At 38.1% G+C, this 235,000-nt stretch overlaps 88 non-coding genes across 88 annotated transcripts; all 88 read left to right on the forward strand.

Moving 5' to 3' along the window:
• The first annotated feature begins 1,246 nt into the window (after positions 1–1,246).
• On the forward strand, positions 1,247–1,318 carry TRNAD-GUC (transfer RNA aspartic acid (anticodon GUC)). Its single transcript has one exon. It is a non-coding gene; the product is annotated as a tRNA-Asp (tRNA).
• Positions 1,319–3,355: 2,037 nt separating this feature from the next.
• On the forward strand, positions 3,356–3,427 carry TRNAD-GUC (transfer RNA aspartic acid (anticodon GUC)). The gene has a single exon. It is a non-coding gene; the product is annotated as a tRNA-Asp (tRNA).
• A 16,662-nt stretch (positions 3,428–20,089) lies between these two features.
• Positions 20,090–20,161, forward strand: TRNAD-GUC (transfer RNA aspartic acid (anticodon GUC)). The gene has a single exon. It is a non-coding gene; the product is annotated as a tRNA-Asp (tRNA).
• A 628-nt stretch (positions 20,162–20,789) lies between these two features.
• Positions 20,790–20,861, forward strand: TRNAD-GUC (transfer RNA aspartic acid (anticodon GUC)). The gene has a single exon. It is a non-coding gene; the product is annotated as a tRNA-Asp (tRNA).
• A 628-nt stretch (positions 20,862–21,489) lies between these two features.
• TRNAD-GUC (transfer RNA aspartic acid (anticodon GUC)) lies at positions 21,490–21,561 on the forward strand. The gene has a single exon. It is a non-coding gene; the product is annotated as a tRNA-Asp (tRNA).
• Positions 21,562–22,897: 1,336 nt separating this feature from the next.
• On the forward strand, positions 22,898–22,969 carry TRNAD-GUC (transfer RNA aspartic acid (anticodon GUC)). Its single transcript has one exon. It is a non-coding gene; the product is annotated as a tRNA-Asp (tRNA).
• A 1,330-nt stretch (positions 22,970–24,299) lies between these two features.
• TRNAD-GUC (transfer RNA aspartic acid (anticodon GUC)) lies at positions 24,300–24,371 on the forward strand. The gene has a single exon. It is a non-coding gene; the product is annotated as a tRNA-Asp (tRNA).
• Positions 24,372–25,001: 630 nt separating this feature from the next.
• On the forward strand, positions 25,002–25,073 carry TRNAD-GUC (transfer RNA aspartic acid (anticodon GUC)). The gene has a single exon. It is a non-coding gene; the product is annotated as a tRNA-Asp (tRNA).
• Positions 25,074–26,403: 1,330 nt separating this feature from the next.
• TRNAD-GUC (transfer RNA aspartic acid (anticodon GUC)) lies at positions 26,404–26,475 on the forward strand. Its single transcript has one exon. It is a non-coding gene; the product is annotated as a tRNA-Asp (tRNA).
• Positions 26,476–27,105: 630 nt separating this feature from the next.
• On the forward strand, positions 27,106–27,177 carry TRNAD-GUC (transfer RNA aspartic acid (anticodon GUC)). Its single transcript has one exon. It is a non-coding gene; the product is annotated as a tRNA-Asp (tRNA).
• Positions 27,178–29,214: 2,037 nt separating this feature from the next.
• TRNAD-GUC (transfer RNA aspartic acid (anticodon GUC)) lies at positions 29,215–29,286 on the forward strand. The gene has a single exon. It is a non-coding gene; the product is annotated as a tRNA-Asp (tRNA).
• A 634-nt stretch (positions 29,287–29,920) lies between these two features.
• On the forward strand, positions 29,921–29,992 carry TRNAD-GUC (transfer RNA aspartic acid (anticodon GUC)). Its single transcript has one exon. It is a non-coding gene; the product is annotated as a tRNA-Asp (tRNA).
• Positions 29,993–45,948: 15,956 nt separating this feature from the next.
• Positions 45,949–46,020, forward strand: TRNAD-GUC (transfer RNA aspartic acid (anticodon GUC)). The gene has a single exon. It is a non-coding gene; the product is annotated as a tRNA-Asp (tRNA).
• A 628-nt stretch (positions 46,021–46,648) lies between these two features.
• Positions 46,649–46,720, forward strand: TRNAD-GUC (transfer RNA aspartic acid (anticodon GUC)). The gene has a single exon. It is a non-coding gene; the product is annotated as a tRNA-Asp (tRNA).
• Positions 46,721–47,348: 628 nt separating this feature from the next.
• TRNAD-GUC (transfer RNA aspartic acid (anticodon GUC)) lies at positions 47,349–47,420 on the forward strand. Its single transcript has one exon. It is a non-coding gene; the product is annotated as a tRNA-Asp (tRNA).
• A 2,036-nt stretch (positions 47,421–49,456) lies between these two features.
• Positions 49,457–49,528, forward strand: TRNAD-GUC (transfer RNA aspartic acid (anticodon GUC)). The gene has a single exon. It is a non-coding gene; the product is annotated as a tRNA-Asp (tRNA).
• A 1,330-nt stretch (positions 49,529–50,858) lies between these two features.
• TRNAD-GUC (transfer RNA aspartic acid (anticodon GUC)) lies at positions 50,859–50,930 on the forward strand. Its single transcript has one exon. It is a non-coding gene; the product is annotated as a tRNA-Asp (tRNA).
• A 630-nt stretch (positions 50,931–51,560) lies between these two features.
• Positions 51,561–51,632, forward strand: TRNAD-GUC (transfer RNA aspartic acid (anticodon GUC)). Its single transcript has one exon. It is a non-coding gene; the product is annotated as a tRNA-Asp (tRNA).
• A 2,037-nt stretch (positions 51,633–53,669) lies between these two features.
• Positions 53,670–53,741, forward strand: TRNAD-GUC (transfer RNA aspartic acid (anticodon GUC)). Its single transcript has one exon. It is a non-coding gene; the product is annotated as a tRNA-Asp (tRNA).
• Positions 53,742–70,403: 16,662 nt separating this feature from the next.
• TRNAD-GUC (transfer RNA aspartic acid (anticodon GUC)) lies at positions 70,404–70,475 on the forward strand. Its single transcript has one exon. It is a non-coding gene; the product is annotated as a tRNA-Asp (tRNA).
• Positions 70,476–71,103: 628 nt separating this feature from the next.
• On the forward strand, positions 71,104–71,175 carry TRNAD-GUC (transfer RNA aspartic acid (anticodon GUC)). Its single transcript has one exon. It is a non-coding gene; the product is annotated as a tRNA-Asp (tRNA).
• A 628-nt stretch (positions 71,176–71,803) lies between these two features.
• On the forward strand, positions 71,804–71,875 carry TRNAD-GUC (transfer RNA aspartic acid (anticodon GUC)). Its single transcript has one exon. It is a non-coding gene; the product is annotated as a tRNA-Asp (tRNA).
• Positions 71,876–73,911: 2,036 nt separating this feature from the next.
• TRNAD-GUC (transfer RNA aspartic acid (anticodon GUC)) lies at positions 73,912–73,983 on the forward strand. The gene has a single exon. It is a non-coding gene; the product is annotated as a tRNA-Asp (tRNA).
• A 1,330-nt stretch (positions 73,984–75,313) lies between these two features.
• On the forward strand, positions 75,314–75,385 carry TRNAD-GUC (transfer RNA aspartic acid (anticodon GUC)). The gene has a single exon. It is a non-coding gene; the product is annotated as a tRNA-Asp (tRNA).
• Positions 75,386–76,015: 630 nt separating this feature from the next.
• Positions 76,016–76,087, forward strand: TRNAD-GUC (transfer RNA aspartic acid (anticodon GUC)). The gene has a single exon. It is a non-coding gene; the product is annotated as a tRNA-Asp (tRNA).
• Positions 76,088–76,843: 756 nt separating this feature from the next.
• On the forward strand, positions 76,844–76,915 carry TRNAD-GUC (transfer RNA aspartic acid (anticodon GUC)). Its single transcript has one exon. It is a non-coding gene; the product is annotated as a tRNA-Asp (tRNA).
• A 628-nt stretch (positions 76,916–77,543) lies between these two features.
• TRNAD-GUC (transfer RNA aspartic acid (anticodon GUC)) lies at positions 77,544–77,615 on the forward strand. Its single transcript has one exon. It is a non-coding gene; the product is annotated as a tRNA-Asp (tRNA).
• Positions 77,616–78,243: 628 nt separating this feature from the next.
• On the forward strand, positions 78,244–78,315 carry TRNAD-GUC (transfer RNA aspartic acid (anticodon GUC)). Its single transcript has one exon. It is a non-coding gene; the product is annotated as a tRNA-Asp (tRNA).
• Positions 78,316–78,945: 630 nt separating this feature from the next.
• Positions 78,946–79,017, forward strand: TRNAD-GUC (transfer RNA aspartic acid (anticodon GUC)). The gene has a single exon. It is a non-coding gene; the product is annotated as a tRNA-Asp (tRNA).
• Positions 79,018–79,779: 762 nt separating this feature from the next.
• Positions 79,780–79,851, forward strand: TRNAD-GUC (transfer RNA aspartic acid (anticodon GUC)). Its single transcript has one exon. It is a non-coding gene; the product is annotated as a tRNA-Asp (tRNA).
• A 628-nt stretch (positions 79,852–80,479) lies between these two features.
• Positions 80,480–80,551, forward strand: TRNAD-GUC (transfer RNA aspartic acid (anticodon GUC)). Its single transcript has one exon. It is a non-coding gene; the product is annotated as a tRNA-Asp (tRNA).
• Positions 80,552–81,179: 628 nt separating this feature from the next.
• Positions 81,180–81,251, forward strand: TRNAD-GUC (transfer RNA aspartic acid (anticodon GUC)). Its single transcript has one exon. It is a non-coding gene; the product is annotated as a tRNA-Asp (tRNA).
• A 628-nt stretch (positions 81,252–81,879) lies between these two features.
• Positions 81,880–81,951, forward strand: TRNAD-GUC (transfer RNA aspartic acid (anticodon GUC)). Its single transcript has one exon. It is a non-coding gene; the product is annotated as a tRNA-Asp (tRNA).
• A 1,329-nt stretch (positions 81,952–83,280) lies between these two features.
• TRNAD-GUC (transfer RNA aspartic acid (anticodon GUC)) lies at positions 83,281–83,352 on the forward strand. Its single transcript has one exon. It is a non-coding gene; the product is annotated as a tRNA-Asp (tRNA).
• Positions 83,353–86,086: 2,734 nt separating this feature from the next.
• TRNAD-GUC (transfer RNA aspartic acid (anticodon GUC)) lies at positions 86,087–86,158 on the forward strand. The gene has a single exon. It is a non-coding gene; the product is annotated as a tRNA-Asp (tRNA).
• Positions 86,159–86,786: 628 nt separating this feature from the next.
• On the forward strand, positions 86,787–86,858 carry TRNAD-GUC (transfer RNA aspartic acid (anticodon GUC)). The gene has a single exon. It is a non-coding gene; the product is annotated as a tRNA-Asp (tRNA).
• Positions 86,859–88,194: 1,336 nt separating this feature from the next.
• On the forward strand, positions 88,195–88,266 carry TRNAD-GUC (transfer RNA aspartic acid (anticodon GUC)). Its single transcript has one exon. It is a non-coding gene; the product is annotated as a tRNA-Asp (tRNA).
• A 1,328-nt stretch (positions 88,267–89,594) lies between these two features.
• TRNAD-GUC (transfer RNA aspartic acid (anticodon GUC)) lies at positions 89,595–89,666 on the forward strand. Its single transcript has one exon. It is a non-coding gene; the product is annotated as a tRNA-Asp (tRNA).
• Positions 89,667–100,570: 10,904 nt separating this feature from the next.
• Positions 100,571–100,642, forward strand: TRNAD-GUC (transfer RNA aspartic acid (anticodon GUC)). The gene has a single exon. It is a non-coding gene; the product is annotated as a tRNA-Asp (tRNA).
• A 1,328-nt stretch (positions 100,643–101,970) lies between these two features.
• TRNAD-GUC (transfer RNA aspartic acid (anticodon GUC)) lies at positions 101,971–102,042 on the forward strand. The gene has a single exon. It is a non-coding gene; the product is annotated as a tRNA-Asp (tRNA).
• Positions 102,043–102,670: 628 nt separating this feature from the next.
• On the forward strand, positions 102,671–102,742 carry TRNAD-GUC (transfer RNA aspartic acid (anticodon GUC)). Its single transcript has one exon. It is a non-coding gene; the product is annotated as a tRNA-Asp (tRNA).
• A 630-nt stretch (positions 102,743–103,372) lies between these two features.
• Positions 103,373–103,444, forward strand: TRNAD-GUC (transfer RNA aspartic acid (anticodon GUC)). The gene has a single exon. It is a non-coding gene; the product is annotated as a tRNA-Asp (tRNA).
• Positions 103,445–104,072: 628 nt separating this feature from the next.
• TRNAD-GUC (transfer RNA aspartic acid (anticodon GUC)) lies at positions 104,073–104,144 on the forward strand. The gene has a single exon. It is a non-coding gene; the product is annotated as a tRNA-Asp (tRNA).
• A 7,370-nt stretch (positions 104,145–111,514) lies between these two features.
• TRNAD-GUC (transfer RNA aspartic acid (anticodon GUC)) lies at positions 111,515–111,586 on the forward strand. Its single transcript has one exon. It is a non-coding gene; the product is annotated as a tRNA-Asp (tRNA).
• Positions 111,587–112,914: 1,328 nt separating this feature from the next.
• Positions 112,915–112,986, forward strand: TRNAD-GUC (transfer RNA aspartic acid (anticodon GUC)). The gene has a single exon. It is a non-coding gene; the product is annotated as a tRNA-Asp (tRNA).
• A 1,328-nt stretch (positions 112,987–114,314) lies between these two features.
• TRNAD-GUC (transfer RNA aspartic acid (anticodon GUC)) lies at positions 114,315–114,386 on the forward strand. Its single transcript has one exon. It is a non-coding gene; the product is annotated as a tRNA-Asp (tRNA).
• Positions 114,387–115,714: 1,328 nt separating this feature from the next.
• Positions 115,715–115,786, forward strand: TRNAD-GUC (transfer RNA aspartic acid (anticodon GUC)). Its single transcript has one exon. It is a non-coding gene; the product is annotated as a tRNA-Asp (tRNA).
• A 1,328-nt stretch (positions 115,787–117,114) lies between these two features.
• Positions 117,115–117,186, forward strand: TRNAD-GUC (transfer RNA aspartic acid (anticodon GUC)). The gene has a single exon. It is a non-coding gene; the product is annotated as a tRNA-Asp (tRNA).
• Positions 117,187–118,514: 1,328 nt separating this feature from the next.
• On the forward strand, positions 118,515–118,586 carry TRNAD-GUC (transfer RNA aspartic acid (anticodon GUC)). Its single transcript has one exon. It is a non-coding gene; the product is annotated as a tRNA-Asp (tRNA).
• A 2,028-nt stretch (positions 118,587–120,614) lies between these two features.
• On the forward strand, positions 120,615–120,686 carry TRNAD-GUC (transfer RNA aspartic acid (anticodon GUC)). Its single transcript has one exon. It is a non-coding gene; the product is annotated as a tRNA-Asp (tRNA).
• A 629-nt stretch (positions 120,687–121,315) lies between these two features.
• On the forward strand, positions 121,316–121,387 carry TRNAD-GUC (transfer RNA aspartic acid (anticodon GUC)). Its single transcript has one exon. It is a non-coding gene; the product is annotated as a tRNA-Asp (tRNA).
• A 1,328-nt stretch (positions 121,388–122,715) lies between these two features.
• TRNAD-GUC (transfer RNA aspartic acid (anticodon GUC)) lies at positions 122,716–122,787 on the forward strand. Its single transcript has one exon. It is a non-coding gene; the product is annotated as a tRNA-Asp (tRNA).
• A 1,328-nt stretch (positions 122,788–124,115) lies between these two features.
• Positions 124,116–124,187, forward strand: TRNAD-GUC (transfer RNA aspartic acid (anticodon GUC)). The gene has a single exon. It is a non-coding gene; the product is annotated as a tRNA-Asp (tRNA).
• Positions 124,188–125,515: 1,328 nt separating this feature from the next.
• Positions 125,516–125,587, forward strand: TRNAD-GUC (transfer RNA aspartic acid (anticodon GUC)). Its single transcript has one exon. It is a non-coding gene; the product is annotated as a tRNA-Asp (tRNA).
• A 2,028-nt stretch (positions 125,588–127,615) lies between these two features.
• TRNAD-GUC (transfer RNA aspartic acid (anticodon GUC)) lies at positions 127,616–127,687 on the forward strand. Its single transcript has one exon. It is a non-coding gene; the product is annotated as a tRNA-Asp (tRNA).
• Positions 127,688–129,015: 1,328 nt separating this feature from the next.
• TRNAD-GUC (transfer RNA aspartic acid (anticodon GUC)) lies at positions 129,016–129,087 on the forward strand. The gene has a single exon. It is a non-coding gene; the product is annotated as a tRNA-Asp (tRNA).
• A 1,328-nt stretch (positions 129,088–130,415) lies between these two features.
• On the forward strand, positions 130,416–130,487 carry TRNAD-GUC (transfer RNA aspartic acid (anticodon GUC)). Its single transcript has one exon. It is a non-coding gene; the product is annotated as a tRNA-Asp (tRNA).
• Positions 130,488–131,815: 1,328 nt separating this feature from the next.
• On the forward strand, positions 131,816–131,887 carry TRNAD-GUC (transfer RNA aspartic acid (anticodon GUC)). Its single transcript has one exon. It is a non-coding gene; the product is annotated as a tRNA-Asp (tRNA).
• Positions 131,888–134,616: 2,729 nt separating this feature from the next.
• Positions 134,617–134,688, forward strand: TRNAD-GUC (transfer RNA aspartic acid (anticodon GUC)). Its single transcript has one exon. It is a non-coding gene; the product is annotated as a tRNA-Asp (tRNA).
• A 649-nt stretch (positions 134,689–135,337) lies between these two features.
• On the forward strand, positions 135,338–135,409 carry TRNAD-GUC (transfer RNA aspartic acid (anticodon GUC)). Its single transcript has one exon. It is a non-coding gene; the product is annotated as a tRNA-Asp (tRNA).
• Positions 135,410–138,136: 2,727 nt separating this feature from the next.
• TRNAD-GUC (transfer RNA aspartic acid (anticodon GUC)) lies at positions 138,137–138,208 on the forward strand. Its single transcript has one exon. It is a non-coding gene; the product is annotated as a tRNA-Asp (tRNA).
• A 2,033-nt stretch (positions 138,209–140,241) lies between these two features.
• Positions 140,242–140,313, forward strand: TRNAD-GUC (transfer RNA aspartic acid (anticodon GUC)). Its single transcript has one exon. It is a non-coding gene; the product is annotated as a tRNA-Asp (tRNA).
• Positions 140,314–142,762: 2,449 nt separating this feature from the next.
• On the forward strand, positions 142,763–142,834 carry TRNAD-GUC (transfer RNA aspartic acid (anticodon GUC)). The gene has a single exon. It is a non-coding gene; the product is annotated as a tRNA-Asp (tRNA).
• A 1,329-nt stretch (positions 142,835–144,163) lies between these two features.
• On the forward strand, positions 144,164–144,235 carry TRNAD-GUC (transfer RNA aspartic acid (anticodon GUC)). The gene has a single exon. It is a non-coding gene; the product is annotated as a tRNA-Asp (tRNA).
• A 2,081-nt stretch (positions 144,236–146,316) lies between these two features.
• Positions 146,317–146,388, forward strand: TRNAD-GUC (transfer RNA aspartic acid (anticodon GUC)). The gene has a single exon. It is a non-coding gene; the product is annotated as a tRNA-Asp (tRNA).
• A 2,727-nt stretch (positions 146,389–149,115) lies between these two features.
• Positions 149,116–149,187, forward strand: TRNAD-GUC (transfer RNA aspartic acid (anticodon GUC)). Its single transcript has one exon. It is a non-coding gene; the product is annotated as a tRNA-Asp (tRNA).
• Positions 149,188–150,519: 1,332 nt separating this feature from the next.
• TRNAD-GUC (transfer RNA aspartic acid (anticodon GUC)) lies at positions 150,520–150,591 on the forward strand. The gene has a single exon. It is a non-coding gene; the product is annotated as a tRNA-Asp (tRNA).
• A 2,437-nt stretch (positions 150,592–153,028) lies between these two features.
• Positions 153,029–153,100, forward strand: TRNAD-GUC (transfer RNA aspartic acid (anticodon GUC)). The gene has a single exon. It is a non-coding gene; the product is annotated as a tRNA-Asp (tRNA).
• A 1,329-nt stretch (positions 153,101–154,429) lies between these two features.
• Positions 154,430–154,501, forward strand: TRNAD-GUC (transfer RNA aspartic acid (anticodon GUC)). Its single transcript has one exon. It is a non-coding gene; the product is annotated as a tRNA-Asp (tRNA).
• A 2,067-nt stretch (positions 154,502–156,568) lies between these two features.
• Positions 156,569–156,640, forward strand: TRNAD-GUC (transfer RNA aspartic acid (anticodon GUC)). Its single transcript has one exon. It is a non-coding gene; the product is annotated as a tRNA-Asp (tRNA).
• Positions 156,641–161,472: 4,832 nt separating this feature from the next.
• TRNAD-GUC (transfer RNA aspartic acid (anticodon GUC)) lies at positions 161,473–161,544 on the forward strand. The gene has a single exon. It is a non-coding gene; the product is annotated as a tRNA-Asp (tRNA).
• A 2,437-nt stretch (positions 161,545–163,981) lies between these two features.
• Positions 163,982–164,053, forward strand: TRNAD-GUC (transfer RNA aspartic acid (anticodon GUC)). The gene has a single exon. It is a non-coding gene; the product is annotated as a tRNA-Asp (tRNA).
• Positions 164,054–165,382: 1,329 nt separating this feature from the next.
• TRNAD-GUC (transfer RNA aspartic acid (anticodon GUC)) lies at positions 165,383–165,454 on the forward strand. Its single transcript has one exon. It is a non-coding gene; the product is annotated as a tRNA-Asp (tRNA).
• A 9,688-nt stretch (positions 165,455–175,142) lies between these two features.
• Positions 175,143–175,214, forward strand: TRNAD-GUC (transfer RNA aspartic acid (anticodon GUC)). Its single transcript has one exon. It is a non-coding gene; the product is annotated as a tRNA-Asp (tRNA).
• A 1,332-nt stretch (positions 175,215–176,546) lies between these two features.
• On the forward strand, positions 176,547–176,618 carry TRNAD-GUC (transfer RNA aspartic acid (anticodon GUC)). Its single transcript has one exon. It is a non-coding gene; the product is annotated as a tRNA-Asp (tRNA).
• Positions 176,619–177,989: 1,371 nt separating this feature from the next.
• Positions 177,990–178,061, forward strand: TRNAD-GUC (transfer RNA aspartic acid (anticodon GUC)). The gene has a single exon. It is a non-coding gene; the product is annotated as a tRNA-Asp (tRNA).
• A 1,387-nt stretch (positions 178,062–179,448) lies between these two features.
• TRNAD-GUC (transfer RNA aspartic acid (anticodon GUC)) lies at positions 179,449–179,520 on the forward strand. The gene has a single exon. It is a non-coding gene; the product is annotated as a tRNA-Asp (tRNA).
• Positions 179,521–180,850: 1,330 nt separating this feature from the next.
• Positions 180,851–180,922, forward strand: TRNAD-GUC (transfer RNA aspartic acid (anticodon GUC)). Its single transcript has one exon. It is a non-coding gene; the product is annotated as a tRNA-Asp (tRNA).
• A 2,808-nt stretch (positions 180,923–183,730) lies between these two features.
• Positions 183,731–183,802, forward strand: TRNAD-GUC (transfer RNA aspartic acid (anticodon GUC)). Its single transcript has one exon. It is a non-coding gene; the product is annotated as a tRNA-Asp (tRNA).
• Positions 183,803–184,430: 628 nt separating this feature from the next.
• TRNAD-GUC (transfer RNA aspartic acid (anticodon GUC)) lies at positions 184,431–184,502 on the forward strand. The gene has a single exon. It is a non-coding gene; the product is annotated as a tRNA-Asp (tRNA).
• A 1,457-nt stretch (positions 184,503–185,959) lies between these two features.
• On the forward strand, positions 185,960–186,031 carry TRNAD-GUC (transfer RNA aspartic acid (anticodon GUC)). Its single transcript has one exon. It is a non-coding gene; the product is annotated as a tRNA-Asp (tRNA).
• A 1,374-nt stretch (positions 186,032–187,405) lies between these two features.
• Positions 187,406–187,477, forward strand: TRNAD-GUC (transfer RNA aspartic acid (anticodon GUC)). The gene has a single exon. It is a non-coding gene; the product is annotated as a tRNA-Asp (tRNA).
• Positions 187,478–196,102: 8,625 nt separating this feature from the next.
• TRNAD-GUC (transfer RNA aspartic acid (anticodon GUC)) lies at positions 196,103–196,174 on the forward strand. Its single transcript has one exon. It is a non-coding gene; the product is annotated as a tRNA-Asp (tRNA).
• Positions 196,175–197,528: 1,354 nt separating this feature from the next.
• On the forward strand, positions 197,529–197,600 carry TRNAD-GUC (transfer RNA aspartic acid (anticodon GUC)). Its single transcript has one exon. It is a non-coding gene; the product is annotated as a tRNA-Asp (tRNA).
• A 1,357-nt stretch (positions 197,601–198,957) lies between these two features.
• On the forward strand, positions 198,958–199,029 carry TRNAD-GUC (transfer RNA aspartic acid (anticodon GUC)). The gene has a single exon. It is a non-coding gene; the product is annotated as a tRNA-Asp (tRNA).
• Positions 199,030–200,437: 1,408 nt separating this feature from the next.
• Positions 200,438–200,509, forward strand: TRNAD-GUC (transfer RNA aspartic acid (anticodon GUC)). Its single transcript has one exon. It is a non-coding gene; the product is annotated as a tRNA-Asp (tRNA).
• A 23,971-nt stretch (positions 200,510–224,480) lies between these two features.
• TRNAD-GUC (transfer RNA aspartic acid (anticodon GUC)) lies at positions 224,481–224,552 on the forward strand. The gene has a single exon. It is a non-coding gene; the product is annotated as a tRNA-Asp (tRNA).
• Positions 224,553–233,204: 8,652 nt separating this feature from the next.
• TRNAD-GUC (transfer RNA aspartic acid (anticodon GUC)) lies at positions 233,205–233,276 on the forward strand. The gene has a single exon. It is a non-coding gene; the product is annotated as a tRNA-Asp (tRNA).
• Positions 233,277–235,000: the final 1,724 nt, after the last annotated feature.

Consider the following 235,000-nt stretch of genomic DNA (forward strand, 5'->3'; position numbering starts at 1 on the left):
CGATAGAGAAAAAAGGTTGAATTCACTGATGGCCAAAATGCTTACTGATGTGTTAACTGAAATTCATAATATGCTCTGAATATTTCAATATGCACAGGCGTACCATCAAAAACACTTTACATCTGCATTCTCGTGGAAAATGAGATGAAGTAGTGGTGAATCCTAGGCTGCTGTTCCACTCGATTGGCTCAATTTACAAGTAGAATGACTGCTTTTGGTTAGTAGTGACCCCTGGTGGCTAATAGTTATAAGCTGCAAATGGTAAAGTGAGCTGATTATATAGATATATATATATATAAATATATATATTGATAGTTAGAAAGATAGCCAGATAGACAGATCGATAGATAGATATTTATTTCAATGAAATAATTTCTTGATAAAACTGATTGTTTTTGGCTAGGAATTTCTGTATTGTAATATTTAGGAAAAACGATTACTTCTCCTAACCAAAAGCAGCAAATCTGCCTATTACAATACTGTGAATTGATCGAGGGTATGCCTTAACCCCAAGGAGGTGAGCACTGTTTAACTGATGCCAATAAGTCCTCGTTAGTATAGTGGTCAGTATCCCAGCCTGTCACGCGCGAGACCGGGGTTCAATTCCCCGATGGGGAGGCGATTCCATTTATTCACACAATTAAATAAAATGATGTACTTTCTAACATTGTAAAATATATCTGTCATTATCCTTGCCTATTCTGATTGAGAAAAAAGGTTGAATTCACTGATGGCCAAAATGCTTACTGATGTGTTAACTGAAATTCATAATATGCTCTGAATATTTCAATATGCACAGGCGTACCATCAAAAACACTTTACATCTGCATTCTCTTGGAAAATGAGATGAAGCAGTGGTGAATCCTAGGCTGCTGTTCCACTCGATTGGCACAATTTACAAGTAGAATGACTGCTTTTGGTTAGTAGTGACCCCTGGTGGCTAATAGTTATAAGCTGCAAATGGTAAAGTGAGCTGATTATATAGATATATATATATAAATATATATATTGATAGTTAGAAAGATAGCCAGATAGACAGATCGATAGATAGATATTTATTTCAATGAAATAATTTCTTGATAAAACTGATTGTTTTTGGCTAGGAATTTCTGTATTGTAATATTTAGGAAAAAAGATTACTTGTCCTAACCAAAAGCAGCAAATCTGCCTATTACAATACTGTGAATTGATCGAGGGTATGCCTTAACCCCAAGGAGGTGAGCACTGTTTAACTGATGCCAATAAGTCCTCGTTAGTATAGTGGTCAGTATCCCCGCCTGTCACGCGGGAGACCGGGGTTCAATTCCCCGACGGGGAGGCGATTCCTTTTATTCACACAATTTAATAAAATGATGTACTTTCTAACATTGTAACATTTATCTGTCATTATCCTTGCCTATTCCGATAGAGAAAAAAGGTTGAATTCACTGATGGCCAAAATGCTTACTGATGTGTTAACTGAAATTCATAATATGCTCTGAATATTTCAATATGCACAGGCGTACCATCAAAAACACTTTACATCTGCATTCTCTTGGAAAATGAGATGAAGCAGTGGTGAATCCTAGGCTGCTGTTCCACTCGATTGGCACAATTTACAAGTAGAATGACTGCTTTTGGTTAGTAGTGACCCCTGGTGGCTAATAGTTATAAGCTGCAAATGGTAAAGTGAGCTGATTATATAGATATATATATATAAATATATATATTGATAGTTAGAAAGATAGCCAGATAGACAGATCGATAGATAGATATTTATTTCAATGAAATAATTTCTTGATAAAACTGATTGTTTTTGGCTAGGAATTTCTGTATTGTAATATTTAGGAAAAAAGATTACTTGTCCTAACCAAAAGCAGCAAATCTGCCTATTACAATACTGTGAATTGATCGAGGGTATGCCTTAACCCCAAGGAGGTGAGCACTGTTTAACTGATGCCAATAAGTCCTCGTTAGTATAGTGGTCAGTATCCCCGCCTGTCACGCGCGAGCCCGGGGTTCAATTCCCCGACGGGGAGGCGATTCCATTTATTCACACAATTAAATAAAATGATGTACTTTCTAACATTGTAAAATATATCTGTCATTATCCTTGCCTATTCCGATAGAGAAAAAAGGTTGAATTCACTGATGGCCAAAATGCTTACTGATGTGTTAACTGAAATTCATAATATGCTCTGAATATTTCAATATGCACAGGTGTACCATCAAAAACACTTTACATCTGCATTCTCTTGGAAAATGAGATGAAGCAGTGGTGAATCCTAGGCTGCTGTTCCACTCGATTGGCACAGTTTACAAGTAGAATGACTGCTTTTGGTTAGTAGTGACCCCTGGTGGCTAATAGTTATAAGCTGCAAATGGTAAAGTGAGCTGATTATATAGATATATATATAAATATATATATTGATAGTTAGAAAGATAGCCAGATAGACAGATCGATAGATAGATATTTATTTCAATGAAATAATTTCTTGATAAAACTGATTGTTTTTGGCTAGGAATTTCTGTATTGTAATATTTAGGAAAAAAGATTACTTGTCCTAACCAAAAGCAGCAAATCTTCCTATTACAATACTGTGAATTGATCGAGGGTATGCCTTAACCCCAAGGAGGTGAGCACTGTTTAACTGATGCCAATAAGTCCTCGTTAGTATAGTGGTCAGTATAGTGGTCAGTATCCCCGCCTGTCACGCGGGAGACCGGGGTTCAATTCCCCGACGAGGAGGCGATTCCTTTTATTCACACAATTAAATAAAATGATGTACTTTCTAACATTGTAAAATATATCTGTCATTATCCTTGCCTATTCTCATTGAGAAAAAAGGTTGAATTCACTGATGGCCAAAATGCTTACTGATGTGTTAACTGAAATTCATAATATGCTCTGAATATTTCAATATGCACAGGCGTACCATCAAAAACACTTTACATCTGCATTCTCCTGGAAAATGAGATGAAGAAGTGGTGAATCCTAGGCTGCTGTTCCACTCGATTGGCACAATTTACAATTGAATGACTGCTTTTGGTTAGTAGTGACCCCTGGTGGCTAATAGTTATAAGCTGCAAATGGTAAAGTGAGCTGATTATATAGATATATATATATAAATATATATATTGATAGTTAGAAAGATAGCCAGATAGACAGATCGATAGATAGATATTTATTTCAATGAAATAATTTCTTGATAAAACTGATTGTTTTTGGCTAGGAATTTCTGTATTGTAATATTTAGGAAAAAAGATTACTTGTCCTAACCAAAAGCAGCAAATCTGCCTATTACAATACTGTGAATTGATCGAGGGTATGCCTTAACCCCAAGGAGGTGAGCACTGTTTAACTGATGCTAATAAGTCCTCGTTAGTATAGTGGTCAGTATGCCCGCCTGTCACGCGGGAGACCGGGGTTCAATTCCCCGACGGGAAGGCGATTCTTTTTATTCACACAATTAAATAAAATGATGTACTTTCTAACATTTTAAAATATATCTGTCATTATCCTTGCCTATTCCGATTGAGAAAAAAGGTGGAATTCACCGATGGCCAAAATGCTTACTGATGTGTTAACTGGAATTCATAATATGCTCTGAATATTTCAATATGCACAGGCGTACCATCAAAAACACTTTACATCTGCATTCTCTTGGAAAATGAGATGAAGCAGTGGTGAATCCTAGGCTGCTGTTCCACTCGATTGGCACAATTTACAAGTAGAATGACTGCTTTTGGTTAGTAGTGACCCCTGGTGGCTAATAGTTATAAGCTGCAAATGGTAAAGTGAGCTGATTATATAGATATATATATATATATATAAATATATATATTGATAGTTAGAAAGATAGCCAGATAGACAGATCGATAGATAGATATTTATTTCAATGAAATAATTTCTTGATAAAACTGATTGTTTTTGGCTAGGAATTTCTGTATTGTAATATTTAGGAAAAAAGATTACTTTTCCTAACCAAAAGCAGCAAATCTGCCTATTACAATACTGTGAATTGATCGAGGGTATGCCTTAACCCCAAGGAGGTGAGCACTGTTTAACTGATGCCAATAAGTCCTCGTTAGTATAGTGGTCAGTATCCCCGCCTGTCACGCGGGAGACCGGGGTTCAATTTCCCGATGGGGAGGCGATTCCTTTTATTCACACAATTAAATAAAATGATGTACTTTCTAACATTGTAAAATTTATCTGTCATTATCCTTGCCTATTCCGATAGAGAAAAAAGGTTGAATTCACTGATGGCCAAAATGCTTACTGATGTGTTAACTGAAATTCATAATATGCTCTGAATATTTCAATATGCACAGGCGTACCATCAAAAACACTTTACATCTGCATTCTCTTGGAAAATGAGATGAAGCAGTGGTGAATCCTAGGCTGCTGTTCCACTCGATTGGCACAATTTACAAGTAGAATGACTGCTTTTGGTTAGTAGTGACCCCTGGTGGCTAATAGTTATATGCTGCAAATGGTAAAGTGAGCTGATTATATAGATATATATATATTCACTGAAAAAACCATAGGTTATAGACCATATATAGTTAGGAACTAGCATTTAAAAAACCTTATTTTACTCACACAAAACCATTGAAATTCCATATATAGTTAGTTGCACTAACTATATATCGCGCACCCGCAATCCACTGCTGATGATGTCACATATTACATCATTCATGACATGGTCAGTGACATCACTGATGACATCACTGATGACATCTCAAATGACATCACTGATGACATCACTGATGACATCTCATTTGACATCACTGATGACATCACTGATGACATCTCATTTGACATCATTCTTGTGCTAATACGATAAACCTCTTCAGACTCTAATATAACCTTAGATACACTCAGTGTATACAGACACTCACACACTGTCACTCATCCATGGAGTTACTCACACACCTAGTCAGTCATGCAAAGAAACAATCTCACCTCCATTTCCTCAACTATACAGTTATACACACCTTACTTATTGAAACATATACTAACACATATTTACTCTCTTATACAATCCCTGGTACAAGTTCACAATGATCCATACAGCCACTCACACATTCAGTGGCTCTCATGCACAGTTATTTATATATGCCAACTCTCACATGTACTGTGTTTTACATATGTACTTACTATGACATGTAGCATTGAGATATCCATTCACTCATCAATACACTCATGCACACAGTCAACCGCCCATGTAGCTTTTTCCACATGCACTCTTGAACTCATACACCTAGTGAATCCACTGCTCACACATCTATGCACAGAGTCACACACCTCCCAGCCACCCCCACACAAACTCAATCTCCCATAGAAATACTTGGGCAACCAATTAATAACACATATAGCCTCTCGTATAGCTAATGATCAACACATGCAGCAGTTTACATCACAACAGACATAATGATGCACAAATTAAGACAGTTTAGTCACTAACCCATGCATTCAGTGAGACACATTTAATCACTCACTCATACAGTCAGTCACGCACCTACTAAATCCTTCATCCAGACACTTATACATCCGCTCATTCTTCAATATCTAAGACATATTTTAACTTTACAGAAACATACAGTCACTGGATGTTGTCATCAGTGATGTCATTTGAGATGTCATCAGTGATGTCATCAGTGATGTCACTGACCATGTCATGAATGATGTAATATGTTACATCATCAGCAGTGGATTGCGGGTGCGCGATATATAGTTAGTGCAACTAACTATATATGGAATTTCAATGGTTTTGTGTGAGTAAAATAAGGTTTTTTAAATGCTAGTTCCTAACTATATATGGTCTATAACCTATGGTTTTTTCAGTGAATTTTCAAGGTTTTGTAAATGCTAATTCCTAACTATATATGGTCTATAACCTATGGTTTTTTCTGTGAATTTCATTGGTTTTTTAACAGCTAATATCTGTAGCTGTAAAATGTATTCTTCTTTAAATCCAAAAATATATTTTATATGTTTATGAATAATTTTTTTTTTAAATATTTTTTTTTCTTCGTTCCCGGTACGCGAACCGGAAGCGAACCCAAAAATTTTTTTTTTAAAAAAGAACAGTAAGTATAAGGGAAGGAAACAGACAGTTATATTAAAAGAAAGACAGCTATAGGGGAGTAAACTAGAGATACTATTACCCGTAATCCACTGCTGATGATGTCACATATTACATCATTCATGACATGCTCAGTGACATCATCAGCAGAGGATTGCGGGTAACAGTATCCCTAGTTTATTCCCTATAGCTGTGTTTCTTTTAACATAACTGTCTGTTTCCTTCCCTTATACTTACTGTTCTTTTAAAAAAAAATGTTTTAGATCTGTCAGAAACAGTGAAAGTAATGAAATATAAAAGACTACGTAGAATATGAGCACTGTATGCAACAACTTTGACACTGACAGAAGCCTCACCTTCTCCATGCCTCCTACACAGTTCTACATGTACATCATAAATGCAAACAGAACAGAATTAATTATACATGTTAAATGGTTTATTTTTGCTGTTCTCAGAATGTATCAAATTTCACTAAAACAGTGACTTGAAGGTATTCATCATATAACAGCGGGGAAAAAAAAACACAATCAAAATGATTGTGTTTAAAAAACCCATACATTACAAATCAGAATTCAGAACTCCTTAAAGTTAACTTACTTTCCATGACGGCCAAGGATGTCCTATGAACAGCTTACACTCTGTTGTGCTGTTATTACTTTCAACCCGCCACTTTCTGAAAGAAAACCTCCATCGTTTTCAAAAACATGTTACATACAATAAATGACTTCTCGCTCTCTACCACACGATTCCACAAGGCCAAATCGTGTCAGAGCCATGTATAACTCTTGGATTTCTTGTAAGCCAATCCCGTCTTTTCGCATTTCCGCAACTTTCAGAATTAAAATGTTGAAGATCATTTACACAATCCTGGACTAGTAATATCTTCCCCTTCTTGCTCAATCATATTCTACATTTCCTATCACACTGATACTGCTTACTATGAAGCAGACTTACACTACCTTTATGACTAGTACAATTATTTAATTCTCTACATCACTTTTAATCACAAAGCAATGTAAAACAGTAGACAGCATTGCAGACTTACATTCCCTCTACTCCATGTTTTGATTCGCTGCTTCAATTAGCTTATAAAAAGAAATAGTTTTTCTGAACTCATTCAAACTGCACGTATTTCTCAATAACGTCCATTGTTATGGTAAAAAGTTATGTCTCTGTACTACACTTATCCTCAAGGCCAAATAGTGTAGGAGCCATTAGAACCTCTTGAAATTCCTCAGAGCAAATCCCGAGATTCCTTCTCTAAAATTTTGGTTTTAAAAACACCAGGTAAGAATTTTTAAGGTCAAAAGGTAATTTTTTTTTGAAAATTAAAACAGAATCATTGCAGAATGACCAGCCATTTCTACACTTTAAATAAGCTGTATAATGTCCTGATGTTATTGAAGGACCATCATGATATATAATTGCTACAGTTACAAAAGTCCTTCCTGATATTGACAACTGTGAAGCCACAAACTTTTTAATTAAAGTTGTCAATTTTGTTCCATCAGGCCTACATCGTTGGAACATTAAAATGACATACTGGCCATATGTTCGTATAAATAATGTGGACATCATTTCAGATTTACATTGGCTACACTCCATGTTGTGATCAGCTGCTTTTACTAGCTTATTAAAAGAGACTGATTTACTGTCTGGCAAAGTTAAATATATAAATCTTTCTGAGTCTACACTAGTAGTAGCTGATACCCTACAGTTCTCGCAGTCATGCTGCCATTGATAAGAAAGCCCAAACAGGTGATCTACATCTACACCTTCATCATGCAATACATCAAGCATATACATTAAAAACTCCTGACAATCTTGCTGACTATTTTGAGAGAATTGTGTTTGGCCTGAACATCTGTCTAACAGATTTCGAATTTCAGACACACTTTCTATCTTTGTTCTATCAGTGCTACATTTCTCTAACACAGAATTTAACAAACTGCAAAATCTTTGATCCGAATTGACCACAATCTGTTCTTTTAAAGTTTCTAGAGAAAAGACAACATTAACCACTACATTAGCATAGCAGTTGACACCAGAACTGTTTTCAAATTGAAAACCAACAACATCTTCAACAGAATCCTTTTTGTTTCTGCTTATAATTTCAGGTTCATCAACTTTTCGTCTTTTTGCTACAACCTCCCCAGTATTGGTCACATTTCTTCGTTTCCGGCCTACCACACGTTTCTCAAACAAAGGATACTGAGGCAAATGTGGCGCATACTCTCTTCTCAACCTATTGTATTCCTTAACACAATCTAGATCCGCACAAATGTTTGTGACATCACACTCAATCAAGTACAATCCCGATAAAGTCCTAACTCGTGACAATGCCACATATGCCATACCCTCCTTGAACACAGAACTGCCAATATTCACCAATGCACAGTCTACACTTAAACCTTGCGATTTATGGATTGTCACCGCATATGCCAAGCAAACAGGAAACTGCTTACGACGAACATATAAGTCTTTTACAAGCAAAAATCTAGCAGAACAACGAGCAATTAGCTGTACTTCCTCAATGCCATCAAATTTAATTTTTAAAAATTCAATTCCATCTCTATTTCTGTATTTCACAAAATCAACAACATTACCCATTGATCCATTTACCAGACCTCTTTCAACATGTAAATTCCTTCTTAAAATTATACGGCAGTTCAAGCACACATTCAGAGTCTTTTCAAAACCCGCAGTTTTAGATATACTCTTCTCTAATGAATCCAATTTTGTTTTCAGATTCTCAGACAAAATAATTGTTGATCCCATATGCTCTACTCTGTCAATAGCTTCCAATTTCACAATCTCTTGCTTTTCTAAATGCAACATTTTGTTGTTGAATTTGGCACATTCTGCAAGAGTTGGCATCAAACATATTCCAGATTTTTTCTCAGTAACTTTCTGAAAAATATTCTCAGGCACAACATCTTCGTCTGGATATAAATTTGTCAGTAATCGTGCATGTAAAGCTTCTTTCCCATGCTCGGTCACTTTTCCAATTCTAACATCTTGTAGAATAGTCTTGTAAACTTCATCCTTTGCCTGACGCATATTTTCATGCAGTTCAGCATAATTGAAGTTTAACCATATATTGACATTGCCAATACTCCCTAAGCACTTCCTGGTATCTTCATGCGTGAGCATTTTGAACACAGGTTGCCCTTTCACTGGTGTCAGCTGCAGAAGATCTCCAAAAACAATGATGTGTTTGCCACCAAATAACACATCATACTCTGTTTTGAGAACTTCTTGCATTCTCAAATGCACAAAGGCAAGCATGACATTGGAAACCATGCTTACTTCGTCAATGATAAGAAGTTTCATTTTCCTCAACACTCTTGAAACTTCAAAACAAGCATCTCCAGATAGCTTGTGATATTCTAATTTGTTGTCATGCTCCACTGGCAGCATCAGTAAACAATGTAAAGTAATCCCTTTAATGTTATGTGCTGCCAGTCCAGTTGGAGCGGTGACAACACAAGACAGCGATGACTCTGTCCTTTCCTGCAAATAACATGAAATTGCTTTAATAAGGAAACTTTTTCCAGTTCCCGCTTCTCCACTCACGTACAGTCGGACAGGCTTCAACGACGTACATGAGCACTCTTTCTTATCATGACTTAATCCATGATCAATTTGCATGGTAACTTCGTCATATATTTTCCTCTGCTCAACGTTGAGTTGCCTTTCCAACTCTTCTAAGTTAACCGCATCCTCTTGAGCATGTGCCATGGCTCTTTCCACTTCATTCATAGCAGTGGCAGCTTCATTTTCAATAAGAGGTCCTCCTAGTGGATCCTGACTCAATGAAGCAGAACTCTGACTGTCCTGAGAACTGTCTCTGGCAATCTCGGCTGCAATCGTTGCTTCCTGCTCAATTTCCACATTCAACATTTCTACATATTTGGGAAAAGCAGGACATTCTATGGTCTCCTTGGCAGCATTGAATGAGTCTTCGTAACAGAGGAAATCTCCAAGCAGTTCCTCTTCTGCACGCCAAGGCTTAAAAAGTTGCAAAAGTACTAAATAGAAAAACTCCTTTTTTTCAGGAGATTCGCCACTCAATTTTCGATGGTTTATCAAGTGGCATTTTCTTTGCTTGACCAGACATCCCTCACTTCCTATTACAGCATACACTCCTTTCTCAGTATCTTCTTTGATGTTCCTCTTGAATATGTAATTTTGCAGAACCTCATACAGACAAACATTCTCGAGGTGACTGCTTCGATTTGGATAATATGTATCCAACATGTTGCTCTTCAAAATGTCGGTACTGTTTGGCTCCTTTTCCGCCAAATACTCAATTTCCCGCACAGGTTTCAGAACTCGATTACGCGTTGCAGCAAGACCAACACTCGCCCAAACGATACTCCTGGACTTGGCATAGAGACTTGCTGAAGACAACCGGTCAGAACATTCGTAAGCTCCGATTTCTCGATGCGACAACATCTTCAGACTGAAACTGTACAACTTCTTGCTGAGGCTCTTTTCATGGGAAATGTCCTCCCACATATCCTTCAATTCTGTCTTCTCTTTTTTGGTGATGTAAGATGTCACATACCGAGCCACAGCCATACAGTTATCAGCCACAAACTGTATATCCATGTTAGCATTCCACATGGACAAAATCACCGGGTTGTAGTCGGTGATGTACTTAGACTCTTCGTTCCTCTTCAAATTGTATGTGTTTTTAGGTGATTTCTTCATCACATTATGTCGCAGCGAAGACATCAAACTGTTCACTCTTCCTTTAGAAATCACCGGTCGTGGAAAGCCGAAACGACATTTGGTGTAGAACTTGTCTTTGTTCCGGAATTTACGACGACAGTACTTTCCACATCGATGGCTTTGGAAACGTAGAACTTTTTCTCGTAGGCTTTTTTTCTCCTTTGCGTTTGGAACAGCACACGTAGAATACTGTTCTATGAAACTCATCACTGAGTCTTCTGCATCCGTTCCAAATTTAGGTGCATCCTTGATCCACAGCAACATATGTATATGAGGAGCACCTCTTGCTTGGTACTCCTTCCTCCAGAAGAAATCCAACACCTCTCCAAGAGGTGGATTCTTCTTATTCATGATGAAAGACATCATACCTTCAAATCTATGATTGAAGTACCTACATACATTGACTGGATCCAAAGAGCACAGTTCTCCGGGTGTCTTGAATTCGATGTTTTCTACGTTAGCATTTGCCTCTCGTAGAAATTCAAGTAAGTCTTCCCAGCCATACTCAGCACAGCTCAAAGTGAGGAACCATGTGGGAGTTCCTAAGTTCCTTAGCATACATTTTAAATCACCATGACGACGGTACCAGTACTCATTAGTACCACGCTGACACGCCATGAGATTAATCAGGTGAGAATCCAAAATACTGTCTTGGACATTGACTTTATCCATAAAGTCACTTGCCGAGATGTTTTGCATGTGTATACCACTTTTCAAGATGTGGTTCACTGCATATGACAGTCCAGACAGATCGCTTTCAAACAGGAGATGAAACAAATAAGGAATGCATTGTCGAAACCTAGCATCTCCTGCATACAATCGCAAAGTCCGGTATTCAGAAGCAGGAATTTGATGAGGTCGCTCATCATATCTTCCTCCCTGACCTGTTGGAAAAAGCTGTGGGAAACACCGAGCTTCCAAACTTTCCTCCCAAACACTAATGGGACTCCCTTTCGCTTGTTTCATTTGAAACAACTCAATAGCATTCCCCATAACTTCCTTGGAATGCAAAGGATGAACACTATAATGTTCATATATTTCTTCACTAGTACAGGATTCTACATTCTCAATTTGACCAGCACACAAATCGCTATCCTCTTCCTCACTTACTTCCTCTTCTGCAACATATACATTTTTATAGTACTTATTATATTTTTTCAAATACAATGTTGCCCTTTTGACTTTCCTAACATCTACTAAATCTTGCCATATTTTCTTATTCTTTGTCGGAACCCCATTAACTAAGATAACAAGAGGTTCCTCTTCCACTTTTTCTACTCCAATTGTGTTAATGTTTTTCTTCAAATCTAGAGGCAAATAAACAACTCTTCCCTTTAATCCTCTCTGTAAATCTGATGGAGGCAATTTCCCTGTCTTTGGCTCCATTCTTACAATAGCCTGAAAGGGATGGATACTTTGAATCAAAATAGATTCATAAGTATTTAAATCCTTCAATTCAGAAGGAATCTCAACCAATTCCAGATTATTATGAACTGCTCTAGCAGGCATCTGGTTTTGATTTAATTTGTTACAACAATAAGTACACACACGTTGATCCAATCCCAAATCAAAACAATTTTCTACCATCAAGTATGTTGTAAAATCCTTCCATTCACTATTATTTTCCCTTTCACTTTTTCCATATAAATCCACTAACTTAGTGTGATTCTTATAATAAGTGCGTCGACAACACACACAAGTGAAATTTGGCCTCTCACTTGATTTCACCTCAAACGTCGCAATTTCCCTCTGGAAATTATCTGTACTGGAAACCTGTACACTATCTTCCACATTACTCTCTTCTTCTTGGTCAATTTCAACATTCTCCTCTTTACTTCCAAAGTAACAAAACTCAATTTCTTCACATATATTCTTCACATCTATTTCAGAACCATGCAAAAGAGCAGCGCATAATTGTTTAAGCATAATTGCTGGACTCTTAGCATAATACAACATTCTAACTAATTTCCTCACTTTATTATGATGCACTGCTAGCATCCTGAAATGATGAAAAACACTGTGGCATACTCTCCTGGAAAGACAAGCCAGTGAATGACCATGCAAACCTATCACTTCTCTCACTCTGCAAGGATCTAATTCTTGCAACAACTTCATTTTCTGCTTCAAACTGTTCTTACTAAATGACCGTATAAAATCACAAAGCAAATTGATGGAATCCTGTCGTACACTGCAAATACTACTACACTTCCAGGTGTACACAGGACCCTTAGGACGTCTCCCTAAAACCTCATTACCTAACACCTCTTCTATCTCTGTTGTCACAAGTTTTTCTTTTTCAACTGGACAACCATCTTTCACTTCATAAGCTCGACCACTGGTGTCAACTGCATGCACCAAATCATTATCCTGGATATAACTCTCCTCATTAAAAAATGCCTCAGAGCTGGAACTATGCATCCATTCTCCAGAAAAAACTTCACAAAAATTACTACGATTAACTATTCTCTTCCATCTACTATTTCTTTTGAAATCATAAATTACCTTGTTTAGCTTCCGAATTCTATTGATTGTCAAAATAAATAACTTACGTTTAATTTCAAATGCCTGATCAATAACTTTCTCAACAATTTTTTTTCTCTTATAAAAAACCACTTTCTGCTGACCTTTCTTAATATTTTTTAACAAATTCCCAATTATCCTGTTGCGGAACATTCGTTTACGAATATCCCTAAACTCTTGTTTCCTTCTACTTTCATGCATAGAGTTATCTCTTACTCTAGCAGTAACATTTCTCATTGGCCTTTCCTTACCATTTGAATTTTGTTTCCTTTTCTGGAGTGAAACATTTTCTGTAGTAATATTTTTTTTACCACACATATTTCTTATGACTGTTTTTCGACTCTTACCCGGTGCTTTCTTGGTGACTTGACAAATCTTTTTGTTAGAGGACTGCTGCATTCTTCCATGGTCCTGCTGTCTTTGACGTTTTGCAGCCTTTCTTACTCTTTCTTTGCTAGGCATCCTAAAATCTTGAAATAATCTGCAGTTGAATCTGTGGTAAAATATAATAAAACATGTTATTAACCACTATTACCCAACAGTAAATTAATAACAGTCATCAAAAACTTAACACACTACTTAAGTATATAATATACTGAAGCCTATCTCCAATTTTTCACTGAACAGGACTCATCTCTTCTTAACCTTGGATAAACCTCACCTACTCTGTGTCCCCTGCACATAATTAAATGTAAAGGGGCAGATTTATATTAACTAGCACATCCCCAGGGATGCACCAGTTAACGTGCACCGCTGCTCTGCCACCCACGGTGTGCCGCATTTACAATCAGATAGGACAAAGCTACATCAAAACCCTGCACCTGCTTGAAGCAGGCATAGATCTTGACGCAGGTAGGCTGAAAGCTAAAGCAACAACTAAGTGTCGTGTGCAGAAGTTACAAAAAAGGAAAAATGGCGTTTAAACCAGTAATGAGACCATGCTAACGTAATACAGAGTAAAAATATCAAGGATCTACATCAGTTTGGGGTTCACGAACCTGGCAGGTACAAGGCACTGAGGCTTTCCACCGTGCATGTCTCATCCCAAAACATATGTTGTTTGTGAATGAAACAATTTCCCAGACCAAATGCTTTGGATTGGCTACTTCTAAAAAATTAAACACCCCTACTATCCCGGAGTTAAAGGAATACGATGTTGGAGTAATTTTACTCGTTGTCTATTAAAGATTTACAGGCCCTACTCCGTAATTCTTCCTTTAACATTTCCAGTATAAATCCAAAAGGTTGACTGCTTTGGCAACGTGCCTTATCCACGGTTTAATAACGCTGCCTTTTGCTTTATATAAGTTTTCAAATTGTATGAAATATATACCAATAGGTCGTTATTAACCTTTAGGTAGTGGTTTTCTTCATCAAGTCTGGTCGCTTCCATACACATACAGATTTTCAAAGATGATCAAGAACTTTATCTGAATGGAGAGGAATGCACTGAGACGCCAGATCATTCACTAATGTGTAGGCACATACAGTTACACGATTCATGCAACAAACACCGACCAAATATGGCTTGCGTGTTGCAAGGCACACCAGTTCCTGCTATCATCCCCACGTTCAAGTTCTTGGAAAATGGTAGTTATTTGATGCTCAATAATGAAGATTGTTCTGAGTTAATTAAAAGTATTCATTTTATAGTAACAGTAAATGAACGGGTTATTTGCTGCAGAAATGTTCTATTTCCTCCCACACATGAACATAGGGAGTTTTCAATCTGGCCACAAATACCAACCATGGCAGCACATTTCAACGGCATGGCAAGAATAAGAGCTATTTTGTCTCAGAGAGAGGTGGCCTTGAGTTCGGCCCGTGAAACTTTCGTCCTTCACACAGCGAACACCCGTACAGAGCTGCAGACCCTTTTAAATACAGATTCGCCTTTCCATTTCAGCAAGATAGTTCGGACTATCTCTAACGCATCCTCCACAAAGAGGCTGGCGCACTTTTTTAAAGTTGTTACCAGTGGTCTCGTGACTTCATTTGAGAAAATCTTTGGAGTCATCCCTGCTTTCTTACATTCTATTTTTTCCACTCTGCTTCGTGGATTCCCATTTTTACTTGCATTACCAGCGACACTCTTGTGCTTTTTTACATTTTTAAATATGGATGTCCCTCCTGTGCAAGCTCCCGCCCTGCAGCTGCTGACACTGTTCCGCAATCGCATGCTAGAATATTATGGCACAATGCCGTTGGCGATATTAAGCACGGCATATGGATTATCTTTTCTATGCTGATGTGATTCCTTCAAATCTAAGACACTAAAGTATCGGCACGCCCTAAACCAACACAAAGAGACCTTCTTAGCAAATAATATATTATGTGTATTAGGGAGGGTGAGATATAAGCAGCCGCGGGCCGTGGAGGGAGTTACGGTGGGGCAGGGAGGCGGGGAGGGGGAGGGGCAGGGTGAAGCCCTCTCCACCCTGCCCCTCCCCCTCCCCGCCTCCCTGCCCACCGTAACTCCCTCCACGGCCCGCGGCTGCTTATAAGTGTTGCTAACTCTTATTCATTTACAGCATGTTAACATACTATCACCATTCGCTTTTTATGTACTAGTAACTATGCTGGTAATTTTGCTACTGATAATATGTGTACTTGTATTCTCCACCCTGCTTCTCCCCCTCCCCGCCTCCCTGCCCCACCGTAACTCCCTCCACGGCCCGCGGCTGCTTATAAGTGTTGCTAACTCTTATTCATTTACAGCATGTTAACATACTGTCACCATTCGCTTTTTATGTACTATTAACTATGCTGGTAATTTTGCTACTGATAATATGTGTACTTGTATAATGTAAGATACTACGCCTGAGAAGACGGCATTAGTAAATAAACATTTCAAATACACATGTGTTCTTCTTAACTCCATGTTCTCGTTTCTAAGAAATATATAACGACCGACTGTTCATGAGTTCCACGTATCCTGAGGTACTATAAGTTCATATTCTGGATTGTCTAAACATTGAGAATTTGTTATATCCAATGTGTCACTGTACCTAGCTTGCTAAGGGGTTTTGATTACTAAGGTGACTTTTGGGACACCCTAATTCGCCGAGGTTCCAATCCTCTGTCCACAGTTCTGTGTCAGAACAGAAACCCTGCGACAGGGGCACCCCTCAACCTTACTGGAGCTTCATCACACTTGCGATACAACTCCAGCAATGCGCCAACTTTACGACACAAATAAGTCACGCATCTGTGCTGTTTTTGCCCCATGATGCGCCGCATTGTAAATGCAGCACACCGTAGGTGACGGAACAGCGGCACAGAATGACTAACACATCCCTAATGATGCGCCAGTCATCATAAATCTATCCCTATGCTTCTTATCTTGTTAGAAATAAACCGCCATATGTATCATCAAAGTTTTTTGCATTTCCTAAATAGCGAACTTTAAGAAATAAATAGCGATTCTTTACCATTCCTAGTTTGCGATGACCTATTTGCTAATTACAAATTACCCATTCATTTCCATGCAGCAGGAGGCCCATAGGAATGAAGGTACAATTTGCGATTAGCAATTACCTCATCGCAAATTACGAATTTTTCCGACGGTGCAGGGGTGTCTCAAGAACACCCTACTGCACCCCTGAAAAAGAAATTTGGGGTCATATGGCGCACATAAATTTTGAAAACATTCCTTTACCTCAAAAACGATTTTCAACTCATAATTTGAAAACACTGCACATGGGGAAATGACTTAAAATGTCCTTAAGACACATAAAAGCATTTTTTGATTGCCTTTGCAGCATTTTCCGTCACCTTTAACATGCCTATGTAACGGAAACATTCAAAATCTAAATTTGCCATGCACAGGTGGGAGCATATTTACAAGCAATTTGCTCCACAGACAAACTTCTTACATTGAAATGGGAAAAATAACATCACAGACTCTCAATTACCTTATAAAGAAGCAGACACCATTATGTCCTTCTCATCAATATTAAAACAATTGCTTTTTCTCAAAAACGATTTACAAGTCATAATTTGAAAACACTCCACAGCTCCTATGCACATAAAAGCCCTGTCAGTACTAATACTTCACATTTTCTCCAATTACAATTTCTCAAAGAAACAAAATCTATTTGTGAAACACTTGAGACAAAGCAACATTTGAAAAACACAACTTTCTTCATAATTTTCTCCTTAAAGCACACTATTTTCTATCTAAATTAAAGAAATCTTTTCTCACCTTAGCAAATACTTTGAGTTTCAAAACAGTCTCAGAAACACACCAATTTGTCTTCAGCAGAGCAAAAGGTATGCACTCCAGAGTCTGCAGCTATCAAAAGCACAGAAATGCTGTAATTCTTCACACATATATCTCATGTCAACCTATCAAAACTCTTCCCTCACTTTTTTTCAAAGCAAAACCCTTTACCCCCCTTCCCCTCTCTGCTTTTTCTGCATAGCAACCACCTCTTGCAAGACCTCTCACACAACAATGTTGCAATTCAACTCTGAACTCTCAGTGCACCTGCATATCCAGAGCATTCTTCCATTTAATGATTTTTTCTTCGCCACTCAAAATACATCTTTCAACGAACTCATCCATTCACACTAACTTTCTGTTTTCAGCAATCAAAATCCACCAATCACTCTTACTGCTTCATTAACACAGAAACTCCTCCGTTTTTTTCATTTTACACTCTCATTTTTTCAACTGCCATTTCATTGCCACACTTCATCTGACTGCAGCAGAACCTTCTCTCGCCATGTTTTCTGTCTGGATTGTTGGACATAGTTACATATATTGGGCTCAAAGGTACGCTGAAAACAGGAATTTACCTAACCTCAATTTACAAGATGTGGAAATTAAGTGGTTTGGCCACAGAGGATTAAAATGTCACCAATTGATACCATTGGTGAAAACCTTTATGCATTTGCCCAAACCTGACCTGTTAATTGTGCACTGTGGAGGTAATGATTTGGGCACTTTGACTGGGGTAGGTCTGGAAATGCTTTTAAAGGACACCTTTGAACAATTGATGGCACTTTTTCCTCAGACTGCCTTGGTATATTCAAATATATGCCAAAGACAGAAATGGAGGTGGTCAAACCAATTTTGTCCACAAATTGAGAAGTCGAGGAAGCATGTAAACAAATCTGTTTCAGCTTACATGAGAGACCATGGAATGGGCTCCCTGTACAACAATAACTTGCGTTACTACATGCAAGATATCTACAGAGGAGATGGAGTTCACTTCTCAGATGAGGGCAACAGAGTTTTCACTCTGAATTTAAGAATGTGCATTGGTACCTACTTATAAGTACCTAAATGTACCATAAACCCAAAAGCTCTTCTCAGAGCTACCCTACATCTGATCACTCACAATTATTATTGTACTCTAACTTTTTTCACTAATTTTCAAGAAAGTACGCTTCCCCAGAACGTTTCCCGGTTCGCGAACCGAGCGCACTCCACGCAAAAAAACTAAAAAAACGGTATATATTTTTTTGCCCTGCGAGAACCTTTCAAAGCCTCCACATCAAACCTAGGGGGTCAGGCACGATCTACTATGCCCCCTTATGGTCATTTGCCCCTTCGCTTTGGCCTCCTCTTGTCTCTCGATCCTACCGAGAGACAAGATGGCGGCCGCTACGGACTGTTTGCAATGTTTACAGACGCCGAAAAACCAATCACCTTCGCAAACCTCCGTAACGCGAAAAGTACGCGAAGCGGAGCGCTGTTACAGATATATATCTTTTTTTGAACGTTAATTTCTCAAAATCCACTGGAGCACATATATTGAGACCTAGCAAAGGCACATCGGGCTACCAGTCCCTACAATTTTGCCAAGTTTCGTGCAAATCCATTCAGCCGTTCGATTATTATTATTATTTTTTTTTTTGCCCCGCGGGGCCCTTTTAAAACCTCCACATCAAACCTAGGGGGTCAGCGAGGATCTACTATTCCCCCTTATGGTCATTTGCCCCTTCGCTTTCGCCTCCTCTTGTCTCTCGATCCTACCGAGAGACAAGATGGCGGCCGCTACGGACTGTTTGGAATGTTGACAGACGCCGGAGAACCAATCAGCTTCGCTTCACAAAGCTCCGTTGCGCGAAAAGTCCGCGAACCAGTGCGCTAACTGGTCCGCTGTTACAGATATATATATTTTTTTAAACGTTAATTTCTCAAAATCCACTGGAGCACATATATTGAGACCTACAAAAGGCACATCGGGCTACCAGTCCCTACAATTTTGCCAAGTTTCGTGCAAATCCATTCAGCCGTTCGGGCTAAAAGTGAGGCCAACCGCCCTATGGAAAACTCAATGTTAAAAACACGTTTTGGGACCCCCCTTTTTTCTCGGCCCCCACCGGACGAACCCCCCCCAAATTTTCAAGGGCTGCTCAGAAACAAAATGTGCCATTTTCCTGAAAATTTCAGCCAATTCCGTCCACAAACGCCAAAGTTATTAGACATAGAATTTTCAAAAAACCCATAGAGAAAAAATCCTAACTATATATACCTACTGGCGACCGCCAGTAGGTAATATAAATATATATATTGATAGTTAGAAAGATAGCCAGATAGACAGATCGATAGATAGATATTTATTTCAATGAAATAATTTCTTGATAAAACTGATTGTTTTTGGCTAGGAATTTCTGTATTGTAATATTAAGGAAAAAAGATTACTTGTCCTAACCAAAAGCAGCAAATCTGCCTATTACAATACTGTGAATTGATCGAGGGTATGCCTTAACCCCAAGGAGGTGAGCACTGTTTAACTGATGCTAATAAGTCCTCGTTAGTATAGTGGTCAGTATCCCCGCCTGTCACGCGGGAGACCGGGGTTCAATTCCCCGACGGGAAGGCGCTTCTTTTTATTCACACAATTAAATAAAATGATGTACTTTCTAACATTGTAAAATATATCTGTCATTATCCTTGCCTATTCCGATTGAGAAAAAAGGTGGAATTCACCGATGGCCAAAATGCTTACTGATGTGTTAACTGGAATTCATAATATGCTCTGAATATTTCAATATGCACAGGCGTACCATCAAAAACACTTTACATCTGCATTCTCTTGGAAAATGAGATGAAGCAGTGGTGAATCCTAGGCTGCGGTTCCACTCGATTGGCACCATTTACAAGTAGAATGACTGCTTTTGGTTAGTAGTGACCCCTGGTGGCTAATAGTTATAAGCTGCAAATGGTAAAGTGAGCTGATTATATAGATATATATATATAAATATATATATTGATAGTTAGAAAGATAGCCAGATTGACAGATCGATAGATAGATATTTATTTCAATGAAATAATTTCTTGATAAAACTGATTGTTTTTGGCTAGGAATTTCTGTATTGTAATATTTAGGAAAAAAGATTACTTGTCCTAACCAAAAGCAGCAAATCTGCCTATTACAATACTGTGAATTGATCGAGGGTATGCCTTAACCCCAAGGAGGTGAGCACTGTTTAACTGATGCTAATAAGTCCTCGTTAGTATAGTGGTCAGTATCCCCGCCTGTCACGCGGGAGACCGGGGTTCAATTCCCCGACGGGAATGCGATTCTTTTTATTCACACAATTAAATAAAATTATGTACTTTCTAACATTGTAAAATATATCTGTCATTATCCTTGCCTATTCCGATTGAGAAAAAAGGTGGAATTCACCGATGGCCAAAATGCTTACTGATGTGTTAACTGGAATAGATAATAATCTCTGAATATTTCAATATGCACAGGCGTACCATCAAAAACACTTTACATCTGCATTCTCTTGGAAAATGAGATGAAGCAGTGGTGAATCCTAGGCTGCGGTTCCACTCGATTGGCACCATTTACAAGTAGAATGACTGCTTTTGGTTAGTAGTGACCCCTGGTGGCTAATAGTTATAAGCTGCAAATGGTAAAGTGAGCTGATTATATAGATATATATATATAAATATATATATTGATAGTTAGAAAGATAGCCAGATAGACAGATCGATAGATAGATATTTATTTCAATGAAATAATTTCTTGATAAAACTGATTGTTTTTGGCTAGGAATTTCTGTATTGTAATATTTAGGAAAAAAGATTACTTGTCCTAACCAAAAGCAGCAAATCTGCCTATTACAATACTGTGAATTGATCGAGGGTATGCCTTAACCCCAAGGAGGTGAGCACTGTTTAACTGATGCCAATAAGTCCTCGTTAGTATAGTGGTCAGTATCCCCGCCTGTCGCGCGGGAGACCGGGGTTCAATTCCCCGACGGGGAGGTGATTCCTTTTATTCACACAATTAAATAAAATGATGTACTTTCTAACATTGTAAAATTTATCTGTCATTATCCTTGCCTATTCCGATAGAGAAAAAAGGTTGAATTCACTGATGGCCAAAATGCTTACTGATGTGTTAACTGAAATTCATAATATGCTCTGAATATTTCAATATGCACAGGCGTACCATCAAAAACACTTTACATCTGCATTCTCTTGGAAAATGAGATGAAGCTGTGGTGAATCCTAGGCTGCTGTTCCACTCGATTGGCACAATTTACAAGTAGAATGACTGCTTTTGGTTAGTAGTGACCCCTGGTGGCTAATAGTTATAAGCTGCAAATGGTAAAGTGAGCTGATTATATAGATATATATATATATAAATATATATATATTGATAGTTAGAAAGATAGCCAGATAGACAGATCGATAGATAGATATTTATTTCAATGAAATAATTTCTTGATAAAACTGATTGTTTTTGGCTAGGAATTTCTGTATTGTAATATTTAGGAAAAAAGATTACTTGTCCTAACCAAAAGCAGCAAATCTGCCTATTACAATACTGTGAATTGATCGAGGGTATGCCTTAACCCCAAGGAGGTGAGCACTGTTTAACTGATGCCAATAAGTCCTCGTTAGTATAGTGGGCAGTATCCCCGCCTGTCACGCGGGAGACCGGGGTTCAATTTCCCGACGGGGAGGCGATTCCTTTTATTCACACAATTAAATAAAATGATGTACTTTCTAACATTGTAAAATTTATCTGTCATTATCCTTGCCTATTCCGATAGAGAAAAAAGGTTGAATTCACTGATGGCCAAAATGCTTACTGATGTGTTAACTGAAATTCATAATATGCTCTGAATATTTCAATATGCACAGGCGTACCATCAAAAACACTTTACATCTGCATTCTCTTGGAAAATGAGATGAAGCAGTGGTGAATCCTAGGCTGCTGTTCCACTCGATTGGCACAATTTACAAGTAGAATGACTGCTTTTGGTTAGTAGTGACCCCTGGTGGCTAATAGTTATAAGCTGCAAATGGTAAAGTGAGCTGATTATATAGATATATATATATATATAAATATATATATTGATAGTTAGAAAGATAGCCAGATAGACAGATCGATAGATAGATATTTATTTCAATGAAATAATTTCTTGATAAAACTGATTGTTTTTGGCTAGGAATTTCTGTATTGTAATATTTAGGAAAAAAGATTACTTGTCCTAACCAAAAGCAGCAAATCTGCCTATTACAATACTGTGAATTGATCGAGGGTATGCCTTAACCCCAAGGAGGTGAGCACTGTTTAACTGATGCCAATAAGTCCTCGTTAGTATAGTGGTCAGTATCCCCGCCTGTCACGCGGGAGACCGGGGTTCAATTCCCCGACGGGGAGGCGATTCCTTTTATTCACACAATTAAATAAAATGATGTACTTTCTAACATTGTAAAATATATCTGTCATTATCCTTGCCTATTCTGATTGAGAAAAAAGGTTGAATTCACTGATGGCCAAAATGCTTACTGATGTGTTAACTGAAATTCATAATATGCTCTGAATATTTCAATATGCACAGGCGTACCATCAAAAACACTTTACATCTGCATTCTCCTGGAAAATGAGATGAAGAAGTGGTGAATCCTAGGCTGCTGTTCCACTCGATTGGCACAATTTACAAGTAGAATGACTGCTTTTGGTTAGTAGTGACCCCTGGTGGCTAATAGTTATAAGCTGCAAATGGTAAAGTGAGCTGATTATATAGATATATATATATAAATATATATATTGATAGTTAGAAAGATAGCCAGATAGACAGATCGATAGATAGATATTTATTTCAATGAAATAATTTCTTGATAAAACTGATTGTTTTTGGCTAGGAATTTCTGTATTGTAATATTTAGGAAAAAAGATTACTTGTCCTAACCAAAAGCAGCAAATCTGCCTATTACAATACTGTGAATTGATCGAGGGTATGCCTTAACCCCAAGGAGGTGAGCACTGTTTAACTGATGCCAATAAGTCCTCGTTAGTATAGTGGTCAGTATCCCCGCCTGTCACGCGCGAGACCGGGGTTCAATTCCCTGACGGGGAGGCGATTCCATTTATTCACACAATTAAATAAAATGATGTACTTTCTAACATTGTAAAATATATCTGTCATTATCCTTGCCTATTCCGATAGAGAAAAAAGGTTGAATTCACTGATGGCCAAAATGCTTACTGATGTGTTAACTGAAATTCATAATATGCTCTGAATATTTCAATATGCACAGGCGTACCATCAAAAACACTTTACATCTGCATTCTCTTGGAAAATGAGATGAAGCAGTGGTGAATCCTAGGCTGCTGTTCCACTCGATTGGCACAATTTACAAGTAGAATGACTGCTTTTGGTTAGTAGTGACCCCTGGTGGCTAATAGTTATAAGCTGCAAATGGTAAAGTGAGCTGATTATATAGATATATATATATATAAATATATATATTGATAGTTAGAAAGATAGCCAGATAGACAGATCGATAGATAGATATTTATTTCAATGAAATAATTTCTTGATAAAACTGATTGTTTTTGGCTAGGAATTTCTGTATTGTAATATTTAGGAAAAAAGATTACTTGTCCTAACCAAAAGCAGCAAATCTGCCTATTACAATACTGTGAATTGATCGAGGGTATGCCTTAACCCCAAGGAGGTGAGCACTGTTTAACTGATGCCAATAAGTCCTCGTTAGTATAGTGGTCAGTATCCCCGCCTGTCACGCGGGAGACCGGGGTTCAATTCCCCGACGGGGAGGCGATTCCTTTTATTCACACAATTAAATAAAATGATGTACTTTCTAACATTGTAAAATATATCTGTCATTATCCTTGCCTATTCTGATTGAGAAAAAAGGTTGAATTCACTGATGGCCAAAATGCTTACTGATGTGTTAACTGAAATTCATAATATGCTCTGAATATTTCAATATGCACAGGCGTACCATCAAAAACACTTTACATCTGCATTCTCCTGGAAAATGAGATGAAGAAGTGGTGAATCCTAGGCTGCTGTTCCACTCGATTGGCACAATTTACAAGTAGAATGACTGCTTTTGGTTAGTAGTGACCCCTGGTGGCTAATAGTTATAAGCTGCAAATGGTAAAGTGAGCTGATTATATATATATATATATATATAAATATATATATTGATAGTTAGAAAGATAGCCAGATAGACAGATCGATAGATAGATATTTATTTCAATGAAATAATTTCTTGATAAAACTGATTGTTTTTGGCTAGGAATTTCTGTATTGTAATATTTAGGAAAAAAGATTACTTGTCCTAACCAAAAGCAGCAAATCTGCCTATTACAATACTGTGAATTGATCGAGGGTATGCCTTAACCCCAAGTAGGTGAGCACTGTTTAACTGATGCCAATAAGTCCTCGTTAGTATAGTGGTCAGTATCCCCGCCTGTCACGCGGGAGACCGGGGTTCAATTCCCCGACGGGGAGGCGATTCCTTTTATTCACACAATTAAATAAAATGATGTACTTTCTAACATTGTAAAATATATCTGTCATTATCCTTGCCTATTCTGATTGAGAAAAAAGGTTGAATTCACTGATGGCCAAAATGCTTACTGATGTGTTAACTGAAATTCATAATATGCTCTGAATATTTCAATATGCACAGGCGTACCATCAAAAACACTTTACATCTGCATTCTCCTGGAAAATGAGATGAAGAAGTGGTGAATCCTAGGCTGCTGTTCCACTCGATTGGCACAATTTACAAGTAGAATGACTGCTTTTGGTTAGTAGTGACCCCTGGTGGCTAATAGTTATAAGCTGCAAATGGTAAAGTGAGCTGATTATATAGATATATATATATAAATATATATATTGATAGTTAGAAAGATAGCCAGATAGACAGATCGATAGATAGATATTTATTTCAATGAAATAATTTCTTGATAAAACTGATTGTTTTTGGCTAGGAATTTCTGTATTGTAATATTTAGGAAAAAAGATTACTTGTCCTAACCAAAAGCAGCAAATCTGCCTATTACAATACTGTGAATTGATCGAGGGTATGCCTTAACCCCAAGGAGGTGAGCACTGTTTAACTGATGCCAATAAGTCCTCGTTAGTATAGTGGTCAGTATCCCCGCCTGTCACGCGCGAGACCGGGGTTCAATTCCCTGACGGGGAGGCGATTCCATTTATTCACACAATTAAATAAAATGATGTACTTTCTAACATTGTAAAATATATCTGTCATTATCCTTGCCTATTCCGATAGAGAAAAAAGGTTGAATTCACTGATGGCCAAAATGCTTACTGATGTGTTAACTGAAATTCATAATATGCTCTGAATATTTCAATATGCACAGGCGTACCATCAAAAACACTTTACATCTGCATTCTCTTGGAAAATGAGATGAAGCAGTGGTGAATCCTAGGCTGCTGTTCCACTCGATTGGCACAATTTACAAGTAGAATGACTGCTTTTGGTTAGTAGTGACCCCTGGTGGCTAATAGTTATAAGCTGCAAATGGTAAAGTGAGCTGATTATATAGATATATATATATATAAATATATATATTGATAGTTAGAAAGATAGCCAGATAGACAGATCGATAGATAGATATTTATTTCAATGAAATAATTTCTTGATAAAACTGATTGTTTTTGGCTAGGAATTTCTGTATTGTAATATTTAGGAAAAAAGATTACTTGTCCTAACCAAAAGCAGCAAATCAGCCTATTACAATACTGTGAATTGATCGAGGGTATGCCTTAACCCCAAGGAGGTGAGCACTGTTTAACTGATGCCAATAAGTCCTCGTTAGTATAGTGGTCAGTATCCCCGCCTGTCACGCGGGAGACCGGGGTTCAATTCCCCGACGGGGAGGCGATTCCTTTTATTCACACAATTAAATAAAATGATGCACTTTCTAACATTGTAAAATATATCTGTCATTATCCTTGCCTATTCTGATTGAGAAAAAAGGTTGAATTCACTGATGGCCAAAATGCTTACTGATGTGTTAACTGAAATTCATAATATGCTCTGAATATTTCAATATGCACAGGCGTACCATCAAAAACACTTTACATCTGCATTCTCCTGGAAAATGAGATGAAGAAGTGGTGAATCCTAGGCTGCTGTTCCACTCGATTGGCACAATTTACAAGTAGAATGACTGCTTTTGGTTAGTAGTGACCCCTGGTGGCTAATAGTTATAAGCTGCAAATGGTAAAGTGAGCTGATTATATATATATATATATATATAAATATATATATTGATAGTTAGAAAGATAGCCAGATAGACAGATCGATAGATAGATATTTATTTCAATGAAATAATTTCTTGATAAAACTGATTGTTTTTGGCTAGGAATTTCTGTATTGTAATATTTAGGAAAAAAGATTACTTGTCCTAACCAAAAGCAGCAAATCTGCCTATTACAATACTGTGAATTGATCGAGGGTATGCCTTAACCCCAAGTAGGTGAGCACTGTTTAACTGATGCTAATAAGTCCTCGTTAGTAGAGTGGTCAGTATGCCCGCCTGTCACGCGGGAGACCGGGGTTCAATTCCCCGACGGGAAGGCGATTCTTTTTATTCACACAATTAAATAAAATGATGTACTTTCTAACATTGTAAAATATATCTGTCATTATCCTTGCCTATTCTGATTGAGAAAAAAGGTGGAATTCACCGATGGCCAAAATGCTTACTGATGTGTTAACTGAAATTCATAATATGCTCTGAATATTTCAATATGCACAGGCGTACCATCAAAAACACTTTACATCTGCATTCTCTTGGAAAATGAGATGAAGCAGTGGTGAATCCTAGGCTGCTGTTCCACTCGATTGGCACAATTTACAAGTAGAATGACTGCTTTTGGTTAGTAGTGACCCCTGGTGGCTAATAGTTATAAGCTGCAAATGGTAAAGTGAGCTGATTATATAGATATATATATATAAATATATATATTGATAGTTAGAAAGATAGCCAGATAGACAGATCGATAGATAGATATTTATTTCAATGAAATAATTTCTTGATAAAACTGATTGTTTTTGGCTAGGAATTTCTGTATTGTAATATTTAGGAAAAAAGATTACTTGTCCTAACCAAAAGCAGCAAATCTGCCTATTACAATACTGTGAATTGATCGAGGGTATGCCTTAACCCCAAGGAGGTGAGCACTGTTTAACTGATGCCAATAAGTCCTCGTTAGTATAGTGGTCAGTATCCCCGCCTGTCACGCGCGAGCCCGGGGTTCAATTCCCCGACGGGGAGGCGATTCCATTTATTCACACAATTAAATAAAATGATGTACTTTCTAACATTGTAAAATATATCTGTCATTATCCTTGCCTATTCCGATAGAGAAAAAAGGTTGAATTCACTGATGGCCAAAATGCTTACTGGTGTGTTAACTGAAATTCATAATATGCTCTGAATATTTCAATATGCACAGGCGTACCATCAAAAACACTTTACATCTGCATTCTCTTGGAAAATGAGATGAAGCAGTGGTGAATCCTAGGCTGCTGTTCCACTCGATTGGCACAGTTTACAAGTAGAATGACTGCTTTTGGTTAGTAGTGACCCCTGGTGGCTAATAGTTATAAGCTGCAAATGGTAAAGTGAGCTGATTATATAGATATATATATAAATATATATATTGATAGTTAGAAAGATAGCCAGATAGACAGATCGATAGATAGATATTTATTTCAATGAAATAATTTCTTGATAAAACTGATTGTTTTTGGCTAGGAATTTCTGTATTGTAATATTTAGGAAAAAAGATTACTTGTCCTAACCAAAAGCAGCAAATCTTCCTATTACAATACTGTGAATTGATCGAGGGTATGCCTTAACCCCAAGGAGGTGAGCACTGTTTAACTGATGCCAATAAGTCCTCGTTAGTATAGTGGTCAGTATAGTGGTCAGTATCCCCGCCTGTCACGCGGGAGACCGGGGTTCAATTCCCCGACGAGGAGGCGATTCCTTTTATTCACACAATTAAATAAAATGATGTACTTTCTAACATTGTAAAATATATCTGTCATTATCCTTGCCTATTCTGATTGAGAAAAAAGGTTGAATTCACTGATGGCCAAAATGCTTACTGATGTGTTAACTGAAATTCATAATATGCTCTGAATATTTCAATATGCACAGGCGTACCATCAAAAACACTTTACATCTGCATTCTCCTGGAAAATGAGATGAAGAAGTGGTGAATCCTAGGCTGCTGTTCCACTCGATTGGCACAATTTACAATTGAATGACTGCTTTTGGTTAGTAGTGACCCCTGGTGGCTAATAGTTATAAGCTGCAAATGGTAAAGTGAGCTGATTATATAGATATATATATATAAATATATATATTGATAGTTAGAAAGATAGCCAGATAGACAGATCGATAGATAGATATTTATTTCAATGAAATAATTTCTTGATAAAACTGATTGTTTTTGGCTAGGAATTTCTGTATTGTAATATTTAGGAAAAAAGATTACTTGTCCTAACCAAAAGCAGCAAATCTGCCTATTACAATACTGTGAATTGATCGAGGGTATGCCTTAACCCCAAGGAGGTGAGCACTGTTTAACTGATGCTAATAAGTCCTCGTTAGTATAGTGGTCAGTATGCCCGCCTGTCACGCGGGAGACCGGGGTTCAATTCCCCGACGGGAAGGCGATTCTTTTTATTCACACAATTAAATAAAATGATGTACTTTCTAACATTTTAAAATATATCTGTCATTATCCTTGCCTATTCCGATTGAGAAAAAAGGTGGAATTCACCGATGGCCAAAATGCTTACTGATGTGTTAACTGGAATTCATAATATGCTCTGAATATTTCAATATGCACAGGCGTACCATCAAAAACACTTTACATCTGCATTCTCTTGGAAAATGAGATGAAGCAGTGGTGAATCCTAGGCTGCTGTTCCACTCGATTGGCACAATTTACAAGTAGAATGACTGCTTTTGGTTAGTAGTGACCCCTGGTGGCTAATAGTTATAAGCTGCAAATGGTAAAGTGAGCTGATTATATAGATATATATATATATATATAAATATATATATTGATAGTTAGAAAGATAGCCAGATAGACAGATCGATAGATAGATATTTATTTCAATGAAATAATTTCTTGATAAAACTGATTGTTTTTGGCTAGGAATTTCTGTATTGTAATATTTAGGAAAAAAGATTTCTTTTCCTAACCAAAAGCAGCAAATCTGCCTATTACAATACTGTGAATTGATCGAGGGTATGCCTTAACCCCAAGGAGGTGAGCACTGTTTAACTGATGCCAATAAGTCCTCGTTAGTATAGTGGTCAGTATCCCCGCCTGTCACGCGGGAGACCGGGGTTCAATTCCCCGACGGGAAGGCGATTCTTTTTATTCACACAATTAAATAAAATGATGTACTTTCTAACATTGTAAAATATATCTGTCATTATCCTTGCCTATTCCGATAGAGAAAAAAGGTTGAATTCACCGATGGCCAAAATGCTTACTGATGTGTTAACTGAAATTCATAATATGCTCTGAATATTTCAATATGCACAGGCGTACCATCAAAAACACTTTACATCTGCATTCTCTTGGAAAATGAGATGAAGCAGTGGTGAATCCTAGGCTGCTGTTCCACTCGATTGGCACAATTTACAAGTAGAATGACTGCTTTTGGTTAGTAGTGACCCCTGGTGGCTAATAGTTATATGCTGCAAATGGTAAAGTGAGCTGATTATATAGATATATATATATTCACTGAAAAAACCATAGGTTATAGACCATATATAGTTAGGAACTAGCATTTAAAAAACCTTATTTTACTCACACAAAACCATTGAAATTCCATATATAGTTAGTTGCACTAACTATATATCGCGCACCCGCAATCCACTGCTGATGATGTCACATATTACATCATTCATGACATGGTCAGTGACATCACTGATGACATCACTGATGACATCTCAAATGACATCACTGATGACATCACTGATGACATCTCATTTGACATCACTGATGACATCACTGATGACATCTCATTTGACATCATTCTTGTGCTAATACGATAAACCTCTTCAGACTCTAATATAACCTTAGATACACTCAGTGTATACAGACACTCACACACTGTCACTCATCCATGGAGTTACTCACACACCTAGTCAGTCATGCAAAGAAACAATCTCACCTCCATTTCCTCAACTATACAGTTATACACACCTTACTTATTGAAACATATACTAACACATATTTACTCTCTTATACAATCCCTGGTACAAGTTCACAATGATCCATACAGCCACTCACACATTCAGTGGCTCTCATGCACAGTTATTTATATATGCCAACTCTCACATGTACTGTGTTTTACATATGTACTTACTATGACATGTAGCATTGAGATATCCATTCACTCATCAATACACTCATGCACACAGTCAACCGCCCATGTAGCTTTTTCCACATGCACTCTTGAACTCATACACCTAGTGAATCCACTGCTCACACATCTATGCACAGAGTCACACACCTCCCAGCCACCCCCACACAAACTCAATCTCCCATAGAAATACTTGGGCAACCAATTAATAACACATATAGCCTCTCGTATAGCTAATGATCAACACATGCAGCAGTTTACATCACAACAGACATAATGATGCACAAATTAAGACAGTTTAGTCACTAACCCATGCATTCAGTGAGACACATTTAATCACTCACTCATACAGTCAGTCACGCACCTACTAAATCCTTCATCCAGACACTTATACATCCGCTCATTCTTCAATATCTAAGACATATTTTAACTTTACAGAAACATACAGTCACTGGATGTTGTCATCAGTGATGTCATTTGAGATGTCATCAGTGATGTCATCAGTGATGTCACTGACCATGTCATGAATGATGTAATATGTTACATCATCAGCAGTGGATTGCGGGTGCGCGATATATAGTTAGTGCAACTAACTATATATGGAATTTCAATGGTTTTGTGTGAGTAAAATAAGGTTTTTTAAATGCTAGTTCCTAACTATATATGGTCTATAACCTATGGTTTTTTCAGTGAATTTTCAAGGTTTTGTAAATGCTAATTCCTAACTATATATGGTCTATAACCTATGGTTTTTTCTGTGAATTTCATTGGTTTTTTAACAGCTAATATCTGTAGCTGTAAAATGTATTCTTCTTTAAATCCAAAAATATATTTTATATGTTTATGAATAATTTTTTTTTTAAATATTTTTTTTTCTTCGTTCCCGGTACGCGAACCGGAAGCGAACCCAAAAATTTTTTTTTAAAAAAAGAACAGTAAGTATAAGGGAAGGAAACAGACAGTTATATTAAAAGAAAGACAGCTATAGGGGAGTAAACTAGAGATACTATTACCCGTAATCCACTGCTGATGATGTCACATATTACATCATTCATGACATGCTCAGTGACATCATCAGCAGAGGATTGCGGGTAACAGTATCCCTAGTTTATTCCCTATAGCTGTGTTTCTTTTAACATAACTGTCTGTTTCCTTCCCTTATACTTACTGTTCTTTTAAAAAAAAATGTTTTAGATCTGTCAGAAACAGTGAAAGTAATGAAATATAAAAGACTACGTAGAATATGAGCACTGTATGCAACAACTTTGACACTGACAGAAGCCTCACCTTCTCCATGCCTCCTACACAGTTCTACATGTACATCATAAATGCAAACAGAACAGAATTAATTATACATGTTAAATGGTTTATTTTTGCTGTTCTCAGAATGTATCAAATTTCACTAAAACAGTGACTTGAAGGTATTCATCATATAACAGCGGGGAAAAAAAAACACAATCAAAATGATTGTGTTTAAAAAACCCATACATTACAAATCAGAATTCAGAACTCCTTAAAGTTAACTTACTTTCCATGACGGCCAAGGATGTCCTATGAACAGCTTACACTCTGTTGTGCTGTTATTACTTTCAACCCGCCACTTTCTGAAAGAAAACCTCCATCGTTTTCAAAAACATGTTACATACAATAAATGACTTCTCGCTCTCTACCACACGATTCCACAAGGCCAAATCGTGTCAGAGCCATGTATAACTCTTGGATTTCTTGTAAGCCAATCCCGTCTTTTCGCATTTCCGCAACTTTCAGAATTAAAATGTTGAAGATCATTTACACAATCCTGGACTAGTAATATCTTCCCCTTCTTGCTCAATCATATTCTACATTTCCTATCACACTGATACTGCTTACTATGAAGCAGACTTACACTACCTTTATGACTAGTACAATTATTTAATTCTCTACATCACTTTTAATCACAAAGCAATGTAAAACAGTAGACAGCATTGCAGACTTACATTCCCTCTACTCCATGTTTTGATTCGCTGCTTCAATTAGCTTATAAAAAGAAATAGTTTTTCTGAACTCATTCAAACTGCACGTATTTCTCAATAACGTCCATTGTTATGGTAAAAAGTTATGTCTCTGTACTACACTTATCCTCAAGGCCAAATAGTGTAGGAGCCATTAGAACCTCTTGAAATTCCTCAGAGCAAATCCCGAGATTCCTTCTCTAAAATTTTGGTTTTAAAAACACCAGGTAAGAATTTTTAAGGTCAAAAGGTAATTTTTTTTTGAAAATTAAAACAGAATCATTGCAGAATGACCAGCCATTTCTACACTTTAAATAAGCTGTATAATGTCCTGATGTTATTGAAGGACCATCATGATATATAATTGCTACAGTTACAAAAGTCCTTCCTGATATTGACAACTGTGAAGCCACAAACTTTTTAATTAAAGTTGTCAATTTTGTTCCATCAGGCCTACATCGTTGGAACATTAAAATGACATACTGGCCATATGTTCGTATAAATAATGTGGACATCATTTCAGATTTACATTGGCTACACTCCATGTTGTGATCAGCTGCTTTTACTAGCTTATTAAAAGAGACTGATTTACTGTCTGGCAAAGTTAAATATATAAATCTTTCTGAGTCTACACTAGTAGTAGCTGATACCCTACAGTTCTCGCAGTCATGCTGCCATTGATAAGAAAGCCCAAACAGGTGATCTACATCTACACCTTCATCATGCAATACATCAAGCATATACATTAAAAACTCCTGACAATCTTGCTGACTATTTTGAGAGAATTGTGTTTGGCCTGAACATCTGTCTAACAGATTTCGAATTTCAGACACACTTTCTATCTTTGTTCTATCAGTGCTACATTTCTCTAACACAGAATTTAACAAACTGCAAAATCTTTGATCCGAATTGACCACAATCTGTTCTTTTAAAGTTTCTAGAGAAAAGACAACATTAACCACTACATTAGCATAGCAGTTGACACCAGAACTGTTTTCAAATTGAAAACCAACAACATCTTCAACAGAATCCTTTTTGTTTCTGCTTATAATTTCAGGTTCATCAACTTTTCGTCTTTTTGCTACAACCTCCCCAGTATTGGTCACATTTCTTCGTTTCCGGCCTACCACACGTTTCTCAAACAAAGGATACTGAGGCAAATGTGGCGCATACTCTCTTCTCAACCTATTGTATTCCTTAACACAATCTAGATCCGCACAAATGTTTGTGACATCACACTCAATCAAGTACAATCCCGATAAAGTCCTAACTCGTGACAATGCCACATATGCCATACCCTCCTTGAACACAGAACTGCCAATATTCACCAATGCACAGTCTACACTTAAACCTTGCGATTTATGGATTGTCACCGCATATGCCAAGCAAACAGGAAACTGCTTACGACGAACATATAAGTCTTTTACAAGCAAAAATCTAGCAGAACAACGAGCAATTAGCTGTACTTCCTCAATGCCATCAAATTTAATTTTTAAAAATTCAATTCCATCTCTATTTCTGTATTTCACAAAATCAACAACATTACCCATTGATCCATTTACCAGACCTCTTTCAACATGTAAATTCCTTCTTAAAATTATACGGCAGTTCAAGCACACATTCAGAGTCTTTTCAAAACCCGCAGTTTTAGATATACTCTTCTCTAATGAATCCAATTTTGTTTTCAGATTCTCAGACAAAATAATTGTTGATCCCATATGCTCTACTCTGTCAATAGCTTCCAATTTCACAATCTCTTGCTTTTCTAAATGCAACATTTTGTTGTTGAATTTGGCACATTCTGCAAGAGTTGGCATCAAACATATTCCAGATTTTTTCTCAGTAACTTTCTGAAAAATATTCTCAGGCACAACATCTTCGTCTGGATATAAATTTGTCAGTAATCGTGCATGTAAAGCTTCTTTCCCATGCTCGGTCACTTTTCCAATTCTAACATCTTGTAGAATAGTCTTGTAAACTTCATCCTTTGCCTGACGCATATTTTCATGCAGTTCAGCATAATTGAAGTTTAACCATATATTGACATTGCCAATACTCCCTAAGCACTTCCTGGTATCTTCATGCGTGAGCATTTTGAACACAGGTTGCCCTTTCACTGGTGTCAGCTGCAGAAGATCTCCAAAAACAATGATGTGTTTGCCACCAAATAACACATCATACTCTGTTTTGAGAACTTCTTGCATTCTCAAATGCACAAAGGCAAGCATGACATTGGAAACCATGCTTACTTCGTCAATGATAAGAAGTTTCATTTTCCTCAACACTCTTGAAACTTCAAAACAAGCATCTCCAGATAGCTTGTGATATTCTAATTTGTTGTCATGCTCCACTGGCAGCATCAGTAAACAATGTAAAGTAATCCCTTTAATGTTATGTGCTGCCAGTCCAGTTGGAGCGGTGACAACACAAGACAGCGATGACTCTGTCCTTTCCTGCAAATAACATGAAATTGCTTTAATAAGGAAACTTTTTCCAGTTCCCGCTTCTCCACTCACGTACAGTCGGACAGGCTTCAACGACGTACATGAGCACTCTTTCTTATCATGACTTAATCCATGATCAATTTGCATGGTAACTTCGTCATATATTTTCCTCTGCTCAACGTTGAGTTGCCTTTCCAACTCTTCTAAGTTAACCGCATCCTCTTGAGCATGTGCCATGGCTCTTTCCACTTCATTCATAGCAGTGGCAGCTTCATTTTCAATAAGAGGTCCTCCTAGTGGATCCTGACTCAATGAAGCAGAACTCTGACTGTCCTGAGAACTGTCTCTGGCAATCTCGGCTGCAATCGTTGCTTCCTGCTCAATTTCCACATTCAACATTTCTACATATTTGGGAAAAGCAGGACATTCTATGGTCTCCTTGGCAGCATTGAATGAGTCTTCGTAACAGAGGAAATCTCCAAGCAGTTCCTCTTCTGCACGCCAAGGCTTAAAAAGTTGCAAAAGTACTAAATAGAAAAACTCCTTTTTTTCAGGAGATTCGCCACTCAATTTTCGATGGTTTATCAAGTGGCATTTTCTTTGCTTGACCAGACATCCCTCACTTCCTATTACAGCATACACTCCTTTCTCAGTATCTTCTTTGATGTTCCTCTTGAATATGTAATTTTGCAGAACCTCATACAGACAAACATTCTCGAGGTGACTGCTTCGATTTGGATAATATGTATCCAACATGTTGCTCTTCAAAATGTCGGTACTGTTTGGCTCCTTTTCCGCCAAATACTCAATTTCCCGCACAGGTTTCAGAACTCGATTACGCGTTGCAGCAAGACCAACACTCGCCCAAACGATACTCCTGGACTTGGCATAGAGACTTGCTGAAGACAACCGGTCAGAACATTCGTAAGCTCCGATTTCTCGATGCGACAACATCTTCAGACTGAAACTGTACAACTTCTTGCTGAGGCTCTTTTCATGGGAAATGTCCTCCCACATATCCTTCAATTCTGTCTTCTCTTTTTTGGTGATGTAAGATGTCACATACCGAGCCACAGCCATACAGTTATCAGCCACAAACTGTATATCCATGTTAGCATTCCACATGGACAAAATCACCGGGTTGTAGTCGGTGATGTACTTAGACTCTTCGTTCCTCTTCAAATTGTATGTGTTTTTAGGTGATTTCTTCATCACATTATGTCGCAGCGAAGACATCAAACTGTTCACTCTTCCTTTAGAAATCACCGGTCGTGGAAAGCCGAAACGACATTTGGTGTAGAACTTGTCTTTGTTCCGGAATTTACGACGACAGTACTTTCCACATCGATGGCTTTGGAAACGTAGAACTTTTTCTCGTAGGCTTTTTTTCTCCTTTGCGTTTGGAACAGCACACGTAGAATACTGTTCTATGAAACTCATCACTGAGTCTTCTGCATCCGTTCCAAATTTAGGTGCATCCTTGATCCACAGCAACATATGTATATGAGGAGCACCTCTTGCTTGGTACTCCTTCCTCCAGAAGAAATCCAACACCTCTCCAAGAGGTGGATTCTTCTTATTCATGATGAAAGACATCATACCTTCAAATCTATGATTGAAGTACCTACATACATTGACTGGATCCAAAGAGCACAGTTCTCCGGGTGTCTTGAATTCGATGTTTTCTACGTTAGCATTTGCCTCTCGTAGAAATTCAAGTAAGTCTTCCCAGCCATACTCAGCACAGCTCAAAGTGAGGAACCATGTGGGAGTTCCTAAGTTCCTTAGCATACATTTTAAATCACCATGACGACGGTACCAGTACTCATTAGTACCACGCTGACACGCCATGAGATTAATCAGGTGAGAATCCAAAATACTGTCTTGGACATTGACTTTATCCATAAAGTCACTTGCCGAGATGTTTTGCATGTGTATACCACTTTTCAAGATGTGGTTCACTGCATATGACAGTCCAGACAGATCGCTTTCAAACAGGAGATGAAACAAATAAGGAATGCATTGTCGAAACCTAGCATCTCCTGCATACAATCGCAAAGTCCGGTATTCAGAAGCAGGAATTTGATGAGGTCGCTCATCATATCTTCCTCCCTGACCTGTTGGAAAAAGCTGTGGGAAACACCGAGCTTCCAAACTTTCCTCCCAAACACTAATGGGACTCCCTTTCGCTTGTTTCATTTGAAACAACTCAATAGCATTCCCCATAACTTCCTTGGAATGCAAAGGATGAACACTATAATGTTCATATATTTCTTCACTAGTACAGGATTCTACATTCTCAATTTGACCAGCACACAAATCGCTATCCTCTTCCTCACTTACTTCCTCTTCTGCAACATTTACATTTTTATAGTACTTATTATATTTTTTCAAATACAATGTTGCCCTTTTGACTTTCCTAACATCTACTAAATCTTGCCATATTTTCTTATTCTTTGTCGGAACCCCATTAACTAAGATAACAAGAGGTTCCTCTTCCACTTTTTCTACTCCAATTGTGTTAATGTTTTTCTTCAAATCTAGAGGCAAATAAACAACTCTTCCCTTTAATCCTCTCTGTAAATCTGATGGAGGCAATTTCCCTGTCTTTGGCTCCATTCTTACAATAGCCTGAAAGGGATGGATACTTTGAATCAAAATAGATTCATAAGTATTTAAATCCTTCAATTCAGAAGGAATCTCAACCAATTCCAGATTATTATGAACTGCTCTAGCAGGCATCTGGTTTTGATTTAATTTGTTACAACAATAAGTACACACACGTTGATCCAATCCCAAATCAAAACAATTTTCTACCATCAAGTATGTTGTAAAATCCTTCCATTCACTATTATTTTCCCTTTCACTTTTTCCATATAAATCCACTAACTTAGTGTGATTCTTATAATAAGTGCGTCGACAACACACACAAGTGAAATTTGGCCTCTCACTTGATTTCACCTCAAACGTCGCAATTTCCCTCTGGAAATTATCTGTACTGGAAACCTGTACACTATCTTCCACATTACTCTCTTCTTCTTGGTCAATTTCAACATTCTCCTCTTTACTTCCAAAGTAACAAAACTCAATTTCTTCACATATATTCTTCACATCTATTTCAGAACCATGCAAAAGAGCAGCGCATAATTGTTTAAGCATAATTGCTGGACTCTTAGCATAATACAACATTCTAACTAATTTCCTCACTTTATTATGATGCACTGCTAGCATCCTGAAATGATGAAAAACACTGTGGCATACTCTCCTGGAAAGACAAGCCAGTGAATGACCATGCAAACCTATCACTTCTCTCACTCTGCAAGGATCTAATTCTTGCAACAACTTCATTTTCTGCTTCAAACTGTTCTTACTAAATGACCGTATAAAATCACAAAGCAAATTGATGGAATCCTGTCGTACACTGCAAATACTACTACACTTCCAGGTGTACACAGGACCCTTAGGACGTCTCCCTAAAACCTCATTACCTAACACCTCTTCTATCTCTGTTGTCACAAGTTTTTCTTTTTCAACTGGACAACCATCTTTCACTTCATAAGCTCGACCACTGGTGTCAACTGCATGCACCAAATCATTATCCTGGATATAACTCTCCTCATTAAAAAATGCCTCAGAGCTGGAACTATGCATCCATTCTCCAGAAAAAACTTCACAAAAATTACTACGATTAACTATTCTCTTCCATCTACTATTTCTTTTGAAATCATAAATTACCTTGTTTAGCTTCCGAATTCTATTGATTGTCAAAATAAATAACTTACGTTTAATTTCAAATGCCTGATCAATAACTTTCTCAACAATTTTTTTTCTCTTATAAAAAACCACTTTCTGCTGACCTTTCTTAATATTTTTTAACAAATTCCCAATTATCCTGTTGCGGAACATTCGTTTACGAATATCCCTAAACTCTTGTTTCCTTCTACTTTCATGCATAGAGTTATCTCTTACTCTAGCAGTAACATTTCTCATTGGCCTTTCCTTACCATTTGAATTTTGTTTCCTTTTCTGGAGTGAAACATTTTCTGTAGTAATATTTTTTTTACCACACATATTTCTTATGACTGTTTTTCGACTCTTACCCGGTGCTTTCTTGGTGACTTGACAAATCTTTTTGTTAGAGGACTGCTGCATTCTTCCATGGTCCTGCTGTCTTTGACGTTTTGCAGCCTTTCTTACTCTTTCTTTGCTAGGCATCCTAAAATCTTGAAATAATCTGCAGTTGAATCTGTGGTAAAATATAATAAAAAATGTTATTAACCACTATTACCCAACAGTAAATTAATAACAGTCATCAAAAACTTAACACACTACTTAAGTATATAATATACTGAAGCCTATCTCCAATTTTTCACTGAACAGGACTCATCTCTTCTTAACCTTGGATAAACCTCACCTACTCTGTGTCCCCTGCACATAATTAAATGTAAAGGGGCAGATTTATATTAACTAGCACATCCCCAGGGATGCACCAGTTAACGTGCACCGCTGCTCTGCCACCCACGGTGTGCCGCATTTACAATCAGATAGGACAAAGCTACATCAAAACCCTGCGCCTGCTTGAAGCAGGCATAGATCTTGACGCAGGTAGGCTGAAAGCTAAAGCAACAACTAAGTGTCGTGTGCAGAAGTTACAAAAAAGGAAAAATGGCGTTTAAACCAGTAATGAGACCATGCTAACGTAATACAGAGTAAAAATATCAAGGATCTACATCAGTTTGGGGTTCACGAACCTGGCAGGTACAAGGCACTGAGGCTTTCCACCGTGCATGTCTCATCCCAAAACATATGTTGTTTGTGAATGAAACAATTTCCCAGACCAAATGCTTTGGATTGGCTACTTCTAAAAAATTAAACACCCCTACTATCCCGGAGTTAAAGGAATACGATGTTGGAGTAATTTTACTCGTTGTCTATTAAAGATTTACAGGCCCTACTCCGTAATTCTTCCTTTAACATTTCCAGTATAAATCCAAAAGGTTGACTGCTTTGGCAACGTGCCTTATCCACGGTTTAATAACGCTGCCTTTTGCTTTATATAAGTTTTCAAATTGTATGAAATATATACCAATAGGTCGTTATTAACCTTTAGGTAGTGGTTTTCTTCATCAAGTCTGGTCGCTTCCATACACATACAGATTTTCAAAGATGATCAAGAACTTTATCTGAATGGAGAGGAATGCACTGAGACGCCAGATCATTCACTAATGTGTAGGCACATACAGTTACACGATTCATGCAACAAACACCGACCAAATATGGCTTGCGTGTTGCAAGGCACACCAGTTCCTGCTATCATCCCCACGTTCAAGTTTTTGGAAAATGGTAGTTATTTGATGCTCAATAATGAAGATTGTTCTGAGTTAATTAAAAGTATTCATTTTATAGTAACAGTAAATGAACGGGTTATTTGCTGCAGAAATGTTCTATTTCCTCCCACACATGAACATAGGGAGTTTTCAATCTGGCCACAAATACCAACCATGGCAGCACATTTCAACGGCATGGCAAGAATAAGAGCTATTTTGTCTCAGAGAGAGGTGGCCTTGAGTTCGGCCCGTGAAACTTTCGTCCTTCACACAGCGAACACCCGTACAGAGCTGCAGACCCTTTTAAATACAGATTCGCCTTTCCATTTCAGCAAGATAGTTCGGACTATCTCTAACGCATCCTCCACAAAGAGGCTGGCGCACTTTTTTAAAGTTGTTACCAGTGGTCTCGTGACTTCATTTGAGAAAATCTTTGGAGTCATCCCTGCTTTCTTACATTCTATTTTTTCCACTCTGCTTCGTGGATTCCCATTTTTACTTGCATTACCAGCGACACTCTTGTGCTTTTTTACATTTTTAAATATGGATGTCCCTCCTGTGCAAGCTCCCGCCCTGCAGCTGCTGACACTGTTCCGCAATCGCATGCTAGAATATTATGGCACAATGCCGTTGGCGATATTAAGCACGGCATATGGATTATCTTTTCTATGCTGATGTGATTCCTTCAAATCTAAGACACTAAAGTATCGGCACGCCCTAAACCAACACAAAGAGACCTTCTTAGCAAATAATATATTATGTGTATTAGGGAGGGTGAGATATAAGCAGCCGCGGGCCGTGGAGGGAGTTACGGTGGGGCAGGGAGGCGGGGAGGGGGAGGGGCAGGGTGAAGCCCTCTCCACCCTGCCCCTCCCCCTCCCCGCCTCCCTGCCCACCGTAACTCCCTCCACGGCCCGCGGCTGCTTATAAGTGTTGCTAACTCTTATTCATTTACAGCATGTTAACATACTATCACCATTCGCTTTTTATGTACTAGTAACTATGCTGGTAATTTTGCTACTGATAATATGTGTACTTGTATTCTCCACCCTGCTTCTCCCCCTCCCCGCCTCCCTGCCCCACCGTAACTCCCTCCACGGCCCGCGGCTGCTTATAAGTGTTGCTAACTCTTATTCATTTACAGCATGTTAACATACTGTCACCATTCGCTTTTTATGTACTATTAACTATGCTGGTAATTTTGCTACTGATAATATGTGTACTTGTATAATGTAAGATACTACGCCTGAGAAGACGGCATTAGTAAATAAACATTTCAAATACACATGTGTTCTTCTTAACTCCATGTTCTCGTTTCTAAGAAATATATAACGACCGACTGTTCATGAGTTCCACGTATCCTGAGGTACTATAAGTTCATATTCTGGATTGTCTAAACATTGAGAATTTGTTATATCCAATGTGTCACTGTACCTAGCTTGCTAAGGGGTTTTGATTACTAAGGTGACTTTTGGGACACCCTAATTCGCCGAGGTTCCAATCCTCTGTCCACAGTTCTGTGTCAGAACAGAAACCCTGCGACAGGGGCACCCCTCAACCTTACTGGAGCTTCATCACACTTGCGATACAACTCCAGCAATGCGCCAACTTTACGACACAAATAAGTCACGCATCTGTGCTGTTTTTGCCCCATGATGCGCCGCATTGTAAATGCAGCACACCGTAGGTGACGGAACAGCGGCACAGAATGACTAACACATCCCTAATGATGCGCCAGTCATCATAAATCTATCCCTATGCTTCTTATCTTGTTAGAAATAAACCGCCATATGTATCATCAAAGTTTTTTGCATTTCCTAAATAGCGAACTTTAAGAAATAAATAGCGATTCTTTACCATTCCTAGTTTGCGATGACCTATTTGCTAATTACAAATTACCCATTCATTTCCATGCAGCAGGAGGCCCATAGGAATGAAGGTACAATTTGCGATTAGCAATTACCTCATCGCAAATTACGAATTTTTCCGACGGTGCAGGGGTGTCTCAAGAACACCCTACTGCACCCCTGAAAAAGAAATTTGGGGTCATATGGCGCACATAAATTTTGAAAACATTCCTTTACCTCAAAAACGATTTTCAACTCATAATTTGAAAACACTGCACATGGGGAAATGACTTAAAATGTCCTTAAGACACATAAAAGCATTTTTTGATTGCCTTTGCAGCATTTTCCGTCACCTTTAACATGCCTATGTAACGGAAACATTCAAAATCTAAATTTGCCATGCACAGGTGGGAGCATATTTACAAGCAATTTGCTCCACAGACAAACTTCTTACATTGAAATGGGAAAAATAACATCACAGACTCTCAATTACCTTATAAAGAAGCAGACACCATTATGTCCTTCTCATCAATATTAAAACAATTGCTTTTTCTCAAAAACGATTTACAAGTCATAATTTGAAAACACTCCACAGCTCCTATGCACATAAAAGCCCTGTCAGTACTAATACTTCACATTTTCTCCAATTACAATTTCTCAAAGAAACAAAATCTATTTGTGAAACACTTGAGACAAAGCAACATTTGAAAAACACAACTTTCTTCATAATTTTCTCCTTAAAGCACACTATTTTCTATCTAAATTAAAGAAATCTTTTCTCACCTTAGCAAATACTTTGAGTTTCAAAACAGTCTCAGAAACACACCAATTTGTCTTCAGCAGAGCAAAAGGTATGCACTCCAGAGTCTGCAGCTATCAAAAGCACAGAAATGCTGTAATTCTTCACACATATATCTCATGTCATCCAATCAAAACTCTTCCCTCACTTTTTTTCAAAGCAAAACCCTTTACCCCCCTTCCCCTCTCTGCTTTTTCTGCATAGCAACCACCTCTTGCAAGACCTCTCACACAACAATGTTGCAATTCAACTCTGAACTCTCAGTGCACCTGCATATCCAGAGCATTCTTCCATTTAATGATTTTTTCTTCGCCACTCAAAATACATCTTTCAACGAACTCATCCATTCACACTAACTTTCTGTTTTCAGCAATCAAAATCCACCAATCACTCTTACTGCTTCATTAACACAGAAACTCCTCAGTTTTTTTCATTTTACACTCTCATTTTTTCAACTGCCATTTCATTGCCACACTTCATCTGACTGCAGCAGAACCTTCTCTCGCCATGTTTTCTGTCTGGATTGTTGGACATAGTTACATATATTGGGCTCAAAGGTACGCTGAAAACAGGAATTTACCTAACCTCAATTTACAAGATGTGGAAATTAAGTGGTTTGGCCACAGAGGATTAAAATGTCACCAATTGATACCATTGGTGAAAACCTTTATGCATTTGCCCAAACCTGACCTGTTAATTGTGCACTGTGGAGGTAATGATTTGGGCACTTTGACTGGGGTAGGTCTGGAAATGCTTTTAAAGGACACCTTTGAACAATTGATGGCACTTTTTCCTCAGACTGCCTTGGTATATTCAAATATATGCCAAAGACAGAAATGGAGGTGGTCAAACCAATTTTGTCCACAAATTGAGAAGTCGAGGAAGCATGTAAACAAATCTGTTTCAGCTTACATGAGAGACCATGGAATGGGCTCCCTGTACAACAATAACTTGCGTTACTACATGCAAGATATCTACAGAGGAGATGGAGTTCACTTCTCAGATGAGGGCAACAGAGTTTTCACTCTGAATTTAAGAATGTGCATTGGTACCTACTTATAAGTACCTAAATGTACCATAAACCCAAAAGCTCTTCTCAGAGCTACCCTACATCTGATCACTCACAATTATTATTGTACTCTAACTTTTTTCACTAATTTTCAAGAAAGTACGCTTCCCCAGAACGTTTCCCGGTTCGCGAACCGAGCGCACTCCACGCAAAAAAACTAAAAAAACGGTATATATTTTTTTGCCCTGCGAGAACCTTTCAAAGCCTCCACATCAAACCTAGGGGGTCAGGCACGATCTACTATGCCCCCTTATGGTCATTTGCCCCTTCGCTTTGGCCTCCTCTTGTCTCTCGATCCTACCGAGAGACAAGATGGCGGCCGCTACGGACTGTTTGCAATGTTTACAGACGCCGAAAAACCAATCACCTTCGCAAACCTCCGTAACGCGAAAAGTACGCGAAGCGGAGCGCTGTTACAGATATATATCTTTTTTTGAACGTTAATTTCTCAAAATCCACTGGAGCACATATATTGAGACCTAGCAAAGGCACATCGGGCTACCAGTCCCTACAATTTTGCCAAGTTTCGTGCAAATCCATTCAGCCGTTCGATTATTATTATTATTTTTTTTTTTGCCCCGCGGGGCCCTTTTAAAACCTCCACATCAAACCTAGGGGGTCAGCGAGGATCTACTATTCCCCCTTATGGTCATTTGCCCCTTCGCTTTCGCCTCCTCTTGTCTCTCGATCCTACCGAGAGACAAGATGGCGGCCGCTACGGACTGTTTGGAATGTTGACAGACGCCGGAGAACCAATCAGCTTCGCTTCACAAAGCTCCGTTGCGCGAAAAGTCCGCGAACCAGTGCGCTAACTGGTCCGCTGTTACAGATATATATATTTTTTTAAACGTTAATTTCTCAAAATCCACTGGAGCACATATATTGAGACCTACAAAAGGCACATCGGGCTACCAGTCCCTACAATTTTGCCAAGTTTCGTGCAAATCCATTCAGCCGTTCGGGCTAAAAGTGAGGCCAACCGCCCTATGGAAAACTCAATGTTAAAAACACGTTTTGGGACCCCCCTTTTTTCTCGGCCCCCACCGGACGAACCCCCCCCAAATTTTCAAGGGCTGCTCAGAAACAAAATGTGCCATTTTCCTGAAAATTTCAGCCAATTCCGTCCACAAACGCCAAAGTTATTAGACATAGAATTTTCAAAAAACCCATAGAGAAAAAATCCTAACTATATATACCTACTGGCGACCGCCAGTAGGTAATATAAATATATATATTGATAGTTAGAAAGATAGCCAGATAGACAGATCGATAGATAGATATTTATTTCAATGAAATAATTTCTTGATAAAACTGATTGTTTTTGGCTAGGAATTTCTGTATTGTAATATTAAGGAAAAAAGATTACTTGTCCTAACCAAAAGCAGCAAATCTGCCTATTACAATACTGTGAATTGATCGAGGGTATGCCTTAACCCCAAGGAGGTGAGCACTGTTTAACTGATGCTAATAAGTCCTCGTTAGTATAGTGGTCAGTATCCCCGCCTGTCACGCGGGAGACCGGGGTTCAATTCCCCGACGGGAAGGCGCTTCTTTTTATTCACACAATTAAATAAAATGATGTACTTTCTAACATTGTAAAATATATCTGTCATTATCCTTGCCTATTCCGATTGAGAAAAAAGGTGGAATTCACCGATGGCCAAAATGCTTACTGATGTGTTAACTGGAATTCATAATATGCTCTGAATATTTCAATATGCACAGGCGTACCATCAAAAACACTTTACATCTGCATTCTCTTGGAAAATGAGATGAAGCAGTGGTGAATCCTAGGCTGCGGTTCCACTCGATTGGCACCATTTACAAGTAGAATGACTGCTTTTGGTTAGTAGTGACCCCTGGTGGCTAATAGTTATAAGCTGCAAATGGTAAAGTGAGCTGATTATATAGATATATATATATAAATATATATATTGATAGTTAGAAAGATAGCCAGATTGACAGATCGATAGATAGATATTTATTTCAATGAAATAATTTCTTGATAAAACTGATTGTTTTTGGCTAGGAATTTCTGTATTGTAATATTTAGGAAAAAAGATTACTTGTCCTAACCAAAAGCAGCAAATCTGCCTATTACAATACTGTGAATTGATCGAGGGTATGCCTTAACCCCAAGGAGGTGAGCACTGTTTAACTGATGCTAATAAGTCCTCGTTAGTATAGTGGTCAGTATCCCCGCCTGTCACGCGGGAGACCGGGGTTCAATTCCCCGACGGGAATGCGATTCTTTTTATTCACACAATTAAATAAAATTATGTACTTTCTAACATTGTAAAATATATCTGTCATTATCCTTGCCTATTCCGATTGAGAAAAAAGGTGGAATTCACCGATGGCCAAAATGCTTACTGATGTGTTAACTGGAATAGATAATAATCTCTGAATATTTCAATATGCACAGGCGTACCATCAAAAACACTTTACATCTGCATTCTCTTGGAAAATGAGATGAAGCAGTGGTGAATCCTAGGCTGCGGTTCCACTCGATTGGCACCATTTACAAGTAGAATGACTGCTTTTGGTTAGTAGTGACCCCTGGTGGCTAATAGTTATAAGCTGCAAATGGTAAAGTGAGCTGATTATATAGATATATATATATAAATATATATATTGATAGTTAGAAAGATAGCCAGATAGACAGATCGATAGATAGATATTTATTTCAATGAAATAATTTCTTGATAAAACTGATTGTTTTTGGCTAGGAATTTCTGTATTGTAATATTTAGGAAAAAAGATTACTTGTCCTAACCAAAAGCAGCAAATCTGCCTATTACAATACTGTGAATTGATCGAGGGTATGCCTTAACCCCAAGGAGGTGAGCACTGTTTAACTGATGCCAATAAGTCCTCGTTAGTATAGTGGTCAGTATCCCCGCCTGTCGCGCGGGAGACCGGGGTTCAATTCCCCGACGGGGAGGTGATTCCTTTTATTCACACAATTAAATAAAATGATGTACTTTCTAACATTGTAAAATTTATCTGTCATTATCCTTGCCTATTCCGATAGAGAAAAAAGGTTGAATTCACTGATGGCCAAAATGCTTACTGATGTGTTAACTGAAATTCATAATATGCTCTGAATATTTCAATATGCACAGGCGTACCATCAAAAACACTTTACATCTGCATTCTCTTGGAAAATGAGATGAAGCTGTGGTGAATCCTAGGCTGCTGTTCCACTCGATTGGCACAATTTACAAGTAGAATGACTGCTTTTGGTTAGTAGTGACCCCTGGTGGCTAATAGTTATAAGCTGCAAATGGTAAAGTGAGCTGATTATATAGATATATATATATATAAATATATATATATTGATAGTTAGAAAGATAGCCAGATAGACAGATCGATAGATAGATATTTATTTCAATGAAATAATTTCTTGATAAAACTGATTGTTTTTGGCTAGGAATTTCTGTATTGTAATATTTAGGAAAAAAGATTACTTGTCCTAACCAAAAGCAGCAAATCTGCCTATTACAATACTGTGAATTGATCGAGGGTATGCCTTAACCCCAAGGAGGTGAGCACTGTTTAACTGATGCCAATAAGTCCTCGTTAGTATAGTGGGCAGTATCCCCGCCTGTCACGCGGGAGACCGGGGTTCAATTTCCCGACGGGGAGGCGATTCCTTTTATTCACACAATTAAATAAAATGATGTACTTTCTAACATTGTAAAATTTATCTGTCATTATCCTTGCCTATTCCGATAGAGAAAAAAGGTTGAATTCACTGATGGCCAAAATGCTTACTGATGTGTTAACTGAAATTCATAATATGCTCTGAATATTTCAATATGCACAGGCGTACCATCAAAAACACTTTACATCTGCATTCTCTTGGAAAATGAGATGAAGCAGTGGTGAATCCTAGGCTGCTGTTCCACTCGATTGGCACAATTTACAAGTAGAATGACTGCTTTTGGTTAGTAGTGACCCCTGGTGGCTAATAGTTATAAGCTGCAAATGGTAAAGTGAGCTGATTATATAGATATATATATATATATAAATATATATATTGATAGTTAGAAAGATAGCCAGATAGACAGATCGATAGATAGATATTTATTTCAATGAAATAATTTCTTGATAAAACTGATTGTTTTTGGCTAGGAATTTCTGTATTGTAATATTTAGGAAAAAAGATTAATTGTCCTAACCAAAAGCAGCAAATCTGCCTATTACAATACTGTGAATTGATCGAGGGTATGCCTTAACCCCAAGGAGGTGAGCACTGTTTAACTGATGCCAATAAGTCCTCGTTAGTATAGTGGTCAGTATCCCCGCCTGTCACGCGCGAGACCGGGGTTCATTTCCCTGACGGGGAGGCGATTCCATTTATTCACACAATTAAATAAAATGATGTACTTTCTAACATTGTAAAATATATCTGTCATTATCCTTGCCTATTCCGATAGAGAAAAAAGGTTGAATTCACTGATGGCCAAAATGCTTACTGATGTGTTAACTGAAATTCATAATATGCTCTGAATATTTCAATATGCACAGGCGTACCATCAAAAACACTTTACATCTGCATTCTCTTGGAAAATGAGATGAAGCAGTGGTGAATCCTAGGCTGCTGTTCCACTCGATTGGCACAATTTACAAGTAGAATGACTGCTTTTGGTTAGTAGTGACCCCTGGTGGCTAATAGTTATAAGCTGCAAATGGTAAAGTGAGCTGATTATATAGATATATATATATAAATATATATATTGATAGTTAGAAAGATAGCCAGATAGACAGATCGATAGATAGATATTTATTTCAATGAAATAATTTCTTGATAAAACTGATTGTTTTTGGCTAGGAATTTCTGTATTGTAATATTTAGGAAAAAAGATTACTTGTCCTAACCAAAAGCAGCAAATCTGCCTATTACAATACTGTGAATTGATCGAGGGTATGCCTTAACCCCAAGGAGGTGAGCACTGTTTAACTGATGCCAATAAGTCCTCGTTAGTATAGTGGTCAGTATCCCCGCCTGTCACGCGGGAGACCGGGGTTCAATTCCCCGACGGGGAGGCGATTCCTTTTATTCACACAATTAAATAAAATGATGTACTTTCTAACATTGTAAAATATATCTGTCATTATCCTTGCCTATTCTGATTGAGAAAAAAGGTTGAATTCACTGATGGCCAAAATGCTTACTGATGTGTTAACTGAAATTCATAATATGCTCTGAATATTTCAATATGCACAGGCGTACCATCAAAAACACTTTACATCTGCATTCTCCTGGAAAATGAGATGAAGAAGTGGTGAATCCTAGGCTGCTGTTCCACTCGATTGGCACAATTTACAAGTAGAATGACTGCTTTTGGTTAGTAGTGACCCCTGGTGGCTAATAGTTATAAGCTGCAAATGGTAAAGTGAGCTGATTATATAGATATATATATATAAATATATATATTGATAGTTAGAAAGATAGCCAGATAGACAGATCGATAGATAGATATTTATTTCAATGAAATAATTTCTTGATAAAACTGATTGTTTTTGGCTAGGAATTTCTGTATTGTAATATTTAGGAAAAAAGATTACTTGTCCTAACCAAAAGCAGCAAATCTGCCTATTACAATACTGTGAATTGATCGAGGGTATGCCTTAACCCCAAGGAGGTGAGCACTGTTTAACTGATGCCAATAAGTCCTCGTTAGTATAGTGGTCAGTATCCCCGCCTGTCACGCGCGAGACCGGGGTTCAATTCCCTGACGGGGAGGCGATTCCATTTATTCACACAATTAAATAAAATGATGTACTTTCTAACATTGTAAAATATATCTGTCATTATCCTTGCCTATTCCGATAGAGAAAAAAGGTTGAATTCACTGATGGCCAAAATGCTTACTGATGTGTTAACTGAAATTCATAATATGCTCTGAATATTTCAATATGCACAGGCGTACCATCAAAAACACTTTACATCTGCATTCTCTTGGAAAATGAGATGAAGCAGTGGTGAATCCTAGGCTGCTGTTCCACTCGATTGGCACAATTTACAAGTAGAATGACTGCTTTTGGTTAGTAGTGACCCCTGGTGGCTAATAGTTATAAGCTGCAAATGGTAAAGTGAGCTGATTATATAGATATATATATATATAAATATATATATTGATAGTTAGAAAGATAGCCAGATAGACAGATCGATAGATAGATATTTATTTCAATGAAATAATTTCTTGATAAAACTGATTGTTTTTGGCTAGGAATTTCTGTATTGTAATATTTAGGAAAAAAGATTACTTGTCCTAACCAAAAGCAGCAAATCTGCCTATTACAATACTGTGAATTGATCGAGGGTATGCCTTAACCCCAAGGAGGTGAGCACTGTTTAACTGATGCCAATAAGTCCTCGTTAGTATAGTGGTCAGTATCCCCGCCTGTCACGCGGGAGACCGGGGTTCAATTCCCCGACGGGGAGGCGATTCCTTTTATTCACACAATTAAATAAAATGATGTACTTTCTAACATTGTAAAATATATCTGTCATTATCCTTGCCTATTCTGATTGAGAAAAAAGGTTGAATTCACTGATGGCCAAAATGCTTACTGATGTGTTAACTGAAATTCATAATATGCTCTGAATATTTCAATATGCACAGGCGTACCATCAAAAACACTTTACATCTGCATTCTCCTGGAAAATGAGATGAAGAAGTGGTGAATCCTAGGCTGCTGTTCCACTCGATTGGCACAATTTACAAGTAGAATGACTGCTTTTGGTTAGTAGTGACCCCTGGTGGCTAATAGTTATAAGCTGCAAATGGTAAAGTGAGCTGATTATATATATATATATATATATAAATATATATATTGATAGTTAGAAAGATAGCCAGATAGACAGATCGATAGATAGATATTTATTTCAATGAAATAATTTCTTGATAAAACTGATTGTTTTTGGCTAGGAATTTCTGTATTGTAATATTTAGGAAAAAAGATTACTTGTCCTAACCAAAAGCAGCAAATCTGCCTATTACAATACTGTGAATTGATCGAGGGTATGCCTTAACCCCAAGTAGGTGAGCACTGTTTAACTGATGCTAATAAGTCCTCGTTAGTAGAGTGGTCAGTATGCCCGCCTGTCACGCGGGAGACCGGGGTTCAATTCCCCGACGGGAAGGCGATTCTTTTTATTCACACAATTAAATAAAATGATGTACTTTCTAACATTGTAAAATATATCTGTCATTATCCTTGCCTATTCTGATTGAGAAAAAAGGTGGAATTCACCGATGGCCAAAATGCTTACTGATGTGTTAACTGAAATTCATAATATGCTCTGAATATTTCAATATGCACAGGCGTACCATCAAAAACACTTTACATCTGCATTCTCTTGGAAAATGAGATGAAGCAGTGGTGAATCCTAGGCTGCTGTTCCACTCGATTGGCACAATTTACAAGTAGAATGACTGCTTTTGGTTAGTAGTGACCCCTGGTGGCTAATAGTTATAAGCTGCAAATGGTAAAGTGAGCTGATTATATAGATATATATATATAAATATATATATTGATAGTTAGAAAGATAGCCAGATAGACAGATCGATAGATAGATATTTATTTCAATGAAATAATTTCTTGATAAAACTGATTGTTTTTGGCTAGGAATTTCTGTATTGTAATATTTAGGAAAAAAGATTACTTGTCCTAACCAAAAGCAGCAAATCTGCCTATTACAATACTGTGAATTGATCGAGGGTATGCCTTAACCCCAAGGAGGTGAGCACTGTTTAACTGATGCCAATAAGTCCTCGTTAGTATAGTGGTCAGTATCCCCGCCTGTCACGCGCGAGCCCGGGGTTCAATTCCCCGACGGGGAGGCGATTCCATTTATTCACACAATTAAATAAAATGATGTACTTTCTAACATTGTAAAATATATCTGTCATTATCCTTGCCTATTCCGATAGAGAAAAAAGGTTGAATTCACTGATGGCCAAAATGCTTACTGATGTGTTAACTGAAATTCATAATATGCTCTGAATATTTCAATATGCACAGGCGTACCATCAAAAACACTTTACATCTGCATTCTCTTGGAAAATGAGATGAAGCAGTGGTGAATCCTAGGCTGCTGTTCCACTCGATTGGCACAGTTTACAAGTAGAATGACTGCTTTTGGTTAGTAGTGACCCCTGGTGGCTAATAGTTATAAGCTGCAAATGGTAAAGTGAGCTGATTATATAGATATATATATAAATATATATATTGATAGTTAGAAAGATAGCCAGATAGACAGATCGATAGATAGATATTTATTTCAATGAAATAATTTCTTGATAAAACTGATTGTTTTTGGCTAGGAATTTCTGTATTGTAATATTTAGGAAAAAAGATTACTTGTCCTAACCAAAAGCAGCAAATCTTCCTATTACAATACTGTGAATTGATCGAGGGTATGCCTTAACCCCAAGGAGGTGAGCACTGTTTAACTGATGCCAATAAGTCCTCGTTAGTATAGTGGTCAGTATAGTGGTCAGTATCCCCGCCTGTCACGCGGGAGACCGGGGTTCAATTCCCCGACGAGGAGGCGATTCCTTTTATTCACACAATTAAATAAAATGATGTACTTTCTAACATTGTAAAATATATCTGTCATTATCCTTGCCTATTCTGATTGAGAAAAAAGGTTGAATTCACTGATGGCCAAAATGCTTACTGATGTGTTAACTGAAATTCATAATATGCTCTGAATATTTCAATATGCACAGGCGTACCATCAAAAACACTTTACATCTGCATTCTCCTGGAAAATGAGATGAAGAAGTGGTGAATCCTAGGCTGCTGTTCCACTCGATTGGCACAATTTACAATTGAATGACTGCTTTTGGTTAGTAGTGACCCCTGGTGGCTAATAGTTATAAGCTGCAAATGGTAAAGTGAGCTGATTATATAGATATATATATATAAATATATATATTGATAGTTAGAAAGATAGCCAGATAGACAGATCGATAGATAGATATTTATTTCAATGAAATAATTTCTTGATAAAACTGATTGTTTTTGGCTAGGAATTTCTGTATTGTAATATTTAGGAAAAAAGATTACTTGTCCTAACCAAAAGCAGCAAATCTGCCTATTACAATACTGTGAATTGATCGAGGGTATGCCTTAACCCCAAGGAGGTGAGCACTGTTTAACTGATGCTAATAAGTCCTCGTTAGTATAGTGGTCAGTATGCCCGCCTGTCACGCGGGAGACCGGGGTTCAATTCCCCGACGGGAAGGCGATTCTTTTTATTCACACAATTAAATAAAATGATGTACTTTCTAACATTTTAAAATATATCTGTCATTATCCTTGCCTATTCCGATTGAGAAAAAAGGTGGAATTCACCGATGGCCAAAATGCTTACTGATGTGTTAACTGGAATTCATAATATGCTCTGAATATTTCAATATGCACAGGCGTACCATCAAAAACACTTTACATCTGCATTCTCTTGGAAAATGAGATGAAGCAGTGGTGAATCCTAGGCTGCTGTTCCACTCGATTGGCACAATTTACAAGTAGAATGACTGCTTTTGGTTAGTAGTGACCCCTGGTGGCTAATAGTTATAAGCTGCAAATGGTAAAGTGAGCTGATTATATATATATATATATATATATATAAATATATATATTGATAGTTAGAAAGATAGCCAGATAGACAGATCGATAGATAGATATTTATTTCAATGAAATAATTTCTTGATAAAACTGATTGTTTTTGGCTAGGAATTTCTGTATTGTAATATTTAGGAAAAAAGATTACTTTTCCTAACCAAAAGCAGCAAATCTGCCTATTACAATACTGTGAATTGATCGAGGGTATGCCTTAACCCCAAGGAGGTGAGCACTGTTTAACTGATGCCAATAAGTCCTCGTTAGTATAGTGGTCAGTATCCCCGCCTGTCACGCGGGAGACCGGGGTTCAATTTCCCGATGGGGAGGCGATTCCTTTTATTCACACAATTAAATAAAATGATGTACTTTCTAACATTGTAAAATGTATCTGTCATTATCCTTGCCTATTCCGATAGAGAAAAAAGGTTGAATTCACTGATGGCCAAAATGCTTACTGATGTGTTAACTGAAATTCATAATATGCTCTGAATATTTCAATATGCACAGGCGTACCATCAAAAACACTTTACATCTGCATTCTCTTGGAAAATGAGATGAAGCAGTGGTGAATCCTAGGCTGCTGTTCCACTCGATTGGCACAATTTACAAGTAGAATGACTGCTTTTGGTTAGTAGTGACCCCTGGTGGCTAATAGTTATATGCTGCAAATGGTAAAGTGAGCTGATTATATAGATATATATATATTCACTGAAAAAACCATAGGTTATAGACCATATATAGTTAGGAACTAGCATTTAAAAAACCTTATTTTACTCACACAAAACCATTGAAATTCCATATATAGTTAGTTGCACTAACTATATATCGCGCACCCGCAATCCACTGCTGATGATGTCACATATTACATCATTCATGACATGGTCAGTGACATCACTGATGACATCACTGATGACATCTCAAATGACATCACTGATGACATCACTGATGACATCTCATTTGACATCACTGATGACATCACTGATGACATCTCATTTGACATCATTCTTGTGCTAATACGATAAACCTCTTCAGACTCTAATATAACCTTAGATACACTCAGTGTATACAGACACTCACACACTGTCACTCATCCATGGAGTTACTCACACACCTAGTCAGTCATGCAAAGAAACAATCTCACCTCCATTTCCTCAACTATACAGTTATACACACCTTACTTATTGAAACATATACTAACACATATTTACTCTCTTATACAATCCCTGGTACAAGTTCACAATGATCCATACAGCCACTCACACATTCAGTGGCTCTCATGCACAGTTATTTATATATGCCAACTCTCACATGTACTGTGTTTTACATATGTACTTACTATGACATGTAGCATTGAGATATCCATTCACTCATCAATACACTCATGCACACAGTCAACCGCCCATGTAGCTTTTTCCACATGCACTCTTGAACTCATACACCTAGTGAATCCACTGCTCACACATCTATGCACAGAGTCACACACCTCCCAGCCACCCCCACACAAACTCAATCTCCCATAGAAATACTTGGGCAACCAATTAATAACACATATAGCCTCTCGTATAGCTAATGATCAACACATGCAGCAGTTTACATCACAACAGACATAATGATGCACAAATTAAGACAGTTTAGTCACTAACCCATGCATTCAGTGAGACACATTTAATCACTCACTCATACAGTCAGTCACGCACCTACTAAATCCTTCATCCAGACACTTATACATCCGCTCATTCTTCAATATCTAAGACATATTTTAACTTTACAGAAACATACAGTCACTGGATGTTGTCATCAGTGATGTCATTTGAGATGTCATCAGTGATGTCATCAGTGATGTCACTGACCATGTCATGAATGATGTAATATGTTACATCATCAGCAGTGGATTGCGGGTGCGCGATATATAGTTAGTGCAACTAACTATATATGGAATTTCAATGGTTTTGTGTGAGTAAAATAAGGTTTTTTAAATGCTAGTTCCTAACTATATATGGTCTATAACCTATGGTTTTTTCAGTGAATTTTCAAGGTTTTGTAAATGCTAATTCCTAACTATATATGGTCTATAACCTATGGTTTTTTCTGTGAATTTCATTGGTTTTTTAACAGCTAATATCTGTAGCTGTAAAATGTATTCTTCTTTAAATCCAAAAATATATTTTATATGTTTATGAATAATTTTTTTTTTAAATATTTTTTTTTCTTCGTTCCCGGTACGCGAACCGGAAGCGAACCCAAAAATTTTTTTTTTAAAAAAGAACAGTAAGTATAAGGGAAGGAAACAGACAGTTATATTAAAAGAAAGACAGCTATAGGGGAGTAAACTAGAGATACTATTACCCGTAATCCACTGCTGATGATGTCACATATTACATCATTCATGACATGCTCAGTGACATCATCAGCAGAGGATTGCGGGTAACAGTATCCCTAGTTTATTCCCTATAGCTGTGTTTCTTTTAACATAACTGTCTGTTTCCTTCCCTTATACTTACTGTTCTTTTAAAAAAAAATGTTTTAGATCTGTCAGAAACAGTGAAAGTAATGAAATATAAAAGACTACGTAGAATATGAGCACTGTATGCAACAACTTTGACACTGACAGAAGCCTCACCTTCTCCATGCCTCCTACACAGTTCTACATGTACATCATAAATGCAAACAGAACAGAATTAATTATACATGTTAAATGGTTTATTTTTGCTGTTCTCAGAATGTATCAAATTTCACTAAAACAGTGACTTGAAGGTATTCATCATATAACAGCGGGGAAAAAAAAACACAATCAAAATGATTGTGTTTAAAAAACCCATACATTACAAATCAGAATTCAGAACTCCTTAAAGTTAACTTACTTTCCATGACGGCCAAGGATGTCCTATGAACAGCTTACACTCTGTTGTGCTGTTATTACTTTCAACCCGCCACTTTCTGAAAGAAAACCTCCATCGTTTTCAAAAACATGTTACATACAATAAATGACTTCTCGCTCTCTACCACACGATTCCACAAGGCCAAATCGTGTCAGAGCCATGTATAACTCTTGGATTTCTTGTAAGCCAATCCCGTCTTTTCGCATTTCCGCAACTTTCAGAATTAAAATGTTGAAGATCATTTACACAATCCTGGACTAGTAATATCTTCCCCTTCTTGCTCAATCATATTCTACATTTCCTATCACACTGATACTGCTTACTATGAAGCAGACTTACACTACCTTTATGACTAGTACAATTATTTAATTCTCTACATCACTTTTAATCACAAAGCAATGTAAAACAGTAGACAGCATTGCAGACTTACATTCCCTCTACTCCATGTTTTGATTCGCTGCTTCAATTAGCTTATAAAAAGAAATAGTTTTTCTGAACTCATTCAAACTGCACGTATTTCTCAATAACGTCCATTGTTATGGTAAAAAGTTATGTCTCTGTACTACACTTATCCTCAAGGCCAAATAGTGTAGGAGCCATTAGAACCTCTTGAAATTCCTCAGAGCAAATCCCGAGATTCCTTCTCTAAAATTTTGGTTTTAAAAACACCAGGTAAGAATTTTTAAGGTCAAAAGGTAATTTTTTTTTGAAAATTAAAACAGAATCATTGCAGAATGACCAGCCATTTCTACACTTTAAATAAGCTGTATAATGTCCTGATGTTATTGAAGGACCATCATGATATATAATTGCTACAGTTACAAAAGTCCTTCCTGATATTGACAACTGTGAAGCCACAAACTTTTTAATTAAAGTTGTCAATTTTGTTCCATCAGGCCTACATCGTTGGAACATTAAAATGACATACTGGCCATATGTTCGTATAAATAATGTGGACATCATTTCAGATTTACATTGGCTACACTCCATGTTGTGATCAGCTGCTTTTACTAGCTTATTAAAAGAGACTGATTTACTGTCTGGCAAAGTTAAATATATAAATCTTTCTGAGTCTACACTAGTAGTAGCTGATACCCTACAGTTCTCGCAGTCATGCTGCCATTGATAAGAAAGCCCAAACAGGTGATCTACATCTACACCTTCATCATGCAATACATCAAGCATATACATTAAAAACTCCTGACAATCTTGCTGACTATTTTGAGAGAATTGTGTTTGGCCTGAACATCTGTCTAACAGATTTCGAATTTCAGACACACTTTCTATCTTTGTTCTATCAGTGCTACATTTCTCTAACACAGAATTTAACAAACTGCAAAATCTTTGATCCGAATTGACCACAATCTGTTCTTTTAAAGTTTCTAGAGAAAAGACAACATTAACCACTACATTAGCATAGCAGTTGACACCAGAACTGTTTTCAAATTGAAAACCAACAACATCTTCAACAGAATCCTTTTTGTTTCTGCTTATAATTTCAGGTTCATCAACTTTTCGTCTTTTTGCTACAACCTCCCCAGTATTGGTCACATTTCTTCGTTTCCGGCCTACCACACGCTTCTCAAACAAAGGATACTGAGGCAAATGTGGCGCATACTCTCTTCTCAACCTATTGTATTCCTTAACACAATCTAGATCCGCACAAATGTTTGTGACATCACACTCAATCAAGTACAATCCCGATAAAGTCCTAACTCGTGACAATGCCACATATGCCATACCCTCCTTGAACACAGAACTGCCAATATTCACCAATGCACAGTCTACACTTAAACCTTGCGATTTATGGATTGTCACCGCATATGCCAAGCAAACAGGAAACTGCTTACGACGAACATATAAGTCTTTTACAAGCAAAAATCTAGCAGAACAACGAGCAATTAGCTGTACTTCCTCAATGCCATCAAATTTAATTTTTAAAAATTCAATTCCATCTCTATTTCTGTATTTCACAAAATCAACAACATTACCCATTGATCCATTTACCAGACCTCTTTCAACATGTAAATTCCTTCTTAAAATTATACGGCAGTTCAAGCACACATTCAGAGTCTTTTCAAAACCCGCAGTTTTAGATATACTCTTCTCTAATGAATCCAATTTTGTTTTCAGATTCTCAGACAAAATAATTGTTGATCCCATATGCTCTACTCTGTCAATAGCTTCCAATTTCACAATCTCTTGCTTTTCTAAATGCAACATTTTGTTGTTGAATTTGGCACATTCTGCAAGAGTTGGCATCAAACATATTCCAGATTTTTTCTCAGTAACTTTCTGAAAAATATTCTCAGGCACAACATCTTCGTCTGGATATAAATTTGTCAGTAATCGTGCATGTAAAGCTTCTTTCCCATGCTCGGTCACTTTTCCAATTCTAACATCTTGTAGAATAGTCTTGTAAACTTCATCCTTTGCCTGACGCATATTTTCATGCAGTTCAGCATAATTGAAGTTTAACCATATATTGACATTGCCAATACTCCCTAAGCACTTCCTGGTATCTTCATGCGTGAGCATTTTGAACACAGGTTGCCCTTTCACTGGTGTCAGCTGCAGAAGATCTCCAAAAACAATGATGTGTTTGCCACCAAATAACACATCATACTCTGTTTTGAGAACTTCTTGCATTCTCAAATGCACAAAGGCAAGCATGACATTGGAAACCATGCTTACTTCGTCAATGATAAGAAGTTTCATTTTCCTCAACACTCTTGAAACTTCAAAACAAGCATCTCCAGATAGCTTGTGATATTCTAATTTGTTGTCATGCTCCACTGGCAGCATCAGTAAACAATGTAAAGTAATCCCTTTAATGTTATGTGCTGCCAGTCCAGTTGGAGCGGTGACAACACAAGACAGCGATGACTCTGTCCTTTCCTGCAAATAACATGAAATTGCTTTAATAAGGAAACTTTTTCCAGTTCCCGCTTCTCCACTCACGTACAGTCGGACAGGCTTCAACGACGTACATGAGCACTCTTTCTTATCATGACTTAATCCATGATCAATTTGCATGGTAACTTCGTCATATATTTTCCTCTGCTCAACGTTGAGTTGCCTTTCCAACTCTTCTAAGTTAACCGCATCCTCTTGAGCATGTGCCATGGCTCTTTCCACTTCATTCATAGCAGTGGCAGCTTCATTTTCAATAAGAGGTCCTCCTAGTGGATCCTGACTCAATGAAGCAGAACTCTGACTGTCCTGAGAACTGTCTCTGGCAATCTCGGCTGCAATCGTTGCTTCCTGCTCAATTTCCACATTCAACATTTCTACATATTTGGGAAAAGCAGGACATTCTATGGTCTCCTTGGCAGCATTGAATGAGTCTTCGTAACAGAGGAAATCTCCAAGCAGTTCCTCTTCTGCACGCCAAGGCTTAAAAAGTTGCAAAAGTACTAAATAGAAAAACTCCTTTTTTTCAGGAGATTCGCCACTCAATTTTCGATGGTTTATCAAGTGGCATTTTCTTTGCTTGACCAGACATCCCTCACTTCCTATTACAGCATACACTCCTTTCTCAGTATCTTCTTTGATGTTCCTCTTGAATATGTAATTTTGCAGAACCTCATACAGACAAACATTCTCGAGGTGACTGCTTCGATTTGGATAATATGTATCCAACATGTTGCTCTTCAAAATGTCGGTACTGTTTGGCTCCTTTTCCGCCAAATACTCAATTTCCCGCACAGGTTTCAGAACTCGATTACGCGTTGCAGCAAGACCAACACTCGCCCAAACGATACTCCTGGACTTGGCATAGAGACTTGCTGAAGACAACCGGTCAGAACATTCGTAAGCTCCGATTTCTCGATGCGACAACATCTTCAGACTGAAACTGTACAACTTCTTGCTGAGGCTCTTTTCATGGGAAATGTCCTCCCACATATCCTTCAATTCTGTCTTCTCTTTTTTGGTGATGTAAGATGTCACATACCGAGCCACAGCCATACAGTTATCAGCCACAAACTGTATATCCATGTTAGCATTCCACATGGACAAAATCACCGGGTTGTAGTCGGTGATGTACTTAGACTCTTCGTTCCTCTTCAAATTGTATGTGTTTTTAGGTGATTTCTTCATCACATTATGTCGCAGCGAAGACATCAAACTGTTCACTCTTCCTTTAGAAATCACCGGTCGTGGAAAGCCGAAACGACATTTGGTGTAGAACTTGTCTTTGTTCCGGAATTTACGACGACAGTACTTTCCACATCGATGGCTTTGGAAACGTAGAACTTTTTCTCGTAGGCTTTTTTTCTCCTTTGCGTTTGGAACAGCACACGTAGAATACTGTTCTATGAAACTCATCACTGAGTCTTCTGCATCCGTTCCAAATTTAGGTGCATCCTTGATCCACAGCAACATATGTATATGAGGAGCACCTCTTGCTTGGTACTCCTTCCTCCAGAAGAAATCCAACACCTCTCCAAGAGGTGGATTCTTCTTATTCATGATGAAAGACATCATACCTTCAAATCTATGATTGAAGTACCTACATACATTGACTGGATCCAAAGAGCACAGTTCTCCGGGTGTCTTGAATTCGATGTTTTCTACGTTAGCATTTGCCTCTCGTAGAAATTCAAGTAAGTCTTCCCAGCCATACTCAGCACAGCTCAAAGTGAGGAACCATGTGGGAGTTCCTAAGTTCCTTAGCATACATTTTAAATCACCATGACGACGGTACCAGTACTCATTAGTACCACGCTGACACGCCATGAGATTAATCAGGTGAGAATCCAAAATACTGTCTTGGACATTGACTTTATCCATAAAGTCACTTGCCGAGATGTTTTGCATGTGTATACCACTTTTCAAGATGTGGTTCACTGCATATGACAGTCCAGACAGATCGCTTTCAAACAGGAGATGAAACAAATAAGGAATGCATTGTCGAAACCTAGCATCTCCTGCATACAATCGCAAAGTCCGGTATTCAGAAGCAGGAATTTGATGAGGTCGCTCATCATATCTTCCTCCCTGACCTGTTGGAAAAAGCTGTGGGAAACACCGAGCTTCCAAACTTTCCTCCCAAACACTAATGGGACTCCCTTTCGCTTGTTTCATTTGAAACAACTCAATAGCATTCCCCATAACTTCCTTGGAATGCAAAGGATGAACACTATAATGTTCATATATTTCTTCACTAGTACAGGATTCTACATTCTCAATTTGACCAGCACACAAATCGCTATCCTCTTCCTCACTTACTTCCTCTTCTGCAACATATACATTTTTATAGTACTTATTATATTTTTTCAAATACAATGTTGCCCTTTTGACTTTCCTAACATCTACTAAATCTTGCCATATTTTCTTATTCTTTGTCGGAACCCCATTAACTAAGATAACAAGAGGTTCCTCTTCCACTTTTTCTACTCCAATTGTGTTAATGTTTTTCTTCAAATCTAGAGGCAAATAAACAACTCTTCCCTTTAATCCTCTCTGTAAATCTGATGGAGGCAATTTCCCTGTCTTTGGCTCCATTCTTACAATAGCCTGAAAGGGATGGATACTTTGAATCAAAATAGATTCATAAGTATTTAAATCCTTCAATTCAGAAGGAATCTCAACCAATTCCAGATTATTATGAACTGCTCTAGCAGGCATCTGGTTTTGATTTAATTTGTTACAACAATAAGTACACACACGTTGATCCAATCCCAAATCAAAACAATTTTCTACCATCAAGTATGTTGTAAAATCCTTCCATTCACTATTATTTTCCCTTTCACTTTTTCCATATAAATCCACTAACTTAGTGTGATTCTTATAATAAGTGCGTCGACAACACACACAAGTGAAATTTGGCCTCTCACTTGATTTCACCTCAAACGTCGCAATTTCCCTCTGGAAATTATCTGTACTGGAAACCTGTACACTATCTTCCACATTACTCTCTTCTTCTTGGTCAATTTCAACATTCTCCTCTTTACTTCCAAAGTAACAAAACTCAATTTCTTCACATATATTCTTCACATCTATTTCAGAACCATGCAAAAGAGCAGCGCATAATTGTTTAAGCATAATTGCTGGACTCTTAGCATAATACAACATTCTAACTAATTTCCTCACTTTATTATGATGCACTGCTAGCATCCTGAAATGATGAAAAACACTGTGGCATACTCTCCTGGAAAGACAAGCCAGTGAATGACCATGCAAACCTATCACTTCTCTCACTCTGCAAGGATCTAATTCTTGCAACAACTTCATTTTCTGCTTCAAACTGTTCTTACTAAATGACCGTATAAAATCACAAAGCAAATTGATGGAATCCTGTCGTACACTGCAAATACTACTACACTTCCAGGTGTACACAGGACCCTTAGGACGTCTCCCTAAAACCTCATTACCTAACACCTCTTCTATCTCTGTTGTCACAAGTTTTTCTTTTTCAACTGGACAACCATCTTTCACTTCATAAGCTCGACCACTGGTGTCAACTGCATGCACCAAATCATTATCCTGGATATAACTCTCCTCATTAAAAAATGCCTCAGAGCTGGAACTATGCATCCATTCTCCAGAAAAAACTTCACAAAAATTACTACGATTAACTATTCTCTTCCATCTACTATTTCTTTTGAAATCATAAATTACCTTGTTTAGCTTCCGAATTCTATTGATTGTCAAAATAAATAACTTACGTTTAATTTCAAATGCCTGATCAATAACTTTCTCAACAATTTTTTTTCTCTTATAAAAAACCACTTTCTGCTGACCTTTCTTAATATTTTTTAACAAATTCCCAATTATCCTGTTGCGGAACATTCGTTTACGAATATCCCTAAACTCTTGTTTCCTTCTACTTTCATGCATAGAGTTATCTCTTACTCTAGCAGTAACATTTCTCATTGGCCTTTCCTTACCATTTGAATTTTGTTTCCTTTTCTGGAGTGAAACATTTTCTGTAGTAATATTTTTTTTACCACACATATTTCTTATGACTGTTTTTCGACTCTTACCCGGTGCTTTCTTGGTGACTTGACAAATCTTTTTGTTAGAGGACTGCTGCATTCTTCCATGGTCCTGCTGTCTTTGACGTTTTGCAGCCTTTCTTACTCTTTCTTTGCTAGGCATCCTAAAATCTTGAAATAATCTGCAGTTGAATCTGTGGTAAAATATAATAAAAAATGTTATTAACCACTATTACCCAACAGTAAATTAATAACAGTCATCAAAAACTTAACACACTACTTAAGTATATAATATACTGAAGCCTATCTCCAATTTTTCACTGAACAGGACTCATCTCTTCTTAACCTTGGATAAACCTCACCTACTCTGTGTCCCCTGCACATAATTAAATGTAAAGGGGCAGATTTATATTAACTAGCACATCCCCAGGGATGCACCAGTTAACGTGCACCGCTGCTCTGCCACCCACGGTGTGCCGCATTTACAATCAGATAGGACAAAGCTACATCAAAACCCTGCGCCTGCTTGAAGCAGGCATAGATCTTGACGCAGGTAGGCTGAAAGCTAAAGCAACAACTAAGTGTCGTGTGCAGAAGTTACAAAAAAGGAAAAATGGCGTTTAAACCAGTAATGAGACCATGCTAACGTAATACAGAGTAAAAATATCAAGGATCTACATCAGTTTGGGGTTCACGAACCTGGCAGGTACAAGGCACTGAGGCTTTCCACCGTGCATGTCTCATCCCAAAACATATGTTGTTTGTGAATGAAACAATTTCCCAGACCAAATGCTTTGGATTGGCTACTTCTAAAAAATTAAACACCCCTACTATCCCGGAGTTAAAGGAATACGATGTTGGAGTAATTTTACTCGTTGTCTATTAAAGATTTACAGGCCCTACTCCGTAATTCTTCCTTTAACATTTCCAGTATAAATCCAAAAGGTTGACTGCTTTGGCAACGTGCCTTATCCACGGTTTAATAACGCTGCCTTTTGCTTTATATAAGTTTTCAAATTGTATGAAATATATACCAATAGGTCGTTATTAACCTTTAGGTAGTGGTTTTCTTCATCAAGTCTGGTCGCTTCCATACACATACAGATTTTCAAAGATGATCAAGAACTTTATCTGAATGGAGAGGAATGCACTGAGACGCCAGATCATTCACTAATGTGTAGGCACATACAGTTACACGATTCATGCAACAAACACCGACCAAATATGGCTTGCGTGTTGCAAGGCACACCAGTTCCTGCTATCATCCCCACGTTCAAGTTCTTGGAAAATGGTAGTTATTTGATGCTCAATAATGAAGATTGTTCTGAGTTAATTAAAAGTATTCATTTTATAGTAACAGTAAATGAACGGGTTATTTGCTGCAGAAATGTTCTATTTCCTCCCACACATGAACATAGGGAGTTTTCAATCTGGCCACAAATACCAACCATGGCAGCACATTTCAACGGCATGGCAAGAATAAGAGCTATTTTGTCTCAGAGAGAGGTGGCCTTGAGTTCGGCCCGTGAAACTTTCGTCCTTCACACAGCGAACACCCGTACAGAGCTGCAGACCCTTTTAAATACAGATTCGCCTTTCCATTTCAGCAAGATAGTTCGGACTATCTCTAACGCATCCTCCACAAAGAGGCTGGCGCACTTTTTTAAAGTTGTTACCAGTGGTCTCGTGACTTCATTTGAGAAAATCTTTGGAGTCATCCCTGCTTTCTTACATTCTATTTTTTCCACTCTGCTTCGTGGATTCCCATTTTTACTTGCATTACCAGCGACACTCTTGTGCTTTTTTACATTTTTAAATATGGATGTCCCTCCTGTGCAAGCTCCCGCCCTGCAGCTGCTGACACTGTTCCGCAATCGCATGCTAGAATATTATGGCACAATGCCGTTGGCGATATTAAGCACGGCATATGGATTATCTTTTCTATGCTGATGTGATTCCTTCAAATCTAAGACACTAAAGTATCGGCACGCCCTAAACCAACACAAAGAGACCTTCTTAGCAAATAATATATTATGTGTATTAGGGAGGGTGAGATATAAGCAGCCGCGGGCCGTGGAGGGAGTTACGGTGGGGCAGGGAGGCGGGGAGGGGGAGGGGCAGGGTGAAGCCCTCTCCACCCTGCCCCTCCCCCTCCCCGCCTCCCTGCCCACCGTAACTCCCTCCACGGCCCGCGGCTGCTTATAAGTGTTGCTAACTCTTATTCATTTACAGCATGTTAACATACTATCACCATTCGCTTTTTATGTACTAGTAACTATGCTGGTAATTTTGCTACTGATAATATGTGTACTTGTATTCTCCACCCTGCTTCTCCCCCTCCCCGCCTCCCTGCCCCACCGTAACTCCCTCCACGGCCCGCGGCTGCTTATAAGTGTTGCTAACTCTTATTCATTTACAGCATGTTAACATACTGTCACCATTCGCTTTTTATGTACTATTAACTATGCTGGTAATTTTGCTACTGATAATATGTGTACTTGTATAATGTAAGATACTACGCCTGAGAAGACGGCATTAGTAAATAAACATTTCAAATACACATGTGTTCTTCTTAACTCCATGTTCTCGTTTCTAAGAAATATATAACGACCGACTGTTCATGAGTTCCACGTATCCTGAGGTACTATAAGTTCATATTCTGGATTGTCTAAACATTGAGAATTTGTTATATCCAATGTGTCACTGTACCTAGCTTGCTAAGGGGTTTTGATTACTAAGGTGACTTTTGGGACACCCTAATTCGCCGAGGTTCCAATCCTCTGTCCACAGTTCTGTGTCAGAACAGAAACCCTGCGACAGGGGCACCCCTCAACCTTACTGGAGCTTCATCACACTTGCGATACAACTCCAGCAATGCGCCAACTTTACGACACAAATAAGTCACGCATCTGTGCTGTTTTTGCCCCATGATGCGCCGCATTGTAAATGCAGCACACCGTAGGTGACGGAACAGCGGCACAGAATGACTAACACATCCCTAATGATGCGCCAGTCATCATAAATCTATCCCTATGCTTCTTATCTTGTTAGAAATAAACCGCCATATGTATCATCAAAGTTTTTTGCATTTCCTAAATAGCGAACTTTAAGAAATAAATAGCGATTCTTTACCATTCCTAGTTTGCGATGACCTATTTGCTAATTACAAATTACCCATTCATTTCCATGCAGCAGGAGGCCCATAGGAATGAAGGTACAATTTGCGATTAGCAATTACCTCATCGCAAATTACGAATTTTTCCGACGGTGCAGGGGTGTCTCAAGAACACCCTACTGCACCCCTGAAAAAGAAATTTGGGGTCATATGGCGCACATAAATTTTGAAAACATTCCTTTACCTCAAAAACGATTTTCAACTCATAATTTGAAAACACTGCACATGGGGAAATGACTTAAAATGTCCTTAAGACACATAAAAGCATTTTTTGATTGCCTTTGCAGCATTTTCCGTCACCTTTAACATGCCTATGTAACGGAAACATTCAAAATCTAAATTTGCCATGCACAGGTGGGAGCATATTTACAAGCAATTTGCTCCACAGACAAACTTCTTACATTGAAATGGGAAAAATAACATCACAGACTCTCAATTACCTTATAAAGAAGCAGACACCATTATGTCCTTCTCATCAATATTAAAACAATTGCTTTTTCTCAAAAACGATTTACAAGTCATAATTTGAAAACACTCCACAGCTCCTATGCACATAAAAGCCCTGTCAGTACTAATACTTCACATTTTCTCCAATTACAATTTCTCAAAGAAACAAAATCTATTTGTGAAACACTTGAGACAAAGCAACATTTGAAAAACACAACTTTCTTCATAATTTTCTCCTTAAAGCACACTATTTTCTATCTAAATTAAAGAAATCTTTTCTCACCTTAGCAAATACTTTGAGTTTCAAAACAGTCTCAGAAACACACCAATTTGTCTTCAGCAGAGCAAAAGGTATGCACTCCAGAGTCTGCAGCTATCAAAAGCACAGAAATGCTGTAATTCTTCACACATATATCTCATGTCATCCAATCAAAACTCTTCCCTCACTTTTTTTCAAAGCAAAACCCTTTACCCCCCTTCCCCTCTCTGCTTTTTCTGCATAGCAACCACCTCTTGCAAGACCTCTCACACAACAATGTTGCAATTCAACTCTGAACTCTCAGTGCACCTGCATATCCAGAGCATTCTTCCATTTAATGATTTTTTCTTCGCCACTCAAAATACATCTTTCAACGAACTCATCCATTCACACTAACTTTCTGTTTTCAGCAATCAAAATCCACCAATCACTCTTACTGCTTCATTAACACAGAAACTCCTCAGTTTTTTTCATTTTACACTCTCATTTTTTCAACTGCCATTTCATTGCCACACTTCATCTGACTGCAGCAGAACCTTCTCTCGCCATGTTTTCTGTCTGGATTGTTGGACATAGTTACATATATTGGGCTCAAAGGTACGCTGAAAACAGGAATTTACCTAACCTCAATTTACAAGATGTGGAAATTAAGTGGTTTGGCCACAGAGGATTAAAATGTCACCAATTGATACCATTGGTGAAAACCTTTATGCATTTGCCCAAACCTGACCTGTTAATTGTGCACTGTGGAGGTAATGATTTGGGCACTTTGACTGGGGTAGGTCTGGAAATGCTTTTAAAGGACACCTTTGAACAATTGATGGCACTTTTTCCTCAGACTGCCTTGGTATATTCAAATATATGCCAAAGACAGAAATGGAGGTGGTCAAACCAATTTTGTCCACAAATTGAGAAGTCGAGGAAGCATGTAAACAAATCTGTTTCAGCTTACATGAGAGACCATGGAATGGGCTCCCTGTACAACAATAACTTGCGTTACTACATGCAAGATATCTACAGAGGAGATGGAGTTCACTTCTCAGATGAGGGCAACAGAGTTTTCACTCTGAATTTAAGAATGTGCATTGGTACCTACTTATAAGTACCTAAATGTACCATAAACCCAAAAGCTCTTCTCAGAGCTACCCTACATCTGATCACTCACAATTATTATTGTACTCTAACTTTTTTCACTAATTTTCAAGAAAGTACGCTTCCCCAGAACGTTTCCCGGTTCGCGAACCGAGCGCACTCCACGCAAAAAAACTAAAAAAACGGTATATATTTTTTTGCCCTGCGAGAACCTTTCAAAGCCTCCACATCAAACCTAGGGGGTCAGGCACGATCTACTATGCCCCCTTATGGTCATTTGCCCCTTCGCTTTGGCCTCCTCTTGTCTCTCGATCCTACCGAGAGACAAGATGGCGGCCGCTACGGACTGTTTGCAATGTTTACAGACGCCGAAAAACCAATCACCTTCGCAAACCTCCGTAACGCGAAAAGTACGCGAAGCGGAGCGCTGTTACAGATATATATCTTTTTTTGAACGTTAATTTCTCAAAATCCACTGGAGCACATATATTGAGACCTAGCAAAGGCACATCGGGCTACCAGTCCCTACAATTTTGCCAAGTTTCGTGCAAATCCATTCAGCCGTTCGATTATTATTATTATTTTTTTTTTTGCCCCGCGGGGCCCTTTTAAAACCTCCACATCAAACCTAGGGGGTCAGCGAGGATCTACTATTCCCCCTTATGGTCATTTGCCCCTTCGCTTTCGCCTCCTCTTGTCTCTCGATCCTACCGAGAGACAAGATGGCGGCCGCTACGGACTGTTTGGAATGTTGACAGACGCCGGAGAACCAATCAGCTTCGCTTCACAAAGCTCCGTTGCGCGAAAAGTCCGCGAACCAGTGCGCTAACTGGTCCGCTGTTACAGATATATATATTTTTTTAAACGTTAATTTCTCAAAATCCACTGGAGCACATATATTGAGACCTACAAAAGGCACATCGGGCTACCAGTCCCTACAATTTTGCCAAGTTTCGTGCAAATCCATTCAGCCGTTCGGGCTAAAAGTGAGGCCAACCGCCCTATGGAAAACTCAATGTTAAAAACACGTTTTGGGACCCCCCTTTTTTCTCGGCCCCCACCGGACGAACCCCCCCCAAATTTTCAAGGGCTGCTCAGAAACAAAATGTGCCATTTTCCTGAAAAATTCAGCCAATTCCGTCCACAAACGCCAAAGTTATTAGACATAGAATTTTCAAAAAACCCATAGAGAAAAAATCCTAACTATATATACCTACTGGCGACCGCCAGTAGGTAATATAAATATATATATTGATAGTTAGAAAGATAGCCAGATAGACAGATCGATAGATAGATATTTATTTCAATGAAATAATTTCTTGATAAAACTGATTGTTTTTGGCTAGGAATTTCTGTATTGTAATATTAAGGAAAAAAGATTACTTGTCCTAACCAAAAGCAGCAAATCTGCCTATTACAATACTGTGAATTGATCGAGGGTATGCCTTAACCCCAAGGAGGTGAGCACTGTTTAACTGATGCTAATAAGTCCTCGTTAGTATAGTGGTCAGTATCCCCGCCTGTCACGCGGGAGACCGGGGTTCAATTCCCCGACGGGAAGGTGCTTCTTTTTATTCACACAATTAAATAAAATGATGTACTTTCTAACATTGTAAAATATATCTGTCATTATCCTTGCCTATTCCGATTGAGAAAAAAGGTGGAATTCACCGATGGCCAAAATGCTTACTGATGTGTTAACTGGAATTCATAATATGCTCTGAATATTTCAATATGCACAGGCGTACCATCAAAAACACTTTACATCTGCATTCTCTTGGAAAATGAGATGAAGCAGTGGTGAATCCTAGGCTGCGGTTCCACTCGATTGGCACCATTTACAAGTAGAATGACTGCTTTTGGTTAGTAGTGACCCCTGGTGGCTAATAGTTATAAGCTGCAAATGGTAAAGTGAGCTGATTATATAGATATATATATATAAATATATATATTGATAGTTAGAAAGATAGCCAGATTGACAGATCGATAGATAGATATTTATTTCAATGAAATAATTTCTTGATAAAACTGATTGTTTTTGGCTAGGAATTTCTGTATTGTAATATTTAGGAAAAAAGATTACTTGTCCTAACCAAAAGCAGCAAATCTGCCTATTACAATACTGTGAATTGATCGAGGGTATGCCTTAACCCCAAGGAGGTGAGCACTGTTTAACTGATGCTAATAAGTCCTCGTTAGTATAGTGGTCAGTATCCCCGCCTGTCACGCGGGAGACCGGGGTTCAATTCCCCGACGGGAATGCGATTCTTTTTATTCACACAATTAAATAAAATTATGTACTTTCTAACATTGTAAAATATATCTGTCATTATCCTTGCCTATTCCGATTGAGAAAAAAGGTGGAATTCACCGATGGCCAAAATGCTTACTGATGTGTTAACTGGAATAGATAATAATCTCTGAATATTTCAATATGCACAGGCGTACCATCAAAAACACTTTACATCTGCATTCTCTTGGAAAATGAGATGAAGCAGTGGTGAATCCTAGGCTGCGGTTCCACTCGATTGGCACCATTTACAAGTAGAATGACTGCTTTTGGTTAGTAGTGACCCCTGGTGGCTAATAGTTATAAGCTGCAAATGGTAAAGTGAGCTGATTATATAGATATATATATATAAATATATATATTGATAGTTAGAAAGATAGCCAGATAGACAGATCGATAGATAGATATTTATTTCAATGAAATAATTTCTTGATAAAACTGATTGTTTTTGGCTAGGAATTTCTGTATTGTAATATTTAGGAAAAAAGATTACTTGTCCTAACCAAAAGCAGCAAATCTGCCTATTACAATACTGTGAATTGATCGAGGGTATGCCTTAACCCCAAGGAGGTGAGCACTGTTTAACTGATGCCAATAAGTCCTCGTTAGTATAGTGGTCAGTATCCCCGCCTGTCGCGCGGGAGACCGGGGTTCAATTCCCCGACGGGGAGGTGATTCCTTTTATTCACACAATTAAATAAAATGATGTACTTTCTAACATTGTAAAATTTATCTGTCATTATCCTTGCCTATTCCGATAGAGAAAAAAGGTTGAATTCACTGATGGCCAAAATGCTTACTGATGTGTTAACTGAAATTCATAATATGCTCTGAATATTTCAATATGCACAGGCGTACCATCAAAAACACTTTACATCTGCATTCTCTTGGAAAATGAGATGAAGCTGTGGTGAATCCTAGGCTGCTGTTCCACTCGATTGGCACAATTTACAAGTAGAATGACTGCTTTTGGTTAGTAGTGACCCCTGGTGGCTAATAGTTATAAGCTGCAAATGGTAAAGTGAGCTGATTATATAGATATATATATATATAAATATATATATATTGATAGTTAGAAAGATAGCCAGATAGACAGATCGATAGATAGATATTTATTTCAATGAAATAATTTCTTGATAAAACTGATTGTTTTTGGCTAGGAATTTCTGTATTGTAATATTTAGGAAAAAAGATTACTTGTCCTAACCAAAAGCAGCAAATCTGCCTATTACAATACTGTGAATTGATCGAGGGTATGCCTTAACCCCAAGGAGGTGAGCACTGTTTAACTGATGCCAATAAGTCCTCGTTAGTATAGTGGTCAGTATCCCCGCCTGTCACGCGGGAGACCGGGGTTCAATTTCCCGACGGGGAGGCGATTCCTTTTATTCACACAATTAAATAAAATGATGTACTTTCTAACATTGTAAAATTTATCTGTCATTATCCTTGCCTATTCCGATAGAGAAAAAAGGTTGAATTCACTGATGGCCAAAATGCTTACTGATGTGTTAACTGAAATTCATAATATGCTCTGAATATTTCAATATGCACAGGCGTACCATCAAAAACACTTTACATCTGCATTCTCTTGGAAAATGAGATGAAGCAGTGGTGAATCCTAGGCTGCTGTTCCACTCGATTGGCACAATTTACAAGTAGAATGACTGCTTTTGGTTAGTAGTGACCCCTGGTGGCTAATAGTTATAAGCTGCAAATGGTAAAGTGAGCTGATTATATAGATATATATATATATATAAATATATATATTGATAGTTAGAAAGATAGCCAGATAGACAGATCGATAGATAGATATTTATTTCAATGAAATAATTTCTTGATAAAACTGATTGTTTTTGGCTAGGAATTTCTGTATTGTAATATTTAGGAAAAAAGATTACTTGTCCTAACCAAAAGCAGCAAATCTGCCTATTACAATACTGTGAATTGATCGAGGGTATGCCTTAACCCCAAGGAGGTGAGCACTGTTTAACTGATGCCAATAAGTCCTCGTTAGTATAGTGGTCAGTATCCCCGCCTGTCACGCGCGAGACCGGGGTTCATTTCCCTGACGGGGAGGCGATTCCATTTATTCACACAATTAAATAAAATGATGTACTTTCTAACATTGTAAAATATATCTGTCATTATCCTTGCCTATTCCGATAGAGAAAAAAGGTTGAATTCACTGATGGCCAAAATGCTTACTGATGTGTTAACTGAAATTCATAATATGCTCTGAATATTTCAATATGCACAGGCGTACCATCAAAAACACTTTACATCTGCATTCTCTTGGAAAATGAGATGAAGCAGTGGTGAATCCTAGGCTGCTGTTCCACTCGATTGGCACAATTTACAAGTAGAATGACTGCTTTTGGTTAGTAGTGACCCCTGGTGGCTAATAGTTATAAGCTGCAAATGGTAAAGTGAGCTGATTATATAGATATATATATATAAATATATATATTGATAGTTAGAAAGATAGCCAGATAGACAGATCGATAGATAGATATTTATTTCAATGAAATAATTTCTTGATAAAACTGATTGTTTTTGGCTAGGAATTTCTGTATTGTAATATTTAGGAAAAAAGATTACTTGTCCTAACCAAAAGCAGCAAATCTGCCTATTACAATACTGTGAATTGATCGAGGGTATGCCTTAACCCCAAGGAGGTGAGCACTGTTTAACTGATGCCAATAAGTCCTCGTTAGTATAGTGGTCAGTATCCCCGCCTGTCACGCGGGAGACCGGGGTTCAATTCCCCGACGGGGAGGCGATTCCTTTTATTCACACAATTAAATAAAATGATGTACTTTCTAACATTGTAAAATATATCTGTCATTATCCTTGCCTATTCTGATTGAGAAAAAAGGTTGAATTCACTGATGGCCAAAATGCTTACTGATGTGTTAACTGAAATTCATAATATGCTCTGAATATTTCAATATGCACAGGCGTACCATCAAAAACACTTTACATCTGCATTCTCCTGGAAAATGAGATGAAGAAGTGGTGAATCCTAGGCTGCTGTTCCACTCGATTGGCACAATTTACAAGTAGAATGACTGCTTTTGGTTAGTAGTGACCCCTGGTGGCTAATAGTTATAAGCTGCAAATGGTAAAGTGAGCTGATTATATAGATATATATATATAAATATATATATTGATAGTTAGAAAGATAGCCAGATAGACAGATCGATAGATAGATATTTATTTCAATGAAATAATTTCTTGATAAAACTGATTGTTTTTGGCTAGGAATTTCTGTATTGTAATATTTAGGAAAAAAGATTACTTGTCCTAACCAAAAGCAGCAAATCTGCCTATTACAATACTGTGAATTGATCGAGGGTATGCCTTAACCCCAAGGAGGTGAGCACTGTTTAACTGATGCCAATAAGTCCTCGTTAGTATAGTGGTCAGTATCCCCGCCTGTCACGCGCGAGACCGGGGTTCAATTCCCTGACGGGGAGGCGATTCCATTTATTCACACAATTAAATAAAATGATGTACTTTCTAACATTGTAAAATATATCTGTCATTATCCTTGCCTATTCCGATAGAGAAAAAAGGTTGAATTCACTGATGGCCAAAATGCTTACTGATGTGTTAACTGAAATTCATAATATGCTCTGAATATTTCAATATGCACAGGCGTACCATCAAAAACACTTTACATCTGCATTCTCTTGGAAAATGAGATGAAGCAGTGGTGAATCCTAGGCTGCTGTTCCACTCGATTGGCACAATTTACAAGTAGAATGACTGCTTTTGGTTAGTAGTGACCCCTGGTGGCTAATCGTTATAAGCTGCAAATGGTAAAGTGAGCTGATTATATAGATATATATATATATAAATATATATATTGATAGTTAGAAAGATAGCCAGATAGACAGATCGATAGATAGATATTTATTTCAATGAAATAATTTCTTGATAAAACTGATTGTTTTTGGCTAGGAATTTCTGTATTGTAATATTTAGGAAAAAAGATTACTTGTCCTAACCAAAAGCAGCAAATCTGCCTATTACAATACTGTGAATTGATCGAGGGTATGCCTTAACCCCAAGGAGGTGAGCACTGTTTAACTGATGCCAATAAGTCCTCGTTAGTATAGTGGTCAGTATCCCCGCCTGTCACGCGGGAGACCGGGGTTCAATTCCCCGACGGGGAGGCGATTCTTTTTATTCACACAATTAAATAAAATGATGTACTTTCTAACATTGTAAAATATATCTGTCATTATCCTTGCCTATTCTGATTGAGAAAAAAGGTGGAATTCACCGATGGCCAAAATGCTTACTGATGTGTTAACTGGAATTCATAATATGCTCTGAATATTTCAATATGCACAGGCGTACCATCAAAAACACTTTACATCTGCATTCTCTTGGAAAATGAGATGAAGCAGTGGTGAATCCTAGGCTGCTGTTCCACTCGATTGGCACAATTTACAAGTAGAATGACTGCTTTTGGTTAGTAGTGACCCCTGGTGGCTAATAGTTATAAGCTGCAAATGGTAAAGTGAGCTGATTATATAGATATATATATATATAAATATATATATTGATAGTTAGAAAGATAGCCAGATAGACAGATCGATAGATAGATATTTATTTCAATCAAATAATTTCTTGATAAAACTGATTGTTTTTGGCTAGGAATTTCTGTATTGTAATATTTAGGAAAAAAGATTACTTGTCCTAACCAAAAGCAGCAAATCTGCCTATTACAATACTGTGAATTGATCGAGGGTATGCCTTAAACCCAAGGAGGTGAGCACTGTTTAACTGATGCCAAGAAGTCCTCGTTAGTATAGTGGTCAGTATCCCCGCCTGTCACGCGGGAGACTGGGGTTCAATTCCCCGACGGGGAGGCGATTCCTTTTATTCACACAATTAAATAAAATGATGTACTTTCTAACATTGTAAAATATATCTGTCATTATCCTTGCCTATTCCGATAGAGAAAAAAGGTTGAATTCACTGATGGCCAAAATGCTTACTGATGTGTTAACTGAAATTCATAATATGCTCTGAATATTTCAATATGCACAGGCGTACCATCAAAAACACTTTACATCTGCATTCTCTTGGAAAATGAGATGAAGCAGTGGTGAATCCTAGGCTGCTGTTCCACTCGATTGGCACAATTTACAAGTAGAATGACTGCTTTTGGTTAGTAGTGACCCCTGGTGGCTAATAGTTATAAGCTGCAAAGGGTAAAGTGAGCTGATTATATATATATATATATATATATATATATATATATATATATATATATATATATATATATATATATATATATATATATATATATATACATATATATATATATATATATATATATATATATATATATATATATATATATATATATATATAAATATATATATTGTTAGTTAGAAAGATAGCCAGATAGACAGATCGATAGATAGATATTTATTTCAATGAAATAATTTCTTGATAAAACTGATTGTTTTTGGCTAGGAATTTCTGTATTGTAATATTTAGGAAAAAAGATTACTTGTCCTAACCAAAAGCAGCAAATCTGCCTATTACAATACTGTGAATTGATCGAGGGTATGCCTTAACCCCAAGGAGGTGAGCACTGTTTAACTGATGCCAATAAGTCCTCGTTAGTATAGTGGTCAGTATCCCCGCCTGTCACGCGGGAGACCGGGGTTCAATTCCCCGACGGGGAGGCGATTCCTTTTATTCACACAATTTAATAAAATGATGTACTTTCTAACATTGTAAAATGTATCTGTCATTATCCTTGCCTATTCCAATAGAGAAAAAAGGTTGAATTCACTGATGGCCAAAATGCTTACTGATGTGTTAACTGAAATTCATAATATGCTCTGAATATTTCAATATGCACAGGCGTACCATCAAAAACACTTTACATCTGCATTCTCTTGGAAAATGAGATGAAGCAGTGGTGAATCCTAGGCTGCTGTTCCACTCGATTGGCACCATTTACAAGTAGAATGACTGCTTTTGGTTAGTAGTGACCCCTGGTGGCTAATAGTTATAAGCTGCAAATGGTAAAGTGAGCTGATTATATAGATATATATATATAAATATATATATTGATAGTTAGAAAGATAGCCAGATAGACAGATCGATAGATAGATATTTATTTCAATGAAATAATTTCTTGATAAAACTGATTGTTTTTGGCTAGGAATTTCTGTATTGTAATATTTAGGAAAAAAGATTACTTGTCCTAACCAAAAGCAGCAAATCTGCCTATTACAATACTGTGAATTGATCGAGGGTATGCCTTAACCCCAAGGAGGTGAGCACTGTTTAACTGATGCCAATAAGTCCTCGTTAGTATAGTGGTCAGTATCCCCGCCTGTCACGCGGGAGACCGGGGTTCAATTCCCCGACGGGGAGGTGATTCCTTTTATTCACACAATTAAATAAAATGATGTACTTTCTAACATTGTAAAATATATCTGTCATTATCCTTGCCTATTCCGATAGAGAAAAAAGGTTGAATTCACTGATGGCCAAAATGCTTACTGATGTGTTAACTGAAATTCATAATATGCTCTGAATATTTCAATATGCACAGGTGTACCATCAAAAACACTTTACATCTGCATTCTCTTGGAAAATGAGATGAAGCAGTGGTGAATCCTAGGCTGCTGTTCCACTCGATTGGCACAATTTACAAGTAGAATGACTGCTTTTGGTTAGTAGTGACCCCTGGTGGCTAATAGTTATAAGCTGCAAATGGTAAAGTGAGCTGATTATATAGATATATATATATAAATATATATATTGATAGTTAGAAAGATAGCCAGATAGACAGATCGATAGATAGATATTTATTTCAATGAAATAATTTCTTGATAAAACTGATTGTTTTTGGCTAGGAATTTCTGTATTGTAATATTTAGGAAAAAAGATTACTTGTCCTAACCAAAAGCAGCAAATCTGCCTATTACAATACTGTGAATTGATCGAGGGTATGCCTTAACCCCAAGTAGGTGAGCACTGTTTAACTGATGCTAATAAGTCCTCGTTAGTAGAGTGGTCAGTATGCCCGCCTGTCACGCGGGAGACCGGGGTTCAATTCCCCGACGGGAAGGCGATTCTTTTTATTCACACAATTAAATAAAATGATGTACTTTCTAACATTGTAAAATATATCTGTCATTATCCTTGCCTATTCTGATTGAGAAAAAAGGTGGAATTCACCGATGGCCAAAATGCTTACTGATGTGTTAACTGGAATTCATAATATGCTCTGAATATTTCAATATGCACAGGCGTACCATCAAAAACACTTTACATCTGCATTCTCTTGGAAAATGAGATGAAGCAGTGGTGAATCCTAGGCTGCTGTTCCACTCGATTGGCACAATTTACAAGTAGAATGACTGCTTTTGGTTAGTAGTGACCCCTGGTGGCTAATAGTTATAAGCTGCAAATGGTAAAGTGAGCTGATTATATAGATATATATATATATAAATATATATATTGATAGTTAGAAAGATAGCCAGATAGACAGATCGATAGATAGATATTTATTTCAATGAAATAATTTCTTGATAAAACTGATTGTTTTTGGCTAGGAATTTCTGTATTGTAATATTTAGGAAAAAAGATTACTTGTCCTAACCAAAAGCAGCAAATCTGCCTATTACAATACTGTGAATTGATCGAGGGTATGCCTTAAACCCAAGGAGGTGAGCACTGTTTAACTGATGCCAAGAAGTCCTCGTTAGTATAGTGGTCAGTATCCCCGCCTGTCACGCGGGAGACCGGGGTTCAATTCCCCGACGGGGAGGCGATTCCTTTTATTCACACAATTAAATAAAATGATGTACTTTCTAACATTGTAAAATATATCTGTCATTATCCTTGCCTATTCCGATAGAGAAAAAAGGTTGAATTCACTGATGGCCAAAATGCTTACTGATGTGTTAACTGAAATTCATAATATGCTCTGAATATTTCAATATGCACAGGCGTACCATCAAAAACACTTTACATCTGCATTCTCTTGGAAAATGAGATGAAGCAGTGGTGAATCCTAGGCTGCTGTTCCACTCGATTGGCACAATTTACAAGTAGAATGACTGCTTTTGGTTAGTAGTGACCCCTGGTGGCTAATAGTTATAAGCTGCAAAGGGTAAAGTGAGCTGATTATATATATATATATATATATATATATATATATATATATATATATATATATATATATATATATATATATATATATATATACATATATATATATATATATATATATATATATATATATATATATATATATATATATATATATATATATATATATAAATATATATATTGTTAGTTAGAAAGATAGCCAGATAGACAGATCGATAGATAGATATTTATTTCAATGAAATAATTTCTTGATAAAACTGATTGTTTTTGGCTAGGAATTTCTGTATTGTAATATTTAGGAAAAAAGATTACTTGTCCTAACCAAAAGCAGCAAATCTGCCTATTACAATACTGTGAATTGATCGAGGGTATGCCTTAACCCCAAGGAGGTGAGCACTGTTTAACTGATACCAATAAGTCCTCGTTAGTATAGTGGTCAGTATCCCCGCCTGTCACGCGGGAGACCGGGGTTCAATTCCCCGACGGGGAGGCGATTCCTTTTATTCACACAATTTAATAAAATGATGTACTTTCTAACATTGTAAAATGTATCTGTCATTATCCTTGCCTATTCCAATAGAGAAAAAAGGTTGAATTCACTGATGGCCAAAATGCTTACTGATGTGTTAACTGAAATTCATAATATGCTCTGAATATTTCAATATGCACAGGCGTACCATCAAAAACACTTTACATCTGCATTCTCTTGGAAAATGAGATGAAGCAGTGGTGAATCCTAGGCTGCTGTTCCACTCGATTGGCACCATTTACAAGTAGAATGACTGCTTTTGGTTAGTAGTGACCCCTGGTGGCTAATAGTTATAAGCTGCAAATGGTAAAGTGAGCTGATTATATAGATATATATATATAAATATATATATTGATAGTTAGAAAGATAGCCAGATAGACAGATCGATAGATAGATATTTATTTCAATGAAATAATTTCTTGATAAAACTGATTGTTTTTGGCTAGGAATTTCTGTATTGTAATATTTAGGAAAAAAGATTACTTGTCCTAACCAAAAGCAGCAAATCTGCCTATTACAATACTGTGAATTGATCGAGGGTATGCCTTAACCCCAAGGAGGTGAGCACTGTTTAACTGATACCAATAAGTCCTCGTTAGTATAGTGGTCAGTATCCCCGCCTGTCACGCGGGAGACCGGGGTTCAATTCCCCGACGGGGAGGCGATTCCTTTTATTCACACAATTTAATAAAATGATGTACTTTCTAACATTGTAAAATGTATCTGTCATTATCCTTGCCTATTCCAATAGAGAAAAAAGGTTGAATTCACTGATGGCCAAAATGCTTACTGATGTGTTAACTGAAATTCATAATATGCTCTGAATATTTCAATATGCACAGGCGTACCATCAAAAACACTTTACATCTGCATTCTCTTGGAAAATGAGATGAAGCAGTGGTGAATCCTAGGCTGCTGTTCCACTCGATTGGCACCATTTACAAGTAGAATGACTGCTTTTGGTTAGTAGTGACCCCTGGTGGCTAATAGTTATAAGCTGCAAATGGTAAAGTGAGCTGATTATATAGATATATATATATAAATATATATATTGATAGTTAGAAAGATAGCCAGATAGACAGATCGATAGATAGATATTTATTTCAATGAAATAATTTCTTGATAAAACTGATTGTTTTTGGCTAGGAATTTCTGTATTGTAATATTTAGGAAAAAAGATTACTTGTCCTAACCAAAAGCAGCAAATCTGCCTATTACAATACTGTGAATTGATCGAGGGTATGCCTTAACCCCAAGGAGGTGAGCACTGTTTAACTGATGCCAATAAGTCCTCGTTAGTATAGTGGTCAGTATCCCCGCCTGTCACGCGGGAGACCGGGGTTCAATTCCCCGACGGGGAGGTGATTCCTTTTATTCACACAATTAAATAAAATGATGTACTTTCTAACATTGTAAAATATATCTGTCATTATCCTTGCCTATTCCGATAGAGAAAAAAGGTTGAATTCACTGATGGCCAAAATGCTTACTGATGTGTTAACTGAAATTCATAATATGCTCTGAATATTTCAATATGCACAGGTGTACCATCAAAAACACTTTACATCTGCATTCTCTTGGAAAATGAGATGAAGCAGTGGTGAATCCTAGGCTGCTGTTCCACTCGATTGGCACAATTTACAAGTAGAATGACTGCTTTTGGTTAGTAGTGACCCCTGGTGGCTAATAGTTATAAGCTGCAAATGGTAAAGTGAGCTGATTATATAGATATATATATATAAATATATATATTGATAGTTAGAAAGATAGCCAGATAGACAGATCGATAGATAGATATTTATTTCAATGAAATAATTTCTTGATAAAACTGATTGTTTTTGGCTAGGAATTTCTGTATTGTAATATTTAGGAAAAAAGATTACTTGTCCTAACCAAAAGCAGCAAATCTGCCTATTACAATACTGTGAATTGATCGAGGGTATGCCTTAACCCCAAGGAGGTGAGCACTGTTTAAGTGATGCCAATAAGTCCTCGTTAGTATAGTGGTCAGTACCCCCGCCTGTCACGCGGGAGACCGGGGTTCAATTCCCCGACGGGAAGGCGATTCTTTTATTCACACAATTAAATAAAATGATGTACTTTCTAACATTTTAAAATATATCTGTCATTATCCTTGCCTATTCCGATTGAGAAAAAAGGTGGAATTCACCGATGGCCAAAATGCTTACTGATGTGTTAACTGGAATTCATAATATGCTCTGAATATTTCAATATGCACAGGCGTACCATCAAAAACACTTTACATCTGCATTCTCTTGGAAAATGAGATGAAGCAGTGGTGAATCCTAGGCTGCGGTTCCACTCGATTGGCACCATTTACAAGTAGAATGACTGCTTTTGGTTAGTAGTGACCCCTGGTGGCTAATAGTTATAAGCTGCAAATGGTAAAGTGAGCTGATTATATAGATATATATATATAAATATATATATTGATAGTTAGAAAGATAGCCAGATAGACAGATCGATAGATAGATATTTATTTCAATGAAATAATTTCTTGATAAAACTGATTGTTTTTGGCTAGGAATTTCTGTATTGTAATATTTAGGAAAAAAGATTACTTGTCCTAACCAAAAGCAGCAAATCTGCCTATTACAATACTGTGAATTGATCGAGGGTATGCCTTAACCCCAAGGAGGTGAGCACTGTTTAACTGATGCCAATAAGTACTCGTTAGTATAGTGGTCAGTATCCCCGCCTGTCACGCGGGAGACCGGGGTTCAATTCCCCGACGGGGAGGTGATTCCTTTTATTCACACAATTAAATAAAATGATGTACTTTCTAACATTGTAAAATATATCTGTCATTATCCTTGCCTATTCCGATAGAGAAAAAAGGTTGAATTCTCTGATGGCCAAAATGCTTACTGATGTGTTAACTGAAATTCATAATATGCTCTGAATATTTCAATATGCACAGGCGTACCATCAAAAACACTTTACATCTGCATTCTCTTGGAAAATGAGATGAAGCTGTGGTGAATCCTAGGCTGCTGTTCCACTCGATTGGCACAATTTACAAGTAGAATGACTGCTTTTGGTTAGAAGTGACCCCTGGTGGCTAATAGTTATAAGCTGCAAATGGTAAAGTGAGCTGATTATATAGATATATATATATATAAATATATATATTGATAGTTAGAAAGATAGCCAGATAGACAGATCGATAGATAGATATTTATTTCAATGAAATAATTTCTTGATAAAACTGATTGTTTTTGGCTAGGAATTTCTGTATTGTAATATTTAGGAAAAAAGATTACTTGTCCTAACCAAAAGCAGCAAATCTGCCTATTACAATACTGTGGATTGATCGAGGGTATGCCTTAACCCCAAGGAGGTGAGCACTGTTTAACTGATGCTAATAAGTCCTCGTTAGTATAGTGGTCAGTATCCCCGCCTGTCACGCGGGAGACCGGGGTTCAATTCCCCGACGGGAAGGCGATTCTTTTTATTCACACAATTAAATAAAATGATGTACTTTCTAACATTGTAAAATATATCTGTCATTATCCTTGCCTATTCCGATTGAGAAAAAAGGTGGAATTCACCGATGGCCAAAATGCTTACTGATGTGTTAACTGGAATTCATAATATGCTCTGAATATTTCAATATGCACAGGCGTACCATCAAAAACACTTTACATCTGCATTCTCTTGGAAAATGAGATGAAGCAGTGGTGAATCCTAGGCTGCGGTTCCACTCGATTGGCACCATTTACAAGTAGAATGACTGCTTTTGGTTAGTAGTGACCCCTGGTGGCTAATAGTTATAAGCTGCAAATGGTAAAGTGAGCTGATTATATAGATATATATATATAAATATATATATTGATAGTTAGAAAGATAGCCAGATAGACAGATCGATAGATAGATATTTATTTCAATGAAATAATTTCTTGATAAAACTGATTGTTTTTGGCTAGGAATTTCTGTATTGTAATATTTAGGAAAAAAGATTACTTGTCCTAACCAAAAGCAGCAAATCTGCCTATTACAATACTGTGAATTGATCGAGGGTATGCCTTAACCCCAAGGAGGTGAGCACTGTTTAACTGATGCCAATAAGTACTCGTTAGTATAGTGGTCAGTATCCCCGCCTGTCACGCGGGAGACCGGGGTTCAATTCCCCGACGGGGAGGTGATTCCTTTTATTCACACAATTAAATAAAATGATGTACTTTCTAACATTGTAAAATATATCTGTCATTATCCTTGCCTATTCCGATAGAGAAAAAAGGTTGAATTCTCTGATGGCCAAAATGCTTACTGATGTGTTAACTGAAATTCATAATATGCTCTGAATATTTCAATATGCACAGGCGTACCATCAAAAACACTTTACATCTGCATTCTCTTGGAAAATGAGATGAAGCTGTGGTGAATCCTAGGCTGCTGTTCCACTCGATTGGCACAATTTACAAGTAGAATGACTGCTTTTGGTTAGAAGTGACCCCTGGTGGCTAATAGTTATAAGCTGCAAATGGTAAAGTGAGCTGATTATATAGATATATATATATATAAATATATATATTGATAGTTAGAAAGATAGCCAGATAGACAGATCGATAGATAGATATTTATTTCAATGAAATAATTTCTTGATAAAACTGATTGTTTTTGGCTAGGAATTTCTGTATTGTAATATTTAGGAAAAAAGATTACTTGTCCTAACCAAAAGCAGCAAATCTGCCTATTACAATACTGTGGATTGATCGAGGGTATGCCTTAACCCCAAGGAGGTGAGCACTGTTTAACTGATGCCAATAAGTCCTCGTTAGTATAGTGGTCAGTATCCCCGCCTGTCACGCGGGAGACCGGGGTTCAATTTCCCGACGGGGAGGCGATTCCTTTTATTCACACAATTAAATAAAATGATGTACTTTCTAACATTGTAAAATTTATCTGTCATTATCCTTGCCTATTCCGATAGAGAAAAAAGGTTGAATTCACTGATGGCCAAAATGCTTACTGATGTGTTAACTGAAATTCATAATATGCTCTGAATATTTCAATATGCACAGGCGTACCATCAAAAACACTTTACATCTGCATTCTCTTGGAAAATGAGATGAAGCAGTGGTGAATCCTAGGCTGCTGTTCCACTCGATTGGCACAATTTACAAGTAGAATGACTGCTTTTGGTTAGTAGTGACCCCTGGTGGCTAATAGTTATAAGCTGCAAATGGTAAAGTGAGCTGATTATATAGATATATATATATATAAATATATATATTGATAGTTAGAAAGATAGCCAGATAGACAGATCGATAGATAGATATTTATTTCAATGAAATAATTTCTTGATAAAACTGATTGTTTTTGGCTAGGAATTTCTGTATTGTAATATTTAGGAAAAAAGATTACTTGTCCTAACCAAAAGCAGCAAATCTGCCTATTACAATACTGTGAATTGATCGAGGGTATGCCTTAACCCCAAGGAGGTGAGCACTGTTTAACTGATGCCAATAAGTCCTCGTTAGTATAGTGGTCAGTATCCCAGCCTGTCACGCGCGAGACCGGGGTTCAATTCCCTGACGGGGAGGCGATTCCTTTTATTCACACAATTAAATAAAATGATGTACTTTCTAACATTGTAAAATATATCTGTCATTATCCTTGCCTATTCCGATAGAGAAAAAAGGTTGAATTCACTGATGGCCAAAATGCTTACTGATGTGTTAACTGAAATTCATAATATGCTCTGAATATTTCAATATGCACAGGCGTACCATCAAAAACACTTTACATCTGCATTCTCTTGGAAAATGAGATGAAGCAGTGGTGAATCCTAGGCTGCTGTTCCACTCGATTGGCACAATTTACAAGTAGAATGACTGCTTTTGGTTAGTAGTGACCCCTGGTGGCTAATAGTTATAAGCTGCAAATGGTAAAGTGAGCTGATTATATAGATATATATATATATAAATATATATATTGATAGTTAGAAAGATAGCAAGATAGACAGATCGATAGATAGATATTTATTTCAATGAAATAATTTCTTGATAAAACTGATTGTTTTTGGCTAGGAATTTCTGTATTGTAATATTTAGGAAAAAAGATTACTTGTCCTAACCAAAAGCAGCAAATCTGCCTATTACAATACTGTGAATTGATCGAGGGTATGCCTTAACCCCAAGGAGGTGAGCACTGTTTAACTGATGCCAATAAGTCCTCGTTAGTATAGTGGTCAGTATCCCCGCCTGTCACGCGGGAGACCGGGGTTCAATTCCCCGACGGGGAGGCGATTCCTTTTATTCACACAATTAAATAAAATGATGTACTTTCTAACATTGTAAAATATATCTGTCATTATCCTTGCCTATTCTGATTGAGAAAAAAGGTTGAATTCACTGATGGCCAAAATGCTTACTGATGTGTTAACTGAAATTCATAATATGCTCTGAATATTTCAATATGCACAGGCATACCATCAAAAACACTTTACATCTGCATTCTCCTGGAAAATGAGATGAAGAAGTGGTGAATCCTAGGCTGCTGTTCCACTCGATTGGCACAATTTACAAGTAGAATGACTGCTTTTGGTTAGTAGTGACCCCTGGTGGCTAATAGTTATAAGCTGCAAATGGTAAAGTGAGCTGATTATATAGATATATATATATAAATATATATATTGATAGTTAGAAAGATAGCCAGATAGACAGATCGATAGATAGATATTTATTTCAATGAAATAATTTCTTGATAAAACTGATTGTTTTTGGCTAGGAATTTCTGTATTGTAATATTTAGGAAAAAAGATTACTTGTCCTAACCAAAAGCAGCAAATCTGCCTATTACAATACTGTGAATTGATCGAGGGTATGCCTTAACCCCAAGTAGGTGAGCACTGTTTAACTGATGCCAATAAGTCCTCGTTAGTATAGTGGTCAGTATGCCCGCCTGTCACGCGGGAGACCGGGGTTCAATTCCCCGACGGGAAGGCGATTCTTTTTATTCACACAATTAAATAAAATGATGTACTTTCTAACATTGTAAAATATATCTGTCATTATCCTTGCCTATTCCGATTGAGAAAAAAGGTGGAATTCACCGATGGCCAAAATGCTTACTGATGTGTTAACTGGAATTCATAATATGCTCTGAATATTTCAATATGCACAGGCGTACCATCAAAAACACTTTACATCTGCATTCTCTTGGAAAATGAGATGAAGCAGTGGTGAATCCTAGGCTGCTGTTCCACTCGATTGGCACAATTTACAAGTAGAATGACTGCTTTTGGTTAGTAGTGACCCCTGGTGGCTAATAGTTATAAGCTGCAAATGGTAAAGTGAGCTGATTATATAGATATATATATATATATATAAATATATATATTGATAGTTGGAAAGATAGCCAGATAGACAGATCGATAGATAGATATTTATTTCAATGAAATAATTTCTTGATAAAACTGATTGTTTTTGGCTAGGAATTTCTGTATTGTAATATTTAGGAAAAAAGATTACTTGTCCTAACCAAAAGCAGCAAATCTGCCTATTACAATACTGTGAATTGATCGAGGGTATGCCTTAACCCCAAGGAGGTGAGCACTGTTTAACTGATGCCAATAAGTCCTCGTTAGTATAGTGGTCAGTATCCCCGCCTGTCACGCGGGAGACCGGGGTTCAATTTCCCGACGGGGAGGCGATTCCTTTTATTCACACAATTAAATAAAATGATGTACTTTCTAACATTGTAAAATTTATCTGTCATTATCCTTGCCTATTCCGATAGAGAAAAAAGGTTGAATTCACTGATGGCCAAAATGCTTACTGATGTGTTAACTGAAATTCATAATATGCTCTGAATATTTCAATATGCACAGGCGTACCATCAAAAACACTTTACATCTGCATTCTCTTGGAAAATGAGATGAAGCAGTGGTGAATCCTAGGCTGCTGTTCCACTCGATTGGCACAATTTACAAGTAGAATGACTGCTTTTGGTTAGTAGTGACCCCTGGTGGCTAATAGTTATAAGCTGCAAATGGTAAAGTGAGCTGATTATATAGATATATATATATATAAATATATATATTGATAGTTAGAAAGATAGCCAGATAGACAGATCGATAGATAGATATTTATTTCAATGAAATAATTTCTTGATAAAACTGATTGTTTTTGGCTAGGAATTTCTGTATTGTAATATTTAGGAAAAAAGATTACTTGTCCTAACCAAAAGCAGCAAATCTGCCTATTACAATACTGTGAATTGATCGAGGGTATGCCTTAACCCCAAGGAGGTGAGCACTGTTTAACTGATGCTAATAAGTCCTCGTTAGTATAGTGGTCAGTATCCCCGCCTGTCACGCGGGAGACCGGGGTTCAATTCCCCGACGGGAAGGCGATTCTTTTTATTCACACAATTAAATAAAATGATGTACTTTCTAACATTGTAAAATATATCTGTCATTATCCTTGCCTATTCCGATTGAGAAAAAAGGTGGAATTCACCGATGGCCAAAATGCTTACTGATGTGTTAACTGGAATTCATAATATGCTCTGAATATTTCAATATGCACAGGCGTACCATCAAAAACACTTTACATCTGCATTCTCTTGGAAAATGAGATGAAGCAGTGGTGAATCCTAGGCTGCGGTTCCACTCGATTGGCACCATTTACAAGTAGAATGACTGCTTTTGGTTAGTAGTGACCCCTGGTGGCTAATAGTTATAAGCTGCAAATGGTAAAGTGAGCTGATTATATAGATATATATATATAAATATATATATTGATAGTTAGAAAGATAGCCAGATAGACAGATCGATAGATAGATATTTATTTCAATGAAATAATTTCTTGATAAAACTGATTGTTTTTGGCTAGGAATTTCTGTATTGTAATATTTAGGAAAAAAGATTACTTGTCCTAACCAAAAGCAGCAAATCTGCCTATTACAATACTGTGAATTGATCGAGGGTATGCCTTAACCCCAAGGAGGTGAGCACTGTTTAACTGATGCCAATAAGTCCTCGTTAGTATAGTGGTCAGTATCCCCGCCTGTCACGCGGGAGACCGGGGTTCAATTTCCCGACGGGGAGGCGATTCCTTTTATTCACACAATTAAATAAAATGATGTACTTTCTAACATTGTAAAATTTATCTGTCATTATCCTTGCCTATTCCGATAGAGAAAAAAGGTTGAATTCACTGATGGCCAAAATGCTTACTGATGTGTTAACTGAAATTCATAATATGCTCTGAATATTTCAATATGCACAGGCGTACCATCAAAAACACTTTACATCTGCATTCTCTTGGAAAATGAGATGAAGCAGTGGTGAATCCTAGGCTGCTGTTCCACTCGATTGGCACAATTTACAAGTAGAATGACTGCTTTTGGTTAGTAGTGACCCCTGGTGGCTAATAGTTATAAGCTGCAAATGGTAAAGTGAGCTGATTATATAGATATATATATATAAATATATATATTGATAGTTAGAAAGATAGCCAGATAGACAGATCGATAGATAGATATTTATTTCAATGAAATAATTTCTTGATAAAACTGATTGTTTTTGGCTAGGAATTTCTGTATTGTAATATTTAGGAAAAAAGATTACTTGTCCTAACCAAAAGCAGCAAATCTGCCTATTACAATACTGTGAATTGATCGAGGGTATGCCTTAACCCCAAGGAGGTGAGCACTGTTTAACTGATGCCAATAAGTCCTCGTTAGTATAGTGGTCAGTATCCCCGCCTGTCACGCGGGAGACCGGGGTTCAATTCCCCGACGGGGAGGCGATTCTTTTTATTCACACAATTAAATAAAATGATGTACTTTCTAACATTGTAAAATATATCTGTCATTATCCTTGCCTATTCCGATTGAGAAAAAAGGTGGAATTCACCGATGGCCAAAATGCTTACTGATGTGTTAACTGGAATTCATAATATGCTCTGAATATTTCAATATGCACAGGCGTACCATCAAAAACACTTTACATCTGCATTCTCTTGGAAAATGAGATGAAGCAGTGGTGAATCCTAGGCCGCGGTTCCACTCGATTGGCACCATTTACAAGTAGAATGACTGCTTTTGGTTAGTAGTGACCCCTGGTGGCTAATAGTTATAAGCTGCAAAGGGTAAAGTGAGCTGATTATATATATATATATATTCACTGAAAAAACCATAGGTTATAGACCATATATAGTTAGGAATTAGCATTTAGAAAACCTTGAAAATTCACTGAAAAAACCATAGGTTATAGACCATATATCGTTAGGAATTAGCATTTAAAAAACCTTATTTTGTCACACAAAACCATTGAAATTCCATATATAGTTAGTTGCACTAACTATATATCGCGCACCCGCAATCCACTGGTGATGATGTCACATATTACATCATTCATGACATGGTCAGTGACATCACTGATGACATCACTGATGACATCTCAAATGACATCACTGATGACATCACTGATGACAACATCCAGTGACTGTATGTTTCTGTAAAGTTAAAATGTGTCTTACATATTGAAGAATGAGTGGAAGTATAAGTGTCTGGACAAAGGATTTAGTAGGTGCATGACTGAATGTATGAGTGAGTGATTAAATGTGTCTCACTGAGTGCATGGGTTAGTGACTAAAGTGTCTTAATTTGTGCATCATTATGTCTGTTGTTCTGTAAACTGCTGCATGTGTTGATCAGTAGCTATATGATTAACTATATGGGTTACTGATTGATTGTCCAAGTATTTGTATGGGAGACTGAGTGTGTGTGTGGCTGGCTGGGAGGTGTGTGACTCTGTGCAGATCAATGTGTACTTATATCAATGATTGTATAACAAGGTAAGTATGTGTTAGTATATGTTTGAAAATGTAAGGTGCTCTATGTTTAACTGTATAGACAAGAAAATGGAAGTGTGATTGATTCTTTACAGGACTGACTCGGTGTGTGAGTAACTCCATGGATGAGTGGCAGAGTGTGAGTGTCTGTATAGGTGTATGAGTGCATATGATAGTGTTGTATGTATGAATGATTGTATGGGTGAATGAGTGAATGTGTGTGTAGACGTAGGAATAAGTGAGTACATATGTAGTAACTAGTATTGGTGTGTCAATGGTTTCAAAAATTATACTCTGTATTTAACACTGGGACAAACAGAGGTTATATTAAAATGTGAGGAGATGCATTGTATTGTCACATGAATGATATCATCAGTGATGTGGTCATTGATGTCAAATGAGATGTCATCAGTGATGTCATCAGTGATGTCATTTGAGATGTCATCAGTGATGTCATCAGTGATGTCACTGACCATGTCATGAATGATGTAATATGTGACATCATCAGCAGTGGATTGCGGGTGCGCGATATATAGTTAGTGCAACTAACTATATATGGAATTTCAATGGTTTTGTGTGAGTAAAATAAGGTTTTTTAAATGCTAATTCCTAACGATATATGGTCTATAACCTATGGTTTTTTCAGTGAATTTTCAAGGTTTTGTAAATGCTAATTCCTAACTATATATGGTCTATAACCTATGGTTTTTTCAGTGAATTTTCAAGGTTTTGTAAATGCTAATTCCTAACTATATATGGTCTATAACCTATGGTTTTTTCTGTGAATTTCATTGGTTTTTTAACAGCTAATATCTGTAGCTGTAAAATGTATTCTTCTTTAAATCCCAAAATATATTTTATATGTTTATGAATAATTTTTTTTTTAAATATTTTTTTTTCTTCGTTCCCGCTTCGCGAATCGGGAAGCTTCCCGTTAGCTGACCTTGATGCCGCGAAATAGACCGCGAGCCGGTAAACGTTTCTTTACCGCAAGTGCCGCGTTAGAAAACAACATCGTGACGCCTCCCGTCCGCATGACGTTTCACGTTGTCGCGTGATACGTCATATGACGTGCTACGTTAGCGAACTGGTACGCGAAGCGAGTCGCAAAGCGCAGGTTTCTGGAAGCAAACCGGGAGGCCCTGCAAAGCGCTTAACGTAAACACAGCAAGTCATGTGACTTGGTAATAACACTTTTCATTGGTTCATTTCACTTTTGGTTTCCTAATGATGTAAGACTAGGTCATATAATCTAAAATGAACACTTTTGATTGGTTGAGAACTCTTGTTTTTCCCAAATGATGAAAATCCCTCCTTCTTTCCTCACTCTGACTTTCATCATTGTGAGAGAAAGACCCTTTGTGATCACTGAGCAATGGCTTCTTTAGTAGCTTCAGCTGGTGCTTCCCCACCACCTCCACCACCTCCAAGGAAGAGTGGACCACCTGCTCAAGTTATAATTCAACAAGAAGAGGAAGAAGAGGAACAGAACGACGACCACGAAGAGAGGCAGTTTTTGCCTGAGCAGCCCAGGACGTCTCACCGGAAAGAAAACTTCATTTGGCAATTTTTTAAAATTCCCAAAGGTCAGAAAAAAGTAAATGCAATATACGTAACTTGCCTTATATGTCAAGATAGACTGTCCAGAGGAACCGAGAAAAAATACAGTTTCGGAAACTACACAATGCATCGCCATATGACTAGGTGGCATCCTAACAACTACAGTGCTGCACAGTTTCGGAACGACCTAGATAATCTCCCTATTATGGCCAGAAGATCTGTTGTACCGGAAGTAACGGGACCAGAGGGCAGGGAGATGGTGCCAAATATACAAATGAGATTTGGTGAAGTAAAACACATCTGCGTATATTGCGATGGATTCATTTGCTACGGAGAAAGAAGCATCACTCTGATCAACAGAGCTATTGACTATCATATGCAAGTTTGTACGAAACGCCCAAAATAATAAATACTTCTTTTTTTGTTTTGTTGCTCCTGTTGAGCCCTTTACAATGAATCGTTTTCATTGCCCCCTCCAAGAAAAACCCAAAAAAATATAAAACTGTTCAGAAAAATTCAAAAAAAGTAAAAAAAAATTCCGAAAAATAATAAAAAAAATATAAAACAACAAAAACAATAAAAAAAAAAGTTCTTTTCAGAACTACCTCCCCGTTATTAAAAAATTGGTACAATATTTGGAACTGTGCCAACCTCTATTTCTCTTAGTTCGCTTCCCAGTTCGCTCGCCGGTACGCGAACCGGAAGCGAACCAAAAACAGTAAGTATAAGGGAAGGAAACAGACACTTATGTTAAAAGAAAGACAGCTATAGGGGAGTAAACTAGAGATACTATTACCCGTAATCCACTGCTGATGATGTCACATATTACATCATTCATGACATGCTCAGTGACATCATCAGCAGAGGATTGCGGGTTTTTTGGCAACGTGCCTTATCCACGGTTTAATAACGCTGCCTTTTGCTTTATATAAGTTTTCAAATTGTATGAAATATATACCAATAGGTCGTTATGAACCTTTAGGTAGTGCTTTTCTTCATGAGGTCTGGTCGCTTCCATACACATACAGATGTTTCAAAGATGATCAAGAAGTTTATCTGAATGGAGAGGAATGCACTGAGACGCCAGATCATTCACTAATGTGTAGGCACATACAGTTACACGGTTCATGCAACAAACACCGACCAAATATGGCTTGCGTGTTGCAAGGCACGCCAGTTCCTGCTATCATCCCCACGTTCAAGTTGTTGGAAAATGGTAGTTATTTGATGCTCAATAATGAAGATTGTTCTGAGTTAATTAAAAGTATTCCTTTTATCGTAACAGTAAGTGAACGGGTTATTTGCTGCAGAAATGTTCTATTTCCTCCCACACATGAACATAGGGAGTTTTCAATCTGGCCACAAATACCAACCTTGGGACAGATTTCAACGGCATGGCAAGAATAAGAGCTCTTTTGTCTCAGAGAGAGGTGGCCTTGAGTTCGGCCCGTGAAACTTTCGTGCTTCACATAGCGAACACCCGTACAGAGGTGCAGACTCTTTTCAATTCAGATTTGCCTTTCAATTTCAGCAAGATGGTTCCGACTATCTTTAACGCATCCTCCACAAAGGCCCTGGCGCACTTTTTTAAAGTTGTTACCAGTGGTCTCGTGACTTCATTTGAGAAAATCTTTGGAGTCATCCCTGCTTCCTTTCATTCTATTTTCTCCACTCTGGTTCGTGGATTGGCATTTTTACTTGCATTACCAGCGGACGCTCTTGTGCTTTTTTACATTTTTAAATATGGATGTCCCTCCTATGCAACCTCCCACCCTGCAGCTGCTGACACTGTTCCGCAATCGCATGCTAGAATATTATGGCACAATGCCGTTGGCGATATTAAGCACGGCATATGGATTATCTTTTCGATTCTCCTACTTCACCTGTGTCCAGCCTGTATTTCACTGCCTGACCTGTGATTTCGATTGGGCCATTGATTTGTGTCTCTGCGGACCGGTTTCTCCTGACGTCGACTTTAATCAGCTGATGACTCCTATCATTACTCACGAGTTGGTTTGTCCTGGCGAAAGGATTATGGCTGTGGCATTGATGCATGGACTACTTGGTCCCTGGAATTTACTGGCGGCAGCACAGTCTTTCTTGGAACAGAGCTTTCTTGAAAACCCACCGAGCTGTCCTCTGATGGCGATAGAGGATCCGGTGCTGGGAGAGCACGTATGTTCTTTTCCGCTTTTAAATTGGATGGCTGAACTGTTTTCGGATGAAGACGGTGACTTCCTATTGGAGGCTGTTGCAGCTTATTTTGCATACACAGTTATGTCATAGACCTTTTTCATGTTTGATATGCTGAGTACTAGCATTTCATTGACAATTCATTGACTTATTTGTCAAGTTTTTATTATTTACCTTGCCTATTGGCTTAAGACTCGATAAAGTACTTGGCTGTTTTATTTTTCTTTAGCATTAAATTTTCCTAGTTTTTAATGCTTTACCTTGCGGACCGTCCACATATAAACTTGCAATCTGCTCTCATGAGATGGCACTTCTATTATCTTATTCAGTTTGTTTCCGGATCATGGGGAGGTGTCATCTAGGTCCTGGATATCTTTACACCGTGTTAAGTTAGCATGGGCTCATTACCGGTTTAAACGCCATTTTTCCTTTTTTGCAACTTCTGCACACGACACTTAGTTGTTGCTTTAGCTTTCCACCTAGTAGTTCATCGTGGTTTACATGAGAATAATATGTTATTGCTCTACTATCTGCTTTGCTTGTTAAACTATATCTGTACAGCGAGTGCTAAAGTTTCAAGAACAACACGATACAGAATTGTTATGAGGTCTGATCTCCACGACTTCATACTCATAACATAAGTGCAACTTCTGCCAATTCTGGGCATGAGGCGGGTTTTATATTGCTTTGCCGAACACACATACACAACAGTTGATGCGGTTCACATGAAGAGAGAGCTGGTGTATGCTGATGTGATTCCTTCAAATCTAAGACACTAAAGTATGGGCACGCCCTAAACCAACACAAAGAGACCTTCTTAGCAAATAATATAATATGTGTATTAGAGAGGGTGAGATATAAGCAGCCGCGGGCCGTGGAGGGAGTTACGGTGAGGCAGGGAGGCGGGGAGGGGGAGAAGCAGGGTGGAGCCCTCTCTACCTTGCCCCTCCCCCTCCCCGCCTCCCTGCCCCACCGTAACTCCCTCCACGGCCCGCGGCTGCTTATAAGTGTTGCTAACTCTTATTCATTTACAGCATGTTAACATACTGTCACCATTCGCTTTTTATGTACTAGTAACTATGCTGGTAATTTTGCTACTGATAATATGTGTACTTGTATTCTCCACCCTGCTTCTCCCCCTCCCCGCCTCCCTGCCTCACCGTAACTCCCTCCACGGCCCGCGGCTGCTTATAAGTGTTGCTAACTCTTATTCATTTACAGCATGTTAACATACTATCACCATTCGCTTTTTATGTACTAGTAACTATGCTGGTAATTTTGCTACTGATAATATGTGTACTTGTATTATCTAAGATACTACGCCTGAGAAGACGGCATTAGTAAATAAACATTTCAAATACACATGTGTTCTTCTTAACTCCATGTTCTGGTTTCTAAGAAATATATAACGACCGACTGTTCATGAGTTCCACGTATCCTGAGGTACTATAAGTTCATATTCTGGATTGTCTAAACATTGAGAGTTTGTTATATCCAATGTGACACTGTACCTAGCTTGCTAAGGAGTTTTTGATTACTAACGTGAGTTTTGGGACACCCTAATTCGCCGAGGTTCCAATCCTCTGTCCACAGTTCTGTGTGAGAACAGAAACCCTGCGACAGGGGCACCCCCGACCCTTGCTGGAGCTTCATCACACTTGCGATACAACTCCAGCAATGCGCCACCTTTACGGCACAGATACATCACGCATCTGTGCTGTTTTTGCCCCATGATGCGCCGCATTGTAAATGCAGCACACCATAGGTGACGGAACAGCGGCACAGAATGACTAACACATCCCTGGTGATGCGCCAGTCATCATAAATGTATCCCTATGCTTCTTATCTTGTTAGAGATGAACCGCCATATGTATCATCAAAGTTTTTTGCATTTCCTAAATAGCGAACTTTAAGGAATAAATAGCGATTCTTTACCATTCCTAGTTTGCGATTAGCTATTTGCTAATTACAAATTACCCATTCATTTCCTTCATTTCCATAGGGCGGTTGGACTCACTTTTAGCTCGAACGGCTGAATGGATTTCCACGAAACTTGGCAAAATTGTAGGGACTGGTAGCCCGATGTGCCTTTGCTATGTCTCAAGATATATGCTCCAGTGGTTTTTACGAAAATTAACTTTGAAAAATATATATTGGGCTACATTGGCCTATATATATGTTGGAGCCCAAATGTAGCCCAATGTAGCCCAATGAAGCCCAATGTAGCCCAATGTAGCCCAAAGATGGCCGCCAGACACACAAAAAAACAAATGTAGCCCAAATATCAGCCAGATGTAGCCCAACTATAGCCCAGTGACAGAATGACCAATCAGCTTCGCAAACCTCCGTTACGCGAAGCGGAGCGCTGTTACAGATATATATCTTTTTTTGAACGTTAATTTCTCAAAATCCACTGGAGCACATATATTGAGACCTAGCAAAGGCACATCGGGCTACCAGTCCCTAATATTTTGCCAAGTTTCGTGCAAATCCATTCAGCCGTTCGATTATTATTATTATTATTTTTTTTTGCCCCGCGGGGCCCTTTTAAAACCTCCACATCAAACCTAGGGGGTCAGCGAGGATCTACTATGCCCCCTTATAGTTATTTCCCCCTTTGTTTTCACCTCCTCTTGTCTCTCGATCCTACCGAGAGACAAGATGGCGGCCGCTACGGACTGTTTGGAATGTTGACAGACGCCGGAGAACCAATCAGCTTCGCTTCACAAAGCTCCGTTGCGCGAAAAGTACGCGTCCTGGGACGCTGCCAGGTCCGCTGTTACAGATATATATCTTTTTTTAAACGTTAATTTCTCAAAATCCACTGGAGCACATATATTGAGACCTACAAAAGGCACATCGGGCTACCAGTCCCTACAATTTTGCCAAGTTTCGTGCAAATCCATTCAGCCGTTCGGGCTAAAAGTGAGGCCAACCGTCCTATGGAAATTAACATGGGAAAAACGTGTTTTGGGACCCCCCTTTTTTCTCGGCCCCCCCTTGACGAACCCCCCCAAAATTTTTAGGGGCTGCTCAGAAACAAAATGTGCCATTTTCCTGAAAATTTCAGCCAATTCCGTCCACAAACGCCAAAGTTATTAGACTTAGAATTTTCAAAAATCCCATAGAGAAAAAATCCTAACTATATATACCTACTGGCGACCGCCAGTAGGTAATATATATATATATATATATATATATATATATATATATATATATATATATATATATATATATATATATATATATATATATATATCCACAGAATCCAGGATCCCAATTCGGAATGGCCACACAGAAGCTTGTTGAAACGCTCTTTTTATTACAGCATGCTGGTGAACAAAGGCAGGAAACACTTCAGTTACTTGTACCGCCAAACGCGTTTCGAGAGTCAGCAAGCTCTCTTCATCAGTGGCTTCTTAGAGTGAAACGAAGTTGCTGCATTTTCAAATGTTAATAGCCTACACCCGCCCCTTGCTGGGCGTGGCCGCACTCGGCCTCCTGGGTGTTGTAGTGTCAATGCTGCATAATGTCCCAGTGGATGCACACTTCGTACCTTTATCAAATATTTACATCCCATGTGGGTAGAGGTGAATCACAGCCTTCATTCACCCTGCTTTGCTGCTGCAACTGAGCGCGGGCACACGCGCACACCTGGATAGCGTCGCTCCCCTTCCGCCCCAAAACTACTAACACCAGGTAGGTGCTAGCGAGGGTCGTTTTGCACGATGGGCCATTACCGCGACCAGGAAGGGCCGCTACACATCCACAGAATCCAGGATCCCAATTCGGAATTGCCACACAGAAGCTTGTTGAAACGCTCTTTTTATTACAGCATGCTGGTGAACAAAGGCAGGAAACACTTCAGTTACTTGTACCGCCAAACGCGTTTCGAGAGTCAGCAAGCTCTCTTCATCAGTGGCTTCTTAGAGTGAAACGAAGTTGCTGCATTTTCAAATGTTAATAGCCTACACCCGCCCCTTGCTGGGCGTGGTCGCACTCGGCCTCCTGGGTGTTGTAGTGTCAATGCTGCATAATGTCCCAGTGGATGCACACTTCGTACCTTTATCAAATATTTACATCCCATGTGGGTAGAGGTGAATCACAGCCTTCATTCACCCTGCTTTGCTGCTGCAACTGAGCGCCGGCACACGCGCACACCTGGATAGCGTCGCTCCCCTTCCGCCCCAAAACTACTAACACCAGGTAGGTGCTAGCGAGGGTCGTTTTGCACGATGGGCCATTACCGCGACCAGGAAGGGCCGCTACACATCCACAGAATCCAGGATCCCAATTCGGAATGGCCACACAGAAGCTTGTTGAAACGCTCTTTTTATTACAGCATGCTGGTGAACAAAGGCAGGAAACACTTCAGTTACTTGTACCGCCAAACGCGTTTCGAGAGTCAGCAAGCTCTCTTCATCAGTGGCTTCTTAGAGTGAAACGAAGTTGCTGCATTTTCAAATGTTAATAGCCTACACCCGCCCCTTGCTGGGCGTGGCCGCACTCGGCCTCCTGGGTGTTGTAGTGTCAATGCTGCATAATGTCCCAGTGGATGCACACTTCGTACCTTTATCAAATATTTACATCCCATGTGGGTAGAGGTGAATCACAGCCTTCATTCACCCTGCTTTGCTGCTGCAACTGAGCGCGGGCACACGCGCACACCTGGATAGCGTCGCTCCCCTTCCGCCCCAAAACTACTAACACCAGGTAGGTGCTAGCGAGGGTCGTTTTGCACGATGGGCCATTACCGCGACCAGGAAGGGCCGCTACACATCCACAGAATCCAGGATCCCAATTCGGAATGGCCACACAGAAGCTTGTTGAAACGCTCTTTTTATTACAGCATGCTGGTGAACAAAGGCAGGAAACACTTCAGTTACTTGTACTGCCAAACGCGTTTCGAGAGTCAGCAAGCTCTCTTCATCAGTGGCTTCTTAGAGTGAAACGAAGTTGCTGCATTTTCAAATGTTGATAGCCTACACCCGCCCCTTGCTGGGCGTGGCCGCACTCGGCCTCCTGGGTGTTGTAGTGTCAATGCTGCATAATGTCCCAGTGGATGCACACTTCGTACCTTTATCAAATATTTACATCCCATGTGGGTAGAGGTGAATCACAGCCTTCATTCACCCTGCTTTGCTGCTGCAACTGAGCGCGGGCACACGCGCACACCTGGATAGCGTCGCTCCCCTTCCGCCCCAAAACTACTAACACCAGGTAGGTGCTAGCGAGGGTCGTTTTGCACGATGGGCCATTACCGCGACCAGGAAGGGCCGCTACACATCCACAGAATCCAGGATCCCAATTCGGAATGGCCACACAGAAGCTTGTTGAAACGCTCTTTTTATTACAGCATGCTGGTGAACAAAGGCAGGAAACACTTCAGTTACTTGTACCGCCAAACGCGTTTCGAGAGTCAGCAAGCTCTCTTCATCAGTGGCTTCTTAGAGTGAAACGAAGTTGCTGCATTTTCAAATGTTAATAGCCTACACCCGCCCCTTGCTGGGCGTGGCCGCACTCGGCCTCCTGGGTGTTGTAGTGTCAATGCTGCATAATGTCCCAGTGGATGCACACTTCGTACCTTTATCAAATATTTACATCCCATGTGGGTAGAGGTGAATCACAGCCTTCATTCACCCTGCTTTGCTGCTGCAACTGAGCGCGGGCACACGCGCACACCTGGATAGCGTCGCTCCCCTTCCGCCCCAAAACTACTAACACCAGGTAGGTGCTAGCGAGGGTCGTTTTGCACGATGGGCCATTACCGCGACCAGGAAGGGCAGCTACACATCCACAGAATCCAGGATCCCAATTCGGAATGGCCACACAGAAGCTTGTTGAAACGATCTTTTTATATATATTGATAGTTAGAAAGATAGCCAGATAGACAGATCGATAGATAGATATTTATTTCAATGAAATAATTTCTTGATAAAACTGATTGTTTTTGGCTAGGAATTTCTGTATTGTAATATTTAGGAAAAAAGATGACTTGTCCTAACCAAAAGCAGCAAATCTGCCTATTACAATACTGTGAATTGATCGAGGGTATGCCTTAACCCCAAGGAGTTGATCACTGTTTAACTGATGCCAATAAGTCCTCGTTAGTATAGTGGTCAGTATCCCCGCCTGTCACGCGGGAGACCGGGGTTCAATTCCCCGACGGGGAGGCAATTCCTTTTATTCACACAATTAAATAAAATGATGTACTTTCTAACATTGTAAAATTTATCTGTCATTATCCTTGCCTATTCCGATAGAGAAAAAAGGTTGAATTCACTGATGGCCAAAATGCTTACTGATGTGTTAACTGAAATTCATAATATGCTCTGAATATTTCAATATGCACAGGCGTACCATCAAAAACACTTTACATCTGCATTCTCTTGGAAAATGAGATGAAGCAGTGGTGAATCCTAGGCTGCTGTTCCACTCGATTGGCACAATTTACAAGTAGAATGACTGCTTTTGGTTACTAGTGACCCCTGGTGGCTAATAGTTATAAGCTGCAAATGGTAAAGTGAGCTGATTATATAGATATATATATATAAATATATATATTGATAGTTAGAAAGATAGCCAGATAGACAGATCGATAGATAGATATTTATTTCAATGAAATAATTTCTTGATAAAACTGATTGTTTTTGGCTAGGAATTTCTGTATTGTAATATTTAGGAAAAAAGATTACTTGTCCTAACCAAAAGAAGCAAATCTGCCTATTACAATACTGTGAATTGATCGAGGGTATGCCTTAACCCCAAGGAGGTGAGCACTGTTTAACTGATGCCAATAAGTCCGCTTTAGTATAGTGGTCAGTATCCCCGCCTGTCACGCGGGAGACCGGGGTTCAATTCCTCGACGGGGAGGCGATTCCTATTATTCACACAATTAAATAAAATGATGTACTTTCTAACATTGTAAAATATATCTGTCATTATCCTTGCCTATTCTGATTGAGAAAAAAGGTTGAATTCAGTGATGGCCAAAATGCTTACTGATGTGTTAACTGAAATTCATAATATGCTCTGAATATTTCAATATGCACAGGCGTACCATCAAAAACACTTTACATCTGCATTCTCTTGGAAAATGAGATGAAGCAGTGGTGAATCCTAGGCTGCTGTTCCACTCGATTGGCACAATTTACAAGTAGAATGACTGCTTTTGGTTAGTAGTGACCCCTGGTGGCTAATAGTTATAAGCTGCAAATGGTAAAGTGAGCTGATTATATAGATATATATATATAAATATATATATTGATAGTTAGAAAGATAGCCAGATAGACAGATCGATAGATAGATATTTATTTCAATGAAATAATTTCTTGATAAAACTGATTGTTTTTGGCTAGGAATTTCTGTATTGTAATATTTAGGAAAAAAGATTACTTGTCCTAACCAAAAGCAGCAAATCTGCCTATTACAATACTGTGAATTGATCGAGGGTATGCCTTAACCCCAAGGAGGTGAGCACTGTTTAACTGATGCTAATAAGTCCTCGTTAGTATAGTGGTCAGTATGCCCGCCTGTCACGCGGGAGACCGGGGTTCAATTCCCCAACGGGAAGGCGATTCTTTTTATTCACACAATTAAATAAAATGATGTACTTTCTAACATTGTAAAATATGTCTGTCATTATCCTTGCCTATTCCGATTGAGAAAAAAGGTGGAATTCACCGATGGCCAAAATGCTTACTGATGTGTTAACTGGAATTCATAATATGCTCTGAATATTTCAATATGCACAGGCGTACCATCAAAAACACTTTACATCTGCATTCTCTTGGAAAATGAGATGAAGCAGTGGTGAATCCTAGGCTGCGGTTCCACTCATTTGGCACCATTTACAAGTAGAATGACTGCTTTTGGTTAGTAGTGACCCCTGGTGGCTAATAGTTATAAGCTGCAAATGGTAAGGTGAGCTGATTATATAGATATATATATATAAATATATATATTGATAGTTAGAAAGATAGCCAGATAGACAGATCGATAGATAGATATTTATTTCAAAGAAATAATTTCTTGATAAAACTGATTGTTTTTGGCTAGGAATTTCTGTATTGTAATATTTAGGAAAAAAGATTACTTGTCCTAACCAAAAGCAGCAAATCTGCCTATTACAATACTGTGAATTGATCGAGGGTATGCCTTAACCCCAAGGAGGTGAGCACTGTTTAACTGATGCCAATAAGTCCTCGTTAGTATAGTGGTCAGTATCCCCGCCTGTCACGCGGGAGACCGGGGTTCAATTCCCCGACGGGGAGGCGATTCCTTTTATTCACACAATTAAATAAAATGATGTACTTTCTAACATTGTAAAATGTATCTGTCATTATCCTTGCCTATTCCGATTGAGAAAAAAGGTGGAATTCACCGATGGCCAAAATGCTTACTGATGTGTTAACTGGAATTCATAATATGCTCTGAATATTTCAATATGCACAGGCGTACCATCAAAAACACTTTACATCTGCATTCTCTTGGAAAATGAGATGAAGCAGTGGTGAATCCTAGGCTGCGGTTCCACTCGATTGGCACCATTTACAAGTAGAATGACTGCTTTTGGTCAGTAGTGACCCGTGGTGGCTAATAGTTATAAGCTGCAAATGGTAAAGTGAGCTGATTATATAGATATATATATATATAAATATATATATTGATAGTTAGAAAGATAGCCAGATAGACAGATCGATAGATAGATATTTATTTCAATGAAATAATTTCTTGATAAAACTGATTGTTTTTGGCTAGGAATTTCTGTATTGTAATATTTAGGAAAAAAGATTACTTGTCCTAACCAAAAGCAGCAAATCTGCCTATTACAATACAGTGAATTGATCGAGGGTATGCCTTAACCCCAAGGAGGTGAGCACTGTTTAACTGATGCCAATAAGTCCTCGTTAGTATAGTGGTCATTATCCTCGCCTGTCACGCGGGTGACCGGGGTTCAATTCCCCGACGGGGAGGCGATTCCTTTTATTCACACAATTAAATAAAATGATGTACTTTCTAACATTGTAAAATATATCTGTCATTATCCTTGCCTATTCCGATAGAGAAAAAAGGTTGAATTCACTGATGGCCAAAATGCTTACTGATGTGTTAGCTGAAATTCATAATATGCTCTGAATATTTCAATATGCACCGGCGTACCATCAAAAACACTTTACATCTGCATTCTCTTGGAAAATGAGATGAAGCAGTGGTGAATCCTAGGCTGCTGTTCCACTTGATTGGCACCATTTACAAGTAGAATGACTGCTTTTGGTTAGTAGTGACCCCTGGTGGCTAATAGTTATAAGCTGCAAATGGTAAAGTGAGCTGATTATATGGATATATATATATAAATATATATATTGATAGTTAGAAAGATAGCCAGATAGACAGATCGATAGATAGATATTTATTTCAATGAAATAATTTCTTGATAAAACTGATTGTTTTTGGCTAGGAATTTCTGTATTGTAATATTTAGGAAAAAAGGTTACTTGTCCTAACCAAAAGCAGCAAATCTGCCTATTACAATACTGTGAATTGATCGAGGGTATGCCTTAACCCCAAGGAGGTGAGCACTGTTTAACTGATGCCAATAAGTCCTCGTTAGTATAGTGGTCAGTATCCCCGCCTGTCACGCGGGAGACCGGGGTTCAATTCCCCGACGGGGAGGCGATTCCTTTTATTCACACAATTAAATAAAATGATGTACTTTCTAACATTGTAAAATTTATCTGTCAAGAGATTCAAGATTCAAAGATAGCTTTATTCGGTATTTAACAAACACCATAAAAGCGAGCATAAGTACAAAATACAATCAAGACACAATGATAAAATTTGATAAATTTAAAAAAGACACTACACAAATATTACACTTATCAATTAATCTAATCTAAAAAACCGTTAAAAACTTTGCATTAAAATAATTTGATAGGGAGGTAAATTCATTAAATCGATGGAGCAGTTGAGGTAAATATAAACATATTTGTGTATTATATGATGTTATTAGGCACAAAATAATACTCATGCAAACCCTCATGCTCCTAATCATTTCTCATGGTTCCTCTGCATTTTATAATGAACGACAAAAATTTTATCATCACTACAATGGTAAGCTCATCTTGAAGCAGATACAATCTATGAAGGGCAGATTTACAACTTCTCAGACCCCATGACTTTAACAGTGGTATCAGGTATTTTTTCCTCCCCCACTGATAATACTGACAGAAGAGGATGCAGTGTATATTAGACTGGGTGGCTACACCATCACACGGACATTTTATCAGTTTCCCGGACCAATCATTTGGCACAGGGAACCTTGTTAACCTAAAAAAAGATTCCATCCTCATTCGTGCTAAGAGCATTCTGTGGTAACATGAAAAATTTGGCGCCAAATAAGGATGCAGGCCTTGATCATGGAGGATCTGGCGATGGGCGACGATAGTAGACTTGTGCCCATCCAGATAATATCTCCTGTCCTCCAGTAAGCCAAGGCATGACATTTTTAGTGATTTTTTTGAGATTAGGGCACATGATGTTGGATTTGAAAATAGCTCTGGTTGGTCAATAGAATTCAGAAATTTCTTCACATATGCCAACCACGGCTGCTTGGAGCCCTCGGCTTGCCCCAAGCAATCATGAATTACTTCCCTATTGAAAGTCGTATCCTCACATGTCCAAATCTTGAACCATAACATGACTGGCGCTATCTTTATCATATCACTAATATGGGGTCTATCAAGTTCATTGTGGCATATGGTGGTGGATGTGGAGCGCGGGACTGCTAGAAGGTATCTCAAAAAAGCATTTTCCACCCTTTGTATTTGAGAGGGATCCGCAAATCCCCAGATCCCCGCCCAATAAACCGCCGTAGACACACATTTTGCTGCATAAATCTTAAGTAGTGTGTCTACCGGTTTCCCGCCAAGTTTTTTGGCAAATTGTTTAACTGCCCCTATCGAGCGTGCAAAAGCCAGGTTCCGGGAGGTGATCGCTGAGGACCATGTCCCCCTGTTATTAAAAATGATGCCCAAATAAGAAAACGTTTTAGACATAGCTATCTTTGAATCATTAACAAAGGTTTTACAGTCAGGCACTTTTTTACTGGTGGTACAGGACATCGTAAACGTTTTCCCCACATTTATTTTTAGGCCCCTAGAGCTCATGAAGGTTGCAAAACCCATTAACGCCTTTTGGAGTCCCCGCTGAGTGCGGGCCATAATCACCGCATCATCGGCGTATAACAATAGTGGGACTGGGAGACCATTTATCTTTGGGTAGTCCACCTCCAGAGCAATTAACGAAACTGCTACCTCGTTAATATATAAGTTGAATAGAAATGGCGCAAGTATGCAGCCTTGGCGGACACCCTTTGCTATGGGGAATTTTCTAGTTTGCTCGCCATTTTTGCCAAATCTCACCGTAGCGCCTGCGTCTCTATACAACTCCTGAATAAAACTTAAAATGTTTTTATCTATCCCCATTGTGGCCAGGGTTTTCCACAACATTCCGTGATCTAGGCAATCGAACGCCGAGGTTAAATCAACGAATGTTAGGAAAAGATTCCCTTTTTTTGCTCCAATATATTTATTTATTATCAGGGACAGGTTTAGACCCTGCTCTACGGTTCCCAAACCGGACTTAAATCCATATTGGAATTTTGAGAGAATCCCCTTACTCTCGGACCAGGCTTGTAGTTTAGTTAAGAGAACCCTCCCTGCTACTTTCATTAGGTTGTCTAGCAGGGAGATGGGACGGTAACATTTTGGGTCTTGTCTGTCCCCTTTTTTAAATATTGGGATGACTATTGCTTCATGCCATGTATTGGGGAAACCTAAATTAGTGTAAGCGTTCATGACATTTGCTAGTAGGGGGGCCCAGAGATCCACATTCCCCTTGAATAGATCAATGGGAACTCCATCAGGCCCAGGGGCCTTTTGACTAGCACTCTGGCAGATCGCTTGTTCCACATCTGCAGGGGTAAACATTATATTTAGTGGAAAATTTCTATGAGACGGTAAATGAACCTCTCGCCCTGCCTCCAACTCATCTTGATCGAGCAATGCAAGTGATTCTTTCTTGTAGAGGGAGGTGAAATAGTCAACCCAGGTATCTTCTGGTATGCCTATTTCCAAAGAATCTTCCTTCCTGTCTGAGAAGAAGGGGGCATTGATTTCTTTCCAGAACATAGTATTGTCCCTTAGGGCACTTGCCTTAATAAGGGCTTCCCAGGCTGCGTTTTTGAGGTCTAACTGTCTAGTTCGTAGGGTCTGCTTATATGCTTGCCTAGCCTCCTTAACTCTGCCGCTATCCCTTGGGACTGTCTTTAAGGCCTGTAAAAGGACTTTATGTGCTTTAGTGCAGGCTCGATTGAACCAGCCATGTAATCTTTTTGCCTCCCCTAACTTTTGTTTTTTATTTAACTTGGCGTTTATTGTGGCGGTAATCCCGTCATACGCCTGTATTATTTGCTCGGGGTTGGAGCTTGATTCTAGGCAAATGGAAAACTGGCCCATTTCTTTCTGAACCAAGTCTTTCAGGAAATTTATGGGATCAATTTTTGCCCATTTTATGGCGTAGCCGTTTTTTCTGGCCAGCGCCACTGAGCGACCATGAAGTATATTCATCGTGCTTGTTTTTAGGGTTCCCAATTTCCCTAGACTAAGGGAAGTGCTGATAGGAAAATGATCGCTTATTGCTAAATCCTCCGTATCAAAACCCACCACCCAGCCCTGATTCCTGTTTGAGACTAAAATAAAGTCGATTACAGTGCCTGCTCCACGGCCAAAGTAGGTGGTCTGAAATGACACAGATGGCTCACATAGTTCATTGGCGAAGGCCAAATCCCAATCGTGCATAAGTTGGTTTAGCAGGTTGCCCACTATGGAGTGTTCAAAGTGCGTGGTCGGGTCTCCCCTTAAGTCAAAAATACCACAGTTTTTTGTTTGACTATAGGGGCATAGGTGGCAATTAAAATCCCCTGCTATGAGAAGGCAGTCTGCCCCCTGCCCACCTCTCTTTAGCAGTGAGTCCAGCTCCGCTATAAAGGTTTTGACCTCCACTTTCGGCGCGTTACTATAGATGTTTATTAGAAAGAAAGAACGCCCATTTAGTTTGATAAACAGACCTTGTAGTAGGCTCCCTACCCCTGCCTTCGATCCACTAACCTCATAAATACACTTTTCTATATTGCAGAGGTTAGAGGTAAAGATGCACAGTCCCCCCGAGCCTCTACCTCGAGTACCCTGAATCGAAGGGACGTAGAATGTGCTAAAACCCTCAACATGGGTCTCATCTAAATCCCAGCACTCCTGCAGGCAAATTATGTCCTGCCTTTCCATGAAAGTTAGGAATAACGGGTCCCTCACTTTTTTAGCTAGCCCGGCAATATTCCAAGATGTTATTTTTAACAAATTTTTTCCCTCGTTGCGTGGGCTCGGTTCTTCCTGACTAATTACTGGGGCAATACCCACGGGCAGAATTCCAAACTCATTATGAGTTAGAATATTATCTGCTCTGCATTGGTGTGCATACATACAGGTAGTTTCGGCTGTGGTCCCGAGTCCTTGGTCATTTGGTGGCATACTAGATTGCTCGGTTAGGTGTAGGCCTAACAGGTTTCCACCCCCCATAGCATGAACTAGTGGGCTCCCTGATGCCACGGGATTAGTACTTTCTGCCTGGGTAAGGACATCATGGGTCTTAATTAAGGGGGTTGAGGTTGCTGAAGCCCCAGGAATGACCTTTGTTGGTCAATCGACCATATCTAAGCAGTCGTATCTGTTCCTTGTGGGAACCCCCCTCCAGAAATCAGGATTTGAGTTTCCTCTACTATGGTACCAGGGGCGAGAATCCCAGCCTCTGGACCAGTAATTATTGCTATTCCTGTTTCTATTAGAGTGTCCCACCTGCGTCCAAGGCCAGTCTTGCACTTCATCCCAGCCAGTTGGAACAGCATAATTGGGGATATTTAAAGGGGGATAGAAAAAGGAAAGACGCTGTACGTCGATCCCCCCCCTTTTTTCGAGCGCTGGCCAAGAAGAAATATAGTCAACCATGGCAGGGTCGTCACAGTTGACTATAACACAGTCACCCTGTAGGCTTTTTTTCGTGTCCCCAATCCAGTACACTCTTCTCACAGAATTTATTCTGCTGTGGTGTGATGACTGGAGAGGTCTATTTTGACTTAACCATTGCAGAACTTTGTTCCTCAATGACCACGGGGGCTCGTCCGAGCCATCTGTCAATTCTGGCACCCCTGTTAGGACAACTGTGTAAGGGGTAGCCTCAGGTGGCAGATGGAACGGGCGCTTAAACCTACTACCCTTTCTCTCTCTACCCTGGAGTTGGGGAGGCTGAGTTTTTTGTGATGAATGTAAGGTCTCCTTAAAATTAGCTAACTGGGTATTTAGGGCCACAAGGGCCGGGGTGGGTTGCACATTACCACTGATAATATCAGATTGACCCTTCCCCTCTATAGTCGGGGGTTTAGGTGTATTTTGTGAATTTGAACTGGCGCTTTTATTAGTCTTGGAGTTTGCGACTCTGTCTTGTGCAAGGGGCTTTGGGCACGCCGCTAGTAAAGTGAGCGGTTGAGCCGTTTTACTTGGCTCTTTGGGTTTCCCCTCCCCCATATCTAGGGTGCCCAATGACTTTTGAGTAAATACAGGGGTATTTAGTTTTGCAAGTTGTTTTTCGATGATCCTTATGCTTTTTTCCAAGGGTTGCAGATGGTATTTTAACAATTCCCCCAAGCTGTTTGTGAGAAAATCATGCAGTGACACACATGTGGTGCAAGGTTTATGTATACCACCTACAGCGCCTATTTCATCTAGGTTCCCCGGTGGTTCAGTGTTCTGTGGAAACGTATTGAGAACCACTCTATCGGTGGAAGAATGGATTTGCGGAACTACAATAATATGACTGTTCTTATTCGGGTTGCAGGGATAGACAATATTTGATGGGGCAGAAGTAGTCTCCTGTATAACCAACCCGCTACTTAACCTCTTGGGTATGGCGCCCTCCCTTTCACCCGTTGGATTAGGTTCCACAACTATGTCTTGGTTGTGTAGGAGTTGTAAATCCGGTGTTTTTTCTAAGTCATCCACCGAATCAGACCCTGATGACAATTGTGTTGCAGACAAGTCCACGGTGTTTGGAACTGTGTGAACTAGTGCACTTGCTTGATTCAACAAGGGAATAATCGGCCCCTTAAGGATTGGAGTTAGTGCTGAAGCGAGGGGACCCATAGAGGATCTTCTTCTAGCAGCCTCCAGTTCATGTGACACCCTTCGTTCTATCAGTTGAATGGTATTATCAATAACTGCATTTGTCTTGTTTAAAAATACATCAATGGGACCAGTTATATCAGTAATTTTATCAGTGGTTTTTTCTGTCTTTCTCTTCCTGGTAGCTCTATTCATGGTCGCGCACTATACGTTTCTGGCTCAGCAATATTAGAGGAACAATGAGACTAAGCTTCGCAGTAAACAAGAATGGAAGTGTAGTTTACCGCAGTTTTTAGCAATGAGAGAGTATGAATCAAAAGGTCAAGAGAAGAAAACGCAAATACCGTGGCCCAGTCCAGTCTCTCACAGTCTGGAACGGGCTGAAACGGGCCCGCCCTTGGCCCGGGCTTCGCCCGGCGACCCGCTCGCGTCCCGCGAGGCGGGGCCGACGCGCTATTTGAGCGCCTCCTGGCGCCAAACGCTGTAGTTTTTGCCCCGCTGGGGCTGCTGGGAAATGTAGTCTTCTAGCGCCCGCCCACGCTCCACTCGGCGGCCCTACTCCACGTTGGTGAGGGAGTTAGGCGGCGGGAGGCGGGCAGGCGAAGAGACCCCTGGCGCTGTCTGTCCGCAGGCAAGGACACAAAGAACGAAGAGCTGGTAAGTGCTATCCGGCTTGTCGGCTTGGTCAGCTAGGCAAATGTTCCCCCACTCGTCAGGGACGACGCGCTATTTGAGCGCCTCCTGGCGCCAAACGCTGTAGTTTTTGCCCCGCTGGGGCTGCTGGGAAATGTAGTCTTCTAGCGCCCGCCCACGCTCCACTCGGCAGCCCTACTCCACATTGGTGAGGGAGTTAGGCGGCGGGAGGCGGGCAGGCGAAGAGACCCCTGGCGCTGTCTGTCCGCAGGCAAGGACACAAAGAACGAAGAGCTGGTAAGTGCTATCCGGCTTGTCGGCTTGGTCAGCTAGGCAAATGTTCCCCCACTCGTGAGGGACGACGCGCTATTTGAGCGCCTCCTGGCGCCAAACGCTGTAGTTTTTGCCCCGCTGGGGCTGCTGGGAAATGTAGTCTTCTAGCGCCCGCCCACGCTCCACTCGGCGGCCCTACTCCACGTTGGTGAGGGAGTTAGGCGGAGGGAGGCGGGCAGGCGAAGAGACCCCTGGCGCTGTCTGTCCGCAGGCAAGGACACAAAGAACGAAGAGCTGGTAAGTGCTATCCGGCATGTCGGCTTGGTCAGCTAGGCAAATTTATCTGTCATTATCCTTGCCTATTCCGATAGAGAAAAAAGGTTGAATTCACTGATGGCCAAAATGCTTACTGATGTGTTAACTGAAATTCATAATATGCTCTGAATATTTCAATATGCACAGGCGTACCATCAAAAACACTTTACATCTGCATTCTCTTGGAAAATGAGATGAAGCAGTGGTGAATCCTAGGCTGCTGTTCCACTCGATTGGCACAATTTACAAGTAGAATGACTGCTTTTGGTTAGTAGTGACCCCTGGTGGCTAATAGTTATAAGCTGCAAATGGTAAAATGAGCTGATTATATAGATATATATATATAAATATATATATTGATAGTTAGAAAGATAGCCAGATAGACAGATCGATAGATAGATATTTATTTCAATGAAATAATTTCTTGATAAAACTGATTGTTTTTGGCTAGGAATTTCTGTATTGTAATATTTAGGAAAAAAGATTACTTGTCCTAACCAAAAGCAGCAAATCTGCCTATTACAATACTGTGAATTGATCGAGGGTATGCCTTAACCCCAAGGAGGTGAGCACTGTTTAACTGATGCTAATAAGTCCTCGTTAGTATAGTGGTCAGTATGCCCGCCTGTCACGCGGGAGACCGGGGTTCAATTCCCCAACGGGAAGGCGATTATTTTTATTCACACAATTAAATAAAATGATGTACTTTCTAACATTGTAAAATATATCTGTCATTATCCTTGCCTATTCCGATTGAGAAAAAAGGTGGAATTCACCGATGGCCAAAATGCTTACTGATGTGTTAACTGGAATTCATAATATGCTCTGAATATTTCAATATGCACAGGCGTACCATCAAAAACACTTTACATCTGCATTCTCTTGGAAAATGAGATGAAGCAGTGGTGAATCCTAGGCTGCGGTTCCACTCGATTGGCACCATTTACAAGTAGAATGACTGCTTTTGGTTAGTAGTGACCCCTGGTGGCTAATAGTTATAAGCTGCAAATGGTAAAGTGAGCTGATTATATAGATATATATATATAAATATATATATTGATAGTTAGAAAGATAGCCAGATAGACAGATCGATAGATAGATATTTATTTCAAAGAAATAATTTCTTGATAAAACTGATTGTTTTTGGCTAGGAATTTCTGTATTGTAATATTTAGGAAAAAAGATTACTTGTCCTAACCAAAAGCAGCAAATCTGCCTATTACAATACTGTGAATTGATCGAGGGTATGCCTTAACCCCAAGGAGGTGAGCACTGTTTAACTGATGCCAATAAGTCCTAGTTAGTATAGTGGTCAGTATCCCCGCCTGTCACGCGGGAGACCGTGGTTCAATTCCCCGACGGGGAGGCGATTCCTTTTATTCACACAAATAAATAAAATGATGTACTTTCTAACATTGTAAAATTTATCTGTCATTATCCTTGCCTATTCCGATTGAGAAAAAAGGTGGAATTCACCGATGGCCAAAATGCTTACTGATGTGTTAACTGGAATTCATAATATGCTCTGAATATTTCAATATGCACAGGCGTACCATCAAAAACACTTTACATCTGCATTCTCTTGGAAAATGAGATGAAGCAGTGGTGAATCCTAGGCTGCGGTTCCACTCGATTGGCACCATTTACAAGTAGAATGACTGCTTTTGGTTAGTAGTGACCCCTGGTGGCTAATAGTTATAAGCTGCAAATGGTAAAATGAGCTGATTATATAGATATATATATATAAATATATATATTGATAGTTAGAAAGATAGCCAGATAGACAGATCGATAGATAGATATTTATTTCAATGAAATAATTTCTTGATAAAACTGATTGTTTTTGGCTAGGAATTTCTGTATTGTAATATTTAGGAAAAAAGATTACTTGTCCTAACCAAAAGCAGCAAATCTGCCTATTACAATACTGTGAATTGATCGAGGGTATGCCTTAACCCCAAGGAGGTGAGCACTGTTTAACTGATGCTAATAAGTCCTCGTTAGTATAGTGGTCAGTATGCCCGCCTGTCACGCGGGAGACCGGGGTTCAATTCCCCAACGGGAAGGCAATTATTTTTATTCACACAATTAAATAAAATGATGTACTTTCTAACATTGTAAAATATATCTGTCATTATCCTTGCCTATTCCGATTGAGAAAAAAGGTGGAATTCACCGATGGCCAAAATGCTTACTGATGTGTTAACTGGAATTCATAATATGCTCTGAATATTTCAAGATGCACAGGCGTACCATCAAAAACACTTTACATCTGCATTCTCTTGGAAAATGAGATGAAGCAGTGGTGAATCCTAGGCTGCGGTTCCACTCGATTGGCACCATTTACAAGTAGAATGACTATTTTTGGTTAGTAGTGACCCCTGGTGGCTAATAGTTATAAGCTGCAAATGGTAAAGTGAGCTGATTATATAGATATATATATATAAATATATATATTGATAGTTAGAAAGATAGCCAGATAGACAGATCGATAGATAGATATTTATTTCAAAGAAATAATTTCTTGATAAAACTGATTGTTTTTGGCTAGGAATTTCTGTATTGTAATATTTAGGAAAAAAGATTACTTGTCCTAACCAAAAGCAGCAAATCTGCCTATTACAATACTGTGAATTGATCGAGGGTATGCCTTAACCCCAAGGAGGTGAGCACTGTTTAACTGATGCCAATAAGTCCTCGTTAGTATAGTGGTCAGTATCCCCGCCTGTCACGCGGGAGACCGTGGTTCAATTCCCCGACGGGGAGGCGATTCCTTTTATTCACACAAATAAATAAAATGATGTACTTTCTAACATTGTAAAATTTATCTGTCATTATCCTTGCCTATTCCGATTGAGAAAAAAGGTGGAATTCACCGATGGCCAAAATGCTTACTGATGTGTTAACTGGAATTCATAATATGCTCTGAATATTTCAATATGCACAGGCGTACCATCAAAAACACTTTACATCTGCATTCTCTTGGAAAATGAGATGAAGCAGTGGTGAATCCTAGGCTGCGGTTCCACTCGATTGGCACCATTTACAAGTAGAATGACTGCTTTTGGTTAGTAGTGACCCCTGGTGGCTAATAGTTATAAGCTGCAAATGGTAAAATGAGCTGATTATATAGATATATATATATAAATATATATATTGATAGTTATAAAGATAGCCAGATAGACAGATCGATAGATAGATATTTATTTCAATGAAATAATTTCTTGATAAAACTGATTGTTTTTGGCTAGGAATTTCTGTATTGTAATATTTAGGAAAAACGATTACTTGTCCTAACCAAAAGCAGCAAATCTGCCTATTACAATACTGTGAATTGATCGAGGGTATGCCTTAACCCCAAGGAGGTGAGCACTGTTTAACTGATGCTAATAAGTCCTCGTTAGTATAGTGGTCAGTATGCCCGCCTGTCACGCGGGAGACCGGGGTTCAATTCCCCAACGGGAAGGCGATTATTTTTATTCACACAATTAAATAAAATGATGTACTTTCTAACATTGTAAAATATATCTGTCATTATCCTTGCCTATTCCGATTGAGAAAAAAGGTGGAATTCACCGATGGCCAAAATGCTTACTGATGTGTTAACTGGAATTCATAATATGCTCTGAATATTTCAATATGCACAGGCGTACCATCAAAAACACTTTACATCTGCATTCTCTTGGAAAATGAGATGAAGCAGTGGTGAATCCTAGGCTGTGGTTCCACTCGATTGGCACCATTTACAAGTAGAATGACTGCTTTTGGTTAGTAGTGACCCCTGGTGGCTAATAGTTATAAGCTGCAAATGGTAAAGTGAGCTGATTATATAGATATATATATATAAATATATATATTGATAGTTAGAAAGATAGCCAGATAGACAGATCGATAGATAGATATTTATTTCAAAGAAATAATTTCTTGATAAAACTGATTGTTTTTGGCTAGGAATTTCTGTATTGTAATATTTAGGAAAAAAGATTACTTGTCCTAACCAAAAGCAGCAAATCTGCCTATTACAATACTGTGAATTGATCGAGGGTATGCCTTAACCCCAAGGAGGTGAGCACTGTTTAACTGATGCCAATAAGTCCTCGTTAGTATAGTGGTCAGTATCCCCGCCTGTCACGCGGGAGACCGTGGTTCAATTCCCCGACGGGGAGGCGATTCCTTTTATTCACACAATTAAATAAAATGATGTACTTTCTAACATTGTAAAATTTATCTGTCATTATCCTTGCCTATTCCGATTGAGAAAAAAGGTGGAATTCACCGATGGCCAAAATGCTTACTGATGTGTTAACTGGAATTCATAATATGCTCTGAATATTTCAATATGCACAGGCGTACCATCAAAAACACTTTACATCTGCATTCTCTTGGAAAATGAGATGAAGCAGTGGTGAATCCTAGGCTGCGGTTCCACTCGATTGGCACCATTTACAAGTAGAATGACTGCTTTTGGTTAGTAGTGACCCCTGGTGGCTAATAGTTATAAGCTGCAAATGGTAAAATGAGCTGATTATATAGATATATATATATAAATATATATATTGATAGTTAGGAAGATAGCCAGATAGACAGATCGATAGATAGATATTTATTTCAATGAAATAATTTCTTGATAAAACTGATTGTTTTTGGCTAGGAATTTCTGTATTGTAATATTTAGGAAAAAAGATTACTTGTCCTAACCAAAAGCAGGAAATCTGCCTATTACAATACTGTGAATTGATCGAGGGTATGCCTTAACCCCAAGGAGGTGAGCACTGTTTAACTGATGCCAATAAGTCCTCGTTAGTATAGTGGTCAGTATCCCCGCCTGTCACGCGGGAGACCGGGGTTCAATTCCCCGACGGGAAGGCGATTCCTTTTATTCACACAATTAAATAAAATGATGTACTTTCTAACATTGTAAAATATATCTGTCATTATCCTTGCCTATTCCGATAGAGAAAAAAGGTTGAATTCACTGATGGCCAAAATGCTTACTGATGTGTTAACTGGAATTCATAATATGCTCTGAATATTTCAATATGCACAGGCGTACCATCAAAAACACTTTACATCTGCATTCTCTTGGAAAATGAGATGAAGCAGTGGTGAATCCTAGGCTGCGGTTTCACTCGATTGGCACCATTTACAAGTAGAATGACTGCTTTTGGTTAGTAGTGACCCCTGGTGGCTAATAGTTATAAGCTGCAAATGGTAAAGTGAGCTGATTATATAGATATATATATATAAATATATATATTGATAGTTAGAAAGATAGCCAGATAGACAGATCGATAGATAGATATTTATTTCAAAGAAATAATTTCTTGATAAAACTGATTGTTTTTGGGTAGGAATTTCTGTATTGTAATATTTAGGAAAAAAGATTACTTGTCCTAACCAAAAGCAGCAAATCTGCCTATTACAATACTGTGAATTGATCGAGGGTATGCCTTAACCCCAAGGAGGTGAGCACTGTTTAACTGATGCCAATAAGTCCTCGTTAGTATAGTGGTCAGTATCCCCGCCTGTCACGCGGGAGAGAGGGGTTCAATTCCCCGACGGGGAGGCGATTCCTTTTATTCACACAATTAAATAAAATGATGTACTTTCTAACATTGTAAAATTTATCTGTCATTATCCTTGCCTATTCCGATAGAGAAAAAAGGTTGAATTCACTGATGGCCAAAATGCTTACTGATGTGTTAACTGAAATTCATAATATGCTCTGAATATTTCAATATGCACAGGCGTACCATCAAAAACACTTTACATCTGCATTCTCTTGGAAAATGAGATGAAGCAGTGGTGAATCCTAGGCTGCGGTTCCACTCGATTGGCACCATTTACAAGTAGAATGACTGCTTTTGGTTAGTAGTGACCCCTGGTGGCTAATAGTTATAAGCTGCAAATGGTAAAATGAGCTGATTATATAGATATATATATATAAATATATATATTGATAGTTAGGAAGATAGCCAGATAGACAGATCGATAGATAGATATTTATTTCAATGAAATAATTTCTTGATAAAACTGATTGTTTTTGGCTAGGAATTTCTGTATTGTAATATTTAGGAAAAAAGATTACTTGTCCTAACCAAAAGCAGGAAATCTGCCTATTACAATACTGTGAATTGATCGAGGGTATGCCTTAACCCCAAGGAGGTGAGCACTGTTTAACTGATGCCAATAAGTCCTCGTTAGTATAGTGGTCAGTATCCCCGCCTGTCACGCGGGAGACCGGGGTTCAATTCCCCGACGGGAAGGCGATTCCTTTTATTCACACAATTAAATAAAATGATGTACTTTCTAACATTGTAAAATATATCTGTCATTATCCTTGCCTATTCCGATAGAGAAAAAAGGTTGAATTCACTGATGGCCAAAATGCTTACTGATGTGTTAACTGGAATTCATAATATGCTCTGAATATTTCAATATGCACAGGCGTACCATCAAAAACACTTTACATCTGCATTCTCTTGGAAAATGAGATGAAGCAGTGGTGAATCCTAGGCTGCGGTTTCACTCGATTGGCACCATTTACAAGTAGAATGACTGCTTTTGGTTAGTAGTGACCCCTGGTGGCTAATAGTTATAAGCTGCAAATGGTAAAGTGAGCTGATTATATAGATATATATATATAAATATATATATTGATAGTTAGAAAGATAGCCAGATAGACAGATCGATAGATAGATATTTATTTCAAAGAAATAATTTCTTGATAAAACTGATTGTTTTTGGGTAGGAATTTCTGTATTGTAATATTTAGGAAAAAAGATTACTTGTCCTAACCAAAAGCAGCAAATCTGCCTATTACAATACTGTGAATTGATCGAGGGTATGCCTTAACCCCAAGGAGGTGAGCACTGTTTAACTGATGCCAATAAGTCCTCGTTAGTATAGTGGTCAGTATCCCCGCCTGTCACGCGGGAGAGAGGGGTTCAATTCCCCGACGGGGAGGCGATTCCTTTTATTCACACAATTAAATAAAATGATGTACTTTCTAACATTGTAAAATGTATCTGTCATTATCCTTGCCTATTCCGATAGAGAAAAAAGGTTGAATTCACTGATGGCCAAAATGCTTACTGATGTGTTAACTGAAATTCATAATATGCTCTGAATATTTCAATATGCACAGGCGTACCATCAAAAACACTTTACATCTGCATTCTCTTGGAAAATGAGATGAAGCAGTGGTGAATCCTAGGCTGCTGTTCTACTCGATTGGCACAATTTACAAGTAGAATGACTGCTTTTGGTTAGTAGTGACCCCTGGTGGCTAATAGTTATAAGCTGCAAATGGTAAAGTGAGCTGATTATATAGATATATATATATAAATATATATATTGATAGTTAGAAAGATAGCCAGATAGACAGATCGATAGATAGATATTTATTTCAATGAAATAATTTCTTGATAAAACTGATTGTTTTTGGCTAGGAATTTCTGTATTGTAATATTTAGGAAAAAAGATTACTTGTCCTAACCAAAAGCAGCAAATCTGCCTATTACAATACTGTGAATTGATCGAGGGTATGCCTTAACCCCAAGGAGGTGAGCACTGTTTAACTGATGCCAATAAGTCCTCGTTAGTATAGTGGTCAGTATCCCCGCCTGTCACGCGGGAGACCGGGGTTCAATTCCCCGACGGGGAGGCGATTCCTTTTATTCACACAATTAAATAAAATGATGTACTTTCTAACATTGTAAAATGTATCTGTCATTATCCTTGCCTATTCAGATTGAGAAAAAAGGTGGAATTCACCGATGGCCAAAATGCTTACTGATGTGTTAACTGGAATTCATAATATGCTCTGAATATTTCAATATGCACAGGCGTACCATCAAAAACACTTTACATCTGCATTCTCTTGGAAAATGAGATGAAGCAGTGGTGAATCCTAGGCTGCGGTTCCACTCGATTGGCACCATTTACAAGTAGAATGACTGCTTTTGGTTAGTAGTGACCCCTGGTGGCTAATAGTTATAAGCTGCAAATGGTAAAGTGAGCTGATTATATAGATATATATATATAAATATATATATTGATAGTTAGAAAGATAGCCAGATAGACAGATCGATAGATAGATATTTATTTCAATGAAATAATTTCTTGATAAAACTGATTGTTTTTGGCTAGGAATTTCTGTATTGTAATATTTATGAAAAAAGATTACTTGTCCTAACCAAAAGCAGGAAATCTGCCTATTACAATACTGTGAATTGATCGAGGGTATGCCTTAACCCCAAGGAGGTGAGCACTGTTTAACTGATGCCAATAAGTCCTCATTAGTATAGTGGTCAGTATCCCCGCCTGTCACGCGGGAGACCGGGGTTCAATTCCCCGACGGGAAGGCGATTCCTTTTATTCACACAATTAAATAAAATGATGTACTTTCTAACATTGTAAAATATATCTGTCATTATCCTTGCCTATTCCGATAGAGAAAAAAGGTTGAATTCACTGATGGCCAAAATGCTTACTGATGTGTTAGCTGAAATTCATAATATGCTCTGAATATTTCAATATGCACCGGCGTACCATCAAAAACACTTTACATCTGCATTCTCTTGGAAAATGAGATGAAGCAGTGGTTAATCCTAGGCTGCTGTTCCACTTCATTGGCACCATTTACAAGTAGAATGACTGCTTTTGGTTAGTAGTGACCCCTGGTGGCTAATAGTTATAAGCTGCAAATGGTAAAGTGAGCTGATTATATAGATATATATATATAAATATATATATTGATAGTTAGAAAGATAGCCAGATAGACAGATCGATAGATAGATATTTATTTCAATGAAATAATTTCTTGATAAAACTGATTGTTTTTGGCTAGGAATTTCTGTATTGTAATATTTAGGAAAAAAGATTACTTGTCCTAACCAAAAGCAGCAAATCTGCCTATTACAATACTGTGAATTGATCGAGGGTATGCCTTAACCCCAAGGAGGTGAGCACTGTATAACTGATGCCAATAAGTCCTCGTTAGTATAGTGGTCAGTATCCCCGCCTGTCACGCGGGAGACCGGGGTTCAATTCCCTGACGGGAAGGCGATTCCTTTTATTCACACAATTAAATAAAATGATGTACTTTCTAACATTGTAAAATTTATCTGTCATTATCCTTGCCTATTCCGATAGAGAAAAAAGGTTGAATTCACTGATGGCCAAAATGCTTACTGATGTGTTAACTGAAATTTATAATATGCTCTGAATATTTCAATATGCACAGGCGTACCATCAAAAACACTTTACATCTGCATTCTCTTGGAAAATGAGATGAAGCAGTGGTGAATCCTAGGCTGCTGTTCCACTCGATTGGCACAATTTACAAGTAGAATGACTGCTTTTGGTTAGTAGTGACCCCTGGTGGCTAATAGTAATAAGCTGCAAATGGTAAAGTGAGCTGATTATATAGATATATATATATAAATATATATATTGATAGTTAGAAAGATAGCCAGATAGACAGATCGATAGATAGATATTTATTTCAATGAAATAATTTCTTGATAAAACTGATTGTTTTTGGCTAGGAATTTCTGTATTGTAATATTTAGGAAAAAAGATTACTTGTCCTAACCAAAAGCAGCAAATCTGCCTATTACAATACTGTGAATTGATCGAGGGTATGCCTTAACCCCAAGGAGGTGAGCACTGTTTAAGTGATGCTAATAAGTCCTCGTTAGTATAGTGGTCAGTATCCCCGCCTGTCACGCGGGAGACCGGGGTTCAATTCCCCGACGGGAAGGCGAATCTTTTTATTCACACAATTAAATAAAATGATGTACTTTCTAACATTGTAAAATATATCTGTCATTATCCTTGCCTATTCCGATTGAGAAAAAAGGTGGAATTCACAGATGGCCAAAATGCTTACTGATGTGTTAACTGAAATTCATAATATGCTCTGAATAATTCAATATGCACAGGAGTACCATCAAAAACACTTTACATCTGCATTCTCTTGGAAAAAGGAGATGAAGCAGTGGTGAATCCTAGGCTGCTGTTCCACTCGATTGGCACCATTTACAAGTAGAATGACTGCTTTTGGTTAGTAGTGACCCCTGGTGGCTAATAGTTATAAGCTGCAAATGGTAAAGTGAGCTGATTATATATATATATATATATAAATATATATATTGATAGTTAGAAAGATAGCCAGATAGACAGATCGATAGATAGATATTTATTTCAATGAAATAATTTCTTGATAAAACTGATTGTTTTTGGCTAGGAATTTCTGTATTGTAATATTTAGGAAAAACGATTACTTGTCCTAACCAAAAGCAGCAAATCTGCCTATTACAATACTGTGAATTGATCGAGGGTATGCCTTAACCCCAAGGAGGTGAGCACTGTTTAACTGATGCTAATAAGTCCTCGTTAGTATAGTGGTCAGTATGCCCGCCTGTCACGCGGGAGACCGGGGTTCAATTCCCCAACGGGAAGGCGATTATTTTTATTCACACAATTAAATAAAATGATGTACTTTCTAACATTGTAAAATATATCTGTCATTATCCTTGCCTATTCCGATTGAGAAAAAAGGTGGAATTCACCGATGGCCAAAATGCTTACTGATGTGTTAACTGGAATTCATAATATGCTCTGAATATTTCAATATGCACAGGCGTACCATCAAAAACACTTTACATCTGCATTCTCTTGGAAAATGAGATGAAGCAGTGGTGAATCCTAGGCTGTGGTTCCACTCGATTGGCACCATTTACAAGTAGAATGACTGCTTTTGGTTAGTAGTGACCCCTGGTGGCTAATAGTTATAAGCTGCAAATGGTAAAGTGAGCTGATTATATAGATATATATATATAAATATATATATTGATAGTTAGAAAGATAGCCAGATAGACAGATCGATAGATAGATATTTATTTCAAAGAAATAATTTCTTGATAAAACTGATTGTTTTTGGCTAGGAATTTCTGTATTGTAATATTTAGGAAAAAAGATTACTTGTCCTAACCAAAAGCAGCAAATCTGCCTATTACAATACTGTGAATTGATCGAGGGTATGCCTTAACCCCAAGGAGGTGAGCACTGTTTAACTGATGCCAATAAGTCCTCGTTAGTATAGTGGTCAGTATCCCCGCCTGTCACGCGGGAGACCGTGGTTCAATTCCCCGACGGGGAGGCGATTCCTTTTATTCACACAATTAAATAAAATGATGTACTTTCTAACATTGTAAAATTTATCTGTCATTATCCTTGCCTATTCCGATTGAGAAAAAAGGTGGAATTCACCGATGGCCAAAATGCTTACTGATGTGTTAACTGGAATTCATAATATGCTCTGAATATTTCAATATGCACAGGCGTACCATCAAAAACACTTTACATCTGCATTCTCTTGGAAAATGAGATGAAGCAGTGGTGAATCCTAGGCTGCGGTTCCACTCGATTGGCACCATTTACAAGTAGAATGACTGCTTTTGGTTAGTAGTGACCCCTGGTGGCTAATAGTTATAAGCTGCAAATGGTAAAATGAGCTGATTATATAGATATATATATATAAATATATATATTGATAGTTAGGAAGATAGCCAGATAGACAGATCGATAGATAGATATTTATTTCAATGAAATAATTTCTTGATAAAACTGATTGTTTTTGGCTAGGAATTTCTGTATTGTAATATTTAGGAAAAAAGATTACTTGTCCTAACCAAAAGCAGGAAATCTGCCTATTACAATACTGTGAATTGATCGAGGGTATGCCTTAACCCCAAGGAGGTGAGCACTGTTTAACTGATGCCAATAAGTCCTCGTTAGTATAGTGGTCAGTATCCCCGCCTGTCACGCGGGAGACCGGGGTTCAATTCCCCGACGGGAAGGCGATTCCTTTTATTCACACAATTAAATAAAATGATGTACTTTCTAACATTGTAAAATATATCTGTCATTATCCTTGCCTATTCCGATAGAGAAAAAAGGTTGAATTCACTGATGGCCAAAATGCTTACTGATGTGTTAACTGGAATTCATAATATGCTCTGAATATTTCAATATGCACAGGCGTACCATCAAAAACACTTTACATCTGCATTCTCTTGGAAAATGAGATGAAGCAGTGGTGAATCCTAGGCTGCGGTTTCACTCGATTGGCACCATTTACAAGTAGAATGACTGCTTTTGGTTAGTAGTGACCCCTGGTGGCTAATAGTTATAAGCTGCAAATGGTAAAGTGAGCTGATTATATAGATATATATATATAAATATATATATTGATAGTTAGAAAGATAGCCAGATAGACAGATCGATAGATAGATATTTATTTCAAAGAAATAATTTCTTGATAAAACTGATTGTTTTTGGGTAGGAATTTCTGTATTGTAATATTTAGGAAAAAAGATTACTTGTCCTAACCAAAAGCAGCAAATCTGCCTATTACAATACTGTGAATTGATCGAGGGTATGCCTTAACCCCAAGGAGGTGAGCACTGTTTAACTGATGCCAATAAGTCCTCGTTAGTATAGTGGTCAGTATCCCCGCCTGTCACGCGGGAGAGAGGGGTTCAATTCCCCGACGGGGAGGCGATTCCTTTTATTCACACAATTAAATAAAATGATGTACTTTCTAACATTGTAAAATTTATCTGTCATTATCCTTGCCTATTCCGATAGAGAAAAAAGGTTGAATTCACTGATGGCCAAAATGCTTACTGATGTGTTAACTGAAATTCATAATATGCTCTGAATATTTCAATATGCACAGGCGTACCATCAAAAACACTTTACATCTGCATTCTCTTGGAAAATGAGATGAAGCAGTGGTGAATCCTAGGCTGCGGTTCCACTCGATTGGCACCATTTACAAGTAGAATGACTGCTTTTGGTTAGTAGTGACCCCTGGTGGCTAATAGTTATAAGCTGCAAATGGTAAAATGAGCTGATTATATAGATATATATATATAAATATATATATTGATAGTTAGGAAGATAGCCAGATAGACAGATCGATAGATAGATATTTATTTCAATGAAATAATTTCTTGATAAAACTGATTGTTTTTGGCTAGGAATTTCTGTATTGTAATATTTAGGAAAAAAGATTACTTGTCCTAACCAAAAGCAGGAAATCTGCCTATTACAATACTGTGAATTGATCGAGGGTATGCCTTAACCCCAAGGAGGTGAGCACTGTTTAACTGATGCCAATAAGTCCTCGTTAGTATAGTGGTCAGTATCCCCGCCTGTCACGCGGGAGACCGGGGTTCAATTCCCCGACGGGAAGGCGATTCCTTTTATTCACACAATTAAATAAAATGATGTACTTTCTAACATTGTAAAATATATCTGTCATTATCCTTGCCTATTCCGATAGAGAAAAAAGGTTGAATTCACTGATGGCCAAAATGCTTACTGATGTGTTAACTGGAATTCATAATATGCTCTGAATATTTCAATATGCACAGGCGTACCATCAAAAACACTTTACATCTGCATTCTCTTGGAAAATGAGATGAAGCAGTGGTGAATCCTAGGCTGCGGTTTCACTCGATTGGCACCATTTACAAGTAGAATGACTGCTTTTGGTTAGTAGTGACCCCTGGTGGCTAATAGTTATAAGCTGCAAATGGTAAAGTGAGCTGATTATATAGATATATATATATAAATATATATATTGATAGTTAGAAAGATAGCCAGATAGACAGATCGATAGATAGATATTTATTTCAAAGAAATAATTTCTTGATAAAACTGATTGTTTTTGGGTAGGAATTTCTGTATTGTAATATTTAGGAAAAAAGATTACTTGTCCTAACCAAAAGCAGCAAATCTGCCTATTACAATACTGTGAATTGATCGAGGGTATGCCTTAACCCCAAGGAGGTGAGCACTGTTTAACTGATGCCAATAAGTCCTCGTTAGTATAGTGGTCAGTATCCCCGCCTGTCACGCGGGAGAGAGGGGTTCAATTCCCCGACGGGGAGGCGATTCCTTTTATTCACACAATTAAATAAAATGATGTACTTTCTAACATTGTAAAATTTATCTGTCATTATCCTTGCCTATTCCGATAGAGAAAAAAGGTTGAATTCACTGATGGCCAAAATGCTTACTGATGTGTTAACTGAAATTCATAATATGCTCTGAATATTTCAATATGCACAGGCGTACCATCAAAAACACTTTACATCTGCATTCTCTTGGAAAATGAGATGAAGCAGTGGTGAATCCTAGGCTGCTGTTCCACTCGATTGGCACAATTTACAAGTAGAATGACTGCTTTTGGTTAGTAGTGACCCCTGGTGGCTAATAGTTATAAGCTGCAAATGGTAAAGTGAGCTGATTATATAGATATATATATATAAATATATATATTGATAGTTAGAAAGATAGCCAGATAGACAGATCGATAGATAGATATTTATTTCAATGAAATAATTTCTTGATAAAACTGATTGTTTTTGGCTAGGAATTTCTGTATTGTAATATTTAGGAAAAAAGATTACTTGTCCTAACCAAAAGCAGCAAATCTGCCTATTACAATACTGTGAATTGATCGAGGGTATGCCTTAACCCCAAGGAGGTGAGCACTGTTTAACTGATGCCAATAAGTCCTCGTTAGTATAGTGGTCAGTATCCCCGCCTGTCACGCGGGAGACCGGGGTTCAATTCCCCGACGGGGAGGCGATTCCTTTTATTCACACAATTAAATAAAATGATGTACTTTCTAACATTGTAAAATGTATCTGTCATTATCCTTGCCTATTCAGATTGAGAAAAAAGGTGGAATTCACCGATGGCCAAAATGCTTACTGATGTGTTAACTGGAATTCATAATATGCTCTGAATATTTCAATATGCACAGGCGTACCATCAAAAACACTTTACATCTGCATTCTCTTGGAAAATGAGATGAAGCAGTGGTGAATCCTAGGCTGCGGTTCCACTCGATTGGCACCATTTACAAGTAGAATGACTGCTTTTGGTTAGTAGTGACCCCTGGTGGCTAATAGTTATAAGCTGCAAATGGTAAAGTGAGCTGATTATATAGATATATATATATAAATATATATATTGATAGTTAGAAAGATAGCCAGATAGACAGATCGATAGATAGATATTTATTTCAATGAAATAATTTCTTGATAAAACTGATTGTTTTTGGCTAGGAATTTCTGTATTGTAATATTTATGAAAAAAGATTACTTGTCCTAACCAAAAGCAGGAAATCTGCCTATTACAATACTGTGAATTGATCGAGGGTATGCCTTAACCCCAAGGAGGTGAGCACTGTTTAACTGATGCCAATAAGTCCTCATTAGTATAGTGGTCAGTATCCCCGCCTGTCACGCGGGAGACCGGGGTTCAATTCCCCGACGGGAAGGCGATTCCTTTTATTCACACAATTAAATAAAATGATGTACTTTCTAACATTGTAAAATATATCTGTCATTATCCTTGCCTATTCCGATAGAGAAAAAAGGTTGAATTCACTGATGGCCAAAATGCTTACTGATGTGTTAGCTGAAATTCATAATATGCTCTGAATATTTCAATATGCACCGGCGTACCATCAAAAACACTTTACATCTGCATTCTCTTGGAAAATGAGATGAAGCAGTGGTTAATCCTAGGCTGCTGTTCCACTTCATTGGCACCATTTACAAGTAGAATGACTGCTTTTGGTTAGTAGTGACCCCTGGTGGCTAATAGTTATAAGCTGCAAATGGTAAAGTGAGCTGATTATATAGATATATATATATAAATATATATATTGATAGTTAGAAAGATAGCCAGATAGACAGATCGATAGATAGATATTTATTTCAATGAAATAATTTCTTGATAAAACTGATTGTTTTTGGCTAGGAATTTCTGTATTGTAATATTTAGGAAAAAAGATTACTTGTCCTAACCAAAAGCAGCAAATCTGCCTATTACAATACTGTGAATTGATCGAGGGTATGCCTTAACCCCAAGGAGGTGAGCACTGTATAACTGATGCCAATAAGTCCTCGTTAGTATAGTGGTCAGTATCCCCGCCTGTCACGCGGGAGACCGGGGTTCAATTCCCTGACGGGAAGGCGATTCCTTTTATTCACACAATTAAATAAAATGATGTACTTTCTAACATTGTAAAATTTATCTGTCATTATCCTTGCCTATTCCGATAGAGAAAAAAGGTTGAATTCACTGATGGCCAAAATGCTTACTGATGTGTTAACTGAAATTTATAATATGCTCTGAATATTTCAATATGCACAGGCGTACCATCAAAAACACTTTACATCTGCATTCTCTTGGAAAATGAGATGAAGCAGTGGTGAATCCTAGGCTGCTGTTCCACTCGATTGGCACAATTTACAAGTAGAATGACTGCTTTTGGTTAGTAGTGACCCCTGGTGGCTAATAGTTATAAGCTGCAAATGGTAAAGTGAGCTGAATATATAGATATATATATATAAATATATATATTGATAGTTAGAAAGATAGCCAGATAGACAGATCGATAGATAGATATTTATTTCAATGAAATAATTTCTTGATAAAACTGATTGTTTTTGGCTAGGAATTTCTGTATTGTAATATTTAGGAAAAACGATTACTTGTCCTAACCAAAAGCAGCAAATCTGCCTATTACAATACTGTGAATTGATCGAGGGTATGCCTTAACCCCAAGGAGGTGAGCACTGTTTAACTGATGCTAATAAGTCCTCGTTAGTATAGTGGTCAGTATGCCCGCCTGTCACGCGGGAGACCGGGGTTCAATTCCCCAACGGGAAGGCGATTATTTTTATTCACACAATTAAATAAAATGATGTACTTTCTAACATTGTAAAATATATCTGTCATTATCCTTGCCTATTCCGATTGAGAAAAAAGGTGGAATTCACCGATGGCCAAAATGCTTACTGATGTGTTAACTGGAATTCATAATATGCTCTGAATATTTCAATATGCACAGGCGTACCATCAAAAACACTTTACATCTGCATTCTCTTGGAAAATGAGATGAAGCAGTGGTGAATCCTAGGCTGTGGTTCCACTCGATTGGCACCATTTACAAGTAGAATGACTGCTTTTGGTTAGTAGTGACCCCTGGTGGCTAATAGTTATAAGCTGCAAATGGTAAAGTGAGCTGATTATATAGATATGTATATATAAATATATATATTGATAGTTAGAAAGATAGCCAGATAGACAGATCGATAGATAGATATTTATTTCAAAGAAATAATTTCTTGATAAAACTGATTGTTTTTGGCTAGGAATTTCTGTATTGTAATATTTAGGAAAAAAGATTACTTGTCCTAACCAAAAGCAGCAAATCTGCCTATTACAATACTGTGAATTGATCGAGGGTATGCCTTAACCCCAAGGAGGTGAGCACTGTTTAACTGATGCCAATAAGTCCTCGTTAGTATAGTGGTCAGTATCCCCGCCTGTCACGCGGGAGACCGTGGTTCAATTCCCCGACGGGGAGGCGATTCCTTTTATTCACACAATTAAATAAAATGATGTACTTTCTAACATTGTAAAATTTATCTGTCATTATCCTTGCCTATTCCGATTGAGAAAAAAGGTGGAATTCACCGATGGCCAAAATGCTTACTGATGTGTTAACTGGAATTCATAATATGCTCTGAATATTTCAATATGCACAGGCGTACCATCAAAAACACTTTACATCTGCATTCTCTTGGAAAATGAGATGAAGCAGTGGTGAATCCTAGGCTGCGGTTCCACTCGATTGGCACCATTTACAAGTAGAATGACTGCTTTTGGTTAGTAGTGACCCCTGGTGGCTAATAGTTATAAGCTGCAAATGGTAAAATGAGCTGATTATATAGATATATATATATAAATATATATATTGATAGTTAGGAAGATAGCCAGATAGACAGATCGATAGATAGATATTTATTTCAATGAAATAATTTCTTGATAAAACTGATTGTTTTTGGCTAGGAATTTCTGTATTGTAATATTTAGGAAAAAAGATTACTTGTCCTAACCAAAAGCAGCAAATCTGCCTATTACAATACTGTGAATTGATCGAGGGTATGCCTTAACCCCAAGGAGGTGAGCACTGTTTAACTGATGCCAATAAGTCCTCGTTAGTATAGTGGTCAGTATCCCCGCCTGTCACGCGGGAGACCGGGGTTCAATTCCCCGACGGGAAGGCGATTCCTTTTATTCACACAATTAAATAAAATGATGTACTTTCTAACATTGTAAAATATATCTGTCATTATCCTTGCCTATTCCGATAGAGAAAAAAGGTTGAATTCACTGATGGCCAAAATGCTTACTGATGTGTTAACTGGAATTCATAATATGCTCTGAATATTTCAATATGCACAGGCGTACCATCAAAAACACTTTACATCTGCATTCTCTTGGAAAATGAGATGAAGCAGTGGTGAATCCTAGGCTGCGGTTTCACTCGATTGGCACCATTTACAAGTAGAATGACTGCTTTTGGTTAGTAGTGACCCCTGGTGGCTAATAGTTATAAGCTGCAAATGGTAAAGTGAGCTGATTATATAGATATATATATATAAATATATATATTGATAGTTAGAAAGATAGCCAGATAGACAGATCGATAGATAGATATTTATTTCAAAGAAATAATTTCTTGATAAAACTGATTGTTTTTGGGTAGGAATTTCTGTATTGTAATATTTAGGAAAAAAGATTACTTGTCCTAACCAAAAGCAGCAAATCTGCCTATTACAATACTGTGAATTGATCGAGGGTATGCCTTAACCCCAAGGAGGTGAGCACTGTTTAACTGATGCCAATAAGTCCTCGTTAGTATAGTGGTCAGTATCCCCGCCTGTCACGCGGGAGAGAGGGGTTCAATTCCCCGACGGGGAGGCGATTCCTTTTATTCACACAATTAAATAAAATGATGTACTTTCTAACATTGTAAAATTTATCTGTCATTATCCTTGCCTATTCCGATAGAGAAAAAAGGTTGAATTCACTGATGGCCAAAATGCTTACTGATGTGTTAACTGAAATTCATAATATGCTCTGAATATTTCAATATGCACAGGCGTACCATCAAAAACACTTTACATCTGCATTCTCTTGGAAAATGAGATGAAGCAGTGGTGAATCCTAGGCTGCGGTTCCACTCGATTGGCACCATTTACAAGTAGAATGACTGCTTTTGGTTAGTAGTGACCCCTGGTGGCTAATAGTTATAAGCTGCAAATGGTAAAATGAGCTGATTATATAGATATATATATATAAATATATATATTGATAGTTAGGAAGATAGCCAGATAGACAGATCGATAGATAGATATTTATTTCAATGAAATAATTTCTTGATAAAACTGATTGTTTTTGGCTAGGAATTTCTGTATTGTAATATTTAGGAAAAAAGATTACTTGTCCTAACCAAAAGCAGGAAATCTGCCTATTACAATACTGTGAATTGATCGAGGGTATGCCTTAACCCCAAGGAGGTGAGCACTGTTTAACTGATGCCAATAAGTCCTCGTTAGTATAGTGGTCAGTATCCCCGCCTGTCACGCGGGAGACCGGGGTTCAATTCCCCGACGGGAAGGCGATTCCTTTTATTCACACAATTAAATAAAATGATGTACTTTCTAACATTGTAAAATATATCTGTCATTATCCTTGCCTGTTCCGATAGAGAAAAAAGGTTGAATTCACTGATGGCCAAAATGCTTACTGATGTGTTAACTGGAATTCATAATATGCTCTGAATATTTCAATATGCACAGGCGTACCATCAAAAACACTTTACATCTGCATTCTCTTGGAAAATGAGATGAAGCAGTGGTGAATCCTAGGCTGCGGTTTCACTCGATTGGCACCATTTACAAGTAGAATGACTGCTTTTGGTTAGTAGTGACCCCTGGTGGCTAATAGTTATAAGCTGCAAATGGTAAAGTGAGCTGATTATATAGATATATATATATAAATATATATATTGATAGTTAGAAAGATAGCCAGATAGACAGATCGATAGATAGATATTTATTTCAAAGAAATAATTTCTTGATAAAACTGATTGTTTTTGGGTAGGAATTTCTGTATTGTAATATTTAGGAAAAAAGATTACTTGTCCTAACCAAAAGCAGCAAATCTGCCTATTACAATACTGTGAATTGATCGAGGGTATGCCTTAACCCCAAGGAGGTGAGCACTGTTTAACTGATGCCAATAAGTCCTCGTTAGTATAGTGGTCAGTATCCCCGCCTGTCACGCGGGAGAGAGGGGTTCAATTCCCCGACGGGGAGGCGATTCCTTTTATTCACACAATTAAATAAAATGATGTACTTTCTAACATTGTAAAATTTATCTGTCATTATCCTTGCCTATTCCGATAGAGAAAAAAGGTTGAATTCACTGATGGCCAAAATGCTTACTGATGTGTTAACTGAAATTCATAATATGCTCTGAATATTTCAATATGCACAGGCGTACCATCAAAAACACTTTACATCTGCATTCTCTTGGAAAATGAGATGAAGCAGTGGTGAATCCTAGGCTGCTGTTCCACTCGATTGGCACAATTTACAAGTAGAATGACTGCTTTTGGTTAGTAGTGACCCCTGGTGGCTAATAGTTATAAGCTGCAAATGGTAAAGTGAGCTGATTATATAGATATATATATATAAATATATATATTGATAGTTAGAAAGATAGCCAGATAGACAGATCGATAGATAGATATTTATTTCAATGAAATAATTTCTTGATAAAACTGATTGTTTTTGGCTAGGAATTTCTGTATTGTAATATTTAGGAAAAAAGATTACTTGTCCTAACCAAAAGCAGCAAATCTGCCTATTACAATACTGTGAATTGATCGAGGGTATGCCTTAACCCCAAGGAGGTGAGCACTGTTTAACTGATGCCAATAAGTCCTCGTTAGTATAGTGGTCAGTATCCCCGCCTGTCACGCGGGAGACCGGGGTTCAATTCCCCGACGGGGAGGCGATTCCTTTTATTCACACAATTAAATAAAATGATGTACTTTCTAACATTGTAAAATGTATCTGTCATTATCCTTGCCTATTCAGATTGAGAAAAAAGGTGGAATTCACCGATGGCCAAAATGCTTACTGATGTGTTAACTGGAATTCATAATATGCTCTGAATATTTCAATATGCACAGGCGTACCATCAAAAACACTTTACATCTGCATTCTCTTGGAAAATGAGATGAAGCAGTGGTGAATCCTAGGCTGCGGTTCCACTCGATTGGCACCATTTACAAGTAGAATGACTGCTTTTGGTTAGTAGTGACCCCTGGTGGCTAATAGTTATAAGCTGCAAATGGTAAAGTGAGCTGATTATATAGATATATATATATAAATATATATATTGATAGTTAGAAAGATAGCCAGATAGACAGATCGATAGATAGATATTTATTTCAATGAAATAATTTCTTGATAAAACTGATTGTTTTTGGCTAGGAATTTCTGTATTGTAATATTTATGAAAAAAGATTACTTGTCCTAACCAAAAGCAGGAAATCTGCCTATTACAATACTGTGAATTGATCGAGGGTATGCCTTAACCCCAAGGAGGTGAGCACTGTTTAACTGATGCCAATAAGTCCTCATTAGTATAGTGGTCAGTATCCCCGCCTGTCACGCGGGAGACCGGGGTTCAATTCCCCGACGGGAAGGCGATTCCTTTTATTCACACAATTAAATAAAATGATGTACTTTCTAACATTGTAAAATATATCTGTCATTATCCTTGCCTATTCCGATAGAGAAAAAAGGTTGAATTCACTGATGGCCAAAATGCTTACTGATGTGTTAGCTGAAATTCATAATATGCTCTGAATATTTCAATATGCACCGGCGTACCATCAAAAACACTTTACATCTGCATTCTCTTGGAAAATGAGATGAAGCAGTGGTTAATCCTAGGCTGCTGTTCCACTTCATTGGCACCATTTACAAGTAGAATGACTGCTTTTGGTTAGTAGTGACCCCTGGTGGCTAATAGTTATAAGCTGCAAATGGTAAAGTGAGCTGATTATATAGATATATATATATAAATATATATATTGATAGTTAGAAAGATAGCCAGATAGACAGATCGATAGATAGATATTTATTTCAATGAAATAATTTCTTGATAAAACTGATTGTTTTTGGCTAGGAATTTCTGTATTGTAATATTTAGGAAAAAAGATTACTTGTCCTAACCAAAAGCAGCAAATCTGCCTATTACAATACTGTGAATTGATCGAGGGTATGCCTTAACCCCAAGGAGGTGAGCACTGTATAACTGATGCCAATAAGTCCTCGTTAGTATAGTGGTCAGTATCCCCGCCTGTCACGCGGGAGACCGGGGTTCAATTCCCTGACGGGAAGGCGATTCTTTTTATTCACACAATTAAATAAAATGATGTACTTTCTAACATTGTAAAATGTATCTGTCATTATCCTTGCCTATTCCGATAGAGAAAAAAGGTTGAATTCACTGATGGCCAAAATGCTTACTGATGTGTTAACTGAAATTTATAATATGCTCTGAATATTTCAATATGCACAGGCGTACCATCAAAAACACTTTACATCTGCATTCTCTTGGAAAATGAGATGAAGCAGTGGTGAATCCTAGGCTGCTGTTCCACTCGATTGGCACAATTTACAAGTAGAATGACTGCTTTTGGTTAGTAGTGACCCCTGGTGGCTAATAGTAATAAGCTGCAAATGGTAAAGTGAGCTGATTATATAGATATATATATATAAATATATATATTGATAGTTAGAAAGATAGCCAGATAGACAGATCGATAGATAGATATTTATTTCAATGAAATAATTTCTTGATAAAACTGATTGTTTTTGGCTAGGAATTTCTGTATTGTAATATTTAGGAAAAAAGATTACTTGTCCTAACCAAAAGCAGCAAATCTGCCTATTACAATACTGTGAATTGATCGAGGGTATGCCTTAACCCCAAGGAGGTGAGCACTGTTTAAGTGATGCTAATAAGTCCTCGTTAGTATAGTGGTCAGTATCCCCGCCTGTCACGCGGGAGACCGGGGTTCAATTCCCCGAGGGGAAGGCGAATCTTTTTATTCACACAATTAAATAAAATGATGTACTTTCTAACATTGTAAAATATATCTGTCATTATCCTTGCCTATTCCGATTGAGAAAAAAGGTGGAATTCACAGATGGCCAAAATGCTTACTGATGTGTTAACTGAAATTCATAATATGCTCTGAATAATTCAATATGCACAGGAGTACCATCAAAAACACTTTACATCTGCATTCTCTTGGAAAAAGGAGATGAAGCAGTGGTGAATCCTAGGCTGCTGTTCCACTCGATTGGCACCATTTACAAGTAGAATGACTGCTTTTGGTTAGTAGTGACCCCTGGTGGCTAATAGTTATAAGCTGCAAATGGTAAAGTGAGCTGATTATATAGATATATATATATAAATATATATATTGATAGTTAGAAAGATAGCCAGATAGACAGATCGATAGATAGATATTTATTTCAATGAAATAATTTCTTGATAAAACTGATTGTTTTTGGCTAGGAATTTCTGTATTGTAATATTTAGGAAAAAAGATTACTTGTCCTAACCAAAAGCAGCAAATCTGCCTATTACAATACTGTGAATTGATCGAGGGTATGCCTTAACCCCAAGGAGGTGAGCACTGTTTAACTGATGCCAATAAGTCCTCGTTAGTATAGTGGTCAGTATCCCCGCCTGTCACGCGGGAGACCGGGGTTCAATTCCCCGACGGGGAGGCGATTCCTTTTATTCACACAATTAAATAAAATGATGTACTTTCTAACATTGTAAAATATATCTGTCATTATCCTTGCCTTTTCCGATAGAGAAAAAAGGTTGAATTCACTGATGGCCAAAATGCTTACTGATGTGTTAACTGAAATTCATAATATGCTCTGAATATTTCAATATGCACAGGCGTACCATCAAAAACACTTTACATCTGCATTCTCTTGGAAAATGAGATGAAGCAGTGGTGAATCCTAGGCTGCTGTTCCACTCGATTGGCACAATTTACAAGTAGAATGACTGCTTTTGGTTAGTAGTGACCCCTGGTGGCTAATAGTTATAAGCTGCAAATGGTAAAGTGAGCTGATTATATATATATATATATATATATATATATATATATATATATAATATATATATTGATAGTTAGAAAGATAGCCAGATAGACAGATCGATAGATAGATATTTATTTCAATGAAATAATTTCTTGATAAAACTGATTGTTTTTGGCTAGGAATTTCTGTATTGTAATATTTAGGAAAAAAGATTACTTGTCCTAACCAAAAGCAGCAAATCTGCCTATTACAATACTGTGAATTGATCGAGGGTATGCCTTAACCCCAAGGAGGTGAGCACTGTTTAACTGATGCTAATAAGTCCTCGTTAGTATAGTGGTCAGTATCCCCGCCTGTCACGCGGGAGACCGGGGTTCAATTCCCCGACGGGAAGGCGTTTCTTTTTATTCACTCAATTAAATAAAATGATGTACTTTCTAACATTGTAAAATATATCTGTCATTATCCTTGCCTATTCCGATTGAGAAAAAAGGTGGAATTCACCGATGGCCAAAATGCTTACTGATGTGTTAACTGAAATTCATAATATGCTCTGAATATTTCAATATGCACAGGCGTACCATCAAAAACACTTTACATCTGCATTCTCTTGGAAAAAGGAGATGAAGCAGTGGTGAATCCTAGGCTGCTGTTCCACTCGATTGGCACCATTTACAAGTAGAATGACTGCTTTTGGTTAGTAGTGACCCCTGGTGGCTAATAGTTATAAGCTGCAAATGGTAAAGTGAGCTGATTATATAGATATATATATATAAATATATATATTGATAGTTAGAAAGATAGCCAGATAGACAGATCGATAGATATTTATTTCAATGAAATAATTTCTTGATAAAACTGATTGTTTTTGGCTAGGAATTTCTGTATTGTAATATTTAGGAAAAAAGATTACTTGTCCTAACCAAAAGCAGGAAATCTGCCTATTACAATACTGTGAATTGATCGAGGGTATGCCTTAACCCCAAGGAGGTGAGCACTGTTTAACTGATGCCAATAAGACCTCGTTAGTATAGTGGTCAGTATCCCCGCCTGTCACGCGGGAGACCGGGGTTCAATTCCCCGACGGGAAGGCGATTCCTTTTATTCACACAATTAAATAAAATGATGTACTTTCTAACATTGTAAAATATATCTGTCATTATCCTTGCCTATTCCGATAGAGAAAAAAGGTTGAATTCACTGATGGCCAAAATGCTTACTGATGTGTTAGCTGAAATTCATAATATGCTCTGAATATTTCAATATGCACCGGCGTACCATCAAAAACACTTTACATCTGCATTCTCTTGGAAAATGAGATGAAGCAGTGGTGAATCCTAGGCTGCTGTTCCACTCGATTGGCAAGATTTACAAGTAGAATGACTGCTTTTGGTTAGTAGTGACCCCTGGTGGCTAATAGTTATAAGCTGCAAATGGTAAAGTGAGCTGATTATATAGATATATATATATATAAATATATATATTGATAGTTAGAAAGATAGCCAGATAGACAGATCGATAGATAGATATTTATTTCAATGAAATAATTTCTTGATAAAACTGATTGTTTTTGGCTAGGAATTTCTGTATTGTAATATTTAGGAAAAAAGATTACTTGTCCTAACCAAAAGCAGCAAATCTGCCTATTACAATACTGTGAATTGATCGAGGGTATGCCTTAACCCCAAGGAGGTGAGCACTGTTTAACTGATGCCAATAAGTCCTCGTTAGTATAGTGGTCAGTATCCCTGCCTGTCACGCGGGAGACCGGGGTTCAATTCCCTGACGGGGAGGCGATTCCTTTTATTCACACAATTAAATAAAATGATGTACTTTCTAACATTGTAAAATTTATCTGTCATTATCCTTGCCTATTCCGATAGAGAAAAAAGGTTGAATTCACTGATGGCCAAAATGCTTACTGATGTGTTAACTGAAATTCATAATATGCTCTGAATATTTCAATATGCACAGGCGTACCATCAAAAACACTTTACATCTGCATTCTCTTGGAAAATGAGATGAAGCAGTGGTGAATCCTAGGCTGCTGTTCCACTCGATTGGCACAATTTACAAGTAGAATGACTGCTTTTGGTTAGTAGTGACCCCTGGTGGCTAATAGTTATGAGCTGCAAATGGTAAAGTGAGCTGGTTATATAGATATATATATATAAATATATATATTGATAGTTTGAAAGATAGCCAGATAGACAGATCGATAGATAGATATTTATTTCAATGAAATAATTTCTTGATAAAACTGATTGTTTTTGGCTAGGAATTTCTGTATTGTAATATTTAGGAAAAAAGATTACTTGTCCTAACCAAAAGCAGCAAATATGCCTATTACAATACTGTGAATTGATCGAGGGTATGCCTTAACCCCAAGGAGGTGAGCACTGTTTAACTGATGCTAATAAGTCCTCGTTAGTATAGTGGTCAGTATCCCCGCCTGTCACGCGGGAGACCGGTGTTCAATTCCCCGACGGGAAGGCGATTCATTTTATTCACACAATTAAATAAAATGATGTACTTTCTAACATTGTAAAATATATCTGTCATTATCCTTGCCTATTCCGATTTAGAAAAAAGGTGGAATTCACCGATGGCCAAAATGCTTACTGATGTGTTAACTGAAATTCATAATATGCTCTGAATATTTCAATATGCACAGGCGTACCATCAAAAACACTTTACATCTGCATTCTCTTGGAAAATGAGATGAAGCAGTGGTGAATCCTAGGCTGCTGTTCCACTCGATTGGCACCATTTACAAGTAGAATGCCTGCTTTTGGTTAGTAGTGACTCCTGGTGGCTAATAGTTATGAGCTGCAAATGGTAAAGTGAGCTGATTATATAGATATATATATATAAATATATATATTGATAGTTAGAAAGAAAGCCAGATAGACAGATCGATAGATAGATATTTATTTCAATGAAATAATTTCTTGATAAAACTGATTGTTTTTGGCTAGGAATTTCTGTATTGTAATATTTAGGAAAAAAGATTACTTGTCCTAACCAAAAGCAGCAAATCTGCCTATTACAATACTGTGAATTGATCGAGGGTATGCCTTAACCCCAAGGAGGTGAGCACTGTTTAACTGATGCCAATAAGTCCTCGTTAGTATAGTGGTCAGTATCCCCGCCTGTCACGCGGGAGACCGGGGTTCAATTCCCCGACGGGGAGGCGATTCCTTTTATTCACACAATTAAATAAAATGATGTACTTTCTAACATTGTAAAATATATCTGTCATTATCCTTGCCTATTCCGATAGAGAAAAAAGGTTGAATTCACTGATGGCCAAAATGCTTACTGATGTGTTAACTGAAATTCATAATATGCTCTGAATATTTCAATATGCACAGGCGTACCATCAAAAACACTTTACATCTGCATTCTCTTGGAAAATGAGATGAAGCAGTGGTGAATCCTAGGCTGCTGTTCCACTCGATTGGCACAATTTACAAGTAGAATGACTGCTTTTGGTTAGTAGTGACCCCTGGTGGCTAATAGTTATAAGCTGCAAATGGTAAAGTGAGCTGATTATATAGATATATATATATAAATATATATATTGATAGTTAGAAAGATAGCCAGATAGACAGATCGATAGATAGATATTTATTTCAATGAAATATTTTCTTGATAAAACTGATTGTTTTTGGCTAGGAATTTCTGTATTGTAATATTTAGGAAAAAAGATTACTTGTCCTAACCAAAAGCAGCAAATCTGCATATTACAATACTGTGAATTGATCAAGGGTATGCCTTAACCCCAAGGAGGTGAGCACTGTTTAACTGATGCTAATAAGTCCTCGTTAGATTAGTGGTCAGTATCCCCGCCTGTCACGCGGGAGACCGGGGTTCAATTCCCCGACGGGAAGGCGATTCTTTTTATTCACACAATTAAATAAAATGATGTACTTTCTAACATTGTAAAATATATCTGTCATTATCCTTGCCTATTCTGATTGAGAAAAAAGGTGGAATTCACCGATGGCCAAAATGCTTACTGATGTGTTAACTGAAATTCATAATATGCTCTGAATATTTCAATATGCACAGGCGTACCATCAAAAACACTTTACATCTGCATTCTCTTGGAAAAAGGAGATGAAGCAGTGGTGAATCCTAGGCTGCTGTTCCACTCGATTGGCACCATTTACAAGTAGAATGACTGCTTTTGGTTAGTAGTGACCCCTGGTGGCTAATAGTTATAAGCTGCAAATGGTGAAGTGAGCTGATTATATAGATATATATATATAAATATATATATTGATAGTTAGAAAGATAGCCAGATAGACAGATCGATAGATAGATATTTATTTCAATGAAATAATTTCTTGATAAAACTGATTGTTTTTGGCTAGGAATTTCTGTATTGTAATATTTAGGAAAAAAGATTACTTGTCCTAACCAAAAGCAGCAAATCTGCCTATTACAATACTGTGAATTGATCGAGGGTATGCCTTAACCCCAAGGAGGTGAGCACTGTTTAACTGATGCCAATAAGTCCTCATTAGTATAGTGGTCAGTATCCCCGCCTGTCACGCGGGAGACCGGGGTTCAATTCCCCGACGGGGAGGCGATTCCTTTTATTCACACAATTAAATAAAATGATGTACTTTCTAACATTGTAAAATATATCTGTCACTATCCTTGCCTATTCCGATTGAGAAAAAAGGTGGAATTCACCGATGGCCAAAATGCTTACTGATGTGTTAACTGAAATTCATAATATGCTCTGAATATTTCAATATGCACAGGCGTACCATCAAAAACACTTTACATCTGCATTCTCTTGGAAAATGAGATGAAGCAGTGGTGAATCCTAGGCTGCTGTTCCACTCGATTGGCACCATTTACAAGTAGAATGACTGCTTTTGGTTAGTAGTGACCCCTGGTGGCTAATAGTTATAAGCTGCAAATGGTAAAGTGAGCTGATTATATAGATATATATATATATATAAATATATATATTGATAGTTAGAAAGATAGCCAGATAGACAGATCGATAGATAGATATTTATTTCAATGAAATAATTTCTTGATAAAACTGATTGTTTTTGGCTAGGAATTTCTGTATTGTAATATTTAGGAAAAAAGATTACTGGTCCTAACCAAAAGCAGCAAATCTGCCTATTACAATACTGTGAATTGATCGAGGGTATGCCTTAACCCCAAGTAGGTGAGCACTGTTTAACTAATGCCAATAAGTCCTCGTTAGTATAGTGGTCAGTATCCCCGCCTGTCACGCGGGAGACCGGGGTTCAATTCCCCGACGGGAAGGCGATTCCTTTTATTCACACAATTAAATAAAATGATGTACTTTCTAACATTGTAAAATATATCTGTCATTATCCTTGCCTATTCCGATAGAGAAAAAAGGTTGAATTCACTGATGGCCAAAATGCTTACTGATGTGTTAACTGAAATTCATAATATGCTCTGAATATTTCAATATGCACAGGCGTACCATCAAAAACACTCTACATCTGCATTCTCTTGGAAAATGAGATGAAGCAGTGGTGAATCCTAGGCTGCTGTTCCACTCGATTGGCACAATTTACAAGTAGAATGACTGCTTTTGGTTAGTAGTGACCCCTGGTGGCTAATAGTTATAAGCTGCAAATGGTAAAGTGAGCTGATTATATAGATATATATATATAAATATATATATTGATAGTTAGAAAGATAGCCAGATAGACAGATCGATAGATATTTATTTCAATGAAATAATTTCTTGATAAAACTGATTGTTTTTGGCTAGGAATTTCTGTATTGTAATATTTAGGAAAAAAGATTACTTGTCCTAACCAAAAGCAGGAAATCTGCCTATTACAAGACTGTGAATTGATCGAGGGTATGCCTTAACCCCAAGGAGGTGAGCACTGTTTAACTGATGCCAATAAGTCCTCGTTAGTATAGTGGTCAGTATCCCCGCCTGTCACGCGGGAGAACGGGGTTCAATTCCCCGACGGGAAGGCGGTTCCTTTTATTCACACAATTAAATAAAATGATGTACTTTCTAACATTGTAAAATATATCTGTCATTATCCTTGCCTATTCCGATAGAGAAAAAAGGTTGAATTCACTGATGGCCAAAATGCTTACTGATGTGTTAGCTGAAATTCATAATATGCTCTGAATATTTCAATATGCACCGGCGTACCATCAAAAACACTTTACATCTGCATTCTCTTGGAAAATGAGATGAAGCAGTGGTGAATCCTAGGCTGCTGTTCCACTCGATTGGCACCATTTACAAGTAGAATGACTGCTTTTGGTTAGTAGTGACCCCTGGTGGCTAATAGTTATAAGCTGCAAATGGTAAAGTGAGCTGATTATATAGATATATATATATAAATATATATATTGATAGTTAGAAAGATAGCCAGATAGACAGATCGATAGATAGATATTTATTTCAATGAAATAATTTCTTGATAAAACTGATTGTTTTTGGCTAGGAATTTCTGTATTGTAATATTTAGGAAAAAAGATGACTTGTCCTAACCAAAAGCAGCAAATCTGCCTATTACAATACTGTGAATTGATTGAGGGTATGCCTTAACCCCAAGGAGGTGAGCACTGTTTAACTGATGCCAATAAGTCCTCGTTAGTATAGTGGTCAGTATCCCTGCCTGTCACGCGGGAGACCGGGTTTCAATTCCCCGACAGGGAGGCGATTCCTTTTATTCACACAATTAAATAAAATGATGTACTTTCTAACATTGTAAAATATATCTGTCATTATCCTTGCCTATTCCGATAGAGAAAAAAGGTTGAATTCACTGATGGCCAAAATGCTTACTGATGTGTTAACTGAAATTCATAATATGCTCTGAATATTTCAATATGCACAGGCGTACCATCAAAAACACTTTACATCTGCATTCTCTTGGAAAATGAGATGAAGCAGTGGTGAATCCTAGGCTGCTGTTCCACTCGATTGGCACAATTTACAAGTAGAATGACTGCTTTTGGTTAGTATTGACCCCTGGTGGCTAATAGTTATAAGCTGCAAATGGTACAGTGAGCTGATTTTATATATATATATATATATATATATATATATATATATATATATATATATATATATATATACATATATATATATATATGTATATATATATATATATATTCACCACGAATGCCTCTTGCAATGGAGAGTCACACACGATGTCCTGCCCTCCGGCTTATTTTAGCAGTCAGCGTTTCAAGTGCGCGTTTGTTTTGTACAGCTTGCCAACGCGTTTCAGGGTCACAGCCCCTTCTTCCTGGGCGGCGATTCATCACACAAGACGCCAGCACATTGGGTTTGACGAACTTTAATCACATGCCTTCCTAATGGGTGTGTCCGTTTGGCGCCCATGGCATTATGGGGCATGTAGTTCAAGGTGCCAGCAATTTAGTCCAGTTTACGGATAGTTCAAGTATGTTTCCTCGCATTTCATTATTTATTTACAATCTCTTTATATATATATATAAATATATATATTGATAGTTAGAAAGATAGCCAGATAGACTGATCGATAGATAGATATTTATTTCAATGAAATAATTTCTTGATAAAACTGATTGTTTTTGGCTAGGAATTTCAGTATTGTAATATTTAGGAAAAAAGATGACTTGTCCTAACCAAAAGCAGCAAATCTGCCTATTACAATACTGTGAATTGATCGAGGGTATGCCTTAACCCCAAGGAGGTGAGCACTGTTTAACTGATGCCAATAAGTCCTCGTTAGTATAGTGGTCAGTATCCCCGCCTGTCACGCGGGAGACCGGGGTTCAATTCCCCGACGGGGAGGCGATTCATTTTATTCACACAATTAAATAAAATGATGTACTTTCTAACATTGTAAAATATATCTGTCATTATCCTTGCCTATTCCGATTGAGAAAAAAGGTGGAATTCACCGATGGCCAAAATGCTTACTGAAGTGTTAACTGAAATTCATAATATGCTCTGAATATTTCAATATGCACAGGCGTACCATCAAAAACACTTTACATCTGCATTCTCTTGGAAAATGAGATGAAGCAGTGGTGAATCCTAGGCTGCTGTTCCACTCGATTGGCACAATTTACAAGTAGAATGACTGCTTTTGGTTAGTAGTGACCCCTGGTGGCTGATAGTTATAAGCTGCAAATGGTAAAGTGAGCTGATTATATAGATATATATATATAAATATATATATTGATAGTTAGAAAGATAGCCAAATAGATAGATCGATAGATAGATATTTATTTCAATGAAATAATTTCTTGATAAAACTGATTATTTTTGGCTAGGAATTTCTGTATTGTAATATTTAGGAAAAAAGATTACTTGTCCTAACCAAAAGCAGCAAATCTGCCTATTACAATACTGTGAATTGATCGAGGGTATGCCTTAACCCCAAGGAGGTGAGCACTGTTTAACTGATGCCAATAAGTCCTCATTAGTATAGTGGTCAGTATCCCCGCCTGTCACGCGGGAGACCGGGGTTCAATCCCCGACGGGGAGGCGATTCATTTTATTCACACAATTAAATAAAATGATGTACTTTCTAACATTGTAAAATATATCTGTCATTATCCTTGCCTATTCTGATTGAGAAAAAAGGTTGAATTCACTGATGGCCAAAATGCTTACTGATGTGTTAACTGAAATTCAGAATATGCTCTGAATATTTCAATATGCACAGGCGTACCATCAAAAACACTTTACATCTGCATTCTCTTGGAAAATGAGATGAATCAGTGGTGAATCCTAGGCTGCTGTTCCACTCGATTGGCACAATTTACAAGTAGAATGACTGCTTTTGGTTAGTAGTGACCAATGGTGGCTAATAGTTATAAGCTGCAAATGGTAAAGTGAGCTGATTATATAGATATATATATATATAAATATATATATTGATAGTTAGAAAGATAGCCAGATAGACAGATCGATAGATAGATATTTATTTCAATGAAATAATTTCTTGATAAAACTGATTGCTTTTGGCTAGGAATTTCTGTATTGTAATATTTAGGAAAAAAGATGACTTGTCCTAACCAAAAGCAGCAAATCTGCCTATTACAATACTGTGAATTGATCGAGGGTATGCCTTAACCCCAAGGAGGTGAGCACTGTTTAACTGATGCCAATAAGTCCTCGTTAGTATAGTGGTCAGTATCCCCGCCTGTCAAGCGGGAGACCGGGGTTCAATTCCCCGACGGGGAGGCGATTCATTTTATTCACACAATTAAATAAAATGATGTACTTTCTAACATTGTAAAATATATCTGTCATTATCCTTGCCTATTCTGATTGAGAAAAAAGGTTGAATTCACTGATGGCGAAAATGCTTACTGATGTGTTAACTGAAATTCAGAATATGCTCTGAATATTTCTATATGCACAGGCGTACCATCAAAAACACTTTACATCTGCATTCTCTTGGAAAATGAGATGAATCAGTGGTGAATCCTAGGCTGCTGTTCCACTCGATTGGCACAATTTACAAGTAGAATGACTGCTTTTGGTTAGTAGTGACCCCTGGTGGCTAATAGTTATAAGCTGCAAATGGTAAAGTGAGCTGATTATATAGATATATATATATAAATATATATATTGATAGTTAGAAAGATAGCCAGATAGACAGATCGATGGATAGATATTTATTTCAATGAAATAATTTCTTGATAAAACTGATTGCTTTTGGCTAGGAATTTCTGTATTGTAATATTTAGGAAAAAAGATGACTTGTCCTAACCAAAAGCAGCAAATCTGCCTATTACAATACTGTGAATTGATCGAGGGTATGCCTTAACCCCAAGGAGGTGAGCACTGTTTAACTGATGCCAATAAGTCCTCATTAGTATAGTGGTCAGTATCCCCGCCTGTCACGCGGGAGACCGGGGTTCAATTCCCCGACGGGGAGGCGATTCCTTTTATTCACACAATTAAATAAAATGATGTACTTTCTAACATTGTAAAATATATCTGTCATTATCCTTGCCTATTCCGATTGAGAAAAAAAGTTGAATTCAGTGATGGCCAAAATGCTTACTGATGTGTTAACTGAAATTCAGAATATGCTCTGAATATTTCAATATGCACAGGCGTACCATCAAAAACACTTTACATCTGCATTCTCTTGGAAAATGAGATGAAGCAGTGGTGAATCCTAGGCTGCTGTTCCACTCGATTGGCACAATTTACAAGTAGAATGACTGCTTTTGGTTAGTAGTGACCCCTGGTGGCTAATAGTTATAAGCTGCAAATGGTAAAGTGAGCTGATTTTATATATATATATATATATATATATATATATATATATATATATATATATATATATATATATATATATATATATAAATATATATAATGATAGTTAGAAAGATAGCCAGATAGACAGATCGATAGATAGATATTTATTTCAATGAAATAATTTCTTGATAAAACTGATTGTTTTTGGCTAGGAATTTCTGTATTGTAATATTTAGGAAAAAAGATGACTTGTCCTAACCAAAAGCAGCAAATCTGCCTATTACAATACTGTGAATTGATCGAGGGTATGCCTTAACCCCAAGGAGGTGAGCACTCTTTAACTGATGCCAATAAATCCTCATTAGTATAGTGGTCAGTATCCCCGCCTGTCACGCGGGAGACCGGGGTTCAATTCCCCGACGGGGAGGAGATTCCTTTTATTCACACAATTAAATAAAATGATGTACTTTCTAACATTGTAAAATATATCTGTCATTATCCTTGCCTATTTCGATTGAGAAAAAAGGTGGAATTCACCGATGGCCAAAATGCTTACTGAAGTGTTAACTGAAATTCATATGCTCTGAATATTTCAATATGCACAGGCGTACCATCAAAAACACTTTACATCTGCATTCTCTTGGAAAATGAGATGAAGCAGTGGTGAATCCTAGGCTGCTGTTCCACTCGATTGGCACAATTTACAAGTAGAATGACTGCTTTTGGTTAGTAGTGACCCCTGGTGGCTAATAGTTATAAGCTGCAAATGGTAAAGTGAGCTGATTATATAGATATATATATATAAATATATATATTGATAGTTAGAAAGATAGCCAGATAGACAGATCGATAGATAGATATTTATTTCAATGAAATAATTTCTTGATAAAACTGATTGTTTTTGGCTAGGAATTTCTGTATTGTAATATTTAGGAAAAAAGATTACTTGTCCTAACCAAAAGCAGCAAATCTGCCTATTACAATACTGTGAATTGATCGAGGGTATGCCTTAACCCCAAGGAGGTGAGCACTGTTTAACTGATGCTAATAAGTCCTCGTTAGTATAGTGGTCAGTATCCCCGCCTGTCACGCGGGAGACCGGGGTTCAATTCCCCGACGGGAAGGCGTTTCTTTTTATTCACTCAATTAAATAAAATGATGTACTTTCTAACATTGTAAAATATATCTGTCATTATCCTTGCCTATTCCGATTGAGAAAAAAGGTGGAATTCACCGATGGCCAAAATGCTTACTGATGTGTTAACTGAAATTCATAATATGCTCTGAATATTTCAATATGCACAGGCGTACCATCAAAAACACTTTACATCTGCATTCTCTTGGAAAAAGGAGATGAAGCAGTGGTGAATCCTAGGCTGCTGTTCCACTCGATTGGCACCATTTACAAGTAGAATGACTGCTTTTGGTTAGTAGTGACCCCTGGTGGCTAATAGTTATAAGCTGCAAATGGTAAAGTGAGCTGATTATATAGATATATATATATAAATATATATATTGATAGTTAGAAAGATAGCCAGATAGACAGATCGATAGATATTTATTTCAATGAAATAATTTCTTGATAAAACTGATTGTTTTTGGCTAGGAATTTCTGTATTGTAATATTTAGGAAAAAAGATTACTTGTCCTAACCAAAAGCAGGAAATCTGCCTATTACAATACTGTGAATTGATCGAGGGTATGCCTTAACCCCAAGGAGGTGAGCACTGTTTAACTGATGCCAATAAGACCTCGTTAGTATAGTGGTCAGTATCCCCGCCTGTCACGCGGGAGACCGGGGTTCAATTCCCCGACGGGAAGGCGATTCCTTTTATTCACACAATTAAATAAAATGATGTACTTTCTAACATTGTAAAATATATCTGTCATTATCCTTGCCTATTCCGATAGAGAAAAAAGGTTGAATTCACTGATGGCCAAAATGCTTACTGATGTGTTAGCTGAAATTCATAATATGCTCTGAATATTTCAATATGCACCGGCGTACCATCAAAAACACTTTACATCTGCATTCTCTTGGAAAATGAGATGAAGCAGTGGTGAATCCTAGGCTGCTGTTCCACTCGATTGGCAAGATTTACAAGTAGAATGACTGCTTTTGGTTAGTAGTGACCCCTGGTGGCTAATAGTTATAAGCTGCAAATGGTAAAGTGAGCTGATTATATAGATATATATATATATAAATATATATATTGATAGTTAGAAAGATAGCCAGATAGACAGATCGATAGATAGATATTTATTTCAATGAAATAATTTCTTGATAAAACTGATTGTTTTTGGCTAGGAATTTCTGTATTGTAATATTTAGGAAAAAAGATTACTTGTCCTAACCAAAAGCAGCAAATCTGCCTATTACAATACTGTGAATTGATCGAGGGTATGCCTTAACCCCAAGGAGGTGAGCACTGTTTAACTGATGCCAATAAGTCCTCGTTAGTATAGTGGTCAGTATCCCTGCCTGTCACGCGGGAGACCGGGGTTCAATTCCCTGACGGGGAGGCGATTCCTTTGATTCACACAATTAAATAAAATGATGTACTTTCTAACATTGTAAAATTTATCTGTCATTATCCTTGCCTATTCCGATAGAGAAAAAAGGTTGAATTCACTGATGGCCAAAATGCTTACTGATGTGTTAACTGAAATTCATAATATGCTCTGAATATTTCAATATGCACAGGCGTACCATCAAAAACACTTTACATCTGCATTCTCTTGGAAAATGAGATGAAGCAGTGGTGAATCCTAGGCTGCTGTTCCACTCGATTGGCACAATTTACAAGTAGAATGACTGCTTTTGGTTAGTAGTGACCCCTGGTGGCTAATAGTTATGAGCTGCAAATGGTAAAGTGAGCTGGTTATATAGATATATATATATAAATATATATATTGATAGTTTGAAAGATAGCCAGATAGACAGATCGATAGATAGATATTTATTTCAATGAAATAATTTCTTGATAAAACTGATTGTTTTTGGCTAGGAATTTCTGTATTGTAATATTTAGGAAAAAAGATTACTTGTCCTAACCAAAAGCAGCAAATATGCCTATTACAATACTGTGAATTGATCGAGGGTATGCCTTAACCCCAAGGAGGTGAGCACTGTTTAACTGATGCTAATAAGTCCTCGTTAGTATAGTGGTCAGTATCCCCGCCTGTCACGCGGGAGACCGGTGTTCAATTCCCCGACGGGAAGGCGATTCATTTTATTCACACAATTAAATAAAATGATGTACTTTCTAACATTGTAAAATATATCTGTCATTATCCTTGCCTATTCCGATTTAGAAAAAAGGTGGAATTCACCGATGGCCAAAATGCTTACTGATGTGTTAACTGAAATTCATAATATGCTCTGAATATTTCAATATGCACAGGCGTACCATCAAAAACACTTTACATCTGCATTCTCTTGGAAAATGAGATGAAGCAGTGGTGAATCCTAGGCTGCTGTTCCACTCGATTGGCACCATTTACAAGTAGAATGACTGCTTTTGGTTAGTAGTGACTCCTGGTGGCTAATAGTTATGAGCTGCAAATGGTAAAGTGAGCTGATTATATAGATATATATATATAAATATATATATTGATAGTTAGAAAGAAAGCCAGATAGACAGATCGATAGATAGATATTTATTTCAATGAAATAATTTCTTGATAAAACTGATTGTTTTTGGCTAGGAATTTCTGTATTGTAATATTTAGGAAAAAAGATTACTTGTCCTAACCAAAAGCAGCAAATCTGCCTATTACAATACTGTGAATTGATCGAGGGTATGCCTTAACCCCAAGGAGGTGAGCACTGTTTAACTGATGCCAATAAGTCCTCGTTAGTATAGTGGTCAGTATCCCCGCCTGTCACGCGGGAGACCGGGGTTCAATTCCCCGACGGGGAGGCGATTCCTTTTATTCACACAATTAAATAAAATGATGTACTTTCTAACATTGTAAAATATATCTGTCATTATCCTTGCCTATTCCGATAGAGAAAAAAGGTTGAATTCACTGATGGCCAAAATGCTTACTGATGTGTTAACTGAAATTCATAATATGCTCTGAATATTTCAATATGCACAGGCGTACCATCAAAAACACTTTACATCTGCATTCTCTTGGAAAATGAGATGAAGCAGTGGTGAATCCTAGGCTGCTGTTCCACTCGATTGGCACAATTTACAAGTAGAATGACTGCTTTTGGTTAGTAGTGACCCCTGGTGGCTAATAGTTATAAGCTGCAAATGGTAAAGTGAGCTGATTATATAGATATATATATATAAATATATATATTGATAGTTAGAAAGATAGCCAGATAGACAGATCGATAGATAGATATTTATTTCAATGAAATATTTTCTTGATAAAACTGATTGTTTTTGGCTAGGAATTTCTGTATTGTAATATTTAGGAAAAAAGATTACTTGTCCTAACCAAAAGCAGCAAATCTGCATATTACAATACTGTGAATTGATCAAGGGTATGCCTTAACCCCAAGGAGGTGAGCACTGTTTAACTGATGCTAATAAGTCCTCGTTAGATTAGTGGTCAGTATCCCCGCCTGTCACGCGGGAGACCGGGGTTCAATTCCCCGACGGGAAGGCGATTCTTTTTATTCACACAATTAAATAAAATGATGTACTTTCTAACATTGTAAAATATATCTGTCATTATCCTTGCCTATTCTGATTGAGAAAAAAGGTGGAATTCACCGATGGCCAAAATGCTTACTGATGTGTTAACTGAAATTCATAATATGCTCTGAATATTTCAATATGCACAGGCGTACCATCAAAAACACTTTACATCTGCATTCTCTTGGAAAATGAGATGAAGCAGTGGTGAATCCTAGGCTGCTGTTCCACTCGATTGGCACCATTTACAAGTAGAATGACTGCTTTTGGTTAGTAGTGACCCCTGGTGGCTAATAGTTATAAGCTGCAAATGGTAAAGTGAGCTGATTATATAGATATATATATATATATAAATATATATATTGATAGTTAGAAAGATAGCCAGATAGACAGATCGATAGATAGATATTTATTTCAATGAAATAATTTCTTGATAAAACTGATTGTTTTTGGCTAGGAATTTCTGTATTGTAATATTTAGGAAAAAAGATTACTGGTCCTAACCAAAAGCAGCAAATCTGCCTATTACAATACTGTGAATTGATCGAGGGTATGCCTTAACCCCAAGTAGGTGAGCACTGTTTAACTAATGCCAATAAGTCCTCGTTAGTATAGTGGTCAGTATCCCCGCCTGTCACGCGGGAGACCGGGGTTCAATTCCCCGACGGGAAGGCGATTCCTTTTATTCACACAATTAAATAAAATGATGTACTTTCTAACATTGTAAAATATATCTGTCATTATCCTTGCCTATTCCGATAGAGAAAAAAGGTTGAATTCACTGATGGCCAAAATGCTTACTGATGTGTTAACTGAAATTCATAATATGCTCTGAATATTTCAATATGCACAGGCGTACCATCAAAAACACTCTACATCTGCATTCTCTTGGAAAATGAGATGAAGCAGTGGTGAATCCTAGGCTGCTGTTCCACTCGATTGGCACAATTTACAAGTAGAATGACTGCTTTTGGTTAGTAGTGACCCCTGGTGGCTAATAGTTATAAGCTGCAAATGGTAAAGTGAGCTGATTATATAGATATATATATATAAATATATATATTGATAGTTAGAAAGATAGCCAGATAGACAGATCGATAGATATTTATTTCAATGAAATAATTTCTTGATAAAACTGATTGTTTTTGGCTAGGAATTTCTGTATTGTAATATTTAGGAAAAAAGATTACTTGTCCTAACCAAAAGCAGGAAATCTGCCTATTACAAGACTGTGAATTGATCGAGGGTATGCCTTAACCCCAAGGAGGTGAGCACTGTTTAACTGATGCCAATAAGTCCTCGTTAGTATAGTGGTCAGTATCCCCGCCTGTCACGCGGGAGAACGGGGTTCAATTCCCCGACGGGAAGGCGGTTCCTTTTATTCACACAATTAAATAAAATGATGTACTTTCTAACATTGTAAAATATATCTGTCATTATCCTTGCCTATTCCGATAGAGAAAAAAGGTTGAATTCACTGATGGCCAAAATGCTTACTGATGTGTTAGCTGAAATTCATAATATGCTCTGAATATTTCAATATGCACCGGCGTACCATCAAAAACACTTTACATCTGCATTCTCTTGGAAAATGAGATGAAGCAGTGGTGAATCCTAGGCTGCTGTTCCACTCGATTGGCACCATTTACAAGTAGAATGACTGCTTTTGGTTAGTAGTGACCCCTGGTGGCTAATAGTTATAAGCTGCAAATGGTAAAGTGAGCTGATTATATAGATATATATATATAAATATATATATTGATAGTTAGAAAGATAGCCAGATAGACAGATCGATAGATAGATATTTATTTCAATGAAATAATTTCTTGATAAAACTGATTGTTTTTGGCTAGGAATTTCTGTATTGTAATATTTAGGAAAAAAGATGACTTGTCCTAACCAAAAGCAGCAAATCTGCCTATTACAATACTGTGAATTGATCGAGGGTATGCCTTAACCCCAAGGAGGTGAGCACTGTTTAACTGATGCCAATAAGTCCTCGTTAGTATAGTGGTCAGTATCCCTGCCTGTCACGCGGGAGACCGGGTTTCAATTCCCCGACAGGGAGGCGATTCCTTTTATTCACACAATTAAATAAAATGATGTACTTTCTAACATTGTAAAATATATCTGTCATTATCCTTGCCTATTCCGATAGAGAAAAAAGGTTGAATTCACTGATGGCCAAAATGCTTACTGATGTGTTAACTGAAATTCATAATATGCTCTGAATATTTCAATATGCACAGGCGTACCATCAAAAACACTTTACATCTGCATTCTCTTGGAAAATGAGATGAAGCAGTGGTGAATCCTAGGCTGCTGTTCCACTCGATTGGCACAATTTACAAGTAGAATGACTGCTTTTGGTTAGTATTGACCCCTGGTGGCTAATAGTTATAAGCTGCAAATGGTACAGTGAGCTGATTTTATATATATATATATATATATATATATATATATATATATATATATATACATATATATATATATATGTATATATATATATATATATTCACCACGAATGCCTCTTGCAATGGAGAGTCACACACGATGTCCTGCCCTCCGGCTTATTTTAGCAGTCAGCGTTTCAAGTGCGCGTTTGTTTTGTACAGCTTGCCAACGCGTTTCAGGGTCACAGCCCCTTCTTCCTGGGCGGCGATTCATCACACAAGACGCCAGCACATTGGGTTTGACGAACTTTAATCACATGCCTTCCTAATGGGTGTGTCCGTTTGGCGCCCATGGCATTATGGGGCATGTAGTTCAAGGTGCCAGCAATTTAGTCCAGTTTACGGATAGTTCAAGTATGTTTCCTCGCATTTCATTATTTATTTACAATCTCTTTATATATATATATAAATATATATATTGATAGTTAGAAAGATAGCCAGATAGACTGATCGATAGATAGATATTTATTTCAATGAAATAATTTCTTGATAAAACTGATTGTTTTTGGCTAGGAATTTCAGTATTGTAATATTTAGGAAAAAAGATGACTTGTCCTAACCAAAAGCAGCAAATCTGCCTATTACAATACTGTGAATTGATCGAGGGTATGCCTTAACCCCAAGGAGGTGAGCACTGTTTAACTGATGCCAATAAGTCCTCGTTAGTATAGTGGTCAGTATCCCCGCCTGTCACGCGGGAGACCGGGGTTCAATTCCCCGACGGGGAGGCGATTCATTTTATTCACACAATTAAATAAAATGATGTACTTTCTAACATTGTAAAATATATCTGTCATTATCCTTGCCTATTCCGATTGAGAAAAAAGGTGGAATTCACCGATGGCCAAAATGCTTACTGAAGTGTTAACTGAAATTCATAATATGCTCTGAATATTTCAATATGCACAGGCGTACCATCAAAAACACTTTACATCTGCATTCTCTTGGAAAATGAGATGAAGCAGTGGTGAATCCTAGGCTGCTGTTCCACTCGATTGGCACAATTTACAAGTAGAATGACTGCTTTTGGTTAGTAGTGACCCCTGGTGGCTGATAGTTATAAGCTGCAAATGGTAAAGTGAGCTGATTATATAGATATATATATATAAATATATATATTGATAGTTAGAAAGATAGCCAAATAGATAGATCGATAGATAGATATTTATTTCAATGAAATAATTTCTTGATAAAACTGATTATTTTTGGCTAGGAATTTCTGTATTGTAATATTTAGGAAAAAAGATTACTTGTCCTAACCAAAAGCAGCAAATCTGCCTATTACAATACTGTGAATTGATCGAGGGTATGCCTTAACCCCAAGGAGGTGAGCACTGTTTAACTGATGCCAATAAGTCCTCATTAGTATAGTGGTCAGTATCCCCGCCTGTCACGCGGGAGACCGGGGTTCAATCCCCGACGGGGAGGCGATTCATTTTATTCACACAATTAAATAAAATGATGTACTTTCTAACATTGTAAAATATATCTGTCATTATCCTTGCCTATTCTGATTGAGAAAAAAGGTTGAATTCACTGATGGCCAAAATGCTTACTGATGTGTTAACTGAAATTCAGAATATGCTCTGAATATTTCAATATGCACAGGCGTACCATCAAAAACACTTTACATCTGCATTCTCTTGGAAAATGAGATGAATCAGTGGTGAATCCTAGGCTGCTGTTCCACTCGATTGGCACAATTTACAAGTAGAATGACTGCTTTTGGTTAGTAGTGACCAATGGTGGCTAATAGTTATAAGCTGCAAATGGTAAAGTGAGCTGATTATATAGATATATATATATATAAATATATATATTGATAGTTAGAAAGATAGCCAGATAGACAGATCGATAGATAGATATTTATTTCAATGAAATAATTTCTTGATAAAACTGATTGCTTTTGGCTAGGAATTTCTGTATTGTAATATTTAGGAAAAAAGATGACTTGTCCTAACCAAAAGCAGCAAATCTGCCTATTACAATACTGTGAATTGATCGAGGGTATGCCTTAACCCCAAGGAGGTGAGCACTGTTTAACTGATGCCAATAAGTCCTCGTTAGTATAGTGGTCAGTATCCCCGCCTGTCAAGCGGGAGACCGGGGTTCAATTCCCCGACGGGGAGGCGATTCATTTTATTCACACAATTAAATAAAATGATGTACTTTCTAACATTGTAAAATATATCTGTCATTATCCTTGCCTATTCTGATTGAGAAAAAAGGTTGAATTCACTGATGGCGAAAATGCTTACTGATGTGTTAACTGAAATTCAGAATATGCTCTGAATATTTCTATATGCACAGGCGTACCATCAAAAACACTTTACATCTGCATTCTCTTGGAAAATGAGATGAATCAGTGGTGAATCCTAGGCTGCTGTTCCACTCGATTGGCACAATTTACAAGTAGAATGACTGCTTTTGGTTAGTAGTGACCCCTGGTGGCTAATAGTTATAAGCTGCAAATGGTAAAGTGAGCTGATTATATAGATATATATATATAAATATATATATTGATAGTTAGAAAGATAGCCAGATAGACAGATCGATGGATAGATATTTATTTCAATGAAATAATTTCTTGATAAAACTGATTGCTTTTGGCTAGGAATTTCTGTATTGTAATATTTAGGAAAAAAGATGACTTGTCCTAACCAAAAGCAGCAAATCTGCCTATTACAATACTGTGAATTGATCGAGGGTATGCCTTAACCCCAAGGAGGTGAGCACTGTTTAACTGATGCCAATAAGTCCTCATTAGTATAGTGGTCAGTATCCCCGCCTGTCACGCGGGAGACCGGGGTTCAATTCCCCGACGGGGAGGCGATTCCTTTTATTCACACAATTAAATAAAATGATGTACTTTCTAACATTGTAAAATATATCTGTCATTATCCTTGCCTATTCCGATTGAGAAAAAAAGTTGAATTCAGTGATGGCCAAAATGCTTACTGATGTGTTAACTGAAATTCAGAATATGCTCTGAATATTTCAATATGCACAGGCGTACCATCAAAAACACTTTACATCTGCATTCTCTTGGAAAATGAGATGAAGCAGTGGTGAATCCTAGGCTGCTGTTCCACTCGATTGGCACAATTTACAAGTAGAATGACTGCTTTTGGTTAGTAGTGACCCCTGGTGGCTAATAGTTATAAGCTGCAAATGGTAAAGTGAGCTGATTTTATATATATATATATATATATATATATATATATATATATATATATATATATATATATATAAATATATATAATGATAGTTAGAAAGATAGCCAGATAGACAGATCGATAGATAGATATTTATTTCAATGAAATAATTTCTTGATAAAACTGATTGTTTTTGGCTAGGAATTTCTGTATTGTAATATTTAGGAAAAAAGATGACTTGTCCTAACCAAAAGCAGCAAATCTGCCTATTACAATACTGTGAATTGATCGAGGGTATGCCTTAACCCCAAGGAGGTGAGCACTCTTTAACTGATGCCAATAAATCCTCATTAGTATAGTGGTCAGTATCCCCGCCTGTCACGCGGGAGACCGGGGTTCAATTCCCCGACGGGGAGGAGATTCCTTTTATTCACACAATTAAATAAAATGATGTACTTTCTAACATTGTAAAATATATCTGTCATTATCCTTGCCTATTTCGATTGAGAAAAAAGGTGGAATTCACCGATGGCCAAAATGCTTACTGAAGTGTTAACTGAAATTCATATGCTCTGAATATTTCAATATGCACAGGCGTACCATCAAAAACACTTTACATCTGCATTCTCTTGGAAAATGAGATGAAGCAGTGGTGAATCCTAGGCTGCTGTTCCACTCGATTGGCACAATTTACAAGTAGAATGACTGCTTTTGGTTAGTAGTGACCCCTGGTGGCTAATAGTTATAAGCTGCAAATGGTAAAGTGAGCTGATTATATAGATATATATATATAAATATATATATTGATAGTTAGAAAGATAGCCAGATAGACAGATCGATAGATAGATATTTATTTCAATGAAATAATTTCTTGATAAAACTGATTGTTTTTGGCTAGGAATTTCTGTATTGTAATATTTAGGAAAAAAGATTACTTGTCCTAACCAAAAGCAGCAAATCTGCCTATTACAATACTGTGAATTGATCGAGGGTATGCCTTAACCCCAAGGAGGTGAGCACTGTTTAACTGATGCTAATAAGTCCTCGTTAGTATAGTGGTCAGTATCCCCGCCTGTCACGCGGGAGACCGGGGTTCAATTCCCCGACGGGAAGGCGTTTCTTTTTATTCACTCAATTAAATAAAATGATGTACTTTCTAACATTGTAAAATATATCTGTCATTATCCTTGCCTATTCCGATTGAGAAAAAAGGTGGAATTCACCGATGGCCAAAATGCTTACTGATGTGTTAACTGAAATTCATAATATGCTCTGAATATTTCAATATGCACAGGCGTACCATCAAAAACACTTTACATCTGCATTCTCTTGGAAAAAGGAGATGAAGCAGTGGTGAATCCTAGGCTGCTGTTCCACTCGATTGGCACCATTTACAAGTAGAATGACTGCTTTTGGTTAGTAGTGACCCCTGGTGGCTAATAGTTATAAGCTGCAAATGGTAAAGTGAGCTGATTATATAGATATATATATATAAATATATATATTGATAGTTAGAAAGATAGCCAGATAGACAGATCGATAGATATTTATTTCAATGAAATAATTTCTTGATAAAACTGATTGTTTTTGGCTAGGAATTTCTGTATTGTAATATTTAGGAAAAAAGATTACTTGTCCTAACCAAAAGCAGGAAATCTGCCTATTACAATACTGTGAATTGATCGAGGGTATGCCTTAACCCCAAGGAGGTGAGCACTGTTTAACTGATGCCAATAAGACCTCGTTAGTATAGTGGTCAGTATCCCCGCCTGTCACGCGGGAGACCGGGGTTCAATTCCCCGACGGGAAGGCGATTCCTTTTATTCACACAATTAAATAAAATGATGTACTTTCTAACATTGTAAAATATATCTGTCATTATCCTTGCCTATTCCGATAGAGAAAAAAGGTTGAATTCACTGATGGCCAAAATGCTTACTGATGTGTTAGCTGAAATTCATAATATGCTCTGAATATTTCAATATGCACCGGCGTACCATCAAAAACACTTTACATCTGCATTCTCTTGGAAAATGAGATGAAGCAGTGGTGAATCCTAGGCTGCTGTTCCACTCGATTGGCAAGATTTACAAGTAGAATGACTGCTTTTGGTTAGTAGTGACCCCTGGTGGCTAATAGTTATAAGCTGCAAATGGTAAAGTGAGCTGATTATATAGATATATATATATATAAATATATATATTGATAGTTAGAAAGATAGCCAGATAGACAGATCGATAGATAGATATTTATTTCAATGAAATAATTTCTTGATAAAACTGATTGTTTTTGGCTAGGAATTTCTGTATTGTAATATTTAGGAAAAAAGATTACTTGTCCTAACCAAAAGCAGCAAATCTGCCTATTACAATACTGTGAATTGATCGAGGGTATGCCTTAACCCCAAGGAGGTGAGCACTGTTTAACTGATGCCAATAAGTCCTCGTTAGTATAGTGGTCAGTATCCCTGCCTGTCACGCGGGAGACCGGGGTTCAATTCCCTGACGGGGAGGCGATTCCTTTGATTCACACAATTAAATAAAATGATGTACTTTCTAACATTGTAAAATTTATCTGTCATTATCCTTGCCTATTCCGATAGAGAAAAAAGGTTGAATTCACTGATGGCCAAAATGCTTACTGATGTGTTAACTGAAATTCATAATATGCTCTGAATATTTCAATATGCACAGGCGTACCATCAAAAACACTTTACATCTGCATTCTCTTGGAAAATGAGATGAAGCAGTGGTGAATCCTAGGCTGCTGTTCCACTCGATTGGCACAATTTACAAGTAGAATGACTGCTTTTGGTTAGTAGTGACCCCTGGTGGCTAATAGTTATGAGCTGCAAATGGTAAAGTGAGCTGGTTATATAGATATATATATATAAATATATATATTGATAGTTTGAAAGATAGCCAGATAGACAGATCGATAGATAGATATTTATTTCAATGAAATAATTTCTTGATAAAACTGATTGTTTTTGGCTAGGAATTTCTGTATTGTAATATTTAGGAAAAAAGATTACTTGTCCTAACCAAAAGCAGCAAATATGCCTATTACAATACTGTGAATTGATCGAGGGTATGCCTTAACCCCAAGGAGGTGAGCACTGTTTAACTGATGCTAATAAGTCCTCGTTAGTATAGTGGTCAGTATCCCCGCCTGTCACGCGGGAGACCGGTGTTCAATTCCCCGACGGGAAGGCGATTCATTTTATTCACACAATTAAATAAAATGATGTACTTTCTAACATTGTAAAATATATCTGTCATTATCCTTGCCTATTCCGATTTAGAAAAAAGGTGGAATTCACCGATGGCCAAAATGCTTACTGATGTGTTAACTGAAATTCATAATATGCTCTGAATATTTCAATATGCACAGGCGTACCATCAAAAACACTTTACATCTGCATTCTCTTGGAAAATGAGATGAAGCAGTGGTGAATCCTAGGCTGCTGTTCCACTCGATTGGCACCATTTACAAGTAGAATGACTGCTTTTGGTTAGTAGTGACTCCTGGTGGCTAATAGTTATGAGCTGCAAATGGTAAAGTGAGCTGATTATATAGATATATATATATAAATATATATATTGATAGTTAGAAAGAAAGCCAGATAGACAGATCGATAGATAGATATTTATTTCAATGAAATAATTTCTTGATAAAACTGATTGTTTTTGGCTAGGAATTTCTGTATTGTAATATTTAGGAAAAAAGATTACTTGTCCTAACCAAAAGCAGCAAATCTGCCTATTACAATACTGTGAATTGATCGAGGGTATGCCTTAACCCCAAGGAGGTGAGCACTGTTTAACTGATGCCAATAAGTCCTCGTTAGTATAGTGGTCAGTATCCCCGCCTGTCACGCGGGAGACCGGAGTTCAATTCCCCGACGGGGAGGCGATTCCTTTTATTCACACAATTAAATAAAATGATGTACTTTCTAACATTGTAAAATATATCTGTCATTATCCTTGCCTATTCCGATAGAGAAAAAAGGTTGAATTCACTGATGGCCAAAATGCTTACTGATGTGTTAACTGAAATTCATAATATGCTCTGAATATTTCAATATGCACAGGCGTACCATCAAAAACACTTTACATCTGCATTCTCTTGGAAAATGAGATGAAGCAGTGGTGAATCCTAGGCTGCTGTTCCACTCGATTGGCACAATTTACAAGTAGAATGACTGCTTTTGGTTAGTAGTGACCCCTGGTGGCTAATAGTTATAAGCTGCAAATGGTAAAGTGAGCTGATTATATAGATATATATATATAAATATATATATTGATAGTTAGAAAGATAGCCAGATAGACAGATCGATAGATAGATATTTATTTCAATGAAATATTTTCTTGATAAAACTGATTGTTTTTGGCTAGGAATTTCTGTATTGTAATATTTAGGAAAAAAGATTACTTGTCCTAACCAAAAGCAGCAAATCTGCATATTACAATACTGTGAATTGATCAAGGGTATGCCTTAACCCCAAGGAGGTGAGCACTGTTTAACTGATGCTAATAAGTCCTCGTTAGATTAGTGGTCAGTATCCCCGCCTGTCACGCGGGAGACCGGGGTTCAATTCCCCGACGGGAAGGCGATTCTTTTTATTCACACAATTAAATAAAATGATGTACTTTCTAACATTGTAAAATATATCTGTCATTATCCTTGCCTATTCTGATTGAGAAAAAAGGTGGAATTCACCGATGGCCAAAATGCTTACTGATGTGTTAACTGAAATTCATAATATGCTCTGAATATTTCAATATGCACAGGCGTACCATCAAAAACACTTTACATCTGCATTCTCTTGGAAAAAGGAGATGAAGCAGTGGTGAATCCTAGGCTGCTGTTCCACTCGATTGGCACCATTTACAAGTAGAATGACTGCTTTTGGTTAGTAGTGACCCCTGGTGGCTAATAGTTATAAGCTGCAAATGGTGAAGTGAGCTGATTATATAGATATATATATATAAATATATATATTGATAGTTAGAAAGATAGCCAGATAGACAGATCGATAGATAGATATTTATTTCAATGAAATAATTTCTTGATAAAACTGATTGTTTTTGGCTAGGAATTTCTGTATTGTAATATTTAGGAAAAAAGATTACTTGTCCTAACCAAAAGCAGCAAATCTGCCTATTACAATACTGTGAATTGATCGAGGGTATGCCTTAACCCCAAGGAGGTGAGCACTGTTTAACTGATGCCAATAAGTCCTCATTAGTATAGTGGTCAGTATCCCCGCCTGTCACGCGGGAGACCGGGGTTCAATTCCCCGACGGGGAGGCGATTCCTTTTATTCACACAATTAAATAAAATGATGTACTTTCTAACATTGTAAAATATATCTGTCATTATCCTTGCCTATTCCGATTGAGAAAAAAGGTGGAATTCACCGATGGCCAAAATGCTTACTGATGTGTTAACTGAAATTCATAATATGCTCTGAATATTTCAATATGCACAGGCGTACCATCAAAAACACTTTACATCTGCATTCTCTTGGAAAATGAGATGAAGCAGTGGTGAATCCTAGGCTGCTGTTCCACTCGATTGGCACCATTTACAAGTAGAATGACTGCTTTTGGTTAGTAGTGACCCCTGGTGGCTAATAGTTATAAGCTGCAAATGGTAAAGTGAGCTGATTATATAGATATATATATATATATAAATATATATATTGATAGTTAGAAAGATAGCCAGATAGACAGATCGATAGATAGATATTTATTTCAATGAAATAATTTCTTGATAAAACTGATTGTTTTTGGCTAGGAATTTCTGTATTGTAATATTTAGGAAAAAAGATTACTGGTCCTAACCAAAAGCAGCAAATCTGCCTATTACAATACTGTGAATTGATCGAGGGTATGCCTTAACCCCAAGTAGGTGAGCACTGTTTAACTAATGCCAATAAGTCCTCGTTAGTATAGTGGTCAGTATCCCCGCCTGTCACGCGGGAGACCGGGGTTCAATTCCCCGACGGGAAGGCGATTCCTTTTATTCACACAATTAAATAAAATGATGTACTTTCTAACATTGTAAAATATATCTGTCATTATCCTTGCCTATTCCGATAGAGAAAAAAGGTTGAATTCACTGATGGCCAAAATGCTTACTGATGTGTTAACTGAAATTCATAATATGCTCTGAATATTTCAATATGCACAGGCGTACCATCAAAAACACTCTACATCTGCATTCTCTTGGAAAATGAGATGAAGCAGTGGTGAATCCTAGGCTGCTGTTCCACTCGATTGGCACAATTTACAAGTAGAATGACTGCTTTTGGTTAGTAGTGACCCCTGGTGGCTAATAGTTATAAGCTGCAAATGGTAAAGTGAGCTGATTATATAGATATATATATATAAATATATATATTGATAGTTAGAAAGATAGCCAGATAGACAGATCGATAGATATTTATTTCAATGAAATAATTTCTTGATAAAACTGATTGTTTTTGGCTAGGAATTTCTGTATTGTAATATTTAGGAAAAAAGATTACTTGTCCTAACCAAAAGCAGGAAATCTGCCTATTACAAGACTGTGAATTGATCGAGGGTATGCCTTAACCCCAAGGAGGTGAGCACTGTTTAACTGATGCCAATAAGTCCTCGTTAGTATAGTGGTCAGTATCCCCGCCTGTCACGCGGGAGAACGGGGTTCAATTCCCCGACGGGAAGGCGGTTCCTTTTATTCACACAATTAAATAAAATGATGTACTTTCTAACATTGTAAAATATATCTGTCATTATCCTTGCCTATTCCGATAGAGAAAAAAGGTTGAATTCACTGATGGCCAAAATGCTTACTGATGTGTTAGCTGAAATTCATAATATGCTCTGAATATTTCAATATGCACCGGCGTACCATCAAAAACACTTTACATCTGCATTCTCTTGGAAAATGAGATGAAGCAGTGGTGAATCCTAGGCTGCTGTTCCACTCGATTGGCACCATTTACAAGTAGAATGACTGCTTTTGGTTAGTAGTGACCCCTGGTGGCTAATAGTTATAAGCTGCAAATGGTAAAGTGAGCTGATTATATAGATATATATATATAAATATATATATTGATAGTTAGAAAGATAGCCAGATAGACAGATCGATAGATAGATATTTATTTCAATGAAATAATTTCTTGATAAAACTGATTGTTTTTGGCTAGGAATTTCTGTATTGTAATATTTAGGAAAAAAGATGACTTGTCCTAACCAAAAGCAGCAAATCTGCCTATTACAATACTGTGAATTGATCGAGGGTATGCCTTAACCCCAAGGAGGTGAGCACTGTTTAACTGATGCCAATAAGTCCTCGTTAGTATAGTGGTCAGTATCCCTGCCTGTCACGCGGGAGACCGGGTTTCAATTCCCCGACAGGGAGGCGATTCCTTTTATTCACACAATTAAATAAAATGATGTACTTTCTAACATTGTAAAATATATCTGTCATTATCCTTGCCTATTCCGATAGAGAAAAAAGGTTGAATTCACTGATGGCCAAAATGCTTACTGATGTGTTAACTGAAATTCATAATATGCTCTGAATATTTCAATATGCACAGGCGTACCATCAAAAACACTTTACATCTGCATTCTCTTGGAAAATGAGATGAAGCAGTGGTGAATCCTAGGCTGCTGTTCCACTCGATTGGCACAATTTACAAGTAGAATGACTGCTTTTGGTTAGTATTGACCCCTGGTGGCTAATAGTTATAAGCTGCAAATGGTACAGTGAGCTGATTTTATATATATATATATATATATATATATATATATATATATATATATATACATATATATATATATATGTATATATATATATATATATTCACCACGAATGCCTCTTGCAATGGAGAGTCACACACGATGTCCTGCCCTCCGGCTTATTTTAGCAGTCAGCGTTTCAAGTGCGCGTTTGTTTTGTACAGCTTGCCAACGCGTTTCAGGGTCACAGCCCCTTCTTCCTGGGCGGCGATTCATCACACAAGACGCCAGCACATTGGGTTTGACGAACTTTAATCACATGCCTTCCTAATGGGTGTGTCCGTTTGGCGCCCATGGCATTATGGGGCATGTAGTTCAAGGTGCCAGCAATTTAGTCCAGTTTACGGATAGTTCAAGTATGTTTCCTCGCATTTCATTATTTATTTACAATCTCTTTATATATATATATAAATATATATATTGATAGTTAGAAAGATAGCCAGATAGACTGATCGATAGATAGATATTTATTTCAATGAAATAATTTCTTGATAAAACTGATTGTTTTTGGCTAGGAATTTCAGTATTGTAATATTTAGGAAAAAAGATGACTTGTCCTAACCAAAAGCAGCAAATCTGCCTATTACAATACTGTGAATTGATCGAGGGTATGCCTTAACCCCAAGGAGGTGAGCACTGTTTAACTGATGCCAATAAGTCCTCGTTAGTATAGTGGTCAGTATCCCCGCCTGTCACGCGGGAGACCGGGGTTCAATTCCCCGACGGGGAGGCGATTCATTTTATTCACACAATTAAATAAAATGATGTACTTTCTAACATTGTAAAATATATCTGTCATTATCCTTGCCTATTCCGATTGAGAAAAAAGGTGGAATTCACCGATGGCCAAAATGCTTACTGAAGTGTTAACTGAAATTCATAATATGCTCTGAATATTTCAATATGCACAGGCGTACCATCAAAAACACTTTACATCTGCATTCTCTTGGAAAATGAGATGAAGCAGTGGTGAATCCTAGGCTGCTGTTCCACTCGATTGGCACAATTTACAAGTAGAATGACTGCTTTTGGTTAGTAGTGACCCCTGGTGGCTGATAGTTATAAGCTGCAAATGGTAAAGTGAGCTGATTATATAGATATATATATATAAATATATATATTGATAGTTAGAAAGATAGCCAAATAGATAGATCGATAGATAGATATTTATTTCAATGAAATAATTTCTTGATAAAACTGATTATTTTTGGCTAGGAATTTCTGTATTGTAATATTTAGGAAAAAAGATTACTTGTCCTAACCAAAAGCAGCAAATCTGCCTATTACAATACTGTGAATTGATCGAGGGTATGCCTTAACCCCAAGGAGGTGAGCACTGTTTAACTGATGCCAATAAGTCCTCATTAGTATAGTGGTCAGTATCCCCGCCTGTCACGCGGGAGACCGGGGTTCAATCCCCGACGGGGAGGCGATTCATTTTATTCACACAATTAAATAAAATGATGTACTTTCTAACATTGTAAAATATATCTGTCATTATCCTTGCCTATTCTGATTGAGAAAAAAGGTTGAATTCACTGATGGCCAAAATGCTTACTGATGTGTTAACTGAAATTCAGAATATGCTCTGAATATTTCAATATGCACAGGCGTACCATCAAAAACACTTTACATCTGCATTCTCTTGGAAAATGAGATGAATCAGTGGTGAATCCTAGGCTGCTGTTCCACTCGATTGGCACAATTTACAAGTAGAATGACTGCTTTTGGTTAGTAGTGACCAATGGTGGCTAATAGTTATAAGCTGCAAATGGTAAAGTGAGCTGATTATATAGATATATATATATATAAATATATATATTGATAGTTAGAAAGATAGCCAGATAGACAGATCGATAGATAGATATTTATTTCAATGAAATAATTTCTTGATAAAACTGATTGCTTTTGGCTAGGAATTTCTGTATTGTAATATTTAGGAAAAAAGATGACTTGTCCTAACCAAAAGCAGCAAATCTGCCTATTACAATACTGTGAATTGATCGAGGGTATGCCTTAACCCCAAGGAGGTGAGCACTGTTTAACTGATGCCAATAAGTCCTCGTTAGTATAGTGGTCAGTATCCCCGCCTGTCAAGCGGGAGACCGGGGTTCAATTCCCCGACGGGGAGGCGATTCATTTTATTCACACAATTAAATAAAATGATGTACTTTTTAACATTGTAAAATATATCTGTCATTATCCTTGCCTATTCTGATTGAGAAAAAAGGTTGAATTCACTGATGGCGAAAATGCTTACTGATGTGTTAACTGAAATTCAGAATATGCTCTGAATATTTCTATATGCACAGGCGTACCATCAAAAACACTTTACATCTGCATTCTCTTGGAAAATGAGATGAATCAGTGGTGAATCCTAGGCTGCTGTTCCACTCGATTGGCACAATTTACAAGTAGAATGACTGCTTTTGGTTAGTAGTGACCCCTGGTGGCTAATAGTTATAAGCTGCAAATGGTAAAGTGAGCTGATTATATAGATATATATATATAAATATATATATTGATAGTTAGAAAGATAGCCAGATAGACAGATCGATGGATAGATATTTATTTCAATGAAATAATTTCTTGATAAAACTGATTGCTTTTGGCTAGGAATTTCTGTATTGTAATATTTAGGAAAAAAGATGACTTGTCCTAACCAAAAGCAGCAAATCTGCCTATTACAATACTGTGAATTGATCGAGGGTATGCCTTAACCCCAAGGAGGTGAGCACTGTTTAACTGATGCCAATAAGTCCTCATTAGTATAGTGGTCAGTATCCCCGCCTGTCACGCGGGAGACCGGGGTTCAATTCCCCGACGGGGAGGCGATTCCTTTTATTCACACAATTAAATAAAATGATGTACTTTCTAACATTGTAAAATATATCTGTCATTATCCTTGCCTATTCCGATTGAGAAAAAAAGTTGAATTCAGTGATGGCCAAAATGCTTACTGATGTGTTAACTGAAATTCAGAATATGCTCTGAATATTTCAATATGCACAGGCGTACCATCAAAAACACTTTACATCTGCATTCTCTTGGAAAATGAGATGAAGCAGTGGTGAATCCTAGGCTGCTGTTCCACTCGATTGGCACAATTTACAAGTAGAATGACTGCTTTTGGTTAGTAGTGACCCCTGGTGGCTAATAGTTATAAGCTGCAAATGGTAAAGTGAGCTGATTTTATATATATATATATATATATATATATATATATATATATATATATATATATATATATAAATATATATAATGATAGTTAGAAAGATAGCCAGATAGACAGATCGATAGATAGATATTTATTTCAATGAAATAATTTCTTGATAAAACTGATTGTTTTTGGCTAGGAATTTCTGTATTGTAATATTTAGGAAAAAAGATGACTTGTCCTAACCAAAAGCAGCAAATCTGCCTATTACAATACTGTGAATTGATCGAGGGTATGCCTTAACCCCAAGGAGGTGAGCACTCTTTAACTGATGCCAATAAATCCTCATTAGTATAGTGGTCAGTATCCCCGCCTGTCACGCGGGAGACCGGGGTTCAATTCCCCGACGGGGAGGAGATTCCTTTTATTCACACAAATAAATAAAATGATGTACTTTCTAACATTGTAAAATATATCTGTCATTATCCTTGCCTATTTCGATTGAGAAAAAAGGTGGAATTCACCGATGGCCAAAATGCTTACTGAAGTGTTAACTGAAATTCATATGCTCTGAATATTTCAATATGCACAGGCGTACCATCAAAAACACTTTACATCTGCATTCTCTTGGAAAATGAGATGAAGCAGTGGTGAATCCTAGGCTGCTGTTCCACTCGATTGGCACAATTTACAAGTAGAATGACTGCTTTTGGTTAGTAGTGACCCCTGGTGGCTAATAGTTATAAGCTGCAAATGGTAAAGTGAGCTGATTATATAGATATATATATATAAATATATATATTGATAGTTAGAAAGATAGCCAGATAGACAGATCGATAGATAGATATTTATTTCAATGAAATAATTTCTTGATAAAACTGATTGTTTTTGGCTAGGAATTTCTGTATTGTAATATTTAGGAAAAAAGATTTCTTGTCCTAACGAAAAGCAGCAAATCCGCCAATTACAATACTGTGAATTGATCGAGGGTATGCCTTAACCCCAAGGAGGTGAGCACTGTTTAACTGATGCCAATAAGTCCTCGTTAGTATAGTGGTCAGTATCCCCGCCTGTTACGCGGGAGACCGGGGTTCATTTCCCCGACGGCGAGGCGATTCCTTTTATTCACACAATTAAATAAAATGATGTACTTTCTAACATTGTAAAATATATCTGTCATTATCCTTGCCTATTCCGATTGAGAAAAAAGGTTGAATTCACCGATGGACAAAATGCTTACTGATGTGTTAACTGAAATTCAGAATATGCTCTGAATATTTCAATATGCACAGGCGTACCATCAAAAACACTTTACATCTGCATTCTCTTGGAAAATGAGATGAAGCAGTGGTGAATCCTAGGCTGCTGTTCCACTCGATTGGCACAATTTACAAGTAGAATGACTGCTTTTGGTTAGTAGTGACCCCTGGTGGCTAATAGTTATAAGCTGCAAATGGTAAAGTGAGCTGATTATATAGATATATATATATAAATATATATATTGATAGTTAGAAAGATAGCCAGATAGACAGATCGATAGATAGATATTTATTTCAATGAAATAATTTCTTGATAAAACTGATTGTTTTTGGCTAGGAATTTCTGTATTGTAATATTTAGGAAAAAAGATGACTTGTCCTAACCAAAAGCAGCAAATCTGCCTATTACAATACTGTGAATTGATCGAGGGTATGCCTTAACCCCAAGGAGGTGAGCACTGTTTAACTGATGCCAATAAGTCCTCGTTAGTATAGTGGTCAGTATCCCTGCCTGTCACGCGGGAGACCGGGTTTCAATTCCCCGACAGGGAGGCGATTCCTTTTATTCACACAATTAAATAAAATGATGTACTTTCTAACATTGTAAAATATATCTGTCATTATCCTTGCCTATTCCGATAGAGAAAAAAGGTTGAATTCACTGATGGCCAAAATGCTTACTGATGTGTTAACTGAAATTCATAATATGCTCTGAATATTTCAATATGCACAGGCGTACCATCAAAAACACTTTACATCTGCATTCTCTTGGAAAATGAGATGAAGCAGTGGTGAATCCTAGGCTGCTGTTCCACTCGATTGGCACAATTTACAAGTAGAATGACTGCTTTTGGTTAGTAGTGACCCATGGTGGCTAATAGTTATAAGCTGCAAATGGTAAAGTGAGCTGATTATATATTTATATATATATATATATATATATATATATTGATAGTTAGAAAGATAGCCAGATAGACAGATCGATAGATAGATATTTATTTCAATGAAATAATTTCTTGATAAAACTGATTGTTTTTGGCTAGGAATTTCTGTATTGTAATATTTAGGAAAAAAGATTACTTGTCCTAACCAAAAGCAGCAAATCTGCCTATTACAATACTGTGAATTGATCGAGGGTATGCCTTAACCCCAAGGAGGTGAGCACTGTTTAACTGATGCCAATAAGTCCTTGTTAGTATAGTGGTCAGTATCCCCTCCTGTCACGCGGGAGACCGGGGTTCAATTCCCCGACGGGGAGGCGATTCCTTTTATTCACACAATTAAATAAAATGATGTACTTTCTAACATTGTAAAATATATCTGTCATTATCCTTGCCTATTCCGATTGAGAAAAAAGGTTGAATTCACCGATGGACAAAATGCTTACTGATGTGTTAACTGAAATTCATAATATGCTCTGAATATTTCAATATGCACAGGCGTACCATCAAAAACAGTTTACATCTGCATTCTCTTGGAAAATGAGATGAAGCAGTGGTGAATCCTAGGCTGCTGTTCCACTCGATTGGCACAATTTACAAGTAGAATGACTGCTTTTGGTTAGTAGTGACCCCTGGTGGCTAATAGTTATAAGCTGCAAATGGTAAAGTGAGCTGATTTATATATATATATATATATATATATATATATATATATATATATATATATATATATATATATATATATATATATATATATAATATATATAATGATAGTTAGAAAGATAGCCAGATAGACAGATCGATAGATAGATATTTATTTCAATGAAATAATTTCTTGATAAAACTGATTGTTTTTGGCTAGGAATTTCTGTATTGTAATATTTAGGAAAAAAGATGACTTGTCCTAACCAAAAGCAGCAAATCTGCCTATTACAATACTGTGAATTGATCGAGGGTATGCCTTAACCCCAAGGAGGTGAGCACTCTTTAACTGATGCAAATAAATCCTCATTAGTATAGTGGTCAGTATCCCCGCCTGTCACGCGGGAGACCGGGGTTCAATTCCCCGACGGGGAGGAGATTCCTTTTATTCACACAATTAAATAAAATGATGTACTTTCTAACATTGTAAAATATATCTGTCATTATCCTTGCCTATTTCGATTGAGAAAAAAGGTGGAATTCACCGATGGCCAAAATGCTTACTGAAGTGTTAACTGAAATTCATATGCTCTGAATATTTCAATATGCACAGGCGTACCATCAAAAACACTTTACATCTGCATTCTCTTGGAAAATGAGATGAAGCAGTGGTGAATCCTAGGCTGCTGTTCCACTCGATTGGCACAATTTACAAGTAGAATGACTGCTTTTGGTTAGTAGTGACCCCTGGTGGCTAATAGTTATAAGCTGCAAATGGTAAAGTGAGCTGATTATATAGATATATATATATAAATATATATATTGATAGTTAGAAAGATAGCCAGATAGACAGATCGATAGATAGATATTTATTTCAATGAAATAATTTCTTGATAAAACTGATTGTTTTTGGCTAGGAATTTCTGTATTGTAATATTTAGGAAAAAAGATGACTTGTCCTAACCAAAAGCAGCAAATCTGCCTATTACAATACTGTGAATTGATCGAGGGTATGCCTTAACCCCAAGGAGGTGAGCACTGTTTAACTGATGCCAATAAGTCCTCGTTAGTATAGTGGTCAGTATCCCCTCCTGTCACGCGGGGGACCGGGGTTCAATTCCCCGACGGGGAGGCGATTCCTTTTATTCACACAATTAAATAAAATGATGTACTTTCTAACATTGTAAAATATATCTGTCATTATCCTTGCCTATTCCGATTGAGAAAAAAGGTTGAATTCAGTGATGGCCAAAATGCTTACTGATGTGTTAACTGAAATTCAGAATATGCTCTGAATATTTCAATATGCACAGGCGTACCATCAAAAACACTTTACATCTGCATTCTCTTGGAAAATGAGATGAAGCAGTGGTGAATAAAAGGCTGCTGTTCCACTCGATTGGCACAATTTACAAGTAGAATGACTGCTTTTGGTTAGTAGTGACCCCTGGTGGCTAATAGTTATAAGCTGCAAATGGTAAAGTGAGCTGATTATATAGATATATATATATAAATGTATATATTGATAGTTAGAAAGATAGCCAGATAGACAGATCGATAGATAGATATTTATTTCAATGAAATAATTTCTTGATAAAACTGATTGTTTTTGGCTAGGAATTTCTGTATTGTAATATTTAGGAAAAAAGATGACTTGTCCTAACCAAAAGCAGCAAATCTGCCTATTACAATACTGTGAATTGATCGAGGGTATGCCTTAACCCCAAGGAGGTGAGCACTCTTTAACAGATGCCAATAAGTCCTCGTTAGTATAGTGGTCAGTATCCCCGACTGTCACGCGGGAGACCGGGGTTCAATTCCCCGATGGGGAGGAGATTCCTTTTATTCACACAATTAAATAAAATGATGTACTTTCTAACATTGTAAAATATATCTGTCATTATCCTTGCCTATTCCGATTGAGAAAAAAGGTTGAATTCACCGATGGACAAAATGCTTACTGATGTGTTAACTGAAATTCATAATATGCTCTGAATATTTCAATATGCACAGGCGACCCATCAAAAACAGTTTACATCTGCATTCTCTTGGAAAAATGAGATGAAGCAGTGGTGAATCCTAGGCTGCTGTTCCACTCGATTGGCACAATTTACAAGTAGAATGACTGCTTTTGGTTAGTTGTGACCCCTGGTGGCTAATAGTTATAAGCTGCAAATGGTAAAGTGAGCTGATTATATAGATATAGATATATATATGCCAAAGAAAGTCCTTTGCTGTCTGAAAAGAACGGAGAGACTCAATGGGGTACCATAAAGAGGGGCTTTATTGCACGAGCAGAGGCATGACGCGTTTCGGCTTAATGCCTTTTTCAAATGCCAGCTCTCACCCCACCATTTAGCAACAGTCCATTTTAATGCTCCCAGTCGCCCCGCCTTCAATGGTCATCCTGATAGGTCGGTTGGAATCACGAACAGTTCAGTAGTTTATGTGGTAATCTACAGATCCCAGCATGCACTGCCACGGCATGCAAAGTAAGTGTTCCTCCCCACAACGGCGTAGTCCGTGATTATCAGGTTTTTTACAGGGGCGCTGTTGTGGAATGCAGCTGACAGGGTACTTGAAACAAAGGCATCCTCCTGAGTCCCCAATACGCCTCACATCACAAATGTCCGCTCCTGTAGGTGGCCTGGAAACCCAGTTACAGTGAATGAGCATCCTATGCGTAGTCACATACCGCTGTCTGCAGCGGCCAGGTAACGAGGGCGGGTGGGATGGGAAAAGAGCATTTCACTACCGTGAAGGAGAAAGTTGCAGAAGCTTGTCCGGTTTTGCTCTTTCCCAGTGCTGAGGCGGGTCTCTCTCATGCGCGCCCAAGACTGCACGCAGAAATATGCCAAAGAAAGTCCTTTGCTGTCTGAAAAGAACGGAGAGACTCAATGGGGTACCATAAAGAGGGGCTTTATTGCACGAGCAGAGGCATGACGCGTTTCGGCTTAATGCCTTTTTCAAATGCCAGCTCTCACCCCACCATTTAGCAACAGTCCATTTTAATGCTCCCAGTCGCCCCGCCTTCAATGGTCATCCTGATAGGTCGGTTGGAATCACGAACAGTTCAGTAGTTTATGTGGTAAACTACAGATCCCAGCAGGCATTGCCACGGCATGCAAAGTAAGTGTTCCTCCCCACAACGGCGTAGTCCGTGATTATCAGGTTTTTTACAGGGGCGCTGTTGTGGAATGCAGCTGACAGGGTACTTGAAACAAAGGCATCCTCCTGAGTCCCCAATACGCCTCACATCACAAATGTCCGCTCCTGTAGGTGGCCTGGAAACCCAGTTACAGTGAATGAGCTTCCTATGCGTAGTCACATACCGCTGTCTGCAGCGGCCAGGTAACGAGGGCGGGTGTGATGGGAAAAGAGCATTTCACTACCGTGAAGGAGAAAGTTGCAGAAGCTTGTCCGGTTTTGCTCTTTTTGGGCGCGCATGAGGCGGGTCTCTCTCATGCGCACCCAAGACTACACGCAGAAATATGCCAAAGAAAGTCCTTTGCTGTCTGAAAAGAACGGAGAGACTCAATGGGGTACCATAAAGAGGGGCTTTATTGCACGAGCAGAGGCATGACGCGTTTCGGCTCAATGCCTTTTTCAAATGCCAGCTCTCACCCCACCATTTAGCAACAGTCCATTTTAATGCTCCCAGTCGCCCCGCCTTCAATGGTCATCCTGATAGGTCGGTTGGAATCACGAACAGTTCAGTAGTTTATGTGGTAAACTACAGATCCCAGCATGCACTGCCACGGCATGCAAAGTAAGTGTTCCTCCCCACAATGGCGTAGTCCGTGATTATCAGGTTTTTTACAGAGGCGCTGTTGTGGAATGCAGCTGACAGGGTACTTGAAACAAAGGCATCCTCCTGAGTCCCCAATACGCCTCACATCACAAATGTCCGCCCCTGTAGGTGGCCTGGAAACCCAGTTACAGTGAATGAGCATCCTATGCGTAGTCACATACCGCTGTCTGCAGCGGCCAGGTAACGAGGGCGGGTGTGATGGGAAAAGAGCATTTCACTACCGTGAAGGAGAAAGTTGCAGAAGCTTGTCCGGTTTTGCTCTTTCCCAGTGCTGAGGCGGGTCTCTCTCATGCGCGCCCAAGACTGCACGCAGAAATATGCCAAAGAAAGTCCTTTGCTGTCTGAAAAGAACGGAGATATATATATATTTATAGTTAGAAAGATAGCTAGATAGACAGATCGATCGATAGATATTTATTTCAATGAAATAATTTCTTGATAATACTGATTGTTTTTGGCTAGGAATTTCTGTATTGTAATATTTAGGAAAAAAGATTACTTGTCCTAACCAAAAGCAGCAAATCTGCCTATTACAATACTGTGAATTGATCGAGGGTATGCCTTAACCCCAAGGAGGTGAGCACTGTTTAACTGGTCCCAATAAGTCCTCGTTAGTATAGTGGTCAGTATCCCCGCCTGTCACGCGGGAGACCGGGGTTCATTTCCCCGACGGGGAGGCGATTCCTTTTATTCACACAATTAAATAAAATGATGTACTTTCTAACATTGTAAAATATATCTGTCATTATCCTTGCCTATTCCGATTGAGAAAAATGGTTGAATTCACCGATGGACAAAATGCTTACTGATGTGTTAACTGAAATTCAGAATATGCTCTGAATATTTCAATATGCACAGGCGTACCATCAAAAACACTTTACATCTGCATTCTCTTGGAAAATGAGATGAAGCAGTGGTGAATCCTAGGCTGCTGTTCCACTCGATTGGCACAATTTACAAGTAGAATGACTGCTTTTGGTTAGTAGTGACCCCTGGTGGCTAATAGTTATAAGCTGCAAATGGTAAAGTGAGCTGATTATATAGATATATATATATATAAATATATATATTGATAGTTAGAAAGATAGCCAGATAGACAGATCGATAGATAGATATTTATTTCAATGAAATAATTTCTTGATAAAACTGAATGTTTTTGGCTAGGAATTTCTGTATTGTAATATTTAGGAAAAAAGATGACTTGTCCTAACCAAAAGCAGCAAATCTGCCTATTACAATACTGTGAATTGATCGAGGGTATGCCTTAACCCCAAGGAGGTGAGCACTCTTTAACAGATTCCAATAAGTCCTCTTTAGTATAGTGGTCAGTATCCCCGCCTGTCACGCGGGAGACCGGGGTTCAATGCCCCGACGGGGAGGCGATTCCTTTTATTCACACAATTAAATAAAATGATGTACTTTCTAACATTGTAAAATATATCTGTCATTATCCTTGCCTATTCCGATTGAGAAAAAAGGTTGAATTCAGTGATGGCCAAAATGCTTACTGATGTGTTAACTGAAATTCAGAATATGCTCTGAATATTTCAATATGCACAGGCGTACCATCAAAAACACTTTACATCTGCATTCTCTTGGAAAATGAGATGAAGCAGTGGTGAATCCTAGGCTGCTGTTCCACTCGATTGGCACAATTTACAAGTAGAATGACTGCTTTTGGTTAGTAGTGACCCCTGGAGGATAATAGTTATAAGCTGCAAATGGTAAAGTGAGCTGATTATATAGATATATATATATATAAATATATATATTGATAGTTAGAAAGATAGCCAGATAGACAGATCGATAGATAGATATTTATTTCAATGAAATAATTTCTTGATAAAACTGAATGTTTTTGGCTAGGAATTTCTGTATTGTAATATTTAGGAAAAAAGATGACTTGTCCTAACCAAAAGCAGCAAATCTGCCTATTACAATACTGTGAATTGATCGAGGGTATGCCTTAACCCCAAGGAGGTGAGCACTCTTTAACAGATGCCAATAAGTCCTCGTTAGTATAGTGGTCAGTATCCCCGCCTGTCACGCGGGAGACCGGGGTTCAATTCCCCGACGGGGAGGCGATTCCTTTTATTCACACAATTAAATAAAATGATGTACTTTCTAACATTGTAAAATATATCTGTCATTATCCTTGCCTATTCCGATTGAGAAAAAAGGTTGAATTCACCGATGGACAAAATGCTTACTGATGTGTTAACTGAAATTCAGAATATGCTCTGAATATTTCAATATGCACAGGCGTACCATCAAAAACACTTTACATCTGCATTCTCTTGGAAAATGAGATGAAGCAGTGGTGAATCCTAGGCTGCTGTTCCACTCGATTGGCACAATTTACAAGTAGAATGACTGCTTTTGGTTAGTAGTGACCCCTGGTGGCTAATAGTTATAAGCTGCAAATGGTAAAGTGAGCTGATTATATAGATATATATATATATAAATATATATATTGATAGTTAGAAAGATAGCCAGATAGACAGATCGATAGATAGATATTTATTTCAATGAAATAATTTCTTGATAAAACTGAATGTTTTTGGCTAGGAATTTCTGTATTGTAATATTTAGGAAAAAAGATGACTTGTCCTAACCAAAAGCAGCAAATCTGCCTATTACAATACTGTGAATTGATCGAGGGTATGCCTTAACCCCAAGGAGGTGAGCACTCTTTAACAGATTCCAATAAGTCCTCTTTAGTATAGTGGTCAGTATCCCCGCCTGTCACGCGGGAGACCGGGGTTCAATGCCCCGACGGGGAGGCGATTCCTTTTATTCACACAATTAAATAAAATGATGTACTTTCTAACATTGTAAAATATATCTGTCATTATCCTTGCCTATTCCGATTGAGAAAAAAGGTTGAATTCAGTGATGGCCAAAATGCTTACTGATGTGTTAACTGAAATTCAGAATATGCTCTGAATATTTCAATATGCACAGGCGTACCATCAAAAACACTTTACATCTGCATTCTCTTGGAAAATGAGATGAAGCAGTGGTGAATCCTAGGCTGCTGTTCCACTCGATTGGCACAATTTACAAGTAGAATGACTGCTTTTGGTTAGTAGTGACCCCTGGAGGATAATAGTTATAAGCTGCAAATGGTAAAGTGAGCTGATTATATAGATATATATATATATAAATATATATATTGATAGTTAGAAAGATAGCCAGATAGACAGATCGATAGATAGATATTTATTTCAATGAAATAATTTCTTGATAAAACTGAATGTTTTTGGCTAGGAATTTCTGTATTGTAATATTTAGGAAAAAAGATGACTTGTCCTAACCAAAAGCAGCAAATCTGCCTATTACAATACTGTGAATTGATCGAGGGTATGCCTTAACCCCAAGGAGGTGAGCACTCTTTAACAGATGCCAATAAGTCCTCGTTAGTATAGTGGTCAGTATCCCCGCCTGTCACGCGGGAGACCGGGGTTCAATTCCCCGACGGGGAGGCGATTCCTTTTATTCACACAATTAAATAAAATGATGTACTTTCTAACATTGTAAAATATATCTGTCATTATCCTTGCCTATTCCGATTGAGAAAAAAGGTTGAATTCACCGATGGACAAAATGCTTACTGATGTGTTAACTGAAATTCAGAATATGCTCTGAATATTTCAATATGCACAGGCGTACCATCAAAAACACTTTACATCTGCATTCTCTTGGAAAATGAGATGAAGCAGTGGTGAATCCTAGGCTGCTGTTCCACTCGATTGGCACAATTTACAAGTAGAATGACTGCTTTTGGTTAGTAGTGACCCCTGGTGGCTAATAGTTATAAGCTGCAAGTGGTAAAGTGAGCTGATTTTTATATATATATATATATATATATATATATATATATATATATATATATATATATATATAAAAATATATATATTGATAGTTAGAAAGATAGCCAGATAGACAGATCGATAGATAGATATTTATTTCAATGAAATAATTTCTTGATAAAACTGATTGTTTTGGGCTAGGAATTTCTGTATTGTAATATTTAGGAAAAAAGATTACTTGTCCTAACGAAAAGCAGCAAATCTGCCAATTACAATACTGTGAATTGATCGAGGGTATGCCTTAACCCCAAGGAGTTGAGCACTGTTTAACTGATGCCAATAAGTCCTCGTTAGTATAGTGGTCAGTATCCCCGCCTGTCACGCGGGAGACCGGGGTTCATTTCCCCGACGGGGAGGCGCTTCCTTTTATTCACACAATTAAATAAAATGATGTACTTTCTAACATTGTAAAATATATCTGTCATTATCCTTGCCTATTCCGATTGAGAAAAAAGGTTGAATTCACCGATGGACAAAATGCTTACTGATGTGTTAACTGAAATTAAGAATATGCTCTGAATATTTCAATATGCACAGGCGTACCATCAAAAACACTTTACATCTGCATTCTCTTGGAAAATGAGATGAAGCAGTGGTGAATCCTAGGCTGCTGTTCCACTCGATTGGCACAATTTACAAGTAGAATGACTGCTTTTGGTTAGTAGTGACCCCTGGTGGCTAATAGTTATAAGCTGCAAATGGTAAAGTGAGCTGATTATATAGATATATATATATAAATATATATATTGATAGTTTAAAAGATAGCCAGATATACAGATCGATAGATAGATATTTATTTCAATGAAATAATTTCTTGATAAAACTGATTGTTTTTGGCTAGGAATTTCTGTATTGTAATATTTAGGAAAAAAGATGACTTGTCCTAACCAAAAGCAGCAAATCTGCCTATTACAATACTGTGAATTGATCGAGGGTATGCCTTAACCCCAAGGAGGTGAGCACTCTTTAACAGATGCCAATAAGTCCTCGTTAGTATAGTGGTCAGTATCCCCGCCTGTCACGCGGGAGACCGGGGTTCAATTCCCCGACGGGGAGGGGATTTCTTTTATTCACACAATTAAATAAAATGATGTACTTTCTAACATTGTAAAATATATCTGTCATTATCCTTGCCTATTCCGATTGAGAAAAAAGGTTGAATTCAGTGATGGCCAAAATGCTTACTGATGTGTTAACTGAAATTCAGAATATGCTCTGAATATTTCAATATGCACAGGCGTACCATCAAAAACACTTTACATCTGCATTCTCTTGGAAAATGAGATGAAGCAGTGGTGAATCCTAGGCTGCTGTTCCACTCGATTGGCACAATTTACAAGTAGAATGACTGCATTTGGTTAGTAGTGACCCCTGGTGGCTAATAGTTATAAGCTGCAAGTGGTAAAGTGAGCTGATTTTATATATATATATATATATATATATATATATATATATATATATATATATATATATATATATATATATATATATATATAAATATATATATTGATAGTTAAAAAGATAGCCAGATAGACAGATCGATAGATAGATATTTATTTCAATGAAATAATTTCTTGATAAAACTGATTGTTTTTGGCTAGGAATTTCTGTATTGTAATATTTAGGAAAAAAGATGACTTGTCCTAACCAAAAGCAGCAAATCTGCCTATTACAATACTGTGAATTGATCGAGGGTATGCCTTAACCCCAAGGAGGTGAGCACTCTTTAACAGATGCCAATAAGTCCTCGTTAGTATAGTGGTCAGTATCCCCGCCTGTCACGCGGGAGACCGGGTTCAATTCCCCGACGGGGAGGGGATTTCTTTTATTCACACAATTAAATAAAATGATGTACTTTCTAACATTGTAAAATATATCTGTCATTATCCTTGCCTATTCCGATTGAGAAAAAAGGTTGAATTCAGTGATGGCCAAAATGCTTACTGATGTGTTAACTGAAATTCAGAATATGCTCTGAATATTTCAATATGCACAGGCGTACCATCAAAAACACTTTACATCTGCATTCTATTGGAAAATGAGATGAAGCAGTGGTGAATCCTAGGCTGCTGTTCCACTCGATTGGCACAATTTACAAGTAGAATGACTGCTTTTGGTTAGTAGTGACCCCTGGTGGCTAATAGTTATAAGCTGCAAATGGTAAAGTGAGCTGATTATATAGATATATATATATAAATATATATATTGATAGTTAGAAAGATAGCCAGATATACAGATCGATAGATAGATATTTATTTCAATGAAATAATTTCTTGATAAAACTGATTGTTTTTGGCTAGGAATTTCTGTATTGTAATATTTAGGAAAAAAGATGACTTGTCCTAACCAAAAGCAGCAAATCTGCCTATTACAATACTGTGAATTGATCGAGGGTATGCCTTAACCCCAAGGAGGTGAGCACTCTTTAACAGATGCCAATAAGTCCTCGTTAGTATAGTGGTCAGTATCCCCGCCTGTCACGCGGGAGACTGGGGTTCAATTCCCCGACGGGGAGGCGATTTCTTTTATTCACACAATTAAATAAAATGATGTACTTTCTAACATTGTAAAATATATCTGTCATTATCCTTGCCTATTCCGATTGAGAAAAAAGGTTGAATTCAGTGATGGCCAAAATGCTTACTGATGTGTTAACTGAAATTCAGAATATGCTCTGAATATTTCAATATGCACAGGCGTACCATCAAAAACACTTTACATCTGCATTCTCTTGGAAAATGAGATGAAGCAGTGGTGAATCCTAGACTGCTGTTCCACTCGATTGGCACAATTTACAAGTAGAATGACTGCATTTGGTTAGTAGTGACCCCTGGTGGCTAATAGTTATAAGCTGCAAATGGTAAAGTGAGCTGATTTTATATATATATATATATATATATATATATATATATATATTGATAGTTAGAAAGATAGCCAGATCGATAGATAGATATTTATTTCAATGAAATAATTTCTTGATAAAACTGATTGTTTTGGGCTAGGAATTTCTGTATTGTAATATTTAGGAAAAAAGATTACTTGTCCTAATGAAAAGCAGCAAATCTGCCAATTACAATACTGTGAATTGATCGAGGGTATGCCTTAACCCCAAGGAGGTGAGCACTGTTTAACTGATGCCAATAAGTCCTCGTTAGTATAGTGGTCAGTATCCCCGCCTGTCACGCGGGAGACCAGGGTTCATTTCCCCGACGGGGAGGCGATTCCTTTTATTCACACAATTAAATAAAATGATGTACTTTCTAACATTGTAAAATATATCTGTCATTATCCTTGCCTATTCCGATTGAGAAAAAAGGTTGAATTCACCGATGGACAAAATGCTTACTGATGTGTTAACTGAAATTCAGAATATGCTCTGAATATTTCAATATGCACAGGCGTACCATCAAAAACACTTTACATCTGCATTCTCTTGGAAAATGAGATGAATCAGTGGTGAATCCTAGGCTGCTGTTCCACTCGATTGGCACAATTTACAAGTAGAATGACTGCTTTTGGTTAGTAGTGACCCCTGGTGGCTAATAGTTATAAGCAGCAAATGGTAAAGTGAGCTTATTATATAGATATATATATATAAATATATATATTGATAGTTAGAAAGATAGCCAGATAGACAGATCGATAGATAGATATTTATTTCAATGAAATAATTTCTTGATAAAACTGATTGCTTTTGGCTAGGAATTTCTGTATTGTAATATTTAGGAAAAAAGATGACTTGTCCTAACCAAAAGCAGCAAATCTGCCTATTACAATACTGTGAATTGATCGAGGGTATGCCTTAACCCCAAGGAGGTGAGCACTCTTTAACAGATGCCAATAAGTCCTCGTTAGTATAGTGGTCAGTATCCCCGCCTGTCACGCGGGAGACCGGGGTTCAATTCCCCGACGGGGAGGGGATTTCTTTTATTCACACAATTAAATAAAATGATGTACTTTCTAACATTGTAAAATATATCTGTCATTATCCTTGCCTATTCCGATTGAGAAAAAAGGTTGAATTCAGTGATGGCCAAAATGCTTACTGATGTGTTAACTGAAATTCAGAATATGCTCTGAATATTTCAATATGCACAGGCGTAACATCAAAAACACTTTACATCTGCATTCTCTTGGAAAATGAGATGAAGCAGTGGTGAATCCTAGGCTGCTGTTCCACTCGATTGGCACAATTTACAAGTAGAATGACTGCATTTGGTTAGTAGTGACCCCTGGTGGCTAATAGTTATAAGCTGCAAGTGGTAAAGTGAGCTGATTTTATATATATATATATATATATATATATATATATATATATAAATATATATATTGATAGTTAGAAAGATAGCCAGATAGACAGATCGATAGATAGATATTTATTTCAATGAAATAATTTTTTGATAAAACTAATTGTTTTGGGCTAGGAATTTCTGTATTGTAATATTTAGGAAAAAAGATTACTTGTCCTAACGAAAAGCAGCAAATCTGCCAATTACAATACTGTGAATTGATCGAGGGTATGCCTTAACCCCAAGGAGGTGAGCACTGTTTAACTGATGCCAATAAGTCCTCGTTAGTATAGTGGTCAGTATCCCCACCTGTCACGCGGGAGACCGGGGTTCATTTCCCCGACGGGGAGGCGATTCCTTTTATTCACACAATTAAATAAAATGATGTACTTTCTAACAGTGTAAAATATATCTGTCATTATCCTTGCCTATTCCGATTGAGAAAAAAGGTTGAATTCACCGATGGACAAAATGCTTACTGATGTGTCAACTGAAATTCAGAATATGCTCTGAATATTTCAATATGCACAGGCGTACCATCAAAAACACTTTACATCTGCATTCTCTTGGAAAATGAGATGAAGCTGTGGTGAATCCTAGGCTGCTGTTCCACTCGATTGGCACAATTTACAAGTAGAATGACTGCTTTTGGTTAGTAGTGACCCCTGGTGGCTAATAGTTATAAGCTGCAAATGGTAAAGTGAGCTGATTATATAGATATATATATATAAATATATATATTGATAGTTAGAAAGATAGCCAGATATACAGATCGATAGATAGATATTTATTTCAATGAAATAATTTCTTGATAAAACTGATTGTTTTTGGCTAGGAATTTCTGTATTGTAATATTTAGGAAAAAAGATGACTTGTCCTAACCAAAAGCAGCAAATCTGCCTATTACAATACTGTGAATTGATCGAGGGTATGCCTTAACCCCAAGGAGGTGAGCACTCTTTAACAAATGCCAATTAGTCCTCGTTAGTATAGTGGTCAGTATCCCTGCCTGTCACGCGGGAGACCGGGGTTCAATTCCCCGACGGGCAGGCGATTTCTTTTATTCACACAATTAAATAAAATGATGTACTTTCTAACATTGTAAAATATATCTGTCATTATCCTTACCTATTCCGATTGAGAAAAAAGGTTGAATTCAGTGATGGCCAAAATGCTTACTGATGTGTTAACTGAAATTCAGAATATGCTCTGAATATTTCTATATGCACAGGCGTACCATCAAAAACACTTTACATCTGCATTCTCTTGGAAAATGAGATGAAGCAGTGGTGAATCCTAGGCTGCTGTTCCACTCGATTGGCACAATTTACAAGTAGAATGACTGCATTTGGTTAGTAGTGACCCCTGGTGGCTAATAGTTATAAGCTGCAAGTGGTAAAGTGAGCTGATTTTATATATATATATATATATATATATATATATATATATATATATATATATATATATATATATATATATATATATAAATATATATATTGATAGTTAGAAAGATAGCCAGATAGACAGATCGATAGATAGATATTTATTTCAATGAAATAATTTCTTGATAAAACTGATTGTTTTGGGCTAGGAATTTCTGTATTGTAATATTTAGGAAAAAAGATTACTTGTCCTAACGAAAAGCAGCAAATCTGCCAATTACAATACTGTGAATTGATCGAGGGTATGCCTTAACCCCAAGGAGGTGAGCACTGTTTAACTGATGCCAATAAGTCCTCGTTAGTATAGTGGTCAGTATCCCTGCCTGTCACGCGGGAGACCGGGGTTCATTTCCCCGACGGGGAGGCGATTCCTTTTATTCACACAATTAAATAAAATGATGTACTTTCTAACATTGTAAAATATATCTGTCATTATCCTTGCCTATTCCGATTGAGAAAAAAGGTTGAATTCACTGATGGACAAAATGCTTACTGATGTGTTAACTGAAATTCAGAATATGCTCTGAATGTTTCAATATGCACAGGCGTACCATCAAAAACACTTTACATCTGCATTCTCTTGGAAAATGAGATGAAGCAGTGGTGAATCCTAGGCTGCTGTTCCACTCGATTGGCACAATTTACAAGTAGAATGACTGCTTTTGGTTAGTAGTGACCCCTGGTGGCTAATAGTTATAAGCTGCAAATGGTAAAGTGAGCTGATTATATAGATATATATATATATAAATATATATATTGATAGCTAGAAAGATAGCCAGATATACAGATCGATAGATAGATATTTATTTCAATGAAATAATTTCTTGATAAAACTGATTGTTTTTGGCTAGGAATTTCTGTATTGTAATATTTAGGAAAAAAGATGACTTGTCCTAACCAAAAGCAGCAAATCTGCCTATTACAATACTGTGAATTGATCGAGGGTATGCCTTAACCCCAAGGAGGTGAGCACTCTTTAACAGATGCCAATAAGTCCTCGTTAGTATAGTGGTCAGTATCCCCGCCTGTCACGCGGGAGACCGGGGTTCAATTCCCCGACGGGGAGGCGATTTCTTTTATTCACACAATTAAATAAAATGATGTACTTTCTAACATTGTAAAATATATCTGTCATTATCCTTGCCTATTCCGATTGAGAAAAAAGGTTGAATTCAGTGATGGCCAAAATGCTTACTGATGTGTTAACTGAAATTCAGAATATGCTCTGAATATTTCAATATGCACAGGCGTACCATCAAAAACACTTTACATCTGCATTCTCTTGGAAAATGAGATGAAGCAGTGGTGAATCCTAGGCTGCTGTTCCACTCGATTGGCACAATTTACAAGTAGAATGACTGCATTTGGTTAGTAGTGACCCCTGGTAGCTAATAGTTATAAGCTGCAAATGGTAAAGTGAGCTGATTATACAGATATATATATATAAATATATATATTGATAGTTAGAAAGATAGCCAGATATACAGATCGATAGATAGATATTTATTTCAATGAAATAATTTCTTAATAAAACTGATTGTTTTTGGCTAGGAATTTCTGTATTGTAATATTTAGGAAAAAAGATGACTTGTCCTAACCAAAAGCAGCAAATCTGCCTATTACAATACTGTGAATTGATCGAGGGTATGCCTTAACCCCAAGGAGGTGAGCACTCTTTAACAGATGCCAATAAGTCCTCGTTAGTATAGTGGTCAGTATCCCCGCCTGTCACGCGGGAGACCGGGGTTCAATTCCCCGACGGGGAGGCGACTTCTTTTATTCACACAATTAAATAAAATGATGTACTTTCTAACATTGTAAAATATATCTGTCATTATCCTTGCCTATTCCGATTGAGAAAAAAGGTTGAATTCAGTGATGGCCAAAATGCTTACTGATGTGTTAACTGAAATTCAGAATATGCTCTGAATATTTCAATATGCACAGGCGTACCATCAAAAACACTTTACATCTGCATTCTCTTGGAAAATGAGATGAAGCAGTGGTGAATCCTAGGCTGCTGTTCCACTCGATTGGCACAATTTACAAGTAGAATGACTGCATTTGGTTAGTAGTGACCCCTGGTGGCTAATAGTTATAAGCTGCAAATGGTAAAGTGAGCTGATTTTATATATATATATATATATATATATATATATATATATATATATATATATATATATATATATATATATATATATATATATATATATATATATATATAATATATATATATATATATATATATATATATATATAAATATATATATTGATAGTTAGAAAGATAGCCAGATCGATAGATAGATATTTATTTCAATGAAATAATTTCTTGATAAAACTGATTGTTTTGGGCTAGGAATTTCTGTATTGTAATATTTAGGAAAAAAGATTACTTGTCCTAATGAAAAGCAGCAAATCTGCCAATTACAATACTGTGAATTGATCGAGGGTATGCCTTAACCCCAAGGAGGTGAGCACTGTTTAACTGATGCCAATAAGTCCTCGTTAGTATAGTGGTCAGTATCCCCGCCTGTCACGCGGGAGACCAGAGTTCATTTCCCCGACGGGGAGGCGATTTCTTTTATTCACACAATTAAATAAAATGATGTACTTTCTAACATTGTAAAATATATCTGTCATTATCCTTGCCTATTCCGATTGAGAAAAAAGGTTGAATTCACCAATGGACAAAATGCTTACTGATGTGTTAACTGAAATTCAGAATATGCTCTGAATATTTCAATATGCACAGGCGTACCATCAAAAACACTTTACATCTGCATTCTCTTGGAAAATGAGATGAAGCAGTGGTGAATCCTAGGCTGCTGTTCCACTCGATTGGCACAATTTACAAGTAGAATGACTGCTTTTGGTTAGTAGTGACCCCTGGTGGCTAATAGTTATAAGCTGCAAGTGGTAAAGTGAGCTGATTTTTTATATATATATATATATATATATATATATATATATATATAAATATATATATTGATAGTTAGAAAGATAGCCAGATAGACAGATCGATAGATAGATATTTATTTCAATGAAATAATTTCTTGATAAAACTGATTGTTTTTGGCTAGGAATTTCTGTATTGTAATATTTAGGAAAAAAGATGACTTGTCCTAACCAAAAGCAGCAAATCTGCCTATTACAATACTGTGAATTGATCGAGGGTATGCCTTAACCCCAAGGAGGTGAGCACTCTTTAACAGGTGCCAATAAGTCCTCGTTAGTATAGTGGTCAGTATCCCCGCCTGTCACGCGGGAGACCGGGGTTCAATTCCCCGACGGGGAGGCGATTTCTTTTATTCACACAATTAAATAAAATGATGTACTTTCTAACATTGTAAAATATATCTGTCATTATCCTTGCCTATTCCGATTGAGAAAAAAGGTTGAATTCAGTGATGGCCAAAATGCTTACTGATGTGTTAACTGAAATTCAGAATATGCTCTGAATATTTCAATATGCACAGGCGTACCATCAAAAACACTTTACATCTGCATTCTCTTGGAAAATGAGATGAAGCAGTGGTGAATCCTAGGCTGCTGTTCCACTCGATTGGCACAATTTACAAGTAGAATGACTGCATTTGGTTAGTAGTGACCCCTGGTGGCTAATAGTTATAAGCTGCAAGTGGTAAAGTGAGCTGATTTTTTATATATATATATATATATATATATATATATATATATATATATATATATATATATATATATAAATATATATATTGATAGTTAGAAAGATAGCCAGATAGACAGATCGATAGATAGATATTTATTTCAATTAAATAATTTCTTGATAAAACTGATTGTTTTGGGCTAGGAATTTCTGTATTGTAATATTTAGGAAAAAAGATTACTTGTCCTAACGAAAAGCAGCAAATCTGCCAATTACAATACTGTGAATTGATCGAGGGTATGCCTTAACCCCAAGGAGGTGAGCACTGTTTAACTGATGCCAATAAGTCCTCGTTAGTATAGTGGTCAGTATCCCCGCCTGTCACGCGGGAGACCGGGGTTCATTTACCCGACGGGGAGGCGATTCCTTTTATTCACACAATTAAATAAAATGATGTACTTTCTAACATTGTAAAATATATCTGTCATTATCCTTGCCTATTCCAATTGAGAAAAAAGGTTGAATTCACCGATGGACAAAATGCTTACTGATGTGTTAACTGAAATTCAGAATATGCTCTGAATATTTCAATATGCACAGGCGTACCATCAAAAACACTTTACATCTGCATTCTCTTGGAAAATGAGATGAAGTAGTGGTGAATCCTAGGCTGCTGTTCCACTCGATTGGCACAATTTACAAGTAGAATGACTGCTTTTGGTTAGTAGTGACCCCTGGTGGCTAATAGTTATAAGCTGCAAATGGTAAAGTGAGCTGATTATATAGATATATATATATAAATATATATATTGATAGTTAGAAAGATAGCCAGATATACAGATCGATAGATAGATATTTATTTCAATGAAATAATTTCTTGATAAAACTGATTGTTTTTGGCTAGGAATTTCTGTATTGTAATATTTAGGAAAAAAGATGACTTGTCCTAACCAAAAGCAGCAAATCTGCCTATTACAATACTGTGAATTGATCGAGGGTATGCCTTAACCCCAAGGAGGTGAGCACTCTTTAACAGATGCCAATAAGTCCTCGTTAGTATAGTGGTCAGTATCCCCGCCTGTCACGTGGGAGACCGGGGTTCAATTCCCCGACGGGGAGGCGATTTCTTTTATTCACACAATTAAATAAAATGATGTACTTTCTAACATTGTAAAATATATCTGTCATTATCCTTGCCTATTCCGATTGAGAAAAAAGGTTGAATTCAGTGATGGCCAAAATGCTTACTGATGTGTTAACTGAAATTCAGAATATGCTCTGAATATTTCAATATGCACAGGCGTACCATCAAAAACACTTTACATCTGCATTCTCTTGGAAAATGAGATGAAGCAGTGGTGAATCCTAGGCTGCTGTTCCACTCGATTGGCACAATTTACAAGTAGAATGACTGCATTTGGTTAGTAGTGACCCCTGGTGGCTAATAGTTATAAGCTGCAAGTGGTAAAGTGAGCTGATTTTATATATATATATATATTCACTGAAAAAACCATAGGTTATAGACCATATATAGTTAGGAATTAGCATTTACAAAACCTTGAAAATTCACTGAAAAAACCATAGGTTATAGACCATATATAGTCAGGAATTAGCATTTACAAAACCTTATTTTACTCACACAAAACCATTGAAATTCCATATATAGTTAGTTGCACTAACTATATATCGCGCATCCGCAATCCACTGCTGATGATGTCACATATTACATCATTCATGACATGGTCAGTGACATCACTGATGACATCACTGATGACATCTCAAATGACATCACTGATGACAACATCCAGTGACTGTATGTTTCTGTAAAGTTAAAATATGTTTTACATATTGAAGAATGAGTAGATGTATAAGTGTCTGAATGAAGGTTTTAGTAGGTGCGTGGTTGACTGTATGAGTGAGTGATTAAATGCGTCCTACTGAATGCATAGGTTAGTGACTAAACTGTGTGAAACTTTGCATCAGTATGTCTGTTGTTGTGCAAGCTGCTGCATGTGTTGATCAGTAGCTATATGAGTGGCTATATGGGTTATTGATTGGTTGGCCAAGTATTTGTATGGGAGACTGAGTGTGTGTGTGGCTGGTTGGGAGGTGTGTGACTCTGTGCAGATCAATGTGTACTTGTATCAGTGATTGTATAAGAGAGTAAGTATGTGTTAGTATATGTTTGAAAATGTAAGATGCTCTATGTTTAACTGTATAGATTAGAAAATGGAGGTGTGATTGATTCTTTGCATGACTGACTAGGTGTGTGAGTAACTCCATGTATGAGCAACAGAGTGTAAATGTCTGTATAGGTGTATGAGTGCATATGATAGTGTTGTAAAGATGAGTGATTGTATGTATGAATGATTGTATGGATGAATGAGTGAATGTGTGTGTAGACGTAGGAATCAGTGAGTGCGTATGTAGTAACTAGTATTGGTGTGTCAATGGTTTCAAAAATTATACTCTGTATTTAACACTGGTTGTAACAGAGGTTATATTAAAATGTGAGGAGATGCATTGTATTGTCACATGAATGATATCATCAGTGATGTGGTCAATGATGTCAAATGAGATGTCATCAGTGATGTCATTTGAGATGTCATCAGTGATGTCATCAGTGATGTCACTGACCATGTCATGAATGATGTAATATGTGACATCATCAGCAGTGGATTGCGGATGCGCGATATATAGTTAGTGCAACTAACTATATATGGAATTTCAATGGTTTTGTGTGAGTAAAATAAGGTTTTGTAAATGCTAATTCCTGACTATATATGGTCTATAACCTATGGTTTTTTCAGTGAATTTTCAAGGTTTTGTAAATGCTAATTCCTAACTATATATGGTCTATAACCTATGGTTTTTTCAGTGAATTTCATTGGTTTTTTAACAGCTAATATCTGTAGCTGTAAAATGTATTCTTCTTTAAATCCAAAAATATATTTTATATGTTTATGAATAATTTTTTTTAAAAATATTTTTTTTTCTTCGTTCCCGCTTCGCGAATCGGGAAGCTTCCCGTTAGCTGACCTTGATGCCGCGAAATAGACCGCGAGCCGGTAAACGTTTCTTTACCGCAAGTGCCGCGTTAGAAAACAACATCGTGACGCCTCCCGTCCGCATGACGTTCCACGTTGTCGCGTGATACGTCATATGACGTGCTACGTTAGCGAACTGGTACGCGAAGCGAGTGCCAAAGCGCAGGTTTCTGGAAGCAAACCGGGAGGCCCTGCAAAGCGCTTAACGTAAACACAGCAAGTCATGTGACTTGGTAATAACACTTTTCATTGGTTCATTTCACTTTTGGTTTCCTAATGATGTAAGACTAGGTCATATAATCTAAAATGAACACTTTTGATTGGTTGAGAACTCTTGTTTTTCCCAAATGATGAAAATCCCTCCTTCTTTCCTCACTCTGACTTTCATCATTGTGAGAGAAAGACCCTTTGTGATCACTGAGCAATGGCTTCTTTAGTAGCTTCAGCTGGTGCTTCCCCACCACCTCCACCACATCCAAGGAAGAGTGGACCACCTGCTCAAGTTGTAATTCAACAAGAAGAAGAAGAAGAGGAACAGGAGGACGAGCACGAAGAGAGGCAGTTTTTGCCTGAGCAGCCCAAGACGTCTCACCGGAAAGAAAACTTCATTTGGCAATTTTTTAAAATTCCCAAAGGTCAGAAAAAAGTAAATGCAAGATACGTAACTTGCCTTATATGTCAAGATAGACTGTCCAGAGGGACCGACAAAAAATACAGTTTCGGAAACTACACAATGCATCGCCATATGACTAGGTGGCATCCTAACAACTACAGTGCTGCACAGTTTCGGAACGACCTAGATAATCTCCCTATTATGGCCAGAAGATCTGTTGTACCGGAAGTAACGGGACCAGAGGGCAGGGAGATGGTGCCAAATATACAAATGAGATTTGGTGAAGTAAAACACACCTGCGTATTTTGCGATGGATTCATTTCCTACGGAGAAAGAAGCATCACTCTGATCAACAGAGCTATTGACTATCATATGCAAGTTTGTCCGAAACGCCCAAAATAATAAATACTTCTTTTTTTTGTTTTGTTGCTCCTGTTGAGCCCTTTACAATGAATCGTTTTCATTGCCCCCTCCAAGAAAAACCCAAAAAAATATAAAACTGTTCCGAAAAATTCAAAAACATTAAAAAAATGTTCAGAAAAATAAAAAAAAAAGTTCTTTTCAGAACTACCTCCCCGTTATTAAAAAATTGGTACAATATTTGGAACTGTGCCAACCTCTATTTCTCTTAGTTCGCTTCCTAGTTCGCTCGCTGGTACGCGAACTGGAAGCGAACCAAAAACAGTAAGTATAAGGGAAGGAAACACACACTTATGTTAAAAGAAAGACAGCTATAGGGGAGTAAACTAGAGATACTATTACCCATAATCCACTACTGATGATGTCACATATTACATCATTCATGACATGCTCAGTGACATCATCAGCAGAGGATTGCGGGTTTTTTGGCAACATGCCTTATCCACGGTTTAATAACGCTGCCTTTTGCTTTATATAAGTTTTCAAATTGTATGAAATATATACCAATAGGTCTTTATGAACCTTTAGGTAGTGCTTTTGTTCATGAGGTCTGGTCGCTTCCATACACATACAGATGTTTCAAAGATGATCAAGAAGTTTATCTGAATGGAGAGGAATGCACTGAGACGCCAGATCATTCACTAATGTGTAGGCACATACAGTTACACGATTCATGCAACAAACACCGACCAAATATGGCTTGCGTGTTGCAAGGCACGCCAGTTCCTGCTATCATCCCCACGTTCAAGTTGTTGGAAAATGGTAGTTATTTGATGCTCAATAATGAAGATTGTTCTGAGTTAATTAAAAGTATTCCTTTTATCGTAACAGTAAGTGAACGGGTTATTTGCTGCAGAAATGTTCTATTTCCTCCCACACATGAACATAGGGAGTTTTCAATCTGGCCACAAATACCAACCTTGGGACACGTTTCAACGGCATGACAAGAATAAGAGCTCTTTTGTCTCAGAGAGAGGTGGCCTTGAGTTCGGCCCGTGAAACTTTCGTACTTCACATAGCGAACACCCGTACACAGGTTTGCCTTTCAATTTCAGCAACATGTTTCCGACTATCTTTAACGCATCCTCCACAAAATCCCTGGCACACTTTTTTAAAGTTGTTACCAGTGGTCTCGTGACTTCATTTGAGAAAATCTTTGGAGTCATCCCTGCTCCCTTTCATTCCATTTTCTCCACTCTGGTTCGTGGATTGCATTTTTACTTGCATTACCAGCGGACGCTCTTGTGCTTTTTTACATTTTTAATTATGGATGTCCCTCCTATGCAACCTCCGACCCTGCAGCTGCTGACACTGTTCCGCAATCGCATGCTAGAATATTATGGCACAATGCCGTTGGCGATATTAAGCACGGCATATGGATTATCTTTTCGGTTCTCCTACTTCACCTGTGTCCAGCCTGTATTTCACTGCCTGACCTGTGATTTCGATTGGGCCATTGATTTGTGTCTCTGCGGACCGGTTTCTCCTGACGTCGACTTTAATCAGCTGATGACTCCTATCATTACTCACGAGTTGATTTGTCCTGGCGAAAGGATTATGGCTGTGGCATTGATGCATGGACTACTTGGTCCCTGGAATTTACTGGCGGCAGCACAGTCTTTCTTGGAACACAGCTTTCTTGAAAACCCACCGAGCTGTCCTCTGATGGTGATAGAGGATCCGGTGCTGGGAGAGCACGTATGTTCTTTTCCGCTTTTAAATTGGATGGCTGAACTGTTTTCGGATGAAGACGGTGACTTCCTGTTGGAGGCTGTTGCAGCTTATTTTGCATACACAGTTATGTCATAGACCTTTTTCATGTTTCATATGCTGAGTACTAGCATTTCATTGACAATTCATTGACTTAATTGTCAAGTTTTTATTATTTACCTTGCCTATTGGCTTAAGACTCGATAAAGTACTTGGCTGTTTTATTTTTCTTTAGCATTGAATTTTCCTAGTTTTTAATGCTTTACCTTGCGGACCGTCCACATATAAACTTGCAATCTGCTCTCATGAGATGGCACTTCTATTATCTTATTCAGTTCGTTTCCGGATCATGAGGAGGTGTCATCTAGGTCCTGGATATCTTTACACCGTGTTAAGTTAGCATGGGCTCATTACCGGTTTAAACGCCATTTTTCCTTTTTTGCAACTTCTGCACACGACATTTAGTTGTTGCTTTAGCTTTCCACCTAGTAGTTCATCGTGGTTTACATGAGAATAATATGTTATTGGTCTACTATCTGCTTTACTTGTTAAACTATATCTGTACAGCGAGTGCTAAAGTTTCAAGAACAACACGATACAGAATTGTTATGAGGTCTGATCTCCACGACTTCATACTCATAACATAAGTGCAACTTCTGCCAATTCTGGGCATGAGGCGGGTTTTATATTGCTTTGCCGAACACACATACACAACAGTTGATGCGGTTCACATGAAGAGAGAGCTGGTGTATGCTGATGTGATTCCTTCAAATCTAAGACACTAAAGTATGGGCACGCCCTAAACCAACACAAAGAGACCTTCTTAGCAAATAATATAATATGTGTATTAGGGAGGGTGAGATATAAGCAGCCGCGGGCCGTGGAGGGAGTTACGGTGAGGCAGGGAGGCGGGGAGGGGGAGAAGCAGGGTGGAGCCCTCTCTACCTTGCCCCTCCCCCTCCCCGCCTCCCTGCCCCACCGTAACTCCCTCCACGGCCCGCGGCTGCTTATAAGTGTTGCTAACTCTTATTCATTTACAGCATGTTAACATACTGTCACCATTCGCTTTTTATGTACTAGTAACTATGCTGGTAATTTTGCTACTGATAATATGTGTACTTGTATTCTCCACCCTGCTTCTCCCCCTCCCCGCCTCCCTGCCTCACCGTAACTCCCTCCACGGCCCGCGGCTGCTTATAAGTGTTGCTAACTCTTATTCATTTACAGCATGTTAACATACTATCACCATTCACTTTTTATGTACTAGTAACTATGCTGGTAATTTTGCTACTGATAATATGTGTACTTTTATTATCTAAGGTACTACGCCTGAGAAGACGGCATTAGTAAATAAACATTTCAAATACACATGTGTTCTTCTTAACTCCATGTTCTGGTTTCTAAGAAATATATAACGACCGACTGTTCATGAGTTCCACGTATCCTGAGGTACTATAAGTTCATATTCTGGATTGTCTAAACATTGAGAGTTTGTTATATCCAATGTGACACTGTACCTAGCTTGCTAAATAGTTTTTGATTACTAACGTGAGTTTTGGGACACCCTAATTCGCCGAGGTTCCAATCCTCTGTCCACAGTTCTGTGTGAGAACAGAAACCCTGCGACAGGGGCACCCCCGACCCTTGCTGGACCTTCATCACACTTGCGATACAACTCCAGCAATGCGCCACCTTTACGGCACAGATACATCACGCATCTGTGCTGTTTTTGCCCCGTGATGCGCCGCATTGTAAATGCGGCACACCATAGGTGACGGAACAGCGGCACAGAATGACTAACACATCCCTGGTGATGCGCCAGTCATCATAAATCTATCCCTATGCTTCTTATCTTGTTAGAGATGAACCGCCATATGTATCATCAAAGTTATTTGCATTTCCTAAATAGCGAACTTTAAGGAATAAATAGCGATTCTTTACCATTCCTAGTTTGCGATGAGCTATTTGCTAATTAGCCGAATGTAGCCCAATGAAGCCCAATGTAGCCCAATGTAGCCCAAAGATGGCCGCCAGACACACAAAAAAACAAATGTAGCCCAAATATCAGCCAGATGTAGCCCAACTATAGCCCAGTGACAGAATGACCAATCAGCTTCGCAAACCTCCGTTACGCGAAGCGGACCGCTGTTACAGATATATATCTTTTTTTCAACGTTAATTTCTCAAAATCCACTGGAGCACATATATTGAGACCTAGCAAAGGCACATCGGGCTACCAGTCCCTAATATTTTGCCAAGTTTCGTGCAAATCCATTCAGCCGTTCAATTATTATTTTTATTATTTTTTTTTGCCCCGCGGGGCCCTTTTAAAACCTCCACATCAAACCTAGGGGGTCAGCGAGGATCTACTATGCCCCCTTATAGTTATTTCCCCCTTTGTTTTGACCTCCTCTTGTCTCTCGATCCTACCGAGAGACAAGATGGCGGCCGCTACGGACTGTTTGGAATGTTGACAGACGCCGGAGAACCAATCAGCTTCGCTTCACAAAGCTCCGTTGCGCGAAAAGTCCGCGAACCAGAGCGCTAACCGGTCCGCTGTTACAGATATATATCTTTTTTTAAACGTTAATTTCTCAAAATCCACTGGAGCACATATATTGAGACCTACAAAAGGCACATCGGGCTACCAGTCCCTACAATTTTGCCAAGTTTCGTGCAAATCCATTCAGCCGTTCGGGCTAAAAGTGAGGCCAACCGCCCTATGGAAAACTCAATGTTAAAAACACGTTTTGGGACCCCCCTTTTTTCTCGGCCCCCACTGGACGAACCCCCCCCAAATTTTCAAGGGCTGCTCAGAAACAAAATGTGCCATTTTCCTGAAAATTTCTGCCAATTCTGTCCACAAACGCCAAAGTTATTAGACATAGAATTTTCAAAAAACCCATAGAGAAAAAATCCTAACTATATATACCTACTGGCGACCGCCAGTAGGTAATATATATATATATATATATATATATATATATATATATATATATATATATAAATATATATATTGATAGTTAGAAAGATAGCCAGATAGACAGATCGATAGATAGATATTTATTTCAATGAAATAATTTCTTGATAAAACTGATTGTTTTGGGCTAGGAATTTCTGTATTGTAATATTTAGGCAAAAAGATTACTTGTCCTAACGAAAAGCAGCAAATCTGCCAATTACAATACTGTGAATTGATCGAGGGTATGCCTTAACCCCAAGGAGGTGAGCACTGTTTAACTGAGGCCAATAAGTCCTCGTTAGTATAGTGGTCAGTATCCCCGCCTGTCACGCGGGAGACCGGGGTTCATTTCCCCGACGGGGAGGCGATTCCTTTTATTCACACAATTAAATAAAATGATGTACTTTCTAACATTGTAAAATATATCTCTCATTATCCTTGCCTATTCCGATTGAGAAAAAAGGTTGAATTCACCGATGTACAAAATGTTTACTGATGTGTTAACTGAAATTCAGAATATGCTCTGAATATTTCAATATGCACAGGCGTACCATCAAAAACACTTTACATCTGCATTCTCTTGGAAAATGAGATGAAGCAGTGGTGAATCCTAGGCTGCTGTTCCACTCGATTGGCACAATTTACAAGTAGAATGACTGCTTTTGGTTAGTAGTGACCCCTGGTGGCTAATAGTTATAAGCTGCAAATGGTAAAGTGAGCTGATTATATAGATATATATATATAAATATATATATTGATAGTTAGAAAGATAGCCAGATATACAGATCGATAGATAGATATTTATTTCAATGAAATAATTTCTTGATAAAACTGATTGTTTTTGGCTAGGAATTTCTGTATTGTAATATTTAGGAAAAAAGATGACTTGTCCTAACCAAAAGCAGCAAATCTGCCTATTACAATACTGTGAATTGATCGAGGGTATGCCTTAACCCCAAGGAGGTGAGCACTCTTTAACAGATGCCAATAAGTCCTCGTTAGTATAGTGGTCAGTATCCCCGCCTGTCACGCGGGAGACCGGGGTTCAATTCCCCGACGGGGAGGCGATTTCTTTTATTCACACAATTAAATAAAATGATGTACTTTCTAACATTGTAAAATATATCTGTCATTATCCTTGCCTATTCCGATTGAGAAAAAAGGTTGAATTCAGTGATGGCCAAAATGCTTACTGATGTGTTAACTGAAATTCAGAATATGCTCTGAATATTTCAATATGCACAGGCGTACCATCAAAAACACTTTACATCTGCATTCTCTTGGAAAATGAGATGAAGCAGTGGTGAATCCTAGGCTGCTGTTCCACTCGATTGGCACAATTTACAAGTAGAATGACTGCATTTGGTTAGTAGTGACCCCTGGTGGCTAATAGTTATAAGCTGCAAGTGGTAAAGTGAGCTGATTTTATATATATATATATATATATATATATATATATATAGATATATAAATATATATATTGATAGTTAGAAAGATAGCCAGATAGACAGATCGATAGATAGATATTTATTTCAATGAAATAATTTCTTGATAAAACTGATTGTTTTGGGCTAGGAATTTCTGTATTGTAATATTTAGGAAAAAAGATTACTTGTCCTAACGAAAAGCAGCAAATCTGCCAATTACAATACTGTGAATTGATCGAGGGTATGCCTTAACCTCAAGGAGGTGAGCACTGTTTAACTGATGCCAATAAGTCCTCGTTAGTATAGTGGTCAGTATCCCCGCCTGTCACGCGGGAGACCGGGGTTCATTTCGCCGACGGGGAGGCGATTCCTTTTATTCACACAATTAAATAAAATGATGTACTTTCTAACATTGTAAAATATATCTGTCATTATCCTTGCCTATTCCGATTGAGAAAAAAGGTTGAATTCACCGATGGACAAAATGCTTACTGATGTGTTAACTGAAATTCAGAATATGCTCTGAATATTTCAATATTCACAGGCGTACCATCAAAAACACTTTACATCTGCATTCTCTTGGAAAATGAGATGAAGCAGTGGTGAATCCTAGGCTGCTGTTCCACTCGATTGGCACAATTTACAAGTAGAATGACTGCTTTTGGTTAGTAGTGACCCCTGGTGGCTAATAGTTATAAGCTGCAAATGGTAAAGTGAGCTGATTATATAGATATATATATATAAATATATATATTGATAGTTAGAAAGATAGCCAGATATACAGATCGATAGATAGATATTTATTTCAATGAAATAATTTCTTGATAAAACTGATTGTTTTTGGCTAGGAATTTCTGTATTGTAATATTTAGGAAAAAAGATGACTTGTCCTAACCAAAAGCAGCAAATCTGCCTATTACAATACTGTGAATTGATCGAGGGTATGCCTTAACCCCAAGGAGGTGAGCACTCTTTAACAGATGCCAATAAGTCCTCGTTAGTATAGTGGTCAGTATCCCCGCCTGTCAAGCGGGAGACCGGGGTTCAATTCCCCGACGGGGAGGCGATTTCTTTTATTCACACAATTAAATAAAATGATGTACTTTCTAACATTGTAAAATATATCTGTCATTATCCTTGCCTATTCCGATTGAGAAAAAAGGTTGAATTCAGTGATGGCCAAAATGCTTACTGATGTGTTAACTGAAATTCAGAATATGCTCTGAATATTTCAATATGCACAGGCGTACCATCAAAAACACTTTACATCTGCATTCTCTTGGAAAATGAGATTAAGCAGTGGTGAATCCTAGGCTGCTGTTCCACTCGATTGGCACAATTTACAAGTAGAATGACTGCATTTGGGTAGTAGTGACCCCTGGTGGCTAATAGTTATAAGCTGCAAGTGGTAAAGTGAGCTGATTTTATATATATATATATATATATATATATATATATATATATATATATAAATATATATATTGATAGTTAGAAAGATAGCCAGATAGACAGATCGATAGATAGATATTTATTTCAATGAAATAATTTCTTGATAAAACTGATTGTTTTGGGCTAGGAATTTCTGTATTGTAATATTTAGGAAAAAAGATTACTTGTCCTAACGAAAAGCAGCAAATCTGCCAATTACAATACTGTGAATTGATCGAGGGTATGCCTTAACCCCAAGGAGGTGAGCACTGTTTAACTGATGCCAATAAGTCCTCGTTAGTATAGTGGTCAGTATCCCCGCCTGTCACGTGGGGGACCGGGGTTCATTTCCCCGACGGGGAGGCGATTCCTTTTATTCACACAATTAAATAAAATGATGTACTTTCTAACATTGTAAAATATATCTGTCATTATCCTTGCCTATTCCGATTGAGAAAAAAAGGTTGAATTCACCGATGGACAAAATGCTTACTGATGTGTTAACTGAAATTCAGAATATGCTCTGAATATTTCAATATGCACAGGCGTACCATCAAAAACACTTTACATCTGCATTCTCTTGGAAAATGAGATGAAGCAGTGGTGAATCATAGGCTGCTGTTCCACTCGATTGGCACAATTTACAAGTAGAATGACTGCTTTTGGTTAGTAGTGACCCCTGGTGGCTAATAGTTATAAGCTGCAAATGGTAAAGTGAGCTGATTATATAGATATATATATATAAATATATATATTGATAGTTAGAAAGATAGCCAGATATACAGATTGATAGATAGATATTTATTTCAATGAAATAATTTCTTGATAAAACTGATTGTTTTTGGCTAGGAATTTCTGTATTGTAATATTTAGGAAAAAAGATGACTTGTCCTAACCAAAAGCAGCAAATCTGCCTATTACAATACTGTGAATTGATCGAGGGTATACCTTAACCCCAAGGAGGTGAGCACTCTTTAACAGATGCCAATAAGTCCTCGTTAGTATAGTGGTCAGTATCCCCGCCTGTCACGCGGGAGACCAGGGTTCAATTCCCCGACGGGGAGGCGATTTCTTTTATTCACACAAATAAATAAAATGATGTACTTTCTAACATTGTAAAATATATCTGTCATTATCCTTGCCTATTCCGATTGAGAAAAAAGGTTGAATTCAGTGATGGCCAAAATGCTTACTGATGTGTTAACTGAAATTCAGAATATGCTCTGAATATTTCAATATGCACAGGCGTACCATCAAAAACACTTTACATCTGCATTCTCTTGGAAAATGAGATGAAGCAGTGGTGAATCCTAGGCTGCTGTTCCACTCGATTGGCACAATTTACAAGTAGAATGACTGCATTTGGTTAGTAGTGACCCCTGGTGGCTAATAGTTATAAGCTGCAAGTGGTAAAGTGAGCTGATTTTATATATATATATATATATATATATATATATATATATATATATATATATATATATGTATATATATATATATATATATATATATATATATATATATATAAATATATATATTGATAGTTAGAAAGATAGCCAGATAGACAGATCGATAGATAGATATTTATTTCAATGAAATAATTTCTTGATAAAACTGATTGTTTTGGGCTAGGAATTTCTGTATTGTAATATTTAGGAAAAAAGATTACTTGTCCTAACGAAAAGCAGCAAATCTGCCAATTACAATACTGTGAATTGATCGAGTGTATGCCTTAACCCCAAGGAGGTGAGCACTGTTTAACTGATGCCAATAAGTCCTCGTTAGTATAGTGGTCAGTATCCCCGCCTGTCACGCGGGAGACCGGGGTTCATTTCCCCGACGGGGAGGCGATTCCTTTTATTCACACAATTAAATAAAATGATGTACTTTCTAACATTGTAAAATATATCTGTCATTATCCTTGCCTATTCCGATTGAGAAAAAAGGTTGAATTCACCGATGGACAAAATGCTTACTGATGTGTTAACTGAAATTCAGAATATGCTCTGAATATTTCAATATGCACAGGCGTACCATCAAAAACACTTTACATCTGCATTCACTTGGAAAATGAGATGAAGCAGTGGTGAATCCTAGGCTGCTGTTCCACTCGATTGGCACAATTTACAAGTAGAATGACTGCTTTTGGTTAGTAGTGACCCCTGGTGGCTAATAGTTATAAGCTGCAAATGGTAAAGTGAGCTGATTATATAGATATATATATATAAATATATATATTGATAGTTAGAAAGATAGCCAGATATACAGATCGATAGATAGATATTTATTTCAATGAAATAATTTCTTGATAAAACTGATTGTTTTTGGCTAGGAATTTCTGTATTGTAATATTTAGGAAAAAAGATGACTTGTCCTAACCAAAAGCAGCAAATCTGCCTATTACAATACTGTGAATTGATCGAGGGTATGCCTTAACCCCAAGGAGGTGAGCACTCTTTAACAGATGCCAATAAGTCCTCGTTAGTATAGTGGTCAGTATCCCCGCCTGTCACGCGGGAGACCGGGGTTCAATTCCCCGACGGGGAGGCGATTCCTTTTATTCACACAATTAAATAAAATGATGTACTTTCTAACATTGTAAAATATATCTGTCATTATCCTTGCCTATTCCGATTAAAAAAAAAAGGTTGAATTCAGTGATGGCCAAAATGCTTACTGATGTGTTAACTGAAATTCAGAATATGCTCTGAATATTTCAATATGCACAGGCGTACCATCAAAAACACTTTACATCTGCATTCTCTTGGAAAATGAGATGAAGCAGTGGTGAATCCTAGGCTGCTGTTCCACTCGATTGGCACAATTTACAAGTAGAATGACTGCATTTGGTTAGTAGTGACCCCTGGTGGCTAATAGTTATAAGCTGCAAGTGGTAAAGTGAGCTGATTTTATATATATATATATATATATTCACTGAAAAAACCATAGGTTATAGACCATATATAGTTAGGAATTAGCATTTAAAAAACCTTATTTTACTCACACAAAACCATTGAAATTCCATATATAGTTAGTTGCACTAACTATATATCGCGCACCCGCAATCCACTGCTGATGATGTCACATATTACATCATTCATGACATGGTCAGTGACATCACTGATGACATCACTGATGACATCTCAAATGACATCACTGATGACATCACTGATGACATCTCAAATGACAACACTGATGACATCATGACACACCAATACAAGTTACTACATACGCACTCACTGATTCCTACGTCTACACACACATTCACTCATTCACCCATACAATCACTCATACATACAGTCACTCATTATTACAACACTATCATATGCACTCATAGACCTATGCAGACAGTCACACACTGCCACTCATCCATGGAGTTACTCACACACCAAGTCAGTCCTGTAAAGAATCAATCACACTTCCATTTCTTCATCTATACAGTTAAACACAGAACACCATACTTCAGTGACATCACTGATGATATCACTAATGACATCTGAAATGACATCACTGATGACATCTTAAATGACATCACTGATGACATCATGACACACCAATACCAGTTACTACATACGCACTCACTGATTCGTACGTCTACACACACATTCACTCATTCACCCCTACAATTACTCATACATACAGTCACTTATTATTAGAACACTATCATATGCACTCATACACCTAGTCAGTCCTGTGAAGAATCAATCACACTTCGATTTCCTCATCTATAGTTAAACACAGAACACCATACTTTTCACACATATACTAACACATACTTACTCTCTTATACAATCACTGATACAAGTACACATTGATATGCACAGAGTCACACACCTCCCAGCCAGCCACACACACACTCAGTCTTCCATACATCCACTCATTCTTCAATATGTAAAACATATTTAAACTTTACAAAAACACACAGTCACTGGATGTTGTCATCAGTGATGTCATCAGTGATGTCATTTGAGATGTCATCAGTGATGTCATCAGTGATGTCACTGACCATGTCATGAATGATGTAATATGTGACATCATCAGCAGTGGATTGCGGGTGCGCGATATATAGTTAGTGCAACTAACTATATATGGAATTTCAATGGTTTTGTGTGAGTAAAATAAGGTTTTTTAAATGCTAATTCCTAACTATATATGGTCTATAACCTATGGTTTTTTCAGTGAATTTTCAAGGTTTTGTAAATGCTAATTCCTAACTATATATGGTCTATAACCTATGTTTTTTTCAGTGAATTTCATTGGTTTTTTAACAGCTAATATCTGTAGCTGTAAAATGTATTCTTCTTTAAATCCAAAAATATATTTTATATGTTTATTAATAACTTTTTTTAAAATATTTTTTTTTCTTCGTTCCCGCTTCGCGAATCGGGAAGCTTCCCGTTAGCTGACCTTGATGCCGCGAAATAGACCACGAGCCGGTAAACGTTTCTTTACCGCAACTGCCGCGTTAGAAAACAACATCGTGACGCCTCCCGTCCGCATGACGTTTCGCGTTGTCGCGTGATACGTCATATGACGTGCTACGTTAGCGAACTCGTACGCTTACCGAGTCGCAAAGCACAGGTTTCTGGAAGCAAACCGGGAGGCCCTGCAAAGCGCGTAACATACACACAGCAGGTCATGTGACTTGGTAATAACACTTTTCATTGGTTCATTTCACTTTCGGTTTCCTAATGATGTAAGACTAGGTCATATGATCTAAAATGAACACTTTTCATTGGTTGAGAAATATTTTTTTTCCCAAATGGTGAAAATCCCTCCTTCTTTCCTCACTCTGACTTTCATCATTGTGAGAGAAAGACCCTTTGTTACCAGTGAGCAATGGCTTCTTTACTAGCTTCAGCTGGTGCTTCCCCACCACCTCCACCACATCCAAGGAAGAGTGGACCACCTGCTAAAGTTATAATTCAGCAAGAAGACGAAGAAGAGGAACAGGACGACCTAGATAATCTCCCTATTATGGCCAGAAGATCTGTTGTACCGGAAGTAACGGGACCAGAGGGCAGGGAGATGGTGCCAAATATACAAACGAGATTTCGTGAAGTAAAACAAGTCTGCCTACATTGCAGTGGATTCATTTGCTACGCAGAAAGTAGCATCACTCTGATCAACAGAGCTATTGACAATCATGCTCATGTTTGTCCGAAACTCCCCAAACAATAAATTCTTTTTTTTTGTTTTCTTGCTCCTGTTGAGCCCTTTACAATGAATCGTTTTCGTTGCCCCCTCCGAAAAAAAAACAAAAAAATTATAAAACTGTTCAGAAAAATTCAAAAAAAGTAAAAAAATGTTCAGAAAAATAATAAAAAAAATATAAAACAACAAAAACAATTAAAAAAAAAGTTCTTTTCAGAACTACCTCCCCGTTATTAAAAAATTGGTACAATATTTGCAACTGTGCCAACCTCTATTTCTCTTAGTTCGCTTCCCAGTTCGCTCCCCGGTACGCGAACCGGAAGCGAACCCAAATTTTTTTTTTAAAAAAAAAGAACAGTAAGTATAAGGGAAGGAAACAGACACTTATGTTAAAAGAAAGACAGCTATAAGGGAGTAAACTAGAGATACTATTACCCGTAATCCACTGCTGATGATGTCACATATTACATCATTCATGACATGCTCAGTGACATCATCAGCAGAGGATTGCGGGTAACAGTATCCCTAGTTTATTCCCTATAGCTGTGTTTCTTTTAACATAACTGTCTGTTTCCTTCCCTTATACTTACTGTTCTTTTTAAAAAAAAATTTTTAGATCAGTCAGAAACAGTGAAAGTAATGAAATATAAAAGACTACGTAGAATATGAGGACTGTATGCAACAACTTTGACACTTACAGAAGCCTCACCTTCTCCATGCCTCCTACACAGTTCTACATGTACATCATAAATGCAAACAGAACAGAATTAATTATACATGTTAAATGGTTTATTTTTGCTGTTCTCAGAATGTATCAAATTTCACTAAAACAGTGACTTGAAGGTATTCATCATATAACAGCGGGGAAAAAAAAACACAATCAAAATGATTGTGTTTAAAAAACCCATACAATATTAGAAATCAGAATTCAGAACTCCTTAAAGTTAACTTACTTTCCATGACGGCCAAGGATGTCCTATGAACAGCTTACACTCTGTTGTGCTGTTATTACTTTCAACCCGCCACTTTCTGAAAGAAAACCTCCATCGTTTTCAAAAACATGTTACATACAATAAATGACTTCTTGCTCTCTACCACAAGATTCCACAAGGCCAAATCTTGTCAGAGCCATGTATAACTCTTGGATTTCTTGTTAGCCAATCCCGTCTTTTCGCATTTCCACAACTTTCAGAATTAAAATGTTGAAGATCATTTACACAATCCTGGACTAGTAATATCTTCCCCTTCTTCCTCAATCATGTTCTACATTTCCTATCACACTGATACTGCTTACTATGAAGCAGACTTACACTACCTTTATGACTAGTACAATTATTTAATTCTCTACATCACTTTTAATCACAAAGCAATGTAAAACAGTAGACAGCATTGCAGACTTACATTCCCTCTACTCCATGTTTTGATTGGCTGCTTCAATTAGCTTATAAAAAGAAACAGTTTTTCTGAACTCATTCAAAGTGCACGTATTTCTCCATAAAGTCCAGTGTAATGGTAAGAAGTTATGTCTCTGTACTACACTTATCCTCAAGGCCAAATCGTGTAGGAGCCATGAGAACTTCTTGAAATTCCTCAGAGCACATCCCGAGATTCTTTCCCTAAAATTTTGGTTTTAAAAACACCAGGTAAGAGTTTTTAAGGTCAAACGGCAATTTTTTTTTGAAAATTAAAACAGAATCATTGCAGAATGACCAGCCATTTCTACACTTTAAATAAGCTGTATAATGTCCTGATGTTATTGAAGGACCATCATGATATATAATTGCTACAGTTACAAAAGTCCTTCCTGATATTGACAACTGTGAAGCCACAAAATTTTTAATTAAAGTTGTCAATTTTGTTCCATCAGGCCTACATCGTTGGAACATTAAAATGACATACTGGCCATATGTTCGTATAAATAATGTGGACATCATTTCAGATTTACATTGGCTACACTCCATGTTGTGATCAGCTGCTTTTACTAGCTTATTAAAAGAGACTGATTTACTGTCTGGCAAAGTTAAATATATAAATCTTTCTGAGTCTACACTAGTAGTACTTGATACCCTACAGTTCTCGCAGTCATGCTGCCATTGATAAGAAAGCCCAAACAGGTGATCTACATCTACACCTTCATCATGCAATACATCAAGCATGTACATTAAAAACTCCTGACAATCTTGCTGACTATTTTGAGAGAATTGTGTTTGGCCTGAACATCTGTCTAACAGATTTCGAATTTCAGACACACTTTCTATGTTTGTTCTATCAGTGCTACATTTCTCTAACACAGAATTTAACAAACTGCAAAATCTTTGATCAGAATTGACCACAATCTCTTCTTTTACATTTTCTAGAGAAAACAAAACATTAACTACTACATTAGCATAGCAGTTGACACCAGAACTGTTTTCAAATTGAAAACCAACAACATCTTCAACAGAATCCTTTTTGTTTCTGCTTGTAATTTCAGGTTCATCGACTTTTCGTCTTTTTGCTACAACCTCCCCAGTATTGGTCACATTTCTTCGTTTCCGGCCTACCACACGTTTCTCAAACAAAGGATACTGAGGCAAATGTGGCGCATACTCTCTTCTCAACCTATTGTATTCCTTAACACAATCTAGATCCGCACAAATGTTTGTGACATCACACTCAATCAAGTACAATCCCGATAAAGTCCTAACTCGTGACAATGCCACATATGCCATACCCTCCTTGAACACAGAACTGCCAATATTCACCAATGCACAGTCTACACTTAAACCTTGCGATTTATGAATTGTCACCGCATATGCCAAGCAAACAGGAAACTGCTTACGACGAACATATAAGTCTTTTACAAGCAAAAATCTAGCAGAACAACGAGCAATTAGCTGTACTTCCTCAATGCCATCAAATTTAATTTTTAAAAATTCAATTCCATCTCTATTTCTGTATTTCACAAAATCAACAACATTACCCATTGATCCATTTACCAGACCTCTTTCAACATGTAAATTCCTTCTTAAAATTATACGGCAGTTCAAGCACACATTCAGAGTCTTTTCAAAACCCGCAGTTTTAGATATACTCTTCTCTAATGAATCCAATTTTGTTTTCAGATTCTCAGACAAAATAATTGTTGATCCCATATGCTCTACTCTGTCAATAGCTTCCAATTTCACAATCTCTTGCTTTTCTAAATGCAACATTTTGTTGTTGAATTTGGCACATTCTGCAAGAGTTGGCATCAAACATATTCCAGATTTTTTCTCAGTAACTTTCTGAAAAATATTCTCAGGCACAACATCTTCGTCTGGATATAAATTTGTCAGTAATCGTGCATGTAAAGCTTCTTTCCCATGCTCGGTCACTTTTCCAATTCTAACATCTTGTAGAATAGTCTTGTAAACTTCATCCTTTGCCTGACGCATATTTTCATGCAGTTCAGCATAATTGAAGTTTAACCATATATTGACGTTGCCAATACTCCCTAAGCACTTCCTGGTATCTTCATGCGTGAGCATTTTGAACACAGGTTGCCCTTTCACTGGTGTCAGCTGCAGAAGATCTCCGAAAACAATGATGTGTTTGCCACCAAGTAACACATCATACTCTGTTTTGAGAACTTCTTGCATTCTCAAATGCACAAAGGCAAGCATGACATTGGAAACCATGCTTACTTCGTCAATGATAAGAAGTTTCATTTTCCTCAAGACTCTTGAAACTTCAAAACAAGCATCTCCAGATAGCTTGTGATATTCTAATTTGTTGTCATGCTCCACTGGCAGCATCAGTAAACGATGTAAAGTAATCCCTTTAATGTTATGTGCTGCCAGTCCAGTTGGAGCGGTGACAACACAAGACAGCGATGACTCTGTCCTTTCCTGCAAATAACATGAAATTGCTTTAATAAGGAAACTTTTTCCAGTTCCCGCTTCTCCACTCACGTACAGTCGGACAGGCTTCAACGACGTACATGAGCACTCTTTCTTGTCATGACTTAATCCATGATCAATTTGCATGGTAAGTTCGTCATATATTTTCCTCTGCTCAACGTTGAGTTGTCTTTCCAACTCTTCTAAGTTAACCGCATCCTCCTGAGCATGTGCCATGGCTCTTTCCACTTCATTCATAGCAGTGGCAGCTTCATTTTCGATAAGAGGTCCTCCTAGTGGATCCTGACTCAATGAAGCAGAACTCTGACTGTCCTGAGAACTGTCTCTGGCAATCTCGGCTGCAATCGTTGCTTCCTGCTCAATTTCCACATTCAACATTTCTACATATTTGGGAAAAGCAGGACATTCTATGGTCTCCTTGGCAGCATTGAATGAGTCTTCGTAACAAAGGAAATCTCCAAGCAGTTCCTCTTCTGCACGCCAAGGCTTAAAAAGTTGCAAAAGTGCTAAATAGAAAAACTCCTTTTTTTCAGGAGATTCGCCACTCAATTTTCGATGGTTTATCAAGTGGCATTTTCTTTGCTTGACTAGACATCCCTCACTTCCTATTACAGCATACACTCCTTTCTCAGTATCTTCTTTGATGCTCCTCTTGAATATGTAATTTTGCAGAACCTCATACAGACAAACATTCTCGAGGTGACTGCTTCGATTTGGATAATATGTATCCAACATGTTGCTCTTCAAAATGTCGGTACTGTTTGGCTCCTTTTCCGCCAAATACTCAATTTCCCGCACAGGTTTCAGAACTCGATTACGCGTTGCAGCAAGACCAACACTCGCCCAAACGATACTCCTGGACTTGGCATAGAGACTTGCTGAAGACAACCGGTCAGAACATTCGTAAGCTCCGATTTCTCGATGCGACAACATCTTCAGACTGAAACTGTACAACTTCTTGCTGAGGCTCTTTTCATGGGAAATGTCCTCCCACATATCCTTCAATTCTGTCTTCTCTTTTTTGGTGATGTAAGATGTCACATACCGAGCCACAGCCATACAGTTATCAGCCACAAACTGTATATCCATGTTAGCATTCCACATGGACAAAATCACCGGGTTGTAGTCGTTAATGTACTTAGACTCTTCGTTCCTCTTCAAATTGTATATGTTTTTAAGTGATTTCTTCATCACATTATGTCGCAGCGAAGACATGAAACTGTTCACTCTTCCTTTAGAAATCACCGGTCGTGGAAAGCCGAAACGACATTTGGTGTAGAACTTGTCTTTGTTCCGGAATTTACGACGACAGTACTTTCCACATCGATGGCTTTGGAAACGTAGAACTTTTTCTCGTAGGCTTTTTTTCTCCTTTGCGTTTGGAACAGCACACGTAGAATACTGTTCTATGAAACTCATCACTGAGTCTTCTGCATCCGTTCCAAATTTAGGTGCATCCTTGATCCACAGCAACATATGTATATGAGGAGCACCTCTTGCTTGGTACTCCTTCCTCCAGAAGAAATCCAACACCTCTCCAAGAGGTGGATTCTTCTTATTCATGATGAAAGACATCATACCTTCAAATCTATGATTGAAGTACCTACATACATTGACTGGATCCAAAGAGCACAGTTCTCCGGGTGTCTTGAATTCGATGTTTTCTACGTTAGCATTTGCCTCTCGTAGAAATTCAAGTAAGTCTTCCCAGCCATACTCAGCACAGCTCAAAGTGAGGAACCATGTGGGAGTTCCTAAGTTCCTTAGCATACATTTTAAATCACCATGACGACGGTACCAGTACTCATTAGTACCACGCTGACACGCCATGAGATTAATCAGGTGAGAATCCAAAATACTGTCTTGGACATTGACTTTATCCATAAAGTCACTTGCCGAGATGTTTTGCATGTGTATACCACTTTTCAAGATGTGGTTCACTGCATATGACAGTCCAGACAGATCGCTTTCAAACAGGAGATGAAACAAATAAGGAATGCATTGTCGAAACCTAGGATCTCCTGCATACAATCGCAAAGTCCGGTATTCAGAAGCAGGAATTTGATGAGGTCGCTCATCATATCTTCCTCCCAGACCTGTTGGAAAAAGCTGTGGGAAACACCGAGCTTCCAAACTTTCCTCCCAAACACTAATGGGACTCCCTTTCGCTTGTTTCATTTGAAACAACTCAATAGCATTCCCCATGACTTCCTTGGAATGCAAAGGATGAACACTATAATGTTCATATATTTCTTCACTAGTACAGGGTTCTACTTTCTCAATTTGACCAGCACACAAATCGTTATCCTCTTCCTCACTTACTTCCTCTTCTGCAACATATACATTTTTATAGTACTTATTATATTTTTTCAAATACAATGTTGCCCTTTTGACTTTCCTAACATCTACTAAATCTTGCCATATTTTCTTATTCTTTGTCGGAACCCCATTAACTAAGATAACAAGAGGTTCCTCTTCCACTTTTTCTACTCCAATTGTGTTAATGTTTTTCTTCAAATCTAGAGGCAAATAAACAACTCTTCCCTTTAATCCTCTCTGTAAATCTGATGGAGGCAATTTCCCTGTCTTTGGCTCCATTCTTACAATAGCCTGAAAGGGATGGATACTTTGAATCAAAATAGATTCATAAGTATTTAAATCCTTCAATTCAGAAGGAATCTCAACCAATTCCAGATTATTATGAACTGCTCTAGCAGGCATCTGGTTTTGATTTAATTTGTTACAACAATAAGTACACACACGTTGATCCAATCCCAAATCAAAACAATTTTCTACCATCAAGTATGTTGTAAAATCCTTCCATTCACTATTATTTTCCCATTCACTTTTTCCATATAAATCCACTAACTTAGTCTGATTCTTATAATAAGTGCGTCGACAACACACACAAGTGAAATTTGGCCTCTCACTTGATTTCACCTCAAACGTCGCAATTTCCCTCTGGAAATTATCTGTACTGGAAACCTGTACACTATCTTCCACATTACTCTCTTCTTCTTGCTCAATTTCAACATTCTCCTCTTTACTTCCAAAGTAACAAAACTCAATTTCTTCACATATATTCTTCACATCTATTTCAGAACCATGCAAAAGAGCAGCGCATAATTGTTTAAGCATAATTGCTGGACTCTTAGCATAATACAACATTCTAACTAATTTCCTCACTTTATTATGATGCACTGCTAGCATCCTGAAATGATGAAAAACACTCTGGCATACTCTCCTGGAAAGACAAGCCAGTGAATGACCATGCAAACCTATCACTTCTCTCACTCTGCAAGGATCTAATTCTTGCAACAACTTCATTTTCTGCTTCAAACTGTTCTTACTAAATGACCGTATAAAATCACAAAGCAAATTGATGGAATCCTGTCGTACACTGCAAATACTACTACACTTCTAGGTGTACACAGGACCCTTAGGACGTCTCCCTAAAACCTCATTACCTAACACCTCTTCTATCTCTGTTGTCACAAGTTTTTCTTTTTCAACTGGACAACCATCTTTCACTTCATAAGCTCGACCACTGGTGTCAACTGCATGCACCAAATCATTATCCTGGAAATAACTCTCCTCATTAAAAAATGCCTCAGAGCTTGAACTATGCATCCATTCTCCAGAAAAAACTTCACAAAAATTACTACGATTAACTATTCTCTTCCATCTACTATTTCTTTTGAAATCATAAATTACCTTGTTTAGCTTCCGAATTCTATTGATTGTCAAAATAAATAACTTACGTTTAATTTCAAATGCCTGATCAATAACTTTCTCAACAATTTTTTTTCTCTTATAAAAAAACACTTTCTGCTGACCTTTCTTAATATTTTTTAACAAATTCCCAATTATCCTGTTGCGGAACATTCGTTTACGAATATCCCTAAACTCTTGTTTCCTTCTACTTTCATGCATAGAGTTATCTCTTACTCTAGCAGTAACATTTCTCATTGGCCTTTCCTTACCATTTGAATTCTGTCTCCTTTTCTGGACTGAAACATTTTCTGTAGTAATATTTTTTTTACTACACATATTTCTTATGACTGTTTTTCGACTCTTACCCGGTGCTTTCTTGGTGACTTGACAAATCTTTTTGTTAGAGGACTGCTGCATTCTTCCATGGTCCTGCTGTCTTTGATGTTTTGCAGCCTTTCTTACTCTTTCTTTGCTAGGCATCCTAAAATCTTGAAATAATCTGCAGTTGAATCTGTGGTAAAATATAATAAAAAATGTTATTAACCACTATTACCCAACAGTAAATTAATAACAGTCATCAAAAACTTAACACACTACTTAAGTATATAATATACTGAAGCCTATCTCCAATTTTTCACTGAACAGGACTCATCTCTTCTTAACCTTGGATAAACCTCACCTACTCTGTGTCCCCTGCACATAATTAAATGTAAAGGGGCAGATTTATATTAACTAGCACATCCCCAGGGATGCACCAGTTAACGTGCACCGCTGCTCTGCCACCCACGGTGTGCCGCATTTACAATCAGATAGGACAAAGCTACATCAAAACCCTGCGCCTGCTTGAAGCAGGCATAGATCTTGACGCAGGTAGGCTGAAAGCTAAAGCAACAACTAAGTATCGTGTGCAGAAGTTACAAAAAAGGAAAAATGGCGTTTAAACCAGTAATGAGCCCATGCTAACGTAACACAGTGTAAAAATATCCAGGATCTACATCAGTTTGGGGTTCACGAACCTGGCAGGTACAAGGCACTGAGGCTTTCCACCGTGCATGTCTCATCCCAAATCATATGTTGTTTGTGAATGAAACAATTTCCCAGACCAAATGCTTTGGATTGGCTACTTCTAAAAAATTAAACACCCCTACTATCCCGGAGTTAGAGGAATATGATGGTTGGAGTAATTTTACTCGTTGTCCATTAAAGATTTACAGGCCCTACTCCGTAATTCTTCCTATAACATTTCCAGTATAAATCCAAAAGGTTCACTGCTTTGGCAACGTGCCTTATCCACGGTTTAATAACGCTGCCTTTTGCTTTATATAAGTTTTCAAATTGTATGAAATATATACCAATAGGTCGTTATTAACCTTTAGGTAGTGGTTTTCTTCATGAGGTCTGGTCGCTTCCATACACATACAGATTTTCAAAGATGATCAAGACCTTTATCTGAATGGAGAGGAATGCACTGAGACGCCAGATCATTCACTAATGTGTAGGCACAGACAGTTACACGGTTCATGCAACAAACACCGACCAAATATGGCTTGCGTGTTGCAAGGCACGCCAGTTCCTGCTATCATCCCCACGTTCAAGTTCTTGGAAAATGGTAGTTATTTGATGCTCAATAATGAAGATTGTTCTGGGTTAATTAAAAGTATTCATTTTATCGTAACAGTAAATGAACGGGTTATTTGCTGCAGAAATGTTCTATTTCCTCCCACACATGAACATAGGGAGTTTTCAATCTGGCCACAAATACCAACCTTGGGAGCACATTTCAACAGCATGGCAAGAATAAGAGCTCTTTTGTCTCAGAGAGAGGTGGCCTTGAGTTCGGCCCGTGAAACTTTCGTGCTTCACATAGCGAACACCCGTACAGAGGTGCAGACCCTTTTAAATACAGATTCGACTTTGCATTTCAGCAAGATTACCCATTCATTTCCATGCAGCAGGAGGCCCATAGGAATGAAGGTGCAATTTGCGATTAGCAATTACCTCATCGCAAATTACGAATTTTTCCGACGGTGCAGGGGTATCTCAAGAACACCCTGCTGCACCCCTGAAAAAAAAATTTGGGGTCATATGGCGCACATAAATTTTGAAAACATTCCTTTACCTCAAAAACGATTTTCAACTCATAATTTGAAAACACTGCACATGGGGAAATGACTTAAAATGTCCTTAAGACACATAAAAGCATTTTTTGATTGCCTTTGCAGCATGTTTCAGTCACCTTTAACATGCCTATGTAACGGAAACATTCAAAATCTAAATTTGCCATGCACAGGTGGGACCATATTTACAAGCAATTTGCTCCACAGACAAACTTCTTACATTGAAATGGGAAAAATAACATCAGAGACTCTCAATTACCTTATAAAGAAGCAGACACCATTATGTCCTTCTCATCAATATTAAAACCATTGCTTTTTCTCAAAAACGATTTACAAGTCATAATTTGAAAACACTCCACAGCTCCTATGCACATAAAAGCCCTGTCAGTACTAATACTTCACATTTTCTCCAATTACAATTTCTCAAAGAAACAAAATCTATTTGTGAAACACTTGAGACAAAGCAACATTTGAAAAACACAACTTTCTTCATAATTTTCTCCTTAAAGCACACTATTTTCTATCTAAATTAAAGAAATTTTTTCTCACCTTAGCAAATACTTTGAGTTTCAAAACAGTCTCAGAAACACACCAATTTGTCTTCAGCAGAGCAAAAGGTATGGACTCCAGAGTCTGCAGCTATCAAAAGCACAGAAATGTTGTAATTCCTCACACAGATCTCTCATGTCACCCAATCAAAACTCTTCCCTCACTTTTTTTCAAAGCAAAACCCTTCCCCCCTCTGCCCCCTCTCTGCTTTTTCTGCATAGCAACCACCTCTTGCAAGACCTCTCACACAACAATGTTGCAATTGAACTCTGAACTCTCAGTGCACCTGCATATCCAAAGCATTCTTTCATTTAATGATTTTTTCTTCGCCACTCAAAATACATCTTTCAACGAACTCATCCATGCACACTAACTTTCTGTTTTCAGCAATCAAAATCCACCAATCACTCTTACTGCTTCATTAACACAGAAACTCCTCAGTTTTTTTCATTTTACACTCTCATTTTTTCAACTGCCATTTCATTGCCACACTTCATCTGACTGCAGGAGAACCTTCTCTCGCCATGTTTTCTGTCTGGATTGTTGGACATAGCTACATCTATTGGGCTCAAAGGTACGCTGAAAACAGGAATTTACCTAACCTCAATTTACAAGATGTGGAAATTAAGTGGTTTGGCCACAGAGGATTAAAATGTCACCAATTGATACCATTGGTGAAAACCTTTATGCATTTGCCAAAACCTGACCTGTTAATTGTGCACTGTGGAGGTAATGATTTGGGCACTTTGACTGGGGTAGGTCTGGAAATGCTTTTAAAGGACACCTTTGAGCAATTGATGGCACTTTTTCCTCAGACTGCCTTGGTATATTCAAATATATGCCAAAGACAGAAATGGAGGTGGTCGAACCAATTTTGTCCACAAATTGAGAAGTCGAGGAAGCATGTAAACAAATCTGTTTCAGCTTACATGAGAGACCATGGAATGGGCTGCATCTACAACAATAACTTGCGTTACTACATGCAAGATATCTACAGAGGAGATGGAGTTCACTTCTCAGATGAGGGCAACAGAATTTTTATTCTGAATTTAAGACTGTGCATTGGTACCTACTTATAAGTACCTAAATGTACCATAAACCCAAAAGCTCTTCTCAGAGCTACCCTACATCTGATCACTCAAAATTATTATTTTACTCTAACTTTTTTCACTAATTTTCAACAAAGTACGCTCCCCAGAACGTTTCCCGGTTCGCGAACCGGACGCTCCCCACGCAAAAAAAAAAAATCATTTTTTTTTTTTGGCCTGCGGGGCCCTTTTAAAGCCTCCACATCAAACCTAGGGGGTCAGGGAGGATCTACTATGCCCCCTTATGGTCATTTGCCCCTTCGCTTTGGCCTCCTCTTGTCTCTCGATCCTACCGAGAGACAAGATGGCGGCCGCTACGGACTGTTTGGAATGTTTACAGACGCCGAAAAACCAATCAGCTTCGCAAACCTCCGTAACGCGAAAAGTACGAGAAGCGGAGCGCTGTTACAGATATATATCTTTTTTTGAACGTTAATTTCTCAAAATCCACTGGAGCACATATATTGAGACCTAGCAAAGGCACATCGGGCTACCAGTCCCTACAATTTTGCCAAGTTTCGTGCAAATCCATTCAGCTGTTCGATTATTATTATTTTTATTTTTTTTTGCCCCGCGGGGCCCTTTTAAAACCTCCACATCAAACCTAGGGGGTGAGCGACAATGTACTATGCCTCCTTATGGTCATTTGCCCCTTCGCTTTGGCCTCCTCTTGTCTCTCGATCCTACCGAGAGACAAGATGGCGGCCGCTACGGACTGTTTGGAATGTTGACAGACGCCGGAGAACCAATCAGCTTCGCTTCACAAAGCTCCGTTGCGCGAAAAGTCCGCGAACCAGAGCGCTGCCCGGTCCGCTGTTACAGATATATATCTTTTTTTAAACGTTAATTTCTCAAAATCCACTGGAGCACATATATTGAGACCTACAAAAGGCACATCGGGCTACCATTCCCTACAATTTTGCCAAGTTTCGTGCAAATCCATTCAGCCGTTCGGGCTAAAAGTGAGGCCAACCGCCCTATGGAAAACTCAATGTTAAAAACACCTTTTGGGACCCCCCTTTTTTCTCGGCCCCCACTGGACGAACCCCCCCCAAATTTTCAATCAGCTCACTTTACCACTTGCAGCTTATAACTATTAGCCACCAGGGGTCACTACTAACCAAATGCAGTCATTCTACTTGTAAATTGTGCCAATCGAGTGGAACAGCAGCCTAGGATTCACCACTGCTTCATCTCATTTTCCAAGAGAATGCAGATGTAAAGTGTTTTTGATGGTACGCCTGTGCATATTGAAATATTCAGAGCATATTCTGAATTTCAGTTAACACATCAGTAAGCATTTTGTCCATCGGTGAATTCAACCTTTTTTCTCAATCGGAATAGGCAAGGATAATGACAGATATATTTTACAATGTTAGAAAGAACATCATTTTATTTAATTGTGTGAATAAAAGGAATCGCCTCCCAGTTGGGGAAATGAACCCCGGTCTCCCGCGTGACAGGCGGGGATACTGACCACTATACTAACGAGGACTTATTGGCATCAGTTAAACAGTGCTCACCTCCTTGGGGTTAAGGCATACCCTCGATCAATTCACAGTATTGTAATTGGCAGATTTGCTGCTTTTCGTTAGGACAAGTAATCTTTTTTCCTAAATGCTCCAGTGGATTTTGAGAAATTAACGTTCAAAAAAAGATATATATCTGTAACAGCGCTCCGCTTCGCGTAACGGAGGTTTGCGAAGCTGATTGGTCATTCTGTCACTGGGCTATAGTTGGGCTACATCTGGCTGATATTTGGGCTACATTTGTTTTTTTGTGTGTCTGGCGGCCATCTTTGGGCTACATTGGGCTACATTGGGCTTCATTGGGCTACATTCGGCTAATTAGCAAATAGCTCATCGCAAACTAGGAATGGTAAAGAATCGCTATTTATTCCTTAAAGTTCGCTATTTAGGAAATGCAAAAAACTTTGATGATATATATGGCGGTTCATCTCTAACAAGATAAGAAGCATAGGGATACATTTATGATGACTGGCGCATCACCAGGGATGTGTTAGTCATTATGTGCCGCTGTTCCGTCACCTATGGTGTGCTGCATTTACAATGCGGCGCATCATGGGGCAAAAACAGCACAGATGCGTGATGTATCTGTGCCGTAAAGGTGGCGCATTGCTGGAGTTGTATCGCAAGTGTGATGAAGCTCCAGCAAGGGTCGGGGGTGCCTCTGTCGCAGGGTTTCTGTTCTCACACAGAACTGTGGACAGAGGATTGGAACCTCGGCGAATGCATTGCTGGAGTTGTATCGCAAGTGTGATGAAGCTCCAGCAAGGGTCGGGGGTGCCCCTGTCGCAGGGTTTCTGTTCTCACACAGAACTGTGGACAGAGGATTGGAACCTCGGCGAATTAGGGTGTCCCAAAACTCACGTTAGTAATCAAAAACTCCTTAGCAAGCTAGGTACAGTGTCACATTGGATATAACAAACTCTCAATGTTTAGACAATCCAGAATATGAACTTATAGTACCTCAGGATACGTGGAACTCATGAACAGTCGGTCGTTATAGATTTCTTAGAAACCAGAAAATGGAGTTAAGAAGAACAGATGTGTATTTGAAATGTTTATTTACTAATGCCGTCTTCTCAGGCGTAGTACCTTAGATAATAAAAGTACACATATTATCAGTAGCAAAATTACCAGCATAGTTACTAGTACATAAAAAGTGAATGGTGATAGTATGTTAACATGCTGTAAATGAATAAGAGTTAGCAACACTTATAAGCAGCCGCGGGCCGTGGAGGGAGTTACGGTGAGGCAGGGAGGCGGGGAGGGGGAGAAGCAGGGTGGAGAATACAAGTACACATATTATCAGTAGCAAAATTACCAGCATAGTTACTAGTACATAAAAAGCGAATGGTGACAGTATGTTAACATGCTGTAAATGAATAAGAGTTAGCAACACTTATAAGCAGCCGCGGGCCGTGGAGGGAGTTACGGTGGGGCAGGGAGGCGGGGAGGGGGAGGGGCAAGGTAGAGAGGGCTCCACCCTGCTTCTCCCCCTCCCCGCCTCCCTGCCTCACCGTAACTCCCTCCACGGCCCGCGGCTGCTTATATCTCACCCTCCCTAATACACATATTATATTATTTGCTAAGAAGGTCTCTTTGTGTTGGTTTAGGGCGTGCCCATACTTTAGTGTCTTAGATTTGAAGGAATCACATCAGCATACACCAGCTCTCTCTTCATGTGAACCGCATCAACTGTTGTGTATGTGTGTTCGGCAAAGCAATATAAAACCCGCCTCATGCCCAGAATTGGCAGAAGTTGCACTTATGTTATTAGTATGAAGTCGTGGAGATCAGACCTCATAACAATTCTGTATCGTGTTGTTCTTGAAACTTTAGCACTCGCTGTACAGATATAGTTTAACAAGTAAAGCAGATAGTAGACCAATAACATATTATTCTCATGTAAACCACGATGAACTACTAGGTGGAAAGCTAAAGCAACAACTAAGTGTCGTGTGCAGAAGTTGCAAAAAAGGAAAAATGGCGTTTAAACCGGTAATGAGCCCATGCTAACTTAACACGGTGTAAAGATATCCAGGACCTAGATGACACCTCCTCATGATCCGGAAACGAACTGAATAAGATAATAGAAGTGCCATCTCATGAGAGCAGATTGCAAGTTTATATGTGGACGGTCCGCAAGGTAAAGCATTAAAAACTAGGAAAATTTAATGCTAAAGAAAAATAAAACAGCCAAGTACTTTATCGAGTCTTAAGCCAATAGGCAAGGTAAATAATAAAAACTTGACAAATAAGTTAATGAATTGTCAATGAAATGCTAGTACTCAGCATATCAAACATGAAAAAGGTCTATGACATAACTGTGTATGCAAAATAAGCTGCAACAGCCTCCAATAGGAAGTCACCGTCTTCATCCGAAAACAGTTCAGCCATCCAATTTAAAAGCGGAAAAGAACATACGTGCTCTCCCAGCACCGGATCCTCTATCACCATCAGAGGACAGCTCGGTGGGTTTTCAAGAAAGCTCTGTTCCAAGAAAGACTGTGCTGCCGCCAGTAAATTCCAGGGACCAAGTAGTCCATGCATCAATGCCACAGCCATAATCCTTTCGCCAGGACAAACCAACTCGTGAGTAATGATAGGAGTCATCAGCTGATTAAAGTCGACGTCAGGAGAAACCGGTCCGCAGAGACACAAATCAATGGCCCAATCGAAATCACAGGTCAGGCAGTGAAATACAGGCTGGATACAGGTGAAGTAGGAGAACCGAAAAGATAATCCATATGCCGTGCTTAATATCGCCAACGGCATTGTGCCATAATATTCTAGCATGCGATTGCGGAACAGTGTCAGCAGCTGCAGGGTCGGAGGTTGCATAGGAGGGACATCCATATTTAAAAATGTAAAAAAGCACAAGAGCGTCCGCTGGTAATGCAAGTAAAAATGCCAATCCACGAACCAGAGTGCAGAAAATACAATGAAAGGAAGCAGGGATGACTCCAAAGATTTTCTCAAATGAAGTCACGAGGCCACTGGTAACAACTTTAAAAAAGTGTGTCAGGGACTTTGTGGAGGATGCGTTAAAGATAGTCGGAAACATGTTGCTGAAATTGAAAGGCAAATCTTAATTGAAAAGGGTGTGCACCTCTGTACGGGTGTTCGCTATGTGAAGTACGAAAGTTTCACGGGCCGAACTCAAGGCCACCTCTCTCTGAGACAAAAGAGCTCTTATTCTTGCCATGCCGTTGAAACGTGTCCCAAGGTTGGTATTTGTGGCCAGATTGAAAACTCCCTATGTTCATGTGTGGGAGGAAATAGAACATTTCTGCAGCAAATAACCCGTTCACTTACTGTTACGATAAAAGGAATACTTTTAATTAACTCAGAACAATCTTCATTATTGAGCATCAAATAACTACCATTTTCCAACAACTTGAACGTGGGGATGATAGCAGGAACTGGCGTGCCTTGCAACACGCAAGCCATATTTGGTCGGTGTTTGTTGCATGAACCGTGTAACTGTATGTGCCTACACATTAGTGAATGATCTGGCGTCTCAGTGCATTCCTCTCCATTCAGATAAACTTCTTGATCATCTTTGAAACATCTGTATGTGTATGGAAGCGACCAGACCTCATGAAGAAAAGCACTACCTAAAGGTTCATAACGACCTATTGGTATATATTTCATACAATTTGAAAACTTATATAAAGCAAAAGGCAGCGTTATTAAACCGTGGATAAGGCATGTTGTCAAAAAACCCGCAATCCTCTGCTGATGATGTCACTGAGCATGTCATGAATGATGTAATATGTGACATCATCAGCAGTGGATTACGGGTAATAGTATCTCTAGTTTACTCCCCTATAGCTGTCTTTATTTTAACATAAGTGTGTGTTTCCCTCCCTTATACTTACTGTTTTTGGTTCGCTTCCAGTTCGCGTACCGGCGAGCGAACTAGGAAGCGAACTAAGAGAAATAGAGGTTGGCACAGTTCCAAATATTGTACCAATTTTTTAATAACGGGGAGGTAGTTCTGAAAAGAACTTTTTTTTTTATTTTTCTGAACATTTTTTTACTGTTTTTGAATTTTTCGGAACAGTTTTATATTTTTTGGGGTTTTTCTTGGAGGGGGCAATGAAAACGATTCATTGTAAAGGGCTCAACAGGAGCAACAAAACAAAAAAAAGAAGTATTTATTATTTTGGGCGTTTCGGACAAACTTGCATATGATAGTCAATAGCTCTGTTGATCAGAGTGATGCTTCTTTCTCCGTAGGAAATGAATCCATCGCAAAATACGCAGGTGTGTTTTACTTCACCAAATCTCATTTGTATATTTGGCACCATCTCCCTGCCCTCTGGTCCCGTTACTTCCGGTACAACAGATCTTCTGGCCATAATAGGGAGATTATCTAGGTCGTTCCGAAACTGTGCAGCACTGTAGTTGTTAGGATGCCACCTAGTCATATGGCGATGCATTGTGTAGTTTCCGAAACTGTATTTTTTGTCGGTCCCTCTGGACAGTCTATCTTGACATATAAGGCAAGTTACGTATCTTGCATTTACTTTTTTCTGACCTTTGGGAATTTTAAAAAATTGCCAAATGAAGTTTTCTTTCCGGTGAGACGTCCTGGGCTGCTCAGGCAAAAACTGCCTCTCTTCGTGCTCGTCCTCCTGTTCCTCTTCTTCTTCTTCTTGTTGAATTATAACTTGAGCAGGTGGTCCACTCTTCCTTGGATGTGGTGGAGGTGGTGGGGAAGCACCAGCTGAAGCTACTAAAGAAGCCATTGCTCAGTGATCACAAAGGGTCTTTCTCTCACAATGATGAAAGTCAGAGTGAGGAAAGAAGGAGGGATTTTCATCATTTGGGAAAAACAAGAGTTCTCAACCAATCAAAAGTGTTCATTTTAGATTATATGACCTAGTCTTACATCATTAGGAAACCAAAAGTGAAATGAACCAATGAAAAGTGTTATTACCAAGTCACATGACTTGCTGTGTTTACGTTAAGCGCTTTGCAGGGCCTCCCGGTTTGCTTCCAGAAACCTGCGCTTTGCGACTCGCTTCGCGTACCAGTTCGCTAACGTAGTACGTCATATGACGTATCACGCGACAACGTGAAACGTCATGCGGACGGGAGGCGTCACGATGTTGTTTTGTAACGCGGCACTTGCGGTAAAGAAACGTTTACCGGCTCGCGGTCTATTTCGCGGCATCAAGGTCAGCTAACGGGAAGCTTCCCGATTTGCGAAGCGGGAACGAAGAAAAAAAAATATTTAAAAAAAAAATTATTCATAAACATATAAAATATATTTTTGGATTTAAAGAAGAATACATTTTACAGCTACAGATATTAGCTGTTAAAAAACCAATGAAATTCACAGAAAAAACCATAGGTTATGGACCATATATAGTTAGGAATTAGCATTTACAAAACCTTGAAAATTCACTGAAAAAACCATAGGTTATAGACCATATATAGTTAGGAATTAGCATTTACAAAACCTTGAAAATTCACTGAAAAAACCATAGGTTATAGACCATATATAGTTAGGAATTAGCATTTAAAAAACCTTATTTTACTCACACAAAACCATTGAAATTCCATATATAGTTAGTTGCACTAACTATATATCGTGCACCCGCAATCCACTGCTGATCATGTCACATATTACATCATTCATGACATGGTCAGTGACATCACTGATGACATCACTGATGACATCTCAAATGACATCACTGATGACATCACTGATGACATCTCATTTGACATCATTCTTGTGCTAATACGATAAACCTCTTCAGACTCTAATATAACCTTAGATACACTCAGTGTATACAGACACTCACACACTGCCACTCATCCATGGAGTTACTCACACACCCAGTCAGTCATGCAAAGAAACAATCTCACCTCCATTTCTTCAACTATACAGTTAAACACACCTTACTTATTGAAACATATACTAACACATATTTACTCTCTTATACAATCCCTGATACAAGTTCACAATGATCGATACAACCACTCACTCATTCAGTGGCTCTCATGCACAGTTATTTATATATGCCAACTCTCACATGTACTGTGTTTTACATATGTACTTACTATGACATGTAGCATTGAGATATCCATTCACTCATCAATACACTCATGCACACAGTCAACTGCCCATGTAGCTGTTTCCACATGCACTCTTGAACTCATACACCTAGTGAATAAACTGCTCACACATCTATGCATAGAGTCTCACACCTTCCAGCCACCCCCACACAAACTCAATCTCCCATAGAAATACTTGGGCAACCAATTAATAACACATATAGCCTCTCGTATAGCTAATGATCAACACATGCAGCAGTTTACAGAACAACAGACATAATGATGCACAAATTAAGACAGTTTAGTCACTAACCCATGCATTCAGTGAGACACATTTAATCACTCACTCATACAGTCAGTCATGCACCTACTAAATCCTTCATCCAGACACTTATACATCCACTCAAGACATATTTTAACTTTACAGAAAAATACAGTCACTGGATGTTGTCATCAGTGATGTCATTTGAGATGTCATCAGTGATGTCATCAGTGATGTCACTGACCATGTCATGAATGATGTAATATGTGACATGATCAGCAGTGGATTGCGGGTGCACGATATATAGTTAGTGCAACTAACTATATATGGAATTTCAATGGTTTTGTGTGAGTAAAATAAGGTTTTTTAAATGCTAATTCCTAACTATATATGGTCTATAACCTATGGTTTTTTCAGTGAATATATATATATATATATATATATATATATATATATATATATATATATATATAAATATATATATTGATAGTTAGAAAGATAGCCAGATAGACAGATCGATAGATAGATATTTATTTCAATGAAATAATTTCTTGATAAAACTGATTGTTTTGGGCTAGGAATTTCTGTATTGTAATATTTAGGAAAAAAGATTACTTGTCCTAACGAAAAGCAGCAAATCTGCCAATTACAATACTGTGAATTGATCGAGGGTATGCCTTAACCCCAAGGAGGTGAGCACTGTTTAACTGATGCCAATAAGTCCTCGTTAGTATAGTGGTCAGTATCCCCGCCTGTCACGCGGGAGACCGGGGTTCATTTCCCCGACGGGGAGGCGATTCCTTTTATTCACACAATTAAATAAAATGATGTACTTTCTAACATTGTAAAATATATCTGTCATTATCCTTGCCTATTCCGATTGAGAAAAAAGGTTGAATTCACCGATGGACAAAATGCTTACTGATGTGTTAACTGAAATTCAGAATATGCTCTGAATATTTCAATATGCACAGGCGTACCATCAAAAACACTTTACATCTGCATTCTCTTGGAAAATGAGATGAAGCAGTGGTGAATCCTAGGCTGCTGTTCCACTCGATTGGCACAATTTACAAGTAGAATGACTGCTTTTGGTTAGTAGTGACCCCTGGTGGCTAATAGTTATAAGCTGCAAATGGTAAAGTGAGCTGATTATATAGATATATATATATATAAATATATATATTGATAGTTAGAAAGATAGCCAGATAGACAGATCGATAGATAGATATTTATTTCAATGAAATAATTTCTTGATAAAACTGATTGTTTTTGGCTAGGAATTTCTGTATTGTAATATTTAGGAAAAAAGATGACTTGTCCTAACCAAAAGCAGCAAATCTGCCTATTACAATACTGTGAATTGATCGAGGGTATGCCTTAACCCCAAGGAGGTGAGCACTCTTTAACAGATGCCAATAAGTCCTCGTTAGTATAGTAGTCAGTATCCCCGCCTGTCACGCGAGAGACCGGGGTTCAATTCCCCGACGGGGAGGTGCTTTCTTTTATTCACACAATTAAATAAAATGATGTACTTTCTAACATAGTAAAATATATCTGTCATTATCCTTGCCTATTCTGATTGAGAAAAAAGGTTGAATTCAGTGATGGCCAAAATGCTTACTGATGTGTTAACTGAAATTCAGAATATGCTCTGAATATTTCAATATGCACAGGCGTACCATCAAAAAAACTTTACATCTGCATTCTCTTGGAAAATGAGATGAAGCAGTGGTGAATCCTAGGCTGCTGTTCCACTCGATTGGCACAATTTACAAGTAGAATGACTGCATTTGGTTAGTAGTGACCCCTGGTGGCTAATAGTTATAAGCTGCAAATTGGTAAAGTGAGATGATTTTATATATATATATATGTATATATATATATATATATACATATATATATATATAAATATATATATTGATAGTTAGAAAGATAGCCAGATAGACAGATCGATAGATAGATATTTATTTCAATGAAATAATTTCTTGATAAAACTGATTGTTTTTGGCTAGGAATTTCTGTATTGTAATATTTAGGAAAAAAGATTACTTGTCCTAACCAAAAGCAGCAAATCTGCCTATTACAATACTGTGAATTGATCGAGGGTATGCCTTAACCCCAAGGAGGTGAGCACTGTTTAACTGATGCCAATAAGTCCTCGTTAGTATAGTGGTCAGTATCCCCGCCTGTCACGCGGGAGACCGGGGTTCAATTCCCCGACGGGGAGGCGATTCCTTTTATTCACACAATTAAATAAAATGATGTACTTTCTAACATTGTAAAATATATCTGTCATTATCCTTGCCTATTCCGGTAGAGAAAAAAGGTTGAATTCACTGATGGCCAAAATGCTTACTGATGTGTTAACTGAAATTCATAATATGCTCTGAATATTTCAATATGCACAGGCGTACCATCAAAAACACTTTACATCTGCATTCTCTTGGAAAATGAGATGAAGCAGTGGTGAATCCTAGGCTGCTGTTCCACTCGATTGGCACAATTTACAAGTAGAATGACTGCTTTTGGTTAGTAGTGACCCCTGGTGGCTAATAGTTATAAGCTGCAAATGGTAAAGTGAGCTGAATATATAGATATATATATATAAATATATATATTGATAGTTAGAAAGATAGCCAGATAGACAGATCGATAGATAGATATTTATTTCAATGAAATAATTTCTTGATAAAACTGATTGTTTTGGGCTAGGAATTTCTGTATTGTAATATTTAGGAAAAAAGATTACTTGTCCTAACGAAAAGCAGCAAATCTGCCAATTACAATACTGTGAATTGATCGAGGGTATGCCTTAACCCCAAGGAGGTGAGCACTGTTTAACTGATGCCAATAAGTCCTCGTTAGTATAGTGGTCAGTATCCCCGCCTGTCACGCGGGAGACCGGGGTTCATTTCCCCGACGGGGAGGCGATTCCTTTTATTCACACAATTAAATAAAATGATGTACTTTCTAACATTGTAAAATATATCTGTCATTATCCTTGCCTATTCCGATTGAGAAAAAAGGTTGAATTCACCGATGGACAAAATGCTTACTGATGTGTTAACTGAAATTCAGAATATGCTCTGAATATTTCAATATGCACAGGCGTACCATCAAAAACACTTTACATCTGCATTCTCTTGGAAAATGAGATGAAGCAGTGGTGAATCCTAGGCTGCTGTTCCACTCGATTGGCACAATTTACAAGTAGAATGACTGCTTTTGGTTAGTAGTGACCCCTGGTGGCTAATAGTTATAAGCTGCAAATGGTAAAGTGAGCTGATTATATAGATTACCTACTGGCGGTCGCCAGTAGGTATATATAGTTAGGATTTTTTCTCTATGGGTTTTTTGAAAATTCTATGTCTAATAACTTTGGCGTTTGTGGACGGAATTGGCTGAAATTTTCAGGAAAATGGCACATTTTGTTTCTGAGCAGCCCTTGAAAACTTGGGGGGGGTTCGTCCAGTGGGGGCCGAGAAAAAAGGGGGGTCCCAAAACGTGTTTTTAACATTGAGTTTTCCATAGGGCGGTTGGCCTCACTTTTAGCCCGAACGGCTGAATGGATTTGCACAAAACTTGGCAAAATTGTAGGGACTGGTAGCCCGATGTGCCTTTTGTAGGTCTCAATATATGTGCTCCAGTGGATTTTGAGAAATTAACGTTTAAAAAAAGATATATATCTGTAACAGCGGACCGGGCAGCGCACTGGTTCGCGGACTTTTCGCGCAACGGAGCTTTGTGAAGCGAAGCTGATTGGTTCTCCGGCGTCTGTCAACATTCCAAACAGTCCGTAGCGGCCGCCATCTTGTCTCTCGGTAGGATCGAGAGACAAGAGGAGGTCAAAACAAAGGGGGAAATAACTATAAGGGGGCATAGTAGATCCTCGGTGACCCCCTACGTTTGATGTGGAGGTTTTAAAAGGGCCCCGGCTGAATGGATTTGCACAAAACTTGGCAAAATATTAGGGACTGGTAGCCCGATGTGCCTTTGCTAGGTCTCAATATATGTGCTCCAGTGGATTTTGAGAAATTAACGTTCAAAAAAAGATATATATCTGTAACAGCGCTCCGCTTCGCGTAACGGAGGTTTGCGAAGCTGATTGGTCATTCTGTCACTGGGCTATAGTTGGGCTACATCTGGCTGATATTTGGGCTACATTTGTTTTTTTGTGTGTCTGGCGGCCATCTTTGGGCTACATTGGGCTACATTGGGCTTCATTGGGCTACATTCGGCTAATTAGCAAATAGCTCATCGCAAACTAGGAATGGTAAAGAATCGCTATTTATTCCTTAAAGTTCGCTATTTAGGAAATGCAAATAACTTTGATGATACATATGGCGGTTCATCTCTAACAAGATAAGAAGCATAGGGATACATTTATGATGACTGGCGCATCACCAGGGATGTGTTAGTCATTCTGTGCCGCTGTTCCGTCACCTATGGTGTGCTGCATTTACAATGCGGCGCATCATGGGGCAAAAACAGCACAGATGCGTGATGTATCTGTGCCGTAAAGGTGGCGCATTGCTGGAGTTGTATCGCAAGTGTGATGAAGCTCCAGCAAGGGTCGGGGGTGCCCCTGTCGCAGGGTTTCTGTTCTCACACAGAACTGTGGACAGAGGATTGGAACCTCGGCGAATGCATTGCTGGAGTTGTATCGCAAGTGTGATGAAGCTCCAGCAAGGGTCGGGGGTGCCCCTGTCGCAGGGTTTCTGTTCTCACACAGAACTGTGGACAGAGGATTGGAACCTCGGCGAATTAGGGTGTCCCAAAACTCACGTTAGTAATCAAAAACTCCTTAGCAAGCTAGGTACAGTGTCACATTGGATATAACAAACTCTCAATATTTAGACAATCCAGAATATGAACTTATAGTACCTCAGGATACGTGGAACTCATGAACAGTCGGTCGTTATAGATTTCTTAGAAACCAGAACATGGAGTTAAGAAGAACAGATGTGTATTTGAAATGTTTATTTACTAATGCCGTCTTCTCAGGCGTAGTACCTTAGATAATAAAAGTACACATATTATCAGTAGCAAAATTACCAGCATAGTTACTAGTACATAAAAAGTGAATGGTGATAGTATGTTAACATGCTGTAAATGAATAAGAGTTAGCAACACTTATAAGCAGCCGCGGGCCGTGGAGGGAGTTACGGTGAGGCAGGGAGGCGGGGAGGGGGAGAAGCAGGGTGGAGAATACAAGTACACATATTATCAGTAGCAAAATTACCAGCATAGTTACTAGTACATAAAAAGCGAATGGTGACAGTATGTTAACATGCTGTAAATGAATAAGAGTTAGCAACACTTATAAGCAGCCGCGGGCCGTGGAGGGAGTTACGGTGGGGCAGGGAGGCGGGGAGGGGGAGGGGTAAGGTAGAGAGGGCTCCACCCTGCTTCTCCCCCTCCCCGCCTCCCTGCCCCATCGTAACTCCCTCCACGGCCCGCGGCTGCTTATATCTCACCCTCCCTAATACACATATTATATTATTTGCTAAGAAGGTCTCTTTGTGTTGGTTTAGGGCGTGCCCATACTTTAGTGTCTTAGATTTGAAGGAATCACATCAGCATACACCAGCTCTCTCTTCATGTGAACCGCATCAACTGTTGTGTATGTGTGTTCGGCAAAGCAATATAAAACCCGCCTCATGCCCAGAATTGGCAGAAGTAGCACTTATGTTATGAGTATGAAGTCGTGGAGATCAGACCTCATAACAATTCTGTATCGTGTTGTTCTTGAAACTTTAGCACTCGCTGTACAGATATAGTTTAACAAGTAAAGCAGATAGTAGACCAATAACATATTATTCTCATGTAAACCACGATGAACTACTAGGTGGAAAGCTAAAGCAACAACTAAGTGTCGTGTGCAGAAGTTGCAAAAAAGGAAAAATGGCGTTTAAACCGGTAATGAGCCCATGCTAACTTAACACGGTGTAAAGATATCCAGGACCTAGATGACACCTCCTCATGATCCGGAAACGAACTGAATAAGATAATAGAAGTGCCATCTCATGAGAGCAGATTGCAAGTTTATATGTGGACGGTCCGCAAGGTAAAGCATTAAAAACTAGGAAAATTTAATGCTAAAGAAAAATAAAACAGCCAAGTACTTTATCGAGTCTTAAGCCAATAGGCAAGGTAAATAATAAAAACTTGACAAATAAGTCAATGAATTGTCAATGAAATGCTAGTACTCAGCATATCAAACATGAAAAAGGTCTATGACATAACTGTGTATGCAAAATAAGCTGCAACAGCCTCCAATAGGAAGTCACCGTCTTCATCCGAAAACAGTTCAGCCATCCAATTTAAAAGCGGAAAAGAACATACGTGCTCTCCCAGCACCGGATCCTCTATCACCATCAGAGGACAGCTCGGTGGGTTTTCAAGAAAGCTCTGTTCCAAGAAAGACTGTGCTGCCGCCAGTAAATTCCAGGGACCAAGTAGTCCATGCATCAATGCCACAGCCATAATCCTTTCGCCAGGACAAACCAACTCGTGAGTAATGATAGGAGTCATCAGCTGATTAAAGTCGACGTCAGGAGAAACCGGTCCGCAGAGACACAAATCAATGGCCCAATCGAAATCACAGGTCAGGCAGTGAAATACAGGCTGGACACAGGTGAAGTAGGAGAACCGAAAAGATAATCCATATGCCGTGCTTAATATCGCCAACGGCATTGTGCCATAATATTCTAGCATGCGATTGCGGAACAGTGTCAGCAGCTGCAGGGTCGGAGGTTGCATAGGAGGGACATCCATATTTAAAAATGTAAAAAAGCACAAGAGCGTCCGCTGGTAATGCAAGTAAAAATGCCAATCCACGAACCAGAGTGCAGAAAATACAATGAAAGGAAGCAGGGATGACTCCAAAGATTTTCTCAAATGAAGTCACGAGACCACTGGTAACAACTTTAAAAAAGTACACCAGGGACTTTGTGGAGGATGCGTTAAAGATAGTCGGAAACATGTTGCTGAAATTGAAAGGCAAATGTTAATTGAAAAAGGTTTTGCACCTCTGTATGGGTGTTCGCTATGTGAAGTACGAAAGTTTCACGGGCCGAACTCAAGGCCACCTCTCTCTGAGACAAAAGAGCTCTTATTCTTGCCATGCCGTTGAAACGTGTCTCAAGGTTGGTATTTGTGGCCAGATTGAAAACTCCCTATGTTCATGTGTGGGAGGAAATAGAACATTTCTGCAGCAAATAACCCGTTCACTTACTGTTACGATAAAAGGAATACTTTTAATTAACTCAGAACAATCTTCATTATTGAGCATCAAATAACTACCATTTTCCAACAACTTGAACGTGGGGATGATAGCAGGAACTGGCGTGCCTTGCAACACGCAAGCCATATTTGGTCGGTGTTTGTTGCATGAACCGTGTAACTGTATGTGCCTACACATTAGTGAATGATCTGGCGTCTCAGTGCATTCCTCTCCATTCAGATAAACTTCTTGATCATCTTTGAAACATCTGTATGTGTATGGAAGCGACCAGACCTCATGAAGAAAAGCACTACCTAAAGGTTCATAACGACCTATTGGTATATATTTCATACAATTTGAAAACTTATATAAAGCAAAAGGCAGCGTTATTAAACCGTGGATAAGGCATGTTGCCAAAAAACCCGCAATCCTCTGCTGATGATGTCACTGAGCATGTCATGAATGATGTAATATGTGACATCATCAGCAGTGGATTACGGGTAATGGTATCTCTAGTTTACTCCCTTATAGCTGTCTTTCTTTTAACATAAGTGTCTGTTTCCTTCCCTTATACTTACTGTTTTTGGGTCGCTTCCGGTTCGCGTACCCGCGAGCGAACTGGGAAGCGAACTAAGAGAAATAGAGGTTGGCACAGTTCCAAATATTGTACCAATTTTTTAATAACGGGGAGGTAGTTCTGAAAAGAACTTTTTTTTTTTTTTCTGAACATTTTTTTACTGTTTTTGAATTTTTCGGAACAGTTTTATATTTTTTGGGGTTTTTCTTGGAGGGGGCAATGAAAACGATTCATTGTAAAGGGCTCAACAGGAGCAACAAAACAAAAAAAAGAAGTATTTATTATTTTGGGCGTTTCGGACAAACTTGCATATGATAGTCAATAGCTCTGTTGATCAGAGTGATGCTTTTTTCTCCGTAGGAAATGAATCCATCGCAAAATGCGCAGATGTGTTTTACATCACCAAATCTCATTTGTATATTTGGCACCATCTCCCTGCCCTCTGGTCCCGTTACTTCCGGTACAACAGATCTTCTGGCCATAATAGGGAGATTATCTAGGTCGTTCCGAAACTGTGCAGCACTGTAGTTGTTAGGATGCCACCTAGTCATATGGCGATGCATTGTGTAGTTTCCGAAACTGTATTTTTTGTCGGTCCCTCTGGACAGTCTATCTTGACATATAAGGCAAGTTACGTATCTTGCATTTACTTTTTTCTGACCTTTGGGAATTTTAAAAAATTGCCAAATGAAGTTTTCTTTCCGGTGAGACGTCCTGGGCTGCTCAGGCAAAAACTGCCTCTCTTCGTGCTCGTCCTCCTGTTCCTCTTCTTCTTCTTCTTGTTGAATTACAACTTGAGCAGGTGGTCCACTCTTCCTTGGATGTGGTGGAGGTGGTGGGGAAGCACCAGCTGAAGCTACTAAAGAAGCCATTGCTCAGTGATCACAAAGGGTCTTTCTCTCACAATGATGAAAGTCAGAGTGAGGAAAGAAGGAGGGATTTTCATCATTTGGGAAAAACAAGAGTTCTCAACCAATCAAAAGTGTTCATTTTAGATTATATGACCTAGTCTTACATCATTAGGAAACCAAAAGTGAAATGAACCAATGAAAAGTGTTATTACCAAGTCACATGACTTGCTGTGTTTACGTTAAGCGCTTTGCAGGGCCTCCCGGTTTGCTTCCAGAAACCTGCGCTTTGCGACTCGCTTCGCGTACCAGTTCGCTAACGTAGCACGTCATATGACGTATCACGCGACAACGTGAAACGTCATGCGGACGGGAGGCGTCACGATGTTGTTTTCTAACGCGGCACTTGCGGTAAAGAAACGTTTACCGGCTCGCGGTCTATTTCGCGGCATCAAGGTCAGCTAACGGGAAGCTTCCCGATTCGCGAAGCGGGAACGAAGAAAAAAAAATATTTAAAAAAAAAAATTATTCATAAACATATAAAATATATTTTTGGATTTAAAGAAGAATACATTTTACAGCTACAGATATTAGCTGTTAAAAAACCATTGAAATTCACAGAAAAAACCATAGGTTATAGACCATATATAGTTAGGAATTAGCATTTACAAAACCTTGAAAATTCACTGAAAAAACCATAGGTTATAGACCATATATAGTTAGGAATTAGCATTTAGAAAAACTTATTTTACTCACACAAAACCATTGAAATTCCATATATAGTTAGTTGCACTAACTATATATCGCGCACCCGCAATCCACTGCTGATGATGTCACATATTACATCATTCATGACATGGTCAGTGACATCACTGATGACATCACTGATGACATCTCAAATGACATCACTGATGACATCACTGATGACGTCTCATTTGGCATCATTCTTGTGCTAATACGATAAACCTCTTCAGACTCTAATATAACCTTAGATACACTCAGTGTATACAGACACTCACACACTGCCACTCATCCATGGAGTTACTCACACACCCAGTCAGTCATGCAAAGAAACAATCTCACCTCCATTTCTTCAACTATACAGTTATACACACCTTACTTATTGAAACATATACTAACACATATTTACTCTCTTATACAATCCCTGATACAAGTTCACAATGATCGATACAACCACTCACTCAGTGGCTCTCATGCACAGTTATTTATATATGCCAACTCTCACATGTACTGTGTTTTACATATGTACTTACTATGACATGTAGCATTGAGATATCCATTCACTCATCAATACACTCATGCACACAGTCAACTGCCCATGTAGCTGTTTCCACATGCACTCTTGAACTCATACACCTAGTGAATAAACTGCTCACACATCTATGCACAGAGTCACACACCTTCCAGCCACCCCCACACAAACTCAATCTCCCATAGAAATACTTGGGCAACCAATTAATAACACATATAGCCTCTCGTATAGCTAATGATCAACACATGCAGCAGTTTACATCACAACAGACATAATGATGCACAAATTAAGACAGTTTAGTCACTAACCCATGCATTCAGTGAGACACATTTAATCACTCACTCATACAGTCAGTCACGCACCTACTAAATACTTCATCCAGACACTTATACATCCACTCATTCTTCAATATCTAAGACATATTTTAACTTTACAGAAACATACAGTCACTGGATGTTGTCATCAGTGATGTCATTTGAGATGTCATCAGTGATGTCATCAGTGATGTCACTGACCATGTCATGAATGATGTAATATGTGACATCATCAGCAGTGGATTGCGGGTGCGCGATATATAGTTAGTGCAACTAACTATATATGGAATTTCAATGGTTTTGTGTGAGTAAAATAAGGTTTTCTAAATGCTAATTCCTAACTATATATGGTCTATAACCTATGGTTTTTTCAGTGAATATATATATATATATAAATATATATATTGATAGTTAGAAAGATAGCCAGATATACAGATCGATAGATAGATATTTATTTCAATGAAATAATTTCTTGATAAAACTGATTGTTTTTGGCTAGGAATTTCTGTATTGTAATATTTAGGAAAAAAGATGACTTGTCCTAACCAAAAGCAGCAAATCTGCCTATTACAATACTGTGAATTGATCGAGGGTATGCCTTAACCCCAAGGAGGTGAGCACTCTTTAACAGATGCCAATAAGTCCTCGTTAGTATAGTGGTCAGTATCCCCGCCTGTCACGCGGGAGACCGGGGTTCAATTCCCCGACGGGGAGGCGCTTTCTTTTATTCACACAATTAAATAAAATGATGTACTTTCTAACATAGTAAAATATATCTGTCATTATCCTTGCCTATTCCGATTGAGAAAAAAGGTTGAATTCAGTGATGGCCAAAATGCTTACTGATGTGTTAACTGAAATTCAGAATATGCTCTGAATATTTCAATATGCACAGGCGTACCATCAAAAACACTTTACATCTGCATTCTCTTGGAAAATGAGATGAAGCAGTGGTGAATCCTAGGTTGCTGTTCCTCTCGATTGGCACAATTTACAAGTAGAATGACTGCATTTGGTTAGTAGTGACCCCTGGTGGCTAATAGTTATAAGCTGCAAATGGTAAAGTGAGCTGATTTTATATATATATATATATATATATATATATATATATATATATATATATATATAAATATATATATTGATAGTTAGAAAGATAGCCAGATAGACAGATCGATAGATAGATATTTATTTCAATGAAATAATTTCTTGATAAAACTGATTGTTTTTGGCTAGGAATTTCTGTATTGTAATATTTAGGAAAAAAGATTACTTGTCCTAACCAAAAGCAGCAAATCTGCCTATTACAATACTGTGAATTGATCGAGGGTATGCCTTAACCCCAAGGAGGTGAGCACTGTTTAACTCAGGGGTGCCCAAACCTGTCCTGGCGGGCCGTATCCATGCCAGATTTTTGGGATATCCCCATCTGGTGATCACGGTTCGATTCCCGGCGCCGGCGGCAGATCAGAGTGCCCAGGACGGGGTCCATGTGACCCGGGCAGTCCTATCCCCTGGGTGTACGTGGTTGTCCGACATGTCGGTCGGATGTGCTTTTACGTACCGGATCGGAATCGGCCCCCATAAAATCGTTTGTAAAGTATATAGCAAATCAACCAAAAATCTGCTGGGTCAGAAAGGGCTCGATTCCGATCCGTGTCGGAAGGTTAGGAGTCCATACGAATTTGTCGGGACGGCATGGCAGAGTGCCCGGGATGGGCTCCATGGCTCTTGGACAGTCGTCCCCCGGGCGTCCGGGGCTCCATCCAGGCCTACGGCATGGCAGAGTGCCCGGGACGGGCTCCATGCGTCCCGGGCCTTCGTCCCCCGGGCGTCCGGGGCTCCATCCAGGCTGACAGCATGGCAGAGTGCCCGGGTCGGGCTCCATAGTTTTCAGGGTGGTCCTCCCCTGGGTGTCGGGGCGCTCCAGGGCAATGGCATGGAAAAGTGCCCAGGACGGCCTCCATGCGTCCCGGGCATTCGTCCCCCGGGCGTACGGGGCTCCATCCAGGCTGACGGCATGGGAGAGTGCCCGAGTCGGGCTCCATGGTTTTCAGGGTGGTCCTCCCCTGGGTGTCGGGGCGCTCCAGGCCAATGGCATGGAACAGTGCCCAGGACGGGCTCCATGCGTCCCGGGCATTCGTCCCGGGACGGGGACGGGGACAGGGTCGGGAGAGTCCAGGCGGCTTCACTTCCGTGTCCAGCCATCTGATCGCCCAGATTCCCTTGGCCATCTGGTCGCCCGGATCCCCTCGGGCATCTGGTCGCCCACAACGCTTTCCTATGGGGTGACCAGATGGCCGAACTTCCCTGGAAGTCCCGATGAGGTGCCATTCGCCGCCCGGATCCCAGCGAGGGCTCCAGGAGGTCGGGTACATTCGCGCCTTGGGTCCCCTCTGTCACCTCGCCTGCACAGATTACAAGAAAAGGGGGTAATTTTC

This window comes from Lissotriton helveticus, chromosome 1_2, assembly GCF_964261635.1.
Source record: "Lissotriton helveticus chromosome 1_2, aLisHel1.1, whole genome shotgun sequence".
Classification (NCBI taxonomy): domain Eukaryota; kingdom Metazoa; phylum Chordata; class Amphibia; order Caudata; family Salamandridae; genus Lissotriton; species Lissotriton helveticus.